The 288,358-nt window shown below is 37.1% G+C and overlaps 1 protein-coding gene and 1 long non-coding RNA gene across 5 annotated transcripts; one reads left to right on the plus strand and one right to left on the minus strand.

The window, feature by feature from the left end:
• Nucleotides 1-11,632: 11,632 nt before the first annotated feature.
• LOC138414083 (uncharacterized) lies at nucleotides 11,633-165,955 on the minus strand. 4 transcript variants are annotated; one of them, XR_011246481.1, is made up of 5 exons: nucleotides 151,180-151,266; nucleotides 135,756-135,944; nucleotides 87,742-87,797; nucleotides 12,366-12,427; nucleotides 11,633-11,936 (listed from the first exon to the last, which is right to left on the minus strand). It is a non-coding gene; the product is annotated as an uncharacterized lncRNA (long non-coding RNA). The 4 variants fall into 4 exon arrangements; XR_011246480.1 differs by lacking the exons at nucleotides 11,633-11,936; nucleotides 12,366-12,427; nucleotides 151,180-151,266 and adding exons at nucleotides 42,569-42,835; nucleotides 162,510-165,955; XR_011246479.1 differs by lacking the exons at nucleotides 11,633-11,936; nucleotides 12,366-12,427; nucleotides 151,180-151,266 and adding exons at nucleotides 42,569-42,835; nucleotides 155,890-161,773.
• Nucleotides 153,335-193,651, plus strand: GC (GC vitamin D binding protein). The gene is made up of 13 exons (XM_060012410.1): nucleotides 153,335-153,561; nucleotides 171,437-171,506; nucleotides 172,087-172,219; nucleotides 174,313-174,524; nucleotides 175,662-175,794; nucleotides 176,095-176,189; nucleotides 179,574-179,703; nucleotides 180,721-180,923; nucleotides 181,902-182,031; nucleotides 182,458-182,555; nucleotides 184,064-184,196; nucleotides 189,266-189,317; nucleotides 193,468-193,651. Exons 1-12 carry the CDS (start codon nucleotides 153,504-153,506, stop codon nucleotides 189,296-189,298), a joined length of 1,428 nt encoding a protein of 475 aa, XP_059868393.1. The 5' UTR covers nucleotides 153,335-153,503; the 3' UTR covers nucleotides 189,299-189,317; nucleotides 193,468-193,651.
• Nucleotides 193,652-288,358: the final 94,707 nt, after the last annotated feature.

Consider the following 288,358-nt stretch of genomic DNA (forward strand, 5'->3'; position numbering starts at 1 on the left):
CATTGAAATAGAGAAAAGTAGAGGAACTCTTAGTGAGTCAGAGACCAGTTGAATATTATGAATTTTCCAGTATGGCCAAACATGTTGAGTGTCTGGGATTAAGCAGAATTGCAAAAGGGAGTATGTCAGTGGTTTCAATGGGTGGGACACTTTGGGAGAAACACTATGCATAATGTTTCTTTGAGGCGTGTGTAAAATAAAGGTATCAGGTATTCCAGTTTTGCCAAATTTTTAACTTTCACTGAGGTTGAGGAAATTTCACTACCATCCATGGATTCGCTAGCTCAGGCTTCCAGTTGAGGCATGTGGTGATCTGCCATAGCTAAACCCAGACAAGACACTGGGAAGAAGAACTTCCATCCTGCAGTGTATGATGGCATCATTACCTTTCCAGAATTCTTTTTTGGAAGCCCTTAGTTGGCATTCTCTCAATAGTAGGAACTCCTTATGCCCAAGAAAATGGAAGGTAAAGAAAAACAAAATCAACACTGATAACCAAATTACAGGTTTAAAGTATTCAAAAATAGGCAGTCTTTCAGTCTAAAAGGGAGTTGAATGGCAGTGTCTGTATTGTGTTTGTGTATATACACTTAATATATACATAAATATATACATTTATATATTCAAAGACTATATATTATATATAATTATATATTAATATATCAGATATTTAGAGATTATTATGTTAGATATCCATGAGGTGAAACACAAATTTTAGGGCATGTTTTCTTTCCCAGGAGGCTCTAATTATGGCAGTGAGGAAAAGATGCTGACTCCCAGACTCCATTTTCAGAACAAATCCCAGCATCACCAGAGATGTCATCATTACTTTGAAATATGCAAATTTAACAACATGATTTAAGCAGAATAGTGTGCATAAGAAAATAAATGCACTTTACCAGGACAGCAATGACCAAACTTGTGTGGGTAAGATTAAGAGGAAGGGTACACACAGTAGTAGCAGAGCTGTGAGAAGGAAAGCAGGACAGATGTCTTAAAACTGCTCACTGTTGATGAGACCTTCGTCTCTGCAACATTAGCCATTTGTAAGATTGATATGTAGCCTAAAAGCTCCGTCCAATAGAAAACTTAATCTTCTTAGGACACAAAGTAATGAATTTTCCTCCCTGTCTTCCCCCGATTCCAATGAGTATGTCATCACACAAACTAAAGTTATAATAAATGTTCTAGCTGGAAGATATTTCTTTTTTCTAAACCTCTAAAGAGCCTTTGGTCTCTTCAGTTTTCCCGTCCATCTTGCACACTGATTCCAACTTAATCTACCTAAAAAAGCAAGCAAAGAAAAACTACTACTGTATAAAGCGCCCAGACTTAGAGGAGAAAAAATATCCTTTCAATCTGTATCATATGGAGCATATGTTAAATTTTTATCTTCTTCTTCTGGAAACTAGGATTGTGATTGCATTTACTGATTGGGGTTAGGGCCCAAACTGTTTAGTTATCCACAGCTACCTGTCCCAGAGGTGGGAAAAGGAGCCCTGGGTGGACACTGTGGAAGAGAACGAGCAAGAACGGGGTTCTGAAAGTCTGGAAAGTGGAATCCACCTGAGAGCCAGGAGCAAGGGGTTAGTAACCGAAAGAACAGGAGAACAGGAGATGCAGAGCCTTGCAGGGGCTAAACCAGAAATGGGATAGAGGGGTGATAATCCAAAGGAAGGGAAATGGTCAAGAGGCTGGTCAGTGGCCAATGGCTAGTCCAAAAAGAGCAGGAGGCAAGGATTAAAGTCAGTTCATTAAAGCCGTGAATTCACAGCCATCTCAAGCAAAAATAAATAAAGGATCAAAACTCTGTGTGTGTTGGGGGGTGCGGGGAAGAGGTGGACAGAGCAGCAGGTATGGTGGGCAGTAGATGGATGGGCACCAAATGGTGAAGGGAAAAGAGGAGTCTGAGTAATGCCTCAGACAACGTGTGTATGGGAGATTTACTTTTTCACGGCCAGTGGAGTGGTTCTCCAAGTGTGTCCCCATACCACCAGCAATGGGATCACCTGGGACTTCTCAGACACGTGAATTCTTGGGCCCACCTCAGGCCTACTCAATCAGAAACTGGGCCTCTGGTAGCAGGACCCAGTGGTCTGTGTTGTAACAAGCCCTCCAGGTGGTTGTGATGCTCACAAAAATTTGAGAACCACTGAGCTAGCAGGTAAGGCTAGTTTAAAAGCAGGAGGTAGGGTGAACTATAAAAAAAAAAAAAAAAAAAAACAGAAGAAAGCCTTCCTTGGGAATTTCTTTTTTAAGAAAAAATGAAATTTCACTTTAATAATTCCACATTACAAAATAACAAGTTCTATTTACTAAAGAGGTGTGCTGGGTAGCTTTTATTTATCCTTTCCATCCAATCTCCACCCTTTCCCACCCTGCTCTATGTCCCAGGAAGGGGGAAGCTGACTTGTAGGGGCTGCATCCGAGGGTCCCTGGTGTGGTTCTGCTTGGATTCAGCTCATGGGGAGTCCCAACAAGAAAGTCCAGAGAGAGAAGATGATGAGTTCAGTATATTTCCCTGTTTCTGTCTCTCTGTGGGGTTGCCTCAGGCTTCCTGTGTCCTTTGATCAAAGTCATTTCTCCTCTCAAGGTTGTTTCCAGACAACCAAAGACGGGACCAAATGATGAAATGAAACCCAGAAGTTGAAGGTGATTGACCAATGGGACATAGGAGACAGGAGGAAGCTAGGCAGATCATGCTCTGATGCATGGTTTTTCCTTGCAGCCATTGAGAAAAGTCTCCTAGGCCAAGCACATGTACTCTCCAAAAATATGTTGTGTCTCTTCATGGCTCATGATGAAGTAGCCGCCAGCATGGTCAAGTATCACTTCCTAATGCTTCTCATTTTTCTTTGCCTCATTTTCACTTTTTCCCATTTTGCTGCCTTGGGTCTGCGAAGTCCAAAATAAGGCATAGCACTTTCATGCTAGCCTAAGGTCTTGTTATGTAGAGATACCTGGTTAAAATATCCCCTGACTACTACGATAGTAACATAACCATGAACATAGAGACAATAAGGTAAAATAGTGTACAAACCAAAGTTGTCTGGTAATAACTTCCCATCTTTCCTGACTAGTTAGTATCTAGACGCTACCAGATGAGGTTAAGGAATGTCATCTTTGCACTGTTCAAAGTGTCCTGATCCATTGTCCTGTGTTCTATGTCATCTTTATTGGGCAGGGTTCCTTCCTTGGATTTGGGTATTTATATTAATTACAGTGTGTTCTCAGTCTCTCTGTATTTATTTAAAACCCATGCACTAATATAAAGCCTTTATTAATGGAATTGCTAAGGTGGAGTTATAGTTGCAACCACTTCATATTTAGGGAGTGTTAAAGAATTATATTGTTGCCAAAGGCTTTAGGTTAATCCTTAGTCCCCCAGCCTAGTCAATAATTAATTTTTGCTCTATATCTTGAAGGCTTTAATCTCTGAGATACATGCTATGATTTTGCAAACAAAAATTGAAAAGATATAAAGAATAAATGGAGAATTCTATAATAAAGTAGTACATTTTGAACAGTAAAATATTAGTTTAATGGGCATATGAAAAATTTTAATGTAATTGCAGTGTCTGCATAAATAATAACAACCAGGACACATGGTTATTTTGTTGTTGCTGCTGCCACCATTGTTTTTTTCAAACCATTACATGATCCTTAAAAAAAATCTACACTCCTCTAGACTTGAAGGTATAGTAGACCAATTATAATTGGGCTTTCTTTGATTACTTAGGATGCCAAGGAGTTTCAGGGATGTGATAATGAAGGTCGTCTTACAGTGCAATAAATGTACTCATGCTTAACAGATGAAGTAACGTTGTGCTTTGAAAACAAGAGTACTATGCAAATGCAAGACAGAAACACCACTTATACAGATATAGAGGTGTAATTTATTAAGAAGTGTGCACTGTATGGCAATAATTCAAACTTTTCTTAAATTTTTTATTTTTTTATTGAAGTATAGTTGACTTACAATGTTGTGTTAGTTTCAGGTGTATAGCACAGCGATTCAGTTGTATATATATTCTTTTTCAGGTCTTTTCCCCTATAGGTTATAACAAAATATTAAGTATAGTTCCCTGTGCTATACAGTAAGTCCTTGTTGGTTATCTATTTTATATATAGCAGTGTGTATATGTTAATCTCAAACTCCTAATTTATCTCCCCCCACCCCCCTTTCCTCTTTGGTAACCATATGTTTGTTTTCTATGTCTGTGAGTCTCTATTTTGGAAATATGTTCATTTGTATCTTTTTTTTTTTAGATTGCACATATAAGTGATATCATAGGCCATTTGTCGTTCTCTGCCTTACTTCACTTAGTATGATAATCTCTGGGTCCATCCATGTTGCTGCAAATGGCATTATTTCATCCTTTTTTATTGCTGAGTATTCCACTGTGTGTGTATGTATGTGTGTGTGTATACACACACACACACACACACACATATACACCACACCTTCTTTATCAGTTCATCTGTTGATGGACACTTAGGTTGCTTCCATGTCTTGCCTATTGTAAATAGTGCTGCAATGAATGTTGGGGTGCATGCATTTTTTCAAATTAGGTTTTTCTCTGGATATATGCCCAGGAGTGGGATTGCTGGATCATCTGGTAGCTCTATTTTTATTTTATAGGGGCTCTCCATAGTGACTGTACCAATTTACTTTCCCACTCACAGTGTAGGAGGGTTCCTTTTTCTCCACACCGTCTCTAGCATTTATTATCTGTAGACTTTTTGATGATGGCCATTCTGACTGGTGTGAGGTGATACGTCATTGTAGCTTTTATTTTCATTTCTCTAATAATTAGCAATGTTGAGCATCTTTTCATCTGTCAAGCTTAATTTCTTAAGAATTCTTTAAAAAAGTTTTAAATGGAATGCATAAAAAATAGTTCACGAAATTGTTTTGTTGAGTTCTTACTATCTGATGAGCAATTGATACAATAAGTAGTGCTTTAAAACTTCCAGCTGGTATTATTTAAAACCGTGGTTTGCAAACTGTGCCTCACTGAATCAGAGGTATTTTCAGAGCTTCTAAAACCATGTCTATTCTCTCAAACAGCACCATTTAAACTGCCTGAAGAAACAGATTAACACTGAAATTCTTAGAAAAATTTCAGTTAAAAATATTATACAATAATAATGTGGCAGTGTAGGTTCACTGAATGTAACAAATGTACCATTCTGGGGCAGGATGTTGATAGGGGAGGTGGCTGAGGGTGTGAGCATATGGAGTATATTGGAACTCTGCTTTCAGTTCAACATTGCTGTCAGCCTAAAACTGCTCTAAAGATAAAATTTATTAATAAATGAAAGAAAGAGATCCCTACCAAAATAGTTTGAAACTGTTGATTATGAATATTTAGTTTGCTTTTAATTTTTGCATAAAATCAATAGCTGTTATTTAGAAATGAGCTTAAAAGTGGAAAGAACTCTATTCCCTTAAGGCAGAGTAAAAAAAATTGTAAAAATTGGAAAATTTGTGAATACAGTGATAAATACTTCTTCAAATTTAGAAGAACAGAAGTAATCAAAAAACTAAAGTTGGAAGAGATACATCTAGATAATATAATGTAAACAATACTTGAGGGAAAGTCTTCAATTTGATCACCCTGTGAGATTTCCCACGTTGATAATAGATAGTCCTGTTTGTACCTAAGGCACAGATAATAAAATCAAAGGGATGGAAAATTCTGTATTACCCAGTGACCTAGAATTTTTACTTTTAATATTTTGATAAATATCTAAGCAATGAGCTCCAACTTCTGTTGGAATAGAAATAGATGATGTTTAATGGAACTTAACTAATCCAATTTTAATTCTGAATCTATTCATTAAGCAACTTAAATAGCTATGTGAATCACTGTTAATTTCTCTTCATCAAAACCTAATGAATCTTTGAAATTTTTGGTGATGTTACTTCATTCCAAACATTCTTCTTTTAATACTAGCTTTTATAACTAGTTATTTTAATAGTAAGAATGTGGGGTTTTCTGCAAAAGAATGCTCTTTAAAGTTATCTTTTGAAAATTAGGCTAATCCTTTTTTTTTTTTTTGGAGAAATTTTGCATAGGTACAAAAGGTGCGTGTTCTTTATTTTTTCATTTCTTCCTTCCTTCCTCCCTTGCTTTCTCTCTTCCTTTCACTGATCTTTGAGTACGTTTATCTAGTACTGCTATTTGTCTTAAAGTATTCAGGGTGGATGGTCCAAGGGTAAATTCAAGTTTACTGAACAAGGTTAAAATGTCATCCTTAAATATTACTCAGCCATAAAAAGGAATGAAATTGAGTTATTTGTAATGAGGTGGATGGATTTAGAATCTGTCATACAGAGTGAAGTAAGTCAGAAAGGGAAAAACAAATACCATATGCTAACGCACATGTAGGGAATCTAAAACAACGGTGCTGATGAACCTAGTGGCAGGGCAGGAATAAACACGCAGACGTAGAGAACGGACTTGAGGACACGGGGGTGGGGGGTGGAGAGAAGCTGGGATGAGGTGAGAGAGTAGCATTGACATATATACACTACCAAATGTAAAATGGATGGCTAGTGGGATGCTGCTGCATTGCACGGGCAGATCAGCTCGATGCTTTGTGTTGACCTAGAGGGGTGGGATACAGAGGATGGGAGGGAGGCTCAAGAGGGAGCAGATACGGGGATATATGTATTCATATAGCGGATTCACTTTGCTGTACAACAGAAACTAACACAACATTGTAAAGCAATCATTCTCCACTAAATATGTATTAAAAAATAACAAATAAAATGTCATCCTTAGAATTTAGGATGAAGGCCTGATTAATGTTTTCATTACCCTTGCAGTCATCCATAGAGCCTGAAGGTATGAAGAGAGATAGGTCATTTTAGGCATTTTTGACTTTTTCTCCATATATGTTAGAGTGCTGCCCCCTGTAATCAACTCTCTCCCTGCTCATCTGTTCTTCAAGTATACGATACACCATATCTTTCTACCCTTGTTTTCCATCTGCCTTGTGGATGAGTTAAAGTCTTCCATTATCAGGTTGTACTCCAGGTGCTCTGCTTTGGAATGGAATGGAGGAGCTGAATTAGAGCAGTGTCCTCAAGCCTATGGCTTGCTGTTTGAGTGCTTATATGTGTTGCACGCTAACATCCACTCGCCCTTTGACTATTGGTCAGTATTTGTAAATTGCCTTCAAGTGCATCAATCCCCATCGCTTCCTTTGGCTTGGGTGGCCTCCAGACTTTCCCTTCAGTGTAAGGATGGTTCCCCCTCATTGAAGTGAGTCTATTTCACTCACAGCAAGCCTATTTTACCACAGACCTTGTTGGTAAACAATGGAAAATGAACATTTTCCTTTCACGACCCCAGGTTGTTCAGGGAAAGGGACTCTAAGTATGGTTCAATTCTCTTCACTTCCCATATCCACTTTGCCGAAGAACCTTAGATAATCCTCCCTTAGCAAACTAGTTGGGCTCTTTGGCCGATTTCTGGATGATAATGTGTCTTTTTTGAGGAACATATGAATCTGGTGAACTGGTTCCTTGGACAGCATGAATCAGCAAGGCCATGTTATTCTGTTCCCTCTAGATTAATTTAGATAAGTTTTGACAAGGGCAAAGAGTGAAAGCATACTATGTTCTTTGGTTTTATGGCTTACATTGTGATAATTCTTTTTCATCTTATCATTTTGTAAGAGCTCTGTTAGAGAATAGATGAATCTTAGCCTCTCTATGCTCAAAATGAGAAAGGACAATTTGAATTTGGAATCCATGGTGATGAATGACCTTATAAAAAGAGGAAAGCAGGGTATCTGTAGAGAGAGAAGTAGCGATTGGACCAGCAATCACTGGTTGCAGTGAATGCAGCAGCATCTTTTTCTCTGCCCCTCATAAAACTAGGATGGGGTGAGTAGTTTAGAGAAGGTCTCAGATCTCTGCTAGAAATTTGAAAGAGTGTCACCATTAACGAGACAGACCTCACCATAAAGGAAATAGTGCAGGTAATATCTAATTATTACTTAGAAAATAAAGGGACTTGACTGAAAAAGCATACTGATTCTGAGTTTATTACTATTTTATTTTTAAATAACTTGTTATTTTGGCTGTGGTGAAGAGAGGAGAATCACCTCAGCTTTTGGTGGCAAATCCCCCTACGTCATTCTCCCGTTTCTCTGTCGTTGTCCATCTACATGAAAGGATCTTGGTGAACTTTATTAGAATGTCCGTCCCATTCTGCAACAGCAGACTGACTGCTTAGGAAAAGGAGTAGGAGTTGGTTCCCAGTGTTTTCTAATATTTCTTATAAATTGTGTTCTATTTAACAGAATTGCCTTGGAGTTTGCAATGTTGGGAATTCATAGTTTTAGCATTTATAACTCTGGTCACCTCTGTGCCTAGGATTTTTGTCTTTTAGTGTTTCTTTCCATTATCCTCAGATTTGATGGGTTGGGAAGATGAACTAGTCAAGTAAAGAAATAAATGGTGTAATATCAGTTAGTGACAGAAGCTATGAAAACAATAGCATAAGGGATTTGAAAGTGATTAGGAAGAGACAGACTTTTAGGTAAGGGGTAGGAAAGAGTTGTTTTGAAGAGGAGACATATTAACAGGGCTCTGAAGAGGAGCCAGTAGTGACAAAATGAAAAGATTAGGAAATGAGAGGAGACAGACAAGGCCAGACCATGTAAACCAGTATAAGGAGTTTGAATTTAAATTTTACTGAAAGACCATTGGAAAGTTTTAAGAAGGGAAGTGACATGATATGATTTATGTTTTTAAAAGTTCATCCCAGGGAATTCCCTGGCAGTGCAGTGGTTAGGGCTCCGAGCTTCCACTGCCGGGGCCCAAATTCAATCCCTGGTCAGGAAACTAAGATCCCACAAGCCGTACATCATGGCCAAAAATAAATAAATAAATAAAAGTTCATCCCAGCTACTGGGTAGAAAATGTGCATTGGGGAAGCAGAAATTCTGGAAACAGAAAAATAAATTAGGAGGCACTTTGTGAGAGTGCAGGTTAGAGAGGGACGTTATTTGACCTGGGGTAGTGCACGTGGAGATGAAGATAAATTATCAGGTCATCATATACTGTAAAGGATTTACTGTTAAATTGGAATTGGGCTGTAGTGCAGCCCAGGGGAGAGGGAAGTGGAAGAAGAAAGTGATCAGTAGTAAGAGAAAGAAAGGAACTAAGGCTAACTCGTATGTTTATAGACTAAGCAGCTGAAGGAATGTATTAAAAAATCACAGTGCTACAGGAAAAACAGTCAACCATGTAGAATAGGAGCCCAACCATATAGAATAGGAGCCCAAAGCTCAAAGTTACCCTCCATAAATTTAGATGTTTTACTCTTTTCTGTAATATTCTGTTTATTGTTATATCCTGAAATACGAAAGGGAAGTGTAGAAACTGAAATTTGTGTACATAATTTGTATACAAATTAAAGAAATTGAAATAATTTAAAATAATATGGCAAAGGGTAAAGATAGTGGACTTAAAGCATATTGTTATAGCATTGAAGTAGAGGTTCATTTTTAAAAAATATTGACTTATACAACAGAAATTAGGCAGTTTAGATATTGGAGAGACTGTAAATCCATGTACTCAGATAAGTCACAGAAAAAACGTTTTGCAGAAAGAATTGAATATAATTACAATAATGAGACAAATTTGCCCATTCAAAGAACCAGTGACATTTGTCAGCGCCCTCCAGCCAAACACCACCAGGGAAACAAATCTCAATTTTATTGCTGTTGCTGTGAGGGAGGACCCACCCATGGCAAACCCTGGGGCAGCTTAGTAAGAGGGTGTGAGAAAGACTTATTTTAGGATCTGGGCTTTGTGTTAGGTTTATAAAAGCAGGATTTTGCTCTGGCTTGGATGCTGTCAGGAAGTGGAGAAAAATTCTATGATTGATATCTTAATAAACCTTGTATAGAAGGTAGGAAGAATGAAATGAAGCTAAAGACTTTAATAAAGAAGCAGCAGTCACTCATTCACTGGAATATGGGAATATTTGATCTTTCTTGTGGTTTGTACAATAGTTATGTTTTTGTCTGTTTTTAGACATGATTACACAATAATCTTGTTTTTGCCATGTCTGATGTCAGCTGTCTGGGAAATGGTGCATGTCCAACAAAAGAATACCAAGACCTAGCTATGAGTACCAGGCCAGCTACTGGCTGTCAGGGGCAGTTTTTCTTTCTAACATTGGCATGATGAGTGACTTCTCTATGTATGCATGTTTTCTAGCTTATCTGTGCATAGATTCCTTTTATTTATTTCCTCATTTTAGGTAATAGTGAGGAACTAAATATATACCCTCAAAGTGTTATATTGCCAATAATACATCTTTTCTTAAAAAAAAGATGTTTTCTTTTAACTATAGTGCTTACTCAAAGACAACATCTTTGTTTTGGCATTTATTTTTCATCTTTAAAATATTGTTTTGAAATGACAGAGGCAATTATGTGTGAAAATTAATTTTAAGAAAATCTATTATAACATAGCCACTGGAAGACTGAAAATTATTCTCTTAACATTCCAATTTGTTTTTAGAACCTACTGAAATAATATTTAAAAGTAAAAATGTAGAACATATAAAAATGCATGGTATCCCATGTTTGAAACTTAATATTGTAAACTGAAAAAAAAGAGAACTGCACAATCTAAAAGTTGAGAATTATATTTTATTTGGCAGACTTGCTGAGGACTACAGCCCAGGAGACAGGCTCTCAGCTCTGAGGGACTGTTCTGAAGAGGGAAGGGCGGAGCCAGGATGTATTAGGACTATTTGCAGCAAAAATCCAGGTACTCAGGACATCAAAAGATTACTGTTAATTACAGAAAAACCAAGCATCTCAAGTTAATGAATTTAGCACTTTTCTATGTATGGGAAGATGCAAGAGTCTGGGCTCATTGATATACCTCTTAACTATCTAGGGCCAGTATCCTGCTTTTTTCCATCCTGAATCTCCTCAGGGTGCACAGTCAGGGGTGGCTGCAGGGGCTATGGCTTGAGGGCTGCAACATCCTTTGTTTACTGATATGGCTAGTGACTTTCTTTCTCCACTGTGCCTCCTCTTGGTCATAAATTTAACCAATGTTTAGGAGGGATTTCATGACCAATTTTGTCCCACGGTGAAAAGAAGACTCACTCCTAGATCAGGCGAACATTCTGTTGATAGGTCACTAAAAGTGTTAATTTTTGGATGAGGCCCTGTTGACAATCTAAAATTCTCTGGATCACCTGTCATACTAGTATATTATGATCCAGGAAATATTTTCCCTTGTTGCTTCTTCCCATATCTAGAGTTGCACTAATTATTCTATGTAGAGTTATATATATATGATCAACTGCTTCAAGATTTTAGCCGTCATTAATTTTGTCAGAGGACTGGTTACACATTGATTAATGCAAGAGACAGTCTTATAAAATAGGATAAGTAATATAGCTAGTAACATTAGTAAGGTCATGGTACAGCAGAGAGAGACACAAAGCATAAATAACTTGAAAACAAAGAGAACAAATTACAACAATCACTAATATAAATAGTTGTAATCTGGTTGCAATAAGCCATTAAGTCCACAGCGGAGCCAGCTAGAGAAGCCAAATTCTGGAAGGATCAGATAGAGAGAAAAAGATAAATATTTCATCTTTGTTCACAAAGGTACACTTTATCAACTTGTTGTAGGTCATAGCATAAGAGGAAAGGTTTTTCTGGAAAACAAAAATTTTTAATATATGTACTGGCTTTTAAAGTCATAAAGTCATATTTATCAGTTCATTCAGTCCAGTGTAATTAATTCTTGTTAATCTGAATGTGGTCATCAGGCTTTTCATTGGAGTTCTGTACTTTCTTACCCAGTTCAGTGGTATGATCTAAAAGTTATCAGAAACTTAATTTGCCAAAAAGTCCTTTTTATGAATCTTCTTGAAGACCTGCATTTCATAAAAACATCAGAATAAAACAATGATTATCTATAAATGACAAGACTTAGAATTGTATGGTTAAAAATCTGATTACAATGCAACTGACGGGGGTGGGGTGGGGAGGTGGTGGTGGGATGAATTAGGAGACTGGGATTGACATATATACACAAATATGTATAAAATAGATAACTAATAAGAACCTACTGTATAAAAAAATTAAATTTCAAAAAATGCAATTGACAAGAAACTTGATATTTCTGTGACATACAACATTTTAAGAATACCTGGAATTACGAGTGACATTTATACCAGCGCATACCAGATTTTTAGGAATTCCACATAAACTTTGGAATATATATTAATGAAATTTACCCATACAATATAACCTAAGATTCATCTTCAATCACTTGACAATGTTTCTCAAGTAATTTTACGTACCAAATAAGCCTCATCGCCTCTCTGAGATCTCTAGGGATTTCTTTGAAACACCCCAGAGTTAGCTGCAGGTCAAAAGAACTTAAGTTAGAATGTGGCATTTGGGAAGTTTGTCAAAAATATCAAAAAAGCTTCAAAACATTTAGTCAAATAGGATCATAGGTCACTGTGAAACACTTACTTAACCAAAGTGACAGAAGATTTCAAAAACAGATATTGATCACTTAAAGGCAAAGAAACTCACACAATCTATTGTCACAAGCAGTATTTCAAGAATACTTTCTTCTCTTAACAGAGAGAAGAACCACATCCAGTCCTGCACCAGCCTACTTTTAATTTTTAAAAAATCCATTTACCTAGTTAAATTTAATCTATATAATTCAAGCCTGGCCATGTACAAAATTCTTTTACAGGTTTCACTTTTTACAAACCTTCCACAACGTTCTGTATTGATATTAGTTTGTCCCTTATTTTCCCATCCAGAAGTAAACAGCTCTAGGATAAAATCATTCTTTCCACTTAACAAAATGTATTTCTATAAAGCTTCCCCTTATCTTTAGTAGTCTTAATTACATATTAAAATTTTAATCTTTTTAAATTTAATCTTTATTTTATATTAGAGCATAAATAAATTTTTATTTTATATTACAGTATAGTTGAGTTACAATGTTGTGTTCATTTCAGGAGTATGGCAGAATGATTCAGTTATACATATATCGATTCTTTTTCAGATTCTTTTCCCAAATAGATTATTACAGAATATTTAATAGAGTTCCCTGTGTTATACAGTAGGTCCTTGTTGGTTATTTTATATATAGTAGTGTGTATATGTTAATTCCAAACTCCTAATTTATCCTTCCCCCCACCTTTCCCCTTTGGTAACCATAAGTTTGTTTTCTCTGTCTGTGAGTCTGTGTCTGTTTTGTAAATAAGTTCATTTGTATCATTTTTTATATTCCACATAAAAGTGATATCATATGTTACTTGTCTTTCTCTGTCTCACTTCACTTAGTATGATAATCTCTAGGCCCATCATGTTGCTGCAAATGGCATTATTTCATTCTTTTTATGGCTGAGTAATATTCCATTGCATATACATACCACATCTTCTTTACCAATTCTTCTGTCAGTGGACACTTAGGTTGCTTGCATGTCTTGGCTATTGTAAATAGTGCTGCAGTGAACATTGGGGTGCATGTATTTCTTTGAATTATGGTTTTCTCCAGATGTATGCCCAGGAGTGGGAATGCTGGTTCATATGGTGGCTCTCTTTTGAGTTTTTAAAGGAACCTCCATACTGTTCTCCATAGTGGTTGTACCAATGTACATTCCTACCAGTAGGAGGGTTCCCTTTTCTGGACACCCTCTCCAGCATTTATTGTTTGCAGATTTTTTGATGATGGCCATTCTGACCAGTGTGAGGTGATACCTCATTGTAGTCTGGGTTTGCATTTCTCTAATAATTAGCAATGTTGAGCATCTTTTCATGTGATTTTGGCCATCTGTATGTCTTCTTTAAGGAAATGTCTATTTAGATCTTCGGCCCATTTTTTTTTTTTTTTTTCCGGCCCATTTTTTATTGGGTTGTTTGTTTTTTTGACATTGAGCTGCTTGAGCTGTTTGTATATTTTGTAGATTAATCCTTTGTCACTTCGTTTGCAAATATTTTCTCCCATTCTGTGGCTTGTCTTTTCATTTTGTTTATGGTTTCCTTTGCTGGGCAAAAGCTTATAAGTTTTATTAGGTTCCATTTTTTTATTTTTGTTTTTATTTTCATTACTCGAGGAGGTGGGTCCAGAAAGATATTGCTGTGATTTATGTCAGAGTGTTCTACCTATGTTTTCCTCTAAGAGTTTTATAGTATCTGGCCTTACATTTAGGTCTTTAATCCATTTTGAGTTTATTTTTGTGTGTGGTGTTAGAGAATGTTCTAGTTTCATCCTTTTACATGTAGCTGTCCACTTTTCCCAGCACCACTTATAGAAGAGAGTGTTTTCTCCATTGTATATTCTTGCCTCCTTTGTCATAGATTAATTGACCATATAAGTGTAGATTCATTTCTGAGCTCTATTCTGTTCCATTGATCTATGTGTCTGTTTTTATGTCAGTACCATACTGTTTTGATTACTGTAGCTTTGTAGAATAGTCTGAAGTCAGGGAGTCTGATTCCTTCAGCTCCATTTTCCTTTCTCAGGATTGCTTTGGCTATTCAGGGTCTTTTGTGTTTCCATACAAATTTTAAAATTTTTTGTTCTAGTTCTGTGAAAAATGCCATTGGTAATTAAATAGGGATTGCATTGAATCTGTACATTTCCTTGGATAGCATAGTCATTTTGACAATATTGATTCTTCCAATCCAAGAACATGGTATATCTTTCCATCTGTTTGCGTCATCTTCAATTTCTTTCATCAGCATTTTATAGTTTTCAGAGTACAGGTCTTTTTCCTGCTTAGGTAGGTTTATTCCTAGGTATTTTATTCTTTTTGATGCAATGGTAAATGGGGTTGTTTCCTTAATTAATTTCTCCTTGTGATCTTTTGTTGTTAGTGTATAAAAATGAGATTTCTCTGTGTTATTTTTGTATCCTGCCACTTTACCAAATTCATTGTTGAGCTCTAGTAGCTTTCTGGTAACATCGTTAGGATTTTCTATGTATAGTATCATGTCAACTGCAAACAGTGACCATTTTACTTTTTCTTTTCCAATTTGGATTCCTTTTATTTCTTTTTTTTCTCTGATTGCTGTGGCTAGGAATTCCAAAACTATGTTGAATAAGAGTGGTGCGAGTGGACATCCTTGTCTCGTTCCTGATCTTAGAGGAAATGCTTTCAGCTTTTCACCATTGAGTACGATGTTAGCTGTGGGTTTGTCATATATGGCCTTTATTATGTTGAGGTAGGTTCCCTCTATGCCCATGTTCTAGAGAGTTTTTATCATAAATTGGTGATGAATTTTATGCATCTATTGAAACGATGATATGGTTTTTATTCTTCAATGTGTTAATGTGGTGTATCACACATTGATTTGCAGATACTGAAAAATCCTTGCAACCGTTGTATAAATCCCACTTGATCATGGTGTATGATCCTGTTAATGTATTGTTGGATTCGGTTTTCTGGTATTTTGTTCAGGATTTTTGCATCTATGTTCATTAGTTATTTTCTTTTTTTGCATTATATTTATCTACTTTTGGTATCAGAGTAATGGTGGCCTCATAGAATGAGTTTGGGAGGATTCCTTTCTCTCCAATTTTTTGGAATAGTTTCAGAAGGATCGGTGTTCACTCTTCTCTACATGTTTAATAGAATTTTCCTGTGAAGCCATCTGATCCTGGACTTTGTTAGGAGTTTTTAAACACAGTTTCAATTTCAGTACTTGTGATAGGTCTGTTCATCGTTACTATTTCTTCCTGGTTCAGTCTTGGAAGATTGTACTTTACTAAGAATTTATCCACTTTCTGTAGGTTGTCCACTTTAATGGCATATAGTTGCTTGTAGTAGTCTCTTATGATCCTTTGTATTTCTGTGGTGTCTGCTGTAACTTCTCCTTTTTCATTTCTAATCTTACTGATTTGAGCTCTTTCCCTGTTTTTGCTTGATGAGTCTGGCTAAAGGTTTATCAGTGTGGCTTATCTATTCAAAGAACCAGGTTTTACTTTCATTGATCTTTTCTATTGTTTTCTTCATCTCTATTTCATCTATTTCTGCTCTGATGTTTATGATTTCATTTCTTCTACTAACTTTGGGTTTTGTTTGTTCTTCTTTCTCTAGTTGCTTTAGGCATAATGTTAGGTTGTTTGAGATTTTCTTTCCTGAGGTAAGATTATATTGCTTTAAACTTCCCTATTAGAACTGCTTTTGCTGTGTCCCATAGGTTTTGGATCATTGTGTTTTTATTTTTATTTGTCTCTAGGTATTTTTTGGTTTCTTCAGTGATCCATTGGTTGTTTAGCAACATATTGTTTAGCCTCCATATGTTTGTGTTTTTTTACAGTGTTTTGTTTTTTTCTTGTAGCTGACTTCTAATCTCATAACATTGTGGTCAGAGAAGATGCTTGACATGATTTCAATTTTCTTAATTTAACAAGGCTTGCTTTGTGGCCCAGCATATGATCTCTCCTGGAGAATGTTCTTTGTGCACTTGAGAAGAATGTGTATTCTGCTGCTTTCAGATGGAACGCTCTATAATGTCAATTAAGTCCATCTAGTCTAATGTATCATTTAAGGCCATGTTTCCTTATTGATCTTCTGTCTGGATGATCTGTCCATTCATGAAAGTGGGGTGTTAAAGTCCCCCACTATTATTGTGTTACTGTCGATTTCTTCTTTTATGACTGTTAGCATTTGCCTTATATATTCAGGTGCTCCTATGTTGGGTACATATATATTTACAATTGTTATATCTTCTTGAATTGATCCCTTAATCATTAGGTAGTGTCCTTCTCTGTCCCTTGTAACAGACTTTATTTTAAACCCTATTTTGTCTGATATGAGTATTGCTACTCCAGCCTTCTTCTGATTTCCATTTGCATGGAATATCTTTTTCCATCCCCTCACTTTCAATCTGTACATGTCCCTAGGTCTGAAGTGGGACTCTTGTAGACAGCATATATATGGATCTTTATTTTGTATCCATTTAGCCAGTCTGTGTCTTTTGGTTGGAGAATTTAATCCATTTACAGTTAAGGTAATTATTGATATGTATGTTCATAATGCCATCTTGTTAATTGTTTGGGATTTGTTTTTGTAAGTCTTTTGTCTTCCCTTCATCTTTTGTTCTCTTCTCTTGTGATTTGATAACTAACTCTAGTGTTCTATTTGGACTCCTTTTTCCTTTGTGTGTGTGTGTCTATTGTAGATTTTTGGTTTGCAGTTACCAAGAGGTTTTGATATAGCAGTCTATATATATACAAGATTGTTTTAAGTTGCTGGTCTTTTAACTTTAAATTCATTTCCAATATCCTGCATTTGTAACCTCCTCTTCTCATGTTTGCTGGTTTTGATATCATGTTTGTGTGTGGATGATTTCCTACATTTACTGTATGTTTGCCTTTACCAGTGAGCTTTCCCATTTGTAATTTTCTCATTTCTAGTTGTGGCCTTTTCATTTCTGTCTAGAGAAGTTCCTTTAGCATTTGTTGTAAAGTTGGTTTGGTGGTGCTGAATTCTCTTAGCTTTTGCTTGTCTGAAAAGCTTTTCATTTGTTTGTCAAAGATGAATGAGAGCCTTGCTGGGTATTCTTGGCTTAGGTTTTTCCCTTTCATCATTTTAAATATATCATGCCATTCCCTTCTGGCCTGCAGAATTTCTGCTGAAAAATCAGTTGATAACCTTATGGGGATTCCCTTGTATGTTATTTGTTGCTTTTCCCTTGTTGATTTCAGTATTTTCTCTGTGTCTTAAATTTGTCAGTTTCATTAATATGTTTCTCTGTGTGTTCCTCCTTGGGTTTATCCTGTATGGGACTCCACACTTCCTGGACTTGAGTGTTTCCTTTCTTATGTTAGGGAAGTTTTTGTCTATTATCTCTTGAAATATTTTCTCAAGCCCTTTCTCTCTTCTCCTTCTGGAACCCCTATAATGTAAATGTTGGTGTGTTTAATGTTGTCCCAGGCAACTTTTTGACTGTCCTCATTTCTTTTCATTCTTCTTCCTTTATTCTGTTCTGCAGCAGTGATTTCCACTACTCTGTCTTCCACCTCACTTATTTATTCTTCTGTCTCATTTATTCTGCTACTGATTCCTTTTAGTGTATTTTTCATGTCAGTTATTGTATTATTCATCTCTGTTCTCTAAAGCTTCTAGCTCTTTAATTTATTAAATTTCACTGGAATAATGTGGTACATTATGTGTAAAATGATGTACAGCTGTATACAGTGATTTTTTTTGTATTTGTAGATTAAAATATATACATATGTGCAGTTATATATTCAACAAAACATTTATTAATGATTTTCTCTGAGGGATGGAAGTAAGGGGGTTTTAATTTTCTAAATTGTAATCTTTTGTAACTAGTTTGAATTTCTTAAAATAATCGTACTTTGTAAAAGATCATACATACTGTGGACAAAGAAAGTCACCTGCCATACCACTATGCAAAAGATGTTGCAGCCATCAGCCACTGCAGCCACCCCTGACTGTGCACACTCAGGAGATTCAGGATGGAAAAAAGCAGGATACTGGTCCTAGATAGTTAAATTGCATGTCAGTGAGCCCAGACTCTTCCATATATAGAAAAGTGCTAAATTCATTAACTTGAGATGCTTGTTTTTTCTATAATTAACAGTAAACTTCTGATATTCTGAATACCTGGTTTTTGCTGCAAAAAATCTTAGATATCCTGGTTCATCTCTTCCCTCTTCAGAACAGTCCCTCAGAGCTATCTGAGAGCCTGTCTCCCTGGCTTAAGACCTCAGCAAGTCTGCCAAATAAAACATAATTCTCATCTTTTACGTTGTGCAGTTTTTTTCAGTTGACAGTTTTGGTGACCAATAAAGGGAGCCAGAGCAGACTTCTCTCCTTCACCTGAACTCTGTGAGGATCCATAGCCTGGTACCAGAAGAAGCCTCTGGGCCCGTCTGCCACCTTGGAGAGTCCCGATGAATTTGGGTGTCTCTCTCTCGGTTCTCAAATCTCCTGGTACTGGCTGATGATCCTAAGTTTTATTCAGTGGTGTTAAACTCCTCTCTGGAAGAGTAGGTCATCCTTGAAACTTGGTTTCAAGAAGAGGTACCTGGGTTATCCTCAGTTGAAAAACAAGGGGAAGATTTTTGCTCATTTTGGACACTGAGTGGGTTATCCTCAGTTGAAACACTGGGAAGACTGTGCTCAGTTGAAAGACTGAGTAAGGTTAGACTGGGTGATTAGGAGGAAGACTGGCCTATTGTTTTTCCTTGAATTGACTACTTGAATAGAGTTTGTTAAAGTAAAAGTCAATATACCTCATGAGAGCTTTCAGCTTCAAAGAAGTGACGTCTCCTCCCAGCTGGCAATGACTTTCTCAGGCAACTGACAAATTTGCGGGAGTGGTGAAGGCAAGTCCTCATACAGTGCAGCCATTCTTATATGTAAATCCACTCATTTTAATTAAAACTTGATCTGCCAGTTAACACATATAAGAGCTGGCCACTCTGTGATCCAAGCACCCAAGTTTTAGGCTACTGAGAGGAGAAACCAAGACTCGTAAGAGGACTGAAACGACTCTGGGGTAAAACCTAGAGGAGTTAAGCTCACAAACGGTGTATTGGCCCACTACACAATCATCACCAGCGATTTTTTTTTAACATCTTTATTGGGGTATAATTGCTTTACAATGGTGTGTTAGTTTCTGCTTTATAACAAAGTGAATCAGTTATACATATACATATGTTCCCATATCTCTTCCCTCTTGCGTCTCCCTCCCTCCCACCCCGCCATCCCACCCCTCCAGGCGGTCACAAAGCACCGAGCTGATCTCCCTGTGCTATGCGGCTGCTTCCTACTAGCTCTCTACCTTACGTTTCGTAGTGTATATATGTCCATGCCTCTCTCTTGCCCTGTCACAGCTCACCCTTCCCCCACCCCATATCCTCAAGTCCGTTCTCTAGTAGGTCTGTGTCTTTATTCCTGTCTTACCCCTAGGTTCTTCATGACATTTTTTTTGTTAAATTCCATATATATGTGTTAGCATACAGTATTTGTCTTTCTCTTTCTGAATTACTTCACTCTGTATGACAGACTCTAGGTCCAACCACCTCATTACAAATAGCTCAATTTCATTTCTTTTTATGGCTCAGTAATATTCCATTGTATATATGTGCCACATCTTCTTTACCCATTCATCCGACGATGGACATTTAGCTTATTTCCATCTCCTGGCTATGGTAAATAGAGCTGCAGTGAACATTTTGGTACATGAATCTTTTTGAATTATGCTTTTCTGAGGGTATATGCCCAGTAGTGGGATTGCTGGGTCATATGGTAGTTCTATTTGTAGTTTTTTGAGGAACCTCCATACTGTTCTCCATAGTGGCGGTACCAATTCACATCCCCACCAGAAGTACAAGAGTGTTCCCTTTTCTCCACACCCTCTACAGCATTCATTGTTTCTAGATTTTTTGATGATGGCCACTCTGACTGGTGTGAGATGATATCTCATTGTAGTTTTGATTTGCATTTCTCTAATGATTAATGATGTTGAGCATTCTTTCATGTGTTTGTTGGCAGTCTGTATACCTTCTTTGGAGAAATGTCTGTTTAGGTCTTCTGCCCATTTTTGGATTGGGTTGTTTGTTTTTTTGTTATTGAGCTGCATGAGCTGCTTGTAAGTTTTGGACATTAATCCTTTGTCAGTTGCTTCATTTGCAAATATTTTCTCCCATTCTGAGGGTTGTCTTTTGGTCTTGTTTATGGTTTCCTTTGCTGTGCAAAAGCTTTTAAGTTTCATTAGGTCCCATATATTTATTTTTGTTTTTATTACCATTTTTCTAGGAAGTGGGTCAAAAAGGATCTTGCTGTGATTTATGATATAGAGTGTTCTGCCTATGTTTTCCTCTAAGAGTTTGATAGTTTCTAGCCTTACATTTAGGTCTTTAATCCATTTTGAGCTTAGTTTTGTGTATGGTGTTAGGGAATGATCTAATCTCATACTTTTACATGTGCCTGTCCAGTTTTCCCAGCACCACTTATTAAAGAGGCTGTCCTTTCTCCACTGTACGTTCCTGCCTCCTTTAACAAAGATAAGGTGACCATATGTGTGTGGGTTTATCTCTGGGCTTTCTATCCTGTTCCATTGATTTATGTTCTGTTTTTGTGCCAGTACCTTACTGTCTTGATTACTGTGGCTTTGTAGTATAGTCTGAAGTCAGGGAGCCTGATTCCTCCAGCTCCGTTTTTCATTCTCAAGAATGCTTTGGCTATTCGGGGTCTTTTGTGTTTCCAGACAAATTGTGAAATTTTTTGTTCTAGTTCTGTGAAAAATGCCAGTGGTAGTTTGATAGGGATTGCATTGAATCTAGAGATTGCTTTGGGTAGTAGAGTCATTTTCACAATGTTGATTCTTCCAATCCAGGAACATGGTATATCTCTCCATCTATTTGTATCATCTTTAATTTCTTTCATCAGTGTCTTACAATTTTCTGCATTACAGGTCTTTTGTCTCCGTAGGTAGGTTTATTCCTAGGTATTTTATTCTTTTTGTTGCAATGGTAAATGGGAGTGTTTTCTTGATTTCACTTTCAGCTTTTTCATCATTAGTGTATAGGAATGCCAGAGATTTCTGTGCATTAATTTTGTATCCTGCTACTTTACCAAATTCACTGATTAGCTCTAGTAGTTTTCTGGTAGCATCTTTAGGATTCTCTATGTATAGTATCATGTCATCTGCAAACAGTGACAGCTTTACTTCTTCTTTTCCGATTTGGATTCCTTTTATTTCCTTTTCTTTTCTGATTGCTGTGGCTAAAACTTCCAAAACTATGTTGAATAAGAGTGATGAGAGTGGGCAACCTTGTCTTGTTCCTGATCTTAGTGGAAATGCTTTCAGTTTTTCACCATTGAGAACGATGTTGGCTGTGGGTTTTTCATATATGGCCTTTATTATGTTGAGGAAAGTTCCCTCTATGGCTACTTTCTGCAGGATTTTTATCATAAATGGGTGTTGAATTTTGTGGAAAGCTTTCTCTGCATCTATTGAGATGACCATATTGTTTTTCTCTTTCAATTTGTTAATATGGTGTATCACATTGATTGATTTGCGTATATTGAAGAATCCTTGCATTCCTGGAATAAACCCCACTTGATCATGGTGTATGATCGTTTTATTGTGCTGTTGGATTCTGTTTGCTAGTATTTTGTTGAGGATTTTTGCATCTATGTTCATCAGTGATATTGGCCTGTAGTTTTCTTTCTTTGTGACATCCTTGTCTGGTTTTGGTATCAGGGTGATGGTGGCCTTGTAGAATGAGTTTGGGAGTGTTCCTCCCTCTGCTATATTTTGGAAGACTTTGAGAAGGATAGGTGTTAGCTCTTCTCTAAATGTTTGATAGAATTCGCGTGTGAAGCCATCTGGTCCTGGGCTTTTGTTTGTTGGAAGATTTTGAATCTCAGTCTCAATTTCAGTGCTTGTGATTGGTCTGTTCATATTTTCTGTTTCTTCCTGATTCAGTCTTGGCAGGTTGTGCATTTCTAAGAATTTGTCCATTTCTTCCAGGTTGTCCATTTTATTGGCATAGAGTTGCTTGTAGTAATCTCTCATGATCTTTTGTATTTCTGCAGTGTCAGTTGTTACCTCTCCTTTTTCATTTCTAATTCTGTTGATTTGAGTCTTCTCCCTTATTTTCTTGATGAGTCTGGCTAATGGTTTATCAATTTTGTTTATCTTCTCAAAGAATCAGCTTTTAGTTTTATTGATCTTTACTTTCCTCTTAGAACTGCTTTTGCCACATCCCATAGGTTTTGGGTCGTTGTGTCTCCATTGTCTATTTGTTTCCAGGTATTTTTTGATTTCCTCTTTGATTTCTTTAGTGATCACTTTGTTATTAAGTAGTGTATGGTTTAGTCTCCATGTGTTCGTATTTTTTACAGATCTTTTCCTGTAATTGATATCTAGTCTCATGGCGTTGTGGTCAGAAAAGATACTTGATACAATTTCAATTTTCTTAAATTTACCAAGGCTTGATTTGTGACCCAAGATGTGATCTATCCTGGAGAATGTTCCATGAACACTTGAGATAAATGTGTATTCTGTTGTTTTTGGATGGAATGTCCTATATCAATTAAGTCCATCTTGTTTAATGTATCATTTAAAGCTTGTGTTTCCTTATTTATTTTCATTTTGGATGATCTGTCCATTGGTGAAAGGGGTGTTAAAGTCCCCTACTGTGAAGGTGTTACTGTCGTTTTCCCTTTTATGGCTGTTAGTATGTGCCTTATGTATTGAGGTGCTCCTATGTTGGGTGCATAAATATTTACAACTGTTATATCTTCTTGGATCAATCCCTTGATCATTATGTAGTGTCCTTCTTTGTCTCTTGTAATAGTCTTTATTTTAAACTCTATTTTGTCTGATATGAGAATTGCTACTCCAGCTTTCTTTTGGTTTCCATTTGCATGGAATATCTTTTTCCATCCCCTCACTTTCAGTCTGTATGTGTCTCTAGGTCTGAAGTGGATCTCTTGTAGACAGCATATATATGGGTCTTGTTTTTGTATCCATTCAGCCAATCTGTGTCTTTTGGTGGGAGCATTTAATCCATTTACATTTAAGGTAATTATTGATATGTATGTTCCTATTCCCATTTTCTAAATTGCTTTGGGTTCGTTATTGTAGGTCTTTTCCTTCTTTTGTGTTTCTTGTCTAGAGAAATTCCTTTAGCATTTGTTGAAAAGCTGGTTTGGTGGTGCTGAACTCTCTCAGCTTTTGCTTGTCTGTAAAGGTTTTAATTTCTCCATCAAATCTGAATGAGATCCTTGCTGGGTAGAGTAATCTTGGTTGTAGGTTTTTCTCCTTCATCACTTTAAATATGTCCTGCCACTCCCTTCTGGCTTGCAGAGTTTCTGCTGAAAGATCAGCTGTTAACCTTATGGGGATTCCCTTGTGTGTTATTTGTTGTTTTTCTCTTGCTGCTTTTAATATGTTTTCTTTGTATTTAATTTTTGACAGTTCGATTAATATGTGTCTTGGCATATTTCTCCTTGGATTTATCCTGTATGGGACTCTCTGTGCTTCCTGGACTTGATTAACTATTTCCTTTCCCATATTAGGGAAGTTTTCAACTATAATCTCTTCAAATTTTCTTTTTCTCTTCTTCTTCGAATTATAGGAACCCCTATAATTTGAATGTTGGTGCGTTTAATGTTGTCCCAGAGGTTCCTGAGACTGTCCTCAGTTCTTTTCATTCTTTTTTCTTTATTCTGCTCTGCAGTAGTTATTTCCACTATTTTATCTTCCAGGTCGCTTATCCGTTCTTCTGCCTCAGTTATTCTGCTATTGATCCCATCTAGAGTACTTCTAATTTCATTTATTGTGTTGTTCATCGTTGCTTGTTTCATCTTCATTTCTTCTAGGTCCTTGTTAACTGTTTCTTGCATTTTGTCTATTCTATTTCCAAGATTTCGGATCATCCTTACTATCATTATTCTGAATTCTTTTTCAGGTAGACTGCCTATTTCCTCTTCATTTGTTAGGTCTGGTGGGTTTTTATCTTGCTCCTTCGTCTGCGGTGTGTTTTTCTGTCTCCTCATTTTGCTTATCTTACTGTTTTGGGGTCTCCTTTTTGCAGGCTGCAGGTTCGTAGTTCCCGTTGTTTTTGGTGTCTGTCCCCAGTGGCTAAGGTTGGTTCAGTGGGTTGTGTAGGCTTCCTGGTGGAGGGGACTAGTGCCTGTGTTCTGGTGGATGAGGCTGGATCTTGTCTCTCTGGTTGGCAGGTCCACATCTGGTGGTGTGTTTTGGGGTGTCTGTGGACTCATTATGATTTTAGACAGCCTCTCTGCTAATGGGTGGGGTTGTGTTCCTGTTTTGCTAGTTGTTTGGCATAGGTTGTCCAGCACTGTGGCTTGCTGGTCGTTGAGTGAAGCTGGGTGCTGGTGTTAAGATGGAGGTCTCTGGGAGATTTTCGCCATTCGATATTATGTGGAGCTGGGAGGTCTCTCGTTGACCAGTGTCCTGAAGTTGGCTCTCCTACCTCAGAGGCAGAGCCCTGACTCCTGGCTGGAGCACCAAGAGCCTTTCATCCACACGGATCAGAATAAAAGGGAGAAAAAGTAGAGGGAATTAGTAGAAGTATGAGGAAAGAAAGAAGGAAAGGAGGGAAGGAAGGAAGGAAGAAAGAAAGAAGCAAAGAAGGCAAGAAGGGAAGAAAGGAGGGAAGGAGAAAGGAGGGAAAGAAGGAAAAAAGAAAGAAAGAAGATACAGTAAAAATAAAATAAAGTATAATGAAGTTATTGAATTAAAAAATTCTTATTTAGAAAAAAAAAGGAACGGATAGAACCTTAGGACAAATGTTGGAAGCAAAGCTATACAGACAAAATCTTACACAGAAGCATACACATACACCCTCACTAAAAGAGGTAAAAGGGGAAAAATGATAAATCTTGCTGTCAGAGACCACCTCCTCAATTTGGGATGATTCGTTGTCTAAAGTAGGGAAGGAAGGAAGGAAAGAAAGAAAGAACGAAGGTAAAGTATAATAACGTTATTAAAATTAAGAAAAAAAATTTTTTAAAAACCATGGACAGATAGAACCCTAGGACAAATGGTGGAAGCAAGAATATACAGACAAAATTTCACACAGAAGCATACACATACACATTCACAAAAAGAGGAGAAGGGAAAAAAATCATAGATCTTGCTCCTAAAGTCCACTTCCTTAATTTGGGATGATTGGTTGTCTATTCAGGTATTCTGCAGATGCAGGGCACATCAAGTTGATTGTGGAGCTTTAATCCGCTGCTTCTGAGGCTGCTGGGAGAGATTTCCCTTTCTCTTCTTTGTTCTCACAGCTCACAGCAGCTCAGCTTTGGATTTGGCCTCCGCCTCTGCGTGTAGGTCGCTGGAGGGCGTCTGTTTTTTGCTCAGACAGGACGGGGTTAAAGGAGCCGCTGACTGGGGGCTCTGGCGCACTCAGGCCGGCGGGGAGGGAGGGGCACGGAGTGCGGGGCGGGCCTGCGGCAGCAAAGGCCTGCATGACTTTGCACCAGCCTGAGGCCCGCCATGCGTTCTCCCAGGGAAGTTGTCCCTGGATCCCGGGACCCTGGCAGTGGCGGGCTGCACAGGCTCCGCGGAAGAGGGGTGTGGAGAGTGACCTGTGCTCGCACACAGGCCCCTTGGTGCGGCAGCAGCAGCCTTAGCGTCTCCCGCCCGTCTCTGGGGTCCACGCTTTTAGCCGCGGCTCGCGCCCGTCTCTGGAGTTCCTTTAAGCAGCGTTCTTAAACCCCTCTCCTCGCACACCAGGAAACAAAGAGGGAAGAAAAAGTCTCTTGCCTCTTCGGCAGGTGCAGACTTTTCCCCGGACTCCCTCCCGGCTAGCCGTGGTGCACTAACCCCTTCAGGCTACGTTCAAGCCGCCAACCCCAGTCCTGTCCCTGTGCTCCGTCCGAAACCGAACCCGAGCCTCAGCTCGCAGCCCCGTCCGCCCCGGCGGGTGAGCAGACAAGCCTCTCAGGCTGGTGAGTGCCGTCGGCAAGGATCCTCTGTGCGGGAATCTCCCTGCTTTGCCCTCCGCACCCGTTGCTGTGCACTCCTCCCCGGCTTCGAAGCTCCCCGCTCCGCCTCCCGCAGTCTCCGCCCGCGAAGGGTCTTCCTAGTGTGTGGAAACTTTTCCTCCTTCACAGCTCCCTCCCACTGGTGCAGGTCCCATCCCTATTCTTTTGTCTCTGTTTTTTCTTTTTTTTTCTTTTGCCCTACCCAGGTACATGGGGAGTTTCTTGCCTTTTGGGAGGTCTGAGGTCTTCTGCCAGCCTTCAGTAGGTGTTCTGTAGGAGTTGTTCCACGTGTAGATGTATTTCTGGTGTATCTGTGGGGAGGAAGGTGATCTCCGCGTCTTACTCTTCCGCCATCTTCAAGGTCCCCCCATAAGTTTGTTTTCTATGTCTATGAGTCTGTGTCTGTTTTGTATGAGTTAATTTGTATTTTTTTCAGATTCCACATATAAGCAATATCATATGATATTTGTCTTTCTCTGACTTACTTCACTTAGTATGATAATCTTTAGTTCCATCCATGTGCTGCAAATGACATGATTTCATTCTTTTTATAGCTGAGTAATATTCCATTGCATATACATACCACATCTTCTTTACCAATTCTTCTGTCAGTGGACACTTAGGTTGCTTGCATGTCTTGGCTATTGTAAACAGTGCTGCAGTGAATATTGGGGTGCATGTATTTCTTCAAATGATGGTTTTCTCCAGATGTATGCCCAGGAGTGGGATTGCTGGTTCACATGGTAGCTCTATTTTGAGTTTTTAAAGGAACCTCCATACTGTTCTCCATAGTGGCTGTACCAATGTACATTCCTATCAGCAATGTAGGAGTTTTTCCATTTCTCCATACCTTCTTTGATGATGGCCATTCTGACCAGTGTGAGGTGATACCTCATTGTAGTCTGGGTTTGCATTTCTCTAATAATTAGCAATGTTGAGCATCTTTTCATGTGATTTTTTTCATGTGATTTTGGTCATCTGTATGTCTTCTTTGAGGAAATGTCTATTTAGATCTTCTAACCATTTTTCTATTGGGTTGTTTTTTTTGACATTGAGCTGCTTGAGCTCTTTGTATATTTTGGAGATTAACCCTGTTGGTCACTTTGTTTGCAAATATTTTCTCCCATTCTGTGGCTTGTCTTTCCATTTTGTTTATGGTTTCCTTTGCTGGCAAAAAAGCTTTTAAGTTTTATTAGGTCCCATTTTTAAATTTTTCTTTTTATTGTCATTACTTGAGGAGGTGGGTCCAGAAAGATTGCTGTGATTTATGTCAGAGTGTTCTGCCTATGTTTTCCTCTAAGAGTTTTATAGTATCTGGCCTTACATTTAGGTCTTTAATCCATTTTGAGTTTATTTTTGTGTGTGGTGTTAGAGAATGTTGTAGTTTCATCCTTTTACATGTAGCTGTCCACTTCTCCCAGCACCACTTATAGAAGAGAGTGTTTTCTCCATTGTATATTCTTGCCTCCTTTGTCATAGATTAATTGACCATATAAATGTGGGTTCATTTCTGGGCTCTATTCTGTTCCATTGATCTATGTGTCTGTTTTTGTGTCAGTACCATACAGTTTAGATTACTGTAGCTTTGTAGAGTAGTCTGAAATCAGGGAGTCTGATTCCTTCAGCTCCATTTTCCTTTCTCAGGATTGCTTTGGATATTCAGGGTCTTTTGTGTTTCCATACAAATTAAAAAATTGTTTTCTTCCCATACAAATTAAAAATTTTTTTGTTCTAGTTCTGTGAAAAATGCCATTGGTAATTAAATAGGGATTGCATTGAATCTGTACATTTCCTTGGATAGCATAGTCATTTTGACAATATTGATTCTTCCAATCCAAGAACATGGTATATCTTTCCATCTGTTTGCGTCATCTTCAATTTCTTTCATCAGCATTTTAGTTTTCAGGGTACAGGTCTTTTTCCTGCTTAGGTAGGTTTATTCCTATGGATTTTATTCTTTTTGATGCAATGGTAAATGGGATTGTTTCCTTAATTAATTTCTCCTTGTGATCTTTTGTTGTTTGTTAGTGTATAAAAATGCACGAGATTTCTCTGCATTAATTTTGTGTCCTGCCCCTTTACCAAATTTACTGTTGAGTTCTAGTAGCTTTCTGGTAGCATCTTTAGTATTTTCTATGTATAGTATCATGTCATCTGCAAACAGTGACCATTTTACTTTTTCTTTTCCAATTTGGATTCCTTTTATTTCTCTGATTGCTGTGGCTAGGAATTCCAAAACAATGTTGAATGAGAGTGGACATCCTTGTCTCGTTCCTGATCTTAGAGGAAATGCTTTCAGCTTTTCACCATTGAGTACGATGTTAGCTGTGGGTTTGTCATATATGGTCTTTATTATGTTGAGGTAGGTTCCCTCTATGCCCATGTTCTAGAGAGTTTTTATCATCAATTGGTGATGAATTTTCTGCATCTATTGAAATAATGATATGGTTTTTATTCTTCAGTATGTTAATGTGGTATATCATACTTACTGATTTGCAGATATTGAAAAATCTTGCATCCCTGGTATTGATCGTGGTGTCTGACCCTTTAATGTATGTATTGTTAGCCGTAAGTATAGATTAGAATTTTAACCCTTAAAAACCTTAATCTCTAGTGAAAACTGACAAACAGCAAGTAATTGTTAACTGTTTGTCATACCAGCATTGATTAGAATATGCCATAACCTCTAGAAACATACTATTGCCTGATGGCATAATTTCTTTCCTTAATGTAGTACAAGACATGTGTCTAATAAACCCAGCATCTGTAGTTTCTTTCTTGTAAGGAGACAAAAGTAGGTACTATTAAACCTATTTAGCAATTAATGTCCAATATTTTACCTTATTTGAAATGCCCTGGATATTTAATGAATTCCCATCGTTTTTCAAGTTAATGAAAAGTGTGGAGAAACTATTCTAGATAGATGCACCCAAAACATAATTTTTCCTAAAGAGTTCACCTAAAAACTCATGTCATTTACCTTTATAACTTATGAAAATCAAACCAAGTTAATTCTTTTTTCTTGCTGAAAAGCTCTCCAACAGAAATAACATGAACTTATTTATCTTCAGTAAACCTAGGTACAATAAAAGTAAGACATGTCTCTATTGATTAAACCAACAATCTTAAGCTAGCTTTAATACCAGATATTAATTTAATATTGAATATTTTCTAGATCACATGAGCTTGAAATTCATGCTGGCCAGTTTAATTTTTAGAAATATTTAATTTGCAACTGTTAAGTCAATTAAATAGAACTATTTTATAAATTTAATTTTGATGATATTATCTGGAGGTAGAGACATGTCATATGTATGTTTTAACTTGATTAATTGGTCTGTTGCTGGTCCAGTATCTCAGTGCAATTTTTTTCCAGCCTTTTATATATATACACAGGGTAAATAGAGTGGACTTGTTTGGGGCCCTTTAATGTTGGGGAACAGTAGGAGGTCCTTTGGCCCCTCCAACCTTAGGTAGTGTTGTATCAAAACCTTTTGTTTTAATCCCATTAACATCTGTTTTATTTATCCCATTTCTTAGTAACCATCTATAGATTTCTTTATTTTGGGGGAATGAGCCCTTTAAATGTCTACCTTGTTGGGAAAAATTCTCTAGACTTTTTAATTTTTTTTCTTATTTCCCTATTAATTAACCTAATTAATTATCCTTATCTTTTTATTAGCATCTGTAAGACCCATTGAGGGGAAGCAGAGACCACAAATAAGGCTTCCCAAACCATTTGTTTGTTTGGTTGGTTGTTTTAAACTAAAGGAGTTCCTAGGTTAACCATTATATATATATATTTTTTTTCCATCTTTGTTTTTTTCCCCATAGGCAACAATAAAACAGCTGTTTATAATGAGAGCTCTCTAAAACTACCAATTTAGAAGTTGCTCCAATTTAAAGGCTCCATCATCTGGCCATTAATGAGCTATACCTTAATCATGACTCAAACCAATAATGTGCAAGAGGCATGCCCACAAGAGAGTATGAAGGATGCCTCCTAAACAGGATCCAGAATCCCACTCTAATACATTGACTGCCAAATGTACACCATATGTGTACACCATATGTCTCTTCAGAATGGCAGAGACCAAGTTCTCAAAACCCATACATACACACAGATACACACACAACACCTAGGAAGATCAGGTAGAACATTTATATCTATCTCAAAGGGACAGGGAGAGAAATGCAAGTTCCTCCTAGAATAGCTTTTGTTTCTTTAAGGGCAGAATTCTGAAAAGATGTTTTATCAAGCCAGCTGTCTCTAACTTAACTGCGTACACAATAAAAGAGCCCCATCTTAGTCATTTTCGGGATGAGATTTCCTTTAATTCCCTATTAAGTAAGTAAGTGCATGTAAATCTTGCACGTACATAAACCTAGCTGGGGATTAGTTGGAGCTGGCAATCTGCCATTCCTTTCTTTTGTTTTGAAAGGCTTGTTCCTCATTCTGAGGTTGGTTTATTGAGATAAAATTGCTGGTGATGAGGAGGGGAAGATGGCAGAAGAGTAAGACGCAGAGATTACCTTCCTCCACACAGATCCATCAGAAATACATCTACACGTGAAACAACCCTACAGAACACCTACTGAATGCTGGCAGAAGACCTCAGACCTCCCAAAAGGCAAGAAACTCCCCACGTACCTGGATAGGGCAAAAGAAAAAAGAATAAACAGAGACAAAAGAATAGGGACGGGACCTGCACCAGTGGGAAGGAGCTGTGAAGGAGGAAAGGTTTCCACACACTAGAAGCCCCTTGGTGGGCAGAGACTGCGGGTGGCGGAGTGGGGGAGCTTCAGAGCCGTGGAGGAGAGCGCAGCAACAGGGGTGCGGAGGGCAAAGCAGGGAGATTCCAGCACAGAGGATCGGTGCCGACAGGCACTCACCAGCCCGAGAGGCTTGTCTGCTCACCCGCCGGGGCGGGCGGGGCTGTGAGCTGAGGCTCGGGCTTTGGTCCGAGCACAGGGAGAGGACTGGGATTGGCGGTGTGAACACAGCCTGCAGGGGGTTAGTGCGCCACGGCTAGCTGGGAGGGAGTCCGGGAAAAGGTCTGGAGCTGCCAAAGAGGCAAGAGACTTTTTCTTCCCTCTTTGTTTCCTTGTGAGTCACGAGAGGGGATTCAGAGCGCTGCTTAAAGGAGCTCCAGAGACGGGCGAGCCGCGGCTGTCAGCGCCGACCCCAGAGATGGGCAGGAAGCGCTAAGGCTGCTGCTGCCACGCCAAGAAGCCTGTGTTTGACCACAGGTCACTATCTACACCTCCTTTCCGGGGAGCCTGTGCAGCCCACCACTGCCGGGTTCCCGGGATCCAGGGACAACTTCCTCGGGAGAGCGCACAGTGAGCCTTAGGCTGGTACAACGTCACGCTGGCCTCTGCCGCCGTAGGCTCGCCCTGCACTCCGTGCCCCTCCCTGCCCGCAGCCTGAGTGAGCCAGAGCCCCCGAATCAGCGGCTCCTTAACCCTGTCCTGTCTGACGGAAAAACAGATTCCCTCCAGCAACCTACACGCAGAGGCGGGGCCAAATCCAAAGCTGAGCCCCTGGGAGCTGTGAGAACAAAGAAGAGAAAGGGAAATCTCTCCCAGCAGCCTCAGAAGCAACGGATTAAACTTGATGTACCCTGCATCTGTGGAATACATGAATAGACAAGGAATCATCCCAAATTAAGGAGGTGGACTTTAAGAGCAAGATTTATGATTTTTTCGCCCTTATTCTCTTTTTGTGAGTGTGTATACTTCTGTGTGAGATTTTGTCTGTATAGCTTTGCTTCCACCATTTATCCTAGGGTTCTATCTGTCCGTTTTTTTTTAATTTTTTTCCTCTTTCTTAATAATTAATGTTAATTTTAATAGCTCTATTTTATTTTACTTTATCTTCTTTCTTTCCTTCCTTCCTCCCACAGACCCTCCCTCCTTTCTTTCTTCCTTCCTAATTCTTTCTCTCTACTTGTTCTCCCTTTTATTCTGAGCCGTGTGGATGAAAGGCTCTTGGTGCTGCAGCCAGGAGTCACTGCTGTGCCTCTGAGGTAGGAGAGCCAACTTCAGGACACTGGTCAACAAGAGACCTCCCAGCTCCACGTAATATCAAATGGCGAAAATCTCCCAGAGATCTCCATCTCAACAAGAAGACCCAGCTCCACTCACTGACCAGCAAGCTACAGTGCTGGACACCCTATGCCAAACAACTAGCAAAACAGGAACACAACCCCACCCATTAGCAGAGAGGCTGTCTAAAATCATAATGAGTCCACAGACACCCCAAAACACACCACCAGATGTGGACCTGCCAACCAGAGAGACAAGATCCAGCCTCATCCACCAGAACACAGGCACTAGTCCCCTCCACCAGGAAGCCTACACAACCCACTGAACCAACCTTAGCCACTGGGGACAGACACCAAAAACAACGGGAACTACGAACCTGCAGCCTGCAAAAAGGAGACCCCAAAAACAAACAGTAAGGATAAGCAAAATGAGAAGACAGAAAAACACACCGCAGATGAAGGAGCAAGATAAAAACCCACCAGACCTAACAAATGAAGAGAAAATAGGCAGTCTACCTGAAAAAGAATTCAGAATAATGATAGTAAAGATGATCCAAAATCCTGGAAATAGAATAGACAAAATGCAAGAAACATTTAACAAGGACTTAGAAGAACTAAAGATGAAACAAACAACGATGAACAGCACAATAAATGAAATGAAAAATACTCTAGAGGCGATCAATAGCAGAATAACTGAGGCAGAAGAACGGATAAGCGACCTGGAAGATAAAATAGTGGAAATAACTACTGCAGAGCACAATAAAGAAAAAAGAATGAAAAGAACTGAGGACAGTCTCAGGAACCTCTGGGACAACATTAAACGCTACAACATTCAAATTATAGGGGTTCCTATAATTTGAAGAAGAAGAGAAAAAGAAAATTTGAAGAGATTATAGTTGAAAACTTCCCTAATATGGGAAAGGAAATAGTTAATCAAGTCCAGGAAGCACAGAGAGTCCCATACAGGATAAATCCAAGGAGAAATATGCCAAGACACATATTAATCGAACTGTCAAAAATTAAATACAAAGAAAACATATTAAAAGCAGCAAGAGAAAAACAACAAATAACACACAAGGGAATCCCCATAAGGTTAACAGCTGATCTTTCAGCAGAAACTCTGCAAGCCAGAAGGGAGTGGCAGGACATATTTAAAGTGATGAAGGAGAAAAACCTACAACCAAGATTACTCTACCCAGCAAGGATCTCATTCAGATTTGATGGAGAAATTAAAACCTTTACAGACAAGCAAAAGCTGAGAGAGTTCAGCACCACCAAACCAGCTTTTCAACAAATGCTAAAGGAACTTCTCTAGACAAGAAACACAAAAGAAGGAAAAGACCTACAATAACGAACCCAAAACAATTTAGAAAATGGGAATAGGCACATACATATCAATAACTACCTTAAATGTAAATGGACTAAATGCTCCAACCAAAAGACACAGATTGGCTGAATGGATACAAAAACAAGACCCATATATATGCTGTCTACAAGAGACCCACTTCAGACCTAGAGACACATACAGACTGAAAGTGAGGGGATGGAAAAAGATATTCCATGCAAATGGAAACCAAAAGAAAGCTGTTGTAGCAATTCTCATATCAGACAAAATAGACTTTAAAATAAAGAATATTACAAGAGACAAAGAAGGACACTACATAATGATCAAGGGATTGATCCAAGAAGAAGATATAAAAATTGTAAATATTTATGCACCCAACATAGGAGCACCTCAATACATAAGGCACATACTAACACCCATAAAAGGGAAAACGACAGTAACACCTTCACAGTAGGGGACTTTAACACCCCTTTCACCAATGGACAGATCATCCAAAATGAAAATAAATAAGGAAACACAAGCTTTAAAACAAGATGGACTTAATTGACATAGGACATTCCATCCAAAAACAACAGAATACACATTTTTCTCAAGTGTTCATGGAACATTCTCCAGGATAGATCACATCTTGAGTCACAAATCAAGCCTTGGTAAATTTAAGAAAATTGAAATTGTACCAAGTATCTTTTCTGACCACAACGCTATGAGACTAGATATCAATTACAGGAAAAGATCTGTAAAAAATACAAACACATGGAGGCTAAACAATACACTACTTAATAACGAAGTGATCACTGAAGAAATCAAAGAGAAAATCAAAAAATACCTGGAAACAAATAGAGAATGGACACACAACGACCCAAAACCTATGGGATGCGGCAACAGCAGTTCTAAGACGAAAGTTTATATCAATACAATCCTACCTTAAGAAACAGGAAACATCTCGAATAAACAACCTAACCTTACACCTCAAGCAATTAGAGAAAGAAGAACAAAAACACCCCAAAGTTAGCAGAAGCAAAGAAATCATAAAGATCAGATCAAAAATAAATGAAAAAGAAATGAAGGAAACGATAGCAAAGATCAATAAAACTAAAAGCTGATTCTTTGAGAAGATAAACAAAATTGATAAACCATTAGCCAGACTCATCAAGAAAATAAGGGAGAAGACTCAAGTCAACAGAATTAGAAATGAAAAAGGAGAGGTAACAACTGACACTGCAGAAATACAAAGGGTCATGAGAGATTACTACAAGCAACTCTATGCCAATAAAATGGACAACCTGGAAGAAATGGACAAATTCTTAGAAATGCACAACCTGCCAAGACTGAATCAGGAAGAAATAGAAAATATGAACAGACCAATCACAAGCACTGAAATTGAAACTGTGATGAAAAATCTTCCAACAAACAAAAGCCCAGGACCAGATGGCTTCACAGGTGAATTCTATCAAACATTTAGAGCAGAGCTAACACCTATCCTTCTCAAACTCTTCCAAAATATAGCAGAGGGAGGAACACTCCCAAACTCATTCTACAAGGCCACCATCACCCTGATACCAAAACCAGACAAGGATGTCACAAAGAAAACTACAGGCCAATATCACTGATGAACATAGATGCAAAAATCCTCAACAAAATACTAGCAAACAGAATCCAACAGCACAATAAAACGATCACACACCATGATCAAGTGGGGTTTATTCCAGGAATGCAAGGATTCTTCAATATACACAAATCAATCAATGTGATACACCATATTAACAAATTGAAAGAGAAAAACAATATGGTCATCTCAATAGATGCAGAGAAAGCTTTCCACAAAATTCAACACCCATTTATGATAAAAATCCTGCAGAAAGTAGCCATAGAGGGAACTTTCCTCAACATAACAAAGGCCATATAGGACAAGCCCACAGCAAACATCATTCTCAATGGTGAAAAACTGAAAGTATTTCCACTAAGATCAGGAACAAGACAAGGTTGCCCACTCTCACCACTCTTATTGAACATAGTTTTGGAAGTTTTAGCCACAGCAATCAGAGAAGAAAAGGAAATAAAAGGAATCCAAATCGGAAAAGAAGAAGTAAGCTGTCACTGTTTGCAGATGACATGATACTATACATAGAGAATCCTAAAGATGCTACCAGAAAACTACTAGAGCTAATCAATGAATTTGGTAAAGTAGCAGGATACAAAATTAATGCACAGAAATCTCTGGCATTCCTATACACTAATGATGAAAAAGCTGAAAGTGAAATCAAGAAAACACTCCCATTTACCATTGCAACAAAAAGAATAAAATATCTAGGAATAAACCTACCTACGGAGACAAAAGACCTGTAATGCAGAAAATTGTAAGACACTGATGAAAGAAATTAAAGATGATACAAATAGATGGAGAGATATACCATGTTCCTGGATTGGAAGAATCAACATTGTGAAAATGACTCTACTACCCAAAGCAATCTCTAGATTCAATGCAATCCCTATCAAACTACCACTGGCATTTTTCACAGAACTAGAACAAAAAATTTCACAATTTGTATGGAAACACAAAAGACCCCGAATAGCCAAAGCATTCTTGAGAATGAAAAACGGAGCTGGAGGAATCAGGCTCCCTGACTTCAGACTATACTACAAAGCCACAGTAATCAAGACAGTATGGTACTGGCACAAAAACAGAAATATAAATCAATGGAACAGGATAGAAAGCCCAGAGATAAACCCACACACATATGGTCACCTTATCTTTGTTAAAGGAGGCAGGAACGTACAGTGGAGAAAGGACAGCCTCTTCAATAAGTGGTGCTGGGAAAACTGGACAGGCACATGTAAAAGTATGAGATTAGATCATTCCCTAACACCATACACAAAACTAAGCTCAAAATGGATTAAAGACCTAAATGTAAGGCCAGAAAGTATCAAACTCTTAGAGGAAAACATAGGCAGAACACTCTATATCATAAATCACAGCAAGATCCTTTTTGACCCACTTCCTAGAAAAATGGTAATAAAAACAAAAATAAATATATGGGACCTAATGAAACTTAAAAGCTTTTGCACAGCAAAGGAAACCATAAACAAGACCAAAAGACAACCCTCAGAATGGGAGAAAATATTTGCAAATGAAGCAACTGACAAAGGATTAATGTCCAAAACTTACAAGCAGCTCATGCAGCTCAATAACAAAAAAACAAACAACCCAATCCAAAAATGGGCAGAAGACCTAAACAGACATTTCTCCAAAGAAGGTATACAGACTGCCAACAAACACATGAAAGAATGCTCAACATCATTAATCATTAGAGAAATGCAAATCAAAACTACAATGAGATATCATCTCACACCAGTCAGAGTGGCCATCATCAAAAAATCTAGAAACAATGAATGCTGGAGAGGGTGTGGAGAAAAGGGAACACTCTTGTACTCCTGGTGGGAATGTGAATTGGTACAGCCACTATGGAGAACATTATGGAGGTTCCTCAAAAAACTACAAATAGAACTACCATATGACCCAGCAATCCCACTACTGGGCATATACCCTCAGAAAAGCACAATTCAAAAAGATTCATGTACCAAAATGTTCACTGCAGCTCTATTTACCATAGCCAGGAGATGGAAATAAGCTAAATGTCCATCGTCGGATGAATGGGTAAAGAAGATGTGGCACATATATACAATGGAATATTACTGAGCCATAAAAAGAAATGAAATTGAGCTATTTGTAATGAGGTGGTTGGACCTAGAGTCTGTCATACAGAGTGAAGTAATTCAGAAAGAGAAAGACAAATACTGTATGCTAACACATATATATGGAATTTAACGAAAAAAAATGTCATGAAGAACCTAGGGGTAAGACAGGAATAAAGACACAGACCTACTAGAGAAAGGACTTGAGGATATGGGGTGGGGGAAGGGTAAGCTGAGACAAAGCGAGAGAATGGCGTGGACATATATACACTACCAAACATAAAATAGATAGCTAGTGGGAAGCAGCCGCGTAGCACAGGGAGATCAGCTCGGTGCTTTGTGACCACCTAGAGGGGTGGGATAGGGAGGGTGGGAGGGAGGGAGCTGCAAAAGGGAAGAGATATGGGAACATATGTATATGTATAAGTGATTCACTTTGTTATAAAGCAGAAACTAACACACCATTGTAAAGCAGTTATACTCCAATAAAGATGTAAAAAAATAATAAAATAAAATAAACCCTGCAAACAAAAGTCCAGGAGCAGATGGCGTCACTGGGAAATTCTACCAAACGTTCAACAAAGAAGTTATATCAATACTTCTCAAATTCTTCCAAAAGATTGAAGAAGAGGGAACACTCCCCAAGTCATTCTATGAAGCCTCTATTGCCAGATATCAAAACCAGACAACTCCAGACAACTGGGCTTCCCTGGTGGCGCAGTGGTTGGGAGTCCGCCTGCCGATGCAGGGGACGCGGGTTCGTGCCCCGGTCCAGGAGGATCCCATGTGCCGCGGAGCGGCTAGGCCCGTGAGCCACGGCCGCTGAGCCTGCGCGTCCGGAGCTTGTGCTCCACGGCGGAAGAGGCCGCAGCGGTGTGAGGCCCGTGTACCGCAAAAAAAAAAAAAAAAAAAAAAAATACCAGACAACTACCAAAAAAGAAAATTACAGGCCAATATCTCTGATGAATATAGATGTAAAAATCCTCAACAAAATATTAGCAAACCAAATCCAACAACACATAAAAAAGATCATACACTGTGATCAACTTGGATTCACTCCAGGATCACAAGGATGTTTCAACATACGCAAATCAATGAATGTGCTATACAACAGCAACAAAAGACAAAAACCACATGATTATCTCAATGGATGCAGAAAAAGCTCTTGATAAAAATTAAACATCCATTCATGATAAAAACTCTTACCACAGTGGGCAGAGAGGGAATATATCTCAACACAATAAAAGCCATTTATGACAAACCCACAGCCAATCATAACGGTAAAAAGCTGAAAGCCTTCCCACTAAATTCTGGAACAGGACACGGAAGCCCACTCTCATCACTTCTAACCAACATAGTATGGAAGTCCTAGCCACAGCAATCAGACAAGAAAAAGGAAAGTTATCCAAATCAAATGGGGAGAGGTAAAATTGTCACTATATACCAATGACACGATACTCTATATAGAAAACCATAAAGACTCCACACAAAAGCTACTAGAACTGATAAACAAATTCATCAAGGTAGTAGGATGCAAGATTAATAGAAACAGAGCTGTTGCATTTCTTTACACTAACAATGAAATATCAGAGAAAGCAAAAAAAAATTTTTTTTATTGCGTAATAAACAAACCTAGGAATAAACCTGACCCAGGTGATGAAAGAATTCTATGCTGAGAATTATACAACATTGATAAAGGAAACTGAAGATGATTCGAAGAAGTGGAAAGACATTCCTTGCTCTTGGATTAATTATAACTGCAGGACTGTCAGACACAGTGCTCATGATGCTGATACCCAGGGATATAAGGCACATCATGAAGCTACGAGGTCTGGTAACAGTGCAGTCCTGACCCAGGTCTGTCTCAGAGTCGTTCTACTAGGTCCATGGACCCACAGAGGAGTCCGTTTTCAAAGGTGTAATTGAATGGGCATAGTTTACAGTTGTCAGAGCCCTCACATTTGTTTCTTACTTTGTAAAGTAAGAGCTGTTTTACTTTATTGGCTTTTGTGAGGAAAAAAAAAATGCATGGAACCTGGCAATGACAATGAACTACAGCAAACTTAACTAAGAGGTACCCCAAATTGTAGCTGCTAGGGTGGATGTGGTACATTTATTAGAATTTATTTACACACACTCAGGGACATGTATTCAGTTATTCATCTGATGAATCATTTCTTTTCTAAACTCAAAAGAAGGCTCAAAGGTAGTTTTCATTAACATTATTGAACAAATGTATATATTCATGAGCTGGTCACAGGACTACATTAATTCTACAGTTCTCTATCACAATATATTCCTAAGGGGACTGGACCATCTGAGCAATCTTGAGAATGTGAGATTGTTCCACTGTGTTATTGATATTGTGTTAATCAGAACAAGATTTCAGGAACTTACAAAGTCAAGTGATTGGTTGGAAATTCATTACTTGCCTAAAAAAAAAGAACATTTAAATAAGGAACTACAAATTGCTCCTTTTTGTTCCTAGAATGAGAATTAGTTGCTCTTAACCTCCATAAAATACGTGTTATCTATAAAAATACAGTAAGTGCTACTGCCAAACCAGAATTTCTCACCTACACTAATTCACAGATTAACCAATCTACTTTTCTGCCAAATAACTTTGTCAGTTAGAAATCACTGTCAATGATGTTTAACTGGAGCATCCCAATTTCGAGAAACTGCTGTACTTGTCCTTGAATAGACAATTGTATTTTTTTCCCTTTTCTTTCCCAAAAAAAGAAATAATGGAGCCTTCCCCTAAAATCTGGAACAAGACAAGGATGCCCATTCTCACTTCTTCTGTGTTCAACATAGTATTGGAAGTCCTAGCCACAGCAATCAATCAGACAAGAAAAAGAAAAAAAAAAAGGTATTCAAATTGGAAGGAAAGAGGTAAAATTGTCATTATATGCAGAGGATATGATACTATATATAGAAAATCCTAAAGACTCCACACAAAAACTACTAGAACTGATAAAACGAATTCAGCGAGATAGCAGGATACAAGATTAACATACAGAAATCGGTTCCATTTCTTTACAATAACAATGAAATATCAGAAAGGGAATGTAAAAAACAATACCTTTTAAAATCACACCCCCAAAAATACTTAGGAATAAACCTGACCAAGGTGGTGAAAGACTTATGCACTGAGAACTATAAAACATTAATAAAGGAAATGGAAGATGATTCAAAGAAATGGAAAGATATCCCAGGCTCTAGGATTTGAAGAATTAATATTGTCAAAATGACCATACTACCCAAAGCAACCTAAGGATTTAATGCAATCCTTATCAAATTACTCATGACATTTTTCACAGAATTAGAACAAATAATTCTAAAATTCATATGGAACCATACGAGACCCAGAATCACTAGAGCAAGCCTGAGGAATAAAAACAAAGCAGGAGGCATAACCCTCCCAGACTTCAGACAATACTACAAGGCCACAGTAATCAAAACAGTGTGGTATTGGCACAAAAACAGACATATGGATCAATGGAACAGAATAGAGAGCCCAGAAATAAACCCACACACCTATGGTTAATTAATCTTTGACAAAGGAGGCAAGAATATACAATGGGAAAGAGTTTCTGCAGCAAGTGGTGTTGGGAAAATTGGACAGCCACATGTAAATCAGTGAAGTTAGAGCACACCCCCTCACCATACACAAAAATAAACTCGAAATGGCTTAAAGGCTTAAACATAAGACATGACAAGATAAAATTCCTAGAAGAGAACACAGGCAAAAATTTCTCCAACATAAGATTCTCTGACATAATTTGTACCAGTGTTTTCTTAGGTCAGTCACCTAAGGCAATAGAAATAAGAACAAAAATAAACAAGTGGGACCTAATCAAACTTACAAGCTTTTATATAGCAAAGGAAACCATCAACAAAGCAAAAAGTGAAAAGACAACCTACAGAATGAAAGAAAATATTTGCAAACAATGTTATCAACAAGGGCTTAATTTCCAAAATATACAAACAGCTCATACAACTCAACAACAAAAACAACCCAATTGAAAAATGGGCAGAATACCTAAATAGACATTTCTCACAAGAAGAAATACAGATGGCTAATAGGCACAAGAAAAAATGCTCAACATCACCAATTATTAGAGAAATGCAAATCAAAACTACAATGAGGTATCACCTCATACCAGTCAGAATGGCCATCATTAAAAAGTCTACAAATAACAAATGCTGGAGAGGGTGTGGAGAAAAGGGAACCTTCCAACACTGTTGGTGGAAATGTAAGTTTGTGCAGCCACTGTGGAAAACAGTATGGAGCTTTATCAGAAAACTAAAAATAGAATGACCATGTGATCCATCAATCCCACTCCTGGGCATATATCCAGACAAAACTGTAATTCAAAAAGATACATGCACCCCTATGTTCATAGCAATATTCACAATAGCAATATTCACAAGACATGGAAACAACTTAAATGTCTATCAACAGATGAATGGATAAAGAAGATGTGGTACATATATACAATGGAATACTACTCAGCCATAAAAAGAATGAAATTATGCCTTTTGCTGCAACATGGATGGACCTAGAGATTGTCATACTAAGTGAAGTAAGTCAGACAGAAAAAGATAAATATCATATGATATCACTTATATGTGGAATCTAAAACATGACACATATGAACCTTTCTATGAAACAGAATCAGGGACATAGAGAACAGACTGGTGGTTTCCAAGGGGGAGGAGGTTGGGGGATGGATGGAATAGGAGGGTGGGGGATGGATGGAATAGGAGGGTGGGGGATGGATGGAATGGGAGGTTGGGATTAGCAGACATAGGCTTTTATATATAGGATGGATAAACAACAAGGTCCTACTGTATAGCACAGAGAACTATATTCAACATCCTATGATAAATCATAATAGAAAAGAATATAAAAAAGTATATATAACTGAATCACTTTGCTGTACAGCAGAAATAAACACAACACTGTAAATCAATTATACTTCAATTAAAAAATATTCAAACTGAAAAAAAAAATAATGAGAAAGAGAAACAAAATGTAAAATGTTTCAAGGAAGCAGGAACCTAAATCTGTTTTAACACTCCCACTCTTTTTTAACTTATGGATCATTTAAAATTCTTACTGTGATGAGCTGGATCCCAGAGTATTCCAGATTTCTTTCTCTCACTCTTCACTTTCAAGCCCATAGCCCAACTTTCACAACCTAAATGGGAGATGGTAATGAAGCCAGACTTACAAATGCAGTCATTATCCAGGTGTATTTAAGAGTATAGTATCATGGTGGCTGAAAGCTAACAAGTAGGTGATTTTGTGCTAATGCATCATTGGTTTTGGAATTAGCAATTTTTCTCCATTTCCCATCTAGTTATTTTCTATTGTTGTTTAATTATCTCTTAGTCATTCATTCACTTACTAATTCAAGAAATATTTGTCTAACACAGCAATTAACCCTGAACACAGAAAATTCCCCCAAAGGACTCACAATGTTGGCTTTTTAGAGAATATTTTGGAAACCAACCATACTGTTTTTAAAAACCCACAGAGTATAAATCTTCCCATTGAAAAATGTGTTCATCTACTGAATGATGAAATGCTCATCTACTGATGCTGAAGGATTATCAGGGAGGACTGTCTAGCCAAATGAATTACGTTGGTGAATTTACCAAGGTGCAGGTTACAGCTCTCGACTTTCACAGGCTGACAAAGACAATATCGTCAGTGCCCTAAACTTAACCTATCTCAAGGATCCTGACTCATGTTGACAGTGCTCAAGAAAGCAGGTACACTGGGCTTCCCTGGTGGCGCAGTGGTTGGGAGTTCGCCTGCCAATGCAGGGAACACGGGTTCGTGCCCCGGTCCGAACAGATCCCACATGCTGCAGAGCGGCTAGGCCCATGAGCCATGGCCGCTGAGCCTGCGCGTCCGGAGCCTGTGCTCTGCAACAGGAGAGGCCACAACAGTGAGAGGCCCGCATACTGCAAAAAAAAAAAAAAAAAAAAAAAAAAAAAAAAAAAAAGCAGGTACATGAACTGAAATATAAACTTGTCCCATTGCAGGGAGAAGCTGAATTTTTCAGGCAGATGGAGCTGTTTCACAGCTGAAACATACTACGTGGGAAGCCTTATAATGACATGGTGAGTTGATAAGCAGTGGACACACCCTTCTTCTGCATCAACACAAATATAGTTCTTGTTCCTCCATTTTCTAACGCTTTCATCACTGACCATACTTTCTTCTTACTTTGTCTTTTATCCAGATATGATGATACCGTCAATGAGGTTACACCCCAGTCCTAACTTGCCAGGAAATATTTGAGATGGTACTGTGTATTTCACTAACTCTGAGAACTGTCTAATTCCTTTTGTTTCTAAGACTTTCTTCTCAGCTTATTATTTATCAAGAGTATCCCAATAATCAGTATTTTAGAGACATTTAGGGGAAAAGAAGGAGAAATACATATCATGAGCATCCACTTGAATTAAGATTGATTTAAATTGGCCTTAAAAGGCTCTGATTAATTAATTTAATGAATACAATAAATGCCATGCCTATTTTTCCTCTTAACTCTCTAAATCTCTAACTGTATAAAAAAGAAGAGTAACAACTTTAAAGATATTTTGTGTCTGGAAGTTGCCTTTGAGTTCTTATCACAGTGAATATCTTCTATTTATTCTTTTCCTGTTGCTGGTTCAGGAGAAAAGTGTCAGCTATGGAAATCTTAAAAAAAAAATTCTGCTCGCAGCAGGAAATTTGTTTACTTTAGCAGCAACAGAATCTGATACTACTTCAGGGGAGATTCAGCACCGTGGAAAACCTACGCGTATTTCAGACCTAAGCACAATCAATCCTTTTCTAAAAGCTGCATAAAGCCAACATCTTTACTTGGGTAAAAAATGATGTAAAATTTTCTGCTTCCAAAAAAATTCTAAACTGTTTATAGAAATTGAATTACTGTCAATACAATGACTTCAAGAAGAAAATGATCAACTCGCTATTAATTTTTCCATTGCCTTTACTGTGTAAAGGTAAACGGGTTATTTGTGACAAAATAATTAACATGCTTAAATTAGCCACAGTGGAATGAAGAGTATGTTGATTATGTTTTTAAATCAGAAGAGTTGGGTTCAAATGTCTGGTGAATGGCATTGATAGTTAAATTATCTGTATCTCAGTTTACTCATCTATAAAATAGGGGGGTAGATTGTGATAAGGTTAAAGACAATGTATAAGAATTAAATGAGGTAGCTTGGTGGCATGTAAGAATATTCAGCATGGTGCTTGCTTCATAGTAAACACCCACTAAAAGTTCATGTACTCATTCATATTTCTTCACAAATATTAATTTTTTTCTACTTTCATGATGTGATATTAGCAACTTGCCTGGATTTGGAACTTAGTAATAACTTCATAGCAACAGTGGTTTTGATGACTGTAGCAGGACATAGTAATAGCAGTAGAATTTAGCAAATTTTCTGATTAGCAATGCAGAGCATCTTAAACTAATATTACTAATGAGAATAGCCAAAAGCATAATAATTGAATTTTTCCTTTTACTTTTTTAATAAAAGAAAAAAATTCCCTTAGCAAATGATTGCTAATTATTGCTTAATATTACTTACATTTTAAGAAATATATTATCTTTGGGGAGAAGAGGTAGAAGGAGATTATTATTAATGATTCTTTTTGCCTCAAATTGTGCTATGTCACTGAATCCATTTATAATTTTGTTATGATATTAATTGCATTTTTCTATTCCTGGCTCTTATGCTTACGATAGTACTTATAAAAATTTCAATTTAGTCAACCTCACAGAATATAGTGATCATCATATACCTCATGTGCGTGTGTGTGTGTCTGTGTGCTCAGGTTCATGGTAGAATGCACCAAAATGCTTCATAATCAGAATTAAACAATTTGGATTTCCTGGAACCTCATTTTTAAATAGGTATACATTGCTACTATAATAAATCTCACTCTATATACCAGAGAAATTTAATATCCAAATAAAAAATTTATACTTGTTTTATATAGCCTACATAAGTGGAGTTTCCTTTTATCATATTTTTTAAAACACTGCAAATGATTCTTAGCCTTTCTGCAGGAAGGAAAGGAAAAAGCTTTAGATTTTGTATTCTTTATTTGTGAGACTATAAGCTAACTGTTGTCTCTTGCATTCTCTCCAACTCCTCCTGGAAATGGAGGCAGAAAGTATTGCCTGGTCACCTCTTTTTCACTTCTCCCCATATACAATAAATCAAGTCATGAAAAATTTGACCATTGAGTTGGTTTTTATAATAACAGGAAGGGAGGAACAAGGCTATGAATTATAATGAGAATATGACCAAGAATGGAATTTATTTTTGATAACAATTTTTAGTTTTATTTCCCATTAAATTTGGGTAAAGCAATTAGAGAGTTCATACTTTAAACATATATTTTAACATATATTAAGTATCTCCATTATTAAAAATTTCTTAAAATCAACATTAAATTATTAAATTTCTAATACAAAACTCAAATAATTAGATCTAATATTAATGGTGAGAGGGATATTATCTGGAAATGTATACTGGAGCCTATTTTCTTTTGACAAAAAGATGTTGGATTTAAAGTTTTTCCTTCTCTGCTCAACTTAACCTGCATATTGATAAGTTCTCCTCATCATATAGGAATGCTCTAGTCTTTTCCCATGTCTAAAAACTCTTTCCCAACACAATATTGAAGAAGAACAAAGTTGGAAGACTGACACTACCCTACTTCAAGATTTACTCCAAAGCTACAGTAATCAAAACAGAGTGTTGGTGAAAGAATAGACAAATACATCAGTGGGACAGAGTAGAGAACCCAGAAATAGACCCACATAAATACAGTCCACTCATCTTTGACAATGGAGGAAAAGCAAGACAATGAGGAAAATAGAGTCCATTCAACAAGTGGTGCTGGAACAACTGGACATCTGCATGCAAAAAAGAAAAAACGAATCTAGACACAGATGTTAAAGCCTTCACAAAAATTAACTCAAAATAGATCACAGACCTAAATGTAAAACGCAAAACTATAAATCTTCTAGAAAGTAACGTAAGAAAAAATCTAGAAGAGCTTAGGTATGGTGATGACTTTATAGACACAATATCAAAGGCACAATTGTGAAAGAAATAATTGATAAGCTGTACTGTATTAAAATTAAAAACATGTTGGTCTGCAAAAGACAATGTCAAGAGAATAATAAGATAACACACATACTGGGGGAAAATATTTGCAAAAGACCTATTTGATAAAAGACTTATCCAAACTATATGAAGAATGCTTAAAACTTAGCAAGAAAACGAACAACCCAATATTTTAAAAAAGGGTCAAAAACCTTAAGGATAACCCACCAAAGAAGATATACAGATGGCAAATCAGCATATAAAAAGATGCTCCATGTCATATATCATTAGGGAATTGCAAATTAAAATAATTAGATACCATTGCACACCTATTAGAATGGCCAAAATCCAAACCGCTGACACCAAATACCGGCGAGGATGTAGAGCAATAGGAACTCTATTCATTGCTAGTGGTAATGGCAAAATGATACAGCCATTTTGGAAGATAGCTTGGTACTTTCTTACAAAACTAAACATATTCTTAGCATATGAACCAGCAATCATGCTCCTTGGTTTTTACCCAAAGGAGTTAAAAAACTTATGTTTACACAAAAACCTGCACAGGGATGTTTATAGCAGCTTTATTCATAATTGCCAAAACTTGGAAGCAATCAAGATGTCCTTCAGTGGATGAGTGGATAAATAAACCGTAGTATATCCAGACAATGGGATGTTATTAAGCACTAAAAAGAAACGGGCTAACAGGTCATGGAGGAACATTACATGCATATTATTAAGTGAAAGAAGCCAATATGAAAAGGCTAGAACTATATGATTCTAACTACATAACATTCTGGAAAAGGCAAAACCATGGAGGCAGTAAAAAGATCAGTGGTTTCCAGGCATTAGTGGGGAGGGAGGAAGAACTGGCCAGACATAGAGGATTTTTAGGGCAGTGAAATTATTCCATATGTAACTATAATGATGGATACATGTCATTATATGTTTGTCCAAACCCATAGAATATACAATACTTAGAGCCCTAATGTGAACTATGGACTTTGTGTAATAACAACGTGTCATTGTAGGTTTACAGATTATAACAAATGTAGTGCTCTGGTGTAGGATGTTGATAGTGGCGGGTGGGCAGGGTAGTGCACGTTGGGGGGACAGGAAGTTTATAGGAATTCTGTTCTTCCCACTCAGTTTTGCTGTAAAGCTAAAACTACTATAAAATTAAGCTTAAATGTTTTTAAAAATCCATTTAACTGTACAATCAAAGAGCTTTCACCTAAACTTAATTGGCGGTGATTGCTCTGCTTTGTAATAATATATTAAAAGGCAAATGTACAGAGAAGCAGCAATAGAATTCTTAAATGCTCCCTTCCGAACAATGCATATTTTCTATTAAAATTATGTGCTCACAGACTAAGATCATTATTTGGTAATATCTATCTGTGTGAAAAGGCATTTTCAAAGATGAAACATGTAAAATCTCATTCTAGATCAGCACTAACAGGTAAATAGTTCCAACTGATTTTGATGAAAGGGAGTACTAACTTTGAATCCCAACTGAGCAAAATGTTATCCCCCCACCCCCACCAAAAAAAGAATTTAACTCTTCTCATTAGTAGACCTGTATTTTTTTAAATGTATTCAATTTTTATTATTTGAATTCATCAATAAAAAATTTGTGGATATAAAAAATTCTAGCCACAATATTTCTCTTTTATGTCATCACTTCTTAAAGAGAAGTCTTTTTTTTCTCACTAATCACTCTCAACCTTGTCCATCTCTGTTTCACCATCTCTTCTGTGTAACATGGACGTGGTTCCTGAGAAGGTCATGAGGACTCTCGTGTCCTGTCACTACAGCCAGTTTATATTACCAGCTTTATTTCATTTGATATATCAAAAGCATTCCTCTTCTTGAAAGACCTTTCTTCCTTGGCACCCTCAATACCCTTGACTTTCACTCCACCTCTCGGGCTACTTCCTGGACTTCTTTTCCCCTGCTGGCCACTTTAATGTACCTGTTCCTCAGTGATCTCTTTTCTGCCCTCTGGTCAATGTGCACAGCCTCCTGAATGATTTCGTAACCTCCAAAGCTTCAATTTCCATCTTAATTATAATGAATCTCAAGGATGTATTTTCAGGGTATATCACCTTTTCTCCTAATGTATCATATTATTGTTATTTCTGGCAGCCTCGTGATTCTTTGGGTGTCCCATAGAATCTCAAGCTTGGTATGTACAAATTTGAGCTTATTAGTCTCATCCAGGAACAGCAATTCCTCCTTTACTTCCTGAATGAAGGACTTTACTATTTCCTGTTGTATAAGCCAGCAACCTGCGGGAGCCCTCTAATTCATTCTCTTACCACCAACATCCAATCTGACCCTGTGGATTCTTTCTCCTAGATATGACATACTTGTTGCTAGTTCCTCTTCTCTACATACCCAAGATGTGGGGAAACCACCATCACCTTTTATCTGGATCATGGAAATAGCCTGTTAACTGGTTTCTCTGCCTCTAGCAGATTCTTCATGCTGTACTCAGAGTGGTCACTCTAAAATTTTGAATCCTGTGCAGACCATGCCATTTCACTGGGGCACTTCAGTGGAAGAAAAATTTATTTATTACTCCTCTGGTTGCCATGTATCAATAGAAGAATTATTCCAAGTCATCCTTGAGCTCATGGGCTATACTGCGGTACTCACTTACCCCAAAATGGATAGAGTTCATTTCATTGGTGACTTTGGAAGAATAACTGCTCATTGTGGCTCAGATGTTTCCCTTCTAGTCCTCTTGAGGGTCAGGTTCCTATCAAATACATCCCTGATGATCTGCCCCTCTACCCCTGCCCTCTAGGAAGACTGATTTTCTAGCACTGCCTTAGGTCTGTACATCCAATTTTGAGATTCTGAACAGGGAAGCATGTCTGTCTGCATACCTAAGCACCATATGCCAATCTAGCCATTCAGTAATAAAGGGGATATTTCACTTTTGATATATCTTATTTCATGTCCTATATCTCAATTAGTTCAGAGTTCCTGTGGGATAAGTTTGGCTATTTATTGGGCCCCTTCAAGCCCCAACATCTGCTGTCTTGATCAGTAAAATTAAGAGATAAGCAAGGACTGGCATTGGAGAAAAATAACAGATTGGGATTCCTGGAAGGGCCCTGATGTTTTTGTAGTGGTTTAACAAGAGGGACATTTTCACTTCAGCTGTTTGCAGAGGCTTGTATTGTTTCTGGTGCCTGTTTTTCACAGGTGTGGCCCTGGCTTTTATCTGTTGTCTCCTGATCAGGAAGCTTTAAATAGCCCACCAACAACTGTTTTCCTAGAGTCATAACTGAACATGCTAGTCTTTGAAAAATAGCAGGTCTGCTGACACTTCAGTAAATATGAGCCTTAGTATGCGGACTATGACGGCCATAGCTTGGCAGGAGGTGCAGACAGCCTGCTCAAATTCTATCTCTTTGTAAATATTTCAAAATTATATTCTGGTCTGAAGGAGGAGAGAGTAGAATGTCTAACCATATGGATTCCAGTGGGGATTTAAGGGGTATTAAATCACTGGAAGCTATATGACTTCAGATTGGCTCTCGATTTATTAATTATAAAATCTCTGAACATGACTCTAGGATTCTGAGAATGAAGCCACTTGTTTTGAAAATGTCATTTCCTTGTTGTAAATACAGAGGATAAGAGGGCAGTTTATAAAACTTTTGCTTAAAATGCCTTCTCTTTGATGCTTTTTTAAAACATGGTTTTGTTTTACTATCAGAGCAATAGAATAAGAAAATTGAAAATAAATAAAGGAGGAAGAAAATCTTTAGGAGAAAGGTAGAAATCTTAGGCAACAAGTAAGACCAATGGCAATGAGATTGTGGAATGCCAGGAGAGACCTGACAGGCAAATGTAACAGGGAAGAGGAAATGCACTAGAAAAAACTGGTGTTAAAGAAGCTTTTTTACAGAGTGAAGTAAGTCAGGAAGAGAAAAACAAATATCGTATATTAACGCATATATGTGGAACCTAGAAAAATGGTACAGATGAACCGGTTTGCAGGGCAGAAATAGAGACACAGATGTAGAGAACAAATGTATGGACACCAAGGGGGGAAAGTGGCGAGGGGGTGGTGGTGTGATGAATTGGGAGATTGGGATTGACATGTATACGCTGATGTGTATAAAACGGATAACTAATAAGAACCTGCTGTATAAAAAAAAAGAAGCAACTTTTAGAAAAGGAGAATATTTCTTCCTAGTTCTTGATCAGTAATGAATTTGAGGACTAAATAAATCTAACAGAAGAAAAGAAACAAAAGCTCTAAGAGCAGCAGCCTGGAACATCTCTCCCAGCTACAGTTAAAATCAAGAACTGGAATGGAAAGTGCCCTCTTGAAGTAACAAGTAGAGCTCTTAGCAAATTTTTCTTGGGGAAACCACCCTTCAAGAACTGAGGCAGTTACAACAAGTGGTTACAAAACATCAGGCAAATTTGTTAGGGGAAGACAAAGAATACCAGCATAACATTCTCAAAGTATTATTAGATAAGTTTTCCAGATAATTCAATCATTGTAAGTAGAATTTATATGTTTACTCTGGATCTCTTCCTTGAAATCTGGATTCATATTAAATGAACTGCTTACATTTCCCCTTGATGTCAAATAGGCACCCCCAAATTTAACATGTCCTAAACAGAACATCTGATCATACCCACACCTATGATCTCATCCTCAGTCTTCATTGCTGTTAGTTGATGAGGCAAACTCATGAGATTCAGACTTAGCTCTTTCTTTTACACCCCATGTCCATTCTGTCAGCAGGACCTATTGACTGTGCCTTTAGAAATGTGTCTAGAATCTAACTGCTTCCACCTCCACTGTGGCCATTCTGGTTATAGCTTAGATGACTACAGTTGTTGTTCTCTCACTCCTCTCCCTGCTTCCACCTTTACATCCACATTATTCATCCCCAGTAGATTAGCCAGAGTGTAACTTTCAAAGCAGAACATCATTTGCCCAAAACCCTCCAACTACTACTATAACTCTCATACATATGTAGGAGGAAGTGTAAGTTTGTGAAAAAATTCATTAAACGTTTTACCAATATCTACAAAAGATAAAATATCTTCGACCTATCAGTTCCACTCCTAGGTGTATAACCAACAAAAAATGTGTACAAAAAAATGTGTAAGAACATCCATAGCATCGCTAATAGCCCTCAACTTGAAAAAGACACAAATATCCATCTATAGTAGTATTAGAAAAAGAAAGAAACCAAATTAAGAAGCATGTCAAAGTATTAAGAGCTCAACTGGGCCTTCTCACAAGTAATGGGGAAACAGCAGAAGGAAACAAATAAAAAAACTTGAGTAAACCAGTGCAGAAAATGTGTGTCACAAAGAAATGCAGCTTAAGACCTGGAGTATAAAAACATCCAGAAACAGTGTTGTGAGAACAACATGGCAGAGTTATTGGTCCTCAGACTCCTCAATGTAGCTGTAGTTCAGGATTCAGGTGAGGTTTGTGAAGATCTCCAGTTTGGAGAAATATGGGATTGGAGAGGATGTCTTCTCGAGGGAGCGGTTTTCACAGGTAATCTATTATGCAGCAAGAGGACCCCATTGTGCCACTGTGTCAGGGGATGCAAAATGCTCACAGGAAATAATGCAGACTCTGTGACCAGTGGAGCCCACTGTCAGCATCACAGCAGGCTGCCAGAAGCTTGGAACTCAATGGGGAAGTGGAAAAGAAACAGGAAAAAAGGCATTTTAAATAAGATCTGGTGACTGGGGCAGCCACCATTGAATGTCTAAACGTCAATAAAGCAGATGCTATTCTTTGAAAGAAAGGAGTATGCAGATGTTTTTTTCCTCTGGAACTGTTAAATTTGTAATACAAACTTAGCTTCTTGATGAGCTCTGTCCCTACATTGAGTATAAATTCACTAGGCACAGAGCCTAGATATCTGACGAGGTTGAACAGGGAATTTCTCATTTTTAAGTTCTCATTAGCACATACTTAAAATCACCAACTAAAAATGCAACATGGTTGTTGTCATGATGCCAAGGAACAGAGAATACAGTTAGAAGGAAAGTAAACGCTCTTCAGGCAGACTCACTAAGCCATAACATATTATTTTAACCAGAAGTAGTGGAAGGAATGAAAACATTGTAGTGGCTCAGGATTTCATTATACATCATTACTCATCTGCCATGCACAAGGGAACACCTGCATTTTGCAAGCTAAATAACTCCGAACTGTGATTGTGATAAATCCATAGACTGTTGTCATAGTGATATCACACAGCAATTGCCACCTGAGCTGTTTCCCTTTACCTTTTACTTTTAAATGTGTGGCTTTGCCATTTTCAGAACAGATTACTACCCAAATGAATATATAACTTTTAGTAGATAATCTGAAAGTCTTGAAAATTTATGTAATGCCAAAAACAAATAAAATCTGATTGTTTTCTAACCAGTCTGAAAATAAATAAAACTTACTATAGGTTTTGGTTATTAAGAGATTAGGAACCTTCATTTTCTTATTTAAGCACTACTTCGCAGATAGCTGTTTTTTAATATTCTATTTCATATGTACGTATAAATTTGTATTCATATTCATTTTAGGAATGAACCTCTTAAGAGAATTACTTTGGGATACAAAATAAACATGAATTTATCTAATATATGCTAAACAGATATCTAATTTAAGTTTTACTGATATGCTTATATCCATTATTAATAAAAAATATTTCAATGGCTCGGTGACATTCTAATATTATATGGTTTTATGATCTCTGTTTGAAAGCTTATAGGAATGAAATGCTTGCTAGTTTTTCCACTCAGGTCATTGCATTCTCTGACAATTCTTATAATGAAAAAATTCCTTAAGTAGAAACTGCTTCTGGTAAATATCCACTTAGTGGCTTGTCCTCGTCATCTACAGTAACAGATGTTAAATCTGCTTTGATTATCACAAAACAGTCTGCCTTTTTATAAAAGCAAATAATCTAATACTAGCATTCCAGGACACGATTTAGTTTCCCAGAGTCCCTCTTAAATTGCAAACATTACTGTATGTAATTCTTCATATGTATTCTGACCAGCGCAGAGTTCAATAGGATTATTCTCATCATTCTCTGAGCCAAAATATTAACTTTTAAAAACCCTGTTACACTAATAAATGAATTTAGCAATGTTAAAGTTTAAAAAAAACAACATAAAGATTAGTTGAGTTTCTATACGCTAATAATAAACAAACCAAAAAGGAAATTAAGAAACAATGCCATTTACAGTATCATTAAAAAGAATGAAATACTTAGGAATAAACCTAACCAAGAAGGTGAAAGATTTGTACACTCACTGACAAAACTTAAGACACAAATAAATGGAAAGTCATCCCGTGATCATGGATTGGAAGACTTAGTATTGTTAAAATGTCAGTATTACACAGGAAGCAACCTAAATGTCCATCAACAGAAGAATGGATAAAGAAGATGTGGTACATATATACAATGAAATATTACTCAGCCATAAAAAGGAATGAAACTGTGCAATTTGCAGAGACACGGATGGACCTAGAGACTGTCATACAGATTGAAGCAAGTCAGAAAGAGAAAAACAAATATCATATAATATCACTTATGTATGGAATCTAAAAAAATGATACAGATGAACTTATTTGCAAGGCAGAAATAGAGACACAGACATAGAGAACAGATGTATGGATACCAGGTGTGGGGGGGATTGAATTGGGAGATTGGGATTGACCTATATACACTACTATGTATAAAACAGATAACTAATGAGAACGTACTGTATAGCACAGGGAGCTCTACTCAATGCTCTGTGGTGACCTAAATGGGAAAGAAATCCTAAAAGGGATAGATGTATACACATATAGGTGATTCACTTTGTTGTACAGCGGAAACTAACACAACATTGTAAAGCAACTATAATCCAATAAAAACAACAATGAAATGTCACCTATACCCATTAGGATGAGTACTATCAATAAAACAGAAAATTAGAAATGCTGGTGAGGATGTGGAGAAATTGGAACCTTTGTGAAGTTTTAGTGGGTTTGTAAAATGGTGAAAGTTTTATGGAAAACAGTATAGAAGTTCCTCAAAAAAATTAAAAGTCAAACTGCCATATGATCCAGCAGTCCCACTTCTACACATATATCCAAAAGAATTGAAAGCAGAGTCTCAGATATTTGCAGACCATGTTCACAGCAGCATTATTCACAATAGCCAAGAAGTACAAGCAACCCAAATGTTCACTGCAAAATGAATGGATAAAAAAATTTAATATATACCTACTGTGGAATATTGTTTAGTCTTAAAAAAATTAAAATCCTTCCATATGCTACAACATAAATGAACTTGAGGGCATTATGCTAAGTGAAATAAGTCAGTGACAAAAAGAAATACTGTATGATTCCACTTACATGAGGTATCTAAAGTAGTCAAATTCATAGAAACAAAAAGTGGAATGGTAGTCACCAGGGACTAAGAGGAGGGAAATGGGGAATCATTGTTTAATGGGTATAGAGTTGCAGTTGTGCAAGATGAGACAGAAAAGCTCTGGAGATCTGTTGTACAACAATGTGAATACACTCAACACTTCTGAACTGGACACTTATAAATGGTTAGTAAATTTTACTCACCGTTATACTTTTAGTTCATTTGGAACTTGTGTTCATTATAAAATACTGGTCTATTATGCATGAGTTTCTATGTAGTTTTCCAACAGTGAAATTATGCTTTTTATCCAGCCTGGGACTATGGTAAGGGGAGCACTTCAGATGCAATTTTAAGGAGGTACCAAAAAACTCAATAGTCAAGATAAACAATATTTTAATGCATTATCTTTTTAAAAATAAAAATCCATGAGGAACAAAATATCAAAATTTAAATACAGACAGGATCAGTATAAGTGCCATGTCAAGCTATGTTGGAACCTGGGGCAAATGGAAAAATCAGTAATACTGATCCCGGATTTAACCTTTGCATCTCCACGCACTCTCAGGTGATCTTACTATAATCTTACCAACAAGACCGAATTCATCTCATCTAAACTCCATCCCATTCCCTCCTCTTTACCTCAGAACTGTCAGAATCTTCACTTTTCCTTTACTCCTGTCTCTGAGATGTTCTCCATGCAGGAATTTGGTATATTTGGATTCATCTTATTTCCCAGTTTATGTTCCCTGATTATGTTTTCTGCTGCTGGTATAACCACACTCCCAGGTACTCAAGATTCCATCTGTTGCTGTAACTCTACCTGCCTGTCAACAGTCATATCTGTTAAATTGTAAATTCTAATTGTAGATTCTAACTCAGTCCCTCATTTCTATTTATATTGCTGCTGCTGCTCTCTCTCTTTATTTGTCACAACAGTTGTGTTTGCTACTACAATCTGTTACTAGTTACATATCATTAAAGTGCCTCTTTACCATGCCATGCCTTTTTTGCTGCAGTTCAAGCTCTGGGAGTTTTCTTTTTCTCTACACTTATGGACATTTTATCCAGTTCCCAAGAGCCAGCCACCCCTTTCATTAAACCTTCAGTGATAAATAAAGCTAGAAACAATCACAGCTCTGTATGACTATGGAATTTTTGTAACAGTCATATGTGATTTAAATACCTGGTTTTGATCTTCTTAATGAAATGTCTCTCATCTGTTACAAATTGTAAGCTCCCAGAAAGCAAGGTCGATGTATGTACTTTCAACAACACCAGGCAGAGTGTTGAAATTTTCTGTGTGTGTGTGTGTGTGTGTGTGTGTGTGTGTGTGTGTGTGTGTGTAATGACTGGGCGAATAATTACTTTGAATCTCCTTATCTAGTAATTTCCCCACATTATACATTACAGAACACTAGCCACTTAAATGCTGTTGGGACTGAGGAGAAAACAGAGGTTCATGAAACATCACAAACAAAATGTCTCCCTGGGAACTGAACGTTTTTTGTTTACAGGTTAGAAAGGTAAAATGTTTTTAAATGTTCAATATGTTCTCAGCCCTAGGGAACCACTAGAGTGCAACCAAATATAGTAACACTGTCATCTTGAAATAGAGTAGGTATTTTTCAAGCTTAGGATAACGATTATCTCAAATGTGCTTCTGAGAAGACCAGATAATTTAGACCTTAATTAAACTCAATAATACTCTACTGAAATTGTTATTTTGAAAGAATGGTACGACATGATACCCACCATTATATCTATACAAAATGAAAACATTTTTACTTTCCACAGTAATAAGTGGGCTTATATTACAGCTGGAGAAGTAGCTTTTCTAATTTTCCAGATATTCCAGGGGGAAAAAATTACTCCTAAAAGACATCCAGAAAATGGTTAGCAGACTTCAGAATGCAGTTTTAAGAAACAGTTATTTGACAAGTGTTTATTGAGTACCCACTCTGCTGAGCACTTGGGAAGTATTAACAAAGAGTATTAAAGAGCATCATTAATCGTTATTTGGACAAAACTAAAGAGAGAATTCTAGGAGAAAATATAGAGTAAACCAAAGCATAAACGTACTCTTGAGCAGAGCATCACTATAATGGAAAACAAGTGAATTTAGGAATTCAAGTACAACAGGTCAACTCATGTACTAGGCTACAACAATAGAAGTGAGCTGACAGAATTTAAAATTTTCAAATTATATATTTTTTTCTTAAAAGTATTATAGAAAAATATAATATCCAGCAAATATTTAATCTATATTCTCTAAAAATTTGACTCATGAAATCTGACTATATTTGTTGAGAGTTAATTAAAAAATAATTGAAATTCCTTACTCTTATGGGTACAATCATTCATACATTAATTATTTTATTCATGAAATATTTTTAAATGCTTACTGTATTCCAAAGAGGGGTCCAGGTATGAATGAATTTAAATGCTCCCTGAGACATTTTGAACTATAGTAATGATTCAGATAGACTGTTTCAGGGATATGTAGGTTTTCCACTTTTAGTGTGCAAGAATCATCTGATAAACTTATTAAAATTGCAACATTGTGGTTTATTCAGGTGTTGGATAAATCCTGGTAATTTATAATCTTATCAAGCAACTCCAGCCCTTCTGATTTTGGTGGCTGAACCAAATCCCACAGAGAACACTTCAGAACTGAGTGCAAAAGCCATTCCACTTCAGGCCAAAATGGAATATCTGAGACCTCACTTACTCTCTAACTACTTACAATTAGAAAACAGAAAAATAAATATAACAACTGTTTTTTAACACGGGACAGGGGTTGTAAGACATACTTTGAGAAAGCAAACAGAAGAGGTGAGTCCTTCATTTACCCTGGCTTTCTGCCTGAAAGTACTTTCTGAATCCTGGGAATTCAGAGAGGGGAATGCCATGAACAGTGTGGACATCTGACTTAAGAGACAGAGATTAGAGCTGTGGAGGGCAAGACGTATGAAATTTGTGGACAAAGTACCAGAAAGGAGGAAACATTAAAGAAAGTTCGCCAAAAATCTGAATAGGGGTCCCAATAAGTCGTTTTGTTTTTTTGTTTTGTATTGTTTGTTTGTTTTGCAGTACGCGGGCCTCTCACTGCTGTGGCCTCTCCCATTGCAGAGCACAGGCTCCGGACACGCAGGCTCAGCGGCCATGGCTCACGGGCCCAGCCGCTCTGCGGTATGTGGGATCTTCCTGGACCGGGGCACGAAGCCGTGTCCCCTGCATCAGCAGGCGGACTCTCAACCACTGCGCCACCAGGGAAGCCCCCCAATAAGTCTTTGACTTGACACAAATCAGATTGGGGTAAACTCTATACCAAGCAGAGAAAATTTTCAAGATAACTATAAGCTGAAAAATTCTGACCTCACACATTTCTGGGAGCCATTAAAATTCTACATCAGAGGGACCTCATTGAACACACAGGAATTCAATACTGAAACCTAAAATGCCTCTGTAATAAGGTTAAACTAGTCCTAAAATAAAGGCTATGTTAGAATTATCATAACAAGCCCTTAAAAAAGCCTCAAAAAGACCAAAAAATAAACTTTTCAAACTTTAAGACTCTTAAAAAGACAGAAAAAAATCCAACATTTGCAAAGGTCACATTTATAATGTCTGATATCTAATCAAAAGTTATAAGACATAAGAATGACAGCAAAATGTGATATATAACAAAATGTGATATATAAGCAACATTATTTAGTAGAAAGAAACAAGAGGCATAATAGAATGAATGGACAAGGACTTTAAAACTAGTATCATGCATATGCTCAAGAATTTAAAAGAAAATATGAACATAATGAGGTAAGAAATGGAAGATATAAAAAAGATACCCAAATAGAAATGGAAATTCTAGAGGTGAAAAATACAATATTGACAGTATTGGAAATGAGAAACACTCAGATGGAAATAACAATGAATGAGAAAATATAGAAAAAAATTACCAGTGAACTTGAGCACCTGATAATAAAATCTGTCCTAACTAAAGCATAGAGAAGACCAAAAAAAAAGAAGAAGAAAAAAAAAAAGAATGAAACCTCATTGACATGACAGGTAAAATCAAGTAGTCTAATATACCTTTAATAAGCATTCTAGATTAAAAAGTGACAAAGGGGCATGAAAATATTTGAAGAAATTGTGGCCAAAACTTTCTAAATTTGATGAAAACTATAAACTCACAGATTTAAAAACTTTAATGAACCCTAAGCTACGTAAACACAGAGAAAACACGACCAAATCACATCAAAATCAAACTGATTAAAACCATGATTAGGCAACAACCAGAATAAAAATCTTAGTAAAATAATCATTACTTACAGAAAAAAACAAAAGAATGCTTGCAGACTTCTCATCAGAAACAATGTAAGCTAGACCAGGGGTCCCCAACCCCTGGGCCATGGACAGGTACTGGTCCACGGCCTGTTAGGAACTGACCGCATAGCAGGAGGTGAGCAGTGGGCGAGTGAGCGAAGCTTCATCTGCTACTCCCCATAGCTCGCATTGCCGCCTGAACCACAACCCCAACACGGAAAAACTGTCTTCCACGAAACTAGCCCCTGGTGCCAAAAATGTTGGGGACTGCTGAGCTTGAAGACCATAAAATGGAATTTTTAAGTGCTAAAAACAAAAGCAAAAACCAAAATAACCTAGATTAAATTGAATTTAATTTAATTTGTTTTAATTTAAATTTTATTTGTTTTACATGTTTGTTCATGTGGGATATTGTCTTTAATTTTTTGTAATGCCTCTGTAAGGTTTTAATAATAGAATTATGCCATTTTATAAAATAAGTTAGAACATACTCTTTCTTTTTTATTTTTTAAGTATTTGTGTAAGACTGATATTCTCTCTTTCTTAGGAGTTTGGTAGAATATGGGCCTGAAGTTTTCTTCGTGAAAAATTATAAACCTTTAAATTTTAAGATAGTGTGGTACTGGCAGAAAGATAGTCAAGGTGACAATGGGACAGAATAGAGTCCAGAAATAGGCATACATATTTATGGTCAATTGGGGCTTTTTTTAATTGAGGTATAGCTTACGATATTAAATTAGTTTCAGGTGTACAACATAGTGATGCAAAATTTTTTATTTAAAGTTATTATGAAATATTGGCTATATTCCCTGTGCTGTACAATACATCCTTATAGCCTATTTATTTTATACATAGTAGTTTGTACCTCTATGTAAACATCTAAGTTTAATCCCTTATCATTATATTACCCCTCCCCCTTCACACTCTCCACTGGTTACCACTAGTTTGTTCTCTGTGAGTCTATTTCTGTTTTGTTATATTCATTCATTTTACTTTTTAGATTCCACATATAAGTGATACCATACAGTATTTGTCTTTCTCTGTCTGGCTGATTTCACTAAGTATAATACCCTCCATGGTCCATCATGGTCCATGATCTTGCAAATAGCAAAATTTTATTCTTTTTTAATGGCCAAGTAGTATTCTGTTGTGTATATATACCACTACTTCTTTATTCGTTCATCTGTTGATGGTCACTTAGGTTGCTTCCATCTTGGCTATTGTAAATAACACTGCTATGAACATTGGGGTGCAAATATCTTTTCAACACATGTTTAGTGTTTTTGTTTTCTTTGAATATATACCCAGGAAATTTGGTATGGCTGGGTCATGTGGTAGTTCTATGTTTATTTTTTGAGGAAACTTCATAGTGTTTTCCACAGTGACTGCACCAATTTACATTCCCACAAACATTATATAAGCGTTCCCTTTTCTCCACATCCTTGCCAACATTTGTTATTTATGGTCTTTTTGACGATAGCTATTCTGACAGGTGTGAGGTGATAGCTCATTGTGGTTTTTATTTGCATTTCTCTAATGGTTAGCAATGTTGAGCATCTTTTCATGTGTCTCTTGGCCATCTGTATGTCTTCTTTGGAAAAATGCCTATTTAGATCTTCTGCCCATTCTTTAATCGTTTTTTGTTTTGGTTTGGTTTGGGTAATTTTTTTAATTTTTGAATTTTATTTTTTTTTTATACAGCAGGTTCTCATTAGTTATCCATTTTATACATATTAGTGTTTATATGTCAATCCCAATCTCCCAATTGTTTTGTTTTTATAATGAGTTGTATAAGCTGCTTGTATATTCTGGATATTAACCCCTTATCAGTCATATAATTTGCAAACATTTTCTCCCATTTAGTAGGTTGTCTCTTTGTTTTTTTGATGGACTCCTTTACTGTGCAAAAGCTTTTAAGTTTAATTAGATCCCATTTGTTTATTTTTGCTTTTGTTTCCTTTGCCTTAGGAATCAGATCCAAAAAAATGTGGCTACGAATTATGTCAAAAAGTGTTCTACCTATGTTTTCTTCCACGAGTTTTATAGTTTCTGGTCTTACATTTAGGTCTTTAATCCAGTTCGAGTTCATTTTTGTTTATGGTGTGAGGAAATTTTCTAATCTCATTTTTTACATGTAGCTGTCCAGTTTTCCCAGCACTACTTATTGAAGAAACTGTCTTTTCTCTGTTGTATATTCTTGCGTCCTTTGTCATAGATTAATTGAACATAAATGTGTGGGTTTATTTCTGGGTTCTCTATTCTATATCACTGATCTATGTGTCTGTTTTTGTGCCAATACCATACAGTTTTGATTACTGTAGCTTTGTAGTACAGTCTGAAGTCAGGGAGCATGATTCCTTCTGCTCTGTTCTCCTTTCTCAAGATTGTTTTACCTATTCTGGGTCGTTTGTGTTTCCATACAAATTTTAAATTTGTTCTAGTTCTGTGAAAAGTGCACTTGGTCTTTTTTAAAGGATTGCGTTGAATCTGTAGATTGCCTTGGGTAGTAAGGTCATTTTAACAATATCAGTTCTTCCAGTCATGAACACAGTATACCTTTCCAACTGTTTATGTCTTCTTCAATTTATTTCATCAGTGTCTTATAGCTTTCCAAGTACAGGTCTTTTACCCGATTAGCTAAATTTATTCCTAGGTATTTTTTTATGCAATTGTAAATGGGATCGTTTCCTTAATTTCTTTCTGATAGTTTGTTTTTAGTATATAGATACACAACAGATTTCTGTATGTTAATTTTGTATCCTGCAACTTCACCAAATTCACTGATGAGCTCTAGTAGTTTTTTGGTGGTATCTTTAGGATTTTCTATGTATAGTATCATGCTATTTGTAAACAATGACAACTTTACTTTTTCCTTTCCAATTTGGATTCCTTTTATTTCTTTTTCTTGTCTTTACTGTGGCTAGGACTTCCAATACTATATTAAATAGAAGTGGCAAGAGTGGGCATCCTTGTCTTGTTCCTGATCTTAGAGGAAATGCTTTCAGCTTTTCACCATTGAGTATGATGTTAGCTGCGGGCTTATCATATATAGCCTTTATTATGTTAAGGTATGTTCCCTCTGTGCTCACTTTGTGGATAATGGTTATCAGAAATGAATGTTGAATTTGTAAGAAGCTTTTTCTCCATCTATTGAGATGATCATGTAATTTTTATTCTTCAATTTGTTAATGTAGTGTATCACATTAATTGATTTGCATATATTGAACTATCCTTGTATCCCTGGGACAAATCCCACTTGACCATTGAGTATGATCCTTTCAATGTATTATTGGATTTGGTTTGCTAATGTTTATTGAGGATTTTCGCATCTATGTTCATCTGTGACATTGTCCTGTAATTTTTGGAACTGCTCCTACCTCTGAAATATTTTGCAATAGTTTGAGAAGGATAGGTGTTAACTCTTCTCTAGATGTTTGGTAGAATTCACCTGTGAAGCCACCTGGTTCTGCACTTTGTTGGGAGTTTTTGTTTGTTTACTGATTCAATTTCATTATTGGTAATTGGTCTCTTCATATTTTCTTCCTAGTCTTGAGGGATTGTCCATTTCTAGGAATGTGTCCATTTCTTCTAGGTTGTCCATTTTGTTGGCATATAGTTTTTCATAGTAATCTCTTATGATCCTTTGTATTTCTGTGGTGTCAGTTGTAATTTCTCCTTTTTCATCTCTGATTTATTGATTTGGGCCCTCCTTTTCACTTTTGTTTATCTTTTCAAAGAACCTGTTCTTAGTTACATTGATCTTTTCTATTGTTTTCTACCATTTTTGACATACCTTACATCACTTTGTGTATCCCTTAACTGCTTATTGCACATATAGATGATTTTACTACTTTTTTCTTTTAACCTTTGTACATGGTTTACTATATTTATTGTATATTTGCCTTTACCAATGAGATTTTTCCTTTTGTAATTTTCATGTTTCTAGTTGTGGCCTTTGCTTTTCCACTTGGAGAAGTCCCTTTAACATTTCTTGTAAAGCTGATATTGTGGTGCTTAACTCTTTTAGCTTTTGCTTGTCTGTAATCCTTTTGATGTCTCCATCAAATGTGAATGAAAGACTTGCCAGGTAGAGTATTCTTGGCTGTAGGTTTTTCCCTGACATCACTATAAAATGCCTCTCCCTTCTGGCTTGCAGAGTTTCTGCTGCAAAGTCAGCTGACTGCCTTGTGGAAATTCCCTTGTATGTAACTTGTTGCTTTTCCCTTGGTGCTTTCAATATTCTTTCTCTTTAATTTTTGCCATTTTAATTATGGTGTATCTTGGTGTGGTCCTCTTTGAGTTAATCCTGTTTGGGACTCTCTATGCTTCCTGGACTTGGACATCTGTTTCTTTTCTCAGGCTAATTTTCTATTTTGGGGACTCCTACAATGCCAACCATGGGGAGTTGGTTCCAAGAGCTCCCATGTTTACCAAAATTCAGGGTCACTTAATGCAAAACCCATGAATAAGGAGGACAGATAGTATATTTATTGAAAATCTGTACGTAAGTGGACCTGTGCAGTTCAAACCGTGTTGTTTAAAGGTCAAGTGTACATCTGAGATTGACTTTAAGCAGAAGTAGAGGAGCGAACTGCAGGAGCAGACAGCACAGACTCTATTTTGCCCCCTAGAGTTTCACCAGGGCCCTGCACTTTGCTCCTATCTATAGTCACATGGTTGGGAATTTTCCATAGGTAAGTAGTCCCAATGCCCATCATTCCCAATGACCCACTAGGGAAATTTGTGCTTCTCATTGCTGAAACTCTAGGTTCTATAGGAGAAGAGGTTCTAATCCCCAACATGGGGTGCACCCTTGCCACGAGACATAGTGAGGGTCTTTTGGAACTATATAAGGTATGGCTGTCTGGAAACCAGCAAGTGAGGAGTCAATATCTAGGCAGGGATAATTTACCCAGATCATTTAAAGGACATAGGACTGCTTTTATCAAAGTGGGAGAATATGTAAAAATCAGGTGATCCAGTTAGGGTTCTCTTAGGATTCCCTGTCCCAATTATAACTGAATAAACACATGCCTAAAAAGTGTATGGTTTCCAAGGGCTCAGACTTCAGGAATGACAGTTTAGGTTACACCACTAGATAATCTGAAAAGACCTGCAGAGATAAAAGCTAAGGATGAAGAAGATTTCGAATCAGATGCTAGTGGAAGAAGTACTGGTATCAGGCCTCAATATAACATCAATGACAGTATCCACAGTTAGATCACTAAGCCCTCTCTTCTAAAAGTTTTCCCTCAAGAAGAAAGGCCCATGAAGAGCTGCATGTGGAAAAGTGGAATTATGCTGTGCAAGATAGGGACTGTGGTAGTCATGGAGGTGTGCCACTCACATCTCTTTTCAAGATAGCACTTTCTGTGAAGAGTACAGTTATTCTTTAGCTGAAGCACCTTCCTTATTCCCTCTGCTACAGACCAGAAATTGCCTTTACCCAGTAAGTATAAAACTCATCTCATTCATTCCCCTTCTTTCAGTGATTATAGTCTTGCACTACTTGATGGCCAATGTCTGGAAATAATTGTTTCATGTATTTTGTCCAGGTTTTTAGTTGTTTTACATGGGAGAATAATTTCTATTCCAGTTATTCTACTTGGTTGGAAACAGAAATCCAGTGAACTTTTAATAATGTATTAATATTTAATGTTTCCTGAGAATCACTTATGTCTAAATGCACTCAAATTAGAGTACAGAGTAAAATTCCCATTTATTAAGTCTAACTTTAGTTGCTTTGCTTCAGAGGATAATGCAAAGAAACTCTAAAACATTTCTTATCCATAAGCCTAGAATTAGATAAACATTAGGATAAATTGGGACACACATATCATTTTGTTATTGAAAGTTGAGTATATCCTATATTTAGATAACGTACCTGATAATATCCACAGGCTTAAAAGACATGTAAATGCCTAAAATCATACATATACACCTTTTAAAGATACATATATATATATATATATATATATATATATATTCACTAGACTTTTTAAAAAAGCAACCTAATTCAAATGGATGTGTAAGTCAACAAAATATCAGCTCCTGGAATTTAAATGGATCAAAATGGATCACAATGGAGTGAAGGTTAAATGCAGCCGTAAGAAACTGCAATGTCATTAGATCATTAAATATTTATAGGAAAGAAAAATTTCTTTGAAAGGCCATCTAAATATCAACAACCTAATCATGCTTTACTTTTCAATGTTATGAGGTTTTCTGGTTTTGACTTGGTAAGTAAGTACTTAACTGGGAAGATGTGAAACATTCCATCAGGGGCTAATAACTAGAAAAAAATTTATGCAATAACTCTACTAATATAAAGTATAAATGAATGAACAAAATCCCAAAGTAGTTCCAGTGATTTTTCTAATTTGGCAAATCTAAAATTTTCTAATTTAGTAACCCAACTAAAAGCTTTGACCCCTTGTCTAGTGCCCTTTCCACAATTATTATACTGCCAAAACCAGAAACAGCCAATATCACATATAACAAATGTTCCCTTCATTCCTCAGTAGATTCTTAGGACCAGTATTGGAACTTAAAGCATCTGTTTCTCATGCCTTGTCTCAAAGCAAATACTGTCTTAGCAGAGTGGTAAAACATTAAATTTCCCCTTTTTCCTTAAGTGTTATTTCCAAAGAATGAGATTTTGCTAAATGACAGGATTGTAATAAGAAAGGAGAATGTACTTGAAATCTGGGGGAAGGGGTTAAACTGAGGTTAAAGATAAACCTGTATTATAGTGTTATTAAGGGATAATCTTACTGTTACAAAATATGGATAAAAGGAATTCAAATAAAAAGCATGCAACCAAAGGGCATATTTACACAAACAATAATGATAATTGCATTGTTATTTTTAAATTGGCATTAGAAACTTCTGACATTACACTAAATTTCATTTTGAATTTAACTTAATATTTAAACATTCTTATATTTGACCATGATCAGATCTGTCAATATAGATGAAAACAGAAAGCTCAGTTCACAGTGGCTCATTTATTCAGCATATTTCCTTACAGTGCTGTTGAAACTGCTCTTGAGCCATTCCAGATTAAAAATTAGCTAAGATCACCAAATCTAGTGACGTGATATGTTTGTACAACAAAGTTTATAAAGTCAATATATTAGTTTCTTGGGTTTAATATTAATTTTTCCTGTATTTTATCAACACCTATTATTCCATTTTTCTTTACCTTACCAGAACAAATAGGTAACAATGTGATCTTATTATAATTTTTAAATCTTGGTTTCTTTGGAAAAACAAGTATCAAACACATGTTAAAAAGAAAAAACAGTTCTGTCAATGGACTTAAAATATGCTTTAGTTAATATTCCCAAATAATTTAGCATATATCTTTTATTATAACTTGTCTATACTTTTCTATGTTATTTTAGAAGTACATTTCTTTACAAACATCAATTTTCATATATGAAACATGAAAATAATATTTAATATAAAGATAAATTCGGGAGTGGGTTTTCTCAAAACCTTTTGGTTTGGTGAACTACTTGTTGTGATTGCTTTTACTATTTTTCTTATTTTAAAATAGAGGAAATATTTTCAATAAATATAGGCAATTTAGTTAAGGCCAAAATGTGATTCAGTTATAAACAATGAAAAATCTCATTGCTTTAGAATATGATCATTTGTATATGAATAGATATAAAATGCTCCTAGATGGTAAGCTTTGAAGTCACAAATAAAACCAATCCTTTGTACATTAATTCAATATAAAATTTTCCCTAAAAAAAAAAAAATGATCATTTGAAATAGATTTTCCTTCATATATACGATGGTTAATTTTATGTGTCAATTTGATTGGACCACAAGGTGCCCAGATATTTGGCCAAACATTATTCTCAGTATATCTGTAAGGGTGATTCAGGTTGAGATTAACATTTGAATCAGTAGACTCAGTAAAACAGCTTGTACTTTTTATCATGTGAATGGGCCTTATCCAATCATTCAAGACTTAAATAGAACAAAAAGGTTGAGTAAGAGGGAACTCGTCTCTGATTGGTTTAGCTGGGACATTGCTCTTTTCCAGCTATTAGTCCCAGAGTGAGACGTTGGCTTTTCTTGGTATTTGAGTCTGCAGGCTTTTTATTGGAACTTAAACCATTGGTTCTCTTGATTCTCAGGCCTTAGGATTCAGACTGGAACTACGTATTGAATCTCCTGGGTCTCCACTTGGCCAACTGCAGATCTTGGACCTTCTCAGCCTCCGTAATTGCATGAGCCAATTCCTTACAGTGTGTGTGGGGGGTGTGGGTGTTAACTTTTAAATTTATTTAATTCTATTGGATAAAGAACCTTGATTAATACAATATGTAAGGGACTTCCCTGGTGGTCCAGTAGTTAAGACTTCACCTTCCAATCCAGGGGGCGTGGGTTCAATCCCTGGTTGGGGAGCTAAGATCCCACATGCCTTGCAGCCAAAAAACCAAAACATAAAACAGAAGCAATATTGTAACAAATTAAATAAAGACTTTAAAAATGGTCCACATCAAAAAAAAACTTTAAAAAAGTATAGGGCTTCCCTGGTGGTGCAGTGGTTGAGAGTCCGCCTGCCAATGCAGGGGACACAGGTTCATGCCCCGGTCCGGGAAGATCCCACATGCCGCGGAGTGGCTAGACCCGTAAGCCATGGCCGCTGAGCCTGCATGTCCGGAGCCTGTGCTCCGCAATGGGAGAGGCCACAACAGTGAGAGGTCCGCGTACCGGAAAAAAAAAAAGTATAATACGTAACATAATGTAGGCAACCACATATTTCAAATAAATTTTATTTTTGTGAAACTATAAGAGAATGTTAAATGAGAGAGTCAAACTGAAAATTTTAGTTAACAGTTTGATATTCTAAACTCATGATGCCAAATATCAGGTATTTGAAAGACCTGACCTAAATTCTGCATTTTCAACTTATCATTTGGCAATATGAAAAATGGTGAACATAAAATACTGGAGATATTTTTTCTTGCTTGCTCATTTTGCACTGACTTTGATTTGTGAGATTTTCAAGGCATAAATTTTGGTAGTTTAGAGTGGATTGTTGGGGAGTAGGGTAAAGTGACCATCTATGCTTTAATTTAACCAGAAAAAAATTTTACAACATGTTTTATTTGACTGAGTGTTGCCTACTTTAAGTGATCCGCTTATGAGGGTAAAATGTCGGTATGGTGATGCTTTTTAGATACAATACCAAAGACACAATCCATGAAAGAAATAATTGGTAAGCTAGACTTCATTAAAATCTAAAATTTCTACACTGTGAAAGACAATGTCAAGACAATGAGAAGACAAGCCACAGACTGGGAGACAATTTTTGCAAAAGTCATATCTAATAAAGAACTGTTACCCAAAATACACAAAGAACTCTTAAAACTCAACAATAAGAAGAAAAAAGAATCCAGTTTTTTTAAAAGGGTCAAAAACCTTAAGGACAACTCTCCAAAGAAGATATACAGATGGCAAATCAACATGTTATGGAAAGATGGTCCATATAACATGTTATCAGCAAAATGTAAATTAATACACCAATGAGATACCACTATACACTTACTAGAATGGCTGAAATTCAGAATACTGACAACACCAAATGCTAACAAGGATGTGGAGCAACAGGAACTCTCATTCATTGCTGGGGAAAATGCAACAATGGCACAGCCTCTCTGACAGTTTGGTGGTTTCTTACAAAACTAAACATTCTCACCACATAATCCAACAATCACACTCCTAGGTATTAGTCAAGGAGGTGAAAACTTATATACACTCAAAACCCTGAACATAAATATTTATAGCAGATTTATTCATAATTGCCAAAACTTGCAGGCAACAAGAATGTCCGTCAGTAAGTGAATGGATAAATAAGCTGTGATATATTCAGACAACAGAATATTATTCGGTGCTGAAGAAAGGAGCTATCCAGTTATGAAAAGACATGGAGGTACCTTAAGTGCATATTACTGAGTGAAAGAAGCCAGTCTGGAAAGGCCATACACTGAATGGTTCCAACTCTATGAAATTCTGAAAATGGTAAAACCATGGAGACAATAAAAAGATCAGTGTTTGCCAGGTGTGGGAGTGGGTGGGAAGCACGAATAGGAAGAACACAGAGGAATTTTAAGGCTGTGAGAATACTCTGCTTTATATTATCATAATAGGTCCATGTTATTATACATTTGCCCAAACCCATAGAATGTACAACACCAAGAGTGAACCCTAAGACATACTATGAACTTTGGGTCATTATGATACGTCAGTGTAGATTTATCCTTAGTAACAAGTGTACCATTCTGGTAAGTGATGTTGATTATGGGAGAGGCTAAGCATATGAGGCGGTTGGGGGTACATGGGAAATCTCTGTCCCTTCCTGTCCATTACATTCTAAGCCTAAAACTGCTCTAAAAAATTATCTTTAATAATTTTTAAATCAATTCATGGGACTTCAGTTTTCAGCTTTGACAGGTAAAGAGTTAAAAGTTGTCATTCTTGTCTTTACAACAAGAAAATACTGAACAACAACTTTTCTTGGACCTGTCACAAAGTTGAAGGTGCCTAGCAACTGCCACCCTAGAATATAGAAAGGGGAAGTCAGAAGCTCACAGGTGAGATCAGCTTATCTAGAACAGAAGCCACTGGAGCCATAATATAGGAACACTTAAGTGGTAATGTTAATTAATAGTTAGATGCAGAGTGTGGATTAGCATGCAAATGAAAAACTCTGGGTTCCACAATCTTGGGAGAGGGACATATTTTGATGGTTTTTACCTTCAGAAATCCCACCAGGTTCTCACAGTGAATAGACAAGATAATCTTATGTGTCTGGCAAGGGGAGAAGGTAATCATTTTCAAATACACCCTGAGCCTTCTCCATGATAAAGACCTCCTTCTCCAGGAGGAGAGCTCACTGTAACATCTTCCCCTAATCCCTGCAATTTTAGCACTCTTTCTCACTTCCTTTCTACCCACTCTGAGCTGTCGGTCTCAAAGGTTCTTTCAGGCAGACTGAAGACAAATTCCATTGTACTTCTATATGTATTCATATCTGTGGCTTCCTCAACTCAGTGTATCTAATTTTTGGAATAAATTTTCGTATTTTCCACCTTTCATAAACTGGTTAAAATCCTTCCATAACTCAAAGGCTTTAATCCCATTTTTACCGTGGGTTACTTTTCAATGTGTTTTCAAAATGATTATATGGATATATAGAATAGCACTGATTTTTATATAGGTATTTAACAAATGACTACCTTAAAAGCTTGAATAGTTTCCCTATTGCCTATAGTTGCTTCTCTAGGTAATCATATGCTGTGAAAATATTTTTCAAAATCTATTCATTATTTTTCTTGTAATATTGAAGAAACAGTACTTCCAAAGTATAAAAACTTTTGATGAAAGCAGATACCCAAGTCTTTTTATTAACTTTAATGGGAAGATCTTATTTATTTTAATATATTCATAAGGCTAACTTTTGCTTTGAGATGGTATTTTTATCGTATAAAGTATGTCACTTCTATTCCACATAACTGAGGTTTTTTTAAACAAATGGATGTTGAATGTTGCCTAACATTCTTAAAAGGATCTAGTGAGATGTTTAAATATATTTTTTCTCCTTTAAATATATTTCTTTGATTTATATGTATTTTCTTATATTTCCTAATTTTGAACTTTTTTCATTCCTTGAATCAACATTTTGAATTTCAATATGTTGCTGTTTTTATACTCTCATTTTGAAATAAACACAATGTTCAAGGATAATACAAAGAACGTCACCGAAATTCCACAGTTGTTTACTGTATTTACTTTCTGTCTTTCCATTATGGTAATTTTCACATTCCATCATTGCTTTATTTGTTCATTTATTGGTTGATATAAGTATATAAACTCATGACTTTTTATTTATTCAATGGATTTTAATCCATTACTAGCAGTTCTTTATTTCAAAGCTTAAATTGTCCTAGCTTTGGCCAGTGTGAGCCTCTTCAAGCTGCCTCCTCTGTCCTATTTAAAAGTCCCTGGTTTTTGAGCACTTGTTTATTTTGTGGCACAAAATATTCCAAATACATAACAATGACAGATATGTGTAATTTTTTTGAAAAATCACTACGTTCAAATCAAGCTAAACACCTCTTTGGACTAGAAATACAGACCAATAAATTGAGACTGATGTCAAAGCCTTGATAGACCTAGGCCATAAAACCAGTAGAGGCAGGTGTGAGTTTGTATAATATAATTAATAGAGACTATCATGGAGGTCAAATTAAGTGTCACTCCATGAATGTAAGGATTGTGGCAGAATTTCCTGACTCATATAATAAGTGAAAAATGTTTGATACCTACTCAGGGCTGAATTGTATATCATCTGCCAGGAGGAAACAAAGATAACTTCAATCAGGACTGGGCATAAATGCCAGCTGACTCACTTGCTGGATCTAGAAAATAACTGTGGAATGCAAGTGCTGAGCCACTTATGTAAGACCTGCTTCTAGACTGGAGCCTCAGAGGCCTTGTGAAAACAGCCACAGAACTGCCAGACAAGGAAGGGTGAACATAAAGTCAAATAGACAAGCAGACAACCTCCCACTCAAGACCAAACTGCAATTCTAAATCATGTAAAGAAATCCGATGTCTAGGCAAAAAACAATTGGCGCTAACAAATTTAAAGTAATAGATAACAAGAAGGACTTTAAAATACGTATGCCTAAAATTTGCAGAGATCAATGTGGAATATTGTGGTTTTGCTTCAAAAACCTGTTGCAAACAGAAAACAGTGTTGGCTAAATGAGATAAAAAAGAAAACCATAGCAACATAGCTTGGGAGGAGCTCATCTGTGGGTTTACTAGAGTGTTAGTACAGAAGCAGGCAGTAGGAATTTGGCTCCTAGAGGGTAAAGGGGACCAAAATTTTACAGTAGGAAATGGTGGGCCCAAAGCAAGATCACTGCTTGAAGCTAGAGCTAGCAAGCCCCACAACATGTCAAAGACGACTGAAAAATCTCTGCAAATCTCTGTGCCTACTAGCTGGGGCTAGATAGGCAGACAACAGTCTCCCTTCTAGGAATTAAGCCAAACCACCTGCTGTCTCATGACTGCATCTGTCAGAGCCCCAAATTCCCACAGAGCCAGAACTCTAAGCCATGATTATTTGGCCTGGTTGTATCTTATAAAGGGGAGTTTACTAATCAATATCCTAGTAGGATTTTTTTTTTTTTTTTTTTTTTGCGGTACGCGGGCCTCTCACTGTTGTGGCCTCTCCTGTTGCGGAGCACAGGCTCCGGACGCGCAGGATCAGCGGCCATGGCTCACGGGCCCAGCCGCTCTGCTACATGTGGGATCTTCTAGGACCAGGGCACGAACCAGTGTCCCCTGCATGGGCAGGCGGACTCTCAACCACTGCGCCACCAGGGAAGCCCTAGTAGGATATTTTATTTAATAGTTTTAGTTGATTGGTTGATCAAGCAGCAATAAATTAGTAGTGTCACACAAACAAGGGCAAAAGACTACATGGCAGGTACATAAGGCTTGCTAGACTGGCATTCATTGGGGGAAACTCAAGAAGACAGGATCAGTAGCAGGCTTGCATGGCCCCCATTGCCTGTCACAAGATGGCAGCCCAGAGCAATCTGGCAGGGCCAGACATCAGAGGAAACCTGCTGATTGGGCCATAGGGCTTCAAGCTGGCTCATTAAAAAAGTTCTAATCATTCCTCTGGTATTATCATGGGTTATGATATAACAGCAATACAGTGTGAGAGAACGTGGATCCAGCTCTTCCTCCTGACATCCCCACATAAGAGGTTGGAAGGATAATCAACCCACCTCTGGCGTGATCAGAGGCTAGCATCCAAGACTAGCGATACTGCCACACATGATGGAAACAAGTTGCAGGATTCACCACACTGGTGTTCACGGCCAGGCATGCACGAGCCTCCTTCCTCTTGGCACTATCAGGGAGCTGGGGCCCGTGTTTTGTGGTTAGCTAGGATCTGTTGCCTTAAGCAGCTGCCTTTACTTGGTTTATGAGGAGCCTTGCAGGAGGTATAATCCTCCTCCAGTAGGCTAGCTGAACGAAATCAGTCTTGGCAAATTTGACTCTCACTTCTCGGAAAGGACAGAGAAAATTTGAACAATACCATTTATAAGTTTGATCTAATGAACATCTGTAAAACACTACTCCAAAGAATCAGAATATATGCAGTATTTTTAAAAACACAGGAAATGTTTTCTAAATGGCCAAGTTTTTAAATGTTACATACAATTCATTTTCTGCTCAACTGCAACTTATTTTAAAGATCACTAACAAAACAATGACTTTAAAAGCCATAGATGCAGAAATTTTGAAAATATTCTTATAAAATATAAAATAAATTTAAATCAAAATTTAAAAAGTGAATTTGGAAGAAAAATGAAACACATGGACCTGTGTATCTAGTTGGTAGCATAATCACAGAGAAAAATATCTCAAGTTAGTTTAAAACTGTATATCTCCAGTGTGACATACCTTGAGGACAAGGAGATCTGCAAGAAAATCTTAAGTTGTGTTCGATAATCATATTGTTAAAAACAATACTTGTACCGTTAATCTGAAAATATTTTGTGTGTGTGTGTGTCTGTGTATATGTTCCAAGAGAGGAGATTCTCTTGGCCAAAGATGAGGCAATTTAAATATCAAAAAGAATAATACTGGTATGAATACTTTGGAAAACTGTTTAGCAATATGTAGTATGACTGAAATATAAATTACACACACATATATGTATATACACACATATATATCCACTATACTACACTATATATACCTTATAACTCATAAATTCCACTCCTAGGTATGTCTCCAATGAGTACATATGTTCATCAAAAGACATGTACAAAAGTGTCCATAGCAGCACTATTCTTACAGCCTAAACCTGAGGATGACCCAATACTCATCAACATAGAATGGATAAAGAGTGGCATATCCATACATGGAATATTATACAAAAATGATTTTTGGCCACATGGAGCAACAGAGATGAACAACACAAAATTAATGTGTAATGAAGGAAAACAAGTACAAAAGGGTACATACAATATGAAGCCACTTTTATTAATAAAAAAAGGTCAACAGTAAGCTATGGAGAAATAAGTACAGGTTGCCCTTGGAACACTACTGAATGTAAGAGGTACTGCTTGAAGTTACTGAATTGTGTACTGATAACTTGTAGACTTATATACCTATGTTATTTTTCAATGTAAAATTGACATTAGAAAAGAATCATAGGGCGCAGTGGTTGAGAGTCCGCCTGCCGATGCGGGGGACACGGGTTCGTGCCCCCGTCCGGGAGGATCCCGCATGCCGCAGAGCGGCTGGGCCTATGAGCCATGGCCGCTGGGCCTGCATGGCCAGAGCCTATGCTCCACAACGGGAGAGGCCACAGCAGTGAGAGGCCCACATACCACAAAAAAAAAAAAAAAAGAATCAATACTTTCACTACTAGGTGAAATGAAATAGCTAGCAACAGAGCAGCACTTTCACCAAAATCAACTAGGAAAAAACAGAATAACTGCAGTGAATTGTAGCATATCAGATATGCTAAAATTCAAAAATTCATAATGAAACTTATTTTTAAGTTTATTGTTCATATTTAAGGATGCTAAAGAATCAAATTATTATTCTGAAACTGATATATAAAAGGAAAATATTAAGCATTTATGCTGCCTTTCCTACACAAAGTATACCATAACCAAATAGTTAATGACAGAAAGTTCATCTCCATAGAAATATCACAGCTAATAAGAAGCTATAGAATTAGAATATTAAAAGTGTTAGAAGGCTAGAAAAAGAAGTGCTAGAAGTGCTAGAAAGTGCTGAAAGAATTGCTAGAATTAGAATATTATCACTTTGTAAGATCTAACGAAATAGAGGACCTACGTAATGATGGTTAGTGGGTGCTAAAAACACAGAAGAGCAGACTTTATAATAACAGATCACACTGAAAATACCTGAATTCTCTGATCAATTTTAACATTTTAAAAAGAGATAATCATACATTATACACCTCTTGATATGATGAAATATGAAATACACACCACCATAGTTGATGTACTCTGAAGAAAATCAAACCTTATAAAGCCTCAAGATCTAATTATCAGTTTACAGGAAATACCAGACACAGAGCAACATGCAATCAGCAAAATCCATAACATGGGAGATTACACTGGACAAATGACTAGTTTCTTCATTACAAATAAGTTGAAAGGAAGAAAAAGGGGAGGGAGCATATAGGTTAAGAGAGATGTGTCACATCAACAAAATGCAACATGTGAACTATGTTTGAATATTGAGTCAAGCAAGGCACTTGATAAGGAAAAATGTGAGACAATAGGAAAGATTTGAGCACTGACTATTTGATAATATTAAGGTACTTTGGTTAAACTTTTAGCTATGATAATGATATTGTGATTACGTTATAAAAAAAGTATCTTTTGAACTTCATACTTAAGTATTTAAGAATGAAATAATTTGAAATCTTAGATTTGCTTTAAAATAATTGAGTGGAAGGGAAATAATGAGTAGGGGTATTTGAAATGTCATTGACAAAGTTGATAATTATTGAATCTGATTAATGGTCCATGGAGATTCATTATACTATTCTTCTATTTCATGCATGTTGAAAAGATAATACCACTAAATAAATCTTAAGAGAACTACAAATTTTTAGAACTGAATGATAAAAATACATCATTTATAAGTTAATAGGATGGCTGAAAGCACCTAAGGAACAAATTATTACTTTTTATTCATAAATTAGAAAAGGAAAGCAAAATAATTTGAAAATAAATCTCTAAAATACATGAATAAAGAAACTATGCGGGGCTTCCCTGGTGGCGCAGTGGTTGAGAGTCTGCCTGCCGATGCAGGGGACACGGGTTCGTGTCCCGGTCCGGGAAGATCCCACATGCCGCAGAGCGGCTGGGCCCGTGAGCCATGGCCGCTGAGCCTGCGCATCCAGAGCCTGTGCTCCGCAACAGGAGAGGCCACAACAGTGAGAGGCCCATGTACCACCAAAAAAACTAAAACAAAAAAAAGAAACTATGAGTACGAGCATAAATTGTTGCAACAGAAAACAAAGATGCAGTGAAGATATTCAATAAACACACAAAAAAAATAAATTAATAAAATTGGCAAACATTTAGAAAAATTGATCAAGAAAAAATATTTCAATTGAGATAGGACACATAACTAGAGCTGTTAGAACAGAGATAAAGAGAAAATAATAGGAGTTTCTGCCTGTATGAATTAAAGACCAGATAATTTAGACTCCTTTTCTGCTGAATGGTATACGAAATGCTTCCTTTCCAATTGTTAAGAAGATTGTAAACAATTAACAGGCTAAAATCTAGGAGAAAACATATTCAGAGAGGTAAACATGGCTCCAAGCTTCATTTGCATATACAGAAGAAACTGAGCTACATTTTTGTGAAGGATCAGGGAATCCATCAAAGTCCAGTGTCAACTTAAAGAGGAAATTTTGATAAACCACAAGCCATTTTAGCCAGGACTCTGAACCCCAGAGGGTGATGATGAACTGAAAGTAAAACAGCTTCTAAAGGACTTTCAGCCCACTTGTAATGATTAAGTGGTCCAAGGAACCTCAAGACTACAATGTTATTTAAAGTAGATATGGTGGATATGGATATATAGCATCTCCAGTACCTGGCAATAGCCAATAAAAATCCTAGGCTTTAAACTATTTTTACATTTTTTCAAAAAATATAAGGTTTAACACACAGAGACTTATTGGAATGCAAGGAAACACGACATGATAAGAAAATAAAAGCATAGACATCAGAAAAGAAACCAGAGATATAAAAGTTTGGCAGGAAATTAGAAAATATAAAAAATGACAAATATTTAAAAAATAATACAAATTATAGGACTGAGGATTACAGTGATTAAATTAATTACTCAATGCAAATTTTAACAACTGAAGAGAATTAGTCTTACAAGTATAGAAACAGACATATTGATCAATGGAACAGAATAGAGAGCCCAGAAATAAACCCAAACACCTATGGTCACTTAATCTTCAACAAAGGAAGCAAGAATATGCAATGGAGAAAAGACAGTCTCTTCAGCAAGTGGTGTTGGAAAAGCTGGACAGCAACATGTAAATCAATGAAATTAGAGTACTCCCTCACACCATATACAAAAATAAACTCAAGATAGTTTAAAGGCCTAAATATAACACATGACACCATAAAACTCCTACAAGAGAACAAAGGCAAAACATTCTTGGACATAAATCATAGCAATATATTCTTATTCAGTCTTCCAAGGCAAAAGAATAGTAAAAATAAACAAATGGGACCTAATCAAACTTAAAAGCTTTTGCACAGCAAAGGAAACCATCAACAAAATGAAAAAAGAATGTATGGAATGGGAGAAAATATTTGCAAATTATGCAACTGACAAGCAGTTAATGTACAAGCAGCTCATACAACTCAATCTCAAAAACAAACAACCCAATGAAAAAATGGGCAGAAGACCTAAAGTGATATTTCTCCAGAGAAGACATACAGATGCCCAATAGGCACAAGAAAAGATGCTCAATATCAATAATTATTAGAGAAATGAAAATCAAAATTACAATGAGATACCACCTCACACCTGTCAGAATAATAAATGCTGGAGAGGATGTGGAGAAAATGGAACTCTCATACACTGTTGGTGGGAATGTAAACTGGTACAGCCATTATGGAAAACAGTATGGAGGTTCCTTAAGAACCTAAAAATAGAACTACCATATGATCCAGCAATTCCACTCCTGGGTATATGTCTAGAAAAAGTGAAAACAATAATTCAAAAAGATACATGCACCCCAGTGTTTATAGCAGCATTATTTTATAATAGCCAAGACACAGAAGCAACCTAAGTGTCCATCAACAGATGAATGGATAAAGAAAATGTGTATACACACACACATATACACACAAAATGGAATATTATCAGCCAATAAAAAGAGTGAAATATTGCCTTTTGCAGCAACATGGATGGACCTAGAGAATATCATACTAAGTGAAGTCAGAGAAAGACAAATATATGATATTTGATACATGTAGAATCTAAAAAATGATACAAATGAACTTATTTACAAAACAGAAACAGACACACAGACATAGAAAACTAATTTATGGTTACCAAAGGGAAAAGGGAGGTGAGGAGGGATAAATTAGGAATATGGTATCAACAGATAAAAGCTACTGTACATAAAATAGATAAGCAGCACAGGGAACTGTATTCAATATCTTGTAATTACCTATAATGGAAAATAATCTGAAAAAACATATATAACTGAATCACTTCGCTTTACAGCTGAAACTAACACAATATTGTAAATCAACTACACTTCAATTTTTTAAAAGTGACAAATATTAAGAAAAATAATATAAATTGTAGGACTGAGAAATATGATTGAAATTAATTACTCAATGCAAGGCTTGACACCTGAAGAGGGTTAGTGAACTTGAAATTAAGAACTAGAGCAATGGAAAATAAAATGCAGAAAACTGTGTAAGAGACATAAAATTAAATTGAAGGTCTATAATGCTTTAGTTTGAATGCTAGAAAAAAAAGAAGAAAAAATAGAACATAGTTGGAGATAGCAATTTTGAGAATTTTTTAGAATGATGAAAGATATCAATACAGGATTCTAGAACTCACAACATAAATAACAAGAAATTTAAACATAGAAACATCCCAGTGAAACTACAGAAAACAAAAGATGAAAAAAAGCTGCAGAAATAAAAGAAAAGTTAATTTTAAAAATGTGACAGATTGCAATTGACTTCTCAACAGTAACAAAAGAAACCAGAAAATAGTGAAATTATATCACCATATTTGCTGCAACAAAGTAACTACCAACCTAGAATTATATGCATAGCAAAAAAAAAAAATCCTTCAATAGTTAAGTAAAAGACATTTTCTAACAAAATTTGGATTTGCCACCAGCAAACACAGTCTAGAGTAACTTCTAGAGGATTCTACAAGCAAGAGAAAAAAATGCCAACTGGAAAGTCTGAGATGCAGGAAGTAATAAAAAGCCTCCAACATGGTGGTATATGTGGCTAATTTCAAAGGACACCGACTGTAAACAATAATACTGATGACATATTTGGAGGTTTATAAAATACATTGAAATAAAATACAAGTCAAAAATAATTATGTAAGTCAGTAGAGGAATAAATGGAATTAAGTATGCTATGATTCCTTCATTCTTTAATAGAGTAAAAGTATTAATATTAGATTATTGACAAGTAAAGGATTTACTTTAGAATTTCTAGGTTAGCCTGTAATGAATAGAAAGAGTGCATAATGTCCAAAATAGCAGAGGAAAAAAATTGATAAACAGTAAATGTATAAAGGAGATGAAGAAGAAAGAAGAAATAGAAAAGTTAGGATACGAAAAAACAAAATTTGAAAGTATATTGAAATCCCAATGTATCAATAATTACAATAAATGTAAATTATATATACTCAAATTACAAGTTAAAATTGTTAAATTGGATTTGTTAAAACTGTATACTATTAATAAGAAACATCTAAAATAGAACAGAAAATTTGAAAAAAGTAAAATGATTAATCAAGCAAATATTGTCTGAGAGAATGCTAGTATTTTCTATTAATATCAAACAAAATAGTCTTGAAGGCAAAAGGTATTACTAGAGATAAAGGTGGTTAATTAAAGATGGTCCATTTTATGGACCAGGAATATTTAACTATTTTAAATTTGTATGCGTCTAATCAAATTTATTCTAAATAAGTCATGGAAAATTTTATAAAAATGGACAAAAAATCAGAATCACAGAATGCAAGGAGAAATAAATAAATCTATAATTAAACTGGGGAGATTTTCACAAACCCTTTTCAGTTATTGATAGTTGTTAGAATAGGTTTTAATAACAAGATTTTTGAAATATGATTTATTAACATATGTATACATATAATTTCATCAAGAGCTGAAGAATACACATTCTTTTCAACTATAAAAGGAACTTTTCTAAAAATTGACTATAAACAGGACATAAGACAAAGTAACAAATTTAAAACAGTGAAATTAATGTAAGATGTTAATAATAGAAGAAAATGGGCGTGGGGTATATGGGAATTCTGTACTGGCTTCACAATTTTTTGTAAATCAAAAACTGTTCTAAAATAAGTTTAGATAGATATAGAGAGTACATTCATAGACCTAAGAGATAAATCAATAACAATAAAAAATATAGGAAAATTTAGAACATATTTCCTATCAGATTGAGTTCCAGAGAAGTTTAGGATAAAAAGTATATGGTATTGAAAACTTACCAATAAGTTTACAAGCGAATTATGAGTACTATAAGGTCAAAGGAACAAAGTTACAAATGCATAAACTTCTGGTGACTTCAAAGATACAAGTAACATGAATAAGAACAGACAGTAGTCAGATACCCCTTAGAAATGGAGATTTACTTTTCTCCAACTATATTTTGTAGAGAAGACAAAAATAACCCCAAACTATATCTTACAGTTACAGTATTTACTACTAACTACTTAGAACACAGATTTTAATGGAAACAAACTCTATACAAACAAGCTATGGGAAATCATACCATTAGTATGTATGTTTCAAGGTACATGGTAAAGCTATGGGAAATCATATCATTAGTATGGGAAAGCTATGGGAAATGGTAAAGCTATGGGAAATCATATCATTAGTATGTATGTTTTAATATTCAATTTTAATATTCAATGAAAATGGTAGCAAAGATTATATATCCGAAGTTTAATAAAGTATAAAATACGTATAAGGGTCATAGTATCAATAGATTAATCAGATCATAGGTTAAGAACTTGATTAATCTACCAGACGCACTAACATTCATAAAGTGTGTAGTAAGTCACAGCCCAAAGAGAGACAGTCAACCACCTCTTTACAGTCACAGTTAAGGGCAGAGCACATTTTTAAAAAAATCAATACTCTGCCAAGCTGAATTATCATCACTGTTCATGGCCTGGTGATTCAGAGTGTCAAAGGAGTACAGGGTCTGGTTTGTATCTTCAGTACTCTCTACTTCCAGTTATACCATGGGCCTCAGGTAGGTAAGTGGTAGATGAATGGAAGGAAGGAAGGGAGGAAGGAAGATAGATAATAGAAGATATATCATTCCTGTATGTGTGTTTGCTTTTAATATTTTTTCATTCACTTAAAATATTCCATAATGCCACTAAATAAGTATATCTTTATTATATTTTTATATTTCTTGAATGTATTCAACAAAGCTTTTGTCTTTTTCAGGTTTTTTTGGGTGCTCACTATTCTACAGGAACTGTTTTAAGTTCTGGGGTATAAAAGAGTAAACAAAACCATGAAAGTGAAAAAATTCTTAGTCTCACAGCTTACATTCTAGTTGTGAAAACAGACAGTAAACCAATAAATAAAATCCACAGAAAGTCTGCATTATGTTAGATGCTAATAAGTACTATGGAGAAAGTAAAATCAAAGAGAGTGCTGGGAAAGGGATTGCAATTCTGAATTGAATGGTCAAGGAAAGCCTTGTTGAGATGGCTACATATGAGAACTGCAGGAGATGAGGGAGCCAGCCAAGTGCAGAGGTGTGGGAAAAGTGCTCTGGGTCCATGTAAGTATCTCAAAGAGGGAACAGCTAGGCCAGTGAGGCTTGAATGGAATGAGCAAGGGGAGAATGATAGAAGATAAACTCAGAGCATAGGCCAGCACCTGTAAACCTTATAAGCCGTTAAAAGACTGGACCAGGACATGGTTTGACTCGTATTTTACACTGCCTGCTGAGCTAGGAATAGGCAGAAGGGGCAGCCTTCCACAGAAGAGGCTCTTGCAATGATACATACGAGATATGATGTTGGTCAAGGTGGTAGCAGTGGAAGTGGTGAGAAATGGTCAGATTCTGGACGTTTTGGAAGTTGAGTCTATATGATTTGCTGAGGAATTCGACTTAAGAGGAAAAGAGTAGGGCCTAATTGGCCTGAAATACTAGAAGAAATGCATTGCCGTAGACTAGATTTTTTTTTAAAGACCAAAAACCATTTTTGAACACAACATTAACAAGAAACTACTGAGAGCCACCCTTCTTTTCCCCACAAATAACTGTTGCTCTCTTTCCAATCCCATTTATTCAGGGTGCCTGTAAGTAAATGGGAGCTCTAAACTGATCACACCTTCAGCAACTTCTTCAGTTATAGAATAGTATGGGAAGTGAATCTTGAAAGATTCTCAATCTGGAAATGTTGAGAAGACCAACAAGAGTCCTTAATCATGAAAGCTTACTGCAATTCCCAGAGGAATTCACTTTGCTTCTTTAAGTCAACTAACAACAAAATACTGAAAATGAGAAACTTATTGCCAAGTATGGCCAGACCACTTCTCTTCATTATGTGAATTTTTATATTCCAAGGGAATTGTCTGGTTTGAATCATCAGTTAATATGATCTGCTTACATAAGTCAGTTTCAGTTTCCAAAGTTATGCCTGGGAGGTTTTGACATAACTCTACAAACTTTCTACTTCATATACAAAACCTAATCAGAAATTTTTATATCCATTGCTAGAGACCTAGATGATTTTTAGTTGTATGTATTTTATAAGGTTTTCATTAACTTAATATTCAAATTTCATCAAGAATTTACTGAAGCTACAGAAGGAATAAGTTTATGAGGGAGTACAATCTTCTGATTGTGAAATCTGAATCACAGAACACAGAAAATTGGGTAACAGAATTGCAGATATATAGATTTGCAGGATTTTAATTCTGGCCCAATTATTTTGTTAATAAAATAGGTTTCCAGGCTTCCCTCGTGGCGCAGTGGTTGAGAGTCCGCCTACCGATGCAGGGGACATGGGTTCGTGCCCCGGTCCAGGAAGATCCCACATGCTGCGGAGCAGCTGGGCCCGTGAGCCATGGCCGCTGGGCCCGCGCGTCCGGAGCCTGTGCTGTGCTACGGGAGAGGCCACAACAGTGAGAGGCCCGTGTACCACAAAAAATAATAATAATAAAATAAAATAGGTTTCCAAGTTCTATTAAGATATCACTTCAAAATATCTTTTCTACCCTGCCTTTGGCCAGAGCTTCCTTATAGTTTTCTGGTTTTAGTTCCCTGCCATTCACCTTCTTGTATTATAGATGAGAACATATTGTTACCCTTTTCAATAGCCTTTGGTTGTTCACTGTTCTAAACATTCTTTGATTCTCCAGCTCTTCTTCACCTACTCTATACCACTAGGCTGAGTATGGACTCTACACAATGGATCTCCTGTTGAGATTAATCCCTGGGAAAGGAACACCAGACATTCTGATTCAGAGTGTCTGTGGTGGAACCTATGAATCTGTATTTTTAATTGCTCCAGATGATTCAGGGAGCATATCAGCAGGGATTGACCCACTTCTCTCACCTGTGAACCATCACCTAAAAGCATAGGACTAGAAACCAATGAGATTAAGGCTTAAATTCTGTTTTACAATTGAGTAGTGTGACCTTCAACAATTTATTATTCTCTTTAAGCGTCAGACTCCCCATTTGAAAAGGGGAGTAAGAACACTGATCTGTCAATGAAGAATAAATGGTGAAGTATATTATGAGAACCTAAAATTATTCCAAGTGCATTATAGGTAATCAATAGAGGAGACTGGAGATGATGAATCAGCAGGAGCAGGGGCGATGATGATGAATATATGTGGAAGGATCTACAGGAACTTGGGAGATAGAGTCAACAGGACCTGTTGACTGACTAGACGAGGAGTATGAAGGAAAGGGACAGGGCAAAAGCAAAGTTGAAACCCAGGATCAGGCTTGAATACTTGATCATTCACTGAGATATAGCATATGACAGAGAGGAGTCATGTGAGTATGAGGTGCCTGTAGTATCTCCGGGGGAAGACATAAGGGTGGCAGTTAAATACATGTGTCTATTGTCCATAAGAGAGAAAAGGGCCAAAAATAAAAATTCTGTACCAGCAAATAAGAGGACCTGGAAATTGTAGCAGATGATCAATATTGGCTCATTCAGTTTAAATTCACCACCCTTGCAGTGTACCTTAAGCTAGAGGCTAGAAATCTGAAGACATTTCATGGATCCCTTTGCAGCTTAGTTTCAACACATGACCTAGATTCCGCTGAACAAATGCATCCTCAAAAGGTCTGGAAGCAGAATTCAGCCTTATGAGGGGAAGATATACTTTTGCTGTTTCTTGGCAAGCCCAATTTGGGGTATATTTGGTTTTTGCGTTGCAATTATAGCAGAAGTCCCAGTTTCTAGTCCTTAGCTTAATGTGTGTCAAGAGTTAGGGCATGGGACTTCCATTATGCCGGCAAAGATAATGCAGAGGCCACGTGACCCTGTAGTCACCATCTGTAGTACTGCTTTCCTGTTTTCCTTGCTTGCTAATCTTGGCAAATGTAGTAACCCTTGATGGACCAGTTCTATCATGCTGTTCTGAGAGTCGTTCCTACAAGTTCAACCTATAACTTGACCATCTAGGCCAATAGAATATTCTGTCATGAGGAAAATGTTCTATAAATCTGTGTTGTCAAACATGGTGGTCCCTAGTCACACGTGACTATTGATCACCTGAAATATGGTTAGTGCAACTAAGGATCTAAATTACTGCTTTTATTTAATTATAGTTAATTTAAATTTAAACTTAAATAGCCACGTGCAGTTAATGGCTACCATGTTGGACAGCACAGCTCCAGACCATCCAATGATTTTGTAAGCAATTAATTCCCTGGATTACATTTCTTTCCACCTGAAGAAATTAGAGTGGTTTCTGTTATCTGTGTTTGAAGACTGATTAATATATGAAAGCTTGCAATTCCCCAAGGTAAATGCATAGAGTGAGAAAAGTCCTAAAGTAATACCAAGGGTAAACCTTGGAAAGAATGGCCAGAGAAGGAAATAAGTGAAAATAGAAAACAAAAATATAGAAAGAAGTGCAAGAGAAATTGTGCTATATTAACCAAGAGAGGAGAGTCTTTTAATAAGAGGGAAGTGGTCCATAAGGGAAAAAAAAGAGTATCCAACATATAGCGGGCCAAGCAGTTGGCCATAGATGACCCAAATTGCATCACTGGATGAGTTTTGCTTTATCCTCTTGTGCATGAGTGTCTCCATCCCCAATATCTTCAGGGCTTTAGAGACTAGTTATATTCATGTTAGTCTGGTGTTTGGGTGTGACAATGTGGAGGTGCCAGGAGAATAGCTTATAGTACAAATTCTGCTGCTTACTCTTCATGTCCTTGAGTAGTAAATGACTGCTACTTTCTTGTCTTCAGTTTCCCATGGGGAAAGAAAACAGGAATAATAATACCCCTTGTGAAGAGTAAATGAAATGTTGATGTGAGAGTGTTTGCAAGCTGGAAAGAAATGTACATGATATGAACCATAAACATCTATCTCAAAGCCAGTCTTAAAGCATCCCCTGATCTCACATGGAACACTAAGGTATCTATAGGAATGAATGAATGAGTAAATAGAGGTCTGATTATAGGAAAACAAGAGCGTTTGAAAAAAAACTTGACAAATTGAATTTTGATAGAACAAGGATAAATGTTAGTGTGAGAGATATCTGAAGAAAGCAATCTCACCGAAAGCTGAGAAATATGAAGAAATATGAACTTGCAGCATAGGGCAGGTATCAAAGAAACACAGCACACATTTGTGAACAAAACAGGCAGAGAGAAAGCAACTATACGGTATTTGACCTAGAAAGGTATTCTATGCAATAATTAAGGAGCTTGAATTGTTTATTCTTACAGTTAATATCTATCTCAATGTTTTGATTATGTATTCCCTACAGCAAGCTTTCTTGAAATAGGCATTCAGAGGATGGTACATAGAATTCAAAATGATTCTGAAAATGTCATAGAATAACCAAGAGACCAGAAGAATTCAAGACTGTAGGTAAAAAGTCAAGGCCTGGAATATTCAGATAACATATTGAATAAAGTAAACAAAGAGATAAAAAGGACAAAACCCACAATATTAGAAAATGGCAGCCACAATTTATATAATTTTCTTTATAATATTTTCTTTATAACCAATTTCTGCAATAATTGATTTTAACCTCAATTCTCATTCTAATTTTCTGCCTCTCAGAGGAAAGCAAATCAGGTATCAGAGTCAGTTTGACTTTTTTTTTTTTAATTCCTTTAAAATGCAGCAAGGGATTCAGTTAAAAGTGGTGGGAAAAAAACTGTTTCTATTCCACTCCATTATGAAACCAACCAAAATCAATGCAAAGACTGAAAAACAGAAAATATTCCATTAGAAAGGTTAAAAAGCATGAATTGAATTGTGATGAATATTTGACAAATAAAATAGAGGTCCTCTTGTCTTTAGATATAAGCCCACAGCATTTCCTTAAGCTTGATTTCTCTGATTGGAGATCCATGTTGATGTGTCTTTCTTGAGTAGTTTACCCCCACAATATACTATCTATAATTTCAAATTTCAGTTCTTTAAAGTGGAGCAACAAAGTAAAGACACTTATGAAACAATCTGAGTTCAGAATCCTTCTAGATTTCTTTGGTTTCTTATACCTAACTTAGAGTAATTTTTAGTGATTCCCCCTTATCACTTCTTCCAAAAGCATTCAATCAAGTTTCAGTAAACAACCCTTCTTAAAAATATTATTTTACATAGAATTTTAGCTAAGTTACCAGATACATAAAAATATAAGTGATGTAAACAGATTTGCATACAAACACACTGACTTTGATAAGCACACAAAGCAGCTACAGAGAGCAGGAGAGCATAAGCACGGTAGAGCATTACCCTCTGGCCATTAGCCATAAAATCAGACCAGCCCGGATTATGAAGTCACCACATGGGAGAGAGCTACACTGAGTAATCATATGGACCCACAAATTTTGTGTAAGCAACGAATAAACTTATGTTATATCACGCCATTGAGAGTTTGGGGTTGTATGCTAATTCAACATAACCTAATTTATCCATTATATTATACCAATCCTGAAAACACTATGTCTGCCCCATATTAGATTTCTCATGTATTCTTGCAGCTAAGTATGTCACGTTTCAAGGTTCTGTCCAATGAGAGTTAAGATAATACTTATAGGTGTATTCTGGGAAAAAAAGAAAAACTTTCACTTTCCTCATAAAAAGGACAAATGCAATTGGTTCTGTATTTTACTTACTTGATTGTAAACATCTTATGATCACAGGTGACAATATGAGGACGAAGGCCAGCATGCTAAGGATGATAAAGAAGAAAAAAAAAAGAGTCAATCTGTTGAGTAGTTCTACCAATATCAGCAAGCAATTATCTACCTACTTCTGGATTTCTTGTTATGTGCAGAAAGGAGATTTTTTTAAAAGACTATTTGATAAATAGTCATCTATATATATTTTTTATATATATATATATATATATATATATATATATATATATATATATATATATATATATATATTACTCAACCATACACACACACACACGCCACATCTTCTTTATCCATTCATCTACTGATGGACACTTAGGTTGCTTCCATATCCTGGCTATTGTAAATAATGCTGCAGTCAACATAGAGGTGCATGTATCTTTTCTAATTAGTGTTTTTGTTTTCTTCAGGTACTATCATATGGTAGTCCTATTTTTAATTTTTTGAGGAATCTCATACTATTTTCCATAGCAGCTGCACTAATTTACATTCCCACCGACAGTGTGTGAGGGTTCCCTTTTGTCCACATCCTTACCAACACTTGTTATTTGTTGACTTTTTTTATAATAACTGTTCTGACAAGTGTGAGGTGAAAGCTCATTGTGTTCTTAATTTGCATTTCCCTGATTAGTTCCATTGAGCATCTTTTCATGTGTCTGTTGGCTAATTATATGTCTTTGGAGAAATGTATTCAGATCTGTCCATTTTTTAAAAATCAGGCTGTTTTTTGATGTTGAGTCATGTGAGTTCTTTGTATATTTTGGATATTAACCCCTTACTGGATATATCACTTGCAAATATCTTCTCCTATTAAGTAGGCAGTCTGTTCATTTTATTGATAGTTACCTTCTCTATGCAAAAGCTTTTTTAGTTCGATGTAATCCCATTTGTTTATTTTTGCTTTTGTTTCCCTTGCCTGAGGAGACATATTAATCAGTCTGTTAGAATTGAAAACATTCCTAACAGATACAAGAATCTAAGCCCATCCTTTTTAAAGTTTGATCAACCCAAAAGGAATTAATAAGCTGTGCCAGAGAGTAAATCATCTGCATCCTTAAGCACACTGTTTTTACATAGCAAGGCCTTCCTGATGAACCAAACAGTGTTTTGATTTACATTCCAGTGCAAGCTCCTTATAATTTTGAAACCAGTAACAACCAGTAGTGGACTGGCTACTTAAAGTAGCACAGTTCTAAGCAATTACTCTGAATAAAATTTTGAAATACTGCTTTTGTAAGCTGTGCTCCATTTTTAGTACTAGTCAAGCTGATAGCATAGCTTCAAGGCATATTGAACAATTCACCATAGAAAATCCTGCGATTTTTTTTTTCTGATAGAGTTGACAAGTTTCACTGTCTTTAATTGTACTTTCTGTAACAAGTGATATTTTCATACACAGAAATTTTTCATTTCTCTACATCAGAGACATTTTAAAGACATTTCAAGTACAAATTAGGGTGTCACATTTAAGAAAAATATGACAGAAATTTAATACAAGCAACTAAGATGACGGTTCATATTATGCAAGCAATGACAACTATATCACAATGAACTCCTCTGCCAAGTGTCTGGAGATTTTTCTTTAATATAAAACAAAGGATATATCCTTATATCAGAAACTTAAAAATGGAAAAGAAAATGTGTCCTAAAGATGAGACAATATGATTATGTTTTTCAAGAATTTTGCCCAAACAATTCAGTGAAAAAAAGGAAACTTCATGATTTTAGAGTCTTAGATTCCTTGTTTAATCATAGTCATTTAAGTCTTTAATATTATAATCACAGTTAAGTTAAATATGAATATTTAAATATAAAATGTTGGCCATATCACCAGAACTCCTAGAATTTAAACATCTCTGTGGATAAAAGGAGCATTGCTCTGATAAAGTGCTCTCTCAAAATGGGATTTGATAATAGAATTACATATTCTTGAACTAGAGTAATACAATTTTCCCCAAATAAGAAAATAATTATTTATAATTGATTTCAAAATAAGATTGTTAGTTCCACATTTGTTGATAGAGATAAGTACTTCTTAAACTATCTATGCTGAAAAAGACCAATTTCTTTGTGTAATTTGTAACCTCTCAAGAGCACCTTTGTAAAACACAATAAAAACAAATTTCTAGAAAAAAAATCACATGCTTTTATGTCACAACAAAGTCAAATTTCTTTAAAAGTTTCTAAATGCTTATGTTCCATTTCTACACTTATATTGCCATGAACTGGGAACAAATAATTTGCAGACTGACAACACACAACTTAGTGGTGGTTTGTTACTGTTATTGACCAAAGAACATTGATGATCCTTACAGATTTTTTGTTATTATTGTCACATTTGTGTTCTTTGTTTCTTGAAAATAAAAATATACAATAGGCAATGATTCTTTCCATGGGAATCTATGAGGTAAAATGTATGGTTATTTTGTCTCAAAAAGCTGTACAGCAATCAATCAACACAATGAAAAGGCAACTGACAGAATGAAAGTAAATATTTGTAAAAGTTAGGATAGCCAATATCAAAAGAATTAAATAAGTGAATTTAATATGGCAAACATTTGGAGAAATTGGAACCCTTGTGTGTTGTTGGTGGGAATGCAAAATGGTTCAGTTGCTATGGAAAAGAGTATGGAGGTTCCTCAAAAATTAAAAATAGAGTTATTGTATAAGCCAGCAATCCTAACTCTGGGTATTTATACAAAAGAATTTAAATCAGGATCTCAAAAAGATATTTGCACTCCTGTGTTTATTGAAGTATTATTTACAACAGTCAAGATATGGAAGCAAAGTAAATGTCCACTGACAGATGAATGGATAAAGAAAATGTGGTATATAGATACAATGGAATATTCTTCAGTCTTATAAAGGAAATCATGTCATATTCAACAATGTGGATGAAACTTGAGGACAGTATGCTAAGTGAGATAAGCCAGTCCCAGAAAGACAAATACTACATAATCCACTTATAGGAGGTAGCTAAAATGGTCAAACTCATAAAGGAAAAAGTACAATGCTGGATGCCAGGGGTTGGGAGAGGGAGAAGTGAAAATTTGCTGTTCAGTGTATATAAAATTTCAGTTATGCAAGATGAAATGGTTCTAGAGATATGCTCTACAACGTTGTGCTTATAGTTAAATAATACTGTACTGTAGCCTTAAAAATTTATTAGGAGGGTGTATCTCATATTATTTCTTTTACCACAGTTTAAAAAATAAAACCATTATCAGTAATACAAAAAAAAAGATTCAGAATAGAAGGGATGAGAAGGAGCCTTGACTTTCAGCTCTATTGTAATCTCTGAATTGATATTTATCCTTAATGATAAACAAAAAGAAAAAAGAATAAGAACATTGAAGAATCCTTTGAGAAATACACTTCCTATATTTAGGAAGGTGGAAGAAATTATGAACATGTTAAAGAAAGAAATGAAAAATATATTTTTAAAAAGACACAAAAAGAATTCCAAGAAATAAAATATATCTGAAATAAATATATGGGATTAACAACATATTAGAAAAGGAAAAATAAAATATCACTGAACTTGAATGTATAACAACAAAAACCATCAAAAATATAGCACAATGAGAAAAAAGAGAAAATGAACAGAGTTTAGTGACATGTTTGACAATATCGAACAGACTAACGTACATACAAATGGGATCCCAGGAGGAGAGAAGGTGGAGGGACAGGACAAATATTTGAAAAGTTTCAAAAACCTGTTCCAAACTCTATGAAAAGGATAAACCCACAGGACGAAAATGGTCAACAAACCACAAGCAGAATAAAATGTAAAGAAAATCACACTAAGGCACATCACAGATTGCTGGAAAACAGTAAAAATTCAAACATCTTAAAAGCAGCTAAAGGAAAACAATATATTAGGTACAGAGAAACAAACATAAGAATGACAGTAGAATTTCTCATTTTATTTTCATGAACAGTACTAACAACTAGCTGGATCTAATTGATAATCAAAGAACACTCAGTCCAACAAGAGCAGAACATGCATTATTTTCAGCTATACACAAAACATTTACTAAGATAAAACATATTCTAAGCCATAAAATAATTCAATAAATTTCTAAGTATTGAAATCATAAAATAATTGTCATAAACATAGCAGAATTAATTTTTAAAAAGATATTTGGGAAATTATCCATTATTTAGAAATTAAACAAAAAACACTTCTAAATAACCCACAAGTCAAAAAAGAAATCAGAGGAGAAAATAAAATATATTTTAGGCAGACCTAAGTTTTTTTTTAAGTCTAACAAAATTTGGCAGGTGCTCCAAAAGCAGTGTTCAGAGGGAAAAATTATTGCATTAAGTGCTTTTATTATAAGAAAAGAGAAAGATCTAAAAATCAATGGTAAACACTTCTTTCTTTAAAAAAACTTGGGGAAAAAAAGCAAATTAATACCAAAGTAAGCGGAAGAAAAAAATAAGAGCAGTAATTGATTAAATTTAAAAGAGAGGAGAAACACAATGAAATCAAATGCTGGCTTGTAAAGATCAATAAAATTCATAAACTTCTAACCAGAGTGATAAGGGAGAAGAGAGAAAACAAATATCACCAATATCAATGAGAGAGGTGATCACTATATATTCCACAGATGTGAAACACATAACAAGAAATTATTATGAAAACTTTATGCCAATATTTTTGACAGATGAAATAGGAAAATTTCTTAAAAGACATAAACTACCAAAGCTTAAACAAGAAGATACAGTTAACCTGAATAGTCCTATATCTCTAAAGAAGTTAAATTTCTACTTAGAAACATCTCCACAAAGAAAATTTCAGACGAATTCACTCATGAATTCCACCAGATATTTAAGGAGAAAGTAATACTAATTCTACAAAAAGTCTTCCAAAAAAAATTAAGAGGAGATAACACTTCCCAACTCATTCTGTGAGGCCACCTTTAGTAATTAGACAAAGTAATTACAAGAAAACTACAGAGTAATATCTATCATGACCATAAATGCAAAAATGTTTAATAATGTTTAACAAGTTTAGCCCTTCAATGTATAAAAAGTAACACATCCAAATGCCCATATGGGACTTATCCAAGGAATGGTTTAACACTGAAAATCAATGTAGTTTGCTATATAAACAAATTTTAAAAGAAAACCATATAATCGTCTTAACAGAAGAAGGAAAGGCTCGAGCCCTGGTGCTGGAAGATCCCACATGCTGTGGAGCAACTAAGCCCCGTGCACCACAACTACTGAGCCTACGCTCTAGAGCCTGTGCTCCAAAACAAGAGAAACCACTGCAATGAGAAGCCTGCGCACCTCAACCAAGAGTAGCCCTCACCCACTGTAACTAGAGAAAGCTCACACGCAGCAACAAGGACCAAACACAGCCAAAAATAAATTAATTAAATAAACAAATTTTTTAAAATCTTAAAAATCCTCAGCAAACTAGGAATGCAAAGGAAGTTTCTCAACATGAAAAACTGCCATCACTTAATGTTAACAGTTAATGATACTGACTGAATGTTTGCCTCCTAGTATAAGGAACAAGGCAAGTTCTATTCAACATTGTACTGGAAGATCTCGCCAGTGCAATCGGGCAAGACAAAGGGGAAAAAAAAGATATTCATACTGGAAAGAAAAAGTAAACCCTCTTTACAGACAACATGATTGCATGTATACAAAATCCAGTGGAGTCTATAAATAAACTACTAAAGCTAATTAGCATGTTTACAAGGTGTTAAATAATTACATACAAAAATCCAGTTTATTTCTATGTACCACTAATAGTTGGAAATTGAAATTTGAAAAAATATAATTTACAATAACATCCAGAAATATTAAATACTTAGGAATCTGATAAAAGATGTACAGTATATGCACACTGAAAACTATAATACATTGTGCAAAAATTTTAAAATACTCAAATGGAGAAATATGCTGTGTTCATGAGTCAGTAATGTGAAAATATCAATTGCCCCTAAATTTATCTACAAAGTCAACTTAACCCTAATTAAAAATCCTAGCGGGCTTCCCTGGTGGCACAGTGGTTGAGAGTCCACCTGCCAGTGCAGGGGACATGGGTTTGTGCCCTGGTCCGGGAAGATCCCACATGTCACGGAGCAGCTGGGCCCGTGAGCCATGGCCACTGAGCCTGTGCGTCCGGAGCCTGTGCTTCTCAACAGGAGAGGCCACAACAGTGAGAGGCCCACATACTGCAAAAAAAGAAAAATCCTGGCGAGTACTATTTTTGGTAGAAAATAAATTGATTCTAAAATTTATATGGAAATGCAGAGGACCTAGTATGACCAAAACAACTCTGAGAAAAGAACAAAGTTGGAAGACTAATACTATCTGATTTCAAAACATATAAATCTACAGTAACAGAGAAAATGTGATATTAGTATAAAGACAAGTAATATCAATGAAAACAGAATAAACAAACCCACAGATATATGGCCAACTGATTTCTGACAGAAGTACTGAGTAAATAATGCTTTGGAGAAATAATGTTCTTTTTAGCAAATGGTGTTGGAAAAATTGTATATCTATATGCAAAAAAAAAGGACTTTGATACTCAGCACCAAATACAAATAGTAACCCAAAATGGATCATAGACTTAAAGGTAGAAATGAAACCTTTGAAAAAATGTTTTAAGAAACATAGGAGAAAATTTTTGATTTTGGCATTCAAGACTTCTTGGATACAACAGCAAAAGCATGAGCCATAAAAGAAAAAAACTAGTAAGTTTTATCAGTTTAGAAAACTACTTGTCTAATATGATTAAAGTTAAATTTTATTTTGAATCTGCTCTCTTTGTTTCCTTCTATGAAACTATATATCAGACAGCACAGAAGAGGCAAGGTGCATAAGTAAATATTTAATCTCTTTTCTACAATATCAATGTCTAAAGTTCACAAATGGTGAAATGGGTTTACTATTGCATATTTGGTAATCAATAAGCTCACAAGAGCCTAGGCTCAATTTAATCCTTTTACTCTTAACTAAAAATCTCCTAATTAACTCATCCTTTATTGCATAAACCATTCCCATGAACTTCCCCAGAACTTTGTCCAAGGGGGAAGTATTAAACATCTGCACTTGTCTCAAATGCTTTCATTTTCACATGCTTTTTACAGTCTACACTTACGATGAAAATTAATTCTATGGTCAAGGTTACTGAGTTATTCTCTGTTAGATCAAACATAGACTGTGTTTATTGTTAGTTCTGCCCTTGTAGTGGTAAGAGTTCAAATATTTTGCGGTCTTCTTATTTGGTTTGTTTCCATAAGATCTTGCTGATTTGTCCACATTCCTTTAACTCGCTAACTTCACACACTCTAATTCTACCAAAATCTTCTTGTGCCACCCCCTTTTCCAATTCTGCTGTATCTTCTACTAGCATTTTGATTGAGGCTACAGTGAATTTATTGCTCAAATTCCAGAGATAAATATATTTAGACTACTGAATGTTCTAATCCATAAACATTCCTTAATTTACATAGGTCATCTTTTTCTCAAATAGTAAGAAACTGATATTTAAGATATTTTAATAGTATTGTTTTCTAAACATTTGTTGCTTACATGTCAAAGTATAATGGATTTTTTGCATGTTGACCTGTAAAAAGTATCCTTGTTAGAGACATTATAAGAATGCATATATAATAATAATTCATATGTAGATACTTATGTTTTTATGTACAAACATATCTTTGAACACTAAGTTTATTTTGTCCTTTTGTGTATTATTCCTTTTGTTTCAAGTTCTTGATTTATTGCACTGGTTAAACCTTCAATACAATTATTTAACAGAAAGGGTGATAGCAAGCACTCGTCTCCCTTTTTTTTTTTAATTGAAGTATAGTTGATTTACAATATTATATTGGCTTCAGGTATGTGACATAGTGATTCAATATTTTTATAGATTGTAATCCATTTAAAGTTATTACAAAATAATTGCTATGTTTCCCTGTACTATACAATATATTCTTGTTGCTTATTTTATACATGGTAGTTTGTATCTCTTAATTCCATATGCTTATCTGATATCTGCTATCTCCCCTCATCCCACTACTAACCACTAGTTTCTTTTCTATATCTGTGAGTCTGTTTGTTTTGTTATATTCATTCATTTTTTTAGATTCCACTTATAATTGATAAAATACAGTGCTTGTCTTTCTCTGACTTATTTCACTAAGCATAATACCCTCTAGGTCCATCCACGTTGTTGCAAATAGCAGAATATCCTTTTCATGGCTGAGTAATACTCCACTGTGTATATTATATATATGTGTATATATATGCATTCCACATCTTCTTTATTTGTTCATCTATTGATGGACACAGGTTGCTTCCTTATCTTGGTTATTGTAAATGATACTGCTATGAACATTGGGGTGCATGTATCTTTTTGCATTAGTGTTTTTATTTTCTTTGGATATACTCCCAAAGGTGGAATTGCTGAATCACATAGTTGTGTTTTTAGTTTTTTCAGGGACCTTCATACTGTTTTCTATGGTGGCTGCACCAATTTACATTCCTACCAACAGTGTACCAAGGTTTCCTTTTCTCCACATCCTCACCAATATTTGTTAGTTGTAGACTTTTTGATGATAGTCCTCTGACAGCTGTGAAATGGTATCTCATTGTGGTTTTGATTTGCATTTATTTAATAATTAGCAATTGAGCATTTTTCATGTGCCTGTTGGCCATCTGTATGTCTTCTTTAGAGAAATGTTTATTCAGGTCTTCTGCCTAGTTTTTAATCAGGTTGTTTGGTTTTTTGATATTGAGTTATATGTGCTGTTTATATATATTTTGGATATTAATCCCTTATTGGTCATATCATTTTCAAATGTTTTTCTCCCATTCAGTAGGTTGGCTTTTCATTTTGTCAATGGTTTCCTTTACTGTGCAAAAACTTTTAAGTGGGTCCCATTTGTTTATTTTTGCTTGTGTTTCCTTTGTCTTAGGAGACAGATCCAAAAAAATATTGCTATGATTTATGTCAAGGAATATTCTACCTATGTTTTCTTCTAGGATTTTTATAGTTTCAGTCTTACATTTAGGTCTTTAATCCATTTTAAGTTTATTTTTGTATATGGTGAGAAAGTGTTCTAATTTCATTGTTTTAAATGTAGCTGTCGGTCTTCCCTGGTTGTGCAGTGGTTAAGAATCTGCCTGCCAATGCAGAGGACTCGGGTCTGAGCCCTGATCCAGGAAGATCCCACATGCCACGGAGCAACTAAGCCTGTGCCCCACATACTGAAGCCTGCGTGCCACAACTACTGAAGCCTGTGCACCTAGAGCCTGTGCTCTGCAATGAGAGAAGCCGCCACAATGAGAAGCCCACACACCGCAATGAGGAGTAGCCCCCACTCGCCACAACTGGAGAAAGCCCACATGCAGCAGCAAAGACCCAACACAGCCAAAAATAAATAAAATAAATTTACTAAAAATAAATAAATAAATGTAGCTGTCTAGTGTTCCCAGCACCACTTATGGAAGAGACTGTCTTTCCTCTATTGTATATTCTTGCCTCATTTGTCATAAATTAATTGACCATGGGTGCATGGGTTTATTTCTGGGCTTTCTATCCTGTTTCATTGATCTGTATTTTTGGTTTTGTGCCAGTGCCATACTGTTTTGATTAGTGTCATTTTGTAATATTGACTTCAAGTTCCCTTTGAGGTCATGGCACATGATACCTCCTGTTCTGTTCTTCTTAAGATTGTTTTAGCTACTCAGGGTCTTTTGTGTTTCCATATAAATTTAAAATTTTTTTCTAGTTCTGTGAAAAGTGTCATGAATATTTTGATAGTTTGCATTAAATCTGCAGATTGCTTTGGGCAGTATGGACGTTTTAACAATATTAATTCTTCCAATCCATGAACATGGATATATTTCCATTTCTGTATATCATCTTAAATTTCTTCATCAGGGTTTTATAGTTTTTAGAGTAAAGGTCTTTCACATCCTTAGTTAAGTTTATTCCTAGGTATTTTATTATTTTTAATGTTATATTAAAAGGGTTGTTTTCTTGATTTCTCTTTCTGATAGCTTCTGCAGAAAAATCACTGATAGCCTTATGGGTGTTCCCTTTCATATAATTCTTTTTTCTCTTTCTGCCTTCAGAATTATTTTAACTTTTGCCATTCTAATTATGATATGCCTTGATGTGAGTCTGTTTGCATTCATCTTGTTTGAGACCCTCTGTGCTTCCTGTACATGGATCTCTTTTTCCTTCTTCAGGTTCAGGAAGTTTTCATCCATAATTTCATCTTGTATATTTTCTATCTCTTTCTGTCTCTCTTCTCTTTCTTGGATCCCTGTAATAAGAATGTTGGTATGCACAATGTTGTTGCAGAGGTCTCTTAAACTGTTCTCATTTTTTTTATAATTTGCTTTTCTTTTTGCTGTTCTGATTGGGTGATTTCCATTATTCTATATTCCAGATCACTTATGCTTTCTTCTATTATCACCTAGTCTGCTGTTAATTTCTTCTAGTGTGTTTTTCATATGTTATTTTATTTTTATATCTGATTGGTTCCTTTTTATATTTTCTAGTTCCTTGTTAAAATTCCTTCTGTGTTCATCTATTCTTTCCCTGATTCAGCTAGCATTCTTATTACTAATGCTTTGAACTCTTATCTGGTAAGTTACTTGTTTCATTAGTTATTTTTTCAGGGTTTTTCTCTTGTTCTTTCAATTGCAACAACTTCCCCTCTCTATGAAATTAGATAGAACTGTTACAGTTTTGGTCTTGAAGGGGGTGTTCTTGTGTGAGTGTCCTTATACAGTCTGCATGTGCTCACTGGCTTTGGTGGGAGAGCTGGATCTGATGTGAGCATGAGTCACATCTTCCTCTAGGGTGTGCTGGCAACTATTACTTTGGGAGGTTGTGGAGCTAGAGACGAAGGGGCTAGAGCCAGAGCCATGTGTGAGCTGGGGCTTCTCTGATCAGTGGCCAACTCCATCAGAGTTGGGATCAGGTCACAAGTTGCTGCAGCAGAAGCCCTGGGGGTCAGGTCCATGCTGGCTCCATTCCCTTTAAGTATGTGCTCTCCCCGTTCCCAGCACCAGAACACTTGTCCCAGAGAGTAGCAGTGCTGGAACAAGAGGGGCTGGAGCTGGCAGTCAGCATGGGTCTGGGTGTGGAGTGTGAAATCCAGGACCACTTCTGATGTGCTGCTTATGTAAGCTTCAGTAATGCTTGCCCCTGCTCCATTCATAGGCTGGGCTCCATTCTGGGTCTGGGCTGGCACCGTCCCTCTGAACTGAGCACTCCCCTGGGGCACAGCAGCCCTTGCCTTAGTGTGGAGCTGTATAATGAAGCTAGTGGGGTGGAGCTGGCCCTCAGCTCAGGCTGGAGCACACACAGGAGCAGTTGTGGGAAACCAGCCAGAGTTTTGTGCAGTCTTAATTTGTTTCTTCTGCCTTGTTTCTGGAGTAAGCATGTGTGTTCATGCTGTTCACAAGTGGAGTCTAGGTATCCTACTGCCTTCTTGTTAGTTCCACCAGTTTCCTAACCAGCTAAGGGGATTCCCCTCCCTTCTGTGTCCCCTTCCAAGGGCACAGGTCCTGACCTCAATTTTTCTCTTCCCTTTCTACCTGGTACCATGTGGATTTTTCTTACAGCCTTGGTTGTACAGGAGTCTGTCAGTCTTCAGTTTTCAGTGAGAATTTTTTCACATATGGATAGAAGTGTTTTTGGTGTGTCCTCGGGGGGAGGTGAGTTCTGCATCCTCTTACATCACTATCTTGATTTCTTCCCGCTTGTCCCATTCTTTATGACAGAGAAAAAGCTTTGTGTATGATTACTTTTTCTTCCTTAAAAGTTTGGTATAATTCTCAACATAATCCTTGAATCTTATTTGGGAAATGTTTTTAATTTTGGTTTCCTCTTTTAATAATTACCAAGGAATTCAGTTTTTATATTTTTTCTTATGTGAGTTTTGATAACTTGCATGTCCTTATACATATTTGGGGAATTTTCTATTTAAATTTATTAAGAAAAATTGTTAAAATTAAAAATTAATTTAAATCCCAAAGATTTTGTGGTTATCTCCCTTTTTCTTCCTTACATTTATAATCAGTGCCTTCTTTCTTCTTTATCAGTCTTGTGAATAGTTTATTAATATTATTTATCTTCTGGCTTTGAGATTTTTTTTCTATCCCTACAACTCTGCCTGCTCTTAGGGACATATTTAGGAACACATTATTATTTCATCATACGCACGAGAACAGCCCTTGGTTTCTTCGACTTTCCATTGCTATGGAGATATTATCACTCTATTTACAGTCCTGATAAAACAGGAAAAACTTCTTACTGAAACTTTGATTTGTTATTAACTCACAGCATATATTTTTTATAGAAAAAATTGTCTTAAAAGTAATTTTCACAAAATTTGCACACTTTGACCCAATTGTCTCATTATTTTCTATAGTCTTTGGTTTAGATTTTCTCCTTGCATGAAGATAAGTTGAAGTCATTTGGCAACAGATGAGAATTGGGATGTGTATTAGTCATTATATGCTAAGTTATGCTATGATAACAAACCTAAAAATCCTAATGGATTAAAATAACACAGGCTTATTTTTTGATCATGTTGTATGTCCTTTTCTGGTCAGAAGGGGACTTTGTTCATCTAACTGATGACAGATTCAAATCAATGAAACATTAATTTAAATGCTGTTTGCTGTGGTGGTTGGGCAAATAACTGTGGAGGGTCGCTCGTTTACAAATAAATGATCTGGTTTTATAATGACATACATCATTTCTGATCATAACTAATTGCTCAGAACTTTCTCAGATATGATCCCATCTGACTAAAGATAAACAGAAAGTGAAATACTCCCAAATGCTCAGAAGTGAGGAGAACCAAAATTATTTGACAAACAGTACTTGTTGGTTCAAAGGGATACACTTTTGTTTCCAACCAGAAAAGATGTGGAGGAGATAAGAAAAAATAAAGTTCTCACCAATTAATAACTGTGATCTATATTTATATTTTTGTAAAAATGATCTGTATATGTGATTAAGAGAAAAATGGAAGTTAGTAACCATTGCATTATTAATAATTATTTCTGTCAAAGATATGAATGATTTTTTTTTTTTTTTTTTTTGCGGTACACGGGCCTCTCACTGTTTTGGCCTCTCCCGTTGTGGAGCACAGGCTCTGGACGCGCAGGCTCAGCGGCCATGGCTCACGGGCCTAGCCGCTCTGCGGCATGTGGGATCTTCCCAGACCGGGGCACGAACCCGTGTCCCCTGCATCGGCAGGCAGACTCTCAACCACTGCGCCACCAGGGAAGCCCTCAATGATTTTATATATATACACACACACACACACACACACACACACACACACACACACACACACAATACATACATATTAGGTGTTTTTCCAAAATTTTATAATAAATACATTAATTTTTTAAATAAAGTTAATAAAATTGACAATGAAATCAAGTGTTAAGTTTTTCTGCATATATCTCCATTTTTCTCCTTTCATCATCCTGACTTTAATAAATTTTAACCACTGGGCTGAATGTGGAGTAGAGGAAACCCTCAGGCATAGACTCAAAAGCAATCAGTGGTCAAGATAATAAAAATACACTTTCAGTTAAATATTATCCACCATTACACACGAATATTTGAAAGAAAATACTTTGCTCTATTTCAAGCACACAGAAGGCATTTGTAATTGAAATTTAAATTAATATGAGCTCAGGAGAAACATCAAGCATTTTGAATATAATCCATAGTAAAAATTGAGAACTAAAACTTGAGCTCATGTCTTACATTTGAATGGAAATTATTATCGATCAACTGCTGCTTTTTGAGTAGTTAACACTGTTATATTAAAATTTGGATTTACAGATTTGTCCTTTAATTGCTGACTAAATTATAAATAGTGGGGATTTTCATTGACCCAAATGCACATTCTGTGGGATGACTTTGGAAATTGTGTGACAATGTAATATATGAGCTTGCTCAAAATAGTGTTATTCTGAAATACAGAAACACAATGCACTAATTCCATAGAAACATATACAGTTGGTCCCTCAAACAAAGTGGGGGTTAGGGGTGTCCATCTTCCACATGGTTGAAAATCAAAGTATAAGTTTACAGTCAGCCCTCCCTATCTGCCCCTCCTCCATATCTGCAATTTCACATCCTCAGATTCAACCAACCTTGGATCATGTAGTACTGTAGTAGGGGTTTGTTGAAAAAATTCTGCATGTAAGTGGACCTGTGCAGTTCAAACCCACATTGTTCAAAGGCCAACTGTACCTTTTTAATTTTTTAAGGAAAATATTAAATAGTTCCTTCCACACTCAGCTAGTTTTATTCAACTTTCACCTTAACATTAAATTCTGCACCCCTGACAGAGATTTCCAAATATCCATCTGATGAAATAAAAATTCATATTTTAAGGCAAGACAAGAAAAATTTAAACAGAAAACTTTTTCCCTGCCCACTGGCCTCCTCCCTTCCTTCTAGTGTGCTTTGTTCATCTGCACTATGAATTAACCAGACCTCCTCAATGACAGAAATACCTGCTCAACCATGAAGATCGATTTTCTTCTTCTGGCACCAGCCATGTAACTCCTTAGGAGATAATATTTCTTTCTCAGTCCTCTAAGGGGTCTTTTACATGCAAACATCTTTGGTGAACTTTATGTAAAATACCAGTATATCATTTCCCTTAAAGATAGCATTTGGTGCACAACAGATCAGTCAGATGACCTGGGGAGATGCTGGGCCACACCTAATGGAAGTTCTTAGCTTAATACTTACTTATGACCTTATTAATGTTACTAGTTATATTTCTTGTATTCTGCCTATTTTATAAGATTACTGTTTCTTGCATTACCAAATGTGTGACTGAGCCTCAGATAAAATGAATGATGATAGCTGACTTGAAACAATTGACCAAATATACAGTCCTATAAGATAATTGATTGTAAAAGTATAACTCTACACATGGGAAGAGGCAACAAAAGGGAACCATTTCCTGGACCATAACAGACTAGGAAGACAGGTAGTCCAGAGGTTTTGGCTACTGTTAACAGGGCCTAGTCCAGTAAAACACATTGAGTGTCCTGTCAATTAAAACTTCACCTGATCTGGGAATGAGCATTCCTAGCACCATGGGACAAAATGGTCATGAAATGCTCCCAAACCTTGGTCAAAATTAAGACCAAAATGTAAAGAATTATTAGATAAAGAATAATGTCCACTATCCGGTTCTACAAGAATGAGATCACTAGCCACTACAGTCACTGACCTACAGTACACCCTGAAAGGTATTCAGGTGAAGGTCAGGATGAAGCACTCTGTGCTCTTGAAGAAACTAGCAGAACAGACCTTCAGATAGACAGACATTTTCAGAAGAAATTTTTTGTGAACCTGTATTCTTGCACTTTCCCCTACTTAGGAAAGCACTACAGCCATTAACTAAGATTTCGGTTCCTCATGACTAGAAGCAACTTTCAACCAAGGTATGTGCTTGACTGCACGTACCCCCTTTACTAAGATCACATAGATACTGGCCTCCCCCGCCTCCCTCTTCATAGCAGTTCTCAGAGCTCTCTGAGACACTGTCTCCCAGGTTACAGTCCTCAGTTTGGCTCATATAAAATATTCCATTTCTTTCTCAGATTGACTATTGATTAAGTTTTTCTCATCTAACCTTTTGGCAAAACAAGCTGGAGCTAAAGCCAGTTAAATCAGTAAGATAAGTTTTAGCCTTTTCATTTCCTTTAATTATTATTTTGTGTTGTGTGTGTATGTATGTATGTATATGTGTGAAATTAGAGAGAATTTGAGTTTACTTATGAGACTGGAATGTTTATTACTGTTTGGAAGTTCATGGACTTTCCTACCTGTAGTCTCTATGACTATATCAAACAGATTTGGATTCAGCTCCTCTGGCTCAGTATCTTACAACCTATAAGTTACTTAACTTCTTAAAGTCCTATAAGGGAAAAGATACCTAATCTGTTTCACTGATTTGAAAATATCAACATAAAATACATAACATAGCTATCATGGTACCTAAAATAGACTAAGTTCACCATAAATTTTATCTATATATTACCAATAAAAATAATTTTTATTAATAGGCTGAAAAATGTTCTTAGTGGTTTCTACTGAAGCAAAGAAAATATGAATTTTTTTCAGTCCATTAATATTTACCTTGATTAAAGAATAATACTTAGAAGTCTCAAGTTTCTTTTTCAGAGAAAATGATTTCCAATATATGGCATTAGTTTTTTCTTTTCTTTTTTGGTAGGTAATAAAACTAAGTTTTAATTGACTTTTTCCACTCTACCTCTGGTGAATCAGGATGTCTACAATATTTCCCTATTTTAAACCATATTTATTAAGTGACTGCACAAATGGCTTATAAAGACATTTTTAAGGCACACTCAAGAAAATTTATGACTACAGCTGCTACTTTGGTTGCATGTGGAAAGAGACTAAAAAAATCCATTACTGACCAGGGAAAACTTGTCCTGAAATAGAATGTTCAAAACTGATTTAGGGGAGGACCTTCAAGATGGTGGAGGAGTAAGACATGGAGATCACCTTCCTCCCCACAAATACATGAAAAATATATCTACATGTGTAACAACTTCTACAGAACACCTACTGAACACTGGCAGAAGACTTCAGACCTCCCAAAAGGCAAGAAACTCCCCACGTACCTCGGTAGCGCAAAAGAAAAAGACACTAAAGAATAGGGACACCACCTGCACCTCTGGGAGGGAGCTGTGAAGGAAGAAAAGTTTCCACACACTAGGAAGAACCTTCACTGGCGGAGAGGGGAGTGGGCAGGGGCAAAGCTTCAGAGCCATGGAGGACAGCACAGCAACAGGGGTGCAGAGGGCAAAGCAAAGAGATTCCTGCACAGAGGATCGGTGCTAAGCAGCACCCACCAGCCCGAGAGGCTTGTCTGCTCACCCGCTGGGGCAGGTAGGAGCTGGGAGCTGGGGCTCCAGCTTTGGAGATCAGATCCCAGGGAGAAGATTGGGGTTGGCCGTGTGAAGACAGCCTGAAGGGGGTTAGTGCACCACAGCTAGCCAGGAGCGAGCCCAGGAAAAAGTCTGGAACTTCCTAAGAGGCGAGAGAACATTGTTTCGGGTGCGCAAGGAGAGGGGATTCAGAGCACCACCTACACGAGCTCCAGAGACAGGCGCAAGCTGCAGCTATCAGCGCAGACACCAGAGACTGGCATGAAACACTAAGGTTACTCCTGCAGCCACCAAGAAGCCTGTGTGCAAGCACAGGTCACTATCCACACCTCTCCTCCCGAGACCCTGTGCAACCCGCCACTGCCAGGGTCCCGTGATCCAGGGACTTTCCCAGGAGAAGATATGGCGTGCCTCAGGCTGTTGCAATGTCAAGCTGGCCTCTGCGGCTGCAGGTTTGCCCCGCATTCTGTACTCTTCCCTCCCCCTGGCCTGAGTGACCCAGAGCCCCCAGTCACCTGCTACTTTAACCCAATTCTGTCTGGGTGGGGAACAGATGCCCTCAGGCGACCTACATGCAGAGGCAGGGTCAAATCCAAAGCTGAACCCCAGGAGCTGTGCAAACAAAAAAGAGAAAGGAAAATTTCTCCCAGAAGCCTCAGGAGCAGCAGATTAAATCTCCACAATCAACTTGATGTACCTGCATTTGTGGAATGCCTGAATAGACAACGAATCATCCCAAAATTGAGGTGGTGGATTTTGGGAGCAACTGTAGACTTGGGTTTTGCTTTCTGCATCTAATTTGTTTCTGGTTTTATGTTTAGCTTATTATCATTAGATTTGTTTATTGTTTGGTTGGTTGCTTCCTTTATTTTATATTTTTATATATACATACATATATATTATTTTGCTTTCTCTTTTTCTGAGTCTGTATGTGTATGCTTCTTTGTGTGAATTTGTCTGTATAGTTTTGCTTTCACCATTTATCCTAGGGTTCTGTCTGTCCGTTTTGTTGTTGTTTTTTAGTATAGTTTTTAGTGCTTGTTATCATTGGTGGATTCATTTGGATGCTCTCTTTTATTTTTAACAATTTTTTTATTTTAATAACTTTATTTATTTTATTTTTTTTCTTTCTATTTTCCCTCCCTTTTCTTCTGAGCTGTGTGGGGGACAGGGTCTTGGTGCTTTCACCAGGTGTCAGGCCTGAGCTTCTGAGGTGGGAGATCCAAGTTCAGGACACTGGTCCACCAGAGACCTCCCAGCCCCAAGTAACATCAAACAGTGAAAGCTCTCCCACAGATCTCCAAATCAACACTAAGACCCAGCTCCACTCAATGACCAGCAAGCTACAGTGCTGTACACCCCATGCCAAATAACTAGCAGGACAGGAACACAACCCCACCCATTAGCAGAGAGGCTGCCTAAAATCATAATAAGGTCACAGACACACCAAAACACACAACCAGATGCGGTCCTGCCCACCAGAAAGACAAGATCCAGCGCCATCCACCAGAACACAGGCACCAGTCCCCTCCATCAGCAAGCCTACACAACCCACTGAACCAAATTTACCCACTGGGGGCAGACACCAAAAACAGGAAACTATAAACCCACAGCCTGCGAAAAGTAGACCCCAAACACAGTAACTTAAGCAAAATGAGAAGACAGAGATATATGCAGCAGATGAAGGAGCAAGGTAAAAAAACACCAGACCAAACAAAGAGGAAACAGGCAGTCTACCTGAAAAAGAACTCAGAGAAATGATAATAAAGATGATCAAAAATCTTGGAAATATACTGGAAAAAATACAAAAAAACGTTGAACAAGGACCTAGAAGAACAAAAGACCAAACAAACAATGATGAACAACACAATAAATGAAATTTAAAAACTGGACAAGGAATGAATAGCAGAAAAACTGAGGCAGAAGAAAGGATAAATGACCTGAAAGATAAAATAGTGGAAATAACTACCACAGAGCAATTTAAAGAAAAAAGAATAAAAAGAATTGAGGACACTCTCAGAGACTTCTGGGACAATATGAAATGCAGGAACATTCATATTAATCAAACTATCAAAAATTAAATACAAAGAAAAAATATTAAAAGCAGCAAGGGAAAAGCAACAAATAACATACAAGGGAATCCCCATAAGGTTGACAGCTGATTTTGCAGCAGAAACTCTGCAAGCCAAAAGGGTAGGCAGGACATATTTAAAGTGATGAAAGGGAAAAATCTACAACGAAGATTACTCTACTCAGCAAGGATCTCATGCAGATTTGACGGAGAAATTAAAACCCTTACAGAAAAGCAAAAGCTAAGAGAATACAGCACCACCAAACAGCTTTACAACAAATGCTTAAGAAACTTCTCTAGGCAGAAAACACAAGAGAAGAAAAAGACCTACAATAACAAACCCCAACAATTAAGAAAATCATAATAGGAACATACATATTGATAATTACCTTAAATGTAAATGGATTAAATGCTCCAACCAAAAGGCATACACTGGCTGAATGGATACAAAAACAACACCCATATATATGCTGACTACAAGATACTCACTTCACACCTAGGGACACATACATATTGAAAGTGAGGGGATGGAAAAAGATATTCCAGGCAAATGGAACTCAAAAGAAAGCTGAAGTGACAATTCTCATATCAGATGAAATAGACGTTAAAATAAAGACTATTACAAGAGACAAAGAAGGATACTACACAATGATCAAAGGATCAATCCAAGAAGAAGATATAACAATTGTAAATATTTATGCACCCAACATAGGAGCATCTCAATACATAAGGCAAATACAGCCATAAAAGGGGAAATCGAGAGTAACAGAATCATAGTAGGGCACTTTAACACTTCACTTTCACCAATGGACAGATCATCCAAAATAAAAATAAATAAATACAAGCTTTAAATGATACATTAAATAACATGGACTTAATTGATATTTATAGGACATTCCATCCAAAAACAACAGAATACACTTTATTCTCAAGTGCTCATGGAACATTGTTCAGGATAGATCATATCCTGGGTCACAAATCAAGCCTTGGTAAATTTAAGAAAACTGAAATCCTATCAAGTATCTTTCCTGACCGCAACGCTATGAGACTAGATATCAATTACAGGAAAAAAAAACTGTAATAAATACAAACACATAGAGGCTAAACAATTTGCTACTAAATAACCAAGAGATCACTGAAGAAATCCAAGAGGAAACCAAAAAATACTTACAAATGAACGAAAATGAAAGCATGACAACCCAAAACCTGTGGGATGCAGGAAAAGCAGTTCTAAGAGCAAAGTTTATAGCAATACAATTCTACCTCAAGAGACAAGAAACATCTCAAATAAACAACCTAACCTTACACCTAAAGCAATTAGAAAATGAAAAACATAAAAAACCCAAAGTTACCAGAAGGAAACAAATCATAAATATTAGATCAGAAATAAATGAAAAAGAAATGAAGGAAACGATAGCAAAGATCAATAAAACTAAATGCTGGTTCTTTGAGAAGATAAACACAATTGATACACCAGTAGCCAGACTCATCAAGAAAAAAAAGGGAGAAGACTCAAATCAATAGAATTAGAAATGAAAAAGGAGACGTAACAACTGACATTGCAGAAATACAAAGGATGATGAGAGATTGCTACAAGCAACTATATGCCAATAAAATGGACAAACTGGAAGAAATGGACAAATTCTTACATAAGCACAACCTTCCCAGACTGAACAAGGAAGAAATAGAAAATATAAACAGACGAATCACAAGCACTGAAATTGAAACTCTGATTTAAAATCTTCCAACAAACAAAAACCCAGGACCAGATGGCTTCACAAGCAAATTCTATCAAACATTTAGAGAAGAGCTAACAACTATGCTTCTCAAACTATTCCAAAATATAGCAGAGAGAGGAACACTCCCAAATGCATTCTATGAGGCTACCATCACCCTGATACCCAAACCAGAAAAAGATGTCACAAAAAAAGAAAACTACCAAAACAAAAAACAAAAAAAAAACACTACAGGCCAATATCACTGATGAGCACAGATGCAAAAGTCCTCAAAAAAATATTAGCAAACAGAATCCAGCAGCACATTAAAAGGATCATACACCATGATCAAGTGGGGTTTATTCCAGGAGTGCAAGGATTCTTCAATATATGCAAATCAATCAATGTGATACACCATATTAAAACACTGAAGGAGAAAAACCATATGATCATCTCAATAGATGCAGAAAAAGCTTTTGACAAAATTCAACACCATTTATGATAAAAACCCTCCAGAAACTAGGCATAGAGAGAACCTACCTCAACATAATAAAGGCCATATATGACAAACCCAGAGCCAACATCATTCTCAATGGTGAAAAACTGAAACCGTTTCCACTAAGATCAGGAACAAGACAAGGTTGCCTACTCTCACCACTCTTATTCAACATAGTTTTGGAAGTTTTAGCCACAGCAATCAGAGAAAAAAAAGAAATAAAAGGAATACATATTGGAAAAAAAGAAGTAAAACTGTCACTGTTTGCAGATGACATGATACTATACATAGAGAATCCTAAAGATGCTACCAGAAAACTACTAGAACTAAACGATGAATTTGGTAAAGTAGCAGGATACAAAATTAATACATAGAAATCTCTTGTATTCCTGTACACTAATGATGAAAAATCTGAAATGGAAATTAAGGAAACACTCCCATTTACCATTGCAACAAAAAGAATAAAATACCTGGGAATAAACCTACCTAAGAAGACTAAAGACCTGTATGCAGAAAACTATAAGACACTGATGAGAGAAATTAAAGATGATACAAATAGGTGGAGATATATACCATATTCTTAGAATAGAAGAATCAACATTGTGCAAATGACTATACTACCCAAAGCAATCTACAAATTCAGTGCAATCCCTATCAAACTACCAATGGCATTTTTCACAGAACTAGAACAAAAAATTTCACAATTTGTATGGAAACACAAAAGATTCCAAATAGCAAAAGCAATCTTGAGAAAGAAAAACGGAGCTGGAGGAATCAGGCTCCCTGACTTCAGACTATACTACAAAGCTACAATAATCAAGACAGTATGGTACTGGCACAAAAACAGAAATATAGATCAGTGGAACAGGATAGAAAGCCCAGAGATAAACTCACACACATATGGTCACCTTATCTTTGACAAAGGAGGCAAGAATATACAATGAAGAAAAGATAGCCTCTTCAATAAGTGGTGCTGGCAAAACTACACAGCTACATTTAAAAGAATGAAATTAGAACAGTCCCTAACACCATATATAAAAATAAACTCAAAATGGATTAAAGACCGAAATGTAAGGCCAGACACTTTAAACTCTTAGAGGAAAACATAGGCAGAACACTCTTTGACATAAATCACAGCAAGATCCTTTTTGAGCCACCTCCTAGAGAAATGGAAATAAAAACAAAAATAAACATATGGGACCTAATGAAACTAAAGGAAACTACAAGCAAGACAAAAAGTCAACCCTCAGAATAGGAGAAAATATTTGCAAATGAAGCAACTGACAAAGGATTAATCTCCAAAATATACAAGCAGCTCATGCAGCTCAGTATCACAAAAACAAAAAAAACCCAATCCAAAAATGGGCAGAAGACCTAAATAGACATTTCTCCAAAGAAGATATACAGATTGCCAACAAACACATAAAAGGATGCTCAACATCACTAATCATTAGAGAAACGCAAATCAAAACTGCAATGAGGTATCACCTCACACCAGTCAGAGTGGCCATCATCAAAAAATCGACAAACAATAAATGCTGGAGAGGGTTTGGAGAAAAGGGAACCCTCTTGCACTGTTGGTGGGAATGTAAATTGATATAGCCACTATGGAGAACAGTATGGAGGTTCCTCAAAAAACTACAAATAGAACTACCATACGACACAGCAATCCCACTACTGGGCATATACCCTGAGAAAACCATAATTCAAAAAGAATCACGTATCACAATATTCACTGCAGCTCTGTTTACAATAGCCAGGACATGGAAGCAACCTAAGTGTCCATCGACAGATGAATGGATAAAGAAGATGTGGCACATATATACAATGGAATATTACTCAGCCATAAACAGAAATGAAATTGAGTTATTTGTAGTGAGGTGGATGGACCTAGAAACTGTCATACAGAGTGAATTAAGTCAGAAAGAGAATAACAAATACTGCATGCTAACACATATATATGGAATCTAAAAAAAAAAAAAGGTTCTGAAGAACATAGGAGCAGGACAGATATAAAGACACAGATGTAGAGAACGGACTTGAGGACATGGGGAGGGGGGAAGGGTAAGCTGGGACGAAGTGAGAGAGTGGCACAGACATATATACAGTACCAAATGTAAAACAGCTAGTGGAAAGCAGCCGCATAGCTCAGGGCGATCGGCTCGGTGCTTTGTATCCACCTAGAGCAGTGGGATAGGGAGGGTGGGTGGTAGACGGAAGAGGGAGGGGATATGGAGATATATGTATACGTATAGCTGATTCACTTTTTTTTCAGCAGAAACTAATACACCATTGTAAAACAATTATACTCCAATAAAAATGTTAAAAAAATCATCACGTTGTATACCTTAAACTTACACAATGTTAAAAGTCAATTATATCTCAATAAAGCTGGTAAAAACTTGCAAGAAAAAGTGATTTAGAATATCTGAAGAAAGGCTATGTTACCCATTTTGATCATAAAGCCATTATTATTGTCTCTTTTATTGCACTTCCTCACCAGAAATGTTTTTTTCTTCTTCTTGACCTAGTTTCTGGAAATTGAATTGATTTTACATTATATCACTGCACCAAAGCTTCTAGGATCAGATCATCTCTGGTAATTTTGTTGTTGATTAAATCAAATCAAATCAGAGATTGTCTTGCCACTGTGTGCTGACATTGATTATGACTTGATGGCAATTATCTGCAATAATTTTTGTCTGTACACTATAATTGGAAGAATCAGAAATGGAAATAATATAGATTATATATTGCTTACATTATATCATCCTCAGCTTTGCTCAGCTTTCATTACTATTTTAAAATCAAATAGAATTTAGGTGTTGTCCAATCCCTGAACAAATTACTGAGCACTTGTACTGACACAGTACTAGGCTCTGTGACTGCAATAATGAGTAAAGCCACAACCCCTGCCCTGGAGTTACTCACGGCTTCAAGGAGTGGATTAAACAAGAAGATGAAAGCGATCATAGAGTGTTTTCTGATGCAAACCATATTGCAAGCATATAAATAAATTTCCTTCTAAATCCCAGCAGTGAAAAAAGATAAAAAGGGTCAGAAAAAAATAAAAATTGTTGAGAAATTTTCCATGCTAGGAACTATGCTAAGTGTTTTAAATGCAATATTTCAATTAATACTATGGCAACATTGCAAGACAGAGATTATCATCCTTATTTACTAAAGAAGCTTTCTTATTTAATAAATGAGGCACCCAACAATCCCACTATTGGGCATATACCCTGAGAAAACCGTAATTCAAAAACAGTAATGTACCAAAATATTCATTGCAGCTCTATTTACAATAGCCAGGGCCAGGAAGCAACCTAAGTGTCCATCAACAGATGAATGGATAAAGAAGATGTGGCACATATATACAATGGAATATTACTCAGCCATAAAAGGAAACGAAACTGAGTTATTTGTAGTGAGGTGGATGGACCTAGAGACTATCATACAGAGTGGAGTAAGTCAGAAAGAGAAAAACAAATACCGTATGCTAACACATATATATGGAATCTAAAAAAAAAAAAAAGACGGAAAAGAAAATGGTCAGAAGAACCTAGGGGCAAGATGGGAACAAAGATGCAGACCTACTAGAGAATGGACTTGAGGATACGGGGAGGGGGAAGGTAAGCTGGGACAAAGTGAGAGAGTGGCATGGACATATATATAGACTACCAAACGTAAAATAGATAGGTAGCGGTAACAGCCTCATAGTACAGGGAGATCAGCTCGGTGCTTTGCGACCATCTAGAGTGGTGGGATAGGGAGGGTGGGATGGAGGGAGATGCAAGAAGGAAAAGATATGAGGACATATGTACATGTATAACTGATTCACTTTGTTATAAAGCAGAAACTGACAGACCACTGTAAAGCAATTATACTCTAATAAAGATGTTAAAAAAAATAAATGAGGCAACTAAGACTTAAGTATTTAATAAATTTAAATAACTTAAGTTATTTAATAAATGAGGAAAATAAGGATTAAGTTACTTGTCCACAATCATGAAGCTAGTAAATGGTAGACTGAGAATTTGAATTGCAGGTGTGGTGTAGTAACAGGAGAAGAAAAAATTAGGTTACAACTTCTACAGTCATGTGAGGGGACAGAGGAGGAGTGGAAATAAACACCAACATATTCCCCCAAAGCACAGTAGTCACCTCACCCTGTGTGTCAAGTACCTAGATCACTGAATTATAACTTCTGGTTTATTTCTCTCTTCACTAAATCATGAGTGCATGTCATGCTCATTTTTTATTTCTTTGCCTTGAATTCTGCTCAGCTAATGGCTACTGAATGGTAATATTTTAAACAGTTAAGCATTCATCCCATATAAGGGTTATCTTTTGATATTTCAAAGCAACCACTTGAAATAGTTGATGCCAGTTTCAGCAGGCCAATTTTCAGGCCACAATTTTATTCTACTGTAGTACTTAAATGCGTAATTGAAATGCAGCAGAGAAGTTCTGACTTCCCCAGTAAAAGGAAGTGAAATATCTGTCTGAAATATGACAGGTATCAAGTTCATTTGTTTATTTTATATTTATTGCATGCAGTCATAATTTATGCTACAAATTCTTTCAGAAGTTCACTATTTTAAAAATCCATTCAAATTTTTATTAGTCAAATGAGTATTGACATATTTTTCTCATTCTCAATTTTCCCCAATACCTCTTATATTATAAAAATAACTAGGTCCAAATGTTTAAGAAGAGGTTCTTATAGCCATAGGTTTTAATACAAAGTCGTGGAATTCAAGTAGATGTCTCTACAATCCCCTATAGTTCTGCATTTTCTTATTAGTCTTTCTTTCTTTCTTTTTTTTTTTTTTTTGATGTGAACCATTTTTAAAGTCTTTATTGAATTTGTTACAATATTGCTTCTGTTTTATGTTTTGTTGGCCCCGAGGCATGTGGGATCTTAGCTCCCTGACCAGGGGTCGAACCCACACCCCCTGCATTGGAAGGCGAAGTCTTAACCACTGGACCTCCAGGAAAGTCCCTTTCTTATTAGTCTTACTGGTGATTTTGAATCTACACATATATCAATGAACATGTTATTGAGCTATTTATACGGATGGAGCAAGAAAAAAGTAAAAGACATTCTCCTGCCTTAACTAAGTTCACAGTGTAGTTAACAGAAGCGGACAACACAGTGAATACCATAAGGTAAGGTATGTGAATAAAAGAGTGAGAGGAAAACAGAAGAGAGTTTCAAACTTGATGGGGGTTTTAGGGAAATTCCAAAAACCAAGTAAACTGAGTCTTGGAGGATGAAGAGGAGTATGACAGGTAACAAAAGGGAGTAAAGATAATCTAAGCAAAAGGGTCAGAATGCACAAAGGCACAGAGGCATGGTGAAGAAACCCATGAAACATAAAAGAAAGATGAGATTTTGTGCCATTCTGAGCAGGTAGCTTACTCCCTTACTAAGGGAGTAGGCCTTATCCATTCCTCACACACAAGAGACATTTTTCTCATCTCATTTTGAGCCTTAATCAGAATCAACTTATAAGCAAAGGAAAGTTATGGAGATGCAGGTATCAGGGTCTTCCTATACTCCTGATTTGCATGGGGATGGAGCAGACATGACACCCAGGGAATGGACATGTGTGCTGATTTAAAGGCTTGCTCTGCCAAGCCACCTTGGAGGGGCACTCTGCTGGTGCATCTACTAACAAATGAACCCTTGATCCTGCCAGCCTCTTTTGTTCTCCCTTCCACAACAAAACCCATACTGACAATCCAAAGTGAGTTTACCAAATAGGCAAGACTTCTCTCTGTAGTGTTCAGAATTGCACTATACATCCTGATGTGGCAACATAAATCATCGATTCATTAAATACACTGCTGTGTACCAGACCCTGTGCTCAGTGCTAGAGTCACAGACCATGGTGGCACTTATAGTTTATTAGGAGATACAGATAACTAAATGAGAAATCACAATCTCATGTGAAAGTAATAGAGGAGTTTTGAGAAGTCAGGAAATGCTTCCCAGGAGAGGTTATATCTAATCTGGGACCCGAAGCTAGGAGAAGAGATTCATGGAGAATAGGAAACAATAAACGAGTTTACCAGGTTCATGAGAAAATATTCAAATCATTCACTTGTGGAATCTAAAAAAGCCAAACTCATGGAAGTAGAGTAGAATGGTGATTGCCAGAGGCTGGGGCCGGGGTGGCGGTTGCAGTGTGGGATGGGGAGATGCTGGTCAAAATGTATGAACTTCCACTTATAAGAGGAATAAATTCTGGGGATCTAATGTATAGCATGGTGACTATGATTAACAACACTGTATTGTATACTTGTTAAGAGAGTAGAACTTCAATGTTAACACACACACACAAAATGATAGTTATGTGATAGGATCAAACTGCTAAGTAACTTTACTGTGTCAGTCACTTCGCAATCTATACATGTATCAAGTCATCACATTGTACACCTTAAAAGTACATGATATGTATGTCAGTAATATCATGATATAGCTCGAGAAAATGTCTTCTGAAGTTACCTTTATATTTTGAGAGAGACTATAGCTTTTTCAAACTGTTACCAACAGACATTTTTAGAGTTTTCTGCTTCAGCCTGTCATGAAAAAGCAGCAGCTGGGAAAAGGACGAATTTGAATCTGATTTCATTTTTTTAAGGCTACCTTTACTCAGAAAACATAACTCTCCCCAGAGAGAAACTGGCGGTATCCAAATAGTACTTAATATATTATTGTTCCTCATTAATTTTGATTTTGGTTTCTTGGTCATTTTAGTATTCATTTTTCTAAATTATGTATTATATCATGTTCCTGGTTGCTTTCCATTTTATTGCTTATTATTTGTCATTTTTGCTTTTCTTCTTGTATTTTAAGCATGGAATGCACCTGCCTTTTTTCAATAGCCAAACTACCAACCACTATTTTAATTCTGATATAGATGATTTTTCATTTCTAATTCCAAAGGATGTACTTGTTGACAGGCCAGTTTCTAATAGATGAAGACTTGGCATTTTTCTTTGTTTCAGTTAATCTCATCTAGAATATGTTCCTTTTTGCTTTTTCTTTTGATCTAACCACAGATTAAGACCCCTAAGAATTTCATATATATACTACATTTCAGACATCGATATATTTAGTTCCTTTCTGTTTATAATTTGATTGTTTATGAACAAAGTTGTGTAAATTTGTAGTTTCTCAACATGAGATGTTATATGAGACATAAATATGGAAGAATTAGAAAGTATTAAAAAATATGAGTTAGCATTTTTGTGAGCTTTTTAGAGCAGAAAACTAGGAGTTCAACCATTACACACTGAAGTTTTATATACCTACATGCAATGTTGCATTATCTACCTAGAACCAGCTCAAAATTCCAGCAGTGGGGAGAAGTGGGGTGTTATTCCCAAGGCTAACTGCCTTATTCCAATTAGCTCTTTCTAAAGAAAAGCCTGACATCTACATGTTCCATAGTTTAGGAGCATACCCTGAGTATAGGATATTTGTGAATGTTACATGTTAAGATATAATCCAAGGAAATACTAGTCAAGAAGTGAGGAGGTCAGATGGAGAAAAGAAAAAGACTAAGCCATTGTGCAGTGGCAAGCAAAGTCTCATAGAGGGTAAATTTGGGTCAAATCCCACAGGAGTCTCTGGAGGCAATGCACATCACATTTCAGAGTCACTCCAGTGTTAGGAACGAATCTCAAGTTCCCATCAGGAAAGAAAAACATGTGAACAAATCATTATATTTAAGTAGGAGGAAACTAAACATTAAAGGATAAGAATTTGCCACTTTATATCAACATTGTATCTTCATTCTCATGTATTCTCCAGAATTGATTAAAATCACATGTATTTCCTTTCTTGATATTCTATGTTTAATTTTCCATTAAGCTATAAAAATTACATTTGAGAATAAATAGAAATTAACAAATACAGTCTATATTTTTCTGTTTTAAATACCCATAGAATATTTTATTTTCTTTAATTTGTCCACATGGAATTATTTCCCTGCTCCTTCTTACGATTCTCAGAGTGTTCTATAAATCTTAACAATTTAAAAAAGAGGTTTCCCTTTACAATTATCCATCATGTGTAAGGCAAGCAGGTACGTGCAATCAACACAGGGGACACCCCTTGATCAGCTGGCATTCCTGAGCTCCACGGGGCTGTAACAATTGGAAAGACAGTTCTTGACAGGCTACCATACCCAGGGAATGACACAGAGAGCAGACTGAAACAACCCCAGTCTTCCCATGAAAAAGGCCTATTTACTTAGCCTGGAACTTTACCCTGAGGGACTGGCTTCAGGTTTCCCATATATTTAGTAATCAGGGAGACACCATCCTTGAACACACTTGGCCTTGCTATAGCTCAATGAAGGTCCCCAGAAAGGAACTTATACACTCATCAGGAGCCGCAATTTTAGCACTTGTCACCAGGAAACATTTAAAAATCTCCTAGTCTAGAGGCCAGCAGGAATACAATTGCAGTCCCACATGACTGTATTTATCTACATACTTTAAAAACTGCTGTCTGACAGTTTGGCATCCAATCAGCCTGAAACTAGGTGCTAAATGAGATTCCACCCCTTCAAACACTGACAGGTCTCAGCACACCCTCAACAACAGAGGCATATCAAGAATAAATCAGGTATTATAGACAATACAAAGATTTGAGAGACAATCAAGAATTAGGGGAGGGTTGAACGAGAAGGATCATCACCTACATAAGGCCAGTCCTTCAAGACAGAGACGTAGCAGTATTTCCTAATACACAGAAAAAAACACAGAGAGCCAAGCAAACTAAGGAAACAGAAATATGTTCCAAATAAAAGCACAAGATGATATCTAAGAACAAGACCTTAATGATACAAATATGAATAAATCTACTTGATAAAGAATTCAAAGTGATGGTCATAAAAATATTCACCAAACTCAGGAGAAGAATAAGTGAACACAGTGAGCACTTCAACAAAGAGTCAGAAAATATAAGAAAGGATGAGTCAAAGTGGAAGAATACAATAACTGAAATGAAAAATGAGGGAATCAAAGCAGATTAGATTATTCAGAAGAGATCAGCAATTTGGAAGACAGGATAGTGGAAATCACCCAATCAGAACAACAAAAAGAAAAAAGGATTTTAAAAGGATAGCTTAAGGGACCTCTGAAACAACATCAAATATAGTACCATTCTCATTATAGGGGTCCCGGAAGGAGATGAAAATGAAAAAGGGGAAAAAACTTATTTGAAGAAATAATGGCTGAAAACTTTTCTAACCAGTGTAAGAAAACAGACATCCAGGAAGCATAGAGAGTCCCAAACAAGATGAACCCAAAGTGATCCACATCAAGACACATAATTAAAACATCAGAAGTTAATGATAAAGAGAAAATTTTTAAAGCAGCAAGAGAAAATGTATAAGAGAACCCCCATAAGACTATCAGCAGAATTTTTCAGCAGAAAGTTTGCAGGCCAGAAGGAAGAAACATGACATATTCAAAGTGTTGAAAGGAAAAAGAACTTACAACCTAGAATTCTATCTGGCAAAGTTATCATTGAGAATTGAAGGAGAGAGAAAATTTCCCAGACAAGTAAAATCTAAAGGAGTTCATCACCACTAAACTGGCCTTACAAGAAATGTTAAAGGGACTTCTTTAAGCAGAAAAGGTCATAACTAGAAATAAGAAAATATATCAAAGGAAAAAAATCTCACTGGTAAACGCATACATGAAGTTAAAGGTAGTGGTTCAATCATTTATAAAGCTAGTATGAGGATTAAAAGACAAAAGCAGTAAAATCAACTGTAACTAAAATAAATAGTTGAGGAATACACAAAATAAAAAGATGTAAAACATGAAATAAAATGTAGTGGGATAAAAATGCAGTACTTTTAGAATGTGTTCAAAATTAAGTGACTACCAACTTAAAACAGACTGCTTTATATATAGATTGTTATATAGTGATATAGACCTACCTCAAGAAACAAAAATCTCAAATAAACAACCCAACCTACCATCTAAAGGAATTAGAAAAATATGAACAAACAAAGCCCAAAGCTAGCAGAATGGAGGGGATGATAAAGATCAGAGCGGAAATAATGAAATAGAGAACAAAAAAATAGAAAAGATCAATGAAACTATGAGCTGGTTTGTTGAAAAGGTAAACTGATAAAACTTTAGCCGGACTCATCAAGAAACAAAGAGAAAGGGCCTAAATAAATAAAATCATGAATGAAAAAGGAGAAGTTAAAATTGATACCACAAAAATACAAAGGATCATTAGAGATATTACTAACAATTATACGTCAACAAATTGGACAACCTAGAAGAAGTGGATAAATTCCTGGAAACATACAATCTTCCAAGACTAAATGAAGAAATAGAAAATCTGAATAGATGGATTACTAGTAATGAAATTGAATCTGTAATTTTAAAAATTTCCAACAAACAAAATTCTGGGACCAGATGGGTTCACAGGTGAAATCTACCAAATAAATGGGAACCCTCATTCACTGTTGGTGAGAACGTAAATTGGTTCAGCCCATACAGAAAACAGTATATGGTTTCCTCAAAAAGTTAAAAATAGAACAATCCTGCATTTCTACTTATGAGTTTTTAATCCAAAGAAAATAATTACAATAACTGGAAATGATATATGCACCCCTATGTTCATTGCAGCATTATCTACAATAGCCAAGATATGGAAACAACCTAAGTATCCATTGATAGATGAGTGGATGAAAAAGATGTGGTATACATATATAATTGAATATTATACAGCCACGAAAAAGAATGAAACCTCGTCATTTGGGACAACATAGATGTATCTAGAGGGTATCATGTTAAGTGAAATATCAAAAAGAGAAAGACAAATACTGTACAATCTCATATGTGGAATCTAAAAAACAAAACAAATGAACAAACAAAAAAGAAAGAGACTCATAGATACAGAAAAAAAAATGAGTGGTTGCCAGAGAGAAGGGTTGTTGCAGGGAAGGTGAAATAGGTGAAGAGGATTAAGAGTTACAAATTTGCAGTTATAAAGAAACCACAGGTGGAGGGTCAGGTATGTAATATACAGCATAGGGAATATAGTCAATATTGTAATAACTTTGTATGGTGACAGATGATAACTAGACTTGTCCTGGTGACCATTTCAAAATGTATATAAAAAATGAATCACTATGATGTACACCTGAAACTAATATGATATTGCATGTCAGTTATAACTCAATGAAAAAAACTGTTAAAATTAATTTACAAAAATACTATTTACTATTTAAAATCCATTTTCTAGGCAATGTCTCAAAAAAGCAGAAACAGCCCGAGAGTTTTACTACATATCACACAGTTTCTTCAATGTTAGCTTTTCACATCAAAACTGCTGGTTTTTAAAGAGTCATAAATATGGAAACCTTTTATGTGCCATCTCTAAATGACTACATGGAGATTTAAAAAGTATCTTTCCCACTAAAGAGCAGAAAAGGGCCTTGAGACTTTTTTCTAGTTAGCCCTAGCTTTTGACTTTAGAAGAATGTGATACCAATGCTCTATACATGAGGAAGAGGTTAAGGCAGGACCCAGTCTTTGCCAACCACTGTGTGAAGGGCAGAAATGAGGAAGCATAATACAGGGCTTCAGTCTTCTATTAGCTCATATGCTAAGATAATTCCAATGTTTAATACAGGGACATATAGCACAGTAATTAAGAACATGGTTTCTAGAGCCAGATTGCCTTACAACAGCATATTGTAAGATATTAAAATATCACTACTACCCAAAGTGATCTACATAATTAATACAATCCCTATCAGAATCCCAATGACATTTTTTTTTTTGCAGAAATAGAAAAATACATCCTAAAATTTATATGGAATCTTAAAGTTACCCTAAATAACCAAAACATTCTTGGCAACAAAGAACAAAACTGGAGGACTGACACTTCCTGATTTCAAATCTATCTACAAAGCTACAGTAATAAAAACAAGGTAGTACTGACATAAAGAAAGACACATAGACCAATGGAATAGAGTCCAGAAATAAAATCTTTCCATATGTGGTAAAATGATTTTTGACAAGTGTGCCAAGACCATTCCACGGGAAAAAACAGTATTTAAATGAATGGTGCTGTGAAAACAAGATATCCACAAGCCAATGAAGTTGGGCCCTTATCTAACACCATTTATAAAAATTAACTCAAAATGGATGTGGACTTAAATGTAAGATCTAAAACAACAGAACTCTTAGAAGAAAACATGGGACAAAAGCATTACAACATTGGAAATGGTAATAATTTCTTGGACATGACACCAAAGACACAGGTAACAAAAGAAAAAATAGACAAATTGGACTTCATGAAAATTTAAAAATTTTATGGAAGAAACGACACTATTAACATAGTAAAAGGTAATCTAAAGAATGGGAGAAAATATTTGCAAGTCAGACTAACAGATTAATATCCATAATACATAGAGATCTCCTAAAACTCAACAACAACAACAACAAAAACCCTGTGATTTTAAAATGGGCAAAGGACCTGAATAGACATTTCTCCAAAGAAGACATATGAATGGCTAACAAGCACATGAAAGGTGCTCAGCATCACTAATCATAAGAGAAATGCAAATCAAAACCACAAAGATAAATCACTTCACACCCAATAGGATAGCCACATTCAAAAGAATAGAAAACAAGTGTTGGCAAGGATGTAGAATACACGTAGAGTGCACCCTTGTGCACCACTGGTGGGAATGAAAAATGGTACAGCTGCTTTGAAAAACAGTATGGCAGTTCCTAAAAAAATTAAAAATAAAGTTACCATGTGCTCCAGCAATTTCACTTATGTGTTTATAGTCAAAAGAATTGAAAGCAGTGTCTCAAAATGGTATTTTTACACCCACATTCGTAACAGCATTATTCACAGTAGTTAAAATGTGGAAGCAACTTAAGTGTCCATAAACAGATGAATGGATAAGGAAAATGTGGGTCATTTAAATCTGTGTCCATGCTTGACCTTATCTCATTACAACTTATGCCTGTAACAAGCCAGAAGCTGATGTCGCTGGTCATTTAGTTTATTCCCAGCTTTGTCTCCAATATTTTCTTCTAGTTTTGTCTTTTTTTTTAAATCCCTTTCTTCTTTACTCCTTTCCCCTCAGTTTTGCTCTACTTCAAATCTCAAAGCCCAGTCATGCTTGTCTCTTATTTGCAATGCTTTCTCTTTATCTCAAAGTTCCTTATGAAAATATAAGGCCATATGAAATGTACTAGTTAAAATTCATGAAAGAATAAATATGAAATCAACAAGACTCCACTTAGGGGAAAAAATATTTTTTCAGTTAAAAAAATTAATGTTTCTTTTTCATTCAATAGTTGACACCTGAATACCAAAGATTACCAGCAAAAATCTTATTAATGTAAAAGGTATTTAAAAGTTTGTATCATAATGGAATATTTTCTACATGAATACAATATAATAGAAAGCACATTAATTACATCTCAGTCTGCAGAAGTGAGAAGAAAATTGGCACTTTTAAACACAGCTCCCAAAAGATTAAAATGTCAAATACACAACGTTCTTGCCAATTTGTCCTTCTCAGTGATCGTAAAAGGAGGTGGGGAGAAATGGTAGGGAAATTAGAATCTTTTTTAAGAGGTACTTTTTAAACTGTAGTTGACAGAAAAATTCTAAACCACAGTAACCTATGGGAGGTACCCCCAATTAACAACCACTGTGTGTAATGAGCTATGTTACTGAGGAGCATGAGTTGCGTTTGTCAATAGTTGAGAAACAGAAAAACATCGAGTCTCTATAGATTGTTACATCTTTGGGAATATAATTTTATTTGAGCAAGGCTAACCATAGATTCAATATGGTGAGTTTTCCTAATTGAAAAGTTCCTAGTTCTATTTACTATCTCAACCAGCTTGCAGAAGCTGGAACTCACAATTTGAATTGGCTACTCCTTGGCTTAATTCAAAAGAGACATTATCCTCTCTAAAAAGCAAAAGTTTTTGTGGAGTTAATTGCAATGAACTCATACCCTCCTACACAGGAGTGAAAAAAGCCAACAAATTCTCTCAAATGACGTGGTTTTGCCAAGATTGGGCGTCACAAAATGAGTAGAAGCAGTTATAAGAAACAAGTAAATGAGGGCTGCTGATTGAGAAGAGAATAAAGAAATGGAAGATCACTGATAAACTGCTCCCTTCATGTCACTGCCAATAACAAACTGCTTACAGTACAGCACTGCTGGAATTGGACCCCTTGGGAAAGGCAGGAGACTGCTCTGAGGCAGAGTAAGAGAAGGATTCCACCTGGTAGCAATTTAAAAGAAACATAAAGAATACAAATACCAATTCATTTGCCCCATTTATTTTATTGCAAACAGTTCACCTAATAATTATAGTGACCTTGAACTAGCTAAGTTTTCTGAAATTTTTTCTTCTTTTGATAAAAATTACAGTAACACATACTTTTCCATGTCTAAGAATTAAACTATATGGCGTACATAGAATGCACATTATTAGTATGTATACATATTGCATGAAGTAGTTAACTGAATAATTAGTTGACTATCTGCTATTAGTCATCAGTTAGGGAAAAAAACATTAATATAGTGAGGTAGAATAAGCTTAGATTAGAAACAGAAGGTTGGGCTCTGCTCTATTTTTTCACTGTCTAACCCTATCAACTCGGGCAAGACAACACACATTCTTAGTTGCTTCATCTGTAAAATGTAGAGAATGAACTATGTGACCACCAATTCCAGATCTCACAATATATGTTTCCAACCATACTAAACATAAATACATTTATAAACAGACAAAAGAGACATAAGCATACCATTAAACATAATGGGTAAAGACTAAAAACCTATATTCTTGGAGCTAAATTACAAAGAAAATTAACATTTATTATTTATTTCCTGCTACCCACTAAATGTCATAAATAGTATGTGTGCCATATTAATTTTTCCTTTTATTCATTAGCTGCTTAAATTTAGTTATAAGTTTAAAAGATCTTTATAGGGCTTCCCTGGTGGCGCAGTGGTTGAGAGTCCGCCTACCGATGCAGGGGACACGGGTTCGTGCCCCGGTCCGGGAGGATCCCACATGCCGCGGAGCGGCTGGGCCCGTGAGCCATGGCCGCTGAGCCTGCGCATCCGGAGCCTGTGCTCCGCAACGGGAGAGGCCACAACAGTGAGAGGCCCGCGTACGGCCCAAAAAAAAAAAAAAAAAAAAGCCAGGAAAACACTGAACAAGGACAATAAGGAAGACTAGCTCTACCAGATGATAAAAGCTCCTCTAAATAAACCAGTGTGGTACTAGAACATGAGTAGACAAACCAATGGAATTAAATGGAAAATTCAGAAATAGATGTTATATATATGGATATTCAGTATATAATAAAGACGGTTTCTCAAAGCAGTGAAGGGAGAAAAGTGGACTTTCCAATAGTGTTGGAATAATTTGATAGCCACATGGACACAGAAAATAAATAGATTAATTCTTCACAGAGTATACAAGGGAAAATTCCAAATAAATCAAAGAATTCAGTGTCATTATTAAACTATACAATAATAAAAATAGATGAGTGAATTTTCCTATAAACTGGATGTGGAGAGACTTTCCTAATTAAAATTCAAAAATCAGAAGAAATATGGGGAAATGTTGACAAGTTTGTCTACATAAAAGCAAAAACATTGCATGGCAAAACACACCATAAGCAAAGGAAAATGACAAATGACAAGCTGGGAAAATTTACCTATAATTTACATCAGAGAAAAATGTTCCTAGTTTGTTAAAAACATCTAAAACGTAGAGGAGAGAAACAACAACAACCAAGGAAACAATTCCCCAAAAATGAAATGCTAGAAGTCCATGAAGAGATATGCAATCTTATTCATAATAAGAGAAATACAGATTAGAAGTATTCTCAGATATCATTACTCAACTATCAGTTTGGCAAAATTTCTAAATTTTGATAACATACTCTGTTGGCAAGATTTGGGGAAACAGGAACTCTAATATGTTTCCTGGTGGGACTGCAAAGTGATAAAACCCTATGGAGGGGAATTTGACAAGTAACAAAGTAAGCCTTTTCCTTTGACCCAGCAAATTTACCTACGGAAAATTTTCCAAAGATGTATTCGTAAACTATTAAAAGACATATGTCCAAAGCTATTCACTGCAGCACTATTGGTAATGGCAATATTCAAGAAGCAACCCAAATGTGGGGGGTGGGGGTGCGGTGAGGGCAGGGGGGAACTAATTGCATGATTCTGAATATCCAAACAATGGAGTAATACGTAGTGGTTAAAGAAATGAGAAATAGCTCTAAACTGGTAAGAAGTTATTTCTAGAACACATTGCTAAACCAAAACAAGAACACACACACACACACACACACACACACACACACACACACACAACCAACAAAAAACAAGTTGGAGAAAAGGAGGAGGGGAACAGCCTTGTGGAATTTGTTTGGTTCTTGATTCAAACAAACTATTTAAAAAAGAAACATTTGAGGAAACTTAAGAGCTGACTAGATGTCTGTAATATTAAGGCATTATAGGTATGTATGATAATAGTATTGAGGTTGTGTTTTTAAAAATCTTGTGTTTTTAAAAATCCTTATCTTTTAAAGGTACTTGGAGAAACACAAATGAAATAATATGTATGGGATTTGCAATGAGTTGGTAATTTTTTGTATATTTCCGTAATAAAAATGTTTTAAGGAAAGCATACAATACTAATCATTCCAGTTTGCCAGAATTGTTTTTTTAGTAAAAAGTAACATCAATAATGAATTTACCAGATTCAACAAACAGCCTCAGAACCTCTCCCTTTCCAAGTTCATACATGTAAATTTCCACATTCTAGAAAAGTAAAAGAAGTACCAAAAAATTATGCTGTTACTTATTTTATAGGTAATGCATATGTGCTGCTTAGATGATCGAGATACTTGGAATATTTTCCTTAATTTATAAAAAATAATTTCCATTTTATTATTTGTTCACGATAGTGAGCTCCTTTTCAACATTACCCAAAGTTTATATAAACCATCTAATGCCTTCATTTATTTATTAAACAGCTGCTCACTAGGTGACTACCATTTTCCAGGGACCCTTGTAAACATGGGGATACTGCAGTGACTGCAATAGACAGCAACCCTGCCTTCATGAACCTTATTCTGACGAGTGTGAGATACACCATAAACAAAATAAGTTTTTAAAAAGTATGTAAGCACCACCACTAATGGAGAAAAATAAAGCAGGAAATGGAGTTAAATAATGGAGAAGAAAGGGAAGATACACATTTTAAAAGGATGGTAGTCACAGAAGGCCTTTTTTAAAATGTAGAATTTGAAAAAAAAAGGACCTGAAATACTGGCACATCTGTTGTGTGGATATTGTAGGGAAATGTGTTATGCCAGTGGAAACAGCCAGTGCAAAGAACCTGAAGTAGGAACACACCTGTTACGTTTGGGAAAAAAGAGAGAAGGACAGACTTCCTGGAGAAGAAAAAATGACAGGAAGAACAGAAAATAATGATAGAAAGTTAAAGAGTTACATAAGGTCTGTTGATCATTGTTAGGACTTTTGCTTTTGTACCTATAAGAAGGGAGAACTATTGGATGAACATGAGAAAATGAGTGGTAGAGTCCAAATAATACTTGGACAAGATCATTGTGTCTGCTTTGCTGAAAACAGTCACAGGTGATGCCAAGACGTGACCCATACAACTAGAGAAATGAGATCCTTCTTGCCTGAGATCGAGATGACTGTGAAAGAGCATGATCTTAACTTGGGACAACTTAGGTATGAGATGCCTAATCCTTGGGGCCCATCCTTTATTAGGGATGAAAAGCAGCAGAACTCCAGTGAGTTCCTTCACATGTGATAGAAGCTACACCACTGGTAAAGCATACAAACCCCCTTTGCTGTTCACTTAGTTGCTCTCAAGAGACACCCCATGTAGCCAAAGTGATCTGGAAGAGGGGTGACCTCCTCCAAAACCATAGCATCTGGCAAGGGACTGAGGACTAGGGAGACCACCCCTCCTGCAGGTGACATAAGGCAGAGGGCCCAGGTTTAGTTCTGTCCTGCAGGTAACATTTCTGTTTTAGTTTAGAGGCCTAACAACCATTCTTAGCTTGCAAGGTGCTGTTTCCATGACCCAAGGCCTAATGGGCGACCTGGTACAGTGAGTGGGTCGTGGACTCAGGACCTGTGAGAGTTGTTTTCAGGAAAGCTCGGTGAGCAGATAACAATTTCAACCCTACTGACTTACAGAATTCAGTTAAGGAGGACAGTTTCTTGCACTGGAAGCTCAGGGACAACTTTCGGCTGTCATGGATGGTCCAGAAACCCCAGGAGGCATACAATGGGAGTATACAATGCATGAGTTTCTTGATAGCACTAGTGCCAGATTGTGTCAGATTCTAGATTCCCTTTTGTTGTGGGTAACCCCGTTCAATGTTGACAAATTTGCAAGTAACAACATAAAGGGCTTGAGTAGAATTTATAAATGAGAATTAGGTTGCCTCCAGAATCCAAAAGGCCTAAAAGATGTTAGGATTATTTTAACAGTGCTGGTGCTGAGAAGATCAATAGTGCTTGTTTGTTTGTTTGTTTTGTTTTGACAGCGCCAGGACTGAAGAGACCCTTACTGATCAACTAATGCCCAGAAATTTTATTGAGGTAGCAATGACCTTGTACTTTGTGTGTGGCAATGGTCCATTCCTTTTTGTGAGATTCTTTGTGAATGTTTATGTGTATCAAAGAGTATGTCAAATGAATGTCCTTGGAGGAGGATGCTAGCTGTGTGATGCCATCACTGTGCTCCTGGAGAGAGTTGAACAAGGTTAAAATCCTTCCTACAAAGACTGCATATGATGTTGATGTGTGGGCCCTTGAGATTCCCCATGAATAGCCAGGTGAAGGTATATTGTGTTCCTTCTAAGGCCAAGGTAAACTGCAGCTGAGGGGCTGTTGAAATACTGCATCATATCAGCCAAAATCTACGACTGAAAGGTATTTACTGCTTGTGGATTATACAGAATCAGTAATTTCAATAATATTGGGTATGGGGACCTTAATAGGTGGGACCACATCATTAAGATTGTGGTAATCTACTGTGAGGTGCCATTCATTGGTTTTTAAGTTAAGAGCAGGCCAAGTTGGACTATCAAATGGGAATCACTGGGGATAGTCAACCCTTCTCTCAATAGGTTCTATATAATGGGCTTTAACAAGGCTTGAAAGCCTTGTTTTAACTTATATTGAGCTGTATTAAATTAACTGGTGAGGAAGATCCATGGAGTCCTATTTGTCAGCCAATTTTAAGCATCAAAGATTTAAAGTAATTTTTACTTCATTGTGTCAGAGATTCAGTGTCTGCTATGAGATATTTTAAGGCAACAAATGCTATGACTGTGGGTAAATTAGGCAAAGCAAGAGTTCTGATGGAGAACAAATAGGTATACCTCACCTTAACTCTTTTATGTTTAACTCCCCTAAAACCATAGGGAGTATCTTGTTTAAATTTAGTGGGATCCCAAGTTATAACTGTAATTTGAGTACCAGTATCAATGAAGGTTTGCTAATGGGTACATTTCAGTAGATGTTAAAGTTGATGCAGAATATATTAGGCTAGCAGTGAAAGACCACTTTGCACCCTTTTATATTTTTGTTGTATGAATTCATTTAGCAAATTTTGGCTTTCCAGTTGGGTTAAGTTTTAAACCTCTGCTTCAGTTTCTGTTTCATCTCCCAATATCTGGGTTGGGTTTTATTGTTTGGTTTTTGTTTAGTCTTTAGTAGTTGCTGATTAGACCTGAGGTGAGGGGGTAGGTACTCTCCACCCTGCTTATAAGTTTCTTCTTCCAGAGAATCTCAAATCATTATCATCAGGATTAGGGGTCTCCCATGGCAACGGTGGCTTTGGTAGTTTTAAAGATCTCAGACTTAAATCAGGCTTAAATTAACCCCTTGGCTGAGCCACGGGTGTACCATGAGTACAGGGGCATTTTTCCCTGTAACCTGAGAGTTAGAATTTTTTTGGCAAAAGAGGCATACGCAGTAGCAGCAGCAGAAGTATTTTGTAGGGTCCTAGTAAGCCATCTGCTTAGGAGTGTGGACCTCCGTGTGCCACAGAGTGACCAACCAAAGAGCCCATATAATACACAGAGTGTCACTCTTTCCCTGAACATTCATTTCCTGAATGAAGACTCAATGCCTGGTTGAGACCCACAACCAGTGGTCACAGAGGTGTTCCCCTGAGCCCAACATCAGTCATAGCTTATACTGGAATTGATACACATGAGTCAATTTGGGGACACAGTTAGGTCCAGGCCATGGACTGGATTCCTGTGTCTCTCACTGACCTCAAGCAGGCTAGATTAGGCATGTTATTATAGCAAGGCTGAGATACAACAGCAAGCAAGTCCACCTGAGTCAGAGAGCAAGCAGAAGTGCACAAAGACTCAGAACTAGCACATGCCACCTCTGCCATATTCTGTTGGACAAAGAGAGTCACAAGACCATTGCAGAGTAAAGAGAAGGTAGGGACTACAAAATTATAGGGCAACAGGTATGGGTATAAGATGGCCTTTCATTGGGGCCATCAATGTCATCAAAATATGGGAAAGTCATAGTTCCTTGGGCTAATCACCTGACTTCAATAAATCAACACCTTCACTTGTAATATATCCAAAAGTTTGTTGGATACAAGATCTGACACACAGTAGACCCTAAAAAAGAGCCATTTCTCTCTTTTCTCTATGTCCAGGGACATGCTGTACTTCTAATAAGAGTAATCTCTTCTCCTGACCAAGCTAAATGATGCAAAGATGAGCACCTGATGAAAGTCAATCCAATTACAACTATTCCTTCTTTTTTTTTGCGGTACGCGGGCCTCTCACTGTTGTGGCCTCTCCCCTTGCGGAGCAGAGGCTCCGGACGCGCAGGCTCAGTGGCCATGGTTCATGGGCCCAGCCGCTCCGTGGCATGTGGGATCTTCCCGGACTGGGGCACGAACCCGTGTCCCCTGCATCGGCAGGCAGACTCTCAACCACTGCACCACCAGGGAAGCCCCCATCTTTTTTAAAAATCAAGTTAGTGATAAGAATCAGTGCCAACCAAACTTTTGTGGCTATGAGATAGAAGTCTGGGCAGTTATTAGTGACTGTTTCCTACCATCCTACTAAAAGAGGCAATCTAGAGTACAAAAGAATGAAGTGCACACAGAATAATTTATGAACAAATGCCAAAGAGACAGAGGGTCTTGAGGAGGTTCAAGTGCTTATTTCTAGTTGTCTTTGGAACCTACCAACCCCAATGGCTTCTGTTAGTGAGATACTCCCATATACATGCAATAAATTTTCCTTTTACCAATGTCAAGTTGGATTTCTGATACAACTACCAATACAAAGGAATACCTAGGTTCCAGTCAAAAGTTGCCCTACTTGGAACTATTGCACAAGTAAACAAGAAAAACTAGAAACTGTTTTGATAGCTTTCAAGGATTGATAAAAGAACATAAGACAAATAATTTAGGTGACAATAAAATTTAAAACAAAATAACATTTGCATTTTATACTTATATGAATTTTAAAAATTTGACATATCAATAGTATGCTTTGAAAATATTAATATAAGTTTGTTTTATACACAAGATTTGAGATAATGCAAATTCCCTTAAATTAAATCATGAATTTCAATTCCCAGCTGTGTTTATGCTCAACACATGGCAATGCCAACTTAACTGAAAAACACAAATATTGATTATTCTTCCTTATGATTGATCTCAAATTTTGCACAATTTCAATTAGGCAAGTTTTGAAGGCTGCAACCGTCATGTGAAATATTATATTCTGTGTGATTAACTAACAAATAGTCTGGTTGAAAATTGACTGAAAATTGTTATATGTTGGTTGGTCAAGAAATTTAAATTAGCGGGAATTTCCTGGTGGTGCAGTAGTTAGCACTCTGTGCTTCCACTGCAGGGGGCATGGGTTCGACCCCTGGTCAGGGAACTAAGATCCCACATACTGCTCGGTGTCTCCAAAAAAAACAAAGAAAAGAAAAGAAATTTAGAGTAGCATCATAAAAGCATAGTCAGACAACAATTTTCAAGTTGCTGGGTACAAAACATCTATAATTAACGAAAAAACCTAGACTATTACAAAAATTTTGTTTGAATATAATCAATTTTAAGCATTAATTATTAGAACATAATAAATGACTTGAATTATTGGGAGAATGGACATTCTCTTTTTTTAACTTTGTCTAAGATCCTTAGGGTGTCAACGAAAATTAGTTAAAATTCTTTTTGTATTTATAGCAAAGATGACCAGTATGTAGTAGGTGTAATAACTGGTTAGCTAGCTATTTACAGTATACACTGAAAAATTGTAACTGGATCAGAAATACAAACTATAATGACAAGCAATACAAACTAACACCTATTGAGTGTCCAGATGTCTTTCAGGGTGTTCTCTATGTATTAAATCATTTAATCCTTAAACATTGTATGTAGTAGATCTTATAATTTTAAAATGAAGAAACTGACACATAGAAGTGCTAAGTAACTAGACCAAGGTCAAATAACTAGTTAGTGGCCAGTACTTGAACTGGGTAGTCTGGTTCTGGGGATATGCACTCTGAACCACTATTCTATTCTGTCTCTCACTATATTACTGGTCAGGAATTTTAGAAATTAAAGTGTTACGGGCTGAATATTTCTGTTACCTAAAATTTCTTCTATTGAAATCCTAACCCACAATGTGATGGTATTAGGAGGTGGGGCTTTTGGAAGGTGACTAGTTCATAAGGGTAGAGCTCCCTTCTACCATGTAAAGACACAGAAAGACGACAGCCTTCTATGAAGCAGGAAATGGACCCTCACAAAATACCAAATCAGCTGGCATCTTAATCTTGGATTTCCCAGCCTCCAGAACTGAGAAATAAATGTTTGCTTGTAAGCCACCCAGTATATCTTATTTTATGTTTTTTTATATTTTATTTTTGTTATAGCAGCCTGAACAGACTAAGACAGAAGGTAACCATTCTGGCCTTGGTAGTAAGAATATACTCTATCCCTACATTTGACACGAAGCTACATTTTGTGTACTGGTTGAAAGAATTAGGGTAGGGGAGATGAGGAGGGTTGGGGGCAGAGGTGGAGCATTTTGAGTCCCACAGAAACAAAAATCCAGAAACTCATGATATTCTGAATGACAATAAAACTGTAGGTCAGTCACTACTGGCTCTAGGGCCCAGTGGGTGAAAATGACTGGTGATACTTTCTAATAAAAGAACAAAGAACATTTACTATTTAGAAGCTACTAAAAAGTAGCTGGAATGTAGACACTGTTAAAGCTGGAAAAAAATATCAAGAGTAAGTAGATAGTGTATGAAATAAACTGCATTTAGTACTATGCTCTAAGTAAAGGAATCTTGAATATGTAGGTCTGCTCACAGGTGCTGGGGAACATTGAAATCAGGCCACCCTGGAGTGGGAGAGTCCTAAAGGCTGCCGGAAGCAGTGTTTAGGCTAGAGTAGGAAAGCTTCAAGGCTCTCTTTGAAAGACAATGCCTTCAAACTCTGAAGGGTGAAGAAAAAGTAAAAATGAAAGACCACATGGCAATATCCATAGTTAACATAATTGAGAACAGGATGAAATAAGACTCAAGAAGTAGCCTGAAATTAATTGTTACTTGGAGAAGACAATTAATTGTAAGTCCATACCAGTATGTCACTTTTATGTGGTTGTGGGGTGTAACCAAGTACTACATCAAAGAACCCTAGACACTTGTCTTAGTCTGTTCTTGCTGCTATAAAAAAATACAGACTGGGGAGCTGCCCAGTAATAAACAACAATCATTTATTTCTCACAGTTCTGGAGGCTGGAAGTCTGAGACCAGGTGCCAGCATGGTCAAGAGAGGGCATTCTTTGGTTGCACACTTTATCCTTATGTGGTAGAAAGGTCTAGGGGTCTCTGTGGGGTCTCTTTTACAAGATTATTAATCCCATTCATGAGGGTCCATCCTGACGGCCTAAAAATCTCCCAAAGGACCCTCCTCTAATACCATCACAATGGAGTTAGGATTTCCACTTGAATTTGGGGGTGGGGGTCACAAACATTCAGACCATAGCAACACTCTTACAATCATTTTCCGATGTATGTGACTAGGAGAAATAAAAGCAAGGTGTTCTTACTGTAAGAAGCTCACAAAATAGTTGAGCAATTTCTGTGCAACCCTGTCCTATATAAAAGTTTAAATTGTTCTGAAAGCAGGTACTGTCTTGGGATTCTCAAGAAAAGGTTAAAAAAATCTTGATTTCCTGACAACAGAGGAATCCAAAAAATAGATTGAGATGCAATTCTAGGAAATCATCTTTTCAGCTTTATTCTTCCTGTGGTGTGAAACAGCACACCCTTTCCACCTCCCTTTTGTAGGGGATGAACAACGGGTCAGTGCACCGAGTTCTGAGTACACCTCTGCACAAGTTTCCATGTTTTTTATACTAGTGTCTTTGGTTAGAACGTTAAATTCTAAATTTAATCAAACATCTATGGGTAGGAATAGATGGACCTGACACTTCTCACAGAGCCCATTGAGCTCTCTCTATAGGCCAAAGGCCAGACATGCACTTGGGCCCCAAATATTCATATGCACTCATTTTGTGAGCATCTACTATGTAGAGAACCCAATTCTAAGTATTTGCTAAACCTCAATAAACAAAAACGTCCTTTCCCTCACACACCTTACCTGTAGTAGAGAAAACAGATTATTAAAAAAATATACACATGAATGTATAAATTATCAAATGGTGGTATTAAGAAAACAGACAAGGAGGATTGGTTCAAGATGGTGGAGGAGAAGGACGTGCTCTCACTGTCTCCTGCAAGAACACCAGAATCACAACTATCTTCTGAACAATCATTGACAGGAAGACACTGGAACTCACCAAAAAAGATACCCCACACCCAAAGACAAAGGAGAAGCCTCAATGAGACAGTAGGAGGGGCACAAACACAATAAAATCAAATCTTATAACTGCTGGATGGGTGACTCACAAACTGGAGAGCACTTATACCACAGAAGTCCACCCACTGGAGTGAAGGTTCTGAGCCCCATGTCAGGCTTCCCAATCTGCGGGTCTAGTAATGGGAAGAGGAATTCCTAGAGAATCACACTTTGAAGGCTAGCGGGATTTGATTGCAGGACTTCAACAGGAATGGGGGAAACAGAGACTCCATTCTTGGAGGGCACACACAAAGTAGTGTGCATATCAGGACCCAGGGAAAGGAGCAGTGAGCCCATAGGAGACTGAACCAGACCAACCTGCTAGTGTTGGAGGGTCTCCTGTGGAGGTGGGGTGTGGCTATGCCTCACCGTGAGAACAAGGACATTGGCAGTAGAAGTTGTGGGAAGTACTCCTTGGCCTGAGCCCTCCCAGAGACCATCATTAGCCCCACCAAAGAGCCCAGGTAGGCTCCAGTGTTGGGTCACCTCAGGCCAAACAACCAACTTGGAGGAAACCCAGCCCCACCTATCAGCAGACAAGTGGATTAAAGTTTTACTGAGCTCTGCCCACCAAAGCAACAGCCAGCTCTACCCACCACCAGTCCCTCCATTCAGGAAATTTGCACAAGCCTCTTAGACAGCCGCATTCACCAGAAGGAAGACAGCAGAAGGAAGAAGAACTACAGTCCTGCAGCCTGTGAAACAAAAACAACATTCACAGAAATACAGACAAGATGAAAAGGCAGAGGGCTATGTACCAGATGAAGGAACAAGATAAAACCCCAGAAAAACAACTAAATGAAGTAGAGATAGGCAACCTCCCAGAAAAAGAATTCACAATAATGATAGGGAAGATGATCCAGGACCTCAGAAAAAGAATGGAGGCAAAGACAGAGAAGATGCAAGAAATGTTTAACAAGATCTAGAAGAATTAAGGAACAAACAAACAGAGATGAACAATACAATAACTGAAATGAAAACTGCACTACAAGAAATCAATAGCAGAATAACTGAGGCAGAAGAACGGATAAGTGACCTGGAAGAAAGAATGGTGGAATTCACTGCTGTGGAACAGAATAAAGAAAAAAGAATGAACAGAAATGAAGTCAGCCTACGAGACCTCTGAGACAACGCAACAACATTCGAATTATTTGGGGTCTCAGAAGGAGAAGTGAGAGAGAAAGGACCCAAGAAAAAATTTGAAGAGATTCTAGTCGAAAACTTCCCTAACATAGGAAAGGAAATAGCCACCCAAGCCCAGGAAATGCAGCGAGTCCCATACAGGATAAACCCAAGGAGAAACATGCTGAGACACATAGTAATCAATTGGCAAAAATTAAAGACAAAGAAAAATTATTGAAAGCAGCAAGGGAAAAATGACAAATAACATACAAGGGAACTCCAATACAGTTAACAGCTGATTTCTCAGCAGAAACTCTACAAGCAAGAAGGGAGTGGCATGATATAGTTAAAGTGATGAAAGGGAAGAACGTACAACCAAGATTACTCTACCAAGCAAGGATCTCATTCAGATTCGATGGAGAAATCAAAAGCTTTACAGACAAGCAAAAGCTAAGAGAATTCAGCACCACCAAAACATCTCTACAACAAATGCTAATGGAACTTCTCTAAGTGAGAAGAAAAGGACCTACAAAAACAAACCCAAAACAATTTAGAAAATGGTAACAGGAACATATATATCAATAATTACCTTAGGGCTTCCCTGGTGGCGCAGTAGTTGAGAGTCCGCCTGCTGATGCAGGGGACGTGGGTCCATGCCCCGGCCCGGGAGGATCCCACATGCTGCGGAGCAGCTGGGCCCATGAGCCATGGCTGCTGGGTCTGCACGTCCGGAGCCTGTGCTCCACAATGGGAGCCACAAGAGTGAGAGGCCCACGTACTGCAAAATAAAATAAAATAATAATAATAATAACTACCTTAAATGTGAATGGATTAAATGTTCCAAGCCAAAGACACAGGCTTCCTGAATGGATACAAAAACAAGACCCATAAATATGCTGTCTACAAGAGACCCACTTCAGACCTAGGGACACATTCGGACAGAGAGTGAGGGGATGGAAAAAGATATTCCATGCAAATGGAAATCAAAAGAAAGCTGGAGTAGCAAGACTCATATCAGATAAAATAGACTTTAAAATAAAGAATGTTACAACAGACAAGGAAGGACACTACGTAATGATCAAGGGATCAATTCAAGAAGAAGATATAACAATTATAAATATATATGCACACAACATAGGAGCACCTCAATACATAAGGCAACTGCTAACAGCTATAAAAGAGGAAATCGACAGTAACACAATCATAGTGGGGGAATTTAACACCTCACACCAATGGACAGATCATCCAAAATGAAAATAAATAAGGAAACAGAAGTTTTAAATGACACAATAGACCAGATAGATTTAATTGATATTTATAGGACAGTCCATCCAAAAAGAGCAGATTACACTTTCTTCTCAAGTGCGCATGGAACACTCTCCAGGATAGATCACAACTTGGGTCACAAGTCAAGCCTCAATAAATTTAAGAAAATTGAAATCATATCAAGTATCTTTTCTGACCAAAATGTTATGAGATTAGACATCAATTACAGGGGAAAAAAACATAAAAAACACAAACACATAGAGGCTAAACAATACATTACTAAATAACCAAGAGATCATTGAAGAAATCAAAGAGGAAATAAAAAAGTACCCAGAGACAAATGATAATGAAAACACGATGATCCAAAACCTATGGGATGCAGCAAAAGCAGTTCTAAGAGGGAAGTTTATAGCTATACAAGCCTACCTCAAGAAACAAGAGAAATTTCAAACAAACAATCTAACCTTACACCTAAAGGAACTAGAGAAAGAAGAACAAACAAAACCCAAAGTTAGCAGAAGGAAAGAAATCATAAAGATCAGAGCAGAATTAAATGAAACAGAAACAAAGAAAACAATAGCAAAGATCAATAAAACTAAAACCTGGTTCTTTGAGAAGATAAACAAACTTGATAAACCATTAGCCAGACTCATCAAGAAAAAGAGGGAGAGGACTCAAATCAATAAATTTAGAAATGAAAAAGTAGAAGTTACAACAGACACTGCAGAAATACAAAGCATCCTAAAAGACTACTACAAGCAACTCTATGTCAATAAAAGGGACAACCTGGAAGAAATGGACAAATTCTTAGAAAGGTATAACCTTCTAAGACTGAACCAGGAAGAAATAGAAAATATCAACAGACCAAAATCACAAGTAATGAAATTGAAACTGTGATTAAAAATCTTCCAACAAACAAAAGTCTAGGACCAGAGGGCTTCACAGGTGCATTCTATCAAACATTTAGAGAAGAGCTAACACCCATCCTTCTCAAACTCTTCCAAAAAATTGCAGAGGAAGGAACACTCCCAATCTCATTCTATGAGGCCACCATCACCCAGATACCAAAACCAGATAAAGATACTACAAAAAAAGAAAATTACAGACCAATATCACTGATGAATATAGATGCAAAAATTCTCAACAAAATACTAGCAAACAGAATCCAACAGCATATTAAAAGGATCATACACCATGATCAAGTGGGATTTATCCCAGGGATGCAAGAATTCTTCAATATATGCAAATCAATCAATGTGATACACCATATTAACAAACTGAAGAATAAAAACCATATGATCATCTCAATAGATGCAGAAAAAGCTTTTGACAAAATTCGACACCGATTTATGATAAAAACTCTCCAGAAAGTGGGCATAGAGGGAACCTACCTCAACATAATAAAGGCCATATATGAAAAACCCACAGCAAACATCATTCTCAATGGTGGAAAACTGAAAGCATTTCCACTAAGATCAGGAACAAGACAAGGATGTCTACTCTTGCCACTATTATTCAACATAGTTTTGGAAGTCCTAGCCACAGCAATCAGAAAAGAAAAAGAAACAAAAGGAATACAAATTGGAAAACAAGAAGTAAAACTGTCACTGTTTGCAGATGACATGATACTATACATAGAGCATCCTAAAGATGCCACCAGTAAACAACTAGAGCTAATCAATGAATTTGGTAAAGTTGCAGGATACAAAATTAATGCACAGAAATCTCTTGCACTCCTATACACAAATGATGAAAAATCTGAAAGAGAAATTAAGGAAACACTCCCGTTTACCACTGCAACAAAAAGAATAAAATACCTAGGAATAAACCTACATAGGGAGACAAAAGACCTGTATGCAGAAAACTATAAGACACTGATGAAAGAAATTAAAGATGATACCAACAGCTGGAGAGATATACCATGTTCTTGGAATGGAAGAATCAATATTGTGAAAATGACTATACTACTCAAAGCAATCTACAGATTCAATGCAATCCCTATCAAATTACCAATGGCAGTTTTCACAGAACTAGAACAAAAAAATCTTAAAATTTCTATGGAGACAAAAAAGACCTCGAATAGCCAAAGCAGTCTTGAGAGAAAAAAGCAGAGCAGGAGGAATCAGACTCCCTGACTTCAGATTATACTACAAAGTTATGGTAATCAAGACAATATGGTACTGGCACAAAAACAGAAATACAGATCAATGGAACAGGTTAGAAAGCCCAGTGATAAACCCATGCACCTATGGTCAACTAATCTATGACAAAGGAGGCAAGGATATACAATGGAGAAAAGACAGACTCTTCAATAAGTGGTGCTGGGCGCATAGCACAGGGAGATCAGCTCGGTGCTTTGTGACCACCTAGAGGGGTGGGACAGGGAGGGTGGGAGGGAGGGAGATGCAAGAGGGAAGAGATACGGGAACATATGTATATGTATAACTGATTCATTTTGTTATAAAGCAGAAACTAACACACAATTGTAAAGTAATTATACTCCAATAAAGATGTAAAAATAAATAAATAAGTGGTGCTGGGAAAACTGGACAGCTACATGTAAAAGAATGAAATTAGAACACTCTAACTCCATACCCAAAAATAAACTCAAAATGGATTAGAGACCTAAATGTAAGATCGGACACTGTATAACTCTTGGAAACATAGGAAGAACACTCTTTGACATAAATCACAGCAAGATCTTTTTTGATCCACCTCCTAGAGTAATGGAAATAAAAACAAAAATAAACAAATGGGACCTAATGAAACTTAAAAGCTTTTGCACAGCAAAGGAAACTACAAACAAGACAAAAAACAACCCTCAGAATGGGAAAAAAAAAATATTTGCAAACCAATCAATGGACAAAGGATTAATCTCCAAAATACATAAACAGCTCATGCAGCTCAATATTAAAAAAACAAACAACCCAATCAAAACATGGGCAGAAGACCTAAATAGACATTTCTCCAAAGAGGACATACAGATGGCCAAGAAGCACATGAAAAGCTGCTCAACATTACTAATTATTAGAGAAATGCAAATCAAAACTACAATGAGGTATCACCTCACATCAGTTAGAATGGGCATCATCAGAAAATCTACAAACAGCAAGTGCTGGAGAGGGTGTGGAGAAAAGGGAACCCTCTTGCACTGTTGGTGGGAATGTAAATTGATACAGCCACTATGCACAACAGTATGGAGGTTCCTTAAAAAACTAAAAATAGAATTGCCATCTGACCCAGCAATCCCACTACTGGTCATATACCCAAAGAAAACCATAATTCAAAAAGACACATGCACCCCAGTGTTCACTGCAGCACTATTTACTATAGCCCAGTCATGGAAGCAACCTAAATGCCCATCGACAGACGACTGGATAAAGAAGTTGTGGTACATATATACAATGGAATATTACTCGGCCATAAAAAGAAACGAAATTGGGTCATTTGTAGAGACGTGGATGAATCTAGAGACTGTTATAGAAAGTAAGTCAGAAAAACAAATATCATATATTAACACATATATGTGGAACCTAGAAAAATGGTACAGATGAACCGGTTTGCAGAGCAGAAATTGAGACACAGATATAGTGAACAAACGTATGGACACCAAGGGGGGAAAGGAGTGGGGGGTGGGCGTGGGGGTGTGATGAATTGGGAGATTGTGATTGACATGTATACAAATGTGTATAGAATGGATAACTGGTGAGAACCTGCTGTATGAAAAATTTAATAAAATTCAAGTCCCCTTGGTACTCAGTGACTAAAAATGTACAAAACTTTTTTAAAAATAGTATTGGGATCGGCTTCTCATTATAGAACAATTTTCCTTGGGCAACAGAGGCTCAAATATCCTTAATATTAAAAAGTATATAATCATATGTATTAGAGGACTATGAATACTAAAATAGATATGCCACATGCAGTTTAGAAGAACATGGGCTCATCGGATTTTTCGTAGTGTTAATTACCTGCGTAAGGAGGGTCCACTAAAAACTTTTGCATTAGAAAGCGATTATCACTACTTAACAAATAATTCTATCCCACTAGAATTACATTCCATTAGGCAAATATTTTTGACTGTATTTTCATTACCTTACCCTCAATTCTTAGAACAGTGCCTGGATGAACAAAAGTGTGAATGAATGAATGAATGAATGTGTTACTAATGCTAGTCAAAATACTATAATTAACAGTATAACAAAGAATATGCTATGAACAATTTGTCACTATACTTATGCCAAATGACTACAGATTAGGCTAGAGTTCTGTTTTAAAAAGGGGGGTTATTTTATTTCTTCCGATTTATCAGTCAACATTTGTAGAACCAAGAAATTTAACTCCTCATGAATTATCCATGACTGAGAAAAATGATGTGTTCTAAAAATACAAAATAGAAAACAAGTTATTGTGTTTGTGTGTGTGTTGAATTGAATGTTTATATTTACCTAGGTGCTTTAAGTAAACTTTTTCCATTTAGACTTTTTTCATTAAACTCATATTATTGTATTAATCAATGTTGATAGGTAAAGCTTAGATACAAATCTTTGTCGAACATCAAAGTTCAAGCTCTTTCCACTGTTCTAAGAGATTGCTTACTCCATTAGGAGAAAGCCATCTACCTTATATACCAATGGTGATAATCTGTTCTAATCCAGTTAGTGGGAAGTACTCTGGTCTTGCAGTCAGGTTCTGAATTCTAATCTTAAAAATTCTCAAGTACCATTGGTATTGAGTCAACTTTTTGTTTGTAAAATTAATGTTCTGCCTATCAAGGCATAAATTGCTGTCTAGAACAAAGGAAATTAAAAGTATAGGAAAGCAGTTTGTAAATTGTAAAGCAATATTGAAGTGCATATGATACTGTTCACATTAGCACTTACCTATATCCATTCATATTTTTAAAAATACTTTTTAAGAACTGTGACTTTATACCAAATTTTCTTTGTGGGGATGCAGTAGATTCCCAGATATCTGAAGTAAGAGGACAAAAAAAAAAAAAAAAAGAATAACAAATAGCCAGTGTTTAAATTGTACTGTATCCCTTTACATTTAACTGGACTCCTTTTTCAGAGTGAATGCTCATATAGCATTCACATGGCAGTACTTTGAAACAGGAACGGGAGAAATATGTAAAGTTTTCGTTATACATTAACCTCCTGTTTAAAGTCTCCACATTTGAAGTTAAAGTCCAAAGTAAACTATCTAATAGATAATCAGATTCCATTTTTTAAAAGAAACTTGAGTAGAAATAGAATGAGAATAAATTTTTTTCTGTTACTAGAAAACAACTTCTCTTTGCTAGTGCTTTTTATCCCCGACCCAATTAGAGTTTAGATATGACATCAAACTGAGCTCATAGATCCCCTTCTCTCTTAGTCACACATTTGAGTGTTCCAAATGGTGGTTTGACTGAAGTAGGCAGTGATTTGACTGTTATCCAATCAATTCAATCAAAACAATGTCTGAATAGCGCTAATTAAACTCTGGGATATCAAGAATGAGAAGAGCAATATGAAAACAACTTGACAATTTTGTATTGTTTAATTATTTTTAATTCCCTGTAATTAGACTACCCATGCTAATTAGACTACCCATCCTAAGGGTCTTGTTTTCCTGTGAAAGATCATCTTGACCTAACCTAATGATTTTGCATGTGAATACTCCTAGAAGGTAAATGTCAATCCAAAAAATATATATTGTATATACATATATACATATGTGTACACACACAAAAATAATATTAAACTTCAAACACTAATTGTACTAATTAAATGCACTGGAGAAACTAAGACTATTAAAATAATGAAGTGTTCACCAGAATACTTAATAAAAAATAATTAAAATGGTGAATATATGAAGCTATTACACTAAAGGCTTATATCCAATTTGCAGAGTCAAGACATCTGTTCAAGCAAAGCAAAGAAATAAAGGTATTATTCAAGACTACAATAAAGTCAATTAGTTCAAAAAATTATTTGGTTCACTTCAACAAAATTACAGAAAATTTAAGCTGGTTTCTTCAAACACTTGATCCTTCCAATACTAAGATTAATTTCCATCTTAGCATTAAAATAGACTTAGAACAGGTAAAAAGAAAAAATTACACAAAGTTACAGGAAAGTTGAGGAGAAATATTAACATTTAAAAATTAAAGTCTAGTCATTTAAAAATTTTAGAATATGCCAGTAAAGTTCTTGAGTAATTATTTATTATTGTTAACATTTATAGGCAAAGTTTTTTTATATTTTAGGTATTTGTAATTGTGTTTATACATTTAGAGTATTTTCCCTTCTGGGTATAAAGGAATAGCAGGAAAGTCAAGTACCATACTAGAGTTCAGGCTGTAAGAAAGCATTAATGAAGTACCTGTTTTCAGGACTGGACAACAGATAAGTTTGAGATCCCTCTGGGTAAGGACAAAGGTGAACTCCAAGGTTACCTTGATTCTCTATTTGTATAAAATGTCCTGACCTTGCTATATCAAGCTGAAATCCAAAAGTGGAGCACAGTGATCCCACTGAGCTGAGGAGGCAGAGATTAGAACTTAGGGCAGCTTAAACAGTGGGATTTGCAGAGTAGGGTACCAGAGGGGAAGAATCTGTGCGCAGGCAGGAAATATACTCAGGGGGCATAGCTTCCCCATAGGTCCCACACAGAAGTCTCAGCTGTGTGTGCACAGGGCAAAGACATATGAGGCTTGCTAATGGGTAAGGTTTTTTTTTTTTAATAAAATCTGCTTTATTGAAATAATTCACATATTATGTAATTCATCCATTTAAAGTGTTAGTATATTCACAGATACCTGAAACCATCACCACTGTCAGTTTTAAAAAATTTTCATCGCCTCCAGAAGAAATGCTATAGCCTTTAGCTATCACCACACGGATCCCCCATTCCCCCAAACCTAGGCAACCACTAATCTACTTTGTCTCCATAGATTTGCCTATTCTGAATATGTCATATGAACAGAGTCATGTGATGTGTGGTCTTTCATGACTTGCTTCTTTCACTTAGCATAATAGTCTCAAGGTTAATCCATGTTAAGCATGTATCCATATTTCAGTCCCAGTATTCTGTAAGGGTATACCACATTTTGTTTACCCATTCATGCATTGATGGACAGTTGAGGTTTTCCGCCATTTGGCTAATGTGAATAGTGCTGCTATAAACATTTAAATGTTTCATTTCTCTTGGGTAGAAATCTAGGAGTAGAATTGCTGGGCCATATGGTAAGTTTAACCATTTGAGGAACTTACAGATGATTTTTCAAAGTGGCTGCACCATTTCACATCTCACAAGCGGTTTATGAGGGTCCAAATTTCTCTACATCCCCAAGAACACATTATTATCTGACTGAGAATACAGTCATTCTAGTGGGTATGAAGTGGTGCCTCATTGCCATTTTGGTTTGCATTTTCCTGATGACTAATGAGGTCAAGCATCTTTCATGTGCTTATTAGCCATTTGTATACCTCCCTTTGAGAAATGTCTATTCAGATCCTTTACCAGTTTTAATTGAATTGCTGTTGTTGAATTGTAAGAGTTCTTTATGTATTTTGGATACAAAGACTTTTTTCTTCCTTTTGGCTGCGCTGCACAGCTTGTGGGATCTTAGTTCCCCAACCAGGGATTGAACCCAGGCCCTCAGCAGTGAAAGTGCCAAGTCCTAACCACTGGACTACCAGGGAATTCCCTGGATACAAGACCCTTATCAGAAATGATTTACGAATATTTTTTTTCCTACTCTGTGGGTTGTCTTTTCACTTTCTTGATAAAAAAAATTTTGCACTTCAAAAGGATACTAATTTTATCTATGTTTTCTTTTGTTGTTCATCCTTCTAGTATCATATATAAGAATCCATTGCCAAATTTAAGATCCTGAAAATTATCCCCATACCTTTTTCTAGGACATTAATAGTAAAATAGAAAGTATAGAGTGTCAGCTGAGCTGAGCATTCAGCGGAGGGAACAGGCATCAACCCCAAATCTCCTTGGATTGTCTCTCTTGTCCTGGGGCCGAAGCAAGGGCAATTAGTCATGCCAGGCCCAAGGTGGAGTCTACCTCCCACAAGTGGGGCCTGGGAGGAAAAAGGGCACCAATTTTTAGGCCACACTCACCTGGAACTTAGCCCCAGCAACAGGTAGGTGAATGTATGAGGAGAAATGCTGGCATCCTGCCCCTCTCTGGAAAATAGCCTTCTAACTGGGAGATGGGGTGAAAGGGAGCCCTGAGTACTTAGTTATACTTGTCTTGCTGAGCTGGAGCTAGGAGTGAGTGAGTAGGTCTTGGCTCAGATTCCACAGACTGTCACTTTTCTTACCAAGTTTAGTCGATTTTCTTAATTAAGCTTTTCATTTGCTACATGCCCTTAGAATCATTTCCATAGATTTTCACCAGTTTCTTTGGGGAGCAAGTCTATGGAGCTCCTCATACTATCATGCCAAAAGGAGAACTATAGGGCTTCTCCTTGGGGTAATGATAATGTTCTAAAATTAGATAGGGTGCTGGTTGTCCAACTCTGAATATACCAAAACCCACTCAATTTTATACCATAAATAGGTAAACATTATGGAATTTAAATTATATCTCAGTAATTTTGCTTTAAGAAAATTATATAGTTTTATATAAAAATTATGTAATTATATATAAAATTATATATATAATTATATATATGGTTTACCAAAAAGTGGCTAGTAAGGTGTTGAGAAAGGAAAAGAGACTAGAGGTCAAGCAGTGCTAGAAGACTTTGGAGGCCCCACCTTGATAGTGGGAAAACCCCTTTATCACCTTTTTAAACACCAAAGCACCCAGCTAAGACACTAGAAAGACTACACCTTGGAAGTAGAGACCTCAGTGTAGAGTAAGGCCTACTCCAGACTCACCTGTACAGAGTCTAAAATCTACATCCTTACAAGAGTAATAGTGTTTAGAAGGGTTAAGCCCGTCCAAGTTACAGGGGCTTGGGAAACGCTTTGTGCTCTCCACACGTCCACCCTAAGAAAAGACAATATTAAGCTCACACGAGTTTAAGATGATTGGTCAGTAACTGAAGTGCCAACTGAAACAAAATTCAAATCTTTACAGGAATATAATGGAATACAGTTATTATAACATATCTTCAATAAAGTACAGTGTATAGTGAAAAAATATCTACACTTGAAGCAAATATCACTGATAATCCAGAATAAAAAAAAAATCAATAGAAACCAACTCTGAGATGGCCCAAACATAGTATTTAGTAGACAAAGACTACAAACAAAGCAGCTTTTATTAATATGGAGAAAGATTTAAAAGATAATATGTTTAAAGCATTTAAAGCAAATACGGTCTTGAGTAAACAGAAACTCAGCAGCAAAACAGAAACTAAGAAAATCAAATAGAAATTCAAAACCTGAAGAATGCTAAATTTATTGAATGAGATTGGAGATACAAGAGTAATGAACTTGAGACTAATGAACAGTAATTATCCAAACTGACGAGCAGAGAGAACAAAGGTTAAAGAAGCTGAGTAGAACCTCAGGGATGTGAGATAATATCAAATAGTCTAATACACCACTGGGAGCATGTGTAATTATTATCCTGAAGAGGATGAGAATGAAGCAGAAAAGTCCTTCAAAAATAATGTCTGAACCTTTCACAAATTTGATGAAAAACACTGACTTACAGAAACAAGAAGCTCTATGAACCCTTATCAAGATAGATAGGAAAAAAACCACACCATGCACATCAGATAATAACTACTGAAAACCGAAGGTAAAGTGCTAATCTTGAAAGCAATTGGAGAAAAAAAAAGACATACCACATACAGAACAGCAATAATAACAATGACCACTAAATACTTGTCAGAAGTTAATAGGAAAACATGTTTAAAAGGCTAAATAAAATATAAGGCAAAAAGAATAGCTCTGAAAGAAGGTTTATAAAACAAAAATACAAAGTATGACAAAGTACAAAGGATGGGATGGATAAATGGTATTATGCTGTTGTAAGCTTTTAAAATATGTGAAATGGTAATGAAAATATGAAGTGGAAAGTAGGAAATAAAAACTATCAGATGTGAAATGAGAAGTGTGAAATAGAAAGTGCCAGATATAAAACCAATAAACTTTGATTAAAGATGAGTATTGTTAGTCCTAGAGCAACCACTGAAAAATAAAAGCGAAGAAGCTGCAAAAAATTAATAAAACATTCAACAAGAAGAGGCAAGAAAAGAACAAAGGAACAAAATACAGAAGAGAAAAATGGAAAATATTCAAGTACATATAACAAGATGATAGATTCAATTATATCAATAATAACATTAAACATAAATGAACTAATAAACACTCCAATCAAAAAGTAGAGATAAGTCTTAATAAAAATGATGCAATCATATTCCTTTTTCAAGAGAGTCACTTTACAGAGACTCAAATAGCTTCAAAGTAAAAACATGGAAAAAGATATGCCATGTAAAAGTATAACAAAGCTGTCATGGTTATATTAATATTAGACAAAAGAGACCAAGACAAAGTTTTACATAAAGGACATACCAATAAAAGGGGACATGTATCAGAAAGATAAGTTATAAGTCTGTATGTATATAATAACAGAGCTTCAAAATTCAAGACTCTACAACAGTAGAGGAATATAAGAAAAAATGGAAAAATCCTCAAGAGCTGGAAATTTTAACATCCCTGTTTTCCTGCCCTTTCCAACTTCTAGAGGCTGCCCACATTTCTTGCCTCATGGCCCCTTTCCATCTTCAAAGCCAGCAATCACATTACTCCAATCTCTGCTTTTCTCCTCACAGCTTTCTCTGACTCTTACTTTCTGCCTTATTCTTCCACATTTAAGGGACCCTTGTGATTATATTGGGACTACAAGGATAATCCAGGAAAAGTTCCATATTTTACAGCAATCCAATCAGCAACTTAATTCCCCCTTGCTATGTAGCATAACATTCACAAGTTCCAGGCATTAGGACGTGGGCATTTGAGGGGGGCGGGGGGGGGGATGGGCGCCAGAGAGGTCTGCGGGGAATTATTCTGCCTATCGCAATTAGTTTCATAAAATTTCCTATTTCTTAACTTTCCAGACCCACCTAAATAGAAATTCATGAAAACCAAGGTAATACATTTTCAACCAAGTAGAATTTATTAGATTATCTAATATTAACTAGTGTCACAATATGCTCCTGAAAACTTCAAACCCATATAATCCAATTTAAGTATCACTTTTTTTTTTTTTTTCGATACGCGGGCCTCTCACTGTTGTAGCCTCTCCCGTTGCGGAGCACAGGCTCCGGACGCGCAGGCTCAGCGGCCATGGCTCACGGGCCCAGCCGCTCTGCGGCATGTGGGATCCTCCCGGACCGGGGCACGAACCTGCGTCCCCTGCATCGGCAGGTGGACTCTCAACCACTGCGCCACCAGGGAAGCCCCTAAGTATCACTTTTTATTCAAATTGCCAGACTTTCTTCTATAGAATCCTGCTTATTACAGAATATATAGGAAACAGCATTATTAGAAACTCTTAATGAAGTTTAACACAGGCTATGAATATTAACAGTCTATCTTTATAAACCCTATTCTGAGAAAGTATTTTAAAATTTGGAAGAGAAATATGTACATTTTGGGCACAACAATCTGTACTATTCACAGCAGATATTTTACCATAAGTAGACGCATTTTCTCATTCTCATTTTCGTTCATCTTTTATTTTTCCCCATTCTCTCATTTTCTCTTTTATCAACCTCTGCCTCTTTCTCTATAAATGATACAAAAAATATACCACCATTGGCAATGCTCTAGAAAATAATTGTAGTTTTAATAATAGTTTTCACCAATTAGTTGGCTTCAGTGTTGGAAAATAGCTGAGCAAGAAATTGCTATAAAGTGATTTCTTTTTAACTGAACCTAGACATCTTTTTTTCCCAATAGTACTAATAATACTTAGCTGACAGTTTACTAGTTATGACTATGCTTATAATAGTGGTGACTATGGAGATCTTCATTCCATCAAACAGAGGCAGAAATATATAGCTGTTTGTCCAAGGTTATTGAGGAAAGCTCAGATGAACCTTGTTCCTGGATTCCTTCCTTTTCTTTTTCTTTCTTTCTTTGTCTTTCCAGGCAGAATATAAAATTGTTTTCTAGTCTGAATAAGCATTTCTCTTAAATATCTATGATTCTCTTTAGCGATGTGTGTTTCTTTATGAAAGTGTTCTTGGGAAATTGATGATTTGCCAGTTTATCATATAAGACTTCTTAAACTACTGCAGTCTTGGTAGATGGAGCCATGGTAGAAGACAATTTTCTCTAATTTTAGTTCAAATTTTCCTTTTAAAATAAACGAAGCCATCTTGCTTAATAAATCATTTATGTTTGTGAGATTTTTCTAACTTCTGTCCTCTGTTGAAAATATTTATCTAATAGCTTTTTTGTTTTAAATACAAAGGAATCATTCACAGATTTGCATAAAAATCCAAGTAAAATTATAAATGAATTAGCTTGTTCATCAAAACAGTGATTTGTTCAAATTTTACCTGGATTTCAATGAGCAAAATCAAATTATAGACTTCTATCATAGTCCTTCATTTTAAACAGAGGATTGACAAACTCACTAGATATTTAAATTCCTCCATTAAACTGATTGTTTCTCAGGATTTACCATGTTGAGTTTCTGTGCTAGCTTTTGGGAATACCTAGATGAATAAATTTTAGCTAGACTAAGAGCACTGTGGGAGAGCACAGCTCAGAGAAGGAAGACTCAGTGCAGCCTGGAAATTCAGATCTCTTCTGCAGTCCAGGGTGGTAGTCAACCCTTGATCTCCTGGGGGGATTGCTTCCACAATCCCCACAGATATCAAAATCCAAGGATACTCAAGCCCCTTACATAAAATGGTGCAGTATTTGCATATAAGCTACACACATTCTCTGGTATACTTCAAATCATCTCTAGGTTACTTATGTCTAACGCAATGTAAACGTTATGTAAATAGTTGTAAACACAATATAATCCTATGTAAATAGCTGTAAATACAACATAAATGCTATGTAAATAGTTGCCATGGTCAGCAAATTCAAGTTTTGCTTTCTGGAATTTTCTGGAAAGTATTTTCAATTCGAGATTGGTTGAATCCAAGGATATGGAACCTGCAGCTATAGAGAGCCAACTGTGTATCCATGTACCTAATCAAAATTCTCCCTAACACATCTTCCCCCAAACTATGTGTCTCCTCCAGCTTGTTCTATCCCAGAAAATGGCACAGACGTCACTCACTTGCTTAGGCCAGAAACCTAGGGAATCACCTCTGACTCCTACTCCCTCCCAACATCTAGTCAATTATCACCCCCCTAATTCTGTCTCCTAAGTAGAGTCTCTTCATCCCATTGCCGGTACCGCAGGCTGAGCCACTGTCATCCCTTGCTTGGACTTCAAAGCAGCCTTCAGACTGGTCTCTCTGCATCTACTTTTACCGCCTCCGCTTCCGCTTCCGCCCTCCACACACTCACCGCTCAACACATTTGTTGTTTTCATTATCTGCTTTCCTAGCTGGATTAGAAGATCCATGAGGTAGTTATGTACACCGTTATAATACCAACTATTTGCACGACAGCTGGCGTAAAGTGGTGTCAATTACATATATGTTAAATGAATAAGTGAAAGCCTTCTTCTAGTAAAAGATAAGAGCAATCACACAAAACAACAACGGGGGTCTTTCAAAGGAAAGAGTGTGAACAAAGACCTTTGGAGGCCCAGCAGCACAATGTGCTCAGTGAACCACAAGCAGTTCAGTTGTACTAAATTTTAATATGCAAAGAGTACCCTACAGAGGTAGGTAGCATGAAGTCACAAACTTTGAGCGCAGGCATTTAACTGAAGGGTTATAAGTAGGGAAGCAATAACATGGTCCTGTTCACATTTCAGATAAATAATGACAGCAACAGAGGGAAGAATGGTCTAAAATACATTAGTTAGGATGCTTTTAATTGCAAATAAGTGCAGCTTGAATAGGCTTAAGTAAAAAGGGAGACTTATTAGGATATTGGAACTTCTCATGGGAGTCGAGAAAAGCAAAGTGATTGGGTTACGAGAGTTCCCTGCAGCCTAGACTGTCCTCCATTCCTGCTCTGCACACCAACTTTAAGGATATCACGTTATGCTACTGATATCCATTTCACCAGGTCATTTATCAGGGAAAGATGCTGATAATGCACTTTAACAATATAAAGAGAATCTGAATGAAAACACTCTGGCAAATGAAATCGATTTGAAGGTCATTTCTACTGGACTACTATAATAGGAGAGTTTTAAGCAGCCTGTTGCAGCATAAAAATGTTAAAGATACTCCTTTAGTAAAGGGTGTAAGGTCTAAGAGTTACTACAAGAAGAGAATGTGATAGCGAAAGAACTAAAGATGGGCTTTATCTCACAATTTTGCCTGGAACTAGCCCTGTTTAGGGAGAAACCTACATTTCTTCTGAAGCCAATGGCAAGATAAAGAGGTGGGAGATTACTTCAAATCGGCTTTTTAACTGGTTTATAATATTATATCAATTTCATGTGTACAACAACTTATTTCGACTTCTGTATATGCTATTTGATTCTTTATGGGCAAAAAATTCCTGTGAAATTCTACTGCTTATTTAATAAATAATTCTTCTAAAATAACTATTTCCATTATAAATTTCTGAGTTGCTGTAACTGTGGCAGAAGATTTCACTCAGTCTTTTTTTATCTTCCCCCCCCCCACTGGACTTACTAGAGTAGTCATGGCAAGATGAGATGTCTCAATTAAGCCAATTATTTCTTTCCAACAGAATGACGGTGAGCTATCAACATGTAAAAGAATTAAAGGAGAGTTATATAAATAGGACTGAGAGACGGTTCATGTATTTAGCTATTAGCACATGAGTGCTGATTTTCAGTTGGAAAAAGGTAAACTCAGCCAAGAGAATGCATTTGGCAGCTTGTGTAGAGATTTCTCAGGAGGACCTAAATGAGATGTTGCAACTCTTGCTACATGTAGTTTATCATTAAACAAAAGTGGTAGATGTTATTGCAAAATCAGAGATAAAGTTATAATTGTTTTTTAAATGAAAGAACAGGCCGATCTTAAACTGTAGCAAAATTAATGGGAAACAATCCAGTATATCTTTGAATGAACTAATCATCAGAAGATGAAATACTGTTAAATACAAAACTCTATAAAAATGGATATGTGTATTATCTTAAAAATGGAAACTATAATGTGTTAATAATGTTTCTGAGTTCTGGGCTTCTTAGTTATTTTTAAGTGTTTTGGCACTTAAGATAACAGTTGATTATTAGTGCCACTTGATTATTTGGCACTTCCAAATAATCTATACTAAGATTAAAACACACTTTTAAATTAACTTGCAAAGTAAACTAAGAGTTTAGCCAAAGGAAAAGTTTAGAGGGCTTGTAGTAGGAAGGAAGTTCATCTTTGAACAGCATATAGTTGGTCCTTGAACAGTAAGGCTATCTTCCCATATTGCTCCTAGCAATATTTAGAGTATCTTTTAGTCTCCTCTAGCATGTGAATTTCCGTTGGCTTTATAGAGATATCTCTGCTTTAATCTTGCTTAGTTATCCTTTTCCAACTACCTGGACTGTATTTTCTGAACTTAACACTCAACAATTTTCAATATGCATGGAGAATCTTACTAAAAATGTAACTGCTTATGCAATTTGAGATTTTGATGGAATCTGACCATGCAGTTAACCCTTAGCTACTAAATTGATATCAGAATTCTTTACCATTTATCTGTGATGGTCCTAAACTCATAATACAGTCTGGCTTCAAGATTTTCCACTGAGTTCTAGGCCTCATTACCTTCAATAACCTTCTCAGATATTATAAATTTGGAGAGCCAGTGAAAAGAGGGGGCAATAACTAGAATAAGAGCAATAGTTAACATTAATGCATGCTACCATGTATTTGTTATTATGGTAAACCTTGCACAGTATCTTAATTAAGCTCACAACACTCTTATAACAAAAGTACTAGAAGTTATCATCATTTTGCATAGGAGAGAGATAAGGCTTAGAGGATGATTTTCCAAGGTTATATAGCCGATAAGAGCTGAGTAGGGATTTGATTCCAGAGCTGGTGTACCCAACCCTTATCTGACCCTGTTTCTTGAAAAGATGACTACTGCAAGAACAAGATGCTGACCTGTTTCCAGTGATGGAATGAACGACAACTACCTGTGCCTTTCTGGGCAAGCCACAGAATCTCTGGGGTTTAGTTCCTTCTTCTGTAAAATGAAGATGGTGGATTCTGCATTCTACAAGGCCAACTGTGTACTCTCAAGTTATATTATCCTAAAATATACTAGTTGTATAGTACTAGTAAAAAGAACTTTAAATGAGCTATAGGGAGTCCAAGATTTGCCACTACCTATTGTGATTTCAAGGGTTATTTCTAATATGTATGTCAGTGCTTTAGAAATATATTTGTGTAATATAGCACATAAAAATAAAGTACTATCCCAATCATCTTCAATAAAATATATAGCATTAAAATTATGGATTTGAGCAATTGTGATAAATTGGTTTCTCACTTTTTTTGCCCTTATTAAACATCTAGTCTGCGATATTTTAAGATAATCTTTATTTGTAGTAGGTTTAAACAAAGAGACACCTCCAAGTTTCCATTTATACACATGAGAAGGGTAGGGAATGTCCAAAGACAACACAGAAAGAGGGAGGGAAAATGTGCCCATAAATACATTAGATAAGCTTTAGCAAAAAGCAGAAGTGGGGGGAAAAAATCTATATATACCCTGACTCTTTTGCAGTTTGACAAAGTTAATGATTAAAATCTCCTAGATTTTCCACTACTTTTTCCCCAGGTTGTCTATTTGCCTTGATTGATGATATTTTATCTCTTGTGGCCCAAGGATGACTGCCCTTCCTTCCATGTAGAGATTAATAATTGATTAGCTCACAGTCAGGAATCTTATTAGTAAAAGGGAATTGGTTACTTTTGGATGCCATTTTTTTTTTTCAACTGGGTAACATACAGGAGACAGGAGTGCTACAGGACTTGCCGGCAGAAAAATGAAGAGGATCCTGGTTTTCCTGCTTGCTGTAGCATTTGTGCATGCTCTAGAGAGAGGTAAGACTTACAGTGCTGTGACCATTTACAAGAACTCTCAACTAGCCTAATTTTGTTACCATTTTAAAAATTATACACAAGGTGAAAAACAGAAGAATCAGGGCATATGTTGGGGAGAGAGGGAGGAATCAAAGGGGGGTTAATCTGAGCTCAAATGTCACATAGAGTGTTCAATTAAAATAGCCAAGAAGTCACGATAAGAATTCCATGAAAGAAAGAAAAACTATATAATTTGTCACTTTCCCTGTTTTCTTGATAACCAAGATCTTAAAAAATGGTTCAAAATTAGAATTTTTTAATTTGTTAAAGGAGAATGCAAATGGAGGCTATGATCCATCACTGAGCTTTTTCAGACTTCAAATATTCATTGCCAGTGAGAGTACAATATACCATATCAATGATGAAGTCAACAGATTTCTTTGATCTTCTTCAAGGAATCCTCTATATGTAATATTTGAAAACGCATTATAGTTTCTAAAATATCTCACATAAAAGAATTCATTAGCTAAGAAATATGACTATCAAGGTCTCTGAGCTATATTTTTCATTAAGTTCATTCATCACATGGTGTCTTCGTCTTTGAGCAATATACAACTTTATAAGTTCCCAAGCTGCGAAATTCATAATCAGTTCCAATTTACTTTCTGGCTGATTCTTTAATGCTTATAAAAGGAATCTGCATTCATCCGGCTTCAAAAAATTAAAATTTTCATGTAGTGCTTCCAGTTAACCGCTTTACCCAAGTCATATTAATAACATTTAACCAGTGGAATAAAATGTGTGTATCCCAGGAATTAACAGTTATTAATTATGACAAGAATAACCTTACTCCTGACCTTATTTTTTTTTAAAAAACCCTCATTTTTGTCATTAAATTATTTTAAATTTTGTCTTATTCATGTCCCTTACAAGACCTCTGAATAGCCCAGATCCCAAGGAACCCTGAAAGCTTACTCCTTCACCCATGGTTTCCCTGAGGCAGATCTGAACCTGAAAAGTCCTCCTGAAGTAGGTTCAGATCTGGATTTTCAAAACACAGAAAGTCCAGTAATGGTTATGTCCTGGGATTATATGTGGATGCCATAATGTGCCATTTTGAACTACTGACTCAATAAATGTACATTGGCTTCACTTCAAAGAATTACAGTGCTTTGGAGAATAACAGTATTCTGCAACCTCTATTTCAACATCCTTTAGTATTCACTCAGCCTCTGATGAAACAGATGCTAAAAACTTCAAGTAAGCTCCCTTGAAGGTCTGAACTTCACAATGAACTCAATTACCTATGTTCCATAGGTCAGATCATGACTCCCGAGACATAAAGTACAATTACCTACATAATAAATGTCCAATATTTGGGGACAGTAGTCCTGACCCATCAGTCCTCTGTTCTGTAATACCTGAGCATAACCGAAATACCAAGTCAGTGTTTTATCTGGAAGCTAGGTGTGCTCACTCCTGGCAGGAAGTGTACAGATTGAAGGAGTTGAGAGGAACTTTGGATGCTGGAGGATTGGTTTGGGTTGCAGTTCTCTGCCTAGTTCTACAGAGCTGACCAATCACCCAAAGCATTTGTCTAGAACCTCTTTTCCAAGGTGTATTTCCTTCAAGACTCATTTCGGAAATATGTTTCTATGGACAAACATATTTAAGAAATAAGCCAGACATTAGTCTTTCTTGGTTGGTTCATAACCAATGTTTTTGGTGTCCTAAGAGTTCTGAGAAATCAAAACAAGATAATTTAACTTTATTCAAAACAATAAAGTTTCCCAAACGCATGGGCTCTTTCCTAAAATGCCTATATCCCATGGAAGCAGTTTTGGAAAACCTCAGTTCTAAAGTGGATATAATATGAATGTTAGCTCCAGTCAGGCTCATCCTCTTCTATCAAATGGCATTGGGGATTCAGTTCACAAGCCCTTGGGTACATCTTGAGAGAGACGGGCTTACCAAATATGCCAAATCTAAATGATATTATAATATCCACTTTAGCTACCCTGTGAGAGGCAAGAAAGTTATGTTTGCCAACTGCCTCCACTTGGCTTCTTTACTCAAAACTGAAATGGATAAAGCACTAATCTAAATCATATCTTTCCCTCTTCCCAAGAAACAAGAAGGCTACACAATTACTACACAATTACCAAAGAAATAATGCTACAGGAAGCAAAGCACTGCTGTTTATAAGAGCTATTGGCAAGAACATTTTCCTTTTGCTTTAAGCATTTCATTCTCAGCATAATTTTATTAAACATGGTATCAAATAGCAAGAAGAAAGTCAATTCCCCTTGAGGTGGGGGGGGAAGCTGTATTTCTCCTTCTCCCACTTACCTGTCGAAACAGCCCTAAGACAATATGTTTCATCCCAATCTTCCAAACCACCACTGAATCACTGTTTCTCTTTTCTACAAGTTGCCACCCCTTCATCAGGAGCCATGTGAAAAACAAAATTGCCCTCAGTTTGATTCAGGAACACAGCTGTACAGAATGCTAAAGAGAAGTAATTTAGAATAAGAAGATATTCTATTGATACTTTCCCAGATATGTCTGTATATGCTTTCTGCAAAATAAGCATAATTTTATGCTTATTTTAGTGCTTAGTCACCTCCTCAGGTGACTGAGGAGGCAACATAGGATTTGAGATCTACATGATGAAAAGAAGACAGCCATGCAAATATCTAGAAGTATATTTCAAGCTGACGAACTCTGGGGCAAATGTCCTGAGCTAGGAACAAATACGGCCTGATCCAAGTTCACAAAGCACCCAGAGTAAAAACATTAAAGAGGCTTAGCTGAGAAGGGAAAGGAGGAAAGGAGGAAGAGCTGAAGTCAAAGAGGTAGCTAACTTCATCATCAAAAGCAATGTTAGGGCTTCCCTGGTGGCGCAGTGGTTGGGGGTCCGCCCGCCTATGCAGGGGATACGGGTTCGTGCCCCGGTCCGGGAAGATCCCACATGCCGCGGAGCGGCTAGGCCCGTGAGCCATGGCCACCGAGCCTGCGCGTCAGGAGCCTGTGGTCCACAGCGGGAGAGGACACAACAGTGAGAGGCCCCAACAGTGAGAGGCCCGCGTACCGCAAAAACAAACAAACAAAAAGCAATGTTAACCTAAAAGCAAAATTATGCTTCATTGCTATGAGGTGCAATGCCAGTATGAATTCACCATCATATATGGGGTATGGGGATGAGTAAGCATACTTTAACAGGTCACAAGGTTGATCTATACAGAAAGAAGATGAAGAAATCCTTAAAAGGAACTGATTACCCTCCCCCTAGTATCTATGGTCACTTAACTTCTTTATTCTGCCCACTACTACCCTCCTCTCTATTTCCCCCCAGTTCACTCTGTGTCAGCCACACTGGCCTCCACTAGCTCCCACTCTCTGTATTCTGCACCCCAGGGATCTGCCTTAGCACCTCACTCATCTCAGAACATGGATCCCCTCTGTCTGCTCCAAGTTCACATACAGAGAAGACTTCCCTGACCAATCTACCTCAAATAGCACCTACTACTCCATTTTTCTCTATTCCCTTACCCTGTTTTTGTTGTTTTATTTTGCTTTTATTTTTAGCACTCATCACCTTATTACCAGCTGTTCATTTGTTTATTGTAATGAAAGTAAGATGTAGAATGTAAGCTCCGTGAAATCAAGGACTTTTTGCTCCTTGCTGGAATTCTCAGTTTTAGAACACTGCTTGCCATATATTATGTGTAGCAGTTTTTTGTGTGTAAAAATCACAAAACTAAGGTTATTAGAGTACCTACCTCATAAGGTAGTTTTGAGTATTTAAGGAAAATTAAATATCAACTAGGACACATAATATATATCCTGGAAGGAGTAAACTTTAAGTCTTTTGTTATTTGCATTATGAGTTTTATATACAGTCTCCACTGTGAAGCATTGGCACTAGATTTTATCCATTGAATAAAATAGCTAATAGTTTATTTACAATATGTTAACATGTTTAAAATCTTTCAGATAGATTTATTTCATCCTTTCAACACCATGATGAGCTCAGTACTATTATCCCCATTTTATAAATGGGGAAAACTGAGGAAGAGAGGGGTTAAGTAACTTATCCAAAGTAACTGAGCTAGTTAAGTGTCAGGATCAGAATTTTACATCAATTCACTGGGTTTACAGTCACTCAAAATCACTGCTTTGCTGCCTCTCATGAGACACATACCTGAAATACTTTCACTAATCTTAGAATAAGTGTAAGAGAGAGCCAATCATTGACACCAGTTTAGGGGGAAGTAAGTGAAATTCATTCTGTCCACCACAGTCATCCACAGCTGATCCAAATCCCAGTTCATCCCTATTCCATGAAACTAGCTCTGTCTTCTAACTTCCTGTTTTCCGGGCACTATCGCCTCTAAATCATTTATGTTCAATCCTGAAGAGCACTGTTGGATTTTATTTTATACACTTTTGTTATCAGTATCCAATCATTTCTATATTCTATAAATTTCAGCCCTAAAATATGTCAGCCTTGTACCGAAACTCCTCAGTGGTCCTTTTGTCTGTCTCCTTTACCCCCTGCATAGATCTAGTTCTCAAAGCCTGGGAACACTGGCTCTTTTCTACTACATTTCCACTTTCTTATACTGTCCTTGTGCAGGCCCTTAACCTTCACCCAGCTATTGTAGTGGCTTCCCTAACAAAATCCCTACCTCCCATCCCTTCCCCAATCAATTCATATTAAAACACAATGCAAAACCTGACATAACCTGGTAAGTAGAGTCCAAAAATGAAATACATAAAAATTAGGATCACTGTTGGGAAGGTAAATGAAATGCTAGGGGTGAACATGTATAGCTGACTGGTGGGATTCTAGCTATCAGACTGTCTGATACAAACCCACCCCAATTCTGGTCTCTGTTTGGAGTCATGTGACGGTGGGTACAACCTCAGGCTTAAATAGTAATGTGTATGTTAGGCAGAATGAGCATCCTCCAAAAATGTTGACATTCTAATGCCTGGAACGGGCTAAGAGGTTAGCTCACATCACAAAGGGGAATTAAGGTTTCAGACAGCATAAAGGTTGCTAGTCAGCAGACCTTAAAGTAGAAAAACAATGCTGGATTATCTGAGTGAGGCCAAAGTAATCAAAAGAAGGGAGCAAAACAGAATCAGTCAGAGGATGATGTCACTAAAGAGAAAAGGCACAAAGAGACACAGAGTTGCCAGCTTTGAAGATGGAGGAAGGAGGCCTTGAGCCTAGAATGCTAGGCCACCTCTAGAAGTTGGAGTAGACAAGGAAGTGGATTCTCCCCTAGAGCATCCAGAAAGAACACAATCCTGCTGACACCTTGATTTTAGCCCAGTGAGACCTGTGTCTGTCTACCCAGTAGAAATGTAAAGCAGTAAGTTTAAGCCACTGCATTTGTGGTAATGTGTTACAGTAGCAATAGAAACCTAATACTGTAGGTTTCTGGGTTCTGTGACAGGCTGGAACTTCCCCAAGGAAAGGATCATTGAGTGAAAACATCTCACTGTTGATAGACTATCATCTCATTAGTCAGATCCAGGGAGAATTGGCCAGGAGATAACTGGGGTACATGTTAACTCATTTCCATGCTTCCTGGGAGTTTTCTATTCTCTTCCATTTCCTTCTGACCAGAAAGTAATTTAGCCTACCATCTGAGAGAAGGACTGGAGCAAGCCACATGGGATCCTTATCACAAGGGCATATAGGTATCATCACTGGATTTTACTATAAGAAGAGATGCTAACATTCATTGTGTTTTTACCACGTCAGGCAGGAGATGTGCTAGGCATTTTTACATAGACTAACGTATTTCACAGAACAGCCTTAATAACAAGGTACTATTTTGCTTAGATCCCAAGATTACTCTTCCTTGAGTACAGCTCTGAGTTGGTCATTCCTCTCCATGAATGTATTTCAATAGATACCCCATTACCTTAAAAAATAAGTAAAACTTTGGTGATCAAGTTTTCTAGTATTTAATTCCACTGCTTCAGTTTTATTGGATTACTCATTCTCCAGATATGACTGGAGATTTTCTAACTTCAGATATTTCTTCATGTTCTCTCCACTTAAAATTCCTCTCCAAATTCACTTATTCCTGTTAAAATCCTGCCCATCATTCATGGTCCACTTCAAGTAATAGTTCCTTTCATGAGGTTTTCTAAAAGCTCTCTTCCATTCCATGGGTTCACGTGCTTTGTTTCAATCTCTTCCATGGCAATGATCACTACTGCTGCTATTGGTGTTGTATTCTTATTCTTATCTCTAATATCAGACCTCAGTTCCTTAAGTATTGGTGGCTTTCAAGTTTCTTGTATGTGCTTTTTCATGTTATTTATTCTTATATTGTTTTAAAAACTAAGCCCTGTAATGCATTCTAAGTTTCCAATTCAGGATACCAAAGACACCACCCTCACTCATGTCAAAGGTGGGAGAGGGAAACTTGCTCCCTTATCTTCACCTCTGCAAAAGCATTTGTTGATGACAGGGTGCTCAACTTGTGAAGGAAAAGTGAGGTGGAATGAGATGTGTGGAGGAAGAATGCCTCCTCTGGGACTTTGGTGAGTGTAGCACCTATATGGGCTACCACCCGTGTTGAAACAAAAGGCATCAAATTTGAGTGAGTCTATGAGGCCATCCTCTACGGCAATTTTAGTATTGGGGCAACTGACCCATTGCCCCTATATCTTCTACTGATTTTGAATTTTCAACATCTGAAATGTTCCACTGATGGCATCCTAAGAGGTACAGTTAATTTCCTCTAGATAGTTAATCTATAGATGTCATGCAGAACTCTAGGTTTACTTTCTATTGACTTAAGCTCAAAACTGCACCCCTGCTTGCAAACATCAATATGAAACCAGATCAATGCTTTATTTAATAGTGATTTAAAATGTCAACGGAAATGAGACCCAAAAAGCCTGAAAAATGAAATAAAAGTACTAATTTGAATACCACGTCTTTGCTGACAATGTTTCTAATGACATATCGGCAGTTTTCTTTAGTTCCAATAATCAGGGCAACTTCCTAAACCAGCCCAACAATATTTAATTTCTCAACTAAAACCACTACTCTGAATATGTAGCCCACCTAGTTTGAACGAATACTACAAACCATATTCTTTAAGTTAAAAAAAAAACGCACTAATACACTGACCTTTTCTGACATAGATAAGTCTGTCAGTGCAGAATGGAAATAAAAATGTCAAAGGAATAAAATTTCAAAAATATAAATGCCCAACAGTTCTGAAAGCCCATGATTCTCCAGAATAGGAAAATAGCAACGTAAGACAGTTCCTAGCATCCTATATAAGCGTTTTTATTCAACACAACATATATAGGCTCCAACCATTGCTCCCGGTATACAAACAGCTTTTCTAGAGGACCAAACTCGTTTTAGAGAATGATTATAACAATAGTTAAAGCATTCAAAATACCCTTTTTAGTAAAGTTTGTACCATAACAATGAGTATCATATTGTCTATCCCCACTAGATTAAAAGTTCCATAAGGGCAAGGATGTGTCGATTTTGCTCTTTATTGTATATTCAATACTGAACCCAATGCCTGGCACAGAGTAAGTCTTCAAGACATGTCCGTTGCATGTATGAATGAGTATCGTCAGCTGTGTTGGGAGAGGAGAGATGCATGAAGCAGTAAAGATTTCCCGAAAGTAAACCAAATGTTTTCAAAAGTCCAGAGTTAGGCACAACTTACCAAAATGTTTCACAATACAGACAGAAAAGGGACATGCTATTGCAAAAAGCAACAATTCTGTTAACGACATTTGTAAACATTGAGTGTTTAGGGGTCACAATGTGAAAATGATTTCGCCAGTGTCACTAGGATTATGCCAATATTTACTAGTGCCGTATCAAAGTCCAGATTGCCCTCTTCATAACCACATGGCACATTAAAGAACAGAGTAAGTCATTTACAATTCATTTGATATAGGATTTAATTATATAAATGAAAGTGAGCTCAACTGGTGTGAAAACATTAAGCAATACTCCATGGAATAGGGAATTGATTTAGAACAATCTCATGGCAAATTAAGTTCAGTATTTGTTACGTTTGGAAGATGAGAAAGTGATTAACATACTCGCTTAACCAGTTCAGCTCCAGGTCTTCTCTTTGAATAAATGAATAGATGAATTTTTTTTAATCAGAAATATTTCAAGTAATCCACCTGAAAAATACATGGTGCAATGGCTTCCTCTATAGGTTACTTTTATAAGAGCAGTTTTACCCTCATATTTTAATTCTGAATTTCTTCAACGCCTATTTGGGCTTTTTCCCTTGCTTCTGTTTTGCCTGAGACTGAATATTCCAGCAAAAATGGTTCCAAAACCATTTTAAGTCTTGTGTAGTTGATCTAGTTTCCCAGTTTTCTGTCACTGCATTCTAACTAAAGCAGTACATAACACCCATGGATTCCAATGTGTTTCTGTGCAATCTCAGTTGTTTAAATAGCTTTAATTAAATCAGGAGATAAACTGTAGTTTCCACTTATACTATATTCACATGCACTCACGTTCTCAGCACACTGAATGAAACTCTACTTTCTTAATGAAGTGAGAAATCTGGAAAGTTAGAAACAAAATATTTTTTTAAATGTTCAGAGGTGCCCCCCTTGAATGCAGGCTCTCATTTTGCATGGTGACAATAAAACAAAAGTGACCTCTGCAGTTTTATAGGGAGAGTTTATTAAGCAAAGTTATTTCCTTTGCATTAAGAACAAAGGAGTTCTTATTTGAGTATTTTTTGTGGCTTGAAACCATAAGATTTGGGAGAAAAAAAGATTCTGTATAATTTCTTACTGTTTCTAAAAGGGGTGATTTTGTAAGCTTTTAGAAGTGATCTCAAAGATCGTGAGGATACGACTGTGTACTAAATTCAGGAATCTAATACATACCGTTATTTAAACTCCATTTGAATATTTTAAGGACAAAACAAACTCACTTCAAAAAGCTGTTCAGGGCTTTCCTGGTGGCGCAGTGGTTGAGAGTCCGCCTGCCAATGCAGGGGACACGGGTTCGTGCCCCGGTCCGGGAAGATCCCACATGCCGAGGAGCGGCTGGGTCCGTGAGCCATGGCCGCTGAGCCTGCGCTCCGCAACGGGAGAGGCCACAGCAGTGAGAGGCCCGCGTACCGCAAAAAAAAAAAAAAAAAAAAAAAGCTGTTCATCATTTCAGTTATTAATTAGCCACAGTTATAAAGTTCTCTCACACTGAACTAAAATCTACTGCCAGCCATTTTCCCCAGTTCTAACCAGGAGCAATATAAAACTCCACTGACATCCTAATACTACATCTTCTCACTACAGGAAGACAGTTCTACCCTAAATTTTTTCCCTGTGCCCTAATCTTCAGTCCCACTGAATACCATTAATGATTAACAGAAAATTTCTGCCTTATTTTGACCTTCTGAAACTGGGACAATATCCAACCTTGTAAACAAGTCAATAAATTACAGAAAATGTACTAGATATGAAGGTTCTCAGTCAATAGAGTATAAAAAGCCACTATCAATCCTACTGTCTTGTCCTAGTTTCCAAGATAATGTGCGATTTGATCATGCAGGTTTATCCACCTTCTTTGTGATTTTGATGGTATTTGAGTTGGTCCCTTATTAGAAAATGCCACTTAAAAAGGTCTTTGTCCCTCAATTCTGACTTCTCACCTTAGTTATATGCATTGAACAGTCCACCTGAAAGACGTAGGGTACAACAGCTTCCTCTACAGGCAATTTTCGCTGAAATCAGGCATTTTTAACATGAATTCTAACAAATCCCAAAGAGAATCTTTTTATTTTTTATATTTTTAATTTTTTTTGGCTGTGTTGGGTCTTCTTTGCTGCACGCAGACTTTCTCTAGTTGCAGGAGGCTACGCTTCATTGCGGTGTGCGGGTTTCTCACTGTGGTGGCTTCTCTTGTTGCGGAGCACGGACTCTAGGCATGTGGGCTTCAGTAGTTGTGGCTCATGGGCACTCTAGAGCACAGGCTCAGTAGTTGTGGCGCACAGGCTTTGTTGCTCCATGGCATGTGGGATCTTCCTGGACCAGGGATTGAACCCATGTCCCCTGCACTGGCAGGTGGATTCTTAACCACTGCGCCACAAGGGAAGTCCCGAGAATCTTTTTAAAAGGAAAAAAAAACCAAAACAAAATCTTCCCCAGCCAGTATCCAGCCACTACCACCTCCACTCCAAACCATAAAACAAGAATTTCTACATATAAGCAATATCATATGATATAAAATAAATGACTAATAAAGACCTACTGTATAGCACAGGAAACTCTACTCAGTACTCTGTAATGGCCTATATGGGAAAAGAATCTTAAAAAGAGTGGATATACGTATAACAGAATCACTTTGCTGTACACCTGAAACACAATATTTTAAATCAACTATACTCCAATTAAAAGAAAAAGAATTCCTACTCTGCCATATGTATATTCATTCATCCATGGAGCTGAGGCGAGCACATTTAGGGGGTAAAATGCATACCAGTAATTGCCATCATATCATCCAAGATGGATTTCCCAATATTTAAATCCAGGAGGATAAGTTACTAAATGTTAAAACCATTTAGAACAGGAACTGGGCCATTTCTATACTTCTTACATTTTTTTGGAAAGATATAGCATCAAAATGTTGGCAAATTTCCTAGACTTTCTTGCATAAATGATGAATCGGGGAAGAAAAACACTGGCTGCCTTCCACGCGTCCACCTATTGTATATGCAACAGGTGTGCTGAACAAGTGGGTATCCCCATCAATAAAGAACTCATCCCCTGTGCAAACTAGCTCTTCCCAACCACCCGAATGGACTTAAAAGTAGGTTCTATGATTTTTCTGATCACTCATATAAGGTCCTCTGGTCCTTTTGAACATCAAAATAACCACCTGTTAACAATCATGGGACTGTCTGGTTAAAGTCAAAAATTTGTAAATTCATTTAAAATTGAAGCTACTCCCCCAGATCAGGCATGTTTCAGTCCTACTGTCTTTAGTGGCAAAGGGAGGCATACACTTTCCTCTGCCTGTGCCTGTTCTCTTCTCCTTCCTGCTACTCTCTAGGCTGCTTTTAGTTCCTCCAGCGTTAACACAGGGAAAAGAAAAGCTAGTAGGAAAGGTAAGCAGCAGCAAACACTCATTCAAATGGGCAGCTTGGTGAGATAGTGGTGTTTTCTCTGGTTACAGGAGATGTTCAGAGTTGATATTTTCTCTTCATGGGTTCTTTGGAGATCTCTTTCCCCATCATCCCTGGGGATCTCTCCATCCAGCTGGCACCTTAAGACCTCCCTTTGATTTTCAAGTTATCTGCATCTGCACAGAGGCGTCCTACTTTTGGTAGCCTGCTGCCTTCTAGATAAATGTCTCCCTACCTTTAAAAAAAAAAAAAAAAAAAGATAGGATGATTCCAGGACAGTTTGTTCTCCTGCTCGATCTATATCAGGTACACAGGCCACAGCAGAACTTCCCACTCACAACCCTCTCCTTTGTTGCCTCAGACCACTTAACCAGCCTTTCTAACCTCACAGATTTCTCCAGTCTGAATCAGACACCTGTCCATTGTACCCCACCTTCCAAGGGTCACCTATCAAGGTCTGAGTGTTTTCTTTGAAGCCCTCCTTACTATGCTTGAAGTAAGGAGATGCACTCTCACACCACTCTCCCAAACCCACCACATTGACAACTTTCTCCAAAACTTATTTTGCCTAATTTCCATCTTTTTCCTCAGCTGAATTCCTAAGCTTCCTTTAGAGAGTCTGGAGGTGGGTAATGAAGCAAGGGAGGCAACACCAGTGCTCACACCCCCCTTTTAAAGGCCCGCATTACTGGGCCTAGCTCTTCACTTCGGAAGGTAGATATAGTCTCCATTTATTTTTTGTTCCTTGTTCTTTTGAGGCCTTGGGTGAAACTGAGGCAAAGAAAGGAAGGAGGAATAAAAAGCTTTATTTATTTGAGCATTATTATAAAGATGGGACCTAAGAATGATTGCTATATCAGTAGGTTCTGACTCACTAGTTGGCATACATATTTTGACTTACGTGCTTTCAGTATTAGTTCATTCTTTTTTTAAATTTATTGAAATATAGTTGACATACAATATTATGTTAGTTTCAGGTGTAGTACATAGTGATTTGACATTTGCATACATTTGCATACATGAAATGATCACCACAGTAAGTCTAATAATCATCTGTCCCCAAAGTTATGAAATATTATTGACCATATTCCTTATGCTGTATATTACATCCTCATGGCTTATTTTATAACCGAAGGCCTCTATCTCTTAATCTCTTTCACCAATTTTACCCACACCCCCAGTACCAGCAAGGAACCACCCATTTGTATCTGAGTTTGTTTTCATTTTGTTTATTTTTAATTTTTTTTGATATAGACCATATTTTTTTAATTTTTAAATTGTATTTACTTTTTATACAGCAGGTTCTTATTAGTTGTCTATTTCATAAATATTAGGGTACACATGTCAATCCCAATCTCCCAATTCATCACACCACCACCCCCTACACTTTCCCCCCTTGGTGTCCATACGTTTGTTCTCTACATTTCTGTCTCTATTTCTGCCCTGCAAACCGGTTCATCTGTACCATTTTTCTAGGTTCCACATATATGGGTTAATATACAATACTTGTTTTTCTCTTTCTGACTTACTTCACTCTGTATGACAGACTCTAGGTCCATCCACATCTCTACAAATAACTCAATTTCTTTTCTTTTTATGGCTGAGTAATATTCCATTGTATATATGTACCACAACTTCTTTATCCATTCATCTCTCGATGGGCACTTAGGTTGCTTCCACGACCTGGCTATTGTAAATACTGCCGCAATGAACATTGGTGTACATGTGTCTTTTTGAATTATGGTTTTCTCAGCGTATATGCCCATTAGTGGGATTGCTGGGTCATACGGTAATTCTATTTTTAGTTTTTTAAGGAAACTCCACACTGTTCTCTATAGTGGCTGTACCAATTTACATTCCCACCAACAGTGCAAGAGTGTTCTCTTTTCTCCACACCCTCTCCAGCATTTGTTTGTACATTTTCTGATGATGCCCATTCTAACTGTTGTGAGATGATACCTCATTGTAGTTTTGATTTGCATTTCTCTGATAGTGATGTTGAGCAGCTTTTCATGTGCTTCTTGGCCATCTGTATGTCTTCTTTGGAGAAATGTCTATTTAGGTCTTCTGCCCATTTTTGGATCAGGTTGTTTGTTTTTTAATATTGAGCTGTGTAAGCTGTTTATATATTTTGGAGATTAAACCTTTGTCCGTTGATTCATTTGCAAATATTTTCTCCCATTCAGAGGGTTGTCTTCTCGCCTTGTTTATGGTTTCCTCCACTGTGCAAAAGCTTTTAAGTTTCATTAGGTCCCATTTGTTTATTTTTGTTTTTATTTCCATTACTCTAGGAGGTGGGTCAAAAAAGATCTTGCTGTGATTTATGTCAAAGAGAGTTCTTCCTATGTTTCCAAGAGTTTTACAGTGTCCGATCTTACATTTAGGTCTCTAATCCATTTTGAGCTTATTTTTGGGTATGGTGTTAGGGAGTGTTCTAATTTCATTCTTTTACATGTAGCTGTCCAGTTTTGCCAGCATCACTTATTGAAGAGACTGTCTTTTCTCCATCGTATATCCTTGCCTCCTTTGTCATAGATTAGTTGACCATAGGTGTGTGGGTTTATCTCTGGGCTTTCTATCCTGTTCCACTGATCTATATTTCTGTTTCTGTGCCAGTACCATACTGTCCTGATTACTGTAGATTTGTAGCATAGTCTGAAGTTAGGGAGTCTGATTCCTCCAGCTCCATTTTTTTCCTGCAAGACTGCTTTGGCTATTTGGGGTCTTTTGTGTCTCCATACAAATTTTAAGATTTTTTTTGTTCTAGTTCTGTAAAAATTGCCATTGGTAATTTGATAGGGATTGCATTGAATCTGTAGATTGCTTTGGTTAGTACAGTCATTTTCATAATGTTGATTCTTCCAATCCAAGAACATGGTATATCTCTCCATCTGTTGGTATCATCTTTAATTTCTTTCATTAGTGTCTTATAGTTTTCTGCATACAGGTCTTTAGTCTCCTTAAGTAGGTTTATTCCTAGGTATTTTATTCTTTTTGTTGCAATGGTGAATGGGATTGTTTCCTTAATTTCTTTTTCTTTCATTATTAGTGTATAAGAATGCAAGAGATTTCTGTGCATTAATTTTGTATCCTGCAACTTTACCAAATTCATTGATTAGCTCTAGTAGTTTTCTGGTGGCATCTTTAGGATGCTCTATGTATAGTATCAGGTCATCTGTAAACAGTGACAATTTTACTTCCTCTTTTCCATTTTGTATTCCTTTTATTTCTTTTCCTTTTCTGATTGCTGTGGCTAGGACTTCCAAAACTTTGTTGAATAATAGTGGTGAGAGTGAACATCCTTGTCTTGTTCCTGATCTTAGAGGAAATGTTTTCAGTTTTTCACCATTGAGAATGTTTGCTGTGGGTTTCTCATATATGGCCTTTATTATGTTGAGGTAGGTTCCTTCTATGCCCACTTTCTGGAGAGTTATCATAAATGGGTGTTGAATTTTGTCAAAAGCTTTTTCTGCATCTATTGAGATGATCATATGGTTTTCCTTCAATTTGTTAATGTGGTGTATCACATAGATTGACTTGTGTATATTGAATCCTTGGATCCTTGGGATAAATCCCACTTGATCATGGTGTATGATCCTTTTAATGTGTTGGTGGATTCTGTTTGCTAGTATTTTGTTGAGGATTTTTGCATTTATATTCATCAGTGATATTGGTCTATAATTTTCTTTTTTTGTAGTATCTTTGTCTGGTTTTGGTATCAGGGTGATGGTGGCCTCATAGATTGAGGGAGTGTTCCTCCCTCTGCTATATTTTGGAAGAGTTTGAGAAGGATAGGTGTTAGCTCTTCTCCAAATGTTTGATAGAATTCACCTGTGAAGCCATCTGGTCCTGGACTTTTGTTTGTAGGAAGTTTTTTTTTTTTTTTTTTTTTTTTTCAGTACATGGGCGTCTCTCTGTTGTGGCCTCTCCCATTGCAAAGCACAGGCTCTGGACGTGCAGGCTCAGCGGCCATGGCTCATGGGCCCAGCCACTCTGTGGCATGTGGGATCTTCCCGGACCGGGGCACGAACCCGTGTCCCCTGCATCGGCAGGCGGACTCTCAACCACTGCGCCACCAGGGAAGTCCGGAGGATTTTTAGTCACAGTTTCAATTTCATTACTTGTGATTGGTCTGTTCATATTTTCTATTTCTTCCTGGTTCAGTCTTGGAAGTTTATACCTTTATAAGAATTTGTCCATTTCTTCCAGGTTGTCCATTTTATTGGCATCGAGTTGCATTTAGCAGTCTCTTACGATGCTTTGTATTTCTGCGGTATCCATTGTTACTTCTCCTTTTCATTTCTAACGTTATTGATTTGAGTCTTCTCCCTATTTTCCTTGATGAGTCTGGCTAAAGGTTTATCAATTTTGTTTACCTTCAAAGGATCAGCTTTTAGTTTTATTGATCTTTGCTACTGTTTTCTTTGTTTCTATTTCATTTATTTCTGCTCTGATGTTTTATTTCTTTCCTTCTGCTAATTTTGGGTTTTGTTTATTCTTCTTTCTCTAGTTCCTTGAGGTGTAATGTTAGATAGTTTGAGATTTTTCTTGTTTCTTGAGGTAGGCTTGTATTGCTATAAACTTCCCCTTAGAACTGCTTTTGCTGCATCCCAAGGGTTTTGGATTGTTGTGTTTTCATTGTAATTTGTCTCTAGGTATTTTTTGATTTCCTCTTTGATTTCTTCGGGACCTCTTGGTTATTTAGTAACGTATTGTTTAGCCTCCATGTATTTGTGTTTTTTATGTTTTTTTCCCTGTAGTTGATTTCTAATCTCATAGCATTGTGGTCAGGAAAGATGCTTGATATGATATCAATTTTCTTAAACTTATTAAGGCTTGATCTGTGACCCAAGAAGTGATCCTGGAGAATGTTCCATGTGCACTTGAAAACTAATCTGTTTTTGGATGGAATGTCCTATAAATATCAATTAACTCTATCCAGTCTATTGTGTCATTTAAAGCTTGTGTTTCCTTATTTTCTGTCTAGATGAGCTGTCCATTGTGGTAAGTGAGGTGTTAAAAGTCCCCCACTAATACTGTGTTACTGTCAGTTTCCTTTTATAGGTGTTAGCAGTTGCCTTATGTATCGAGGTGCTCCTATGTTGGGTGCATATATATTTATAATTCTTATATCTTCTTGGATTGATCCATTGATCATTATGTAGTGTCCTTCCTTGTCTCTTGTAATAGTCTTTATTTTAAAGCCTATTTTATCTGATATGAGTATTGCCACTCCAGCTTTCTTTTGATTTCCACTTGCATGGAATATCTTTTTCCATCCCCTCACTTTTAGTCTGTATGTGTCCCTAGGTAGGAAGTGAGTCTCTTGTAGACAGCACCTATATGGGTCTTGTTTTTGTATCCATTCAGGAAGCCTGTGTCTTTTGGTTGGAGCATTTAATCTTTTCACATTTAAGGTAATTATCAATATGTATGTTCCTATTACCCTTTTCTTAATTGTTATGGGTTTGTTTTTGTAGGTCCTTTTCTTCTCTTGTGTTTCCCACTTAGAGAAGTTCCTTTAGCATTCGTTGTAGTGCTGGTTTGGTGGTGTTGAATTCTCTTAACTTTTGCTTGTGTGTAAAACTTTTGATTTCTCTGTCAAATTTGAATGAGATCCTTGCTGGATATTACATCCAGCAAGGTTGTAGGTTCTTCCCTTTCATCACTTTAAACATACCATGCCACTCCCTTCTGGCTTGTAGATTTTCTGCTGAGAAATCAGCTGTTAACCTTATGGGAGTTCCCTTGTATGTTGTCATATTTCCCTTGTTGCTTTCAATAATTTTTATTAATTTGATTACTATGTGTCTTGGCATGTTTCTCCTTGGGTTTATCCTGCCTGGGACTCTCTGCACTACCTGGACTTGGGTGGCTATTTCCTTTCCCATGTTAGGGAAGTTTTCAACTATAATCTCTTCATATATTTTCTTGGGTCCTTTCTCTCTCTCATCTCCTTCTGGGACCCCTATAATGTTAATGTTGGTGCATTTAATGTTGTCCCAGAGGTCTGTGAGACTGTCAATTTTTTTCATTCTTTTTTCTTTATTGTGCTCTGCAGTAATTATTTCCACTATTTTATCTTCCAGGTCACTTATCCATTCTTCTGCCTCAGTTATTCTGCTATTGATTCCTTCTAGTGTATTTTTCATTTCAGTTATTGTTCATCTCTGTTTGTTCTCTAATTCTTCTAGGTGTTTGTTCCTTAATTCTTCTAGGTCTTTGTTAAACATTTCTTGCATCTTCTCAATCTTTGCCTCCATTCTTTTTCCGAGGTCCTGGATCATCTTCACTGTCATTATTCTGAATTCTTTTTCTGGAAGGTTGCCTATCTCCACTTCATTTAGTTGTTTTTTCTGGGGTTTTATCTTGTTCCTTCATCTGGTACAAAGTCTTCTGCCTTTCATTTTGTCTATCTTTCTGTGAATGTGGTTTTCCTTCCACAGGCTGCAGAACTGTAGTTCTTCTTGCTTCTGTTGTCTGCCCTCTATAGTTAATTCTTTTTCTTATTTTATTTCTTTAATTTTCATTAGTTTATAGCATGCCATCAAATTTTGATCCATTGTGATAAAACAGAAAGGCACCAAAAAGTGTAATTGCATCTAGGTATCGAGAAAAATGCTACTTTCACCATTGATGAGTCATGTGGAAGATCCCTTTGTATATATACATTTAATGCAACATTCATTTAAAAGGAAAAAGATACTTTTTAAATATATATTTCTGGTTCCTAGGTCGAGATTATGAGAAAGATAAAGTCTGCAAGGAACTCGCCAGCCTGGGAAAAGATGACTTCACATCTTTGTAAGTATGAGGTACTCGCTCACTCTCCTAGTTACCTGACCTTGAATGAAGCTAAGTGTGAGGTATCTTCAGTTCTGTGTCAGGGACTGAACTGATCTCCATTAAGATTAAGAGGATAGAGCCCCAGGGTCAAAGTGGGCAGAGATGTCAGGCAAATGGAGGACATCCAAAGATTCCAGCTGAACTATTGTTAATATGGTCTAAGAATTTGTTACAAATATACTAATGAGTTGAGAAAACAAGTAAGCATAGTTTTCTAAGGTGAATTAAAAGGCAAATAGTACACGCTATGACGCTGGCAAACAAAGGCAGCAAGGTAAAGGAAAGGTTCATTTGGGGAGGCTTGAGAGAGGAAAGAACATGAGGCTGGTTTGATGGAACTCCCAAACCCAAGTTCTACTGTTACAAGATGCGTCTTTGTTCCAGATAAACTTATTTTTAAAGCCAATGTCATATTTTCACTAGTCAAGAACATGGGTGCAATATTCCACTAAAAAATTGAATAGATTTCATATTAAAATATGTGCAAATGTGAAAACTTTAAAAAATTCTGCATACATTGACTTCCATTTCTCCTCAGGTCAATGGTCCTATACAGCAGAAAATTTCCCAGTGCTACCTTTGAACAGATCAGTCATCTTGTGAATGAAGTTGTCTCCTTGACAGAAGCCTGCTGTGCTGAGGGGGCCGACCCTGACTGTTATGACAACAGGGTAGGATTGTGTGGTTGGCCATGTCTATGCTGGCCCATAGAAGGGGGTCAAGACAGGCCTTTACATCATATCTTGGGGAAATTTTAGACAGCAACCCACCTACTCCAAGTTTGAGGGAGATACGAAGTCTATTATCCTAGAGTCCAAATTTATTCTGGTATAGTGAACCAATTCTGCCCATTAGTCCTACAAGGTTCAAATGAGAAAACTGGGATGTGTATTATTATCATGGACCGCTTGAAATAATTCTAATATATTCTGTGTATCTTAGAAGCCTACCAATACCCATACCTGTATCATGCCAAGACTGGTACCAAGTGCCCTGGAAAAACTTAGTGTTGGTTTCAAGTTATTTGGGGGTTCAAAAACTGCCCTGTATAAACACACACAGTTCTGCATTTTCTACCTTAGAGTATACACGCAGAAATAAAAAATGCTGAAATGACAGTTTTCAAAATATAGACAACAGCTGAAAAATGTGAAACTACAGGTGTTTCTAGCAATTTACTGATACTGTCATCCGGAAGAATAAAAATGACATTTAGCTGCATCTTGATAAAGGCCTCTACAGACAAATGTCTCATTGCTCAAGACTTCAACAGTTAGCCAACAGACACAATGCTCCAAAGATCTAATTAGAATATATTCTATGACTCTTACCTATTAATGTCTTTACCTGGACCTTATCTACATTCTAATAACTTTATCGTTTTCTCCCACCAACAACTCCACACATAATATGTCATTTCAACACAACCTTCTGCACCATCTTAAAATAAACAAGCAAACTACCAACTACAATCAAAAAAACAGAACACATTTTTATTTCCATTTTGTTTTACATATTTGCTAACCCATCCCTTGACCAGAAATGTTTGGTCATAACCCATCCAAGACTGTTAGAGACAGATCATAAGAACAGAGATAGCATTGACATTTTTTGGATAACACCATTTTCCTGCTTTACAAAGCAATTTTTTTTCTACAAATATGTTACTTTCTTTGTAAACTTTTTTTTTTTATTTGAAAGGAGGTAATAAAAAAGGAAAAAAAGGAAAGTTGCCAGGGAAAGAAATGGGAAAAGATTCACTGTTTACTTTTGGTTTACATAAATGATTCATCATGTTGCTTTGCTTTCCTTCATCGATAGGAAAGATCTTTAGAAATTTCATCTTCAAAAGGTATCTTATAAAATAACTGTAAAGGTGTCAAAATCATTTTCCCATGTAAATCCCCAATTTTTTCCATGGACTTATTTCTATTTCCATGGGACTATTTCTACTCCACATTTTTATTCCAGGTATCAAATTCTTTCCAAACAGAACATTTTGTTGCTACAACTGCTTTGGTGGTACTCTTACCATGGGCTTAGTCCGCCCACACGTATCTATGTACCACTGTTGAGGCAGTAAATTAAGTTGTACCAGTGCTTCAACCCATGATGCATAGGAGAATAAACTTTGGGACTTTGGGGAAAAAACAGGCCCTCAGGCCTCATCTTTGACCTACTGATCAGAATTTCTGTGTTATGCAGCCCAGGTATTTCTTTTTTTCTGTTGTTTTTTTTTTTTTTGGCATTTCTTATTTTTATACACTGATGCAAAAGCAGGCTAAAGAACCATTGAGTAGGAGAATGCAAATCAATGTTGAAGACGAAAGCAGTCAAGGATTAAGAGCCTGTTCATTTAACAAAGGGAGGAGAGGAGGGAAGAGGGAGGTCCCCATTCTTAGCGGTATTTAGAACAGAATACAGATGGGAGATCACATCAGAATCAATGGAGCTTTTTCAAATGACCTCCCTCATCCTTAGAGATGTTAATATCCCTGTGGATAAACACTGTACTAGAGGATCAAACCTCTAACAGCTGCAATCATATACAGTTAACTCGTTAATGAAGGTTCTCTTTTGGTCCTACTCTGAGTCTTAACATAAGACCCTGTACTAGCCTATAACTAGAATAATGCAGCTTGTCATGGCCAGTTTGTTACTAATGAGAATTTTAAAATTTAAGACTAAGATGTTATACTAAATGGAGAACTATAAGCCTGGAAACTTGCACATATGTGAGTTTACTTTTCTTTTCTCATTCTAGACTTCAGCATTGTCTGCTAAGTCCTGTGAAAGTGACTCTCCATTCCCAGTGCACCCAGGAACTCCCGAGTGCTGCACCAAAGAGGGCCTTGAAAAGAAACTCTGTATGGCTGCCCTGAAGCACCAGCCACAAGAATTTCCTACCTATGTAGAGCCAACAAATGATGAGATCTGTGAGGCATTCAGGAAAGATCCCAAGGGGTTTGCTGATCAGTAAGCTGCTTTCATCATATGTAAAACTTCAGGGCATAAAATAACACACATGTCTAATCTAACCCCCTATTCTATATAAACACCTCTTATACCGCAACCCGGACAATTACCAATAACGAAAACTTGACTGTCACCCACAACATCCCATCTCTGTCAGTGCCTATTACAAATAGCTTTCTCAGATGGAGATGAAGTCAACTTTCCCAAACGTCTACCCTCTCTCATCCTAGTTCTAGTATCTGAAGCAGACTCACTTGGATCCCCTGTCCACATGACACATTCAAATATTTGACAGCAGCTGTTGTGATTCCTCTTATGTTAGGGATCCTTGCATACTCCATCTGACAGAATTTTATTGCTGTGCACAAGTATTTAATTTCCAGTAGAGCATAAGAAATAAACAGTTTTTCATTCTTACAGTACATTCCCAGAAACACTTGTGAACATGACACTTGTTGTACCTCATTAGTGGACATATTACTTTTACCTTCTTGTTTAACATTCATGAAGAGCCGATTATATATTGATTCTTTACTCTCAGAAGATCATAAAGTTGTAAAAAAATTATGATAATAGAAAAAATATATATACACACACAGAAGTCAAAAGCAACATCATTCAAACTGGCTTTAGAAGTATGAAATCAAGGTCGTGATTTCATAAAAGTTGGTTGGCTTGCCCATCCCTGTAAATTCAGGGAGGATTTTGCCTAAGATCTCAGTCTCTTTAGACACTTAGTGGCTTATGCTCACAAAAATTAAAATAATTTCAACAAACAAGCCTATACACAGCAATTGTCTAGAATAAACAGATAATGAAAGATAATTCCATTACCTTCATTTCAATTTTTTCCACCAACGTTAATAAGCAGCTACCATAGGCCATGCATATGGCAGATGCTAAAGGAATAAAGGGACAAATGACCCCTCCCAAGTAATCTACATGGAAATTTAGAAACGATTTTTTAAATGAAGATATTGATTAAAAGTGACTAGTATTATAACCCTTTCTCTAAATCCCTAGTGCTTTTTAGATATTATAACTATCAACTAACACGCACCCTTTTTCCATCAAAATACTTCTGAAAAAGACTGTTTCCCACAAATGTTTTGACCAATCCTATTTTTCCCCCCACAGATTTATGTATGAATATTCCATTAATTATGGACAAGCTCCTTTGACACTATTAGTCAGTTACACCAAGAGTTCTCTCTCCATGGTAGGGTTGTGCTGTACCTCACCAAACCCAACAGTATGCTTTTTGAAAGAGGTAAGTGTCATTTTGTTACATAGTTATGTTCTTTTTTCTTCTTCTTCTATTAATGCCGTTCCTTTCAAATAATGTTAGAAAGATTCCGATTCTGGAATCCGTAAACGTTTTTAAAATGCCTCTTTCGTATTTTGTTAATTGGAAAAAACACACAATCACCTCTGGGGAAAAAGTTCCGTTGGTCAGAATTCAGTTTTCTAGTCATCGAAAGGAGTCCAAATGGTCTCTTTTTGGCCATTCCTGCACACTGCTCTCAATGGATCCTGACCATCTAATGACATTCTCTCATTTATTTTCTAGAGACTTCAGCTTAAACATTTATCACTTCTCACCACAATGTCAAATAGAATCTGTTCACAATACTCTGCTTATGGGAAGGAGAAATCAAGGCTCAGGTAAAGATTTAGCACCATCAGCATGTATAGCTGTTTGTTTCTGCACTATCGATCCGTAATATTAGGATTCTCTAAGAAAATGTTTGTAATAGAAGATACAGACCATAGTGTTATGCTCCAATAATCCTCAAGTAGGGCCCAGTTATTTTTTCTTTTCTCTATACAAAATAAGAATAAGGAACAAAACTTTTCTAAAACATAATTTGATTTTAATCAACCTTTTCCATATGCTCATATGGGAAGACTGGTAGACCACTAGAAATTATCTCCTCAGTATTCATATTAGCATGTATTACAAACACATGAGCAAAAACAATCGTTTTTATTCATCACGTGTTACTTGCTTTGCCTATGTTTTCCTTGGGAAAAAACTTCCTGAATTCTTGTTATATGAAGCTTTGTGCTCTATAGTGTACATCTCTTAAGCTTCGTGAATTTATTCTAATTACTTACTTTGTTTATAAGCTTCACTTTGATTTTTGTATGGCTATTGTTAATTTCACAATTTTGACAGTTTCTATGTTTACACTTCCCTCAACTTTTCAGACATCTAGATTTGCCAGCTTTATATCTTCAGTATTTAGAGTCTCTTTAATTCCTTTTACTCTGATCCACAAGTGTTTTCCTCTAATGGTAATGAAAGAATTCATGCTGGGACCAGATCTTAAGGTTCCCCCAAAGGGCATAGAAACTACTTTCATGAGTCCTTTAAAAAATAATTCTTCCATTAGAACTACTGAAATACTAAATGGCATCTTCTCTAAAACTTCCCTTTAGTTTTCCTTGCATTTAGAGTATTTGGCATGCAGAGCATAGGAACTCATAGTATAAAACCCCCTATAACAATATACATATATGTCTTAATCATAAATTTCTACTTGCATTAGTGTCTAGGAATTTACTCCAAGGAACTATCACTGAGTGTGGACAAAGAGTTAGCTAAAAACATTGCTGCCACATTTTTTTTAAATATGAAAAACTTAGATATTTCCCAATAGAGCACATTTAAATCAATCATGATATATCCATTTATGAGAGAATGCCATACAGTTTGTTATAATTAAATTTTAAAAGAATATTTAAGGAAAACAAAGTATTGCTAAAAGAAATCAAAACTACAGACATTTCATGCTTATGGATTGGAAGAATTAATGTTGTAAAAATATCCAAAGCAATCTACAGATTCAATGTAATCTCTATCAATATCCCAATGGTTTGTTTTGTTTTTTTTTTTTTTTTGCTGAAACAGAAAACAAAAATCACCCTAAAATTCATATGGAATATCAAGGGACTCCTTATAGCCAAAACAATCTGGAAAAAGAACAACAAAGTTGGAGGTCTCACACTTTGATTTCAAAACATATTACAAAGCAGCAGTAATAAAGACACTGTGGTATGGGCATAACAAGATGCAGAGAGACCAGTGGAAAAGAATAGAGCGCTCATATAGAAACCCTAATATATATGGCCAAATGATTTTCCACAAGGGTGCCAAAACTACATGATTGAGAAAAAAGTCTCTTCGACAAATGGTGCGGAAAAATTGGATTTGCACTTGCAAAGAACGAAGTTGAACCCTTACCTTACACCATATATTAAAATGAATTCAAAATGGATTAAAGATCTAAATCTATAAAACTCCTAGAAGAAAACATAGGGAATAAACTTCAGGACATTGGATTTGGCAATTTCTTGGAAATAACAAAGCATAGGTCACAGCAAAAATAGATATACAGGACTACATCAAGCTTAAACTACTGCACTTTAAAGGAAAATCCAAGTGAAAAGGCAATCTATGGGATGGAAGAAAATATTTGCAAGTCATCTATCTAATAAGGGTTTAATATCTAGAATGTGTAAGGAACTTCTACAGCTCAACAAAAAATAACTTGATTAAAAATAATTGAATAGATGATTCAACAAGAGATATGTAAGTGGAAAGATATTTAACATCACTAATCATAAGAGAAATACAAATCAAAGCCACAATGAGATATCATCTCACACCTGTTAGGATGGCCACTACCAAAAGAACAGAAAATGAGTGTTGGCAAGGATATGGGGAAATTGGAATCCTTGTGCACTGCTGATGGGAATGCAAAATGGTACAGCCAGTGTGAAGGATAGTATGAAGGTTTCTCAAAAATTTAAAAATAGAGTCACCATATGATCCAGCAATCTCACTTCTGCATATATGTCCAGGGAAATTCAAAGCAGAACCTCAAGGAGATATTTGCACACCCATGTTAACTGCAGCATTATTCACAATAGTCAAGAGGTAGAAGCAACCCAAATGTCCACTGACAGATGAATGGATAATGTGTGATACGTACATACCATACCTATATTACATATTATAAAGTCTTACATTCCTGTCACATGCTACAACATGGATGAACATTGAGGACATTAGGCTAAGCAAAATAAGCAGTCACAAAAGGACAAATACTGTATGATTTCACTCATATAGAATATCTAAAGTAATAAAAGTCATAGAAAAAGAAAGCAAAAAGGTAGAAGCTCACCAAAGGCTGAGGGTGGATCAGTGGGGAGGGGGCAGTATTTATGGGTTTCGAGTTTTAATTTTGCAAGATAAATTTCTAGAGATCTGTCATATAAAAGTGAATATACTTAACATTACTGAACTATACACTTAAAAATGGTTAAGATGGCCAATTTTATATGTTTTTTGCCGCAATTTAAAAAGAATGATATAGAACCTATTCCTGATATATTAAGTGAAAAAGGAAAATAGGTGAATGGTATAGCAGAGCATAATCGCTTATAAAATACCTTGTAAGCCTTATAAAATACTTCAGGGTAACACATCAAAACATCAACATTTATTAACTCTGTGGTCTAGCGCTATAGGTCTTCATTATTTCTTTTATCTGCAGTTTCTAAATGAACTTATGAAAATTTTTAAACACGATGAGGGGTCACAAAAACACAACGCTGGCCTTATGAATAGACATTAGTGCTTTCTTTATTGCCATTTTAGATCTAACTTTTTTTTATCACAACTATTTTTTTAACATCTTTATTGGAGTATAATTGCTTTACAATGTTGTGTTAGTTTCTGCTGTATAACAAAGTGAATCAGCTATACGTTAGATCTAACATTTTAATGGCATGCTTCAACTACGTAGATCTGGCCAGAAGAGAAGCTCTATATCAGTACTGAAAATATGAAAAGATTCATTGGGGATGACTGAATTCTGAATAGTGACTTCTGCACAAAGGATCCATCACATAGCAGTTGTGCTCTATGCAGCCACTGAGGAATTAAAATTATGCTATTACTCCTCCCGACTCTGTGTTCATAATGAAACCGAAAAAAACTGGGAATATGGGTAAACTACTAATTCATTTTTAACTGTTTAGCCATCTCATAAAATTTGCCCAAAAAGTGCCTACTGCAAATCTGGAGGATGTTTTGCCACTGGCTGAAGGTGTTACCACAATCCTCTCCAAGTGCTGTGAGTCTGCCTCTGAGGACTGCATGGCTAAGGAGGTAAGAAAATCACCATCATCATGAGCCACATACTGAGTGGCAGACTTTCTCCTAAGCTGCTTTTTATATGCATCATCTCAATGAATCCTCATATGTATCCTATGAAATTTAAATATATTGTTAACTCAGTTTTACAGATGAGGAAACAGAAGATTAGCAAGGATTAATAATTTGAAGTCATACAACTAGCACGTGGCAAAGTCCACACACAAGGACAAGATTCTGATTCCCAAGACCTTACTCTACCTACAGAGTCCAATGCAGATCTACTAGTCGTATATAGTTAAGTTTAAATTAAACAAGTTTAAACTTCAACTTTGGTAACACTAGCCACTTTTCAAATGCTCAGTATTGCACAGTACAGATAGAAATTATTTCATCATTCATCATCTGTTCTATTAGACAACACTACAACCATTAAAGTGTCTAATGTTTTTGTTATGTCTATTAAAATTTGATAGTCATCCAAATTTCTCACCTTTCATTTATATAATCCTTTCAAGTAGATACAAACTTGAACTGTTACTTAAATAAAAGTCACTACGTGTCTGTGGACCTCTTTAGAGATAGATACTTTGTTACCTGGCCTTTTTTCATTAAGGATACCTGTCTATGTCCATAGATGTTTTTCTATAACCTGACTTATAATGGCTAAGTGGGACTCTATGTATGTATTGCATATGCTGCATTAATCTACCTAGATACGCCATCTTTTTATTTAACCAGTCCCCTTTTATTGGATTTAGGTTGTTTCAGTTTAATATGTTAAGCAATGCTGCCCTTAATAGCCTTATACCTAAATCTTCCCTTCATCCATAATTATTTTCTGAGAGTAAATTCGTGGAAATCAGATTGTATACTTTAAGGCTCTTAGTACACATTGACAAATTGCCCTCCGCAAATGTCCTACCAATGTACCTTGAAAGAGCATTCACACTGACTTCTGTAAGCCTTCCTTATTTTTAATTAGACTAACTAGGAAACTAACAATGCACAAACTCACAATTGCTTTTGTAGCTGCTTGAGTACACAGTAAAAATCTGTGACAACTTATCCACAAAGAATTCTAAGTTTAAGGACTGTTGTCAAGAAAGAACACCCATGGACATTTTTGTGTGCACTTACTTCATGCCAGCTGCCCCAAACCCCGACCTACCAGATGTCAAGTTGCCCACAAACAAAGATGTGTGTGATAAAGGAAACACCAAAGTCCTGGATCAGTAAGTAGGGTTGATCTAATTTGACAGTATTGATATTCACTAGCATTAAGTGACAAAGAAATTAAAATGGGAAGAAATAGTAAGCCTGTATCTGTTTTCCTCCAGCTAAGAACTAAAATAAACCATTGGTTGCGTATACTGAGTTGCATGAACTACGAGTACGTGTATACTTGAGGTGTAAAAATATTTCTTAATTAAGTCAACAGGCCCTAAAATCAATTACCAGTATTAGAGAGCAGGATTTAGACTGAATTTGGATTGAAACTAATTTACATTTGTCTAAGTACTCATTGTTTTTTTTTTTTGCGGTACGCGGGCCTCTCACTGCTGTGGCCTCTCCCGTTGCGGAGCACAGGCTCCGGACGCGCAGGCTCAGCGGCCATGGCTCACGGGCCCAGCCGCTCCGCGGTATGTGGGATCTTCCCAGACCGGGGCACGAACCCGTGTCCCCTGCATAGGCAGGCGGACTCTCAACCACTGCGCCACCAGGGAAGCCCCTCATTGTTTTTATAAATGCATAAACAATGGGATGAGACAATGTAAGAATTTACACAAACTGCTTTCACAGAAAAGCTACCTAAGTTACTCACTTGATGCTTTATATAGGGTTCATTGTATTATAGTTGCATGAAGGACAGTTCCACAGGCATGTGAAGTAGATCTGTTTATATATAAATATATAAACAAATTTATATGCAGTACATACAGCATTTTACTTGAGTTAAATTAACAGCATTTTACTTGAGTTAAATTAACTAGTTACAATAGCTTCAAAGCAACTGTTAATAATTTGCATTCAAATGAGAATATTGATTTTAACTTCAAACCTGTTGATTTGGAGTCAATTTTAATTAAATCTTATTTTTAATTAAGAAGGCAGGTATTCTGCCTTAATAGATGTCAAATTTCAAAACATGACATGCCTCCACAAATCTACCCATTGTTAAAGAGCGTTATCTCCTTTCTCTTTCATGCCAGGTGTGCGTTCGATCTAAGTAGGAAGACTCATATTCCAGAAGTATTCCTCAGTAAAATACTTGAGCCAACCCTGAAAAGCCTTGATGAATGCTGCCACTCTGAAGACTCTACTGCCTGTTTCAATGCTAAGGTACAATGTGCTATATTTTCTTTATCAACTTTGCTATAGATCAAGGGTTGGCAAACTGCAGCTCATAGGGCAAATCTGGCCTGGTGTCTGTGATCTCAGAATGGTCTTACATTTTTAAATGCCCTAAAAATAATAATATTATACATGAAAATTATATAAGACTCCAACATCAGTGTTCATAAAGTTTCATTGGCATATAGCTCTACTTATTGTTTATGGCTGTTTTGCCATGGTGGTAGTTGAGTAGGTACAGCAGAGACTGTATAGGACTTACAAAGCTTAAAATATTTACAATCTGGTCTTACGTAGAAAATGTTAGCCAATATCTGATATAGATAATAAACACTCATCTTGATACATTGCATGGAGTTCTGATTTAACATCTCCCTGGACAGTGTTTCAAGACAAATAACTGTTTTCTTACAGGGTCCTCAATTGACGAGAGAACTATCTTCTTTCATTGAAAAGGGACAAGAACTGTGTGCCGATTATTCAGAAAACACATTTACTGAGTACAAGAAAAAGTAAGGGACTTGTTCTGGCTGATTCCTCCAAATTTATCAATAATAGTAGCCCAGTACTGCTATTTGAAGAAGAGTTGAAGACTTTAGATGTGCTAAGCCCAAAAGGAAGGCATTTCTTTATAAATAAGTGTTAACACTAAAATAATAGGCCATAATAATAAAAAGTTTTACTGGCTTCCTGGAAAATCTCTGTTGAGAAGATCATATCATTCTCAACTTGATTAATTTCTTAGATTCATTTCAAATCATTTTGAACAACACAGATCCAGCAGGCACAAATACAACCCCACAAAAAGACCTTTATAAAGAATCCCAAAAGGATGACACCTTCTTCAGTGACCCCCATGAAGTCTACCTTAACAAAGCTCTAAAAGAAAAAAAAGCTGTGAAATCCTTAAGTTCAAAATGGTTATTTCCCAGTTATCAGGAAATTACATAATTAATAGATCATGGAGGCGTTATAGAATGTTACAGATAATGCAAGATTAAGTTCTCTGCCAACAGTTTTGAACTCCAGGATGACACGGGGCAACTGAGTGATAATTTATATAATCTCAATACATTAAAAATGTTAATGCAGTCAAATTGACATTTTGAGTTTTGAAAGTAGAGAAGATGGAAACGATTGAGTCTAGGTATTTACAATCCCATACATGCCCTTTTTCTCCCTATCCTACCAGAGTTCCTTCTGGTCTGACTTGCTTTCCCTCCCAGCTGGAACCAACTCTTTTCAATAACGCTTTTATAAGCAGGCTAGTCACCCTCACCCTGTTGTCCTTTCCCTGTATCCATTTTACTAATCCCAAATCCAGATAAACTTGGGTCTCTACTACTTCCCAATCCTAGTACTGAGTGGGCTGGCAAGTATTTCTTGGAGAAAGTCGTAAACCAGGCTGAGTCATAAACCATTATGAGGGTACAGAGTTACCAAGATCATAGACCAATCAAACTGGGAGAGAATCAAGAGAATTCAGATCCTAGCACCGTCTTGAAAGGGAGATAGAGAGTTAGTTAATAGTAGAGCTAAAAACAAGAGCCAAAGTTTCTAACCTTTTTTGTGTTTTCTAGTATAGCTAGTTGAGAAGTAGGCAAACTGAAGGGAAAATTACATAAAATGAGGGAGAATACATGAAGGTGACAAAGTCCTGTAAGGGAAGTATTCTTTGAGGAGTTTGAAATCTAGAACTTGAGAGAAGATGAAAGGTCAGGGAGAATAGAGGAGGAAGTCATCCATGCTGATTGATGCAACTGAGCGAATGAAAGGGGAAAGGCGGGAATTCAAATTCAGCAACAGTTTGTATGTTTACTTTCATGATCTAAATAGACAGGTTTCACTTTCTAATCTCAAATTGAGGCACTAAAAATCGTTCCACAGATATTAAGTTTTCTTAAGAAGGGCAACTATATTTTCCTTTTTTGTTGCTAAAGATCTGAAGTGGCTATCATTTTGCACTAGACATGTTTATAAAACACATCTAGTAAAACTTTACATAAAATTGGCCTTTCAGACTGGCAGAGAGGCTAAGAGGAAAACTGCCTGATGCCACAGAGACAGAACTCGAAGAGCTGGTTGACAAGCGCTCAGACTTTGCGTCCAAGTGTTGTTCTATAAACTCACCTCCTCTCTACTGCAATTCAGAGGTAAGAAAATTTAACCCTCTACTTAATCACTGCACAGTATTAAGAACTTATATAGTAAGATTTACTCATTTGTTATTGATTGCCTGATGGAGAAATGTTTTGTTGGCCTTTTCAGATGCAGTAATCAGTTTGTTTACATCCTCCATTTGACCCATTATTCTCCAGCAGTCATTTCAGAACGCTATATTAGAATAGTCAAAAAAGATAAAGAGAGCACTCCATTTCACTTTACAGCTAATTTGGAGGTATTAGTGACAATTCCAAGAATTCTGATGTCTCACCCATTCTATTTCTGCAGTATAGAGGCAGGGTTAAGAACAACTCTATGCCATACCAAAATAGTATCTTCCTTTGCTCATCTCTTTCTAAAGTTCATGATATTAAGTTGTATCCCTTTTGGCCGGATTTAACTATTGTTGGTTTTGTTGTCTATTGGGAAGGAAACATTTATGATCCATTTTGGACCCATCATTTTTGCTTTTACATAAAAGTAATTTAACTATAGTGTAAAAGTTAATACTACGGGGCTTCCCTGGTGGCGCAGTGGTTGAGAGTCCGCCTGCCGATGCAGGGGACACAGGTTCGTGCCCCAGTCCGGGAAGATCCCACATGCCGCGGAGAGGCTGGGCCCATGAGCCATGGCCGCTGGGCATGCGCGTCCGGAGCCTGTGCTCCGCAACGGGAGAGGCCACAACAGCGAGAGGCCCGCGTACCGCAAAAAAATAAATAAAAAAGAAAAAAAGAAAAGAAAACAAATTAAAAAAAAAAAGTTAATACTACTTAGACCAGTGATTTAATGCCAATCAGAAGTCCCTTTCTATAAGTTAAAGAATTTTTTCAAGAACTTACATGAATTTTTGTTCATCTAAACCATGAAAGCAACAAAGGCTGGTTTCATTTTATTATTCTATTATTTTTCTATTCTATTTCTATTACTATTCTATCAGAGCACATTTGATAATATCCTAAAACTTAATAAAAATCACAAAAGTTTGTGTGTCAGAAGAAAACCTTGAAGCTCATTTAGTGTACTTTTTTACTCAGTTAATCCCTTCCACAGGTCATTCAGCTTCCATTTAAATACAGTCAATTTATTTTCTCTTAGAGGTAGACTATTTTCACTGCCCAGTGGCTTCATTTATGAGAACATTTTTCTATAAACTAAACCATGATATTCTCCTCATAATTTCTACTGAGTCTAGTCTGGCTTTCTCTACCAACTAGAAAATGTCTTTCTCTCTTCTCAGTAGAGGCTCTTTTATATTTGAAGTGGTTTTTGGAAAGTCAAGACTGTGAAAAGCTGTTTGTGCCTTTGTTTTTGTTAAGTTTGGGGTTATACGTACCAATTCTCTTAACGTTTTAGTGAAGTTTTGTTTTTCACCATATACTGCCAAACAAAGCCTTAAATTAACAAATCGAGCTACATCATATTGTTTGTCTTTCTTCTCTATACCCTTGAAGATTCTGATTTCTCCTCCAATTTCCATGTATACACTCCAATCCCAAACCTATTTGCCAACCTTGTTTGTAATAATTTGTAAAGTCAGAATTCCAGACGAAAAGGGTACAATAGAATAAAATCCTGTTCTTTAAATTCTGCGGAGAAATATATCATGTTCACCTGTCATTAAAATTCAAAACAAGTAAGATTGTAAACAAAAACTGAAAGACTTGGCGTATTAGGATATTTTGGTCATTATCGGCATTAAAACATTTAGCATAAGGCAACTAAATAGAACAGTTCCTTCCTGGACTACCAACTGGCTTTGGGTAATATAAATAGCTGCTTAGGCTGCCTTTTCCAGAAGGGGGGAAAAAAAAAGTCACCTTACCTAAAAGGTGTTTTCTATCAGCAGAATTTGCTCTGACGGTCTCATGCAGTCATCAAGGAAAAAAAAAGCCTAAATCCTTTTCTTATATTCTGTCAAATACCGCTTTTGTAACCCATCTCTAGTCCCATCATCTGTTCATCCAGCTACACATTTTTGACCTCATGCGAGACAAACTGAGCTTTATGCACGAAGCACATGCTTCCTTCAAGCCTCTTGCTTTTCATTTCTTTAATCTGCTTTTCACTGTATTTTTCATTATAACACATTGCCGTTTTAAAACTTTATTTTCAACAACCATGATGAGAAGGCAGTTTGGTAGTGTTCTCTTTTCTTGCTTTATAACCAGTAAATTTATAGCACTGCTGCTGCTGAGTAGCCAGACTTTCCGTAATAGCTAAAGAACAGTGAGAGGAATGGAGTTGAGATACTCATGAACATTTGATTATTTAGAGCCCTCGGACGTTAGACCCTCTGGTGTTCGTTAGCCTTTTTGATTGTCTTTCTACGTTAATCTCATTGTGAGGCAGGTGTGCTCACCTCTGCTTTCTGACTTCAATCTGCTAGAACAGCATTCACTTTAATTCTCAATGCTTTGTGTAAATATTTGTCCCATTTACCCTATAATTTGGATTATAACTTCTCATTAAGTTTATCATTTAATCTCCTCATCCAAATGCTTGACAGTTTCTTTTCCTTTTAAGTAGTGCCCATCTACTACATTTACTCCAAGTCATTTATATCCAGGGATCCATTTCTGTCTGCCATTCTAAATATACTTGGCACAGTTGCTAGAAGAGTGGCAGAAGGGGCCTCTGAACCATACTAGATCAGTGTTTCATTACGTGGTCATCTACCCCTACCTACCCTCACCCTGATCTTGAAATGATCAGGAAATAGAACCATCAGTGTAATCTTCTTTCGGCTCTACCATGGCACTCAGGACCGGTCCATTTTTATATTCCGTAGAGGCCCACTGACTGTAGAAAAACTTACCGCTACAAAATTAGACTTGATTTTTATTTCTCTCCATCATTCAGGCAAGGCATCCCTGTTCATTCTTCTGAAAACTCATTACTATGCTATCCCTAAGATATCCCAACAGATTTCCCAAAGTTTTCAGAAAGCCACTGTTATGTGCTGGAGTTGATCCTTAAAATTTCGAAGACAGTCAAATGCAAATAGCCAAGAGAAGCTGGGCAAAGAGGAGACTGACTCTTCCTCTCTCATCCCCTTCACCTCCTTCTCTCCCCTTTTCTTCTCTCCCATACTTCAGGAAAAATTGTTACATCTCTCAGTATAAGTAGATTTTATAATCCTCAGTGTCATAGCTAGCAATTATTAAACAATTTCTATTTCTTAAGCAGGATATTAATAGCTTTACATGTATTTGTAGAACGATCTAAAACAATTCTAAATGTTAGGTAACATTATAATTCCCCTTTACACATGGGTTGAGTGAGATATACAGAGATTATATAAGGAAAATCGTAAGTTTATTTAATGAGTCTGTTACCTGTCACTCCATGTCATTGTCAGAATTCAGCCCGAATTTAGCTAATAATGACAAAGGCAAATTACCGATACCGGAAGACTATTAATTACTGACTGAAAATCCAAAATTATTGTTAAAATAGCAAAAAATGATACCAGGTCAGTAGTATCACTCTAAATTCCATTCATCCCACTTCCTTGGAATCTTCTTTCATTAGTTACACTCTTTTGTTTCAACAATACCTTTTTAATGATTCTAATTTAAAGTTACTTATCTCCTGATCTTAAAAAACTAAGATACTTTAGACACTACTCCCTAGCTACTTTTCTCCTTCCCTTACAGCCAAGATTCTTGAAAGAACAGTATATACTCTCATTCCTTACACCTCTTATTAATTCCTCTACCCTTTGCAGTATGGCTTCTGATGCTACCATACCACTAATGGCAAAGTCACACTGAAATATTCTTGCTAAATCTAATGAACATTTTTCAGTCCTTATCTTACCAGCCTTCTCTGCAAAACACTTGATACCCACAATTATTTTTCTTCTTGAAACAATTGTCATCTGCATTATCATATTCTACCTTTTTCCTTCTGACTCTTCCCTTCTTACTCTCTTTAGTATTGTCTTCCTCTCTACCTATCCCTTAAGTTTCCATGTTTTCCAGAGTTTTTCCTTGATCTTCTTCACTTTTCATGACATGACATTTTCCCTGAGTGTTCTCATCCATGGACACGCCTTCAATCTTCAAATCTCTACCTCTAGCCAGAATCTCTCCCCTTAGCACCAACATTTTTATCCAACTGTCCATGGGGGCTCTCTTGTCCCACAAGAAATTCAAACTCAACATGCCCAAAGTCTTTCCCCTAATACCCCCTCTTATTTCCTAAATGTATAAATATTATCGTCATTCACATTGTCTAAAATGGAATCCTTGACTTCTATATACATTCAACTAAATTCCAAATCCTATCAATTCTAACTCTTCAATATCTCTCAGTAGATACCTTCTTCTACATTATCAGTACTCTTAGGCATTCTTTGCCGGGATTACACCCTTGGTCTCCCATCTCCAGTCTTCCTCCAGTGCCTCACACCCAATTCCATCTCTATACTGAGGTCAAAATAACCTTTGCAAAGCACAAAATGGTGAATACATTCTAATTGCTCTCTGTTGCTTCTAAATTGAAGTCCAATTTTCTTTTTTAATCAAAGAATTTGGACCCTTGGTTTCCTCTCCAAACTGATCATTACTTCTTGCTCCTCTTGTGTTGGTTCTCCTGAACTACTTGCAATTTTTCAAGTACATTAAAGTTGCTCTTACCTCAAGGTTTTGCACCTCATGACTCATCCTAGATTGCCCTATTCGCACCCTATAACGTGGCTCAATCTTTCATCAAGATTCTGGGTTCAGTTTAGACACCACCTCCTCTGGGAATGCTTCCCTGGCCCCCAAGCTGTTATGCTTTAACATTCAGTGCACACCCAATAATTAGCGCCTATTAACTATTGTCATTTTTTCCTCGTCTTTTTTCCTGGAATACTGTAAACTCTTCAAGAGCAGGGACACAGTAAAACTAAATAAGGATGTGAAGGATGGTCAATTAAAAGTTCAATATAAAACTGCATTTTGACAAGAATCCTTTCCTCTAAACAAGGTTCAAAAAAATTTGTTATACCTTTTGAAATGACCTACTAGTCTACAAACGAAACACTCCATGATTTAAATAATTTTCATTTCAGATTGATGCTGTAATGAATACCCTACAGTCCTGATGCATGTGTACTGTCTTAGGTAAGTACAGTTTTTAAAGGCAGCAAAGAACCCAGCTTTGTACAATGTATCTTTAAAATCATAATGGGAAGGAGACTATTTGTCCAAATTATTCTAACAATTATTTAAAGTCATTTTGTGAGACTATTTTATGAGATGAGAATATTAAGCATATGGAAAAGTCAAGGAGCTTACGCAAGTATATACGACCAACTTCTGACAAATTTAGGACTAGAATTCAGATCCTCAGCCTGGTACTATATCCATCTTAACCTCACATCTAAGATAATGACAGTATAGAGATCATTTCAGGTATTTTAATGCATTCAATAGAAAAAACTGAGTTCAAAGACAGAGACCATCAAGTCTTAAAGATAACATGGCAGGATTCTCAGAAGGAAAGCGGCATTCCTCAAATTAAAGCAACACTGTTGAAACAGTACCACTTCCTTCTTTCAGATATTACATTTTCACCCATTAAGAAATGCCTGATAAAGATATTAAAAGTATAAAATAATTTCGATAGAACTCCATACTTTAAACTGAAGGTGATCTCAACTGTGCACATTTCTACAAAAATATTTTCTCTCTAGATTTAATTGTATTCATTTTAAAGATATTGCTTCTGGGCTTCCCTGGTGGCGCAGTGGTTGAGAGACCGCCTGCCGATGCAGGGGACATGGGTTCGTGCCCCGGTCCGGGAAGATCCCACATGCCGCGGAGCGGCTGGGCCCGTGAGCCACGGCCGCTGAGCCTGCGCGTCCAGAGCCTGTGCTCCGCAACGGGAGAGGCCACAACAGTGAGAGGCCCGCGTACGGCAACAACAACAAAAAAATATATTGCTTCTGAAATTTAAAAAAATGATTTAAAAAAGTGGTTTTGGCTTATCTCAGATCTTAAACAGGCTTTTCAATGATGTAAAATTTTAACTTTGCCGATTTACTGGTATCTTTTCCTAAAATGATATGAAAGCAAAAGACTTTGACTAATGAAATTCAAGCTTCCAACTATCAACAATATGAATCATTAGAAACAGCAAAAGGAAATTAACATTCTGAGAGGAACTGCAATGGAGATGATCAAGGAAACTCATTTTTGGAATCACCCAATCTGGATTAGAAACCCCTCTCCGTCTATCTTTATAAACTTAAATTATACTGCCTAGAGCTCAGTTCCCTTTTCTGTAAGAAGAAAATTGTAATATCGACTTCTCAGCATTGTTGTAATGATTAAGTGAAATGATTATGCATATAAAATTCCTAGAAAATAGCAGTAATACTAGCGAAGTTGGTACTGCTGCCGCTTCTACTACTGATACAACTGTTGACTAAAGAAAAACATACAACCTGAAAGTTGTGAGTTATGTTTTATTTGGGGACCTTACTGAAGACTACAGCCCAGGAGACAGCCTCTCCGATAGCTCTGAGGAGGTAAAGGAGGAGCCAGGATATATAGGTGTTTTTTTTGCTGAAAAAACAAACATGAAGTTGAACATCAAAGATTATTGCTAATCACAAAGAACAGACATCTCAAGTTAATGATTTTAGTTCTTTTCAATTATACGGGAAGGGGCAAGAATCTGGGGTCATTGAAATTATTGCTTTAGATATGCATAGGGCCAGAATCCAGAGCACGGAAAGTTTTCTGTTTTTCTCCATCCTGAATTCCCCTCAGGGCACACTGTCAGGACAGCTGCAGTGTCTGACGGCAGGCAACATTCTTTGTCTGCAATATGAATCTAAACTAAAACAAGTTTCCCTGCCTATATATTCTTGTGCTTTTGCACATGAATATTGTGTCTTAAAGGGAAAGTAAGTTCACTGAACGATTTCTGGAGAAAAAGGCCACACCTGGAACTAATATGTCACTTACACCTCAATTAAAAAGTTAAAAGTGAAGTCACTTGAGTATAACTATTCTAGAGTTAAAAATAGTATCTGGTCTCTGTTGCTGCTAAACTAATCGTTTTCCCTCATTTAAATTAATTCAGTCTCCCTTCATCTCAATCCACATATAATCTATATAGAGTTAAAATCCCAATACACAAGTTACCTCACCTCCCACCCTTTGAGGTATCCCTAGCCTTAATAAGAATTCGGGTTGTTTGGAAAGCCATATAACTTCGCCTTTGAATTTGTCTTCACCGGATTATGTTATTCTCTAGGAACTCAGTGCGTTTTTTGGTGTCTCATGTATATTCATATTCTTTCAGTCCCCGGGAGCACAAATTGAAAAAGAGAGTATTTTAAGGAGACGTAACACTAATTTGATAGAGTTTTTTTTTAACCTAACAACTTTCTGAAATATTTAATGCTAGCTAAATCAACAGGTAAACTGTTTTTTTCAGTGACAGATTAATGAAGGGTTCTAATATACTGATTCTTCTGGTTCTAGTCATTATCTTCTATAAATATTTTATCATTTCTCTCACATTAGTCAATATTTTTCTACGGCCTTTAATTAGTCCTTCAATTTCTGCATCACCCAATTGTTTGATGCAGAATTAAATTAGTCAATTCTTCAATTGACTAATTGAAGAATTAGTCCTTCAATTTCTGCATCACCCAAACACATTTTGATCAGCTAGAAGGAAGCCCTAAAAATCACTCACATATTCCTTCCATAGGTTTCAAACTCTATTTTACCCACTGCCTGTTTATTATAACCACAACCTGCAATTATAAAGGGTTGTTATATTTGGAGCAGTTATGTGGCTTTGAAAGAGCAAATTATACCTTGTTCACAAGGTTGTGGGACTGGGGCACTTGATGTCTAGAAATAATGATGCCATAACCTAAAAGTTCTATTAGGTTTCTAGAACACAGCCAGCAGATTATGACTCTTGGGTTCCAGGTGAATTCTGTAGCTCTGTAGGACAATCCTGGATCCATTTAATTATCAGCAGTTGTGAGCTGCTCTGAATCCAGCACTTGACTTTGATTCCAAACTAAGTAGTGAGCACGTGTCTTCCCTCCCCCATCTCCCCACAGACCAGCCTTTTCTTCAGATCTTAAATTGCTGTAGAATATAGCCAAGTTCTTCTATGGTTTTTCTTACTCTAACAATTATGCTCTTGATGACAGAAGTGGCACATTATTTAGCGTGAAGCAGTTCCTAAATCCATTAAACTAACTTTGGCTGGCTACGTATTTTTCACTGAAAGCCTACCCCACTCGAGATGTGAACAGCTTATAGAAGCTGAAGCCTTTGTCTCAAGGTGTTCCCATCCTTAGGTACACCCACAATTCATGTCTTCCACTCAACAGCTTGATGCTATTTCATTCTTAACTAAAGTCTTTTTATAAAACGACTTGTCATCTTGACAGTTATTGGGCCCCTTGATCAATTTCTTCTAACCCCCAAGTTGATTGTGACCACATTTGCATGCCCCATTGGAGAAGGAATTACTGTCTTTTGATAAATCCCACAAAGCCAGTTATCTTTTGCCTTCAGCTTTGGAAACAATTAGTGTTCCTGGGGTTGCCAACAGATAAAGGAGTTAGCTCATGCTGCAGAATCGAGTCAGAGGGAAAATACTACTAGAATCACACTCAGCACAACTAGGTGCTGACACCACAAGAGAAACATATGAGGGAAGCATGGAGGCGTCTCCTTTCTCATCCTCACTCCAAGGCATAAACTCATTGAGGTCAATGAAGGATGGAATTTCTCGCACTGTGCAAACAGAATTATGATACAACCCTGCTGTAGTGTCTTGGAAAAGAAGATAAACAAGGGGGAGACACATTTGCTTCATTACAAAGTAGAAGGTGATTTGATTAAAACCTCACACTCAGTGAGGTACTAAAATAACAACAACTATTATCTCAGTCCCATGACTGAGGGGCCTCATGTGCATTGGTTGTTTTTTTTCGCTCTGGCAGTGATTATTCATACTCATACATCAGAAACTTACATACACCATTAGTTCAAAGAAAAAAAAACTGTACGATGTACCTTAGCATAACAGTGATGGCTTTATATTCAGGCCTTGGGAATTTCTTACATTGACTCTGGACCCATCAGGTGGGCTGTAGTGGATACACGGGTCACGCTAGACAGGTTTATCTTTATGCGTAATAACCTGACCTTATATGCATCTGTTGAACTGTAGGATGGTTGTCGCCCATTAGCTCTGGTTTTCTAACATTTATTTCCATTATTCCCACAGACCTAGAGCTGGAACCACTCTGGGAATGACATCTGACGGCCTAACCTAAGCAAAACCAGAGCTCCTGGGGAGACAAATAGGATACTCCCTGCTTGTTATCAGCTGCAATAGCCTCGTACTATTGTTAATGTTAAGTATGATGACCTGTTAAGAAAATAAATGGAACTACAATGCAAACCATAAATGCTACTGAGCATGATGCTACCATGTTGATCTCCAGCACTATTCCTGTGACCTTCACCAAGACACTACAGGAGGCAGCCTCAGCCTCACAAGGCCCCGCTTTTTTCTAGGTTTGCTGTGTCCTAAAAGATTCACAGCCTAAGCATCCACTTTACACTTCCCAGCACACTGAGCTCCATGCCTTGATCGCTTCTCAGGCTTAATACGTACCATTAAGAAAAAGTTAACAGCCTTCTACCATAAATAGCCCAGAAGAGCTCACTTCTTAAAGACAAATTTTGTTTTTAATTAAAGAAAAAGCAGCCTCCCTGAGGATACCTTCTTGCTCCCAGCTGCAAGTTGTACGCCATTAATTAGGTAGTATCTGCCTGGCAACAAGTTTATTGTTGCTAAAGACGAGTCCTCAGAGCAATTTATTGGGTCAGAGTTCTAAATACAATGATTTCAGCTGAATTCGATTTACCGTATATACACTATAAGGTACTATTTCTATGTGCTTGATTTGCCCGTGGAAACTGAAGGTGTTCTAACTCAACAGATTTTGCTTTGCAAGAAAGATTATGTTTTCAGAATCAATGCTCCTCTGAAACCAATACAAGCCAAGGAAAGCCTTCTATATTTATAGTTAACTGCTTCAAGGAATTGAAATTCATCTCGTGGTAGATGTAGAGTTTTATGGTAGAGACGAAGCACGTTTTACAGCACATATAACTGGAGTCATATTAACCAAAATCATCCCTGGTCCCCTCCCAAGATTCTAAGCCCCAGCAGGTTGCATTTCATTAACTAAACCAAGATCAGGTGCTCAAGACTTCAGCGGCCAAGAACTGGGAAAGCCAACGCCTGCTCCTTGCAGCTTCTGCAGCAGAATGTGCAGTTCTACCCTCCCACAAAGATTCCAAGAGGGAAAATTAACCTCAAGCAGGGAAGTTCTTCAGGTGATTCCATGAAGTAAAAAAGCAACAACCTACCCATTTCACTTGTAGGCAGCATTCTAGACCTTTTAAAATCTATTTTTTATTTCTAAAATTAACTTGCTGAAGCTTCAAAACCAACTCTGAGAAGTAAACAGCACTGATAAAAGATATGGGGAACGAGACTCCATAAAGGTGGGTGAAGGGCCCAAGGTAGCAGAGTTAGTAAAAAACAAAGACTTAGTTTTCATTTCTAGCACACCAGTCAAGACTCATAGGCATACTGGAAGAATGTGCTCACTGATCAAATTAGTTTTGGAATCACAATGTAGTGTATGTCCCTTGAAGAGTTACAACTTACGGTATACAATTTATTACTGTCTACATTTAACCAGTGATCTCATTTCCTTTCAGTATGGCCCAGAATTATGGCTCTGTGAAATTACTTTTGATAACTTCTGCTCTGCTCTTATCTGAAAGGTCACATTTACAAATTATTCATGAACTGCTTACAAACTGGTCCATTTTGGTCAAGTATTTTTACACCTGACTAGGCAGAACTGGGTGTTTTTTTTTTTATCACTAAGTATTCAATAAATATTACATGATTGGTTGAAGTAGTGTAGTCATGGTTCCCCTGGATATATTTTCCAGCAAACTGAACACCTTTCACCATTTAATATTGAGAATCACTGACCCAAATATTCCATCATTTTAGTACAAGAATCTTAAGTTTAGACTTTATACCCGTAATTATGCCTGCATTTCTTCCGTTTCGTAGGAAACAGAGATTTTTTGAGAAGATATTGCCAGAATTTATGCTTATTTCCTAAGTGCTTCCCAACATTAAAGAGACGCTTCTGAATTTCCACCTACTACTGTCAACCATAGCTGACTTTACCGGTTAATGTCTATTATATAAGTTGTCCTCAATTTTTTATACCTTACATATCACCTTCCTCGAAAAACACTGGTCCTCATGAGAGAAACAAAGAAAACAATACTTTGTTTCTAAGAATGTAATCCACAAACTCCATCAGTCAGAGTTCCTCCAAGAAAATAATAGGAGATAGATTGATTTATTATTAAAACTGACTTACAGAATTGTGGAGCTGGGAAGTCCGAAGTCCGTAAGGCAGGCCAACAGCCTGGAGACTCACGCAAGTTACAGCCTCGACATAGAATTCTCCTCTGGGAAGCCTCAGTCTTTGCTTTTAAGGCCTTTGCCTGATTGGCTGATGCCCACGCACATCATCAAGGGTAATCTTTTTTACTTGAAATCAGCTGGTGGGAGAGTTAATCACATCTACAAAATACCTACAGAAACATCTAGACTAATGTATAACTACACAAAAAGGCACCATAGCCTAGCCAAGTTGACACCTGAAATTTAACCATCACACAAGCCTTCTGTTATTTTTGTGCCCTTTGCAAGGTTTAAAGTCTTTCAAGTTGCAGTATTAACATCCTGTGTTTTTCTGGATGCCTGAGTCATCCCACAGATGATTCTTAAACCATCACCTGGGAACCATCTCCTTAAATGGTCTACACAGGATTAGTGTATTAGTACCTAACTGGAAACTCTTGCAAAACAAAGCTTCTTTTCGTGGAGATTTAAATTTTAAAACATAAGGGAAAAGCTGTTCTATTATGTCAGTATGTAATATGCTCTAATGAAGTGAGAATTTAATCAACTTAACTGTTTATTTCCATTTAGTGATAAATAGCTAAAAACAAACAAGAAGGCTCAGAAGGTTGTCTTTTTAGGCCTCTGGTCTCCCTTTTGTGTACCTCTCCCCACCACAGAAGTCTCATCCCCACCCATCCATACACCAGTGATTCTCAAGCCTAGCTGCATATTAGAATCATCTGAAGAAGGGATCATCTGAAGGGAAACAAAACAGAGCGGTGCCCAGGACCCCCCTCTCTGAGATTCAGATTTAATCAGTCTTGATGGAAGCTGCTAGCCAAGACTGCAAATCACTGCTCCAGAAGCGTGGTACCTCACCCCACTTAGAAAAAGGAAAGCTTCTGAGATCAACCCGTTAAGCACCAATTGGCTAAATGACTGATTGTACCGGAGAAGGGAAATTTTCTAACACTGCCTTATCTCAATCTGCTGTTGCATTTTGAAACTTCTGTCAAGTATAGAATGAAATTTTTGTCTCTCATTATAGAAAGCCCAGTCATAGATAATCAAGTCAAAAGATGGCCTTTCCCAGAAGCTATTTCATCCTTGTCCATTTCTTCCAGGATCTAAAGTACTCTTTTTCCCATTTGTCCAAGAAAGTACCTAATTGTTCTTTCCACCACATCCACCGCCACAAGACTCTTAGTTTCATAACTTAAGCTTTTTTGGCAAATTCTGGTTTACATTTAATGATAGGGCCTACTTACTCATCCATAGATCAGGGGTTGGAGGTTCCTATATTGCTTCTACCCCAGCAAGAAAGTTTCTAACAATGAACCGTGTGTCTGTGTCCTCACTCTTCAATTATCAGAAGCACAGATCTTTTTTTAAAAAATTATTTATTTATTTTTAGTTGCGTTGTTCTGTCCCTTGTATGTTGCGCCATGAATAGCCTCAGGAGGGCATGGCCATTTCAAATCAGAATCTTTACTGCCACCTTGTGGATGACAGGTATAAATGCAGATGGCTGTGGAGAAATCTATTCTAAAATCAGATATTAATAAAATTGATAGTATGTAATCACCTTAAACAAGCTTACTTTGTGCTACAGCTCTATTTAGAACAACATGAAAAGCTTGGAGGCAAGCTAACAACATACAGAATTTTCAACTTTTATTCTCAGAGATTTTAACTGTGTCAATTTGGCAACTTTGTGCACGCACACTAAATGATCCATCAAAGTTTTTCATTTAGCTCCTTAGAATGTTTAAAATTTTGAGAAGAAAAAGACCCGTTTTATCTCTTAAAAGATAGCAGTAGTGATAAAGTATATCTTCTCAATATTAAACTCCTTCTAAGATTAGGTTAAAAGATGTTAAAAATAGTAAAATACTTCACTTTTTACATACTGTATTACTTTTCAAAGGACTTTCCTACATTTATTATCTCATCTACTCTTCATCACCATTACATGAAGCAGATAATCCAGGTCCTAACACATCTAATTTACAGATAAAATGGGTTCAGGGAGATAAGCACACTGATAACAAGCTAACAGCAATCACTGATCTAACAATAACGAACACTTACTAAGCACTTTCCTTAAATCAGGTAGGGCACATACTGCTCTGTAATTGTGCCACTTATCTATTGTTTGTAACGTGTCACCCTGAAAGAGCAGCTTAGAACAATAATTAAATCATTAAATATGGTTACAAATCTGGGGATTGACTGGACTCAAAGTTTCTCATATAGTTACAGTCAGGCAATGGCTGGGGCTGGGACCGTCTTGAAAGATCTTTTATTCACATAAGTGGCATGAGCTGGAAGGAATCAAACAGCTGGGGTCTGGAATAATGGGATTCCTTGGGCATCTCTCTCTAGTGGTCTATTCAGGTGGTCTCCATACAGCAGCCTCAGGGCAGCCAGACTTTGCAAGTGGTGGCTGAAGATTCCCAGAGTGAGTTTCCCAAAATATGATGGCATATCTAATCAACCCTCAGAAATCAGGCAGCATCCTTTCTACCACATTCTATTCAACAGGCAGTGCAAAGATCCATCCAGTTTCAATGGGAGGTGAAATAGCCTGCATCTTTGTGTGTGTGTGTGATGAATGGAGTATCAAATAATTTGTAGGCATTTTAAAACCACCATCTACACGTTAGTTTCATTGACCTCCATGAGGTAGGTACTACTATTATCCACATTTTACAGATGGAGAAGTTGAGGCACAAAGTGGTTAAATAACCCTCCCAAGGTCAACAACTAATTTACAGTGTTAGAATTGGAATCCAGATTGTTTGACTCCAGACGCTATACTCTTAAGCTATATACATACTCTACTGACATTGAAATTGGTAGCTGGGTATACACTGGCAATACTGAGTATTTCACTATCAACTATAATTATCAGGTTAAAAAAAGTGGAAAACCCTATATTTATACTTCTCTTTATCCCATTTCCAAAAGGAAATCAGATCTAGCCAGGCTATGTTTTGCAGAATACATTACCTTTTTGATACAGCCACTATGGAGAACAGTATGGAGGTTCCTTAAAAAACTACAAATAGAACTACCATACGACCCAACAGTCCCACTCCTGAGCATATACCCTGAGAAAACCATAATTCAAAAAGAGTCATGTACCAAAATGTTCATTGCAGCTCTATTTACAATAGCCAGGACATGGAAGCAACCTAAGTGTCCATCATCAGATGAATGGATAAAGAAGATGTGACACATATATACAATGGAATATTACTCAACCATAAAAAGAATGAAACTGAGTTATTTGTAGTGAGGTGGATGGATTTAGAGTCTGTCATACAGAGTGAAGTAAGTCAGAAAGAGAAAAATAAATACCGTATGCTAACACATATAGATGGAATTTAAAAAAAAGGTTCTAAAAAACCTAGTGGCAGGACAGGAATAAAGACGCAGACATAGAGAACGGACTTGAGAACATGGGGAGGGGGAAGGGTAAGCTGGGATGAAGTGCGAGCGTGGCATGGGCATATATACACTACCAGATGTAAAATAGCTAGCTAGTGGGAAGCAGCCACATAGCACAGGGAGATTAGCTCAGTGCTTTGTGACCACCTAGAGGGGTGAGTTAGGGGATAGAGATGGTGGGAGGGAGATGCAAGAGGGAGGGGATATGGGGATATATGTATACATATAGCTGATGCACTTTGTTATACAGCAGCAACTAACACAACAATGTAAAGCAATTATACTCCAATAAAGATGTTAAAAAAAAAGATGTAGTACATATATACAATGGAATACTACTCAGCCATAAAAAAGAATGAAATGATGCCATTTGCAGCAACATGGATGGAACTAGAGATGATCGTACTAAGTGAAGTAAGTCAGACAGAGAAAGAAAAAGATCATGATATCACTTATACGTGGAATCTAAAAATATGACATAAATGAACCTATCTATGACACAGAATCAGAATCATGGACATAGAGAACAGACTGGTGGTTGCCAAGGGGGAGGGGGTTGGGGGAAGGATGGAGTGGGAAGTTAGGGTTAATAGATGTAAGCTTTTATATATAATGGATAAACAACAAGGTCCTACCGTATAGCACAGAGGACTATATTCAGTATCCTATGATAAACCATAATGGAAAAGAATATAAAAAAGAATGCATATATATATATATATACACATACATATATATGCATTTATAAATATATATGTATAACTGAATCACTTTGCTGTACAGCAGAAATTAATGCAATATTATAAATCAACTATACTTCAATTTAAAAAATATTAAAACTTAAAAGAGAAATAAGTCATGCTGTCACCTCTACAGTAAGGCTCTAGACAACCCACCTGGTTAAATAAAGAGGAGAGAGAATACGTCTTCCAAGTCCTTCAATATCCAGCTCTGGACTTTCTTTTTTACTTTTTACTTAATTCCCCTTTTTACTCAAACTCTCCTCAAGGTTTCCAGTGTCCTAATGACAGTGATAATAACATCTTATGTTTATATATTTTTTGACTATTTTCAATGCATTTGTGTTTTTATTAGTACATTTGATATGTTTATCCAGTCTCCAAATTGGGCTAAAAACCTTATGTTGATTTAATTTAGTATTTTCTTTCCCAGAAACATTTGTTTTCTTAAAGAAATATACTGACTGAAATTAGAAGCCAAAGGACTCAATATATAACTCAAATTTTAGAAACACATGGATGGGAGAAAATATTTTAGAACAGTAGACTCTCCAGGAGACCAGATCGCAGCATGAGGACACGTCTTCTCTGTCCATTTCTGAGGCCAACAAACCCCATAGGGGTCTTACCCATTCTTCCAAATTACCCCTGCCTTAAACAAAACCATCTCAGCTGTGCTCCAGTGCAGTGCCCTGGAAAATGTAAGACACTGACCCAAATTCATAGAAATGTGTAAATAACTGAGACCACAGATACTTTGTTAAAAACAAATTCTGTTAGGAAAGGAATGAGGCCAAAGGCCGTTAATGGGGGTGAGATTCAAAATATTTAACAATTGATATGGCATAGGTCCTGACTAATCAGAACAGGACACTGAACAGTAAGAACAGATGATGGCCATGAACAACCAGCAACTGGCTCAGCCATATGGGGCTGGGGGGGTGTCTATCTATATATTCCCCAAGGGAATATTCAGATGGACCCCCAATATGGCTGAGTTGTTCAGGAATGGAATAGCTGAAGGAGTTAGGAAAATCCTTGGAGAAGGAGAAGGGGCACCAAAAGATAGAGTGAAAGAATCTAAGATAAATTTTACTCATTTGGAAAATTCTAAGATCGACATATTTGTCATTGGCAGTGGCCATGCAGAATAGAACAAAACACTCCTAAGGTTGGGGAAATAATGTAAATAGAAGCCAAAGTCAAATGTAGACTTGTTGAGCAGAAACAAAATTATCAACATTTAAAAAAATTAATTTCAATATCAATAATCTGAGAAGTCATTCATAGAATAAATTTAGATATTATAAAATTACTCAGATGAAAATAAGTTAATATAAACTCAGAGTAAGGCCAAAAGTGCTAGAAACTTAACATAGAAGGAAAAAAAATGAGTTCTAATCTATAGTAAGTTTTTCTCATCCGGTCTATCATATATACAGCTCATTGTCATTCATATGTTCCCGGTTTTGATACCTAATATACTCAAGCTAAATCGACAATTATACTCAGCTGCTATTCTAATTCTAATGGATTGTTTCTATATAAAAAGCAGAGAATTAAATTGTGAAGGATCATCAGTTTATTAACTCAAAAGACAGCAATGATGAAACCTGTGATTAATTTTGATTCAAATAAAATCAATACTCTCATCAGCTGGCAATTATATAAAGTCAATTATATAATTTTTCATTAGCACAGCTGCATTTTTAAATTGCTATTGCTCTAAGCATTTCCATCGTTATATAATGCAAACATTGAGGAAATTTTTTCTGACACGTTAAAAATTTTTAAATAGCACCGTTGGGACTTCTTTGGTGGCGCAATGGTTAAGAATCCGCCTGCCAATGCAGGGGACACGGGTTCGATCCCTGGTAGAGGAAGGCCCCACATGCCGCGGAACAACTAAGCCCATGTGCCACAACTACTGAGCCTGCGCTCTAGAGCCCGCGAGTCACAACTACTGAGCCCATATGCCACAGCTACTGAAGACCGTGCGTCTAGAGTTTGCGCTCCACAACAAGAGAAGCCACCACAATGAGAAGCCCACGCACCGCGACGAAGAGTAGACCCTGCTCGTTGCAACTAGAGAAAGCTCGCATGCAGCAAGACCCAACGCAGCCAAAAATAAATAAATTAATTAATTTAAAAAAATTTAAAAATAAATAAAACAGCACCGTTATTGCCAAAAATTTAGCATCGATCACTGTTCCTGAAAATAGATCTTCCAGAGCTTTCTTCTATTTCTTAGCTAATTCTGAAAAACAACCATGAAGCCAGGGTGTGCTATGGTTTAAATACTTAACTAAGAAAAAGAGACTGTTCTCTCAGGAGCACCTGTCCGTGAAACCAGTCCCTGCCTCCACTCCTCTGCTTAAATTGATGGATTGTATAAAGGAAACACCAGACAAAGGACCAGACTTCTACCCAGAAACTCAGGCTATCAGAGCACATTACCCACAAGATCTCCATGCCTTCGTTTGTGCTCCAAGTGCAATGAGACCATCACTAGTCACCATCATCTATTTCACAAGCATTTGAGCACAGGAAGGATGATAAATGACCAGTCATTTGAACTCCACTCTGTCTGACTTGCGTACCTATGAGATTTGAGCCTTTTCTGCTACTTTATATGAAATACGGTACTGTTGACCCCACCCAATCAGAGGTTGATTTGTGCAACTGCTGGTTCAGAGCATAATCTTTACAATATAGGAACAAGGTCTATACCTTGCCCTCTTCACCCTCCCCTCCTTAATGAAAGATTCATCTTACCCATGGAATAAAATGCTAAGAACATCAGTGATGTGGAATTTTCAGGATTGAGCACTTTTTTCCATACACAGATAAGTAAACACATCATTTGATTTTAAAACTGGTCATAACAGAACTTCAAAACAACTGTACTATCCACACTTAGTGAGGTTTTGTTAAAAGGTGGCCTGTTTCCCCAGTCATCATCCACATACTTCCCAGCCTTGTTTTAAGTCATTCCTTTCTCATTTAATAGCTGGGCTGAGAAAGAGGGAACTTGTGATTCTTATCTGCACTATCAAGTAGAACAGAAAGAAAAGGCATTTGCGGGGAGATGTCTTTCTTCTCAACATACACAGTTCATTTTACTCCTCAGACAGAAAGCTCTACCCTATACCGTGTGAAGCAACGACTATGCCTCTTTAGAATTTAAATGAAAGGAATTCTATTTTTTTCTTCAAAGCCTGAAAGCAACACTAGTTCTTGACCAGGACCTCCCTTAGACCTGGTATACAAAGCGCCAGCTCTGAGCATCACACCTTAAAGTGTCCTGTTCTAGCCTTCGTCCAGCCAGGACCCTCCCCATGGAGCCAGGCATCCAAGGGGCCAAAGGGATATGCCCACCCAATAATCCATTCCTCCTCCTTCCAGACCTCACTCTAGGACCCAGGATGCCAGAATTCCTTGCAGAATTCCAGCACCTGCACAGGTCTCCAGGCAGACCACACTGTCAGCAGGCCAAGAGGCAGCTGTTTGCAGAAGATGCGGACACGGTTTAGACACGTGGGCCAAGGTCTGCACGTGCGTGTAAATGAGATCATCAGAGAGCTGGACAGATTCGAACTGGGAAGGAAACAGGGACAGGCCATGGGCTGGAGGCTGGCTTTCTGCATTCTGCCAAATCCTAGTACAGAGTTTGGAAGCATCTAAGGATTTTAAACTTAAACCTAGATTTTCAGGTTGTTATGAAGGTATATTTGCCAAGTGAGGAGGATAGAACATACTTTATTTATTTAACAGCTTGTCAGCTTGATTTCAAATTTTCAAATATTTCGACATATGCAGTGTGGACCTCCATTTGGACTCTTACACCTGGGCCTGCAGTTTCAGGTCAGGTCTGTATTTTGCAGGTACTAAAATGAATCAAGTAAGTGACTTCTTCCCTTTCTCCCCCCACACAAAAGCAATACTCAGCTGCCTCATCCAAACAGGCTTAACAACAACAAACTGCACCCAGGCTTATCAGGATGGTGACTTAAAGCAGCTGCTGGCCTTCTCTCCAGAATCAAGTCTGGAAACTGTGAAAGAAAACGAACATGATTTGAGGAACTAAGAACCATAATAATAATAATTATTATTATGAGAATCCTTGGAGAGTCTGAAGGCTGGAGGATCCCCTAAAGGCTATCTTGAAATTGGGAACATCGTGGAGAGGGGCATTGAATTGTAGTGGATTCATCCTTGGGCAGAGGAAACTGGAGGAAAGCTTCTAAAATCTGCTCATGCACTCAGAAAAGTTTAAAACGCTAATAAAATCATAAAAGATAGCCTGAGTAAGTGAAAAGACAGTCTATGCTCCTGCAGTGAATGACTTGCTATCATAAAAATATCAATTCTCTCCAAATTTATCTATAAATTAAATGCAATCACCATTAAAATTCCAGATGAATTTTTTATCAGTCACTCAAAATCTTTATTTGAAAATGGGTGTAGAAATATAAAGTCTACAACAAAGAAGCCTAAAAAAGAAAGTGTAATGTGTGGGAATGTGCATAACCAGATATTAGGACATAATACAAATAACAAACAGTGTAATAACATACAAAGAGTTAAACAGAATAAAATAGAAATCCAGATATACATGGAAACTTACAACATGATAGTAATGGCACCAGAAATCAATGTGAAAAGGTTGGATTATTTTGGATGGTGTAGAATTTTTTAATTATGTAGAAAAATTGAATTGAAACCCTATCAAACAGCACATGCAAAGTAGACTACGTGCAAATGGACTAAAGACTTTAAAGTAAAAGATAATTCTCTGGAGTTAATAAACAATGTAGGTAAATATATTTGTAACATGGAATCAGGAACTACCTAATAAAAATTCAAAAAAGACAAATCATAGGCAAAATGTTGATGTTACAGAGTTCTGTTCAACAAAGGATACCACGGTAAATTTCACAGCCATACGCAGACAAAGAATATATTTGCAAATCTAAAACCAGCAAGGCATTAAAATTTAGAAAATATGACAAAATCCACAAAGAAAAGAATAAAAATGCATCAATCAAGTGACTAGGTGAAGCACAGGGAATTTTTAGGGTGGTGAAACTATTCTGTATGATACTGTAGTGGTGAATAAATGACATACATTTTTCAAAACCCATAAAAATGTACAAAACACAAATAGTGAACCTTAATGTATGCAATTCTAAATCTTCACCTAGAAGGTCGAGGATCCCAGGAAAGAATACAGACTAAGACAAGAGAATCTAACCGTATTACACATGTATGAAACAACTTCACTGAAGGGATAGAGGGAGAAGATATCAACCTACATAACTTGAGAAATGAATGAAGTCTGTAGGACTAAAGGCAAAAGGAATTGCACATAAACACTGTACTCCAGTTGATAAAGTTATTTCCCATGGGGATACAAGTTAACAATTCTGATACTGCTATACATGTATTCTGGAAGTGAACAATTAAGTGGATGGAGGTTAGTAGGAGCCCGGTCTCTCACTGTTGGAGAGGAAGTTTACAAATAAGTGAGGGGGGAGGCAGAAATGATCAGTGCGGTAATGGATTAGAGTTGAAGATACAAGTAAGACTCATGTTTAATTTAAGGTAGATACAGATGGCCACACACAGAAATACTTATACATGTGTGTCTATACAGGGGTTAGTTTACACACATATATTTGCTTGCTCTGTCACCTGAGAAGGTCTAAAGGAAACAACAGTCCAGGAGCAATGAACACACCTAGCATCCAGATCTTTGTTTCTAATGCCATTCTCCAATAAAGGGATCTCAGAATTCTTGGAGAACTTGGCTATTCTAGGACTGGTGAGGAAATATTAAAAATCAGCCTGGAGACCCTTGTAGTGCTAGGAAGAATGAAAGTGCTCAAAAAAAGGAAAAAAGAAAAAACACAAAGTTTGGGGTAAGTCAAAGGGACACAGGAGCCAATGTAAAGAGTTTACAGTGGTGAAGTCTGGAACAAAATAGATATAATGGTATTGGATTATAACCCAAAGTGTAAAATAAGTGTCCATAAATTAGTCCATACTAATATAAATAAATGATTGCATAAATTAATAAATAAGAGAGAAGAATTAAAACTCCCCTGCAAAAGCATTTCAAGTAAGTTATGTAGATGCTCCTTCCTTAAGTACGGACTTTGCATAGTGAATTCCTTCCAAAAAGTACAATACGGAAAAAGAAGGGGAAAAATAAACTTCACAGTGGAGAAGTCTGAAAAACACTCTTCAGCCAGGAGATCAAAGTCAACATTAACCGTGATAAACTGTGTAGATAGTGTGTACCCTTGATGTGATGGAATGAAAATGAAACTTTACCTCTGGTGTCTTCCTCTTAAAAATCCATAAACTCAATTTATTAATGAGAAAAACATCAAACAAGTCCCAATTAAGGGACATTCTACAAAATACCTGGACCAGGACTCCTCAGAATTTTCAAGGTCATCAAAAACAAGAAAAGTCTGAGAAACCATCACAGCCTATGGAGATACGAAGACGGAGTGTAACGTGGTGCCCTGTACGGGATCCTGGACCAGGAAAAGTATGTTAGGTGAAAACTAAGGAAGTCTGAATAAACTACGGTTCATTAATTCCAACAATTGTAACATACTAATGTAAGATGTTATTAGGGGAAACCTTATGGGGGTGGGGGAGGGAATACGGAAACTCTGTACTATTGGCTCAATTTTTCTCTAAATCTAAAACTCTTCTAAAGAATAAAGCCTATTAATAAAAGTGTGGTTTATCGGTGAGGAAGCCCAAAAGGCTTACAAGCATGTAAAGAGATAGTCAAACTCATTAGTTATCAAAGAAATGCTAATTAAAACATTAGTGAGATATCACTTTACCTCTGTGAGACTGAATGAACTTGGAAAACTGGATAATGCAGGAAAACTGGATAATGCAGATAAAGGAACCCTCAGTGCACTGCTGGTTGGAGTGCAGCCTGGTGTATGTGTTCTAAGAGGCCATTAGTCACTTACATATAGGTACAAACTCTGACTCCATATTCTGTTCCAGAAAATAGATAGATCTCACATGGGTGCCCAAGAGAATATGTAGAAGGATACTGTTGTGGAAACAGAGTAAAAAAAAAAACTGGATATCCAGCCCTAGCCTAGAAGAATAAACAGGTAGAACATGAGGGATGCACACCATGGAATATTACACAGATGTTAGAAACATCAGAAGATGCACATATAGCAATGTGCGTGGATCTTAAAATCATAGTGCTGACAAAAAATACAAGAAATGCAATGACATTTTTACACATTACCATCTACATAAATTTAAAATGCATACATGCAAAACAAAATTTTGTATTTAACAAGAACAGACACAACGAAAGTATACATAGGAAGCACATAGAATGGTTACTTATAGGCAAAGGGACATGTGGTATGAGGAATGGGGATAAATTAAATAAGAGCTGGGCCTTACATGAACCAAAGAAGAGAACATGCATTAACTGAGAAGTGTGATTATCATTCACTAACCTTCTGCACTTGAGATCCAACAAGAAAGAAAAAATATTCTAGCTCAGATAGGGAAAAAAATATTCTAGCTCAGATATGGAAATGAGGTCTGAAATCTCAAAATCTTATGCCAGGACTTTATCACTCCTACACACGCTGTATAGTTCAGGTCAACACTGTCTTTGGCTTTGTCCAAGGCCTCTCCCATGGTCTATAACAATAGTTGAGGGAGATGGGGAGGATATGATGTGGTATCCCAAGGAATTCTCCAATGTAAATTGTCCAGGTCTTCTGGGCCAGGCCCAACCTGTCATTAAGACATCATTCCCAGGCACCAGTGGTGCCTGTAGTCTCCTGCCCAGGGACCAGTTAGCCAAGAACTAGGCCAGAACTTAGCATTGTCTGTATGCTGTTGAAGAGTAGCCTACATTGTCATTTACTCTTGTGATGTCAAGCAATTCAAACAATTACAGAGGAAAAAAAAGAAATAATCATTCCAGCATTAGACTAATTTGCATCCTGCTGTGGTAGCCTAGCCCCCGCATAGTACAGAGCAGAGTCAAATTTAACACATTCACAGAAAACCCTGTTCTTTACAAGACACTGAAGAACTATTCTCCAAGGAACAGAATTAGTTCTAAATGGTTAGAATGGGGATTAGTTCAAGAGAAATGTTATGTGAGTCATGACCCCACTGAGCTAAGCTAGACTTAGATTACTTCAAGATCTCTAACTAGAGCCCATTAATAAGAATTATTTTAATAGCTGAAAATTATTGTTTACTATATGCCAGGCATTGTTCAAAACACTTTAACTGTGCTATCTCATATTCACACACTCACACAAAACAAACACAGAAACCTCTATGAGATAGGTTCAATAATTATGCCAATTTTATAATTCAGAAAACTGACACATAGGGAGATTAAGTGAGTAGGTGAAGGCTACCCATTAGTAAGTTGTGGTGGAGCTGGGATTCAAAGCTGGGTAATATGACTCAGAGCCCATGTACTCAACTTGTACACCCCTGTCTCTGCCCCCTGGGTCTGGTAGTTTAGGAAGACCAAATTCTCTAAATTATGCACAAAGGTATGATAGAAGAAGTTGTTCATGGTTTGGTCAGAAAGGCATTTTCTACCTATATATTCTAATAGCCAGGCTCATTTAATATATTCTTGTCTGGATCCAAAGGTTTTTGTTTTTCTTTCTTCTTTCTTTCCTTCCTTCCCTCCCTCTTTCCTCTCTCCCTCTTCCCCTCTCACCCTTCTCTTTCTCTCTTTCTTCTGTCGTTATAAAATTGCTGAAAATGCGGTGGAATTTTTATTAATGTGTCCAGCATACTGCAAAATTGAAGGTGATAACAAATAAGACATTTGATAATGGCTTCCACCTATGAGAACGGCTTGGAGAAGTTAGAAAAGAAGTAAAAATTTTTGTCAAATCTCCAATATTTCACATAGAGACAAGATCATCCCCCAAAACACAAGAAACGCTTTTTCCTGGTAGAAGTCTGTGTTTCTCTCTCTCCTAGCTCCACTGTGTTTCAAAAGAACACCACTAAATAAACAGTTCTTAACTCCTCCAGATATTCAATACATTGTTTGAGGTAAAGGAATTGAAGAAACAAACTAGCAAATGTGAGGAAGAGAGAAGAATCCACCATTTTAAGTTACTGTCCATTTCAAACATAGAGACAACAAACCGGTTCTTAAATATTTAAGTTTATCACGGTAGATCTTGTATGCTATCTGACATGCAAAATTAAGTTATCAAAAGTAGAAATAAAAATCTGCTTTTGAAATAAGCATCATTGAAACTCATTACATAACTCCTCTACTGCTATGACTACAATAGCATAAAGTGTATTTTATATAATGGATGCTGTATACTCTATTATGTGTACTTTACTGAACATTTTTTATTTTAGTAACTTTTTGAAATACTGACCAGGCAGTCTACTGCCATCCAGCGTACTTCTAGGCTATTATAAGTTATCAAGGGCCCAAGAAATGGAAAATTATTCTAATGTTAACCTTAGAAAACAGATTATAGATACAGATGGAGGTACAGACATAGCCATAAGATATACAGATATGGAGATATAGATGAATATCCATATTACATACACCAGTTTTTCCTTCTATTAATATAACTAAGAACTGACTGCCCAAATGGGAAGTTGAATGACATTATATGCACTTAAAGCCTCACAATACTTCAGGCAAGTACTTTCATTCTGTATTCTGTGAATTGAAAGGAATCCTTCTTTCCCATTGGTGGAGTACCAGAGAAAAAGAACACTAAATTGAAAGCGAAGAGACCAGAGCTTTATCCTCGTTTTGCCACCATCATATTGTGTGACCTTGGAGATTTCATTCAATCTCCCGAAACTCCCATCTGTAAAATGTTGACAATGGACTATATAACCTCTATAATTCTTTATTCACCCCATATTCTCTGACAACAGTATACTGTGTGTGTGTTTGTTGCTGCTGCTCTATGCCCAGCAACTGAAACTTTTTGAAAAAATTACTCAGTTGACCCACTAGATGGTAGCAGATTCCTGGTATGATTGTAGCAGCCAATTCAACCTTCATAAGACCGTGAATTCTAATATCAAAGAGTTAATGGGAGAACTTTTCCTTGGTCATCAAAAAACTGAGTTTTATTCGGCTCTGCCATTTATTACTATGATCTTGGCCAAATGGGCCTTTTGGGGTTTCTGACTACCTACCATTAAATCAAAGGGCATCTTCCAGATCTAAAACTGTGATGTGAATATCCTTACCATAGCAAGAACAAGATAATGTTAAACAGTGATGTCCTCTTTTTCTACCTTGAGCCATTCAAACAGTTTGCATTTGACACAAAGAAAAATTCCATTTTCTATCCATGAGACCTTGGGCAATTAACAACATTTTTGTTTGCTTGTCTGTAAAATGAAGAAAATAATAGTATCTCTAAGGGATATTGTAATGAGTAAACAGATATGACAAGTAAAGCGGCTAATAAATGTCAGCCATTTTTAGAAATTATTGTTTATTATTATGTTTTCAATTATTATGATTTTGTTCCATGGCATTTGGACTCCCTCAGACCATTATTCCTACCACCCCTCTCTCCTGATATTTGAAGGTATAAGCCAGTGACTTTAGGCTGACTCTTATTTATAGGTTCGGAGTCTACACAGAACAGCACACGGGTCCAGAGATACCTCATGGAATCCTCTTCAGTCTAAGTTGCTGCAAATAGTTCTAGGCCTTGGATCTGTAAATCCTGAAGAAATCTAGGTGTTTTGCCTTAATCAATCCTCACTAAAACTCCTTGAAAGAGCCCTCAGGTCTGGAGTTGTAGCCTGTAGTCTTTTGGATTCCCCCTTGAAGAATGGGGACTCAACCTGAAGGCCTCCAGGTAAACATGGTGGACTTCCAATCTTAGCAAAGCACTTCAAAGACTAGTAACTCTGAAAGATGCCGAACCTAGATTGCAGAAGCCAGTGTATCTGGTTCCTTCTTGAACTGGCTCTGATGATTATTTACCACATCAGCAATTATATTGCTTCTAAATAAAAATATTGTATTACATATTGTGTGACAAGAGTTACCATTTTCTCTTAGGTATTTGTTTAAATTCTTGAAGACAGGAAACACATGAAAAGGCCAAAGGTATCGAGTCAATGGAAACAAATAAAATCCCTAGGATCCACTGTGCTTCTTTGACCTCATTAGCTATCATCACTTTGAAAATATTGGATGTTATAACCTAGCAGAATTACAGTGCAAAGCAAAGCAAAAACTAGCTTTAGTTCCTAGTACAAACCATCCCTTTACCCACTCCACCTCTTTTTCCAAAGAAGCCTGCAACAGATTTCTCTGGTTTTCTTTTTTCTTTCTTTCTTTTTCTAATAATTCAGTGTTTAGCACATATTTTATTTAACAGGAACATAGGTGTATGCTGATAACTTGTTCTGTGTAACAGGGTGAGTCCAGTCAAGATATCAGTGCCAACAAAGAGTGATGAACCAGAGAACATGGCCTAGCCGGGCGAATGCCATGGAAGATGTAGCACAGCCACTCAAGATCAGAACAGGTGATGAGAAAGCAGAACCAGAGATGAGCTGGGTCTAGAAATATCTAGCACCCTTTAGATACTGGCAGGGATGAGACAAGAATGTAAGACTTAGGAGAACTCCAAGATCTGAGGCTGCCAGGGGTGATGAAGAAACCAGAAAAAAAAACACCTGTGGTTACCCCTTAAATGAGGCAGTATTAAGAATCTATCTGCTTCCAACACTGGTTCTTTATTCACCGTAGACTCCTCAGGGCCTTCAAAAAAGGCAAGCAAGACTAAACATTTCTTAAATGCATATCTCACATTTAGAAAGAGTAATGAATACAAAATAGAATAAGAGGCAAAGAAGAGAAAAGGCTGGCCTCCACTTACACTTTTTAGCTCAGGAAAAATTCTGCAGATGCAGACCACACTGCACTGAGCTCATTGAGGGTAGAGACTGAGCCTGGCTTACCTGCTTTATCACTGGTGATTAATCTGGTGCTTGGCATACCTGTGCTCTCAGTGAATGTTTGCCTTCATTACTGTTGTTGTGGATGATACAACCGAGTATATACTGAAAGCAAAAGCTTGTGATAATGTCCTGTTGAGACACTAAAGTGCAGAGTCATAAACTCCCTGATCTTTAGCCCTTTCCTGACTTTTAAGCTGAACGTATACATAAGCGTACAAAAGAATTCAACCACCCCAAACAAGAACTAAAGCCAGGATCTAGGCTTCCAAAGGATGTAAACTCCCTGCATGCCTAGTACAGTTGATGGCCTCTGGCACTCTGAATGCCATCCCCGCTAACGGTGAGTTCTTTAGAATTGCTTCATAAACATGGTACAATTGGCAGGAAGTCAGAAGATCTATAACCCATGTCTGGTCTTGGCATCTACCAGCTGTGTAACCTGGAGCAAGCCATTTAATTGGATTTTTTCATACGTTAAACTAACAGTCTAATTTCAGCAATAATAGTCCATTTCAGCAATATTATTCTGATTCTGAGCTGACCATGAAGAAGAGAAAATTGGATTCAGCAGCGTGAGCCAATGTTCCTGATCTTTATAAATTCTCACACAGTCTTTTACTCTCCCTAATCCACATACTTTTCAGTGTGTGAACAACTAAACTGCTTACAGGAGATTTACTGATCACATAAACACAAGGAGGATTCCAGCAAATTACATGTAATCATCTTTCTGTGTGCTTTAGAGCAGTGTGAACTCTCACCATTTCAATATGCTCCTGAATTGGTTAACTAACAACCTAAAACAATTGTTTTTGAATACCTTAAAGAGAAGCTATAAAAATATAGGCATCCTTATACTTTATCCTAGAACTTTTATAAGCAATGGTCTTCAAGGTTACTACAGATGTCACATGAAAATGATGACAAAATTAGCAAATGTGACAAATGAAGCCATCAGTGACTGGAAAAATAGGGCAATGGAGGTGGAATTCTATGATGCTCAGTTGGCACTCTTGTGACACTGAGTCTTATGGTAAACTGTGTCCCCAAGTTGAAAAGAACTCCAATCATTTAATATGTGGCCTTCAAGGCTGCCAGTATAGGGGGTGGGGTAGAGGGAAAGGGCAGAGGAAAATGAGTTCAGGAGCTGAGGCAGCTCTCGGTGAAGTTATGAAGAAGAAGCTGTTTAGCTTCAATCTTCATATAACCCTCTCATCATCATCACCATCCCAATAGGGAACTAGTGTCCAGTTGCAAAAGTTTATCCGTTCAAAGTGCATTACCTTCCAATGTAATAAAAATGTTCTATTCAGTTCCAGTATGGAGTAAGATAGAATAAACACATCCTATCCTGTCTCTCCGACTGAATGTTGCTAAGAACCTAGACAGATTGCATGAGCAGCTATCTGAAGACTTGGAGCAGGTGCAGCAGGAAAGAGGATGAGATTGGAGTACCTCTGAAACAGCAGTGCATTTACCTTTCTCTACCACTGGTATCCCCTGGCCTCAACTCCAAGCAGCCCAAAACCCAGAAGTAAGCCTCAGTGAAGACAGAAATAGTTCCAGGAAAAACTCTTTAGGCTTGAGAAGTGGGTAAGGGGTCACCTAAAACTCTGAAGGAGAGGAAACTTCCTCCCCACTTGGAAGAGTTATGGTCCTAAGACCTAAGAGAGTGGGGTGAACCCTCACTGTTTTTCTCTCCATATATCTTTCAGCCACCAATCCACAAACACTGGTGGAGTCATGAAAAATGCCTGGCAGAGCAAAGTAAATCAACTTCCAGCTTTCTGGCAGCAGGACTGAAAAGGGGAGCCTCGGGTAACTGGAAAGAAATAGGGAAATCACAGATAGGAAGGAGTTCATGAAAACAATACTATAAAGTTGGCTGTGAACTCCTGGGCTCACCCCCAAGCTGTACATGCATGGATCTGACCCTAGTCAGCATAGGAAAGACTCTGAGAACTAAGCTAAGAGTTAGATCATTGCTTATGTCTCAGACTTGCAACTGAATAATACACACACAGGTCAGATCAAAACAGGGCTGCAAAGACTATGAAAAGAGGAGTGAAAGAGGGAATATCATGACAGAATCTGCACACACTGAAAGAACAAATAGGGGATACTAGGCAGAGACCTACGCACATAAATTTGACATCATAGATGAAATAGACTGCTCAGAAACCACAAACTATCTAAATTCATCCAAGATGAAACAGAAAACTGGAATAGTATTACAAGAATTAAGGAAATTAAATATAGAGATATAAGCATTCCAAACAAGAAATCAATAGAGCCAGATTGTTGCAATGGTGAACTTTACCAAAGCATTGAAAGAATAACACAAATTCTACACAATCTCTTCCAAAAATTAGAAGATTAAGAAACATTTTCCAACTGATTTTGAGGCCAGCATTACTCCTATACCAAAATGAGACAAAGACAATACAAGAAAACTATAAGCCAGTATTCCTTATAACATAGATGCAAAAATCCTCCATAAAATGTTAGCAAATTGAATGCAGCAATATATATAAAAAGAATAATATACCACAACTTAAGTGGGGTTTATCCTAAGAGCACAAGGTTGATTCAATATCGAAATTCAACAAATGCAATCCACCATATTAATAGTCTATAGAAAAAAACCCCACAAAATTATATCAGTTGATGCAGAAAAGCATTTGACAAAATTCAATACCCATTCATGATTTCAAAAAAATCTCAGCAAACTAAGATGAAAAGGCAACTTCCTCAATGTAATATTACTAACATCATATTTAACTGTAAAAGATTGAACGTTTTCCTAGAATGGAAACAAGGCAATGATATGACTCTCACCACTCCTACTCATTATCATCTAGAAGTCCTAGCCAATGCAACAAGGCAAGAAAAAGAAATACAATGTACGCAGATTGGAAAGGAAGAAATAAACTCTTTATATTTACAGATAACATGATTGTCCATAAAGAAAATCTCTAGTAACCTATCAAAAGGGGGGAAAAAAGCTCCTAGTACTGATAAGTGACTTTAGCAAGGTTGCAGTATACAGAATCAATAGACAAATATTGATCATATTTCTATATACTAGCAATGAACAATTGGAAAGCAATTCTAAAAATACATGATTTATAATAAGTAAAAAAAAATGCAATACAAGGTATAAGTCTAACAAAAGGGATCAGACTCTGAGACTCTCTATGCTGAAAACTACCAATGTTGATTAAAGAAAGCAAAGAACACCTAAAAAAACAAACAGAAAAACAACAACAACAACAAAAAAAACTGGAGAGACATACCATATTCATTAATTGGAAGACTCAATGTAGTAAAGATGTCAATTCTCCCAAACTGATCTACTCAGACTTATCCATGCTTCTCATATCATTAAAGAAGCAGAGAAGGTACAAAGAGAAAGATGAGGCAATGAAAATATGAATATCACAGTCTTGCAAATAGCAGATATATTAGTTTTCCATTGCTGCTCTAACAAATTAGCACAAACCTAGCAGCTGAAAATAACAGAGAGTGTAATTTCACCATTCTGCAGGTCAGAAGACAAAATCAAGGTGTTGGCAGGACGGGCTTCCTTTCTGAAAGCTCTAGAAAAGACTCCTTTTCCTTGCTTTTTCCAGCTTTTAGAAGCCATCCACATTTGTCGGCTCATGGTTCTATTCCTGCATCATCAATACCAGTCACATTGCATCTCCCTGTGCCTTTTGTCTGTAAATGTATTTCCTTCTGACTCTCCTGTTTGCTTTTTCCATTTTTAAGGACCTTGTGATCTCATTGGGCTCATCCAGATAGTGCAGGACAATCTCCCTATTTTAAATCCAGCTGATTAGCACCCTTAATTATTTTTTGTTTTGTAACATCATATTCACAGGTTCTGGGGATTAGGATGTGGACATCTTTGGGGAGGGGCATCATTGTACCTAGCATAGCAGACTTTACTAACTGATTAATTTTAAGAATCTGATGAAGAATTTTAAAAGATATTGAGATGTTTAAGACAAAGCTGAAGCTAAGGAAGGGTTTCACACGGGACAAAGAAAATATTTATATATGACTTAAAGTTGAAGTGTTTTTATTTTGTTCTTATAAGTTCTCCTTATCTCATTAATACTACCCAGAAGGTCAATAACTGTTTTAGGTCAATAACTCCATAAGCATGAGGTTGAATTAGAAGTCCATTTGGTGTCCTGTATAGTTAGGAAACCAAATAAGTGCATCACATATTATAAAATATAAGCCTAAACTGAATTTTGAAGTGCATCTTAACATGATAAATGTAATCAGAGAACATAAAAAGGCATTACTTACTGATGTACCTGGAATAAAATGAATATAATTTCATTAGTAGAGAAAAACTTTGGAAAGTAATAGAATAATGAATAGAAAAGTACCATAATAACGAAAAGTATTCTTACACAGTTTGTGTTCTTCAAGAACAATCATTTGATTAATCATATAACTATGACCTTATAGGATGAGTGGAAGAAATATTTACAAGGACAATATCCTTGGGTTGATAATAAAAATATCTCCATCTGGCAATAGCTAATGAGAAATGTAATCTAGGATTCTACTAAATAGAGGATGTCTATGTTGCTTTTAATAAACTATATTGACAAGCTCCGTGTTAGTACGCGTACTCCTGGTAAACAGGTGCACAAATGATTCTCAGCATTTCTTCCACAGTGAGCATTCATGGGAGATGATGACACTCATAAATGCAATGGACATAAATGACATTTAAGCTCAATTCCCTGTATAGTATTTCTGATGCCACCTCTTTTTCTCCCACTCCAGGTGATATAGTTAACAATTTGAGAATTAAATTCATGTGATTATAGGTATAACGTAGAAGCCCACTAGCTTCTTGGCTTCTCCCTCCTTTAAAACCTAAATAATTACAATCTGGGCCTCCATTACGCGTGGCTACACAAAGTCCAGACCCCTTTACAAGTCCTGAGACTTTGCAAACAGAGCTTATGCTCTCCTGGTTGTGGCTATGCCAGGCTTCCCCACCATTTTTCTCCATCCCCACCATCTCATAATTACTCCCCATGCTAGTGAAGTTGTCTCTGCTCTGTGTCACTCCAAAACTAAACACCACTTCCCTTTCTCCAAAACACAGCTGACACAGGACTTTGTTCTTCAAAAGACTTCACGGAAGGAATTCTGCTATGATATAAGCTACCCTCTGTCAGGAATCTTTGTCTGTTTTGTCACTGATGTATCTTAAACACCTAGAATATTGCCTAGCACATAGTATGTGATCAGTAAAAGCCTGTTGCATAAGTGAAAAGTTTGTGGGAAAAAAAAAAAAAGAAAATACAGCTCCTAAAACCCATCAGTCATTCCTCAGCTCTCAATTAAATTCCTAGGACACTTTCACTCTTCTTACGGCCAAAACCCCATCTTTGTTCTAGCTTCCCAGGAGAAATCAAACAAGTTAACCCCATAATAATCTTTCAGAAATGCTACTGTGACCACAGAAAACACAGTGGTCATTGTTTTGTGGAGTAGTTGGATTTCTTTCATTCCAAATCCAGCATTCCAGAATAGGATTTTATTTTACCTTTGCATAATCAAAGATTCATGCAAATGTTTACTCCCAAAACCAAAACTCCTTCTCTCTCAAACATGATAGGTTATTCATCTTTAGCAATACAAAGTGTCAGTGAAAGCTCTGAAGTCCCAGGCTTTTTTCCTTAAATACTTCAAAGAATCCATATCAGTTCCCCACCTCCTCCATCCCCATCTCGCTTTGCATACACACAGCAGTCTGGAAAATGGAAAGTGTTTCCCAATCTACCCTAGAGAAAAGGAAAAATGTGTCTCTGTTTATGGAATCACAGAGGTCATTCCTTCCCCCTGCCCCAACATACACGTGCAAAGATGACTCTGATATCCTCTAATTGTTTTTATTTAAAAATATAAATCATATGCAAACACTTTATAATGATTGTTATTAGTACTGTATCACTAGTGATCTTTCCTCACAACCAATGGTCCACACCAGTGTGTCATGACACTTCAGATGAAAGCACAAAATAATAATTATAACCTAAGGTCTTCACTCTCCCAGGTTTGTTTCCAAACTCATACATGGTGCAAAAGGAGTATTTTCCAAAAAGCATAATTTACAGATTTGGAATATAAAGCACATACATGTGCATAATCAAAGCAACAGCAACTCTATATCATAAATGAAGAAAGGTCACACAATACAGCATGGTAGTCAAGAGCACAGGTAGTGCTTCTTACTACCTAAAATCCCAAAAGGTTTCATGACAATGCAAGGTGGTAGTATATGGTTAAATATACAGATTTTGGAATCAAAAGCACTTGAATCTGAATCCAAGTTCTGCCTCTCATTACTGTGACCATGAGCAAATTATATGACCTCTCTGAGCCAGCTTTCTCACCTGGAAATAGGCACATTAATACAGGTCTTAGAGTGCTATTGTCCAGTGGCAGATATACAGTGGTGCTTCTAGAAAGTCAAAGTCCCAAGTCAGTTGGGCCTGCAATACCATCTTACAACCTTTTTTGCTCTGATCTGTTTGCTCTCCCATTCTCCATGGCTGCTATTTAATACCTTTCATTCTACTCAAGCCTGTGTCTACATCTCCCCTCCAATGCCACTGAGAAAAAGAAGCCATCCTAAGTAGGGTGACTATATAATTTCTCATCCAGACTGAGACAATTTTGAGAATAAGAAGGGAAACTCCCATAATTACACCAGGACCATAGATATCAACCAAGATTTTCCCAGACAAACTAGGACATATAATTACTTCAATAATAAACTCCCTCAATTTCCAACCACCAAGCTGAAATAATCCCACCTATATTTCCACCCACCCTTATTCTCCTTGCCTCCTGTGAGAGTGAAAAAGTTACCGCCCCTCCTATCAATGGCAAATCCCTCTGCCTGTGCTCTGGACCCATCTCATCTCACCTTCTCACCTTCCCAACTTTTCAGCCTTGCTCTGTTATTCCCTCTTTCCTGTCTCTCCAACTTCTCTCTCTCTACTGGCTCTTTTCCATCAACAATCAAATATTCTTCAATCTTTCCTAATTAAAAACAAAAGGTCTTCCTCAATCCCATGTCTTGCTCTGGTCATTATCTTATTTTTTGTCTCTCTTTTACATAAAATATATCTCGGAAGTCTTCCACTTGTTTCTTCAATTCTGACTACATCTCTACACACTGCAGTCTGGTTTCCACAACCACTGAAGTGCTCTTGACAAGACCTCCACCTCTATTTCCAATGTATTTTAGTCCTCATATTTTTTTTTATGTTCTCAACAACATTTGATATATTGGTAATGCTGGTCCTTCTCCCCTGACTGTTACGACACCACATTCCAAGTTTCTGGCTATTCTTCCTCAGTGCCCTTTATGGACTCCTCCTTTACTCATACCTTATTCGTAAGTATTCTTCAAAGTTCTGTATTAAGACCTTTTTTGTTCACATTCTCCTAATCTTTCCTATGTAATCTCATCTCCTCCCATGGTATCAATTACCATCTTCATCCTGATGGCTTCCAACTATATGTTTCCAGCCCAGATTTCTTTCATAGTTTTCAGATCAGAATGTCCACTCCTTTTAAATTCATATTGGAACCTCAAACTCAGCATATCCAAAACTAAACATTTCTTCTTCAGAATAGTTGTTCCATCTTCAGTGTTCCCAGTCTTGGTAAATGGCACTACCATTCACTGAATTCCTTGGTCAAAAAATTGGGAGTCTTTCTTCTCCCTCTTCCTCTATATCAATCAGTTCTTCTCTGTAAATATTGTTCTAATTAGTTTACTTTTATCATTCCCATACCCTAATTCAGATCATAATCACCTCTCATCTATATTACAACAACTCTCTGGAAATAGTCTGCAACCACTGGCTCAAGGTATGCCAGGAATATATGGTTTTCCTTCCTTGCTATCTTTTAAAGATAGCTTATCTTAAAATTTTTTTTTTTTAATTTAAAAAAGCTGACACAAAGAAAGCAGAAGTGAAGAGGAAGCAGATGCATCTTGTAGCACATGAACCCCTGCTAGGTAAGCAATGCCTGAAGCCACATTTCTCTCTCAAACTTCTCAGTTACCTGAGCCAATGCATTTCATTTTTCTTTTTGATTAAGCAAGTGTATTGGATTTCTATCAACTGCAATTTAAGACCAATACATACTCATATGGCCAGGACATAATCTGTCTTTTATCCTCAATTCCTAGTACAGTGCCTGGCCAATGCTTAACTTGTTGAATGAATGATGTGTACGAAGCACTTGACACTCATTTTTACCTCCATACCAACAAAAAGCAAAGTGCTTTCATTCATTCAGCAAATATTTGTTGAACATGTACTACGGGTCCCTATTCTAGATACTGGGAATACAGCCCTGAACAAAACACACAAAAGCCTCATTCTAATGAAATTTACATATGGTATATGCAAAAATAATGAATAAGGAATTAAGGTGTGCTATTTGGTGGAAGATTTACTATTTTTGTCTGTAAATAATAGGAAAGCCCCTTGGATTTTATGCAGCAAGATAGTGTGTCTGAATCAAAGAAATCCTTCAGTGTTTATCAGCATAAGATATATGAAAATGAATCAAGGGCATGGTATCCACCAAAAGTTAGGTCCAAACAAACTTCAGGGCTTAAAATTCTAACAAAAACGAATTCTTTTATAGAGCGCTAAGGATCCAGGTCACAGAAACTCAGTCACTGGCCCTTTAGCTCAATATTCAAGGTACCATAGAGAAAAAAACATAATACATAACATAGGCAATCCTAAAGTTGAATCCTAGATTTAAATAAAAGCTGTGTCTTTTTGGGAAAGCTTCCTACACTTCCTAAGCACTATTTTTTCATGATAAAAGGAGGATTGTAACACCTAGTCCACTAGGCCTGTTCTGTTCACTTTGAAAATTAGCCAGAGATCACAATATAGTTGAATGAATGCTAATAAAAATATTCAACAAGATGATATATATGAAAGCATTTAGACAATGTAATGTGCTATATAAATGTTAGCTGCTTTTGGTATTATTATTATTATTGTGAGAGCCAAGGTTGTGGAAGAGTTGGATAGGAGAGGGTACTAGAAAGAGAAGGAAGTATAAAAACTGACTTGAAAAGGGTTAAATGTCCAAGTGTCTAAGAGGAAAGTGAGCAAGGCCAACAGTAATGAGCAATATTTCCAGGTAACAGAAGTTTGGTTTCACTGCTTCTGTTCTCTGGGCTTCCCTTCTTTGTAACGCTCATGATTCTCTCCATAAAAACTCTTAATCTTATACTCTGTGCACATACCAAAATTACCTCCACCCTGCCATTTTTTAAGATGGTTTTAGGAAGGCAATCTGCTTAAATGATATTACAATGTCATGAAAATATTGCTATTTTTGTGCTCCACTGCTTTGGACTGCATCTTGCTTTCCCATCTCCCTTTCACCTCCTCCTGTAATTACTTCTTAATGTTAAAATTCCCACACAATGGCAGTAGTCTCTGACATTTTTTCCTTTTTGTTGTTTCTAATTTTTCTATAACAACTTGGAGTTATAATGAAAATGAACACATTACTTTTGAAAACAGATTTTAATAAAACCAAAATGCTCCAACAGTTGAAAACTAAACTGAGCATAGTTGAAATCTAAATGTTTTAATCCTTGGCTAATTTATTTAATCTCCCCCAGCTTTTGGAAATTTAGAAGAGATAGGTAATGATTTCTTGTCTTGTCTTCAGACGTTTTCAAGGTAAATGCTTGAGTCTGGGTAGGAACTGCCTTTAAATAATACCTTGGGATTTCAGGAAGAAGAAATTGATCAAGAGAAGAGGAAGCCTAAAGAAACAGACTTCTATTCTCCCATCTCTGAACTACTTTTCAGATTACCCTATTTACCTTAGCTGTATAGAAATATTATTTTCATTTAAATGAATAGCTTACTATTAAAAGGTTATTGCTAGGGCTTCCCCGGTGGCGCAGTGGTTGAGAGTCCGCCTGACGATGCAGGGGACGCGGGTTCATGCCCCGGTCCGGGAGGATCCTGAATGCCGCGGAGCGGCTGGGCCCGTGAGCCATCGCCGCTGAGCCTGCGCGTCCGGAACCTGTGCTCCGCAACGGGAGAGGCCACAACAGCGAGAGGCCCGCGTACCGCAAAAAAAAATAAAAATAACAAAAAGTTTATTGCTAGCACAATAAACACCATGCATACAATTAAATGTGTTGACTTAATTTTAGTGTTAAGCTTTCTTTGGAACAGCAGTGTTATTCTATACCCTCTAAACCTTTGAAATTTCTGACATAGCATAGCTGCTTGATCATAACCTTCTAAAGAAGAACGAATACTTGTCCTGTCCAGAAGATCACAAGGATAAGAGCTAGGCTAAGGGCTAGGATGAGGAGAAGATGTAGGAGTGGGTCAGACTCAGGAAGGGGCTCAGAACCTGTAAGTTAAGGTGGGTCTGAACCCGGGGAGCTGTGGGCAGTGGAAGTATACATTGATTCTCAAAGGCTTGCAGGGGTCAAAAATCAGTTCAGAGCATATAAGGGGTCACAGCAGACAGGAAAATCTACGGAGCAGAGGTTAATAACACAGACAGAGTTTAGGGGCAGCTCTTGGGTAACAGCAACAAGCAGAAACTTTCCATTTTCGCTAACTTCCTGTCTCACCTACCAGGTTTTTACGTGGTTTCTATTGAAATAGAGACAAACTGGCATGGTGTGTTGAGGTCTGAATAAAGGAATATGTAATAGAAGAGTATGGATGAGAGAGAAGAGGTAGAAATTTTGTTTGTCGGGGGGGAGGGGCAGGAGAGGTACAGGACAAAGGTTTTTTTTTTTCTCTTTTAACAAAGTTCTCTTAAATTAAAAAAAAAAGATAAGAAAAATAAAATTCCAAATGTTTGAATTTGGGGATCAAATAATCAGAGCACTGTTTTGACCACCTTTCTCACTTCCCCACTGCACATTATTCTTAGACTTGACAAGATTCAATAAACAAATTTAAGAAATTTTAGAAAAGGACGAGAAAAACTACCTTCACTATATCTAAAGAAAGCAAATACTGTCCTAACACTTATTTTCCTGAGGACCTTTTAAACATAATATTTAGTCAGAAACACATCTTGAATAGGTGGTATAAGGGGGTGTGTAGTACTGGACAACTTTCATCTCCAAAATATACAATCTTGGGTTTCTCCAGTGTGTAAGTGAGACTGATGGAGCAAAAATTTTACCATGCTGAAAAGATGAGGCAATCATGTCCAGAACTGATCAAGAGAAAACAGAATACTAAAATCTTATTACCTTTCAAAGTCCAGAGAGCCAAAAGCACCCCAGATTTTTTAGGGTTAGTCAAAAACTCCCTCAAAGGCAATATATCTCTAAGAATAAAACAGGGTAAATGAGGTCTTCTTGAAAAGAATTACTTTTAATACTTATGTTAAAAAGAAGGAATGAAAAGTAAGTCTTTTTTTCCACACTTATAAAATCTCACACCCAATACTTGCCTATTTGGTTTGCTTAACCCATGTTTCTCTTGAGGAAGTGGTGGAGAAGATATCTATGAAAATGAGAATTAAGGATTTCTATTAATAGAAATAGAATGATCACATTCTATGTCATCTTATGTGCTACTTTGTGTATTTGAGCAAATAGTGTGACAATTTCAGAATGAAAGAAAATAATGTGAAAAAGTTAACTAGGATAAACTGTGACAAACTTCCTCAGAAAGCTGAATTTTTATTTTGAAAATTTGTAAAAGAAACAAAGATGGGCCAATATGAATTTAGTATTGAGAGCAGCACTTTGGTATGGAGAAAACCATTCTAAAGCAAGTAAAAAGAAGCTTACAATTATCTTTCTATTCTGACAAGCGAATTAGTCAATTGAAAGGGCTTTTCAGACCAATACTTAAAATTAATTAATTCCTAGAAATCCCTGGGAACCAAGTGACAAACTCTTGAACTTTGTCCACAGTTCTTAATATCAGCCATAAGAAGGTAACAGGATAAAGGGTAATTCCCAGAGACATTTAGTAAAAAATCTGTCCCCTACCAGGAGTCTAGAAATCCAAGTTTCAACAGCCGTGACATTTTCGGCTAATCATTTTCCCCTCATTGCGTCTTAATACTTTCATCAGAGGATGAAAGTGTGACACAAACCATTAGTTGCCCCAGTAACCCTTTTAGTAATAACCACCCCCCACCACCAGCCAAGTTTTATCAAGGCACAAGAGTGCCCAGCTAGAGACTGTATTTCCAATCGGCCTTTTAGCTAGGAGTGGTCATGAAATGGCAAAGATGATTTTGCAATTTTTATATCATCTCTTAGAGATGAGGTCACTTGACCTGGACTCTTCTCTCTCCCGCTGGTTGGGAAATGCCAACAACTGGAGCCACCACGTTAGACCCAGCTGGGAACCCACACATTGAGGATGGCAGAGCTTCCATCCAGCCTGGGTTCCTGAGGACATCATTGAGCAGAGAAGTCCCACCAGCCCTACACCACTTCCCTCTGCACTCTTACGTGAGAGCAAAGAACAGATGCTCCTCTTTTTTAAGCTGCTTTAGTTTGGGTTCTCCTTGTTACATTCGCTTAGCCCAAACCCTAGCTAATGCAGAAGTTCCTGAACAAATAATCACAGAAGTATGTTCATAACAAAGAGTTTTGCTTTAGGACTAAAACAAAAGGTAGAATAAACCTTGTTAGCCTGCCAGCGATGATCACCGAAGCACATATTCAAGCTTAAGATCAATTTTTAAATGATATTCTTTTCTTATTTCTTAGCAACTCAGACTCAGAGGCCCCTTTATTATATCTTTTAATTGCTCTATTAATCACTTTCAATGTTCTTCCATTTTACTACCATGCAGTATGACAATAGATTACCTTCTCTACAAAGACTATCTTTAAGTTCCCAGGGGCATTTAGTAAAGTTTTATTATCCCCAGGCATAATCCTATGAGGAGATTAGATCACTAAAATAGTTTTCTGCCTAACAGCATAAGGCAGCCGGGGAGGGCTTGCAGATGATGTGGGGTTTGAAATCTTGAAATCCTGCAGTTTAGAGGGGGAGCCAGAAGGAGCTCTGGGAAAGTCACCTGAATCAGACTCGTTTTTGCTTATGCAAGTCATGGACCAAAAAGGAATTTACAAAGCCACTCTCTAGTGGCTTTGTAAAAACCCAGACTTAAAAATGCAATTTTACACCTACACACAAATTGTCTTTTATTAATTGCTAAACATTTTTATTAGCAATATTTATTAGCAATATTTTCATTTGAAATTTAATGTGAAGTCTCAATGATCTTAAAAGACCGAGTTATTTGACAAGTTTTTTTTGTGCAAATTTAAACTTTGTAATCTGTTGATATCTAAAGGAGAAAAACACAGTATGAGTGACAGATGCATTCAGAAGCATAGAAAGTTTCCCAAGAGAATCTTTTACACAGGGAAGAGATTTAGGTATCCCAAAGGCCAATTAAATGGCATTCAAGGCCTTGAAGTAGGGAGAAATATATCTAAGGGAATGACTAGAGGAAGGCTAAAAAAGAAAGGTGGAGGGATGCAATATAGTCTTTTACCCACTTACTAATCTATCTCTCACACTGAAGCTGCAGCAATCATTTAAAAATACAAATCTGACCATTTTCATTTCCCTGCTTAAAAATCAGAAATGGTTTACTATGGCCCCTAGAAAAATGTACAAAATCCTAACTTGACCTAAAAACACGTTGTGTGCCTGGACCCTAATTATCTTTCTAAAATCACATCAAACCACACTCTCTTCTCTTCTCTGCAGGCTAGGCATACGGGGTATTATGGGTTGAATCGTGTACCCTCTAAATGTTATGTGTTGTAGTTATAACTCCCAGTACCTCAGAATGTGACCTTATTTGGAAATAGGGTCATCGCAGATGTAATTAGTTAAGATGAGGTCATTTTGAAGTAAGGTGGGCCCCTATTCCAACATGACTGGTATTCTCATAAAAGGGGGAAATTTGGACGTAGATGCAGGGAGGACACCATGTGAAGAGGTACACAGAAAGGGGAGTGATATTTCTACAAGGCAAAGAACACCGAGGACTGCCAGCAAATCACCAGAAGCTAAGGAGAAGCATGGGACAGATTCTTCCTCATGGCCCTCAGAAGGAACTAATACTGCCAACACCGGATCTCCAGAGCTGTGAGATGATAAATTTCTGTTCTTTAAGCCACCCAGTTCATTGTATGGCAGCCCTAGGAAACTAATACACTGGGTTTCTCCCAACTCTGCATGGACCTTTGCTCTTTCTGTTCCCTTTGTCTTGATGGAGCAACTTCTCTAGCCAAGATTTAAGTCTTACTTTAAGCATCGTCTCCTTGAGAGAGAAATCTTCCTTAACCTCCCAGACTACGTAAAACCTCTCTCCTCCTGAATCTACACTTACCAGTAATTCGACAAGACCCCGAACTTCTTCAAAGCACTTTGCCCTCCTGAATTATTTAACTGTTTACTTAATGTCTATCTTCTGCATCTGGCTATAAGCCCAGGCTAGGACTCTGTGTGTCTCATTCACAGCTGTATCCTCTGTGACCGGCACATAATTAGTGCTCAAGAAATATTTATTGACTGGTTCCCTTGATTTTTAACTTGGAATCCTCTGTTCCCAAACATTGTTTCAAAGATCCCACATCCTCAGTAATAATTCCCACCAAAGTATTTCTATCCTCATGTATATATTCATGTGCCTGAAGGCAGCCTCATATTTCTATAATTTGTTGTTGTCATACCCAACATTTTATTCCATTCCACCGCACATCTGTATAAGCAATAACATTTGTAAATGTACTAGCCTCCAGGAATGTTTTTGACTTGGGTCCTGTATTACTGAAAAGAATCTCAATTATTTGGCAAGCTGATATCCTCATAAGATTCTACCTGTCCAGCAAGGCAGAGGAGGAAAATCATGTGAGACAGAACACGAAAGCAATGAAGCACTTTTTAAACAAACAGTTGCTTGACCTGTGATTCCTGATATGAAAACGTTTGGTGTTGTATGAGGTGGGTGTGGGGGGAGAGATTTGCTGAGAATTACGTGGAATCCATGGAATAACGAAAGTTAATCTCAAAGCATCTATGTCTACGTCTGTCTCTCTGGGTAGATATACGTATAGGTATATTTATAAATGGGGAAAAAAGAGCAAATGGTTCTAGGTAGGCTATTTCTACCTCTCAGGTAAATTCTAAGTTAGTTTGACTTTTGACTCCCAAAGAATTGCACCAATCCTTGAAAAGGGTCTACTTAGATAGATTCAGAAACCTCTCTGTAATGAAGGTCTTAGTGAGTGTGTTCACTGGATGGAAACATTTTGACTTATCCTAAAGAGAATTTCCTCAGTAAATGTGTGTTCGACAGATATTCTCTTAACAGGATAATAGTTGGATATGCTACAAGTTTTAGTATCATGTCCTCAGACAGATTCTTCTGGTCACAGAAGGACTCAAGGGTGGCAGGTCTGTTTTGAATTCCATCAAATAATGACAAACTATAGTAAGGCCCACTACTCTTGGGCACAGGAAGAATAAAGCAACAAGACTTGTCCTAGTCATGTATTTAGTAAATATTTCTTGAGCACTTATTCTGTGTCAACAATTGTGGCAGATGTGTTAAAACAAAATTAAATAATAGTAACAATAAGAATAGCTTATTCTTATTGGCTGCTGGTTATGTGTTAGGCACCATGCTAAATGCTTTACATACATTATCTCCTTTAATCCTCACCATAGCTTTGTAACATAGGTACTATCACTGTCCTCATTTTATGAAGAACTTAAGTCCCAGAGAGGTCTAGTAGTGTATCCAAGGTCAAAGAGTTAGGATTTATGTACAGCTATGCCTGACACCAATGCCTAAGTTCCTACCCAGTGCATTATACTAACTCACAATACAGAGTGACTCAATTACTATAATTTTTTCCCCCAAATCCAGAAAATTCAGCTTGAGCTTCTGACCTGAGAAAGGTAATGTAACAGTGAGTTTGAGAAAGGGGATTTAATTCCACAGTAATACAGAATTGGCATTAAGTAACCTTTTCTTAGAATGAGTTTATGGACCATTTCACATAAACTCCCCAAGTTCAGAAGTCAGGATTATAGTGATTTGGGCCCATCTCAAGTGAGCTTAAGAAAAACAAAAATGAAAGAAAGGGACTTTAGACCCTCAAGTCCCGTGTGTGTGTGTGTGTGTGTGTGTGTGTGTGTGTGTGTGAATACAAAATAAAAATAGTGTAGAAAAAAGACCTGAAGTTTTGAGTCAAGAAAAAAATCCAATCTCTTTTTTAATCAATAAGGCAGAAATTGAGTTTGTATATATTTTTGGTAGGGAAGAATTCATAGCTCCCGTGAACTTCTTTTAAAATACTCTGACCCAAAATTTTGAGCCAAAGCAGAAAAGAAAATGTATTTTTCAAGAATCCAGACAGAAGATGGCACACAAATATAACTATGAGTAAACTCAGAATTCTCAAGACAATGTTAAGGTTATCCTAGATGAAGAGAATCATTGGCCTCTGCTTTGTTACAGAGCCTGTGTATCCCCCAACACATGTCCTTTTGGCATTTTGTCTTTCGTGTTAGGGAGGGCATGCATCTTCCCCACCGCTGATCTTTCCTTCTGTTTATTTAACACCCCTGGCCTCTCTCTGCCTCCCTCCCTCATTCAGTCCCAGAAGACTAGGAGTGAGTTCAGCTGACTGGTGAATTTGAGAGAGCAACTGTGAAAGATTTCAGGAATCACGTGCTTGCTCTCCTCTACAGCTTGGGTGTGTTCTGCACCGGAGCAGAGGGTGCCTGCCCCTTTCTAGCTCAGACAAAGCTAAACAGATGAACCTCCTCATTCTAGATTCAGCATTTGGGAGCCAACTTGTCCACAGGTAGAAGTCAAATTTCCAGTAGTAGTTTTATCAGTAATTAAGGTCACATTTTTTGGCCTCTACCTACTGACTCATTTTCTTATTTCTCAATTATTCTGAAACTAAAAGAGGAAGCAGTGGATTATTTATTGAGCCCCTTTAAAGATCCCCAAACTGCAGATAAATTGATAACAGTAGCTTGCAAACAGGACACAAGAAAAGAAAAGTTTCTTTTTGGTATATTCTGCAAATAAAGAACTAGAATTGAACAAAGGGGTTTTTTAAAAATTATAGTGGTCCATTTTTCCATCCCCATTTTTTTCCATCCTACATTACTAATGTAGCCCTGCTTGGCCAGATCCAGTGAGACCCATGTGTAAATGGGTATGTTAACAGTTTAACTGAAAAGCCCAGAAAAGTCACAAGAAGATCACCTCTAACCCCAGTTCTGTAGCCAGTGGCAACATTTGATAGAGAAGAACTGGAATTAACCTCAGAGGATTAGTGGGGATAATTCTGAGTAATGAGGGAGAGGGCTTCAGACATTTTATTTTCTAGTCACCCTATCTTTTATCTTTCATTTTCTTGTCTACCTGTCGTAACTGAAGCAGAACTGTACAAGGTATGGGGGCCATGAGGAGGTACTTTGCCTACTTCCTACTACAGAGAGAGTAACTGACCAAGAGCCCCAGCTTAGAAATCCAGTGATTGCTTTCAGGCTGCCACTCCCTTAAGCTGTTCCAGCCACTGACTGAGTACAGCAGTGATACTAAGGTAGATTCCTTTCCAGAGAGACATAAGACTACTGTTGGCCAACGTTGTCTGCACAAGCCCCTGATGGCTTTGCTGGCACTGTATGGCACTCCACCCAACATTCTCCCCCTCTTTCCCTCACTCTGGGTTAGACTGACCTAGGGGTCAGACGGATCCCCCAGCTTCCTCTGGGTACCTCCCTATTCCTTTCACGTGGGCATCTTCTCCTAAGAGAACCCTTACATGTTTAATGCCATCTTAGTATCTGATTCCTAAAGGACACCAAAGGAAAGTTGTACAGATTGCACAAATGGAGCCCATTCACATTGGAAGAGAGCCGGAGACCAGCATTTACACAATTTTATGAAATAAGAACAGAGTTAGCTAAAGCTTTGGAATGTATAGTTATTGCAACTCTACAGCCAATGCACAGTGGCTCTGTACTTTAATGGATGGATTTCGAGCAACATCGAAAAGAGATAATACTGTTTGGATTTGTCAGAACTGATACTGATTTTTCAGCAAGTATGAGAATTGGAGAAGAATTAGCATGAGATTTAGCTGAGAGGAATTGTCAGTGTAGACTCAAAACAAAGAATGTCAGAGACTTCCTAAGCTCCACTAACTACAAATTCTATCCATACCACATACTGAAGTGATTGGTGATTAACACCAGGAATACCTGATTTGGCTCTATCCAGTATGGCTTCCGGAATGAACAGACCAAGAAGCAATACCCCTTACAAATCGGTACCTGAACAAGATATATTCTTGTTTATATGTACTACTTTTCCAAAATAATTCTGAGTCTTGCCAATCCATCATTGGATCATACCTCATAAACTAATAGAAGTGCACAATTTTGCACTTGGGCTGTGGTGTATTGAAAGGAAGATTCCAGAGCTGTGCTATCTAATATGGTAGCCACTAGCCGCATGTAGCTTTTTTAATTTAAAATTAAACGGCTTAAACTCGAATACAATTTAAAATTCAGTTGCTTACTATACTATCCACATTTCAAATGCTCCACAGCCATATGAGACTCATGGCTCCTACACCGGACAGCACAGATATAGAACATTTCCAATATTGAACATTCTGTTCTAGGAATTTCCCCAGGGAAACAAGTTATCTGCTTTTTTAAAGTAATTCTGCTACCTTTGGTGTGGGGAGAGTGTTGCAAAGTCACTGTTCCAGGACAGCTTCTCCTCACACCTACTAAAGAGGCTTAACAACAGTTCTACATGCCGTTGATATTTTTAGGAGTCACTGAGGAGGGCTCAGTTTCATCTAGAATGAGAATCAGTAACCAACATATATCATGGATATTTTTAGCTAATGTGATATTTTTCGTCCATGGCCTCATGAGATTGTGTTTTAGGACAATGAAGTACCCTTATCAGCTTTTGGGTAAGTAAGCAATGGACCTGGGGAAGGGAGGCACCACCCTGTTGTTGAAATACAGGGTGAACATAGCCGTCTGTGTGACATTTAGTGTGTCTGAGAAGAACCAGGGTTTGGGAGTCTCCTGTAGGCAGGTGAAGAAACCAAGCTTCAAATGGGAAGTGGCAAGGTAGCATGTCTTACTTAGCAGAGACACCACGACCATGCTCCTGAGAGAGTCCATGTGTGCAGAGCCTGTTAGACTTTAAACAGAGGTGTGGTATCTCAAACAAAAAGAATCTTTCTACTAGAATTGTTGACTCTGCTGGAAAGAATATTGGAGGTAATAGGATATAAAATATGGATCTAGAGAAGTTGATCAATGAAGGTCTCTCAGAGGAGGTGACTGAGCAGAAATACACATGTTGAGAAGGAGTCAGTCATGTAAAGACCTAGGGGACAACCTTGCCAGGTTGAAAGAACAGCAAGTATACAAGCCCCAAGGCGTGAATAAGCTTGGCATGTTCATGGGCGAGAAAGAGAACCAGTGTGGCTATTACAGAATAAGAGAAGGAGAGATTGGAAAAAGATGAAATTGCAGAGTTACGATCTTGAGGTTCTATCAAGGAGTTTGGATTTGATTCTAATTGTAAAGGAAGATCATTGAAGAATTTGGAATAAGAGAGTGGCCTTATTTGACTTGGGTTTTAAAAGAGCTCTCCAGACACGAGATGGAAAGGAATTTATAACAGGCAAGGCCCCAGTAAGAAAAAGAGCCACATGCAAAAGTGCTTAAACGACAGGAGTTTATTTTACTTCTAGGGGAATGGGTAGATTAAGGCAGCTAACAAGGCTGAGTGAACTACCCCCAACAGAGAGGAATTATCACTATGCCAAAGCCTGAATGGACAAAAAGAAGGTACAGTGGTGCCTGAACCACTGGTAGAGCCGAAGTAAGGGAAGGAAATCTCCCCATGAGAGCTGTTATCCATGGAGGAGCACCGCCACTGCCAGACTATGGGAAGGAAGCCCCCTTTCTCCCTCCAATCTTCTACTGGGACTCTGAATTTTCTGGACCCAGCCATCAAAGCAAGAGAGCCAGATATAGGGGGCCAGACCACGTATTTTGTAAACCTGGGGGGTCAAAGCAAAGCAGAAAAGGATAGAAAGTGAATATAGAGGGTTCAGTGGAAAGCAACAGGACAGGTTGCAGTGGATCAGGAGTAAATCTGTCAGAACCGACTGAGTATATAGCACAATAATAAGTACTATGGAAAATAAAATTACAACACAGTATAAAAAACATTTGTCAGTGTTATATACAGTTTCCCCAAATACAGTAGTGAAAAGACATTTATAAATACTGTGTTTAACTGGTTTATTAAGGTGGCTTCATTCTACCTAAAGAAAACAGTGCTTATGAAAAATAACCTTAGCATCTTTTGAGATAAATAAAGGAAGAACAAGTTATGTCAAAGCCATAAAACAAAAAATAACAAAAAGCAGGTCATATGGGAAAAATCTACTTTATCTTCTGGGTCCGTTCCCCAGGGTATTCATGCTGGCCTTCCTAACTCTTAAATAAATACTCTCCCAGGTAGAAATATGAATGATAAATGATTCTGGGCAGACATTAAAACTATGCTTCCATGAGAAGCAAACATTAACTTCAAGAAGAATGTTCTCATAAAGAATGTTCTCATAACCTAAGACCGAATATTTCTCCCATCTTACTGTTTTCTCCATCCTTCACTACCTTCTAAGGTCTCCTTTTGGGATACTGAGCCATAAGAAACTAACAAAATAACAAGAGAGTTTTGTTAAAACACAGAAAAAAAACATACATTATTTTAGCACATTAATATATGAGACTTACAAAAAGGAGACAGTCTTAGCAATATTAGGTAAGGCTGAAAAATAAGACAGAATATTTTAGCATAAAAATGATTGGGACACTTGTTAATGGAGGAACCAATCTTAGAAGTAGAAAGCTTTGCTTGCCTTGTAGGTGCTTTGCTCTCTCTTCCTTATCTTCCTTTACTTGTGCATAAGATCTAAGCCCTTTCCACCCCATCCCCCCAAAACTAAGATAAAACAAATGCTGGGGGCCTGAGTAGTGGGGGAAAGAAGCTTGACAAGGGGACAGGCTGACGGTTAAAATGTAAAATAGACTTCTATTTCTGTCTACAAGAAAGTAAGGCAGTTTGGAATTACCCTCTAGACCACTAGAAAACTGGACAAAATGTAAGAAACAACTATTTTCAGATATTAGACAACAGGCAGCACAACCATTAGAATACATAAGAAATGGGGGTGGTGGAAGGGACTAGTTGAAACTTCCCATCACTCAAGTGATACAGAGAGGAAGAACCCAAAGAGAGTCCAGCAGTATTACTGTGCTAAACAGACACAGATTGGAATTCAGGGAGGCCAAGTTGCTAAAATTTGCATACCTGAGACTATAAAATTACATAGAGAAAGGGCTCAGAAACTTGTGTAAGGCTCATCTTGAGTCTTTAGCTAAATAGCATTCTGCCCGTTTAGAAGGTGAAGTTCCACGAGGACAGACAAGAAACATTTCTGAGGAGACAGCAATCACTAGCAAGCTGAATTAATAGTTAGTAGTTCCCAGAGCAAAGAATCGGCCAGGAAGAGTTTGAATTCCCTCCAGACAGAATGGAGAGACCTTGCCACATATTTAAGGCACTCAGTAGACTGTAGAAGGGCCATCCCTTAAGGGTGAGAATAAATTTATTTCTAGAATAAAACCTACTCTATATCCATCCAAGATAAAAGAGCTTAACTACAAGCTGTGAAATGATTCAACTAATCCACAAGTGATTTAACTGTCTTCAGAAAAAGATCAGAACTCATTAAATTAACACAAAAATATCTATCACTCCATAACATAAAATCAGAGGCCTAGCAGCCATTAAAGAGATTAGATATGCAAAGAAGCAGGCAAATATGACAAATGATCAGAAGACTCAGTCAAGAGAAACACATCCAGAAATGACAGAGGTAGAATCAGAAGATTGAGATCTTAAAATGTTACCATACGTTTACTCCACATACTCAAGGATGCAAAGGGGAAAAATGAACATGATAATGAAAGGAATGGAAGACATACAAAAGAACCAAAGGGGACATCCACAAATGAAAATTATAACAATTAAAATTTAAACTCTACTAGAAGCATTTAATAGTAGTTTAAACACTGTAAAAGAAAAATCAGTGAAATTGGGGCCATAGCATAGTACCTATCCAAATGAAATACAAAGATTAACAAAGACTAAAAAATCAACAGAACCTCAGTGACTTGTAGAATAATATCAAGTAGTCTAACATAGATATGATTAGAGTCTGAAGGGTGAATGGAAAAAATATTTGAATAACAAATGGTCAGATATTTTCCAAATTTGATTACTTCTATCAACAGACAGATCCAGGAAATTCAATAACACCCGAGCAAGATGAACATAAAGAAAATCACACAAAGGCTATTATGATTGAACTGCTGGAAACAAGCATTAAAGAGAACTTTTTTTTTAATTGCACGAAAAAAGACACATATGCACAGAGAAACAAAAATGAGAATGTCCACAGACATCTTTTTAGAAACTAAGCAAGCTATAGGATAATGCAGAGAGAAGAAATCTATCAACAGAGAATCTGCACCCAGTGAAAATATTCTTGGGGGAAAAATCAGAATTTTATCAGAAAAACAAAAGCTGAGAGAACGTAATGAACAAACCATTTGTGGAAGTAAAATAGAACCCTAAAAATATTAAATTAATCTAAAATAAGGCAGGAAAATGAAAATGAACAGAGAAAACAAATACCAAGATGGTAGATTTAAACTCAACCATGTCAATAATTACACTGCATGTAAATAGTCTAAATATTTGAATTAAAAGACAGAAATTGGCTGACTGGATTATAAAATAAGACAACTGTACACTGTTTGTAAGAAACTAATTTTAAAAATAAGACATAGATAGGTTAAAACTTAAAAGACGGAAGAAAGGTATACAAAAGGTATGCAAACATTAATCATAAGAAAGCTGGAGTGGCTATATTAATATCAGACAAATTAAACAATATAATGTTATTATGAAATGTTATACATTATTTTCAAGTGCACATGGCACATTCATCAAGATAGACCAAATGTCATTCTATAAAAATTAGTTTCAACAAATTTAGAAGGATTAAAATTATACCACATATATTACTTTACTACACCAAGTTAAGCTAGAAATCAATAACAGAAAAGATATTTAGAAAATCCCCAAATATTTGGAAATTGAACTTTTTTTTTTTTTTTTGCAGTAAGTTGATAAACTTCTGCCTAGATTTACCAAGGGAAAAAAGAGAGAAACAAATTACCAATATCAAGAGTGAAACAGAGAATATCACTATAAATTCTGCAGACATTAAAAGGGTAAGAAAGGAATATTACAAAAAAATTTTTGGCAAAAAAATTGACAACTTAGATGAAATGAGAAAATTTCTTGAAAAACACAAATTACCAAAAACTGCCTGAATGAGCAATAGAAATTAAGTTTAAGTTTTTTAAACTCTTAAGTTATTTAAGTTCAATAACCTTAAGTTTATTAAAAAGCTTAATATATAATTTGAAATCTTCTCACAAAGAAAAAGGCCCAATGGCTTCACTAGTGAATTCTTTTAAACATTTGCAGAAAAAAATAATACCAATTTTATACATACTTTTCCAGAAAAGAGTAAGAATTAACTCCCAAATTGACTGTCCTCCCAGAGAATGTGAACATAGTTGTTCAGTTAATCCCTTCTAATACTGCGAGTGATAGTGTCAGGTCCCCTCCAGGGATGTCCATGTGCCATTAGCTTCCCATGGGTGTGCTGCCTACCCCTGGTGCGGCATTGCTAGGCACACCAGTGTCAAGTCTTCTGTTGTGGGACCATTGTTAATGCATGGTGCTGTGGGTCTGATTTACTCTTTTAGTCATCTTTCCTTGAAATGTCAAGTCCAGTCTCGTTGCTGTTGCTGTCACTGTGGGCATTTGCTGCTAATCATGAAGTTGGTTGCAAAATGTACATTGGAAGCTACTGCTCAGTGCAGTTTTCCAAAGTGGAAGCCTCTTCTGGAGCAAACAAGTAGGAGAGGCCTGTGCGGGCGGGAGACCCCCAGGCCTTGGGACTAAGATGGATGGCGGCAGGGGTCCCAGAGCTGCCAGCACCAAGTGTGATTCTTGTTGTCTATTTTCTCTATTCCAATAAAGCAGACTTTCACACACACACACACACACACACACACACACACACACACACACACACACACACACACAATGAACCGTCTAATGACATTAAGAGGCCAAAAAACTCTAATACTTAACAGTGTAAAACTAAATGCTTTCCCACTAAGATCAGGAGAAAGGTGAGAATGTCCACAACTTTTCCTACTCAAAATTTTACTGCAAGGTTTAGTGTAAAAGGCAAGGGAAAAAAAGATATACAAATTTGAAAGAAAAGTAAAACTCTTTCCAGAAAATATAATCATGTTCTTTTTTAGACTCCTAAAGAATCTATTTTTTTAAAAGAGCTACCAAAAATAATAGTCTAGTTAAGCATGATCAAAAGATATATTACTATACACAAAACAATTACATTTCTATATTGTAGCAATAAACAATTGGAAATTGAAATTTAAAAACAATACCATTTATCGTAGCGTTAGAAACATAAAATGCTGAGAAATAAATTTAATAAAATATGTTCAAGAACCGTTTAGTGAAAATAACAAAATACTGCTAAGAGCAATTAAAGGAGATCAAAAGAAACGGAGACAGATACCACATTTCTAGACTGGAAGAATCAGTATTATTTCGATAACAATTCCTTCCAGACTGATTTCAAATATGGTAATGGTCTTGCCCTCCTGCAGTATGTCCTCCAAACTAACACCAGAGTGACCTTTCTAAATTGCAAATTTGATCATGTAATTCATCTACTTAAAAAAATCTTTTACAGCTCCCCAGGGCTTATAGGATAAAGCCTATACTCCTTAGAACAGCCCTCTGTGATGGGAACCCTCTTGCTGTTCTCAACAATGCCTTCTGACTGAAATGTCCACTTTTAATCCCCCTGGTGAACTCCTTTTTACCTTCTAAGATCCAGACTGGACCTTGATCCATGAAGACTTTTCTCATCTACCCAAGAAGATTTAACTGCTGCCTCTTTTAAGCTTATAGGACCCTGTGTTAGCCCTTTTCACCAATATTGCCATAATTTATTTGATAATCTCTATCTCCCCAAGACAGACTATGGGCTCTTTTATGATCTCCACCTTGAGGGCAGGGACTGTAGCTCATTCATTTTTGTCTCTCCAGCACTAGCATCTCATCTGACACATAGTAGACACTCAATATTTTTTTAAAATAAATCATTGTCTGATCTCCTGACTAGAGCAAAGAGAATAGGAGTTCTTTCAAAGATGAAAGACCCCAAACAGGTTGAATTTTAGAAGTGAATGGGATCCCTTCTCTAAGGTTGGCTAAGATAAATATGAAAAAGGACATTTAATAACAGGAAGAATTATTAAACATTTTTATTCTGGCTCCCTTCTCATTCTGGTATTATCTCTACTCTAAAGCAGCTCTGAGGAAATTATGTTTGACCACAAGCCCCACAGACTATTTCTAGTTTCCCATATTAAATCCAAGAGAGAAATTTTTATAATATGTCATTTATGGCCTCATTCTACCTCGATCTTCAAATCCACCCACACCCCCCTTTCACTCTCTCTTCCACACTAGACAAATTTCCCCAGGGAAGAATGAAGGTATTTCCAGCAGCCAAATAAAGAACTCTGTCCTGGAAAGTCAGCCTGACCCAGGGAAGTCTGCCTGCTTCCTTTCCACCATCCACAGAGTACTGAGAGCATGCTCACCTCCCAGCCCTCGGGAATTAGCTGCTGCCCTTTCTAGGGCTTGATTCTCCTGCATTGTCTTTGACCTGTAGGTTTGGATGTCTGCACATTCCTTTACGAACATTTTCACAGATTTCCAAAATTATACTGACATAACTTTTCTAGACAGAAGAGTAAGGGGATCTCCACGAAAACCAGTTTCCTTTTGGTTTCTGGAAATAAACACATTTGTGCTAAACTGTCTTATATATTCAGTTATTTAAGATACTTTGTTATTTAAGATACTTTGTTTTGAAACAAAGTCTGAACAATAGAGAGCTACGCAGAAAACGTGACAAAACTAAAATGAAGGCAGGAAAACTCTTGGGAGAATTCCCGAAGTTCCTGTTCCAACCAGGGCAGGCAGAAAAGCCTGGCAAAGTTGACGGAGGCAAAGCTTGTCTTCCGGAATAACTTGTCTCCTCCTCTGCGTATCCTGATATTCTCTCATGCTGCCTTCTCTCTCCCACCCTCTCAGGCAGCTTTCAGGAAATGGTCTCATGTTTCTTCACACTGAAACTGTACTTAAATGTGTAGTAAGAATGAATGAATTTCCTCTCCTCGGGATTTGCCTTGTATAAGAGGACAAAGGTCTTTCCAACTTCACCTTGGTTTAAACCAAAAGGAATTATTTTTAGGAAGAAGCAAAGCAGATGGAAGAGGGAGCAGACTTATTCCTTCCCTTATGGAGGAAGCAGACAGTGCATAGCTGATGGGAAAATATTCTCTGCCAGCACTGAAAGAAGTACTCAGGGCCGCTTTAGCAAAGGCCAAGGAGCCATCTTCACACGTCCTACTGAAGACGCAGCCAGGCCTTGTCAACTGAAACTCACACTTTGAGAGAAACACACACATTAAGGAACAGAGGTAATAGAGGATCCTGACTTCCCTTCACCTTACTGTCTGCTAACACCCCAATATCTTTTCTGTCACACTGTAAAAAATTGGTTTCTTTCACTTCTCCTTGAATGTAAGAGATCTGTTTCTCCTTCCTAAGTGTGTTAGCATTCTTTTGCTACATGTTTTAAATTTTCCCCTTTGTCTTTTCACCTCAGCTTGTCAAGATTCCTTAAATCCCATTGTTATCTCCTAAATTATTACCTCTCTATCCAACTTAATGCCAAAAACCAACTCCTAAAAACAGAAAAATTTGAGTGTGTTAACTGCATTCAATAAATCTTATAGTACTACCAAGAAAATGAGAGCAAGTACAACCTAATTTCCAGGACCTAAAGTTTTAGAAATCATTCTGGCAGCTGCGACCATGGTTACTACTTAGTAAATGGTTTTAACCTTGCATAACTTTTTGTTCCACACTGTGGGGTGAACTGGTGACAAGAAATGGCCTGGCTGAATATCAGTGCTTCTGAAAGCTTGTTACCTCAGCCTACTTAGAATGCCCAGGCTTAGAATAAATAAAATTGTAAGTGAAGAGAATTAAGGGAGAATATATCTTGAATCACAAAAGGGATTGTTCAGTAGTTCCCTCCTTCGGTCAGGTGAGGAATGTTAAAGTTCAGTGAGGGATGTGAAAAATATGTATAAAAAATATTTAAAGAAAGTTAGGGACTTCCCTGGTCGTCCAGTGGTAAAGAATCCGCCTTCCAATGCAGGGGATGCAGGTTCGACCCCTGGTCGGGGAACTAGGTTCCCACATGCTGCGGGGCAGGTAAGCCCGCGTGCCATAACTACTGAACTCCCGCGCCACAACTAGAGAGCCTGCGTGCTGCGAAGTACAGAGCCCACACGCCCTGGAACACACTTGCCACAACTAGAGAAGAGAAAACCCACACACCACAACTAGGGAGAAGCCCTTATGCCGCAACAAAGATCCCTCATGCCTCAAGGAAGATCCCACATGCCACAACTAATACCCGACACAGCCAAAAAACAAAAAAAAGAAAGAAAGTTAATAAGGCCTTTTAAAGACTCAAAGCAGCGTCTTAACTTGAAACAAAGACTGACCTTGGGCAGAGGGACAGATGCGGGGCAGGAGACTGATCAGGTGTGTGTACCCAAGGTGCCCAGTATGTGCCTAAGCTGTACCACAGCTGGGGCTCAAAACCGGGAGGAGTGAAGCAGATGTTACAGGAGTTCATTTGCTTTCAGACCAAGGACTATCTTGAGAAAGAGTGGTCTGCTGCTGTGAAAGTGAGAATCAATTACACAAGTTTGGTGGAGAGCAAATGTTTCAAGGTCAGAAGGAAAAACAATGTTGAGAAGCTCAACAGAACTTGCTCCTCACATAACCCCTGACCCAGCTCTCCTGGCCTTCTGTTTGATTCCCAGGATTACCTGTGCAAAACTGAGTCACCAAAGCCCCATCATGCTTTGATCCAAAATAATTGGCAAATTATTTTTGGTGCTAGGATCCAAAAATAATTGGCAAACATCTGTTCTCAAGGTCTCCTTTTATTCCAGTTTAAGTGCTCCACGAAAAGTAGTCTCTCTAAAATGCATCCCAAGAGGCATCTTAAAATTCTTGCCTCCTTTCGCTCCCCTTCACCGTTATCCACGTGCCCCATCCCTCACTTTTGCACTTTCCTTAGATCTCTGTTTGGCATCAGCTTCTCATGGAGGCCTCCCTGACAACCCAATTTGAAATTGCAAACCCCTAATACTCTCACCAACTGGCACCCCTTTACCCCTGTCCCTGTTGTGTTTTTCTTCATATTAATATTTGATATCCTGTGGATTTTGCTGGCTGATTATATTTCTCCCCTCTCTAGTACATAAGCACAATGAGGATGTGAATTTTTTTTGGAGGGGGGCTGGTTTTGTTTACTACTTAGTGTCTGGAATAATAAATATGTATTTAATGAATTACTAAATCAAAGAGTGAATGCTTGTATTGTTTCATGTATTGCTTTCTTTCTACAAATTCATAGAATCTTTCTCTTACCCTTAGATGACTCCATCTACCCAAACTGACTACAGAAAGTTCCAGGTGAACTTAATGACACTGGAACTCATGAGAAATAACTGCCTAAGGTTTCTATTGATTATGGTCTTAACTGTGGGTTGAGGGATATTACATTTCCTGAGCAAAAGTGGGCCTTAAAAGGAAATTGAGAATTAGGGAAGAAATTGTTTCTTGGTTGAGACAATGCTTCTAGTTATCTCTGCTTTTAATCCTCTTTTGTGTGGTACTTTACCTCTGCTTGAAAGTATTCTTGAATCAGGCTTCTTCTCTGTTGTGAATAATCACTTCAAACATCAATGAGAACAAAATAAGAAAAATATACATATTTCACTTAGAAAAGTCCCAGGATGATTCTATGACCAAACAGTAATTAGATTTGTTTGGTTCTGATGCTATTTCCCAGGATAGAAAATACAGAATTGCATCACTAGGCCATTTGCTTTGTAGGGCATCCAGCACAGTGAGATGGATACCCATTCACAATTTCATGGGATTTTTTCTGTAATGAAATCTGTAAAGTGTAATCTTCTGCTAAGATATTTATTGCATTTCAGGTTTGATAATGTGTTGGAACCATGGTGAATCCAAGAAATACAATCTCTTCTAGGTAGGAGATTATAATCTTATATAAAAGGGAAACTAATAACAAAAAATAATATATGGTTAAGTAACAAGTAAGTTTATTGGATGTGTTCATTTCACCATAAAGTTTTTTTACTTCATTTGATAGTTAAATGTTCTCTTTTAATCAAGAGATCTAACATTGCTAGTAAACTAATAGGCAACCTAATTTTTGTTTCTGGCCTATGCCTAGAAGTTTAATGTCTCCATTCTTAGCCTCAGTTTTCCCTCAGAATAAACTGCATTTTAAAGCAATTTTAGGATTGACATATATACACCATTGATACTATGCATAAAATAGATAACTAATGAGAACCTACTATATAGCTCAGGGAACTCTACTCAGTGCTCTGTCATGACCTAAATGGGAAGGAAATCCAAAAAAGAGGGGATACATGTATATGTATGGCTGATTCACTTTGCGGTACAGTAGAAACGAATACAACATTGTAAGGCAACTATACTCCAATAAAAATTCATTTTAAAAAAAAGCAATTTTAGCTCAAAGGATCAAATTGAGCTCAATTTGTCTTTCAAAGGAGGAAATTTGTTTTGCCCAGCAAGTAGAATGTAGTGTCAACTGATTAAAAGTGACAATTAAAAGTGAAATGCAATGACTCAATAGCCCAAGTATTAGTTGTTAGAGATCAAGTTCCATAGACTATTGGTTGGTTATTCATTCAAACTGTTCTTTGACTTTAATTTGTACAAGTTCTATTGATGAAGCTGCTTATTTGAGAAGAATTATGTAGTAGCATATTTGCATGAATTAAACCTATCTAATTTGGTACATAATGGCTCAAAAGTCATTAAATCCCAATAAAACTGTGCTTTTTAAGTCATGGGTCTCTTTTTCCAATGTTTACGATAAACTGTTTCAAACTTAGAAGTCTTAGAAGAATTTCTGAAGATAGCTTCAAATTACTCATTCACAGCTGTTTATGTCAGAATTTATCTCAAATAATTTTTGTTGCCAAGTCAAGTTTTTCTCTACCTTTGCAATAACACATTTCTTTGTCAACAACTCCTGTCACTCCATAGACAGAATACAAACTAAATTTTAATACTATCAGAAGGAAAGTAAAATTAGGATATTAGGACTATCAAAAAAAGTGATTTGCCCCAAAATCAAGTATAAATTTGTTTCTATTACTTACACTGTTTCTCTCCTCCATAGATCTTAAATATTCACTGTCATGAAATGTTACCTTTAATTAGTTTTCACAGAGCTAGAGACTTAACTCTCCAAGAATAGTCAGGAGTGGTGATGTAATGAAAAAAGTACAGCTTTTTTCTCTCCCTAACTCCTAGTGAGAATTTTAAAAGACATTAACATTTCTGAACCTTAATTTTCTCACCTCTAAAATGAACTTAATAATAATTTACTCACAAGAGGTTTATGAGGATTCAATCAGCTTGCTGTATGTGTCTCCCCCCCAAGAAATTTTGTGCCAAATTCTAACTCCCAATGTGATGATATTTGGAGGTAGGATCTTCGGGGTGATTAGGTCATGAGGGTGGCTCCCTCACAAGTGGGATAGGTGCCCTTATAAATAGACCCCAGAGAACTCCCTCGTCCCTTCCACCATGTGAGAACTTAGCAAAAAGCTGAAAAGACGGTTGTCTATGAATCAGAGAACAGGCTCTCCCTAGACACCAAATCGCTAGCACCTTCATCTTAGACTTCCCATACTCCAGAACTGTGAGAAATAAATTTGTGTTGTCTATAAACCACCCAGTCTATGGTATTCTGCCTTAGCAGACCAAACAGACCAAGACAGAAATTGGTACTGAGAAGTGGATGCTGCTGTAACAAATACCTAAATAAGTGACAGTAGCTGTGGCCCTGAGTAATGAACGAAGGCTGGAAGAGTTTTGAGAAACATATTTGAAAGCCAGCAATGCCTTGAATGGACCATTAAGGGCAATTCTGGTGACCGCTCAGTAGAGAAAGCCTCATTTTTCTTAGAGTATACCAAAACAATTCTGAACAGAATGTTGGTAGAAATATGGGCAGTAAAGCCTATACTTATGAAGTCTCAGACAAAAATGAAGAACATGTTTTTGAAAACTGGAGGAAAAGTGATCCTAGAATAAAGTGGAAAAGAATTTGGCTGATTTGTGCTTGTGCCCTAGCGTTTTGCGGAAGGTAGAGCTTGTGAATAATGAACTTGGATAACTGGCTGAGGAAATCTGTAAGCAAAGTGTTGAAGGAGTGGCCTGGTTCCTCCTACTGCTTACAGTGTAATGTGAAAAGAGAGAAAATGATTTAAAGATGGAATTGTTCAGCAAAAAGGAAGCAAGAACTTAAAGATTTGGAAAATTCTCAGCCTTCTTATATTGTAAAAAATGAGAATGCTGAACAGAACACTAAAAGTGTGAGCAAGCAAGCACTGGATAAGGAGATTCCTATGGATCAGCCATCTCGACAGCAGCTAGGAACTATCGTCCAAGACCAGGGCAGAATGACCATGAAGGCAATTCAGAGATCACCAGATCTGCCACTCCCATCATAGCCTAGAGAGTAAGGGGGGCAGAGTGATTTCAAAGGAGGGACCACCAGTGCCGGTGGGGCCTCAGTGCACCCTGCCTGGGCTGCCTCACATTGCAGTCTCTGCTCCCAGAACTTCAGCTCCATGTTTCTCGGCCACCCTTGGCACAGCTCTGGTGAGCCCTGGTGCTGCATGGGCTGCTCTCAGCAGAACTTTGGGGGGAATGGCTGCCTTCACCTAAATTTCAAAGGGTGAGACCTTCTGGCAGAGCAGCAAGCTTAAGACACCAGCCCCTGAAAGCAGCAGGGCCCAGGCAGAGAACCAGCATGGAGGCAGGCCCACCCAGAGCCTTGGGGGTCAAACCCCTGTCTAGAAAAGCTGTGAGGGCAGGACTGATGTCCCAGCGGGTCAGAGGGCAGGACTCCTACCCCTTGTGCCTGGAAGGCAGGACCTCCACTCCAGTGAGTCTGAGCATCAAGCCAAAGAGGATTATTTTCAAGACTTACAATCTCGTGGAGTTTGCCTTGTAGCTTAGACTTATTTGAGACCTGTTACTTTCTTCTTTCCTGCTTCTCCCTCGTGGAATGGGAATGTCTATCCAGTGCCTGTCCCACTGTAGTATTTTGGAAACACCTAACATATTGATTTCACAGGTTCAGAGCTGGAGAGCAATTTGCCTCATGATAAATTGTACTTTGAGTTTCAACCATATGTGAGTTAAATGAGATTTAAGATTTTAAAGTTGATGCTGGAACAAGTTAAGATATGTAGGGCTATTGGGATAGAATGAATGTACTTTTCATGTGAGAAAACATGAATTTTGGATGGGAGTCAGGGGTAGAATGCTGTAGACTGAATGTCTGTGTCCCCACCCCCAAATTGATATGTTAAATCTTAACTCCCAATGTGTTGGTATTAGCAGGTACAGCCCTTGGGAGGTGATTAGGTCATGAGGCTGGAGCCCTCATGAATGTGATTAGTGGCCTTATAAAAGAGAACACTCTGCTCTATCTGCCACATGAGGATACAGTGAGAAGTCTGTAACCGGAAGAGAGCCCCCTACGGAACCCAACCATGCTGGTACCCTGATCTCAGACTTCTAACCAGCAGAACTGTGAGAAATAAATGTTTGTTGTTTATAAGCCACCCAGTCCATGGTACTGTGTTATAGCCTTCCAAACAGACTAAGACACAGTTAACAGGGTAACACTCTCCAGAGTATATGGCACACGGCAGATAAATATTAGTTTCTCTTTCTATGGTAAGCTTCTTTTAATTTTTAGAGCTTTGAGATTGGGGATTTTTCTAAAACTTGGTATAAATACTTTTATATCAGTGTTATTATTGGATCTTGATCCTAGACAGAGAAGGACTACAGTGAGTCAAGTGAGGCAACATTTAAGGAGGCACTTGCTCTCAGGGTGGTCTCAGCCCTGCACTAGCATTGATCTAAGAGGGGGTTGCCTCCTTAAATGTAGCATACTAGGTGCTGCCCCATCCTAGTTCTAATCCTAAATGACTTACGTTAACTCTCAAATTTTTTCATTTTATTTTTTCTCATATAATGCTTGTGGCTCGATTAAATTATATGGCCACTACGATTGTTTATAGAGTCCTCAGGGCATTTGTGTTTTGATTGAGACAAAAGAAAATATGAAATATGTATTAGGTACCTACTGTTGCATAAAAAATTAGTCCAATACTTAGTGACTTAAACAACTGTTTGTCATCTCACATCATTTCTGAGAAAACAGTTCTAGCTCAGGGTATCTCAGGAGGTTGCAGTCAAGATGTCACTTGGAGCCACAGTCATTTGAAGCCTTGGCTGGGATGGAGGATCTGCTTCCAAATTCACTTACATGGCTGTAAGCAGGAGGCTTCAATTGCTCAACACCTGGGCCTCTCCATAAGGCTGCTCACGACATGACAGCTGGCTTTCCCCAGGTGAATGATCCAAGAGAGAGAGAAACCAAGACAGAAGCTACAGTGTCTTTTATAACCTAATCTCAGAAGTGACATACAATCACTTCTGCTGTGCTCCACGGGCCACACAGACCAACCCTGATACAAAGTGGAAGGGACTACACAGGAAAAAGTACCAAGAGGCAGAGTGACTATAGCAGGCCATTCTACCTGAGGCCAACTACCTCAATATGTTTTTAGGAGTTTGTTTTGGTTCTTTCAATTAAAAGCCATTAATTAAAAGAAGGTTTTTATCTCCTCTAAACCTCACTTGTCTCGTCTATAGAATGCGAGTAACACTTATACAAAACCTGCCTCATCTTACAGTCAGATGGGTAGAACTCCAAGCATGCAAGTAAAAAGGAGAAAGAAGACAAAAGAACAATAGCATCACAACAGTGCTGCCATCCTGAGGTAGAAGCCAGCTGTGGACTGCAGAAGGCCAACAGAAGACCATTCATCTAGTGAAATTTCTAGGAGTGCATGAAAGCCAGGAATTTCAACAGGACAAAGTAGCCATGGTTGAATCAGCAGCAGACCCCAAATGGGCTGTATGCAGGAGAAAAGAAAACCTGAGCTTCAAGTGACCTCTCCACACAGCAGTGTAAGCCCAAGGGGCCCATCCACAGAGCCAGACCAGGATGATGGTTTATTAAAAGTCCAAATAATCAAATAGGAATAATCTGCTGGTGTAGTTCATAGGATTCCAGGAAGCTGCGGTGATGTGTATCATTCCCTGCCTCTTGAACATAATGTGCTTAGGGTAACCTGGCAATATTGTTACAGTGTAGACTCTGAGCCAATAGATCTGGGGTGGGATAGAGATTCTGCATTTCTAACAAGCGCTCAGGTGATGTCACTGCTACTGGACCACAGATCAAATTGAAGAGCCAGGGTATACACCTGTTCATGTTAGGAACAATCAGGGCATCACTGCAGGGTCTGGAAGACAGGAGCCACCTGAGAACATCTACTCAAAGTTTCAGAATCATTTCTCTTCATCCTGGCTGCCAGCCACCCCTGAGCTAATACATTGGATAAACAAGTCCCTGTAGAGTGTACTGATTCTTCAATCTTTATAAAAACAGGTTTTAAAAAGTAGAAAAAAGTCAAAAGATTAATCCTATACAAATAAAATCTGGTTTCAGAATAAAATGCTCACTCATACTGGGTAAATAGCTCCTTCAAGGCTAAATGATTCCCTAAATGGAACTTCCTTTTTTTAATCTCACATGTCCCTTCTGTCCTTGGAACTGCTTTCCCTTAAGGGAGTATTTGATTTCTTAGAAGTGCGTCATATTTTTGATTCTTGATTTAGTCTGAAGTTAAGCTAAATGTTTAAACGTGCCATAAATATTTAAGTAAGACCCTCAAATTTTGTATGTACACAGAAGTCAAGTATTCAAGTTGCTAAGAGCAATTAATTTTGGGTAGATATGAAGATTACAGAAAATTTAAATTTTCTTTTTTGTGTACTTCTATGTATTCCAAATTCTCTAAAAGTAGAATGAGTAATTTTCATATAAACAACCATATAGTTATTGTATATGCAACTAATTTTTCTGGTCAAGCCATACAACCATCATCAGATTTTGTCACCTCCCAAGATCCAGACATTCAAGAAATATTAATTGGTTTCTACAAGAAATATTAATTGGTTTCTACTATGCTTTAGACACAATACTAAGAACTGAGGGTGTGTACACACATGCACACACACACGCACACACACACACACACACACACACACACACAGTCCCTGTTTTTAAAAAAGTCTGTTCCAACAGACCAACCACAAGCACTGAAACTGAAACTGTGATTAAAAATCTTCCAACAAACAAAAGCCCAGGACCAGATGGCTTCACAGGCGAATTCTATCAAACACTTAGAGAAGAGCTAACACCTATTCTTCTCAAACTCTTCCAAAATATAGCAGAGGGAGGAGCACTCCCAAACTCATTCTACGAGGCCACCATCACCCTGATAGCAAAACCAGACAAAGATGTCACAAAAAAAGAAAACTACAATAAAATACTAGCAAACAGAATCCAACAGCACATTAAAAGGATCATACACCATGATCAAGCGGGGTTTATTCCAGGAATGCAAGGATTCTTCAATATACACAAAACAATCAATGTGATACACCATATTAACAAATTGAAGGAGAAAAACCATATGATCATCTCAATAGATGCAGAGAAAGCTTTTGACAAAATTCAACACCCATTTATGATAAAAACTCTCCAGAAAGTAGGCATAGAGGGAACCTTCCTCAACATAATAAAGTCCATATATGACAAACCCACAGCCAACATCGTCCTCAATGGTGAAAAACTGAAACCATTCCCACTAAGATCAGGAACAAGACAAGGTTGTCCACTCTCACCACTGTTATTCAACATAGTTTTGGAAGTTTTAGCCACAGCAATCAGAGAAGAAAAAGAAATAAAAGGAATCCAATACAGAAAAGAAGAAGTAAAGCTGTCACTGTTTACAGATGACATGATACTATACATACAGAATCCTAAAGATGCTACCAGAAAACTACTAGAGCTAATCAATGAATCTGGTAAAGTAGCAGGGTACAAAATTAATGCACAGAAATCTCTGGCATTCTTATACACTAGTAATGAAAAATCTGAAAGTGAAATTAAGAAAACACTCCCATTTACCGTTGCAACAAAATGAATAAAATATCTAGGAATAAACCTACCTAAGGAGACAAAAGTCCTGTATGCAGAAAATTATACAACACTGATGAAAGAAATTAAAGATGATACAAATAGATGGAGAGATATACCATGTTCTTGGATTGGAAGAATCAACACTGTGAAAATGACTTTACTACTCAAAGCAATATACAGATTCAATGCAATACCTATGAAACTACCACTGGCATTTTTGCAGAACTAGAACAAAAAATCTCACAATGTGTATGGAAACACAAAAGACCCTGAATAACCAAAGCAATATTGAGAGCGAAAAATGGAGCTGGAGGAATCAGGCTCCCTGACTTCAGACTATACTACAAAGCTACAGTAATCAAGACAGTATGGTACTGGCACAAAAACAGAAAAATAGATCAATGGAACAGGACAGAAAGCCCAGAGATAAACCCACACACATATGGTCACCTTATCTTCGATAAAGGAGGCAAGAATATACAATGGAGAAAAGACAGCCTCTTCAATAAGTGGTGCTGGGAAAACTGGACAGGTACATGTAAATGTATGAAATTAGAACACTCCCTAACACCATACACAAAAATAAACTCAAAATGTTAAACACCTAAATGTAAGGCCAGACACTATCAAACTCTTAGAGGAAAACATAGGCAGAAACTCTATGACATACATCACAGCAAGATCCTTTTTGACCCACCTCCTAGAGAAATGGAAATAAAAACAAAAATAAACAAATGGGACCTCATGAAACTTCAAAGCTTTTGCACAGCAAAGGAAACCATAAACAAGACCAAAAGACAGCCCTCAGAATGGGAGAAAATATTTGCAAATGAAGCAACAGACAAAGGATTAATCTCCAAAATTTACAAGCAGCTCATGCAGCTCAATAACAAAAAAACAAACAACCCAATCCAAAAATGGGCAGAAGACCTAAACAGACATTTCTCCAAAGAAGATATACAGATTGGCTTGCCAACAAACACATGAAAGAATGCTCAACATCATTAACCATTAGAGAAATGCAAATCAAAACTACAATGAGATATCATCTTACACCGGTCACAATGGCCATCATCAAAAAAATCTACAAACAATAAATGCTGGAGAGGGTGTGGAGAAAAGGGAACACTCTTGCACTGTTGGTGGGAATGTAAATTGATACAGCCACTATGGAGAACAGAATGGAGGTTCCTTAAAAAACTACAAATAGAACTACCATACGACCCAATAGTACCACTCCTGAGCATATACCCTGAGAAAACCATAATTCAAAAAGAGCCATGTACCAAAATGTTCATTGCAGCTCTATTTACAATAGCCAGGACATAGAAGCAACCTAAGTGTCCATCATCAGATGAATAGATAAAGAAGATGTGGCACATATATACAATGGAATATTACTCAGCCATAAAAAGAAACGAAATTGAGTTATTTGTAGTGAGGTGGATGGACCTAGAGTCTGTCATACAGAGTGAAGTAAGTCAGAAAGAGAAAAACAAATACCGTATGCTAACACACATATATGGAATCTAAGAAAAAAAAAAGGTCATGAAGGACCTAGGGGTAAGGCAGGAATAAAGACACAGACCTACTAGAGCATGGACTTGAGGATATGGGGAGGGGGAAGGGTAAGCTATGACAAAGTGAGAGAGTGGCATGGATATATATACACTACCAAACGTAAAATAGATAGCTAGTGGGAAAGTAGACGCATAGCACAGGGAGATCAGCTAGGTGGTTTGTGACCACCTAGGGGGGTGGGATAGGGAGGGTGGGAGGGAGGGAGACGCAAGAGGGAAGAGATATGGGAACATATGTATATGTATAACTGATTCACTTTGTTATAAAGCAGAAACTAACACACCATTGTAAAGCAATTATACTCCAATAAAGATATTTTTTTTAAAAAAAAGGCTGTTCCAGTCAGTGCTCTATCACCAGGTACAGTGGAAACACAGGACAATGCTCACATCAGTCCAGCAACCCAGGAAAGTCTCGAAGAAAAAAATCAGAGTTTGCCAAGCAGAAAAACAAGGAGAGGACATTCCAGGCCGAGGGAAGTGTCCATGAAAGACACCTTCACTGCCTAATTTTTCAGCAAGTCTGATTTTAAAGCACATTATCCTCATTAACTGGGTAGTGCATGTCAAATCTCTAAGGGTTATTTCTGTGAACAGTAAATCTGGTTGACTAGACTTTGATGTTAATGAGAGCCTCATGTTAATTTGATGGCTTGCCAAAAGAAAGTGCACAGAGAAACTAGGGTGAAGAACCCAAAAGACTTTAATCCCAGCCCATAATGGCATTCTGAGACAGGCAGTCCCAGGAATTTATTCTCTGCTGCTCCCGAGAGCCGGTTTTTGAGGCTGTCTTTAGGAAAGTCATTTTTCCTGCGGCCTCCCCGTCCACAAACACACACAGACACACACTCTCCCCATCACCTCCAACACCACCCAACATATGCATATAACACTTAACTTCATGGAAACCAATAGAAAGAAAAGCAACTGGTCAACATAAACTAGCTCCACTTCTGAATGGAAAAAAACAACTCAAAATTATGCTCCATTAATATTGGTAAAGCAGCTTTGGTTATCCCTTCCATTATTCATTTATTTAACAAACACCTACCAGGTACTAAGGATTTAAATCTGACTGAGACATGGTGTTTTCCCTTAGGAAGCTACAAATCAGACCATGGCACAGTGCAGTCAGTGCTGTGACGGATGGATGGAGATGGACAGTGTGTTAGAGGCACAGGTAGAGTGCATCTAAGTCGTCCTTGGAGGAGTTGTCCTGGAAAGTTGTCCGGTTCCCTGGGAAACTGCAGAGGACTACAAATTGCTCAGTACTGCTGGAGCCAAGGTTGAATGTGAAGGAGTGTGGGTGATAAAGCCGAACATATAGAAAGAAATGGGGTCACAAAAGCCTTAGATACTAAATGAAAGAGTTTGCACTTTCTCCTTGAAAGCTGTTGGGAGCTATTGAAGGATTTTAAGCAAGGAAATGGCATGATTAAAAAGATCAGTATCACAGCAGTGGGGACAGATTGAAGGGAGGCCACACAGAGGACAGGGAATGCATTTAGGGGCTATTGCAAGGATCTAGAGATGTTTAGTGAGTCCAAATCAGGGAAGCTGTGTGAACAAAGTGGAAGGGAAGAATTCAAGAAATAGTGAGGAAGAGGATGTTCACAAGAGAAGGAGTCACCAAGGATACCTACCCCAACTCCATGTATTTAGTGTAAGGCGAGAAAAATTACAGGGAAAGCAATAAACTCATCTCAGGGCAGTTTTCAGTTAGAGTAAAAGGTGAATGGAATATTCACAGAGGAGATGGAAGGTGTAAGGCAGTTTGTTAGTGATAGGTCATGAGTTCTGGAGGTCCCAGTGGAAAGTTCTGGAAGGTCAGGTGGGCAGCGTGATGAAGCAGGTTAGGAGAGACATAGAGCAGCTAAGAAATGAGCATTCAGGTAAAGATAGGTTATCTGGAAGTCTTGAACAGAGATGTGGGCTTGATGTTGTCAATCTCAGATGTTCGAAGGATGTGGTATACCCGCGTTAGTCAAACTTACCTGACTGTGAAATGTTTTTAAAGTCATAATGTATTGCTGGAACATCAAAAAGAGTTCATGAAATATGAAGAGCTCTTTGATCAAAGTAGGTAGTTAAAATGGTCTTAAGGATAAATTAGTTGTTACAAAAAATGATCAAAAAGCTTTTATTTGTGTCATTTCAGTGTCTAACAGAGGGAAAAATTAGAGGAATCAAATATTTTTGTTTCAGTAAAAACGGAAAAGAAAATCACAGGAAATGATAAAGATAGAGGTCTCTTGCAGCACAGGGGCCCTCCTCGCATATGCCCAGAGGTTTAGTTAAGTTCTCACCACAGTGTCCCGGCCCTTTTTCCTGGTTGGTATCAGCCTTTTAGTTTCCTCAAAGGAATTAAAGCTGCAAAAGCAGGTTTGAATTTAGAATGAGTGGACTTTTGGAGTTTTGTACTTGAAGCTGGTGTGGAGGTTCAACCTCCAGTCCTGGCCCCAGTCCCCAGGCTGAAATCCCTTCCTACTTCCCAGCCCAAGTTTCCCTCCAAATCACCAGGGGCAGCAACATGGTCTTCCCCATTAAAAAGTCACAATCAGGCCCTTGAAGTGGGCTCAGTGTGGTTGGTTGGGGCATTCTAGGGACCAAAGCAACCAGAACACAATTTAGATGGAGGGGGAGGGAAGGGCAGCAAGGGTTTCAGTTCAGCCCATCCTTTTGGGCCCACAAACTCCTAAACCTCAGGGGAGGAGCCCTGCGGGAGGAGGGCCAGAGTGATGTCTTCTGAAGTGCAGGATTCAGAGCAGGGACCTTCCTGCCCAGGTGAAGTGAGGAGCTGCACCCAGAAGTCAGAAAAAGCAGAGTTACTTCTCACCATGTACAGACTTCACCAGCAAGCCATAAGAAAAAGAGTAACCATTGCTAAAAGCAAGACAACAGGACCAAAATGAAGTCACTTATGCTAAGCCCCACATAACCAACCTGAGAATTAATTACGCAGATAGCTGCTGAGCCCCTTGTGCTAGCCACCTGCTCACTGTCTCAGATGTGGGTGAGCCCTTCTAGGATCCTAGCAGCACAGCTTTCACATTAGGACGTTCCAGACTTTATTGGAGCATTTCTTTTTCCAGACTGGGTCCGGAAACCAGTATGAGTTAGACTGGGTCCAACTTAAAAACCAGACAGGGTTCAGAATTGGACGGGATCCAACTTAGAAACCAAACTGAGTCCAGGGTTAGACTAGGTCCAACTTAAGCAAGGCTGCATCCAGTGTGAGGCCTCAGGTGAATAAAATCTTGTTTGAAGGGGAAACAAGCAGGTTAAACTTACCAAAGATAATCTTGAATTACAGTGGCCATAGTGGAGAAAAATTCTAACCTAGATAAGTTTATCCATTTATGAGGTGTCTTAGAGAAAAGGGGGTGTCAGCCAAGCACTCACCATTAAGGGTGGAGTGAAAATTGTTTTTCATCCTCTGCAGTGTCTGGTGACCAGGCTGAGAACTGCTGGGACAAGCCACTCCATCCAGAGCCTACAGGCAGAATCCTAGGAAAATTGGCAGAAGCCCGCAAAGGGTGAGAATTCTTACCAAAGTTTACTCTCCCAGATCTGTGGTGCCTGATTGAGAGAGGGAGGTATAATTGTATAAGCTTTCCTTTCCAAATTCACATTGGCAGGCAAAAAACATTTGTAAGAATTAAATCTTTGAACTGTGACATTAATTTGCTGCCAGGTACCCACTGGTGGCCAATCCTTTCTCTCCCAGGGTGTTGTCTGCCTGTTTGTCTCATTTCATGTCCTGAGAACTTGACTTGGCAACCATCAAGTTATGGTCCCCCCAGAATACTGGCCTGACAGAAATATGGGATGCACCTTACAGTGGCTACCTACTGTTCCCAACAATTTTCTAAGGATGTTAGTTGAGTGTTGGCTGCCATTACAGGAGAGAATTTTTCTAGTAATATGAACTAAAATTTCCCCCAAATTTCATTCAGGCTTCTATTTTAAGTAACCAGAGCATAATTATATATCTGGAAATTCAGATTCAGAGAAAATATAAAATGCTCTTTTAATCTTTTGTTGTTGCCAAGGTTGACAGTATACTTGCCTATTCTTTCCAAGGACATTGAAAGCTGTGGTTAAACTTTGTCCAAACTTTTCTTTTTTTAATTCTCTAATGAAGTCTGATGGTAAAACAGATGAAAAGAATGTATCTGACCATGACCTTGGTGATTTTCTCCCTAATTTATATTTCCAATAATCTAATTATCTCCTCCCTTGCCCCAGTTGGCTGAAATTCTAGAATGAGAGATAGAATCTCTGTTTTCTGGAACTATCGCTCTATAGTCAGTAAATCTTCCTCCACCCTCCACCTCTTTTTCTACCACTTCTTCGCCCTCACTCATGATTCTCCCATCAGGACTCCATGTTCCCAACAGCCTCAGTGTCAGCAGCTGGGATCAAGGTCTCTTCTCCCATTGCCACTTCCAAACTATTCTTCTCCAATCTCTGCTTAAACGATAATAATATATCTACTCCCAGGGAATGATGAACACAAGTTCAGGAAGGTGGTTTTCTTAGAGTGGGGTTGGCAAGTGAACTCCAGACTGCCTACTCAACATCCCAACTTTCATGTCAACTGTTCATGTTGACATGAACAAGCATAATACTCCTCCACAGATTCATTCTTACTTTCCAGATGTGGAACCAACTATCATTTAGTTGGTCAAGTCATTAAACCCAAGAAGCCTCCCTCAGACGCCAAATACAAAATGTTGTGTTTCCTTGCTGCCTTTGCTCCCTATAGATACCTTGAAGCCATCTGCTTTCTTCTATCTCCACAGCCTCTGCTAGTACAACCACTGTCATCTCTAGCCTCGTCAGGTGCAATATTTGCCTAACTGGTCTCTCCACTCTAATCCAGTACCACCACCCAACCTGCTCTCCATCCAGAGCCCAGAGTATTCTTTTCAAAATACTAATCTGATCATGCCACTGCATAAAAAGCTTTCAGTGGCTCTAAAAGCTTGTAGGAAAAAAAACCTCCCAAATCTTTAGCAAGGCCTTGCGTCATCCTATGTCTACAACACCGTTACCCTATGGGCTCCAGTCACAGTGGCCTTCTCTGTGGTCCTGGAACATGTTACATGCCTGTTCACCACAGGGTTGCTACACAGACTAGTCCTTCTGTCTGAAATACAAGAACATTTTCTCCCACTTCACCCTACCTTTCCCAGACCCCCAAACCCCAGTCCATCATCCCTCTGTTTCATCATGATTTTCTCTTCATCAACTCTTATGTTTCATTCAAATCTCAGATTCAATCACATCTTCAGAAAATCTTCTTTGATTCCCACGGGTAGATGAGGTCTATTTCTTGTATGTTACAAGAAGTATGTTTTTCCCCCTAGAAGTATGTAATTTTATTAACTACTGTCTCCTCAAATCAACTGCAAGTTCCATGAGGTCAGAAATCATGCTTGGTTTTGCTAATTATTATATTCCTAGCAACTAGGCTAGTACTCAGGACATAGTAGGCTTTCAATTAAATGTGTTAAATTGTACAGCACAGTATATTCATTAACTTTTGCCTCATAACAAACAACCAAAAAAAAATTAGTGGCATACAGCAATAAGCATTTTTTCTCACACTCATGGGTTTAATGGTAACCTAGTATAGACTCAGTTGGGTGACTCCACCTTAATCTCAACTGCACTTGCTTTAGGTTGAATATTGCACTCAGGTCTGCTTCATATGTCTTCCCCAGGACTGATCTCATGGCAAAGTCAGAAGCGCAGGATCCAAGCCAAACCACACAAACACACTTATGGCCTCTGCTCATGTCAGGTCCACTAGCATTCCTTGGCCAAAACAAACATCATGGCCAATCCCAACACTGATGGGGCAGAGAAATATATTCCACCCAGAAGGGGAAAGGGAGGGGAGTGAATATTTGCAGGGCAATAATTCAAACCATCATAGATAGTTAGAGAACTTACTGTAATTCAATTTATAAGGTGTTAGATGACATAAAGATGACATATTAATAAAGGTCAGTGTAATTCAGTGAAAATTTTTTTTAAAAGGGTAGGGCATCATAAAAGAAAAAAAGTTTTATGAAAGAAATTTCATTCCAGGTAGTCCTTGAATAATGAAAGCATTTGAACTTGTGGAGACAGAGGTACCTAGATATCTCAAGGGGCTGAAACAGCAAAAGTAAAGGCCTAGAGATAGGAATGTGTGAACATATTTAACTATTAAAAGAGTAGGACACATAGAACCTGTAAGGCAGTAGACAGAGAAAATGCAAAGTGATTTTATTCAGCAGTGGACAGTCAGTAATGGCTTTTAAGCAGTGGAGCGACATGGTCAGGGCTGGGCTTTGGGACTATCAATTTGGCAGTAACACACTCATGAGACTTTTTGGAGGAAAAGAGATTGAATAGAGGAAGAACCATTAGTAAATTCTTAGAATGTCTGTGAAGGTGTGACAACTGCTTGATCCAGAAAAGTATCAGTAAGAAATTGGCAATTAGTTGACAGTGGAGAGTTAAAAGAGAAAAGCATCAAAGATACTTGGGATTTTTTAATTTAAGAGACTTGGAAAAGAGTAGTAAAGTTATCAGAAATCAAAAAGCTCTGGAAGAAGAAAAAATTTAGAGAAGATGAACAGTTTGCTTTTGATATATTTTTCTTGATGCCTCAGCATGAACATCCAGATGAAGATATCTGACAGGTGTGGAGATTAAAAGTGAGGCTAGGCTGAAGACAGATACTCGCTCATCCATTCAAGAACTGTGTATTACTATGATCATTTCATGGGTCACCCCATCTTGTCACCATTGTATTTCTAGTATCTAGCAGGTTCCTGGTTTAGTACAGGCTCTTGGAACATACTAATGGAATGAATGCCAGGCAATGGGCCTGCAAAGGTGAGGGAGATACAGACCATGCTCTCAGTAAGTTCACAGACTAGATTTGAGCGTTATCATAGTAGAAGTTATGCTGAAGCTATGAGAAGAAATATAATTGCCTAGAATCCTTTACCCAACCCTAACTGCCCCAAAGTAAAATCTTGGTAAATATGAACATGCAGGGATGGAGGGGGAGAACAAGAAGGAAGCTGGAGCCATCGAAGGAGTAATTACAGAAAAGAAGGAAAGCAAAACAAACCAAGTCTTATAGAAGCCATGTTAAGAGAAAACCACCTTAATGTCACAGAGGTGAGGATTAACAGAACTTCTAATAGGATAAAAAATACTAACATGTTATTAGACTTGGCAATAGCAGGCCCATGATGCTTTTTAGGAGTTGAACAGCAGGGGCAGAAACCAGATAGCAAGAACTTAAAGAAACAGTAAATGCTATATGAGTCAAGGCAGTAAGTTCAGTCTCAACTTTTAAAAAGAAATTTGGTAGTAGTTGGAAAAGAAGGAATAAAACAGTAGTTCAGGAGGTTCTCAATTATTGTACTAAAATAACTCACAACCATGCATGAATGACTAAAATCCTTTTTTTTTTTTTTTTGTTCCCTGTTCAGTTATTCTACAATCCATGCCAGGTAAATCCCTACGTCTAATCTTGTGACTTTCTTCCTCATAACATTTCCATTGGTCATTACCTCTTAAAGTCCTACATTAGATTTTTGCTTTGGTTAAGTGCCAAACCCGTATTTAAGGCATTTTCATCCAGGTCTTTTCCTTATAATATGTATTCTATACTCCCAAAATATTGAATAATTTTCTATCCACTCCTTCCATTAAAAAAAAATTATTCTCATGCAGGTAACCGTTCATACTCCTACTTACATTGCCTTATTCTTGTACTCTTGCTTTCCCCATAAGGCAACTGATCCATGAAGTCTTTGTTAGTCTCCTCAGGCCACTGTCTTTTTCTCATTTCTGAATAGAAAGATACAAATACCAAAATAGTGAACAGAGGCAAATAAGTACAGACACACAAACATTTTTAAAATAATAAACAGATGAGTTGAACAACTTCTATGTTAAAAAATTTAATCTAGATTAAATGGACAAATTATGTGCTCCACCAGAACATAAAATGCTGATATTTATGCAAGAAAATATAGATACCTCAAACGGATACATAACAATGCAGTTAATCTCAGACCCAGAGGGTTGCAGGTTAAGTTTAAGAAACTTCAATGAACAGGTAACCCTGTATTATACTAGCTGTTCGCTAATTTCAAACATGGTTGGAGAAGGAGTTGTCTAACAGATTTTAGGATGCAAGTATAGCCTTGATTCCAAAATTTGTTTTGAACTATACAAAAAAAGAAGATTATAGGATCATTTCACTTATGAATATAGATGCCGAAGTTTTAAATAACATATTAGCCTACCAACTCCAGCAGTGTATTCTTAAACGACAATCAAGGAAAGGTTAACCCAGATTGAAAAAAAATGATTGAATAATGGAAAATTCTACCAATCGTAATTCACCAAATCAATGAATGCAAAGTGGATTATCACGTGATTTTTCCAATGATACAGGAAATATTTGAATATTTATTACTTAAAAACTAAAACAAAGAAAAACATTTCCTGAGACTAGGAATAGAAAACTTGGAACTTCCTTAATTTCATAAGGCCTGACCACCAAAATTCTATACCAGCATAAAAATAACATCTATTAGAGCAATTTCAATACATCAGCAAGTTTTATAAAATCAATCTGAAAAAGTAAAAGCTCTCCTCTCCACCAGCAATAACCAGCTACCAAATGGAGATCCATTCACAATAGCAACATGAACTGGAATTAACCTTATAAGGAAAGTCCAAGAACTTTATGGAGTAGATGTTCATGGTGGGCTGACTTAACATCTATAATTTCAGTGTCATCTCAACCAAAATTCCAGTCAGATTTTTCAGACTTTTAAAAATCCTCCCCTCTGCATCACAATTATATATATGTACACTTGTCTTCTTTCCTCTCCTAAATCCTAAGTCATGTGAAGACAGTAATGTCTTCTCCATTTTTAAAATTCTTCGGCATGCCTAATAACACGGAGCCTGGAATGATAGGTGCTTAAAGAAATATATGTTGAAGAAAAAGGAGGAAAAAGACTGTGAAGGTACCCTTCCCATTTTTCATGATTTGTCCTAGGAAGAGTTCTTAAAAGAGGTATGTAAAGTAGACGTCAAGGTTGAAAGGCTTCTCAATTTCTTTTCTTTTCCTAAAGTTTTTATTACGATCGACTCTATCCTAAACTGTCTGAAGTTCTAATAAAGGTTTGGCGTATTTATATTTATATATCACTGGATTTTAAAGAAATATTTCACTGACAGTTTCACATTGATTTCTAATCCAATTTCCCTTTGGATTCTCATGCACCAGCTATTTTCTTGTAATAGAAGCTTTGGGGAAATTATGTCATTTAAAAAAATTATTTATATTACTGTTCCTTCTCTTTTTCACAAAAAAAGCCCCACATACCTCTACTTTGTTTCTAAATTACTTATCAGTGTCTCTTTAAATAGCATATGAATCAGGCAATGCATCTGGCAAATTACTAGCTTGTATAATGTCCAAATATTCCTCAATAGAAATAGAACCAGAATACTCACCAATTATCCAATGGTATGAAGATTGTGTCTATTTTATGAAAATTTTTAAATTCTCAGGAGATTTATGAGCCCTGAACCATAGATTCATAAATATTAGACTCATAAATATTAGAACCTGAAACTGATCTCAATAATTAGATGAGGAAAGAGAGAGGTTAAGTTAGTTTCTCACAATCAAAAGAAGTTGGTGAAAGAAAACACAGCAGACACAATCAATCAATCAGCTATTCACTGACTGCCCATACCTTTTTGTTCTTATCATGACGCTGTTATTCACGGCAGGGTAAATTTGAACAAAGTCATATAGAACAGCCAGACCTGAACGAAATTGTGAGGTCACGAATATTTTCCTTTCTTTCACAAATTTCTCTTCAGTGGAATACCAGTTCCTCACTTGGAACCATTACCTTGGAACCATTACTTAACCTCTGTGAGCTTGTTACCTTACATGTACCCTGGAGATAATGCCTATTCATAAAGATGTTGGAAAAATTACAGGACAAATGTAAGTCCTTGCTTCATAGTAGTTGATGAAGAGCATTTTTTTCTTCCTTCCTCTCTTTAAGACAATACAGTTTCTTAATCTCTTAAATTACTTCTATGAAAACAGGAAAAATAACTCAACCTAACTTACTTTTTGATGAAACTAATTTATATCATTTTCCAAAAATATTTGTTATTTTATTCTAAAATAAAAATTATGATGACTATATAAAAGAAATATTGGATGGGTCATTTATGTGAACTCCTTCTTTGTGTCTATATATCATACTGAAAAACATTTATTTATATCCTAAAATTTGACGTTAGCTTTATTACAAATTTCTGACAATCCAAAGGGAAGGTATGGTAGAAAGAGCACTAGATTAGGAGTGAGGAAAACTTGCCTCTAACTCTGGCTCTGCCATTATTAATCATGTCATTTGGGGTGAATCACTTAATCTCCCTGACTGCTCTTCTCCCCATCTGCAAACTCAAGGGGCTGAGCTAGGCGATTTCCGAGGTTCTTCACCCCAGAAGTGTCTCTGTTTCTCAGTGCTTTTACAGGTGCTCTAGTCCTTCTGAGATTTCATCTTTCCTCATATACTTGTAACTTATACAAAACTACCAAGGACCTTACCACTTCTCTGAGATTTGCTCTTGGAAATTGGAGATATAGCCTAAAAATTAATAAGAAAGGAATATGAAAACATTATTATGTTTAGGCTATGCTTATGGTTACACAAATGCTCAGATATATGTAGAAGAATATTAATCTATTATCTCACCCTAATTGTTAGAATATCATAGCAGTTTCCCTCAGAATATGTGTTAGAAGTAAAAAGAACTTGAAGGGTAAGAGTACCTACTTTTTGCATTTAGAGAATGGAAAAGGCTAGGCCAATTGTCAAAGTTGATAGCATACGTAATTACAGTACTGCATCTCCAACTTGCACAAGATACTTGAGGTACCCTAAATTTTTTTTAATTCCCTAAGTATGGTTCTCTCTGAAGCCACACTTACCTTCTGCTAACCTAACTACAGTTATCTGAAGAGAACACTTTTCATTCATTTCATTCATTTACACACTGCCTCATCTATTCAAAAGCAATTTTTAAAAAATTGAATCCCTCCATTTATGCACTGGATTCCAACTCTTTTATCTACTCAAGGAAATTGCTGCAGCAACTCTTCCCTAACCCACATAAATTTGTCATCTTTCCTGAGTATTTCCCATCTGTATAAAAATGCTATAATTTTCTCCCATGAAAATATAAACCCCTCTGGACCTCACAGCCCCTCTAGCTTTTCTTCTCCTTATGAAAGAATTCCCCCAAAGAACTGCCTGTATTTCTTCTCTCCAGTTATTCTCCTTCATTTTCTCCTGACTCCTACCCTAACCAGGCTTTTGCCACCACTGCTTTACCCAGATAGCTCATGCCAAGGTCAACAATTACCTTTGTGTTGTTAAATCCAACAGCCAGGTTTCGGTTCTCATTTTAGTTGACATATCAGCAGCACATGATGTAGATGATCACTTTCTTTTCCTGGAAACAGTTTCTTCATTTAGCTTCCAGGATAACTGTTATAAAAACAATAATAATGACTCACACAAGCCAGCACTGTTCCATTTTGAAGTTCATCTGCATCTAGCATGACCCATCTGGTTTTCCATAAAGGTGAATACAGATGAATTCAACTGTGATATGATGAAGACTACAACCCCTCCATCTTGTGAGTCTCTTGTAGGAGTCCTGTAACTCCTCCTGGATGGAGTCCTGTGGTACTATGATTTACGACCTTAACTGAGAGGACAGGGTGGGAGTTAGGAGTTAGAGGGCAATTTCAGAGGCTTTCACTTGCTTAATTGTCTACCAAGGCAGTTACAGCACCTCCACCTCTTTTACTACATCATTGTTATCTCCAGCATGTTAGGACCAGATCCAGGTGTTATTGCCACTACGTTAAACCCTGAGTCATGAAAGCATCTCCACAGCAACAAACCCTTCCCTATCCAGTTTTATAGTTTGCCCCACTCCTAACATATACTATTCCCATACATGCTCTCCCAGTTCCTGTCCATGTTAGCCACATACTTTTTTAAGTAATAATCCACTTCCTCCAATCACGGAAACTGTACTTCTTTCTTCCTTTCACGCTAAGACTTGACCCCAGCTATTTGTCTAGAAACAATGAGAAAAGGTGTAAGCAGACCTTGAGGAGGGCAAGCATCAGCTTGGAAGTCCTCAGGTGAAATCTTTGCACAGCTTCCAGGCAATAGGAGCTGCTAGCCTGAGAGAAGGGCTGCTTCTGCTGAATTTTAGGGTTCCTGGAAACCTCATAATAGCGAATGCTGCATGCTACCACCACCCCAATTAGTATCAGCCATTGGGATCTTTATTTTATCTGACCCAGAAAATGATCACATTGCAGACTCTCATTCTAAAGGTCTTCTTTCTAGGACCACTTTTCATTCCAATTATTTTAGATTGGGTTTCCTAAAAAGCAGGCTCTGAGTCAAGGATTTGGATGCAAGTAACTTCCTTGGGAAGTAATTCTAGAAAGCATGTTAAGGGTGTAGGGAATTGTGAAAGAGAATGAAGGAAATCAAAGAAGCAGAATGTTAAAGTGCAGGTTTTCACAGTAAGCAACTGATATTCTCTGGAAAACTACAGAATACACCTCAGAATTTTCCCACCAAGGGGCAAAGAAGTTGAGGTATTTATCCACAACTCCTGACCGTCACTGTTGCTGGCTCAGAGGAGTTAACTCTCAGTCCCCTTCTGGACCATCCCCAGGCACAGGCCAAACAAACTCCCTCGGTCAATTAGGCAGAAATAGTGCATTTGTATAACCCATAGAAGCTGTAGGAGATCCAGGTAGGTCAAGGAAAAATGATGAGGTATTGACAGCACCTGCTACATACACTACCATATACTGAAAACCTGTCTCTCCTGCCTTAAAAAGAAGGTGCCAACTACATTTTTTAATACACACAAAAATAAATATTATTTTTAAAATGTTTATCCATTTCCTACCTAAAAATCTTGTTTTATTCCACTATTAATATGCACTCTGCAGATTGGAAAAGATTGTAATGAACAACCACTAAAGAATTATTTATGGATACAACAGATAGACAGATATAGATATCATAATTATGGATATTTTATATAGATATGGATACAATTTATATATATATATAGTACTGTGTGTAATAGAGATGATGAATTGAAAGGAAGAAAGAATACATGCATGTGTAGGGAAACCAGCTGGGAGGCTATTATAATCTCCAGAGCATTAACCAAGGCAGTAACTATGGGTGGAATGGAGAAAGGGACACTTTTGAAAGATCTTAATGAGATGTAATTTATAGAACTCATTGACTGATAGAAAATGGGGATTAGATGAGTAGAGGAATCAAAATATAGTTAACATCTATTCCCACCTTTTAGATATGCAAGGAAAGTATTGCGTTGGCCAAAAAGTTCATTTGGATTTTTCTATAACATCTTACAAAAAACCCAGATGAACTTTTTGGCCAACTTAATACCTAATAGCAATCAAGTGAAAGAGAAATTATAGACATCCTCATAAAAATCTAGTAGAAATCCTCATACTGAATTTTAAACTAACTCCTCAGGTTATTTTGATACTTTCCAAAGTTTGAGAACCAAGGCCTAATAGGATACTACTAGAATTCCTTCTTAAGAGATTTGAGTGTCTTTAACCATCCTACAGGTATCAATACCCAGAATATCATCTATTTCAGGTGTTCAAAGTTTCTATATGGAAATGTACAAAGTCATATTAGTCATATCATAGACCCAAACAATTTAGCTGTACATCTATCAGACTTCCAGTAACTACCTTGACACACATAGCCAAACGGTGTGTTAACCATTGTCGGACACCATTCTGAGCAGAAACTTCCAGCAAAAGGAGGTGAACTGGGAGAAACATTGAAAAACAAACAAACAAAAGATCCAAATAGCAAAATATAAATGCTTCCTACTCTGTTTGTAATAAGCACTGAGTGAATATCAACTGAGGCAGCTCCAGGACGAAGCAGGATGGAATCATGACTGGCCATTCTAACTTATTAATTGCCCTGTGTTAAACTCACAATATGGTACAATCTGGTTGCCATGTCACTAACACAAACCAGCTGTGACACATTCTTTCCACTTGAGAGACTGATTTAATGCACCATTCAACGGAAGACTGTATTTCTTTCAAATTTGCAAGAGGATTTCTTGTAACAAAAAGAGGCCAGTTTTTCTCCAGCTTCCTAATGACTGAAAAGGTTAAAAATCTCACCAAATTTCAGCAGAAATAAAAAGCATAGGTTTGGTATGAGAGGAGTTATTGAGGTTTTAGGGATAGTGATGGTAAAATATATATCCTGGAAAGATCTTCAAGAAAAGTGGAAACAAATGTTTATTTCTGACTGGTTTAGTACAACTTAATGCATTCAACAAATATATACAGAGTGTCTATTTTATATTTGACTGGCACTTTCTCTGAATGCTGGGGACATAGCATTGAATAAGATAAAGTGTGTCCTATGAAAACCACAGTGGTAAATATTTAACCACCAGCTCTCCAGAGGGAAACGTTCTGATCTGTAAACTTCACTGATTCCTACAGTGTAAATACTCTGATCATGGCCAATTTCAAGCTACTTACATGACATCACTGAGGAGCTGGGAAGTGATGTACACAATTGGCTTTCAGGAGCCAGTAGGAGCCAGCCCCAGCACACCTCTGGAGCATAGGGACAATGGGCTTTCTCAGAAAAAGGGGTGGTTGATTTATGTAGAACATATTAGTTCTGAAAAACACTATATCCCTTTATTGTATACTCTATCCTTCTCTTAGAGGTGCTCCAAACACAGCCCAATAAAAAGTCCCACAGTAAAGACTCATTCAGAATGATCTAGCCCGTGTTTCTCAAAATGATGTAACCACAGAGCTAGCTTGCCAGCCCGGTAATCTTTAAACTACATAATCAGCCCTTGAAGTTGGTGCATCTGACTGTGAAGGACTTAAATGTGAGGATCTCAAAATCCTCAGGACTGGCAGGGGCAGGTACACCTTAACGCAGCCAGAATGACATTTCCCAAAGTGACTGTGTACTCCAAATACATGGAAAATCTGCTCCAGACATCATTTGGTTCTCACCACCAAGACTTGTTTCAGTCACCATTTACATATCTATTTCTCAGTCATTCAGGGAATGGTCAGGTTACATCTTTGTTTGTGAATTCATAAATCCTTCATTTCCTTTTCCTAAATTCTTCCTTGTCATCCATTTAAGGCTGATAGGATAAAAAAAATTAAAAGTCAAACTAAACCAGTAATTTTATTTGATAACAACTTGACATTAAAAATAACAGCAACCATAACTTAGGCTTCAAAAATATTGATTAAAAGACTATGATTGGATCAATAATTGAGACTTTTTTCCAACCAGCAGAGATAACTGAGAAATTGTGATAAATCACTTATACTTTTATGACAAACAAAATTATGGAGATACTTGAACATTGATTTTTTAAACTTCATATATTAAAAAAAAAAAAAAAAACAAAACGCTGAGACCCAGAGCAATGACGTACACTAGAAAATATCTAGTCGTGATTTTGTGTTGCAGGCTTGGAACATGTATAATTCTGAAAACCCAAATTCTATCACATAATGTAGTTTTCCATTTGAGGCTTTAAGAAAATTCCAAAATGGTGAAAGCCTCTTGGAAAACAATATTTCTTTCTACCTACCTACCTACCTATCTATTTATCTGAGTTTTGTGGTGGGATCAAGATACTAAAAGACACAATATGTTTACATACACTCATGAAAATATTTCTAGACATTCTTAATAGGATTTTGGATATATTTAGCCTTTTTAGAAAATTGTCCTAAATATCATTTAGGGAAATTGCAATGATTAAGCCTCAGACTCCAGAAAATGAGGTTTCAAGAACAACCTGGATAAATGATAAAACATGATGCTAAATCAAACAATATTTGAATTTAATTCAGTAAATTTTGACTAAGAACATGCTACGAAAGAGGGCCTGTGCATGACAAGGGGGAATCAGTCCTAGCTGTCAACAGTTCGCGTCTGTCAGAAGCTGAAGTGTTTTAAAATCTTTTGATGATAATTTGTCCAAGGGGAACATTGACAATGAAATAAACATTTGCTGCATAAAATAGAAGATCAAGTTAATAATCTAAAGTCATTTTAGTTAAATTAAAGACAATCCATACAAATCTGGCTTTATCAACAGGGATGAGTTTAAGCTGGAGAGTTAAATTATTGACTCCACTCACACAGTTTTTGTCAACTTATGTAATGAAATCGCTGCCTAGAACAAAACCTACCAAATATTGTAGAATGCTGACCTCACCCATCTTGGTAATGATAGTTATTCTGCAAAATCTTGTGAAGCAATTGATTGTGGCCTTCTTAAATTCTGTTTAAAAGGTTTCCTGTTGTGAAATAGATGAATTTGAATGAAACATTGCTCTTATGCTTTCTGACCATTATTTTTCCCATATAAAAGTGAAATTTGTTATCTACATCCTCTCTGGTTGCTAAGATACAATGTATCCTTAAGGTTGCTAATACTAGTAGCAACAACAGCTGTTGAATCTAATTTGCATTCAAATGAACAATTCACAACTATGTCCTTCAAGTCCCAGGGTGCTCCTGAAGGATTCTCTGTGCACCGATGCAGTAGTAGATGCAAGATGGAAATGAAGTCAATGGTAAATCTAAAAGCTGCATCAGTTAATGGATCAGTCACTCTATGAAGGGCTGCTGATATATTCACAACGCTTTTGAAAAAACAATCATCCCAAAGCTAATGTCAGATCTCCATGCCAGGCCATCTTCTTATATTTCAGGCTGTTCGAGGGTTAATTGCAGCACGACTAGAATTGACCTGAGTTATTTTACCACCTAATAGGGATACCAAAAATCCTTTATTCCTGGTCAAGGCAGGGAACATATGATTATAGTGTTGCCCTGTACCCATGCATCCAGGAAATTTCAGAGAAGTTTGGACCAACTTGTTGGCATTGTTTATTGGTAACAGTGCGACTGATGATTTGTACCTAATCTTCATGAAACCCCTGAAGGTCTCTGCCATTGGTGTTGCCAGTAGTGACAAACAGGTTTCAATCGCTAGAGAACATTCCCAGGACCCAAAGTGACAGTATTTTCCAATCTACAGTTTTCCAAGAAAAACGTACAATATAGCAACAGCATTAAAGTGCCACTGGTGCTCGTCACACAGCAAGACTATTGCTATGTGACCAGCAGATATAAGAAAGCATATTCCTTTTAGTGTTTTTGGCTCTGAAGTGGTTCTTGATCTGAGGGAACAATTGCATCCATCTAGCCTTTACAGAGGTAGAACAACTGGAACTCCTACTGGCCACTTTGAACTCCTAATATTAGTGAGACAGCTATGGACTGTGATGCATATTCTAACTTTAATCCTTATTTTAAAATTCTCCTTAATAATCACCTTTAAAGGAATCACCGTTTTTTTGTTTTTTGGGTTTTTTTTGTGTGTGGTACGCGGGCCTCTCACTGTTGTGGCCTCTCCCGTTGCGGAGCACAGGCTCCAGACGCGCAGGCTCAGTGGCCATGGCTCACGGGCTCAGCCGCTCCGCGGCATGTGCGATCTTCCCGGATCGGGGCACGAACCCGTGTCCCCTGCATCGGCAGGCTGACTCTCAACCACTGCGCCACCAGGGAAGCCCCAAAGGAATCATAAATTATTATCTGCTTATCAAAAACTTAGAGACTATAAAAAATTCCACTGAACAAAATTGAAGTTACTCATAATCTTACAATTGAGAAATAACTATTAATACTTTGAGTCCTCCTTACCCCTTCCCTGCCAGATTTTCTCTTTGCTTTATTGAGAACTTGTACTGATAAGAATTTTGTATTCTGCTTTTCTTCAGGTAGCCTTTATAACATTAGCATAACACTTAATAATGTCATTTTACTGACTACATAATACTACACCATGAGGGTATCACATCATCATAAAAAGAGCTGTACAGTTGAAATTTTCATTTACTTTTATTTTTCTTCTTGCCAACTTAAAGACAAACACACAACATAAGAGTTGTGAGTTTAAGTTTTATTCAGGGTCTTACTGAGGACCATAGCCTGGAGACAGCTCTGAGGAACTGTCAGAGCTGTCTTAATTTCCAAAAAGATAATATCTATGTTTACACTCACAAAAACTGTACGAGTACTCTCTCTCTCTCTCTCTCTATATATATATATACATATATGGATATATATAAAATTATGTGAGTAACACCTCAGAAACTTCCCAGTTTTTGACAACATATATTACATTTTTACAACTCTTGAATCTCCTTCTGGACTATTTTCTATCATTTTCACTCAATTATTTGGACTTTATATTTTCTAATGTTTGATAAATTTCACATAATTAGTGGGGTTTTTCCCAATTTTTAAGCCTCTCTCATCCTTTCATTTTTTCCTCAAGAATTTAGAATCCCTTCATCAAAATCTAAAAAGAAGTTGAAATTTTTACTAAACCCATAGCAATTGGTAGATAATTAACATCTTTATAATATTTCATTTTCTTATCCGGAAACACAGTATATTTCTTCATTTATTATAATTTTTATATCTCAGTTTTGCCGTTTTCTGTATATAAATTCAATAATTTCTATTTGATATAATTATTAAGAATGTAATGTTTCTGTTGCTGATGTGTATGTAATCTTATTTTTTACTATACTTTCCATCATTATTGATATGACTATAATCTCATATTCAGTCTTTTTTTAACTCATTAATTTTTACAGATTTTCAGCTGATAAAGTTTCTTAACTATCCAATCATAACTGCTGCATATAACCATTCAGTTCTGTTTTATGTTTTTTAGCATTGGAGAGAATTTCTAAAATACATTTAATAGTAAAAATGATTTGTCTAACCATAGAACTAAAATTTTTTTCTTGTTGATCTAGTCATGGATCAAATATATTCATCATGAGAATCTGTAGTTATCAGGTACAAGAATGCCAAATTTTGTAAGATGACATAATCATGGCCTTGAGGAAGGTCACAGCCTACTAGAGAATAGAGTAGCTTCCAAGGAAAACTCTAAAATGTATTCTATACACCTTTACATCAGCTGCAAACTTCAGTCACCAGAGAAAGGAGATAGCAAATGATCAAGAAATAGGCAGACAGAAATATTCTTGAGTCTATGGGCTAAAAATCAATCAATATAGCTTATTACATTTACTGAGTTCAAGACAATTGTTTTTTAAAATTATTGCTTTAGTGAATTTTAAAATGCATAATTTTAATTTTTAAAGAGAGGAACAAATTTTTTTTTTTTTTACTCATTTTTAACTCGGGTCAAGGCATGGACAGTACAGTGAAGAGTCTAACAAAACCTAGGTGTGGCAAAGAAGAAATTTCCTCCCTATAAAAGTACCACACCATGATTCAACCTTTCTGAAATCCTAGGGTCCTTTGGAATTTAGTTTCTTAAATTTAAAGATTATTGGTCAACGTGAATTATTTCCAATTTTTTGAGTTTGTTCCTACCATGTGTGGATTTATAGCGGAGATTAGAGAAAACATATAAAAGTAACTAGCAGAATTTCTGGCCCAAGGAAAATTCATAATAAATATTAGTTTCCCATTACTGTGGTGTGTGTGTGTGTATGTGTGTGTGTGTGACTTGAATTAAACTTTTAGTTTTACTAAACTTGGACTCATTTTATGGTGGAAATAATCTATAATTTTTCCAAAAATGACTTGTGAATTTTTTACCATCAGCTGTTAAGAATTCTAATTTTGGTAGTTATCAAGCAAACTATAACTTTTGGTGCACAGCAACCAATTTTTATTTGTCACAGAATGCAAAATTAAAACACCAGATCCCTTATAGAAATATATGCAAAATAAAGTTGATGTAAAGATTAATACATTTTCTTTTAAATTCCATGTATAGTTTATTTCTATTATACCTAAAATTGGGATTTTCTAAATTTAAAATAATCTCGAAAGCTCTTCTGGGGTTCTTATATTTGCCATATATGCACCTCTATTTGGATTGAATTGACTCAAGGGAAATGGATGGGTGGATAGGTAGATAGATAGATGATAGATAGATAGATAACAAAGAAGGAAGAGAACAGAGAAAATTTTCCATGATACGTTTATAAATAAAAACTGTTGCTTCTTGGAATCCAATTAAATTATTGCAAAGTTGAGGTTAAAAAAAGTCACTCATGATCTAGAGTATAAATCAAACAGCTAATCCAGTTACTGCCCATTTCACCAACATTTTCCACCTTATCAAGGATTGATTTACCACAAATTTCCAGGAGGAAAATTTGTTTCCCAGTCTATTACAAGTATTTCTATTTTCTAAAACTTGGATATTCTCCTGGGAAAATTTGAGAATAAGAGTAAAAGTTAACAGAGTCTGTTCTTCTCAAATGCTTGTTTTGAAAAGTGCAAATTTGTTCCAAGGTAATTGGCATATTAGGGAACAATTTGGGCATAATAGAACTTCACATTTACTTATGCATGATTTTATCTGCAGAAAAAAAACTACATGAAGGTAAAAAAATTGCACCCAACTGAACTGAGTCAGAACGCACAAAACACATTCACGCAAACACCTTAAACATCTGCTAACTGCCTCTATTAATGCATGGGTTAAATTGCAAGGTTTTTTACTATTCTTTTGCATTTGTAAACTTGTTTTATTTTTAATCCAGCATCTTCAATATGTCTAAATGGTTGAAAATTCCAACCTATGCATGTAAAAGGAAAGCTTTAAGGAATGAAGAGAAGCTTGAAATGATAATGCATTTTGAAAGAAATGAGAGAACGTGTGATACTTTCTGAGCAACAGAGACAACACTGGGAAATAAAAGGTTATGGTTGAAACATTTCAAATGCTGAAAAGTCAGTAAGAATAAGGCCTAAAGAAGCAGAAAAAATAGAAAGATTGTTAAGCATATGGATTGACTACCAAATAAAAGTAAATCAGAAACAACCTTCCTCACAAAGAGAAAGCACTATCTATATACAAGGACCTTCAGCAGAAATCACCAAACCCTGAAAATGACCTCTTAATTCACAGCTTTCTTTTTTTGCGGTATGCGGGCCTCTCACTGTTGTGGCCTCTCCCATTGCGGAGCACAGGCTCCGGACGCGCAGGCTCAGCGGCCATGGCTCACGGGCCCAGCCGCTCCGCGGCATGTGGGATCTTCGCGGACCGGGGCACGAACCCATGTCCCCTGCACCGGCAGGTGGACTCTCAACCACTGAACCACCAGGGAAGCCCTTAAATCACAGCTTTTAAACACAGTGGTGCGGTTGGTGGTTTCAAACAAGGCTGGCATTTCCAAAGCCTTCAACTGTTGGATGAAGACATAAGCACAAACAAGAAAGGCACAAAAAAATTTTTCCAGCAGTGATACAGAAGTTAATTGAAGAAAAAGACTATGCTTTAGATCAAATTTTTAATTTTGAAGAAGCAAATATCTATTCTCTTGTATGCCTAGAAGGACCTACACCTGAAAGGCAGAAAAATATGCCCTGGGATTTAAGGTTGTGAATCGTTTAGCTGTGATGTGTGGCTCAAGGTCAATGAGCCACACTTACCCAAACGTTCCATCTGACTTCAGGTATGGTCCTGCCACAATTCACAGCAACTCACAAGTCACAACACTTCTGATGCCCACTTCCAGGTCCTTCTCAAGAGTAAGTGCCATATTTACTGTAGTACTTACGTATTAATCATTTAACATGTGTAAAACTATGCTACAATTTCTTCTTCTTTTTTACATATTTATAACATGTCACTGATGAAGTTTTAGAGTATGGTGACCCACTTTTCCCATAAACTCTGTGTTTTTTATTGCACAATTTTCATAGCTTTTCCATTTTGAGGAATGTATGTATCTTGCTATAGCAGGACTGGCTGTACTTCCCTTCAGAGAAGGTCTCTAGTTTTCTACAAATACAACTCATCTATACATTATACTTAGTATGACAACTATCCAGAAAGAGTCTAGTAAATAAGATTAATGGTTTGTCAATAATAGGAAGCAGGGGGTGATGGGGATTTCATCTCTATGCTGACAACTCCTAAATTTATACATTGAGCTCAGATCCTTCTTCTGGCCTCCAGGCTTACATAATGGGCAGGTACTTGACATTTCCTCTTAGACATCTTGCCACCATCTCAAATGCACTTCATATGTCCAAAACTGAACTTTTCATCTTCTCTTGAAAAATTGTTCCTCCTCCAGTTTCCATCATCTGAGTAAACTGCCCCCCTGCTCTTGTTCTTTCTCCCACTCGTGCCTGAATCCTGGTCGTTCCAAACAACTCTCCCTGCCACCCCCAAATACAAATGGCATCTAAACCATCACCAGACCTGTCTGTTCTACCTCCCAAATGCATTTCCACTCTCTCCCTTCTCTCTGTCTGCACTGCCCCCACCTGGTCTATATCTCCCTGGGACCCCCACAGCCTCTTCCTGGTGCCCCTGCTCTAGGTTCTTTCCAGAGTATTTGGGGGGAAAACTAGGATCAAGTGACACCTCTGACTAGAAAAGTCAATGGTGGCAGAAGACCTAAATGGACATTTCTCCAGAGAAGATATACGGATGGCCAACAGACACATGAAAGGATGTTCAACATCACTAATCATTAGAGAAATGCAAATCAAAACTACAATGAGGTATCACCTCACATCAGTCAGAATGGCCATCATCAAAAAATCTACAAACAATAAATGCTGGAAAGGGTGTGGAGAGAAGGGAACCCTGTTGCACTGTTGGTGGGAATGTAAATTGATACAGCCACTATGGAGAACAGTATGGAGGTTCCTTAAAAAACTAAAAATAGAGCTACCATACGACCCAGCAATCCCACTCCTGTGCATATACCCTGAGAAAACCATAATTCAAAAAGGGACATGTACCACAATGTTCATTGCAGATCTATTTACAATAGCCAGGACATGGAAGCAACCTAAGTGTCCATCAACAGATGAATGGATAAAGAAGATGTGGCACATATATACAATGGAATATTACTCAGCCATAAAAAGAATCGAAATTGAGATATTTGTAAGTGAGGTGGATGGACCTAGAGTCTGTCCTACCGAGTGAAGTAAGTCAGAAAGAGAAAAACAAATACTGTATCCTAACACATATATATGGAATCTAAAAAAAAAAAAAAAGGTTATGAAGAACCTAGGGGCAGGACGGGAATAATGACGCAGACGTGGAGAATGGACTTGAGGACAAGGGGAGGGGGAAGGGTAAGCTGGGACGACGTGAGAGAGTAGCATGGATATAGATACACTACCAAACGTAAAATAGATAGCTAGTGGAAAGCAACCGCGTAGCACAGGGAGATCAGCTCGGTGCTTTGTGACCACATAGAAGAGAGGGATAGGGAGGGTGGAAGGGAGGGAGACACAAGAGGGAAGAGATATGGGGATATATGTATATGTATAGCTGATTCACTGTGTTATAAAGCAGAAACTAACACACCATTGTAAAGCAATTATACTCCAATAAAGATGTTAAAAAAAATTCAACAGCAAAAATTGTTAATAAAATGTTAAAAAAAAAAGTCAATGGCTTTCCATTGCAGGTTCTATAATCCACAAAATTTCTTAAATTTGACATGGCAAGGCCCAGACTACCTTTTAAATCTCATCTCATACTATTCCTCCTCACCACCCCCATTCCCTGCATCCTGAATCCTGGCTTAATGGAGCCAGCTTCTTTCCTCCTCACACCTCCACTCATATTGTTCATTTGGCAGGCATTTCTGTCCTATTTCATTTCTACTCAGCCTTCAGATCTCCAGCAAATATCACTTTTTCAGAAATACTTTTCTACCCCTTACTCTAAATTAGCACCCCTCATTCTCTTTCTGATCTTACAATCACTGTCTTTCTTAAGGCTTATCACAATTTTTATGTATTTATTCATTTGTGTAATTATTTGTTAAATTCTCAACTTCCCACTAGACTATGAATCCCATGAGGTCAGAGAGCATCTCTGTTTTGATCACAATATTGCCTAATACATGACTGGCACCAAGTACACACTTAAAAATATTTACAGAATGAATAAACTCCTTCAGAAAATGTTTATCATACAATGTTTTGGAAGTTGGATTAAGCTCTGGGACTATATCTAAGAACATATGATCTTTTGTGGGAGACATTTAATCAGATAATCATCATCATAGCAATAATTAGCATTTTGATGACTCGTCTTGGGTGATGCATTATCAAAATCCACCTTGACAACAACTTTATGAAGTTTGATACAATTGTATTATTATGCCCAGTTCACAGAAGAGGAAACTGAGGTTCATCAAGGATAAGCAATTTGTCCAAAGTTATAGCCAATCAGAGGCAGAAGTTTAATCACATGTGCTCTAATTACTCTCTACAGGGGCAGGAAACACCTACCAGTCCCTGGGGAGTTGGGAAAGCTTTCACTAAGAAGTGACATTTAATCTGCATCTTACAGAATGAGTCAGAGGTTTCCGGAGAGAAGGAGGTGAAGGCACACTGGGAGGAAGAAAAAGCAGAAGCAAGTGTGTGAGGGGGCACGGGATATTTGTTGCAGGGCAAAGGGTTCAGAGGAGCTGAAGTGCTAAGTCACAGGGCAGAAAGTACATGGAAAGGAGGCAAGAGAAATAGGTTGGGACCAGATTGAGAAAGTCCTGTGTAAACTCTAATCTGATCAAGGGAAAGCCAGTGGTAGTTTTAGTCTAACAAAAATAAAAATATTCCAGGTAACTTCTCATCTCTTAAAATGCTATGTCCATAGATTCTATCAAAGAAAAACAAAAGTGCCGGACTTACTAAAACACATGGCTAATTAAAGACAAAATGTTAGAAAGTCCTACTTACTAATAAACCAACAGGTCTCTTCCTCTTCCCTACTTCCTTTCCTGGACACATCAGTCCCAGACTATCAGGTGTGGCCAAGTGCGGTAGGAGTCCGCCTAGGAACAGGAGAGTCACGGGGGCCCAGAGTGGGATTTTGCAGCAAGAGCAGGGTGAGATGAGTGTCCACCCAGGAAGGCAGCAAGGGTGGGATGTCAGCCCTCAAGTGGGGTGAGAAGACCTCCATGTGGGCGGGCAGCCAGGCACAAGACGTTGAAGCCTGAGCATTTCCATGGAAGCTTAACCCAGGGTGTGATAGCTAAGGAGGGTAAGGAAGGATCCAAGAAGGAGGGTGCCTGGCACAAGGTGTCAAAGCCCAAGCAGAATGAGGAGGGTGTGTGTGTGGAAAGGGTGACATGGGGTGTGGAACTGGAACCCAAGTTGGGTGAGGAAGGAGGTCTGGGTGTGGGGATGATTCATTGCAGAATATCAGAGCCCAAAGTGGGTGAGGAAGGTTTCTAGGTGGAAGAGTGGCCCAATGTGGGGTGTAAGAGCCCAACTGGAGTAGAGAGGGTACCCATATGGGGGAGGGAGCCATGGCAACAGCCTAGCATGGGGACTTAAAACCTGAATGGAGTGAGGATGGTATCTCTGGGAGGAGAGGGACAGGATCAGTGATGAGAGTGAATTACATACATGCAGATGAATCAATAAATTAGTATATTAAGGGTAATGGTGCAGGTTTTTTCCTGCCAGAGAATGGAGTTACCAGTATAGAAAGATACCCTATGGTGTTGATTGAAATTGAAGGCTTCAATGTAATCTCAGTGTTTTACAAAATTATCTATATGATAGATAGAGAAATAAATATAGGTTTAAGTGTGTGTATGTGTGTGTGTGTGCGTGCATACATGTAATTCCCAGTTCTGTCCACTAAGATGGCATGATAAGGGCAAAAGCCATATGCACACTTAGCACTCAGATCTTCCTCTCTGAAGACCTTTATCCACTGGAGACAAGGCTTCTTTGAAGAAATAGCTGATTCCAAGGCTGAGAAAGAAAAAATATAAGATGAGCCTAGAATATTTTATGTATCTGAAAGTGAGGAAGTATTAAAAAATTATGGGGACTTGTCAAAAGCCAGATTGAAGGGCTCCCACTGGCCAAGTCAGGGATAATGTGAAGGGCAAAATAAATACACAGGAACAGATTACAATCAATTCAATTAAATAGAATCATAAGAAATGTACCACTCAGGTAGGGGATGATGATAATGGAGGAGACAGCATGTGTACTTTCCTCTCATTTTTGCTGTGTACTTAAAACTGTTTTTTTTAAAAAAGCTTTAGAAATAAAATACAAAATCTTGAGTCCATATTAATATAAGTAATTGAATAAACAAATAAATTGAAAGTATGATGAGAAAGAGGATTTCACACTCTCAAAATACCTTCCCATAGGAAAAAAAAAAACTTATTAACTACAAAGAGAAAAAGAGTAACTTCACAGTGAACAACGCAGGCAGACACCACCTTACTGAAGCAATTAAAGTGAACACCCCTAACAAGAGGAAAATGAAATCATGTCTCACCTGATAAAATGCAAAGAAAAGAAGGCAGCATCACTTTTGCAGTATTTCTGCCAAAGAAGCACAACCTGAATCTAAAGATAAGGAAATATTAGACAGGCTCCAACAGAAGGACATTCTCTAGAGTAATTAGTCCGTAATCTTCAAAAGCGTCAGGATCATCAGTCAAGGAGAGACTGAGGGGCTGTTCCAGATTGAAGGAGGCTAAAGAGACAAGACAACTAAACGCAACATGGGATTTTGAACTGCAGCCTTTAACTATGAAGGATTTTACTTCAGTGTGGTCTCAGGATGAGATACGAGTACGGCATCAGTGTTCATTTCCTGATTTGGAAGGTTGTATTGTGGTTATGTCCTTCTTTGTAGGAAATGCACATTCAAGTATTCGGGATGCTGAAGCAGATCAGCAATCTACTCAAAACAGATTCAGGAAAAAAGTTCTTTGTACTTACTGTAATCCAACTTTTTGGTGGTTGGAATATTTCTTTTAAATAAAGAAGCAAACAAACAAATAAGAATATCAGACTGATGTCAGCTCAATTCTCCAGAACTCAGCTTGAACTCAAATGTAATACAAGAGCATCTTCATCATTTAACCCCTGGCAATATACTTCTTCCCTTAGCAACGTACTAAACATCACATTCATTCTCACTTTCCTGAACAAATTATACTTGGCTTTCAATCTTTCCTGCCAATTACTTATTACATCACCACTATTGAGGCTGACAGATCAAAGACTACCAGGAACACACTTGAGAAAAGAAAAGAAAAAAAAAAAATACTGGTGAGTTTATTTAGCTTGTACAGAAAGGAAGACTGCAAGCCCTCGGGAACCACAGGAGCATCTCAGCAGAAGGAGCTGAGAAAAGATTCTTATGGGGTTTGAGCTCACCTTGGAGGATTCTAAGGAGGAGTTAAGGAAGCAGGGACCAGTTCTGGATTGGAAGCTCTCAAGAAGCCAGTGAAATGCAGTGACTGGGAATCTTAACACATTTCCTCTAAGAAGTGGGAAGATTAAATAAGCCTAGTGTTGCCATCGCTAAAGAAACCACAATCTTTCATGTTAGTCAGAAGAGAAGGGTGTTTACTCATTTTTGTGGTCACATACTGGCCTTGTCTATGGCTTGTTCTCAGTATTGTTTATGTTCTATTAAGAATACTGTGGTCTGGTTGTCAGCAGGGCCATTTTTCAATTTCTCACCAAAGAAGTAGAATAAGGACATAAGTAGTACTATAAGGGGCAGACACAGTGTAAACAGAGGAAGTAATCACTGACTACCTGTTATTAAGGGAAGAGTCAAAAAATTAAAAACATGGAATCAAAATAATAATATTAACAATAATCAGCAGCAGCAGCAGCTAACTGGCTGCCGATTCTAAGGCTTTGCCCAGGCTGAATATGTTTAATTCTCAAAACTACACAGCAAATTAGCTAATATTATTATCTGTATTTTACAGATGAGAAAACTGAGTGATAGATTAATTTGCCCAATGTCACTCAGCTAGTAAATAGCAAAGCCAGGATCACTATATAACACAATGGTGGATTTATACATCCAACAGCCAAATATTTACTAAAGTTACTATATATAAAGTATCATCTGGACATTCCAAGGAATAGGATGTAGCACCCTCTAACATATTCCTTAACCTCTCTCCCAAACATTTGCTACTCTCATCAATCCCCCTGCCTTACATTTTCAAAGGATATAATCTAGTCTCATATTTCATGATTGAAATACGGGATCAATAATAACCTCCCTTTAACTTTAACATACCCTCAACTCAGTCCTTTATCTCCTTTCACTCTTTTCTCCATGCTTACATTGTTCTCTTTTTTGAACTCTATTGCCTCATGTATGCTCCATGCATAGTCTTGCAACCTGTTTATGTATCTGCGTCTTAGGAGACACATTTTAGCTATGGTTTCGTCTGTTCAGCATCCTCATTTCCTTTTGGAGAATTACTCATACCCAGTGATAGGTTGATAAATGTTGATAAATGTTTTCCTGGATCTCCAGGAAAAAAAATGTGAAGATAGATAGATAATTTAGATAAATAAGTAAATAATATAATAAATAATAAATAATATAAATAAATAAATAATATAATAGATAAATAATTTATATATATATATAAATAAAACTATGTATATGTATATATACACACACTTTTTTTTTTTTTTTTTTTTTTTTTTTTGCGGTACGCGGGCCTGTCACTGTTGTGGCCTCTCCCGTTGCGGAGCACAGGCTCCGGACGCACAGGCTCAGCGGCCATGGTTCACGGGCCCAGCTGCTCCGCAGCATGTGGGATCTTTCCGGACTGGGGCACGAACCCGTGTCCCCTGCATCGGCAGGGAGACTCTCAACCACTGCGCCACCAGGGAAGCCACACACACACTTTTTATTATAAATTTTGCTCATATAAGGAACATGTAACGATTTATAAATAATAAAATGTATAACACTCTATCTCTTAATTGTAAGTTCCATAGAGCCAATTTATTCTCACAACAAAAGAATGCTTTTGTTGATATTTTGCCAAACTCCTACAGCCAAACTACTGTTGTAGTTGATGAAAGAATGTAGTTATAACTCAAAGGTTGTTGAGTTTTTTGTGTCTATGAATGAGTAAGGCAAAGCAAAACAACAAAGATGTATGTCAGAAGGTTCTTGTTCATCAATGACATAAATGAGTTCTTTGCTGAATCTGAAATGCTTTTGAAAATACTGGAAGACCATTTCCTCAAGTTTTTGTGCTCTTTCACAATGTAATGGCTACAGGTGTGACACAATTTTAAGCTTAATCTGCCTTATTTACATTTCAACACAGCAATAAATCAAGCACTTCTTTGTAGCACTTGTCAATCTCTATGGTATAAAACAGTTCTACCTTGGCCAGTTTTGAGCTACCAACATGACGTCACTGAACACAGAGCTGGAAAGAGACATGCAGGCACACCCATGTATGATATTTCTACTCTACAGCCATATTAGATGTAAACAACCTCAAGAACATAAATAATAGTAAAATAGTTTGGAAGTTGTAAGTCTTGAGTATTTATTACCTTTGTTTTTAATTTTATTTAATTGTAAGCTAATATCATTGAATTTTAAATAATTACTATATTTACCAACTGGCTTATAAACTTTCTGAAAATTTAATAATTGGCTCTAGTGAGCAATACAAGACAGTCCTAACATACAACTGCTTCTTCCCCACTCATCTTAGCTAGTGTTGGGTGGGAGGGCCACTTTCTATCTTCCATAAAGGAGACCAAAGGAAATAGTTCAGTGTGTCTCCCCTCCACACTGAACCAAGGGACAGACCTGGAACCTAAGCTTGGTCCTTTGTGAGCTCTCTCATGGGGCCCTGAATCTTGACTGAGACATTAAAGGAGGGAAGAAGTAGTTGGAGATCAATCACCCATCATGGTGGTAGTTGCTAACCAAATAGCTCCTGCTATGGGACTATGCCTGCTTCCCTTTCTACTGTCCAGAGTGCCTTTGGTTACTGCTTCTTTCTACACCTATTCTCAAGCCTGTGATTCTCCCATGTTCTTTCCATAAATTACATACAGTATGTTTCCATTGCTCACAAACAATAAATCTAACAGTTACTGTGTTTCTTAGGAAAAGGGCTGGATCTTCTTCCTGTTTCTAAGCCTTGCACCTTACATGGTTTTAGGACCAGGTATTTTTCATGGAAGTCATACCAAACTAATTTGTATGTTATCAGAAACAGTATTTTTTTTACCCTTTACAAGTATAAGACCTACTTACTAATCAATCAAGATAATTGTTTTAGAAAGGTGCAGAGATTTAATATTCATAATGATGGTGCTGACTCATCAACAAAATGTAAAATTATTTCTACTTTTCTCTCTATATGACACCAATATATTTTCTAAGGTTTTGGAGCTTAATGATATAAACCTCTTATCTGGGACTACATTTATCAGGAATGAAACATTTCCATATATTGCTTTATAAATAATACATCTCTAGCTTGGCAGACTTTTCTAGCTTTCAGGTTTGGAAGAAGCATGCTTTTCTTATGTTTCCACAGAGAGAAGCATGACTGACTGGACGTTAATACTAAACATTGATAAAACCTGGGAAATATTTATGGATTGTGGAAAGTATTTCAGATTATGGAATAAAGAGGGTGAATTACATTTAGGGCTTTTCTGTATTGATTTAATGCCTCATTACTTATTCTGGATCATAAAGAGTTCCCAGAACACTCTGCTAAAGACTCTCCTTCCCTTTTCACCTTTCCATTGATCCATTACCAACCAACTGTGCAAGTGGATGAGCCACTGTTACTCTAGTAGGAAGGAGAGAGACCTGCAAAGGATAGAAGTACAGGGGAGGCCAATATGGTGAGGGCTGTGAGCTGAGCCAAAATGAATGAAAAGCAAGAGACTCTCTAAGGGGAAAAAATTATTTTAATTCCTTCTCCCATAACCCATACTTAAAATTCAGCATAGAGGGATTATTGGACGATATTGATATCATAAGCAGAAATTTTATGTAAAACTGTTAGGATAGGAGGTTGGGACACAGGCATATAAACAAACATCTGTAAGCATCTGAGTAACTGCTACTTGACACCAACACAGCAATCACTGGTCACATTTTCTAAAACACCACCCTTAAACCCCTGAGTCACAATATATATTTTCTAAGAAAAAAAAAATATTTCTAAGGAACTCTTGAGTCAAGTTTAAGTGTATTGCATAAAACGGATTTAATCAAATAAAGTATCTACCATAGAAACATAATACTGTGGAATTCTTTGATAATAGCAGAGATAGAAAAGTGACTTCAGCAGAAATGATATGATGTGGTAAATATATCTAGATATGCAGACCTGGATAAACTTATCTGGGTATCTAAATAAGCAGACCTGACCTGGAAAGCACATGCGGAAGATTCACAAGCCCATTGTCTACATGATCTCAAAAAGGCCAGTCACAAAATGTAAAATGTATACTACATCTCCCAAGGGATTGTTGAACTTTTTACTCGTTCCAGATTGAAGACAGTAAAGTTTCGGATATCCCACTATTCAATTTGTTTGATGTGTTTATAAGAATCTGGGGACCATTCTTTAAAGGGCATGTGAGAATGTAAATTACTCTGGGCTCCATTGGTTTGAATGATGTGTGTGTGACGTGAAATAATTATATGATTTATTAGAGAACAGTAATGAGATTACTAGTTAGTGATTATTCAGGTGCTGGATCACTTTCATTTGTTCATCAATTTTTAATATCAGTTAAGGTATTTACTCAAATGGTATATTTAATTAACACAAATAAAAAAGGAATAAGTCATCAACAGAAAAAGAAGTGGCCATTGGGGGTTATCTAAATCACTATCTAGGATGATAGATGGAAAGTAACCTCATGCTGGGTTCATTAATAACCAGCCTTCATATCTAAGCTTCAAAGACTACTCTGAAATACAAATGTGTTCCTTCTTACCACAATCTGTGCTGCTTTTTCTAGTCTGCCAGTGAGCAGACTGTTTCTTTCCTTTATCCTTTCTTGATTTCATGCTTTTTTCCTTGCATTCTGAAGAAGTATAAGGGTTACATAAAGTGTAACCCTACTTTATGTTACAGTTTGTCAAGAAGGTGGAGCAGATGGAATGGAAGAGGAAGGTCAGAGGCCCACATCTGAAGCAATGGACAGATGTTTGGGCATGATGTTCTGGAAAGTAAGGAAAAACCTATCTTGAAAAGTCAGATACATATTACAAACAACTAACTCTAAAAGGGACAAGGGTCTGGATACAGTAAAAAGTTCTGGAATAGTTGACATTTACTAAGAAATAGGCAATGCAATGCACAAGTAGGGCTTTAATAGGGCAGTACTTAATTATTACCAAGACAAAACCAAAACCAAAAAACCTTGGAGTCTACCTCTCCACCTGAATCAGTACAGAACAAGAAGACAGAAACACTAATACAATTTCTCTACAAATGAGCAAATACACCAACTTTGGATAATATCCTCTGTATATGACAGCAAACCAGCAATGTAATCACTACTATTGCTCTCAGAGAAACTAGAGATACCTTTCCTTGCCTGTGCACAGATTTGGGTGTGCATGTGGTCTGGTGGAAAGAGACATTGAATTTAGACATACATGCTGACCACTGACATGCAATCTTGGCAAACTGCTTAACCTCTCTGAGAACTAGTTTTTCCCGTCAATAAAGTGAGGATAATAATAATATCCAAAAGAGCTATTTCCGAGGGGCTACTCACATTTGGAACTCGTTCCAAAATTTAAAGTAAAAAAATGCACTTAAACATGACTTAGTAGATAGATTCTTGAGGAATGTTAGTTCCAATCTTTTTTTTCCCCTCCCCTTGTACCTATTTCCCTGTTTACAGTCATCTGTGGCATAATGAACAAAGGAGATCAATGAATCAACAACCACTTAGGCAAGAATGGTCAAATATTTGGACATTTCAACTCTGCCAAGAAGCCCCATAGCCGAGGAGCTGGGGGTACTATTTCTCCCCCTCCTCCAGCGGCACACTTTCAACAATTTCATAAAACGAATAGGTTGACATAAAGGATGAGAAAGAGTAAAGTATGAGAGCAAGACCTCCAAACTGGAGTTAGAAGGCAGTCAAGGGAAACTTTCCCCTCCAATCACAGGGGCAGATGAGGCCACTGAAGCTCACCCATGCCCAGGCTCGCTCCCCCAAAATGTTAGAACTAGAACCTCTGTCAAGGCAAAATTACCCAAAACTAACATTAAAATTCTGGCCCCTCTCAAAAAACTAAAAATAAAATTACCATATGATCCAGCAATCCCCCTCCTGGGCATATATCCATGGAAAACTATAATTTGAAAAGATACATGCACCCCAATTTTCTTAGCAGCACTGTTTACAATAGCCAAGACATGCAAACAACCTAAATGCCCATCAACAGATGAATGGATAAAGAAGATGTGATACATATATACAACGGAATACTACTCGGCCATGAAAAGACTGAAATAATGCCATTCGAGCAACATGGATGGACCTAGAGATTATCATACTACGTAAAGTCAGAAACAGAAAGACAAATACCATATGATATCACTTATATGTGGAATTTAAAATATGACACAAATGAACTTATCTACAAAACAGAAACAGACTTACAGACACAGAGAACAGACTTGTGGTTGCCAGGGCAGTGGGGATGGCGGGGAATGGACTGGGAGTTTCAGATGAGCAGATGGAAACTATTATGTATAGAATGGATAAACAACAAGGTCCTACTGTATAGGACAGGGAACTATATTCAATATCCTGTGATAAACCATAACGGAAAAGAATATGACAAAGAATATGTATACATGTATAACTGAATCACTTTGCTGTACAGTAGAAATTAACACAACACGGTAAATCAACTATACTTCAATAAAATTAATTTTTTAAAAAGTTCTGGCCCTCAATCCTTTTCTTAAAACTACAGTAACAAGATGGACCTTTATGGCAGAATATTGGGAAACACACAGGAAAAACATACAGACAAGTGCTAACTTTCCTGCTCTAATGCAACCCTTTTAGATATGACTTAAAATCTTTAAATATCCTGTTTAGTACAATAGCAGATCTTCCCTGATCATTAGTGATCTTTCTTGTGAATACCCAAGATTATCACAAAACAAGTCATTCTTGTCATGTACTTCAACGCAAAATGGGGAGTGTAGAGGTGAAATGATTCACACGACACGTTTAAGCATAATTAAACATACGCTGTCAGTCTACAGCTGTATCTCTGCAGCAAACTTGGAAGGCCAAGTTTCCACAATATTTGCAGGAAAACAGATACTCTATAACCACAGTCTTATGCTGTTCTCGTAATGATTTCATCAAAGTCCTCCAACCCTCCTGAAGTCTGAATTAGGTAAATCATGAAATCTCTTAAATTTCAGTTTTTACATCAGCCTCTTATGAGGGGAAAATAATTTTAAACTATTAGGCATCATATACATAATAGTTGTTGGTAAAATTTATGTATATAGACCTTGCCACATATAAGCTTACCAAATAAAAACCCAGAAGCAAAAATATCAGCACAGAATGTCAAAATCACAAAGGTAATAAATGTGCACATTTATAGGCCATAAGATCTACTAGTGTCAAAGCTGATGTATGAATTTGCCTACAATATTGTTGAAAGCCAAAGTGAAAGGGAAGCATTCAGTTCAACAAATATTTAAGTTGTTAGTATCTGCTATGAACCAACCACTGTTCTAGGTGCCAGGAATACAGTAGTAAAAATAGAAAAATGTCTTGGTTGTTCTGGCACAGAAGAGTCAATTATTTAATTCTCTTTGATAAGAAAAAGATAGCAACTCTTTAAGGGAAGTGAAGCCTTCCCTGGTGTATAGCAACAATTTCACTTGGAGCTTCACATATGCAACACTGCTGGGCTATGAAGACTCTTGTCTCAATGACATACCTATGAAAGTGCAATATTAAATTTCTTCTTGCATCGTTCAGTGAAAACTGAAGACAAGACACCAAAGTTTGTCTCAGTAAAATCAACCCTGCAGGAAGTCAACACAACCTAGCGCAAATGTGTAATTTTTAGCCGATCTAACTTAATTCAAGGATAGAACCTGGATTACTAGATAGAACCTATTTCTCAGAATCTGCATCAGAGTAATCTTGGAAGCTTCTGAATATTGTAGATTCTTGGACTGCACAAAATCTTAGTGAATCAGAATCTCTGAAAATGGGCCTAGTAGTCTGCATTTTGAAAGAGCTCTGGGATTTTCTTTTATACACCTAATTTTGAGAACCTTTAACTTTGAGAAAGAATTTTTAAACTGTTTTCATTCTTCAGGGATTGTGAAATCAATTTAGGGGGAAAGAGGTTTTCTATGAAATAGATTAAAATAAAATGGAAAAGTAAATATTAAAGTGTATTGCACTTTATTTAAATGTTTACCTAAATATTACTGATAGTAAGCATAAGAATATTTTATGAAATTTTTGCTTTTATGAATACATAGAGTATAATAGGTTATACATATATCTTACTCTGGCTTTCAATCAAAATACTATGAAAACACTAATCAAGAGGTATATATTGACTTCAGATCTTTCAAATATTTTCTGAAAATATCAGTCTTCTCTGGTATATTTGAGAATTAAAAGTAAACAGTGGTGGGCTTCCCTGGTGGTGCAGTGGTTGAGAGTCTGCCTGCCGATGCAGGGGACACGGGTTCGTGCCCCGGTCCGGGAGGATCCCACATGCCGCGGAGCGGCTGGGCCCGTGAGCCATGGTCGCTAAGCCTGCGCGTCCGGAGCCTGTGCTCCGCAATGGGAGAGGCCACAACAGTGAGAGGCCCGCGTACCGCAAAAAAAAAAAAAAAAAAAGTAAACAGTGGTATTATTATATATTATATAAAACATACAGTTGCACATAATATATATTATATACATAATTATATATATATAATATGTATCATGTGCTTTTGTTCTAAACACACTAGTGAAGGAAAACATCAAATATCCTTTGTCTACTATGGTGTCCATCCATATTTTTTAAAATATGTATTGTTAGAAAGGTTGAGATGTCCCTGAGGATTAAACACTCATGTACAAATTCATTACCACCAGCAGAAACTTCTGGCCGTATCCTGCTGAGATGTTTAGAATAAAATAGCAATAAAATTTCCCTAGACATTTTTATGTTCTTGATTTATTATTTCACATGAAACAGTAACTCATCCCAATTTTATTTATGATATTAGAAGATAATACTTAGAACATTTCAATGCATTGACTCTTTATGATTAATGAACCTAAATTTAATTTTCCATCCAATTCTATAGAGTCAATTCTCTGTAAATTGATTTTCTCCCCAAAATTATGATGCATGTCCCATTATAGTGGGTACTATTTCAGAAAGGGCAGATGTTTCCCTTAGATTCAGTAGTGTAATATGAATGCACACGAATTTTGCAGAAAACATACCTTTCAAAGCTTCACAGAGCAGAAAGTGGCTTTAGTACCTCAATATTTCAATAAATAGATATTGTCAGTTCAGAAGTAAAACTACTAAGGCCATACTTCCCATCTGAATAAATCTTCATGGTAAGCAATTTAGTTAACTATTAAACAATCTTTATTGTTGGGAAACTGTTCTTTAGAGCAAGTGTTTTTAACATAGAATTCGTAGAAAAGTTTCAGCATGTTTGTGAAGTCCCTGAAATGCCATGAAGAATTCTGTGTATACTGATATATAGATTTCTCTAGGGAATGGATTCATAGCTTTCTGCAGTTCCTGAAGGCGTCCGTGGCAAACAAAAACATCACAAAACAAATTTTACTGCTTTAAAGCCAATCCTTATTCTCTCATTCCATAATTTAAACTCTAGAGCTTCTCCATCTGTCTTCAGACAAGATCGAACACAGTTTTTTCCTTGTATTTGTACAATTTATTCTTGAAAGCTTTCATTAGGTAACACCCTGACATTCTCTTCTTCAAGAGAGACAAACAAAGCTTCATCGGAAAGAATAATAGTTGAGAGGAATGGTCTTAAAGGAAGTGAGATTGCCAGAGTCAAAGTCTCTTCAGATTTTTTTGTCCACTCTGGAGCAGTAGAATAAAGTACCAAAGTCGCTGTTAAACAACGTGTAACTTCCATAGTACTAAATGGAATCACAATGGAATGTCAAGCCAGGTAAGTCATTAGGAAAGCACCTTTGTTAAGTCAACATTTCCTTCAAATGGAGGAGGTTAATATTAACATGCCTTCCTAGAAAATGATCATCTCTTTACCATAAAGCACACAACAAATGCACAACAGAAGTCATTTTTGAAATATCTTTTAAAATATGTAAACAAGGAAGTGTAAGTATAGTAAAACATAATGTGTAGTAAAAGATACATGGCAAATTTCATAAAATGGTGATATTCCCAGGTAAAGCTGCTCTTCTTCCATTAGGCTGAGATAACTTCAGAACATGATAACCTTATGTGGATTTTTATTAAGGAAATCCCAAATCTGTAAGAGCATGTCAGTTTTCAGAATTAATGCAAAACCGAAGTATCCTATGTTCAATATAAATTTTATGAGACATTTTCAAGGAAATGTCAGAATTTTTTTCATTAACACTAAGTTTTGGTTTCAATATATATGGCAATAGTTAGGAGTGATACTTTGGTTTTCTTGTTCTTAAATCACAGAAATTAATCAATCATTATCACATTGTATCCCAAATGCATTCACTGAACAATCATCATTTGATGCTTATTGTGTGCCGGACACTGCCCTAAGTAAGTAATGGTACCTAAGGGCATGTAATGATGAAAAAGAACAGGAATGATTGCTTAACTAAACATGAACAGAATGGATGGTAAATGAGTAAATCATATTGTCTTGCACAGGCACGGAGAGTGATTAGGAAATCTGGATAACCAAAAGTCAGATATGAAAAAGTGAATTGTTTTAAACAATAACAAAATTCTGTATGCTTATTAAGTGCCAGATATTATACTAAGAAACTGAACGAGCTTACCATATCTACACTGCACAGAAACCCTAGGAAGTGGATATTTGTAATAGGACT

This window comes from Delphinus delphis, chromosome 5 (genome assembly GCF_949987515.2).
Source record: "Delphinus delphis chromosome 5, mDelDel1.2, whole genome shotgun sequence".
Lineage (NCBI taxonomy): Eukaryota > Metazoa > Chordata > Mammalia > Artiodactyla > Delphinidae > Delphinus > Delphinus delphis.

What these genes read in the sequence shown, in the direction of transcription:
- GC (XM_060012410.1), top strand. Translation starts at nt 153,504, where the DNA reads ATGAAGAGGATCCTGGTTTTCCTGCTTGCTGTAGCATTTGTGCATGCT. An exon ending in TGTGCATGCTCTAGAGAGAG is followed by an intron (nt 153,562 to 171,436) that starts GTAAGACTTACA and finishes TCTGGTTCCTAG; the next exon opens with GTCGAGATTATGAGAAAGAT. An exon ending in TTTACTGAGTACAAGAAAAA is followed by an intron (nt 182,556 to 184,063) that starts GTAAGGGACTTG and finishes TTGGCCTTTCAG; the next exon opens with ACTGGCAGAGAGGCTAAGAG.